At 45.3% G+C, this 225,253-nt stretch overlaps 3 protein-coding genes across 9 annotated transcripts; all 3 read left to right on the forward strand.

Moving 5' to 3' along the window:
- Positions 1-7,234: 7,234 nt before the first annotated feature.
- Positions 7,235-102,369, forward strand: RGS12 (regulator of G protein signaling 12). Of its 7 annotated transcripts, XM_064151608.1 has the most exons (18): positions 7,235-7,302; positions 10,262-12,208; positions 26,268-26,387; positions 47,974-47,995; positions 59,516-59,685; positions 64,143-64,235; positions 65,693-65,836; positions 68,166-68,345; positions 70,268-70,421; positions 71,651-71,727; positions 73,899-74,099; positions 75,433-75,506; positions 77,162-77,288; positions 78,696-78,792; positions 81,362-81,438; positions 81,938-82,091; positions 85,107-85,724; positions 99,774-102,369. In XM_064151608.1, the coding sequence occupies exons 2-18, from the start codon at positions 10,358-10,360 to the stop codon at positions 100,136-100,138; spliced, it is 4,524 nt and encodes a 1,507-aa protein (XP_064007678.1). In that variant the 5' UTR covers positions 7,235-7,302; positions 10,262-10,357; the 3' UTR covers positions 100,139-102,369. The 7 variants fall into 7 exon arrangements, with proteins under 7 accessions (XP_064007678.1, XP_064007679.1, XP_064007682.1 ...); XM_064151609.1 differs by lacking the exons at positions 7,235-7,302; positions 99,774-102,369 and adding an exon at positions 88,485-88,682; XM_064151612.1 differs by lacking the exons at positions 7,235-7,302; positions 81,938-82,091; positions 99,774-102,369 and adding an exon at positions 82,432-82,491 and having other exon boundaries at positions 85,107-85,193.
- A 13,098-nt stretch (positions 102,370-115,467) lies between these two features.
- Positions 115,468-163,275, forward strand: HGFAC (HGF activator). The gene is made up of 14 exons (XM_064151846.1): positions 115,468-115,635; positions 118,241-118,295; positions 120,898-120,994; positions 125,222-125,295; positions 131,856-131,969; positions 133,108-133,239; positions 134,590-134,700; positions 146,252-146,426; positions 149,624-149,709; positions 150,730-150,970; positions 154,203-154,342; positions 156,584-156,724; positions 157,933-158,081; positions 162,691-163,275. Exons 1-14 carry the CDS (start codon positions 115,468-115,470, stop codon positions 162,859-162,861), a joined length of 1,854 nt encoding a protein of 617 aa, XP_064007916.1. The 3' UTR covers positions 162,862-163,275.
- A 2,453-nt stretch (positions 163,276-165,728) lies between these two features.
- Positions 165,729-221,059, forward strand: DOK7 (docking protein 7). The gene is given in 12 exon segments (XM_064151616.1): positions 165,729-166,400; positions 166,403-166,487; positions 169,679-169,909; positions 173,518-173,718; positions 176,935-177,054; positions 184,438-184,545; positions 185,843-186,717; positions 207,714-207,756; positions 212,775-212,840; positions 214,204-214,275; positions 217,302-217,454; positions 219,379-221,059. Coding segments are annotated over 12 exon segments (2,247 nt in total). The 5' UTR covers positions 165,729-166,244; the 3' UTR covers positions 219,516-221,059.
- The last annotated feature ends 4,194 nt before the right edge of the window (positions 221,060-225,253 follow it).

The raw sequence follows: 225,253 nt of genomic DNA on the forward strand, positions 1-225,253 counted from the left end.
CAGACCTAAACTGCCCAATTCAGTGTGGGCAAAATCAGTTCACAGCTCTGGAGACTCACCGGGAGCTGACAGCCTGTAGCCTCTTGTACTGAAATCAGAGGGACTACTCAAAGGAGTAAATGTGTTGAACCCTGCATGTAATGTGTTTGCAGGAGCAGCTCCTGCACTGATAATGTAACATGAAAGGCAAACTTGAGAAAGAATTTTAGGAACATTTGGTGGTGTTAAGTCAGCAAGTAAACACTCACCATCTGCTCTCTAGATTCCTAATCTATTTCCCTTGATTTTATGGGTAGCGTACTTCCTGTGTGTGCAAGCTTGAGGCTGCATCATTAAACTTTTGTGTTGGTCTTTTTTTCTTCTTTTTAGTGTTTTAACAGAAACATTTAAATTGCTTTGCCATTTTGGAGGTGAAATTTTGTCCTGACTCATAATTTATTCTGGTTGGAAATGTTGCATTCTTCTTCAGCTGATTTTAAGGTGTTTTATTGAAGCACACTTCTAATAACGATGAATAATTGCAGGTATGTTCTTGGAAAAGTTATATCCAGTTATCTAGAGCTGAGTGACTACTACAGATAAGATCTCAGTTTGAGCCTGGATGAAAAGTATTGCATAGAATTCCAGGTTGGAAAGGATCTCAAGGATCATCTGGTCCAATCTTTCTTGGCAAAAGCACAGTCTAGACAAGATGATCCATCACCCTGTCCAGCTGAATCTTTAAAGCATCCAGTGCTGGGGAATCCACTTCTTCCCTGGGCAGATGATTCCAATGATTGTTCTCATGGTGGAAAACGTCCCCAGCAGTAACTTGAACTCATTGCCCCTTGTCTTTTCCATGTGACTCCCTGTTAAAAGGGACTGTCTGTCTTCTTTGTAGCCACCCTTTAACTACTGGAACGTAATGACTTCTTCACCAGCCTGAACAAACCCAGGTCTCTCCTTTCCTCATAAGGTAGCTTCTTAGTCCTCAGATCACTTGGGTGGCCTTTCCATGGATCTTCTCCAGCCTGTCCACACCATTCTGTGTGAACTGAACACAGGATTCCAGGTGTGGTCTCACCAGTGCTGAGGAAAGTGGGACCATGACTTATTTTATTCCTTCTGGTGATGCCCTTGTTGATGCAAGCCAGCATCATGTTGGCTTACTTTTCTGCAGCAGCACACAGTTCATGCAGGCTGCGCGCATTGCCCACCAGGACTCCGATGCCTCTTTCCATATAACTACTCCCTATGTGGGTAGTTCCCAGTCTGTGCTGCACTCCCAAGTTACATTTTCCTAGGTGCAAGACATTTGTCCTTGTTGACATAAGGGTCTTGTTATCCCACTTTCAGCCCATCCAGGTCTTCCTGCAGGGCGGCTCTCCCTTTCCACCTGTCCACTTCTCCAATCAGTTTGGTATCATCAACAAACTATATAGGACTATAGAACAGTTTGGGTGGGAAGGGTCCTTAAAGTTCATGTAGTTCAAATCCCCTTTCTGTGGGCAGGGACACCTCCTACCAGACCAGGTTGCTTAGAGCCCTATTCAGCCTATCTTTTAACTTCCAGGCTTGAAGCCTCTCCACAGCTTCTCAAGGTACTTGGTCTCATCATCTCTCATGAAACCACTAAACAGTGTTGGGCCCATTATTGATCCCTGGGGGGAATCTAGAACCTTTGTCCTTATACTAACCTTCTGCATGCTCAGCAGGATCTCAAACTCCACAGTACTGTGATCACTGCAGCCTAGGTGATCCCTGAGATACCCCAAAGCAGGTTTGCTTGGTTTGTGATTAGCAAGTCCAGCAATACCTCATTCCTGGGTGGCACATCTAATGTGAGCATGAGGAAGCTGTCCTTTGTGCTCCAGAAACCTGATGGATGACAGGTGAGGTTATTGTATTCTGTTCTGGTGGTTGAAGTCACCCACTAGAACCATGGCTCTGTAAGACATCTGTGGTGTAGTGAAGGGTGTTGCTTGCCTTCCAGAGCTCTGGTTCAGTGCAAAAATATTTAAGAATCTAGCTCCTATAAAAATATGTCAAAGTAGCTGTCCTCAGTCATCTGAAAATGAATCCTTTTACAATCCTGGGGACCTTATTGCTCTCTACAACTACCTGAAAGGAGGTCTTAGCCAGGTGGAAGTCAATCACTTCTCCCAGGCAACCAGTGACAGAATGAGGGGGGACAGTCTCAGGTTGCACCAGGGGAGGTTTAAGCTGGATGTTAGGAAGAAGTTCTTCACAGAGACAGTGGCATTGGAAATTTCACCTCAGCACAAGAGGGAATTTCTTTACTGTAAGGGTCACAGAGCAAGGAACAGGCTCCCCAGAGAGGTTGTGAAGTCTCCTTCTCTGGAGCCTCTCAAGGCCTGTCTGGATGTGTTCCTCTGTGATCTGTGTTACATAGTATTGTTCTGCTCTGGCAGGGGGGTTGGACTCAGTGATCTCCTTGGGTCCTTTCCAACCCCCTAACATCCTGTGATCCTGTGAATGGGCTGCCCAGCGAGGTGGTAGAGTCAGTGTCTCTGGGAGTGTTTGAAAAAAAGGATGGATGTGACACCTGGTGCCATGGTTTAATTTATTAGATGGTGTTGGGTGCCAGGTCAGACTTGATGATCTCAAAGGCATTTTCCAACCTGAGTAATTCTGCAATTCTGTTTTCTTAACCATCAGAGTCTAAGAATTTGGCAAGTAAGTCTTTAAATATTTAAGATATTACACTACTCAATTTTGAATTAGGTCTTGTAAATGGGTTGGTAACATTTTTGACAGGAGTTTAACTTCCAGACTGTGCTGTTACCTGAGGGGTGAGTTCTGGATTGCTATGCATTGCAAGGGAAAAAAAGAAAAGAGGAGTTGGTGCATATTATTAAAAGTATAAAATTTGCTACATACTTCAATGCTGAGAAGTACTTATCACAGCTTGAGGAAGGCTTGTTTCACTGAGGGAAGCTATAGGAATAGCATTTTTCTAGGCACCGCAAAGTAAACATATTTAGAAAATTAATTAAAACTACTTTAAAAACTCTCCATGATTCTCCTTCTTTCCCCTACAGATTCACCTGCAACTTAGATTTAATTCAATGTAATTAGATCAAATGCAGTCTCCTTTCTGGATGTATAAAACCTTGCCTCCCTGAACTAGTGTGGTGGCAACTATAATGCTAAACTTCTTTTAACCTTATATGAATGATTTGATGAACAACTTTTTTTCAGTTAGCTTGACTTGGAATATGACTAGATGAAGGTGAAATACACTGTTAAATCTTCTCCAAAAATATAACTGTCCACATGGGGCTTAAGTCTGCATCTCATCTGTATTCAAGGATTTGAATTGATTTAGAGCTGGTTCATATAACTTAATATCCAAGAGAAAACTGGCATTTATGTCAGGGTATTTCTGTGTATCTAAACCAGAACCTTTCTAGAGCAACCACCACTTCCATTCCTTAAGCAATGGTAATTAGAACCGTAGACTTTGCATCAGATGCTGGACCAAGCTGATTTTCTGACTTCTCATCTGGTGTGTGTGGCAACAGTAATCACACTGCCTTGCAGGATGCATTGTAAACCTCTCCAGATCAAATCTGACAAGCTGTTTTGTGACAGCCACCCTTGGTGTGATTGAGATGTCTGTACACCCAACATTAAGCTACTTAAGCTTATAAGCCAAAGCTTTTACAGCCCCAAAGCCACAAATCCTTATCACTTTGTTTCACACCCTTTCTTCCTTTATTGTCTCAAACAGTGGTGAAAAGAGTAAGAGAAGTTACAGCTGAGACCTTGTGTGGATGTCTGAGGAGCTATTAATCACCTTGTTCCAGATTCTAACATGAAGTCGTTATCACCAGTTCCCAAAATGCTGGGAAAAAAGCACTGAATTCATTCGGGATGAGCTGGATATTTTTGCCTGCAGGCAGGCTGTGTGAGCACACCTGTGAAGCCAGTCTCCAGGGTTCATTTCCTCCTTGCTGAGCAATACTCGGGTAGGGAATTCTACTCTGCTACAGAAAAGCCTCCTGTGAAGTCAGACTAATTACACACTCCTGTCTGATTACAAAAGGCCAATCAATTGTGTTGGTTAACACAAATATAATAGTTTCAGTATCTATGGCAGAGTACATCTGACACTGCTATGGAGTAATTATTGTATAGTCGGTAGATGCTGGCACAACTTTTAGAGTCCCTCCTCTTACGAAACCAAATAAACCATAATGTCTTTGTGTTAAGTCCATAAAGGCTCAGTGGGAGACCTGCAGATAGCTCTGTGGAACTGTTACAATTCCACTTTATTCTGCTACTGTTACCCTCAAGATCTTTTTATGTTACAGCTCCTTACAAGGTCAGACAGAAATAGAGCATTGCCCAGTCCTGCCTTCTGTAGGCAAGAGAGCAGTGCAGGTCAGTGCTACATCCGTTAGAGTAGCACAGACAACAGAAACAGTGGCAAAAGACATAAAGTCTTGACAACCTGCTAAGGAAGCTGGAAATAATTTGGCTACTAAGGGATGACAAACTAAACCATCACCTTTTGTTTGTGGAATGCAAGTCTTGTCCCTCTGACATCTCCCCAGAAAGATGAAGAAGCATTTCCTCTTTGGGCAAATTGTAGATCTCTAAAGTGTTTTTTTTTAAAAAAAGGATTGTGCCATAACTGGGAGAACTAATCATGGGAGGCTAAAAATCAATCAATTTTCCTTTTAAACATTTATTCTCCTGAAAAGATCAATAATTGCTTTTATAGAGTGAAGAATGTTTGGACAAGTTGGTAGATAGTAGGCTGAACATGAGCCAGCAGTGTGCCAAGGTAGCCAAGAGAGCCAATGGCATCCTGGCCTGGATCTGACACAGTGTGGCCAGCAGGACAAGGAAGGTTGCTCCTGTATTCAACACTGGTCAGGCCACACCTTGAGTATTGTGTCCAGTTCTGGGCTCCTCAATTCAAGAGCAGTTGCAGTACTGAAGGTGTCCACAAGAGGGCGACAAAGCTGGTGAGGGGCCTGGAACACAGCCCTGTGAGGAGAGGCTGAGGGAGCTGGGGGTGTGCAGCCTGCAGAAGAGAAGGCTCAGGGCAGACCTCATTGCTGCCTACAACTACCTGAAGGGAAGCTGTAGCCAGGTGGGGTTGGTCTCTTCTGCCAGGCAACCAGCAACAGAAGAAGGGGACACAGTCTCAGGTTGTGCCAGGGGAAGTCTAGTCTGGATGTTAGGAGGAAGTTTTTGCCAGAGAGAGTGATTGGAATGGGCTTCCCAGGGAGGTGGTGGAGTTGCCATCCCTGGAGGTGTTGAAGCAAAGCCTGGATGAGGCACTTAGTGCCATGGTCTGGTTGACTGGCTAGGGCTGGGTGCTAGGTTGGACTGGCTGATCTTGGAGGTCTCTTCCAACCTGCTTGATTCTATGATTGTATGATTCTAAGTTAGCTAGGTTATCTCCTTGTCATTTTATGCCGATCTGCCAAGTTGTCTTCTGTGAGGATAAGGGAAATAAATCATGTTGATTTTGATTGTTTACTTTCACATCCAGAAGCTTTTCCCATCAAACGTGGTGAGAGAGGTAATAACAAAACTGGAATCTAAGCTGATCTGAAATGTTTCATGTTGCTACTAATCTCCTTGTGAGAAAAACAAACGGAACAAGCAGCTGTTCAAGGTAGAGGTTCAGGATCCTCTATTTCTCCAGTGAGCTTTCTCTTTTGCCCCATGTTTTTGTTCTTCCCAAAGGCTCCAGCACACTGTGAGCACTTCAGAAAGGGAGAGAGATATTAAGAAACTATTTCCTAGACTGGGTTAAAAAAAAAAAAAAAAAAGAAGACAAATGACCAAAGCTGAACTGTCAAGCCAGTGTTTTTTTAGTTATCTCACAGATATTAGTTATCTTACAGCAACACAGGGCTGTGGGATAGGTGTCCTGCTCTGAAGGCTCAGAAAGCAAACAAAAAAACCCCAAACCAAACACTACCATTTTTCTTCACCTTGAGACTGGTCAATTCAGTTCCATTTCAGGTTTCCAGTGCACAGAGAAGGACAGTGACATGAGGAAAGGCCTCACCTACAAACGACTTCCACTAGTCCTGGTTAATAATTAATGATCACAGTTTTCTGCCAAGATCATAAAATCTTTTCAGATTCTCTAGGAAAACCCAAGCGATTGCTTAACTCTTCCCTTTTTCTGGACCTTACATTCCTCAGGAATCTCTTAACTGCTGTTCACTTTTATGTGCATCATCCTCCCCTCTTCCCACTTTGATCTGGGTTTTCTGCTATTGCCCTTCTGAAATAAAGAGCTGTCCTTAATGTATTCTGAGAACCTGCTGCTTATAGCCTGCTCCATTTGGGTGGCAAAACTTCCACTTTATACTCCAGCCTTTTGAATGCTTAACTGCTATAGAAATGCCTCACCTCCCTCCTTACTTTCATCGTGTGCCTTAATGGTTAAACCTAATGCCACCCTGCTCCCTCCCACTCTCATCTTTAGCTTGTAAGGCCTGTCCCACTTTCTTCCCCGGCTTCAAAGGCACGGCACACCTGTCTGATACACCTCTGGAGGCTTCCCGGCCTGTCCTCCCTGACCAACCTGCCCAGAGAGCTTGTGCAGTCTCCATCTCTGGAGGCACTCGAAACCCGCCTGGACGTGTTTCTAGGTCACTTCCCCTGGGTAATCCTGCTCTAGCTGGGGGGTTGGACTCGATGTTTTTCGGAGGTCCTTTCCAACCCCTGCCATTCTGTGATTTTCTTCAGCTCCACTTCATCGCTGCAGGTCATTCTAACTAGTCCTTTCCGCTGCCAGCTAACGCTGTCGTGCTAGCAACAAGAAGAATGCCCCTACTTTGTTCTTCCCACTCCTAAAGGGCCGCTCGAGTTGTCGCTGCTCTGCGACGCGGCTCTTTTAACCTCTCCCCCGTTTCTCTCGCTCCCTCCCTCCGCAGCTGCCGGCGAAACGCCGTTCGAAAGGGCGCCGGCAGTCCCTGCGCCTGCGCACTCCACTCCGCGCTGCCCACCGCACCCTGGCGGGGCGGCTCGGGAAGGAAAAGGAACTACATGTCCCGGCATGCCCCACGAGACCCGCTCCGCACGGTCGGAGGGAGCGGGTCCCTCGCAAGGCGCGCCGGGAGTTGTAGTTCTTTGTCGCCGGGTATTGTCTCTCCCCTTTCTCTGTCCGGGAACCCGACCGCCACCCCTGCCGGGTGAGTGCGCTGACTGACAGTTCCTTGCAGCCAGTGGCCGGAGCGCTGTGTGGCGGAGCCCGGCGCCCGTCTCCTCGGAGACCGGGGAGAGCTGGTGCCTCAATAGAGTAGCCGGCGTCCCAGGAGAACGGAGGTGAGTGGGTCTGAGCCGGGGAGCGCCTACCCGGTTCGCTCTGTACCGTCTCGCCGCTCAATGCCCGGCCTGGGACCCCGCTCGGGGTGTGGTGTGTGGAGCAGGGCAGCAGATGGGCGGTGGGAGGGGGCTGAGGGGGAGGGGAACGCGGCGGGGGGAGGCAGAGGGAGCCGAGGGGAGTGCAGCGCCGCGCCTGGGCCGCCCCCTCTGCGCGCCCCTCGGGACAGTGGCGCTGCTGTAGCCTCCGGCGGGCTGAGCTGAGGCGGGTTACACACACGGGTCCCCTTGTCCTCCCCTGTTTTTACCGCTTGATTTTTCAAACCGTCCCTGCGGGCTCAGGTGCCGCTTCTCTCCTCCCCGCAGCTCCACCCTCCCGGGAAGCGGCTGCCTGGCGGGGCGATTCCTGTGTAACCCCACGGACCGTTGCTCGAGGCGGGGACGCGCCGCTCGCCCCTCCGCTCCGTCCCGCGGCCTGCCGGGGCACCCTCTTGTCCCGCCCTGGGCACAGCCCCTTCGCCCCCGGGGCCAGGAGCCTTCCCCAGGAGATGGGCAGCGGCTGGCTGCCTTCTGCTGCTCGGGAAGCCGGCAGCGTTACTTTTAGAGCGTTAAACCAGGTGGCAGATGTGTTCCTCCTGGCTCTGCCCACTGCCTGGAAGCTCCGGGAGTTCAAAACCATCCCGAGCCTCTTTTTTTCCGCCGGCTTTTATTGCTCATCTTCTGTGTGGCTGCTTCAGCCTCAAATTCTACTCCTCTGTTCGGTGTTCAAACAGCTTTGGAGCAAGAAAAGCTGGGGGCGGGGGAGGGGGGGGGGGCGGCAAGAAGCGCTTATCTGCCAACAAAACCTTGTCACCTACTTAAATATAGCAAATACATTTAATCCGAATTGTAAACGCACCATTGTTTATGCAACAGCTTTAGAAAACGTGGTCCTTGGTCGCATGATGCTTGTCAGCCAAACCAGCAAATGTCCTGGTCGCGTTCTTTACACTTCTTAGGCTGGCTCCGGTGTGACCAGAGTTTTTAACAGCTAGTTCTAAGCCTGCTGGTGCTAATCACAGCCGGTCGTTACTGAATGATCACGCTAGGTACACCTAATTGCTTTGTGGCAGAGCAATTGCCGCTTATCCGGCAAACATAGCGCTGTGTTTGGCCAATTGTGAAATGCTGATAAGGTGTCTTAATGAAAATATTATCCTGCTCAAGTTCTCAAACAAGTGGTAGCTGTCTCCTACAGGTTGTGCTGTTATATTTCCTGTGTAACTTGTCTGCGAACACAGACTGCATTTGAATAGTGAGTGGAATTCAAATGTCTTAACTTCTTTCGTAGCTTTGTAGTGACACCGTTTGTGAAAAGTTCTGCCTTAATGAGTGGCTTCTTCCTCCCAGCGCTTCCAAGGCGTGTGTGAGGGATGAGGGAGCAGCCTGTGTGAGCTTCCAGTTTTGCATGCTTATCCCCTTACAGTCTTCACTGTTGAAAAACAAAAAGAAGCCAAGCGGTTCTCTGCTTTTCACAAAAAAATAAATAGGAAAAAAAAGGAGCACGGTAACGTGGATACTGTCGTGCTGAGTGCTTGTGTTCAAAGTGAGCTAGTGGTCAGTGGTGTGGCCTTGAACTTCGTATGCTCCCTCGCTGCGACTGTGGAGGCTAGAGTCTAACAGACTATAACAGGAGTTAAGTGACCTGTTTCTGTTTGCTCTTTTTGTTGCTATGAGTTAACGAGCAGGAGCTGGAAACAAAACACCTCTCTCTCTCTTGGAAGTCAGCAAATAAGGATTATTTTCCAGGGTTTGAAAACAACATGAAAAGCAAGCATAGGTATGCAAACCCAGTATATTAAAGTAGTGTTTGTGAGGGAAAGCACAATTCAACTGTAACTGGTATTTTTGGTGTCTTAAATGGTAGACCAGAATGCATGCTGACAGAAAGCTGAAAGGTTTCTCTTTTTGCAGTGTGGGGACAAATCTGGTGTATATGGCTAAATGATGTTATTTCACACTCTTGAACAGCTCTTAATTTGTATCTATTGGTGCTTCTGTCTGAAATACCCTGGGAAGTGTTTTGTGGCCATTAAGCTTTATTAGTTCTGTGCCCTCCTACTCAGCTGTGTGTGTTGCTGTTCATATAAAGCCTCTTTATCTCAGTTGTAAAGTCATGATTAATGCTAGCAGCATGTGGAGTCCTTTTTTCTTTTCTTTTTAATTTTTAAGATAAACTAAAACACATGGGTGTAGGAATTACTGACTGAAAGGCATTTTTAACTGGTGTTTGCTTTGTGACAAATGAGTTTTTAGTAGGTTAATTGACTGGTGTCACAGTAAATCTGATTTTTGGATTCTGAATGCCCTTTTGTTTGCATGTGTAACTGAAATGCAGGGGAAGGCTGAAGTTTGAGATACTTTTAAGCTGCCTTTGCAATCAGTCAGTGGAGAGATACAGGGGTAATTTGCATGGATGAATGTGGTCCCTGTATATTGAGTATAAAAGGGGATGGACTGTAGCTGAGTAGATACACTTGAGCTCTAATTTTTGTGTTGCTAGGAGAGGACAGATGAGCATTCACCCAGGATTTTCACTCTGCTGTTAAATGTGGTGGTATTGGAATGGTGCAGTAAGCCAGAAGTTAACTGAATATTAGGTAAAATTGGGGAAGGTGTAACCTGCTGTAGTGTAAATATATTTGCTGTACAGTAGAAGACTTAGATTCTGCTCTTTTCTTTGGCACTTAGTTACTTGGTGATTTTGGACAGCCACTTCATTTGATGCACTGCTACTCTCTCATCAGTAAAATTAAGGCTATGGTACCTATTCTTTTCAAACTGAGTGTTGTGTTCATTCTTTAGCAGTAGTGTTTAGTAGAGTCCACAGCAATATTTCTGAAGAGTGAAGGGAATCTTGGGTGCTGAAAAACCTGAAATGTGTTTGAGAATTAAAATGGCTTTTTTTTTTTTCTTTCTTTAGAGCTTCATCAGATGGAGTGATACTCTTGAAACATGAACAAGAAAAGGACTAATTAAGTTTTCCTGTTTCAGGAAAAAAAAACCCAACAACCTCAAAATGTATAGGCCAGGGGAAACAGTCAAACGTCGACTCAACGTGCATGCTCCTCCTCGGATAAGAAATGTGGAAGTTGCTAGAGGAAGAGCAGGTTATGGATTCACCCTTTCTGGGCAAGCTCCTTGTGTTCTTAGTTGTGTTATGAAAGGAAGTCCTGCAGACTATGTGGGGCTTAAAGCAGGAGATCAGATACTTGCAGTTAATGAAATCAATGTGAAAAAAGCCTCTCATGAAGATGTCGTGAAACTTATAGGAAAGTGTTCTGGAGTCCTGCACATGGTCATTGCTGAAGGGCTTGGTCATATAGACTCATGTTCAAGCGATGAAGAAGTTGGTTTTTATGATGGGAAGGGATGGCTAAAACCCAAACCTGACTCTAAAGCTCTGGGTATAAACAGAGCAGAGAAAGTTGTTGAAGAAATGCAATCTGGTGGCATTTTCAACATGATCTTTGAGAATCCTACTCTTTGTGCTCCTAGCTCAGATTATTCTGCACCAAAGCAAAGATCGTTTTCAGCTTCTGCTGCTATTAGGTTTGAAAGTGGCAATGAAAGCAATCCAAACCTACTGTCAAAGGAAGAAATATCCAGAGTCCTAAATGATGATTCTGTTTTTAGAATTGGACTGGAGAGTGCAGAAGACTTTGGATTAGATGCAAGCATATTAAACGTTGCCATGATTGTAGGTTACCTGGGATCCATTGAACTTCCTTCCACAACCTCCAATTTGGAAACTGAGAGCTTGCAGGCTATCCGTGGGTGCATGAGACGTCTGCGGGCAGAGCAGAAGATCCATTCCCTGGTGATGATGAAGATAATGCACGACTGCATTCAGCTCTGCAGCGACAAATCAGGGGTGGTGGCGGAATATCCTGCAGAGAAACTGGCCTTCAGTGCCGTGTGCCCGGATGACAGAAGATTCTTTGGGCTAGTTACAATGCAAACAAATGATGATGCAAGTTTGGCTCAGGAAGACGAAGGGGTTTTGAGGACATCTTGCCATGTTTTTATGGTGGATCCTGAATTATTCCACCATAAAATTCACCAGGGCATAGCAAAGCGTTTTGGACTGGAATGCACAGCAGACCCCGACACAAATGGCTGTCTGGAGTTTCCAACATCATCTCTACCAGTCTTGCAGTTTATTTCTGTCCTCTACAGGGATATGGGGGAACTGATTGAGGGAATGCGTGCCAGGGCTTTTCTTGATGGTGATGCAGATGCTCATCAGAATAACAGCACAAGCAGTAACAGTGACAGTGGAATTGGGAATTTTAACCAAGAAGAGAAGAGTAATAGAGTTCTGGTGGTTGATTTGGGGAGCAATCCAAGTAAACACATTCCTAACAGCATATGGGAAAATCCATTAGGAAGGGGACAAAATCAGCCTCCTTCCCATTGGAATGGCTTCTGTCATGAACAAGAAGGAAACATTCCTTTAGAAGCAATTCCGAGTGAGAAGCCCCAGAGTGTAAGCAAACACCTAAGTCCTTCAGCTCGTATCGAAGTTCCACTGGTCTCCTCCCGAAATTCAGTACCTCCATCCAAGAAAAATGCTGCAGGCCTAGGCAATCAGAGGTGGTTGCCTGTGCATGTTCTGCAGGAGTGGCAGCAAGGGAATGCAAGTGACCAGGAGTCCTACACGGATTCCACGGACGGCTGGTCCAGCGTGAACTGTGCCACTCTTCCCCCGCCAATGAGTAAGATTCCAGCTGACAGGTACAGAGTCGATGGCAGCTTTGGCCAGCCACAGCTCAAATCTCACAAAAGTGAGTGGTCCAAGAAGGTGTTTTGCATGCAGAACAAATTTGCCCCTTCGCACAGTATTAGGAAGTCTAAAGAGGACAAAAAGGTAAGAATGTGTTGATGGTGGTTTGTGAAAAGCCCTAAAGCCCCCAACACCCCATGGTATTTTACACCATCATGTTGGCATGTTAAAATAAAACATGGATCCTAGAATCATGGAATGGTTTGGGTCTGAAGAGAACTTAAAGGTCATCTAATTCCAACTCCCACCTGCCATGTGCAGGGACCCCTCCTGCTTGAGCAGCTTGCTCAAGGGCCCGTCCAACCTGCCTCTGAACACTTGTCAGGGTTGGAGCTTCCACAGCGTCTCTGGGTAACCAGTTCCAGTGCCTCACCGCCCTCCTGGGGAAGCATTTCTTCCTGTCATCTAAGTTGAGCTTCTCTTGGTTTGAAGCCATATGATTTAGGAAATTTCAGATGAAGAAACATTATGGGGTTTTTTTCTCCCTTTGAAAAGCTTTGCATATTCCTGTTTAATTGAGTGCAGCTCTGGAGTTGTTCTTCTGCTGGAAGTGATGTCCATTAGAGCTTTCTCTTCTTGTCTCTTCATTGCTTCCAAATGTTGCAGTGGCATTGCAATGATAGGAGACATGACATTCTAGCAGCTTCAGTTCCTTCTGACCTCCAGCAGCAAAGGCATAGAAGCAGCCTGGGCCCTCAGTCTGGTTCCTTAATGAGAAGGCTGGCTTGCAGATGTCAGTATTTTAGTGATACCACTTTTTATAGAGATGTAGCCTGACTGTTAGTCAAAAGCTTGTGTTCTGCATTTGAACTGAGTAAGAGAATAGTATTACAAAACTTCACTGCAGCAAACCCTCTGTACCAAACAGCATTAAACCTACACCAAAGGAGAGTTGTTAGTGGTGACTGCAGCGGCCAGTGACCTAACGGTCACCAATCTAACATTGTGCCAGTAAGCTGTAACTCAGATTTTGGTCCAAACTACTTCATCTCCTTGTTTTGACTATGAGGCTTCTATAAACTCAAGTGAGAAGATTTAAACAAAAAGAAGTGTGGGAGGGGTATCCAGCAGCTCACAGCCCGTTCCTTTGTCACGTGAATGTCTTGCTCTCTAGGGGACTAATGTCTTGGGAGTATCTTGTTGATAATGGGATTCCAGTAAAGTGGAGGTCATTGATCCTACACTGAAAGCGTTAGCGGCAGAGTTGTATCCAAAACGTTTGCCAATTCCAGGGAAAGTCACAACCTTATGATCTAAATTAGTCTGAGAATCATTGTCCTTCCGTGGAACTGTTGGAGTGGGTCCAGAGGATGCCACCAAGATGATCGGAGGGCTGGAGCACCTCTGCTGTGAAAACAGGCTGGGAGAGCTGGGGATGTTCAGCCTGAAGAAAAGAAAGCTCTAGGGACACCTTAGAGCAGCTTTAGGGTTTGAAGGGAGCCTCCAGGAGAGCTGGAGGAGTTTTTCCTAAGGCATAGACAAGGGGTAAGAACTTCCACCTGGAAGAAGCTGGGTTTCAGCTAGACACGAGGAAGAAATTCTTGCCCGTGGAGGTTAATGGAAATCAAGAAAGTACTAATGAAAATCCCTTAGGAAAAAGTACACCTGAAGATGAAAACTGTTGTGTATGTGGGTAAACACTAACATTATTTCCCCTACTGTATCACCAGTGTATGTCCCAGCACTAAATATCTCAATTGATCTTCCTTTTCCAAGTCTGTGCTAATAAAACTGGCATTTCTTTTCTTTGATTAATAAAAACCTTGGCTTTCAAGACACATTTAAACCATTCCTACGTGCCTTTAGCATTTAGTCTCCTCATTAAGGCTACAGAACCTCTTTTGCAATTTAATTTTGTTTTTCATAGAATCAACCAGGTTGGAAGAGACCTCCCAAGCTCATCCAATCCAACCTATCTCCCAGCCCTATCCAGTCAACTAGACCACGGCACTAAGTGCCTCATCCAGACTTTGCTTGAACACCTCCAGGGATGGTGACTCCACCACCTCCCTGGGCAGCCCATTCCAATGGCAAATCACTCTCTCTGTCAAGAACTTCCTCCTAACATCCAGTCTAGACCTCCCCAGGCACAACTTGAGACTGTGTCCCTTTGTTGTGTTGCTGGTTGCCTTGTTTTGTTGCTGGTTTTCAGTATTATTGAAGTCATTGTAACTGAGGAGAGCAGCTCAGGAAAAGCTTGTTTGCAAGCTGGAGTTGTAAGCACTTAGCTTTATTCAGAGTAATTCTGTGTGCTCACCCTAAATTTTTAATGCAAATAGTCCTGGGATGTCATCAGTGATGACTTGTTTGGGTACTGCTTCTTTGGGTACTGCAGAAACAGAGAAAATCTGTGGGTCTTTTACATATTTGAGCACTAATTTGCTTTCTCAGGGGCATGGTATTCTGAAATTCAGACTTTTTCCTGGTAAAGGTAGGGTTGTCTGTTCCAAAACATTATTCAGATGGGTTAGATCCTGCTCTCTAGAAAACTACATCAGTGTCAGCTTCTGGTGACCCTTTTTAAGTGGTAAAGACTGATTTTACACAGTGTGCTCAGGCACATTGCAGTCACGGAAAAAGGTTAAGTGGCCACATGGGATTGCATTCATATTTATGCAGCCTTGTGGCTGAGTCTAATGCTTCATTTGGCAGAGAAGTCCTTAGGTTGCTTTGTAATAGTGGTGTATTTTCTTGTCTTTAATACTGAAGAGTAATGTATCCTGAGTGAGAATGTGCAGGAGCCACCAGAGGAATAAAAGGTTGCCACAGCTGGAGTGGTTTCTGATGGACTCTGCACACCCATGTGCTGTACTCTCTTCCTTGGAGCTTTCAGTGCACACTGGGGCAAGGGCCTGAGTTCCTGGGTGCAGTTCTGATCTAGCAGAACTCTGCAGTTAAACAGCATGTAAATCAGGGAGATACACCCTCTTGCTCAGTGCTGGTGGGTAAGAGGGACAGGAATTCTTTCCTGGCTTTTATAACTGCTCTGACAAAACATTTATGAATGGGAGAGAGCACAGAAGCAGATGTGAGACAGTTCTGGTGAACATTTACCTATCTAAATCTGCACTGCCAGAACTGGACCTGGGAGGTATAAGAAGGGCATTGCAGACTTCAGCTGGCAGAAAATGTCTTTTCTGAGCTTTGTTTTCCCTTCAGTGTCCTGGCTCCTTTAATGACGACATTTTCAGCTCACAAATTAGAATTATGATTTGTTTTGTAATAATTGGCAAACCTCCACTTTTAAAATAATTTTTTTTGCACTTACAAAGCATTTCAAAGTTCAATATAAGTGTGAGTAGCGTGAAGAAAAATTAAAACCACCTGGTTTGATTAAATGTGACTGGAGAGCAGGAGGGCTTTGGTAGTGCTTTAAAGTGTTGTAAGGAATTTTCCCCTAAATTACTAAGCTCATACTTTCACAGTTGGTGTGTTTCAAGATTTTTTTTTTAACCTTTGGCTTTTTAAAATGGTTGTTGAACTGTATCAGGGAAATGTTGGTTCTGTCTCTTCTGACTGAGATTTACTTGAAGGTGTCTCTGGTCCTCTTCTAACATGATTTCTTGTGCGGAATTTTATGTTTCCTTAAAGTTGATTGTGAACAGGTTTCTACTGAAGCATCTTAGGAGGCTGTTTTGGAAATCTCTTGACTTCTATGGGCCTTAGATTAAAACAAGTAGTGGGAGGTCTGCTGATGTTGCTGAACTTTACTGAAAAGGCAGCTCATGGGAAGTGGTAGCTTTCAGCCTCAGAGTGGCTAAGGAAGCTCTCTGGTGGAGAGCGGCTTCTGACTTGCTGTAAGACTGATAGTGGGTCAAGACTGGACAGATGGGCAGAGTCCAACGGGATGGTGTTCAATAGCTCCATGTGCAGGGTGCTGCAAACCCATGCAGAGATACAGGCTGGGGTCAGAGTGACTGGAGTGCAGCCAAACAGAAAGGGATCTGGGGGTGCTGATTGATACCCACCTGGACATGAGCCAGCAGTGTGCCCAGGTGGCCAAGAGAGCCAGTGGCATCCTGGCCTGCATCAGGAATGGTGTGGTCAGCAGGAGCAGGGAGGTCATTCTGCCCCTGTACTCTGCACTGGTTAGACCACACCTTAAGTACTGTGTCCAGTTCTGGGCCCCTCAATTTAAGAAGGACATTGAGATGCTTGAGCGTGTCCAGAGAAGGGCAACGAGGCTGGTGAGAGGCCTTGAGCACAAGCCCTATGAGGAGAGGCTGAGGGAGCTGGGATTGGTTAGCCTGGAGAAGAGGAGGCTCAGGGGTGACCTTATTGCTGTCTGCAACTACCTGAGGGGTGGTTGTGGCCAGGAGGAGGTTGCTCTCTTCTCTCAGGTGGCCAGCACCAGAACAAGAGGACACAGCCTCAGGCTGTGCCAGGGGAAATTTAGGCTGGAGGTGAGGAGAAAGTTCTTCCCTGAGAGAGTCATTGGACACTGGAATGGGCTGCCCGGGGAGGTGGTGGAGTCGCCGTCCCTGGAGCTGTTCAAGGCAGGACTGGACGTGGCACTTGGTGCCATGGTCTGGCCTTGAGCTCTGTGGTAAAGGGTTGGACTCGATGATCTGTGAGGTCTCTTCCAACCTTGGTGATACTGTGATAGGTCTATGAGACTGGCAGATGAAGAGTCTGGTTATGGTTTCAAGGGGAATGGAATCACTGTTTTGTTTGTTGTTCCTTTTGCACTGTCCTGCCTTTGCTGCTGCAGTGGTATTTCCAGATTCTTCAGCACCCCACTAAGTTCCAGTCGCTTACCTACTCACCCTTAGCATCACCTGGGGTTGCACAAAAGCAAAGCACCATAAGTAATATGAAAACACCAGGGGATGCTAGGATTGGCAAGGGATTGAGAAATTGCTGAACTGGGTAGCATTCCTTTCCCTCTAGACTAAATTAATAGAATACATTTGATTTTGGTCTATCCTCACTCTCTGTATTCATGCTGGCATCTGGCCAAAAATATGTCTACCCATTACTGTTTTAAATTAAGTTTTACTGGGGAAATACTCTTTTTTTTCCACTGGAAAGCTTCAGTTCAGTCCTGGAGTTTTCCCTCTGCGAGGACAGAATCCTGGGCTTTGACCTCTCACCATCCCTTTTTCTTAAGGAGAAGATCTGTTTTAATGTTGCAGAGGCCAGCAGAACATTTAAGATTGCAAAAGCTTTTACAACCCCAGGTCAATAACTCAGTATCTGGGAACTGGGTTTATTCCAAGTGAGTGTGCCAAATCTATTAAAGAGTAATTAAAAAGCCACTGAAAATGCTAGGCATTAATTTTGTAGAAGCCTTTTTCTGTTTCACATTTGTTGTGAGGCTTCCATCTTGACCATGTTATTGTTTGTGCTCATAAAGAGAGTGAATTTGGAAATGGATCCTATTTATAGATCTTAGTGAAAGAATCTTGGAGTGGCTCAGGTTGGAAGGGACTTCAGTGATCATCTGCTCCAACCTCTCCCCAGGGCAGGGATACCTCTCAATTAGACTCTGCTGCTCAAGGCTTCACCCAGTCTTGCCTTGAACAACGCTAGGGAGGAGGCAGCCACAACCTTCCTGGGCAGCCTGTTCCAGAGTCTCACCATGCTTGTACTGAAGAACTTCTTCCTAAGATCCAGTCTAACCTTGCTCTCCCTTACCTGCAAACCGTTCCTCCTTGTCCTGTCTCTGGACACCCTTATGAAAAGCCCCTCTGCAGCCTTGTTGTAGGATCCCTTCAGGTACTGGAAGGCAGCTCTGAGGTCTCCCCAAAGTCTTCTCCAGGCTGAACAGCCCCAGCTCCCTCAGCTTATCCTCATAGAAGAGGTGCACTAGCCTTTGAATCATCTTTGTGGTCTCCTCTGGACTCTCTCCACCAGCTCTGTATCCTGCTTATGCTGGGGACACCAGAACTGGAGGCAGTATTAGAGGTGGGGTCTCACAAGAGCAGAGTAAAAGGCAGAATCTCCTCTTGATGTGCTCTCCACACTCCTCTTGCTGCAGCCTGGAGCACCAGATAATCCCATTGTCTGAAATTCACTGGACAAAGAGTATTGCAAACACATTGTTTTGTAACCCCTAAAATATGTCAGTTGCTTTGTAATCTTCAAGATTTAAACTGATGGAAGTATTGTAAAAATGCATGAGCAGACAGCTAAGCCCTGCTGTGGGCTTCACTAATGCATTGTCCCTTGCTGATGGATTTTCAGGGTTACTCTTCTTGGTACTGTTTTAATCAGAAGTTTAACTACTTCAGCAGAGTTGTTTGTGTTTCAAGAGCAAGTATTACTGTAAAGGATGCGCTGCTCAGGTTAAAAATGGAATAGTTATTTGTGTGGGAATTCAGGATTTGTTTCAAATGGAAGAAGTGTAGCTTTCAGTCTTGGTAACTGGATGGTTACTGATGTAGATGCACAGACAATGTTGGCAAAGCTCTGTGGTTCTCATATTTGTGTTTTGTTGTGTAATTACATGGTTTCTTTCCCATCCCTCTACAATTCTGTTTGTTCCCTAGCTTAAATTGTTCCACCCCAGCTGTTTATAAAGCAGAAATAATAACAGCTGCATTCCTGTTCTTATGCAGTAGAATTTAATGTTAACCTTTAGAATTAGAGGCTTTGATCTGATTGCGATGGATGTACGTACCTTAAAGACAACTCAACTGAGATCCCAAACACAAAGCTAGGTCTGAGAGAGTGCTTATGTGAGTTAATCTGGAAAGAGGCATTTATAGGGAATAGATCCTCTGATACATTTTGCTAGGAGAGAATGAAAGGCAGTTCAGCTTTTAGTAGTTTTCTGCAGCCTTCTCATGGCTGTTGTAATCGTCTAAAATAATGGTGTTTATAAACAGTCAGAGCCTTCTCTAGGCTGAATACCCCCAGCTCTCTTTGCCAATCCTCATAGCAGAGGTGCTCCAGCCCTTGGATTATCTTTGTGACCCTCCTCTGGACTCAGTCCAACAGCTCTGTGTCCTTCTTATGTTGGGAAGGATATTCTGAATATTCAAAAATAGGGGAAGGATGTTCTGATGTTCAGAGGAGGATATTCTGTGTCATCAAACCAAATGGTAGCTCTTGGAGGCAATCCTGTATTTTCTTGCCTGCCATACACTTAGCTGTACCTTTGCCAAAAATCTTTGTACCCTGCCTTCCCTTCCACTCCCTGCCTTCTACAGGAGCAATATTCCATCACTAGTATGATCTTAGAAGCTTATTTTCCAGCCTGAGATGTAGACATGGCCACCTTATACCTATTTCTTCTGCTGCTGGTGTCTTCTTTCATGGATGTGGCTCTGTTCAGTGTTTACCTTTTTGTTTATGCACAGGAATCATGCTATTAATTTTCATTTGACTTGATATAAACCCCTCAGTCTTCTGGAAAGTCAGTTTGTTCATTCTCCAGATAACTTCAGTGGCCCTTTTCTGAAACTATTCCCATTTAAATGCTTCATTCTGGGAGATGAATGACCAAAATTTGATGCTGATTCCCTGGTCAAGCTTTTGTCTAATTGAGTGTGCATTTTTCCGTCTCTATTCTTAATACTTCTTCATTTGCTTTGCTGGTTTGTTATTGATTATTAGGCCATAGTGACTTAATGTTTCCAGCTAATGTCTAACTAATGTTCCAGATGATTTGGAACCAGTTGTTACGTGTGTGCTTGTCATTTTCTCCATGTTTTCCCCTCGTGTGCTCTGGCCTTTCTGTTCCTCTGCAATTTCCAGCTAGTAGGCTTCCATCCCCTGCAAGATACTATTATCTAATATCTGAGAAAGTGCTCTTAGGGTCCCATTTGCATTAGTACCATCCACATGTGGGGGTTTTTGTTGGGAAAGAGGTTAGGATAGTGGTGAAGTGTAGATGGTCAATGTTTGTGCCTTAGTACAGGAGATGAGCCATGCATTTGATTTACTTGGATATCTAAGCAGACAGGACAGCTTCTTTTCTGTCTTCCCAGAGTGTACAGTGATCTTAACACAAAATTTTACCTTGTTCTTTATTAAATTATGAACCTAAGTGCCATTAAAAATGGAGTTAGAAGGCAGTGAAATGTGTCATCATCATCATCTGATTAGCAAAGAGGTATTCTTACAAGTCAGCAAATCCATTGAGCAGTAATGGTGAACGATGCCATTTGAATCGTTTTGCATAATGGTGCCAACCCCCCCCAAGAAATGGTTACAGGAAGTGCAGTGTAATTAAAGCCTGTGGAAAAGCTGTCAGGAAAGCCTGAATGATGCAAAACCTTTTTTAATTAACCCTCCCTCACCTAATCCAATTTTGTGAGGCGATGTCAATCCACGATGATGGCAGCAGCGCAGGGCAGCCTGGAGGGAGTTATTAATTCCTTTATGTTGTTTCATAGCATTGAGAGCCCTCTCCATTGACATTCTTTCCTTACTGCTTCTGTTCCTGGACCACAGGAAGCTCTCTTCCCATTTCCCTCCCAGATCCTTTTATCTTCTCAGGGCGTGAGAAGCTCTAACCCAACATATCCCATAGTCAGGCCCTTCAGACCCTCACTTTATTTTAGAGGACAATATATGTTTAGCTGTAGAGAGACACAGAGACTATGCTGTACAAAATGTTTCCATTGTTTCTCCTGATTGTTAACTATTCCAGTTTGTTAGACAGTTATAATCCCAGAGTGGTTTAGATTGGAAGGGACTTTCAAGGTCATCTATCGCCAACCCCCAGTACCATGGGCAAGGACACCTCCTCTAATACTTGCTCAATGCATTTGCTGGAATATGAAGGCTCATAGTATGGCTGGGAATTCCTCTAAGCTAATGGAATATGTTTTCTAGAGGTGTTTGGTTTCTTTGTGCTCTGAATAATTGATAAGGTTTCACCAACCTGCTTCTGTGCACTCAAGCTCCAGGTTAAAGTATCATATTGACTGTCCTAGGTTCACATTGCATTTCCTTGGGAGTACCAACTTCAAGAGTTCCTTAAGGAGCTGGCAGTGAGCATCATCAGTTGTTGGCAGTTGTGTGGATCTGTGCTAGGAAGAGGATTATTTCATTTTGTAACCTGTAGCTGATTGTTAGTGGGGATGAGGGGGAAGCCTCCATGCGTGGTCAAAGGTACATGCAAAGTCCTTTAAGCTAGCACAGCTGCTGAAAACTGTTCTATGTAACTACTTCTGGACTTGTTGACATCAGTTAAAATGTTTTTTCTAAGAGCCCATCCTCTTTCTGTTTCAAAAACTGTATTTGTGCAACTCAGATTGGATTGTTTTGGTTCTTTCTGCCCCTCTGTTTGCAGGCTGACATGAGCCATGTGCTTTGTCACTTCCTCTGTCTTGCTAATACATGAAGCACAACATTTTCTGCCTTCTCGTTTCTGCTTTTCTTGTGCACCTTTCATGTTGTCAGGGAGAAACTGTTGTCACTTGGTCATAGTCACAAACTGCTGCCCTATCAATCCTCTGCTGACTTCAGTTTTGAATGCTGAGAGATGAGGAGGTTGCTCACCTAGGAGGCCAAACAAGCAGGTTAAAAATGGAGTGTAAAAAAATATGTACTTGAAGGGAAAGAAAGGCAATAGTTTGGCCAGTGGTTTCAGGGCATTTGCACTTGCTGTTGGCAGTTAGCTTAAGGAAAAGGGATGATGTAGTTATAAAAGCAATGGGAAAACCCAGCCCTATTCATTGTCCTGGTTATTTTCTGATGACTACACATTTAACTAATATTCACTGTCTGCTAGTTCACCATTTTCACTTGGTAAGAAGAACAGAAAAAGGAATGTTTGGTTTTATTTTAGAGCATCAGTGTGCTAATTCCTTTAATCCTTTGTTGGTTTTCCTCTCCATCTGCCAAATCATAACAGGATAAAGGCTTTCAGAGATATGTTCTTTTGTGCTTTCACTGTGATAGACAGTAGTAGCAGGGTTTAAAGTATCTGTGTTGTAAACTACAGAGGATGTATTGCTGTAGCTCATGCTTTTCACTAAGCAAATGTCTGATTGCTTTTGGATCCCCAGAATCAGTTATCGATGGACTTTGGTTTCTAATCCTGGTTTTTGTGATTAGATTTTTCTGAGCACCTAGATGTTTTTAATTTTCTTTTACAGATTCAGCAGTGGAGTGTTTTCAGAAGAGGATCTTTAAGATCCCATAGTAAATAGTTCTAGGGCATGCAAGCAATCTGGATTTAAAAGATCTCCATCCCAGTGTTTGTGTAGCAAATGTCACTGTTTCCGTTTGGCAGCTACCAGTGAATGAAACACTTTTGTTTGCCATTCAGTGTACTGCTTTGAATTTATACTAGGTTGTTTCAGTGTTTTTTATGTGTCAGTGTAGTAGTGTAATAAAGACTTTCAGAAGGATCATCATTTCTTCACGGCTATCTCAGCAAAATTTACCTTAAGATCGGTCACTGTCCGGATATGTTCTTGTGTGACCTGCTCTAGGGAGTCCTGCTCTTCTGGCAGAGGTGTTGGATTTGGGTGATCTTCAGAGGTCTCTCAAAACCTCTGTGTTCTCTTATTCTCATCTTTCTTTGCTCCAGTGCTGTGGTTTTCTTTAGAGTCCCATGAAAAACATTTGCTCAAATACTGCTGCTGTTCGCTTAAGCTACACGAGCCTTTTATTTGCCTGTGTGTGCAAGGCAATTAAACCTCATCTGCAGAAGGTCTGCCTTCGTAGTGTGAATGTCTGGGATAGTGTTCATCTTTGCTTGTGGATGCTGTATTTTTAAATGTGCCCTTAAAAATCCTTAGGAATCAGTCTCCAATTGCCAGATTTCCAGTTTTCCTCGGCAGCACCTGCCCAACTTTCACCTTAGCCAATAACAATACTCTGCCCCCCCCCAAAAAAAAACCCCAACAGACCTTAGTAAACTGCAAATTAGGAGAGAAGGAAATTTCCTATTAAAATGCATCACTTTTGAGGCTGAATGAAGAAGCTGGAGTCTCATCTTGTTAACAGTGATGAGCCCTGCTACATAGTTTGGATCCAGATTCCTCCTGTATGATGTGTTGTGTCTTGACATCTCTGTGAGCTCGTAAACAGAGTCTTGTTGTGGGTGCCAGTGACAGTCAGAGTCCTGTTGATAAAGAATGTGTTGGCTCCATGGGTATAAGCAAACAGGCAAACATGTTCTGTTGGATACCTTATCTTGTAGTTCAGAGAAGAGGCTGCATAATATTCTTGATGCTCTTCTACACTTCCACTGGGTTTTGGAGTGAGGTTACAAGGGTGTGCAATTAAGGATTGTTCCTTTGGTTAGTGGTATGTAGATATTCAAATAAATAATCCAAGGGATGCCATAATATTTTACAGTTTTGAGCAAAGCAGTTTGCACAAGGCCAACCCAAATACAAATGTAAAATGTAATGAATATTACAAAGCTGCCAGCAAGAAATGCTATAAATACTGCTAAATGTAGTTTGAAGCTTATTGTGATGAGGAAAGATACTGGAATGCCATAGGAGCAAATTCATTCTAAGTTAAACTGCTGTTTTCTAAAGTGAAAACGCATCAGAAGACAGGGAGGAATTTTCCCCACATAGAATATTACAGTGAAAAGAATCCAAAATTTCAGGCACATCATCACAAGTTTTCATGATGCCGTGAGTTTATACATCTGCTTAGCACCAGTCACTGCCTGTGTGCCTACTCTTAGGTTTAAGTTTACACTTTGCCATTTGGCATCAAACAGTTATGTGCATTGCTGAGGCTGATGTAGCTTAACTGACATCTGGGGCCTTTCTCAGGAGAGTGAATGTGGTTATGGGGAAAAGAGAAACACATCAGATTTAATTACTGCAGCACCAGTTCTAGCCATGCAACATCCAAGTGAGGTAGTTCCCTTAAAGCAAAACTTCCTGCAGTTTGTAGAGTGTGATTGAAAAAGTTGGACTTCACAGTAGCAAGCCTTTAAAAGAGAAATGAATCATAGAATCAACCAGGTTGGAAGAGACCTCCAAGATCAACCAGTCCAACCTATCCCCCAGCCCTAGCCAGTCAACCAGACCATGGCACCAAGTGCCTCATCAAGTCTTTTATTGAACACCTCCAGGGATGGTGACTCCACCACCTCCCTGGGCAGCCCATTCCAATGCCAATCACTCTCTCTGGCAACAACTTCTTCCTAACATCCAGCCTAGACCTCCCCTGGCACAACTTGAGACTGTGTCCCCTTGTTCTGTTGCTGGTTGTCTGGGAGAAGAGACCAACCCCGCCTGGCTACAGCCTCCCTTCAGGTAGTTGTAGATAGCAATGTGGTCCCCCCTGAGCTTCCTCTTCTGCAGGCTGCACACCCCCAGCTCCCTCAGCCTCTCCTCATAGGGTTTGTGTTCCAGACCCTTCACCAGCCTTGTTGCCCTTCTCCGGACATGTTCCAGCACCTCAACATCTCTCTTGAATTGAGGAGCCCAGAACTGGACACAGCACTCAAGGTGTGGCCTGACCAGTGCTGAGTACAGGGGCAGAATAACCTCCCTCATCCTACTGGCCACACTGTTCCTGATCCAGGCCAGGATGCCATTGACTCTCTTGGCTACCTGGGCACACTGCTGGCTCATCTTCATCCTACTATCCACCAGCACCCCCAGGTCTCTTTCCTCCTGGCTGCTCTCCAGCCACTCTGTCTTCAGCCTGTAGCACTGCTTGGGGTTGTTGTGGCCAAAGTGCAGAACCCTGCACTTGGCTTTGTTAGCAAAAGCTAGGCCTTGAAAAGTGTGGAGAAAGAGTCCCACTGAAGCTGAGTGACGTGATTTCAAAGATGGTAAATTCTGATAGAACAAATATTGGTCACTGTGAATGTTTTACAGTTAACACAATAAAAAGCTGGGACTCTCTTGCTTTTAGTTAAGCTCTGTCAACTAAGACTGACATGTAGCACATGTGCACTGCAGCAGCCTAACTGATGCCTCATGCTTACACAGTAGCAGTGCTGAATATGTAGGATGTGTGACTTGAAACTGGGAAAAGTCAGAACTCCGGTGATCTGTGTATGCAGTTTTACAGGGGCTTGGCAAATGACCAACTCATGTTGAAGTTGTGGTCCTGTTATAGGTTTGCAAATCCATCTTCTTGGAATTCTGTACCTAGGGATATTATTTGAAGGTATCTGTGCCAGCAGCCACCCTTTCACCCATTAGATGGTCCAGCCATGTAGTAGGCATCTGAAATAAGAATTTTAAAAGGTTATTTTATCAAAGGAATTGCAGTTTATTGCTATCAATGCTAAAAGTGCCTATATGAAAACTATGAGTAGACTCCTGACATGAGATTGGGAATAGATTTCTTCTGAGGTATCTGCTGCTTTCACATTGCTTTTGGCAGTGGAATAATACTGTGTCATAGTGCTGGTGCAAAGTGGATTAAAAAGTGGTCCTAAAGGTGGCAATCATGGGCACCAGAAGTGAAGAAAAGTAGTTCTGCATTCCCGCTGTCACTTATCTTGCAGCCTATACTGCTGGGTTTTCCTAGGGAACAAACTGGTTTCCACCGAAGAGACAGCTCAGGAAATAGGTACAGAGAAAGTCCCACACTCACAGGCTTTTTTCCAAAGAAGTTCTTTACCCTGAGGCAGTGGAGCACTGGAACAGGTTGCCCAGGGAGGTAGTGGAGGCCCCATCCCTGGAGACATTCAAGGTGAGGCTTGATGGGGCATTTTGGTCTGGAGAAGAGAAGTCAGAGAAGGGATTTAATAAATGTTTATAATTATCTGAGGACTGGGGGTCAGGAGGGGACAGCAGGCTCTGCTCACTTGCTCCTTGTGATAGGACAAGGAGCAATGGATGTAAGCTGCAGCACAGATGTTCCACCTCAGCACAAAGGGGAACTTCTTTACTGTGAGGGTCACAGAGTGCTGGCACAGGCTCCCCAGAGAGGTTATGGAGTCTCCTTCTCTGCAGACTTTCAAGGCCCATCTGGATGCGTTCCTCTGTGACCTGAGCTAGATTATGGTCCTGCTCTGGCAGGTGGTTTGGACTCGATGATCTCTTTGGGCCACATTCTGTGAGCAAAGACACCTTGTTGATGATGTCCCTGCTTACAGCAGGGGACTCGGACTAGATGACCTCTAAAGTTCCTTTCCAACACAAACTACTCTATGATTCTGTGGAATTCAGCTGCTGTCACTGTGATGAGCAATGTATTAAGACTAAAGAAGTAAAATAATAATAATACGTTTTTTTTTCTCTGTTTTGTTTAGGGTGCAAAATTTGGACATGCCATGGGATTAAATCAGGCTCCTCCTCCACGTTCTTCTGTTCGAAGGTCATTTGGAAGATCCAAGCGGTTTAGTATTACTCGTTCTCTGGATGACCTTGAGGTAATCAGTTTGCACTTGAAACTGTGTCCTAGAGAGGAGCTTACATTAATGAAATAAAAGTAATATCTGTAGTAGGATAAAGCTACTAATCATCACGTGACAGTTAGGTGAGGGGAAAACAGATTTCAGGTATCTCCTGACCCTTTCAGTGTTCCTTTAACAGTTTACATGCAACAAGATAGTTTGGCTGATCAGAATGTTAATCGTGTTAGAAATCATTCTATCATCATCATATAAAGAAAGATAAAAGGTCATCATATGAATTGTTTCATTCAGCTGATGGTCATTGCATTGAGAAAATTTTGGGGGTTCAAATTTGTGGCTGGAGCAGGCTCTTTACACACCTTCCTAAGGACTTGCCAAGTATGTATTAATCTTTAAAAATACTTCAGTATTTTGTTTCTCCTTGAATGTTAGCAGCTGAGAAAAGGTAATTCTTCATCAGCTTGGTGTATTGGCCATTGGTTATGGTGGTTTTGAGTATTTCTGAGTATAATATGATAGTGCTAATTCACAGCTGGTATAACATCTGCTGATGCCTAGGCCTCAGTGGCCAAACCTCATTGTTTTTGGTGAAAACAAGGAATGAAAAGCTACCTGAATTTAAAAAGCTGCTCCTCCTGCTCTGTTGAAAGCCTCCCTCAATCAGCTGTAGGTACTTCTCTTCTCATGTCTGCTTTGGAAAAAGCTGACCCATAGTGATGTGAAGGCAAATGGAGAGATTTCCCCCTCGCTTCATTATCCTGCTTATCTGGAAGAAGGTTTGTTAGGGAGAAGCAAAACTCTGCAGAGCTCTTGGCATAGGAACCATGTAATACATATACCACTCTTCAGCATGGGTGGGAACGTGGCACACTCTAAATGGGAGGGAGGTGTTTGAAAAGCAGTTGAGATAGGAGGAGGAAAGAAGGAGATACTCTTGAGTTTCTTGCTGTGGGAAAAAGTAAGAAGAATGGCATTTCACTGAGTCTGAAGCAAAGGAGAGGAGAGCTCAGTGCACTGGATTCTTAGGAAACGGAGTATGTGAAAGGAGTTTTTGGTGTGCTTAGGGCATGCAGGTAGGAACTGTAGTTATTTATTTCTCAGTTGTTTTAAAGGACAGTTTTTACTGTTAACTATTTCTGTGTTGTTTTCTGAAGCTTTTAAGTGTCTTGCTTTTTTTTTTATTTCCCCTAATCATGGAAAATCCTTTTTAACTTCTTTGCACTCATCATTTTAATACAGTAAGTGCACAACTGTAAACATCAGAGCAAGATCTTCTGGGTAAAGCCATTTGGGAGCTCTTTAGCTAGATCATTCTTAATCAGAATGTGGTGATTCTTGTATGGCTTTTATAACTTATCTTACAGGTTTAGACAGTTTCTGGTCACAGCAAGAGTCAATCCTCTTGTCTGACAGCCCAGTGCTGGTAATTCATTTGCAATAGGAAAAAAAATGGTTCCTACCATGTTTACCCAGACTCAAACTTCATCCAGACTGTGTGCACATCTCACATTTTCAGAGGGAGTTTTAGACACCAAGGATAATTTCTGTTGTTAGAGCCATTTTACGTGACGTAGGTTAAAATAAGGACTTGGTACTTCCTATGAATTTCAGAAAGATGGTGTAGCAATTGGCCTAAAAATTGAATTTTCCTCTCATTATGTCTTAGTGATATATAATTTGAGTAGCAACAACAGGAGGGATTGAGAGGCTCTTTGTGTTACCTGACTTAAAGCTGTTACTTTGGAGGGGTTAACTGATGTAGTAGGGTATGACATGAACTGGACATCTGTGTTAAAATCTGTATTGGGAGGAATGCCCTTACTATGTGGAGCTGTTTGGCTGTGGATGCTGTTAGTTGCTTCTTTTCATTTAGAAATCTCTATTTTTCTTCCCCTTGCATGCCATAAGAGAATGCTATCCTAGCCACCAGGAGAAATGCCAACCCAGAGAAGAATTTCAAAACCTTGCTGAGGCAAAGTAAAGAAGCTGAACCTTGCTACTGCAGTGCTTTCCCCAAGTACTATTAAACTAAGGGTAGTAGAATACAATGTTGTTAGCACATGTTTAGATTATTCCAGGACATCTATTTAGAGTTGCTGGAAGAGGAAATAACAATACCAGGAAATTCTTAGAGACTCCACCTTTGGAATAATGATGATATTACACAGGCTGCATGGTGGCTTTTGTGTTGTCTCTCGTTACCTTAGCAGAACGGATAAGCTACTAACCCAGGCATAGAGTTGGAGACTTCACATGCTGCTTTGAGCCTGTGAGTTTGATTCCTTCTGGTCTTGTAAACTGAGCAGGTTTAAGTATGCTCCATGCAGTTTCTTTTATGGCCATATACTGAATGCTGTTCCTTTGCTTATGGATCTGAAGAAGACTCTATTTGGATTGTTGTTTATGAAAGCATGAACTTGCTTCTCTTGATTTGAAGCTGCCCTGTGCGTATGAAGAGCTTTGCTTTCTTCTGCCATAAGGTGGCATGATTTCTTTGCAGTTTGGTTTGGGTGTTTTGAGTCTATCCAAGAACACAACTGACTTCTGTATGTATCTCCTTTAATAACAGCAACGATTGCAAGAGAATATTTCACATGTTGTTGTGTTAGATTATAGTTGGTTATACATGATGGAGATTTAGCTGTAATGATACGGGGCTCTGAGCAACCTGATCTAGTCTAGTGTGAGGTGTCCCTGCCTATGGCAGGAGTGTTGGAGCTAGGTGATCTTTGAGGTGCCTTCCAACCCTGACAGTTCTCCGATTGACTCCTTTTCCTCCCCAGCATTTTCCTCTTAACCTCTAGAAGCTGTATTGTACAGAGAAGGCAGACAAGTTTGTAGAATTAACCTAAGCACAAATATGGGCTGGTTGAGGAGTGGCTTGAGAGCGGTGTGAGAAGGACTTGGGGATGTCAGCTGATTAAAAAAACTGCCCAGGAGCCAGCAATGGTCACTGGCAGCTCAGTAGGAAGCTGTGTACTGGGCTGCATCCAAAGCAGTGAGAGCGGCAGGACAGGGAGGGGATTCTGCCCCTCTGCTCTCCTGAGACCCCACCTGCAACTCTGCCTCCAGTTCTAGTGCCCCCAGGATAAGAGGAGCTGCTGGAGCAGGTCTGGAGGAGGCCATGAAGGTGGTCAGAGGGCTAGAGAACCTCCCCTGTGGGGACAGGCTGGGAATGTTGGGAGCCTGGAGAAGAGACAGTTTCAAGGGAGGTGTTAGAGCAGCCTCCCAAAAGCTGTGGGGTGCCTACAAGAAAGCCAAGAAGGGACTTGCTACAAGCCCGTGTAAGGGTGAGACGGTGGAATGGATTGAAGCCTGAGGAGGGCAGATTTAGACTGGAGCGTGGGAAGGAATTCTTTATAGTGAGAATTGTGAGACACTAGAACAGCCTGTCCTGGGATGTCATGGATGCTCCTCCATGGAGGTGTTCAAGGCTGAGTTGGATGAGACCTTGAGCACCCTGGTCTAGTGGAAGGTGTCCCTGCCCATGACAGGAGGGTTGGAACTGGATGATCCTAAACCATTCTGTGAATATTTGAATACCATCTTTGTGGGGTGTGTGTGTCAAAAAAGACCCCATCCAATGAGACCTGCTGCTCTGCTGAGTTGTTGCAGGGAGGATTTGGCTGCAGATGCTGATCACAGATGCTGATCTCTGCAATCTGACCACCTTCAGTTAATTCTTTTAACCAAAAATCAGGATGAAAGAAGATGGCTGCAGCAGTTTTTATTCTCATTGTATTTTGCAGAGACCTTTAAAGCTATATCCTTTACAAATGAGCCTTTCTTGAGTGTAGTGATGTTTTCAAAGTAGGAATGTATTGCTTTCAAAAATCAGTGTGAGGAATTTTGTTAGAAATGTTCTCTCTTAATTATAACCATTAATAATGTAGTACTATTAGCTGTTATTATAGATAATAATGCTTGATTTTTTCTTTCTGTTTTGTTAATTCCACTGAAGCTTTTTTTTCTCCCCCTTGCATTTCATTTGCTAATTGAAAGCACAAACACATCTCCTTGGTATGAGGTTTTTCTCCTAATGAATGACATGTCTCTGCTGGATATTAGCTTTGGCATCTGTGGGTGGCAAAAACCTCTAAATGCTCATTTGACTTAATAATGAGTTTTTAAGTGGGTACCTGTCTTTTGTTTGACTGATTTAAATAATCAGACAAAGCTTGCATAGGGAGATAATAGCTTGTATTAGACCAACTAGTATACTAGGGAAAATCAGACAAAAAGAGCTAAACATGTCCCAAACTTTTCCTACCCTGTCAGTTGAGCTAACAAAATATTAACTCTTCCTGCAGAGCTTGCTCTGTGCACAATTTTAGGTCATCACCACGGCCACCAAGCCACCACTATGACCAGTATAATTCTGTGATTTAATCAAGAGGCTTCTTCATTCTCAGCTTATAACTGTGAGTTTCAGTTTTGAAAAGAATGTATAACTTTGTCTTGGGTTTCAGCATTTTGTTTAAGCTATGGTAACTCAAAGGCAGGTTGGATGGAGCTTTGAGCAAGCTGATCTAGTAGGAATTGTTCCTACCCATGGCAGGCTAATTGAACCAGAGGGTGTTTTAGGTCCCTTCCAAACCATTCTAGGAACTTGTGATTCTGTGCAAACTTGCTGTGGGCTGCCAGTATACACAGGTTCTCCTGGGTGCTTACTGTCTTTGGTATTGCATCTTTTACAACAGTTTTATCTTAATTTTTCTCCAAGATGTAACTGACCAATTTTTGCTGTAACTGACCAAGTTTTGCTGGCTGCCTTCAAGGAAGGTTGAGAACAGGCCAATTGTGAAATAAAAGTGCATACAGGAATAAACCCCTTTTTCTGTATGTTAGAACCTGTGTATTTTTGGCATACTATTAATGGAATTCTTAAAGGTCTGCTTCTGTCTCATCTATGGATATTATGAAGTCCAAATGCTACTGCAGTCCAGCCCCTAATTCTGCTGTTTTGGAAGCCTCATGGATCTGCCACCACAGCCTAGGATCTTTGTCTCTCTTTTTGCCTTTGCTAGAACCTGTCTGCTCTGGCTTGGTGATGCAGCAGTGAAATGACAGATCCCATTCCTCAGACTCTGCCAGCCAGGACACAGTATTATGTACCACAAGTCTAAAAAGATTGCCTATCTATTTTGTTAAGTTTCCTTCCATTTATAGACTTCATCATGGAGAGTTCTTACGATCTTTGTGCTGTTTTGTAAAGTGTCTTGACACCCTGAAGGTGTCCAAGGCCAGCCCTTGAGTAGTCTGTTCTACTGGGTCCACAGCAGGGGGTTGGAATTTAGATGATCTTTAAGGTTCTTTCCAATCCAACCCATTCTATGAAAGATGGGTTGGTCACCAGAGGAGTGCAGTTGTGTGGAACAGCTTTGCTGTGAACTGGAGATACTCATTTCTAGATGGCATCCAGAAGGTTAGACTCTGTGATTTATTGTTATTTCCCCTCTCCACACACTGGTATTAATGAGATCTGGTATTGCAGTTGGTACAAGTACCACATTTTTTGGTAGTTTGCCTGTCTACGGTTTTCTCCTGCTTTTGGGGCTGTTTTCCTTATTTCAGATTCTGGAAAATTTTGCCATGTAAATTTGCATGTGAAAAGCCAAGCAGTCAGAGAATGTGCTGAGAGCTGGATCTCATCTCTGCTTTCTTTGTGAGGTGCATATGGCAGTGCTTATCACACGGTGCTCAGCCCATACTTCAGTGCCAGAGGAGAAGCCAACAGTGTTGCCTAGGATGGATTCCATAGGGAATTCAGTCTCCATATGTGCAAAGTCAGTTGGCACTGTATTTCTTCTGGAGGAAGCTGTCAGTACATTGTCTGACCCTACCACCCAAGTGCTGTCCGAGCCTTTTAGCCTCTGGGCTTGGCTCTTCAACACAAGCCAGTTTCTATCACAGAACCAGAGGCAGTTTCTGCTTTCAGGAACTAGATGTGGACCTGTAGTAGCCTGCGTAAAGCCTCCCACAGCACACCTTAATTCTTGTCAGTAACCAGATGTGTGATTAGGTGGATGCAGGTGAATTCTCAACATCTTGGATGCAGTCACATCTGTGGAACTACATGTCAGCCCAGCATGAACAGCTTCAAGAACCTACCTGAAGCTGCAGAAAGGTCATATCTCTTAGTTCTGGGTTTGGCTATGTTTTTTTCTGGTTTTGTTGAGCCAAAACAAAACAGCCAACTGGGACTTTTGGTGGGTGGACAACTCAGAAGTGTATTTCTCCATAGCTTTGGGTACCTAGTGTCTTTTAAAACCTGGGCTTACTTTCTGTGGACTGAAACTGTTCATTCTTCTGGGTCTAACCCATGAGCCACATGATATTAAGCATAATCATAGCTCACTGGGCTGAGGTCTGCTACTGAAATCCAGAATTATTTGCTGCTTGAGGCTGGCCCTTGCTTCAGTTTCTTATGTTACAGTTGTCAATTCCAAAGCATCTGTTAAGGCTCCTCCCAGGAAGGCAAGCAGTGAGGTGAAGTCACTCAAGGTAATAAGGACAGGAGCAGTCTCTGAAGATTAGAGCAGGCTGCTTTAATGAGGCTGAATGACTGGACAACAAAATGACAGATGAAAATGTATGCAGATAAATGTAAAGCAGTGCAAATGAGGCAAAATAGTCCTAGCTCCATACATCAAATGGTAGATATGTTTTGGAGCTGTTTCTTCTCTGCAGTGTGGCCTTCGAGTTATAAGGGATTGCTGCATGAAAACATAAGCCCAGAAGAGTAGCAATGAAACAAAATCTTGCATTATGAATTGTTAGGGAAGGAACGGAGGGACAAACCCCCAACCCACAATGCTTCCATTGTGTGCAGCTGTGATTTGCCCACACCTGTTCGGAGTAGAAAAGCTTCAAAAAGGTGTAAGAGTAAAAGAATCCCAGGTGGCACAGATAAAGTCGCTGGGGTTGGCTGCTCCCTGTCTCCTTCGGGACAAGAAGTCAGCACTGTTAATTAAAGGTAGCCGGAGCCAGGAGCAGAGCAAACAGACCGCGATTGTTCATGCAGGAGGTGAGTCGGGCTGTGGGTGCAAGAAATTTGCATGTCCTGGGGGGAAAGTGGACAAGTATTTGGAAAAGAGAGCCACTGGGGATTATTAGGGAGACATGCCACACCAGGTTCAGGAAATCTCCCAGGCTCCAGGTATTTTTAGTTCAGGAGAATGAAATCAGGGAAACGTCCTCTGTGTTGCCCTGTGCTGCTCGTTGGAAGGCGTCCATGGGTGGTGGCCACTGCTGGAAACAAACTGGGTTTGATACACCCAGGATCTGAAGAGCCGAGGATGAGCATTGCCTCTCTTTAGCTGTGGGATTACGGATTGTAGTCTGGGCACAGGAAGCTGTGTTAGCTTTCACTTGGGGGAAACTGGTTTGTTTGTAAAGTAGAGGGCTCGCCTACCGTAGGATCTCCTAGCACCGGGGAACTGCCCAGGGCGCTGGCAGCAGTTGGTGCTGGTGCTGCAGCTCTCTGAGGGACAGGGCATCGGCAGCTCTGCTGGTTCGAGCTGCTGCTGCTGCTGCTGCTGCAGAGCAGCCCATGCCGGCCCCCGGTGGGAATGAGGAACTGGGTGACTGGTTTCGTGCCTCTCTGTTCCTGCCCTCCCTCGGCTGCTCTTCCTGTTACCTGGTATGTCTTTGGGCTGTGCTCCGTGCTAGTGGGGATGAGGAAGGGATTTTGCTCTGTGAGACTTGGTTTAAAGTTAGGGGAATGAATTAGAGCCTTTTTTGAATGAACTGAATTGGTGTTTCTAGAGGATAAGCACAGGCTACATACAGCACAAGTGACAGCAGTGGAGGAGCAATCTGTGGGTTGTTTCTGATCCTGTCTCCGTGCTCCATCTCCTGGGATTTTGGCTGGGAGGTGGTACTATTTAATTTCCACTGTCCTCCTGGATTTAGCAGATCAGCGAGATGAAAACACAGAAAGAGGAGTCACTTGTGGAGCTTTAAGGAGATAAGCTACCACTTTTTATTCAGTATTAAATAAAAATATTTAATCTGCTCATCTGGTACTTAAAGAAACACACGAAAAATCCCATCCTCCACTCCCCTCCGGACCGAGGAGCTGCAGGAGGACAGCTTTTAACCATTAATTGTTGGGTAGAAAGTGTTGGCATTTCCCCCCCACCCTGAAAATACAGAGGTACTGCTGGTCTGTCTGGGGAGGAGGTGTGGTACTGAAGATTAGGAGCATCATATTTCACTTGAAATGGGATCCTTGTGCCCTGCTTACTCCAAAGAACACGTTTAGGTAGGATGAGATAGGTTGCATAATATGCATACATGTGATTGTAATCATTCCGAGACACGCACCCACATGCCAGAAACTGAAAGAAATTCCCTTTAAGTCTTACAAGTTTTAACAATTATTCTTATCAAAAAAGTTGTTTGGGTTTTTTTTTTTTTGTCTGATTGTTTGTTTGATTTTTTAGGTTAGATTTTAAGTGTTTTTAGTAGGGGTTGATGACCCAGTTCATTCTGGAAGCATACTCATGGAAGGGGAACGCGTGAAAAACGAGAACGCTTTGGAGAAGAAAATGATGTTGACTCAATGCTTCAGCAAGTTTGGACAAACCTTTAAGAGAGAGTCCTGCAGGCCTTTACCGAGGGCATTTTCCATGAGCAGATTCCTCAGCAGCACGCTGTTGTCTTGACAGAAGCTTTATTGTTACACAGGACCTGCCTAAACACCATTTTAAAAGCTGCCTGTTCCTTTTGATGAGAAGATACAGAACCAGTCTGGAGGGCGGAGAATGTGCTGGGGAGGGAGGAGAATGGGAGAGGTGTTGATAGGGCAACAGACAGAGAAGCCTCATTTTTTTGCTGGACTCTGGAAGAAGTAAATATGTCTTCAGGAAAAGCATAATAATAAAAGTGGAAGGGATTCTTAACAATGAGCTCTTAACCTGTTTATATACATGGAGAAAACTTTTACTGATAGTCAAGTGTCTGTAAGTATGAAGTTTTGTTTGTCTAAAGCCAACAGAAATCAGGTTTAATGAGTAGCCTTCCAAGCTAAGAAATCTTGCAGTGCAGTGTGATAAATAATGCTTCTAAGGATTCAATGAGGTTTGACAGAGACAAAGTTCGTAAGTATGAGCCTTTCAGTTGATTTTTCTCTCTAAGCTCTGTTATGAAGTTAACCCTACGCCGGTTTTATAGACCTGTTGGAGATCTCTTTTTAGCACTCTGTCGCTTTTTACACGTGGACTGAGCACAGCAGATAGGCAGAGAACTTCTCTAATTAAGCGTGTTGTAAATCTTTCCCTTCATTTTCACTGTGCTGGCACATGTGTGGCAAGAATATCATCTTAGGGTTGCGTTACCTTCCAGTTGTTGCAGTCTGTTTTTGTGGTGTACAGTTGAAGCCATGGGTTGATTTTATGCTGTTTTTTTGTCTCCTTCCAACTGGATTTTTATCCAATAAAACAGAATCCAGATGGTGTGAGTTACTGAAACAGCTGAAAGTAAATGAAAATATTGACTGAATAGAAAATTTCTGAGGTGTAGAGAGTTCAGACCAGTTTTTGCTCCTTGTTGCTCAGAAAACATGTGTTTTGTAAGTAAAAGTCGTAGCTCTGTTGGCAGTTTTTGATGTTATAGTCTGCTTTTTTTTTATGCCTGTAGAGCTCAGAGTGTAGTTGTTGGCGATTTTAAAAGCACAGGAGCAAAACTAGCAGTTTTGAAAAGGAAAAGGGAAACAAACAACTGGAAGGCTCAGGAAGAGATGTTTGCATTGTTTCTTTAAAAATGAGGAGCTTTTACGTTTGTTTTTTGATCCTTTGCTTCTCAGGCTCCATGCGTAGCAGTAGGAACTTTAGAGACGGCTTAACGTGTTTTGGTTATGTGTCACTTAATCATATCCTCCTTAATATGTAATTGAGTTTTAATTTACTCCTGGGCTGCAAGTCACCTTCCATCTGGATGTGCAAGTTACACTGTTTCTGCAGGTTTTTATTAGTGGGGAGAATTCAGTTGTCTTAGAAATGTGGATCAACAGGAGGAAAAGAAAAATAAGTATTTAAACCCCAAGTGTGCTTTCTATAATCAGTTTACAGACAGGCTCTAGGGATGTGTTTTTCAAACGCTGCAACACGTCGAAAATGAAGTATTCGTTTCTGGAGCAGATTTCTGGATGGCAAATCTTGCTGAACTTCACCCTGGGAAATGAGTGCGTGAGGCTGAGCAGTGCAGGCAGTCAGCAGAGGGCACTTGGAGCAGCAGTTTGCAGCCAGCCGCTTCCCTTCACTGAGGTTGTTCTTTGGGTTTGAGGAGGCAGCTTGTGTTTCACTTATTTGTACAGGAACACATTCCAGATAGTTTGGCTTGCAAAATGTGTTCATTTTTTTCTTGTTTGGGTTTTTTTTTTTGGTGGGATAGGTGGGAATTTTATCTTTAGAACTGATTGGGGGGGGGGGGAGGGAACTGCAGTGTTGTAAAGAAGAGAATCCCCTCCTGTAATCTGCAGCACACCTGGGGTCTGTTTGTTGTTGAGTGAATGACAAATCATTGACAAAGACATATCAAGTTTTGAGAATTAGGAAGAAAACCGATTTTTATTTTTATAGCAAAGCTTAATTTGTGAGCAGGCTTTTTGATGTTCCTGCTTTTTTATTTCAATAACTAAGGTCAGTGAGCTACATCATGTCCTTAAGAGAGATTTTGTTTTCCCTCCAGCTCTCGTGCAAGTAGTTGTTATTTTATTTCATATGAGATAAAAAAGATACTTGATGAGATTGAAGATTTTGGGGGTGATTCTTTTTTCCTTTTCATGGTGCATTCTGCCAGTGTTAAAATCAACTTGAGGAATTTGTGTGACTAGGAGCTGGTCTAGGAGGGGATTGCCTCTTCCTAGTTGTGTGTGTGTCTTCTTTTAGGAGTCAGAGATCTATTAAATCCTATTCATCTTTTGGCAAGTTTAAACTTAACCCAGGTTTACTGTCCTTCTGTCTTTCTCCCAGGCTTTTATTCCTCTGCAAACAAATGTACAAAAGAAAAGATGAGCAGGAAGTGGAGGGAGGGTAGAGGAGAAAAACAGATCAACCATATCTGGGGTCTCTACCCCTTCCCACAGTTTAGCTTCTAAGCAGATGGATGTGGGTTTGAGAACGTCGTCTTTGGTGGATCTGAATAAGGTTTTTTTAAAGCTGTTGTGTCATATTTTAACACCTGCTATTAATAGCTTTGCAAATTAACATTCCTTCTGCTTTTGGCCTTTGAACTTTGAGTTGTCTGCCTGGTTTACAAACGTGGTATAGAAAAATCACAAGATTTTGGATTTAGCACCTGCTGAAGTAACCTTTGAAAGGGTGGGGTTTTTTTTTCCAGGGCTTTCAGACACACAACATTGCCCAGCCCATTAGCATTAACTGCTGCTGTCTAATTGGGAGAACTTATTTGTGCTGCTGGTAGAGTTACTGTCTGGAAAAAATGTGGCTGTGCAGTGCTTAGTTCAGTGAAATAAAATCAACAGCTCTGAAGGGCTGTTTAAACTGAGGGATTATTTGGTTTACAACACCAAATATTAGTGCCTAGAATAGATAAAAGGTTGCCCGCACGCAGTGTTCCTACTGTGGTTGCTCTGCTGACCTGCTGGCCTTGCAGCTACATCCCACACTGGATGTGGGGTTATTGATCTGCTAATCGTTCTTGTGTCCTGGTGGGTAGCATCTTCATCTGTTAAAACGCTGCTGGGACATTGGTGCTTTCAAGGTGTTTCATGGAGGGTTTAGGTTGAGCATGAAGTAAATGCTGTTGCTGATAAGTCTTTCTTTTTTGTGTTACCCCAAAGGGATGCTCACTAGGAAAGCTCTCTAGGCATTTCTGAGTATTTGTGCTTATTGCTTAACCAGTATAAGGATTATTATGCACTTGATCAGCTACATATTTGTAATGATGTTACTGTGTAAGATATTGACAGCGAAAATACATTCTGCATCCCATTTGACTTCATGTCATGCAAAGTAAAATATTCAAACTATTTTCTTCATAAGTTAATTTTTTTCTATATACTCATCCACATAGTTCAGCTGCTCATCTGTGCCAGTATCACTGGGCATTTGGTTCTTAATCCCTGAGATAATGGAGGGTGTAATTTATAAAAGCACATTTCCTTCCTGTCTGCCCACCTGTTTGCATCCACTGCGTTTCTTCCTGGGTATTAAATGCTTGGAGAAGGCAGGGCTCAAAAGTGCAATGGTGTGCCTGTTCAAACAACTCATCAATCATAAAATTAACTTTGTCCATTGCAGCAATTTGCTCGTGTCCCTGGAGTGCTTGTTAAAGTATACTTCCTTCATTTTCATCCACATTTAGCTTCAGATTTCTTCTCTCATTGCTCTAAATTAAATTGAGAAGATTGAGTTTTTCCGTTGGCCAAGTCTCTCCATCCCAAATCCCCAAATGAGAAGTTGTGCAGACTTGGACTGTCCTTTGCAAGCCAATCTTACTGTGAGATCTTGACCAAAAGCTGTAAACTTATTTTACTCTCATTTTCTCTTTGTATATTTGCTCTCTTTTTAGGATTGTTGTTATATTAGGGGCTTGACCTGGGAGCTGCATGAATGTGGGGATTCCACATTGAACTAAGGAGAAGATTCCTCCTTCATAGGCTATTAAGTCCACCTTATGTTTTAAGGACACCCCACCAGCAGAAAAATGCCCACTAATAATCCCTTTCTTAGATTTCTGCTGCTAATTTTTAGCAGAAAATTGTCTTCTGATTGCTTAAAAACAAACACCCAAGAATGGTTTGGGTGCTGTCTCTCTGTAGAAGCAAACTGGCTGGAATCCTGTGCTTCCCATCTAGAGTCTCTTGAAGTCACTGCTGTCACAGGCAAGTTACTAGCACTTCCCTCTTCATTACAAGTAGCCTATTTTGCTCTCTGTTCCTAAGGGGCTGTGCACAGAACTGTCTTGACATCAGCTGAGCACAGGCTTGGGTAGTGAGGAAAGAAGGAAGGGCAGAGTATCAGTTCGTTTCTGGAAGGGGAATTTTGTCTTCAGTGACAGCAGGCTGCTCCTGGGCTTAACCAAATATGCCAAGTTTCCTTGTACTGCAAATTTTTACATGCAATTTATGGTCTTAACCGCTGCAAAGTTAAGCAGAAAAGACCGTCTGAGGTCCTACTTTATTCTGGCTTGCATTATGTAAACCTCTGAATATAGTGGTTTACTCTGCAGATGTTTCTGTAACTAATGTGAGGGTGATGAACTGGTGGCTTCTTTTTTTTTCCCTGAGAGCTGTCCTGGGAGTCTGTTTTATTGAGCACAATTCAGCGTCGTTTTCCACTCCTGATTTGTTAGAGGAAACGTTTTGGAATGCAATCAGCAGGATTTATATAAAATGATCTAGCTTTGCTGGTGAGAGATAATTGAGATCTAATCAGAATCCCTGACGAACCACAGCTTCCTGCATTGGCCTGTTGCTATGGGTAACATCAAGGGAGTAAAATAGAACTTCATACGAAATGCCTTTAAACTTTACTGGCATGTACAGGCATGGAACAGGGGTGAATTTTTCAGTTTAGTCTTTGAGAAGCTGATGTGTTAAGGAAATGCTTTTTCCATATTAAGTGAAGATGAATTTAGGAAGAGTGCTGTTAGGAAAAATAACTGCTGTTTCCTACGAGGAGCGGGTAAGTGATCTCAATTATATTTAGCTGAGGCAAGGCATCTTTGCAGTGAGAAATTAGAGGAGCCTATTGTTACTGGCAAGAAATTAGAGAAGGATGTTACCAGCTTCAGAATGCTGTGTGCTTAGCCTTAAAGCTTTTTAACTTTAAAGTACTGGAGCTAAAATTCCTGTGTAGATGCAAACGTTGGGCTTTATCATTTTATCAGAGTCAAGGGGATCTTACTGAATCGGAGTCAAGGGAATCTTATCGTACCAACTAACAGCCAGATTTTGAGATGTGTTGTGATCATTGCCCAAAGTGTTGAAGGAATTAGCATGTTTGTGATTTGAGCTTTTCTCTTTACTTCTCTGCAATGTATTTTGTGTTTGCCTTTTTGTGCCATGATAGCAACCTTACATCTTTAGGTAAAACTGCATAGATTTTGTGTGTATCTTTTAGCAAACCAATCGTAGGGATGGCTTTGGCATTTAAGGCTCTGTGGGGTTTTTTTTAATGTGATAAGATTTGTTTCTTTTGGGGTAAAAAGTTAAAACATTTATTTCTGAAAGGGATTTCAAATGTCACATCATTTACTGCTCATAGCTTGCTTTTATAGGTTGAAATCTGTGACAATATTTAACATTCACAGAAGAATGTTTTCAGTGAAATCATTGTACAGTAGTTGTTTTTTTTTTTCCCCTTTGTTTTTCCTTAGGAATTCTGAATACTTTTGCATTAACTGTTGTAAATGCACTTCGTTGGTGATAGAGAATTGAAAAGATAAGTTATGTAATAGTCTCCTGTTAAGTGGCATTCTGAAGTGGCATCCTCATAGAATTCTAAATCATGACATTAAATTGCAAGAGTGTCTTGAAATGAGGATGAAAATGCTGTTCTACTACTCTGGTATTTAGGTGAGAAGTACATTTCAGATTATTTCTTAGAAGGAAAATCTAGCAATAGTTTATAAACAGTATGGTTTTGGTTTTTTCTTTGTTGAAAATGTTAGGAAGGTAGAAATCATGTTTTGAGACACGATCTCCCTTCCAGAGACCATTGGAGTTTGTGGCATTTATACAATGTTAATACTGTAATGTATTTAGAAGGATAAAACTATCTGCATGCAATGTAAGTCCTGGAGTAATGTGACTGAAGGTCTAGGGAGCCAGCTCATAATTCATACCTTGGTGAAAGGAGAAGTTGCTTCAGGTGATTTAACGAGGAGTTTGAACAAAGCTAGGTGCAAGCAGACAGTCCACCTGAGTGATGAGCTTCCCATAAGCTAGGGGAAAAAATGCTTGCAAGTTGGCTTTCTGGATTCAATCCTCAGGGCTTCATCTCTAGAAGAGCATAACAAGTTTCCCAAACTTACTTTGTGTCTTGAAATCATAGGAGAAAATCAGTTTAGAAGGTTGGTGGAGCAAGGTGGAAGGCTTCATTACAGGGGATTTTGTAAAATAGTGTGTGGTAGAACATTGTAGGAGGTTAAGTCTGTCAGGCTCTGAAGGCAGCAGTCAGAGAATTCATTGGGTGCAGTAAAAAGTCAATATCTGTACTGGAAAAAAGTGTACTTCAGAAAGGACACAGGGGAAAGTAATTTTTAATCCCTTTATTCTCTGAATCTTTCTGGATGCCCTGAAAATGAAGAGATATTTCCATTCAGCTTTGGATTGTTAGAGCAGGAGAGAGGAATCTGTCTTTGCTCTCCTTATGGATTTTCTCTCTCTGCATCTCAGGGGTTGGAAATAGGCATCTCTTTTTTGACTCAGGAAGGCACTCACCCACATTCCATTAGCACAGATGACTTCATGTTGCTCTATTTTATTGCTAGGGCCTGGCATTTCCCGGGATGTGTCACCTCTCCCGGTATCCCTGTCTTCCCCTTTGTTCTGCTCAAGTGTTTGAGCATGACTTTGACTTGCATGACAAATCCTGAGGTGGAGAAAAAGGGCATTTTTGTATTGCGGTACCTGGGTACACACGGATGTATTTGCTTGGTGTAATGCCTGGGATATGGAGTTTTGAGGGTTTCCTGCATCATGGTGGTGTTATGGCAGTCTTTGACAGTAGCTTCCTTAGTTTCATCCATGTAAAATGAAACTAGATGGATTTTCTAGAGAAGAGTTTGTGTCAACTGCAGGATGTCATCAGACCAGTTTTGTGCAGTGGTGCGCGAATCTAGCAGGTTATAGACAGCGAAAGCTAAAAGATAAAGCCTGTTTCAACCTTATGAATTATTCTCCTTTATGCCCTCTCTGCTTTTACCTCCTTGTGGCAAAATATTATGTTGTCTAATTCTGTTCTGGGAAAAAAAACCAAAAAACCAAACTGTTAACTTGCAAAGCAGTTTTCTCCCTGTTAATTATTGTAAGGCAGTGCTCTTTCAGGTTTGTTGCAAGTGGATTGTTAATGTGACATTAAAAACTTCCTGGGCCCTTCTGGTTTTTCCACTTAGCAAAGTGAGATGATAGAAAGAAAAATGTGACATGTTTTCTCTTCATCAGGACTCAGGGCTATCTAATGCTAAAGCATTTGTCAGCTGACAGAAACCTGAAGCATCTTTTATGGTGGCTGATAGCTGGGAAGACACTGTTCAGCTTCCTGGCCCTGGCACTGAGCTCTTTACTTGGATCTCAGGGCTCAAGATCTTGCTCTGAAGTCTAGGGAAGAGAGTTGCATCCTCCACTTTTGTGGTGTGTGTCTGTATACCCTGGGTGCTAATCCAGTGAGATGAGCAAGCTGAGTTCCCATGAAGAGACACACAAAGACACTGTAGATTTCCTAAACTAAAAACTTGTTGCTTTTGGATTCCTGACATGTCCCATGGGTTCTTTCCTAAATCAGTTGGGAACTCAGGGTAATTGCAAGAACTAATTGTAGTTCTTATCTGGCAGGGAAAGATTGGAGGGTTGAATGTAATTGGATGTTATCTCTGGGTGATAGATCATCTTACACTTACAAAATGAACGGCTCTAGGTGCTGTCATTTGGAAATCACCTAAATACTTCTTAAAAACCCTCACATTAGCCCTAACTGGTGTCAGGGGGTGGGGGGGGGGGGGGCATGTCTTTGCAGCCCTCATCATTCAGAAATGGCTGCATACAGGAACTGTTCAATTTTAGAGCTGTTCAATACGTGCAGGTTTTAATAGGCAGTTCTTAATTTAGCCCTTAGCACATAAATATTTCATCAAATAATCAAACTTTCTATGCATATTAGATCCAATTTTGTCCTGAAGGAGCCTCCAGTGGTGGGAAGCGTGAAGAATAAAAAAGCAGCCCCCAACATAGAGTGAAGTTGTAAAATGAGATCATCATGCTGCTTAAAAAAAATCTGGTCTTGCAACTTACACCTTTGGACGAATCTAGACAAGTTTCAGCTCAACAGTTTAGAAGAGAAACTGCTTTGTCTAAAGGTGGCTTGCATGCAGTTTCTGAGAGGTTTACCCTATGGAGATTTCTAAGTGCATGTTTTGAACATATTACTGTGGATCCTTACACAATAATTACAAGCTTTGGTTTCCAGCTGGTTTTGTTCAGTGGATTTAGTTTGGTTTTATAGATGGATTTAAGCAAATCATAGAATCACAGAATGGCTCAGGTTGGAAGGGAAACTCGGAGCTTATCTGCTCCAACCTCCATACCATGGGCAGGGACACTCCTCAACTAGACTCAGCTGCTCACAGCCTTATCCAATCTGGCCTTGAACACCCCCATGGAGGAAGCAGTCACAATCTCCCTGTGCAGCCTATTCCAGAGTCTCACCACCCTTGTACTAAAGAACTTCTTCCTAAGATCAAATCTAACCCTGCTCTCCCTCAGCTTCAAAACATTCCCTCTTGTCCTGTCTCTAGACACCCTTATGGAGCAGTCTCTCTGCAGCCTTTCTGTAGGGTTCCTTCAAGAAGGCAGCTCTGAAGTCCCCCCTGGAGTCTTCTCCAGGCTGAACACCCTCTGCTCCCTCAGCCTATCCTCATAGCAGAGATGCTGCAGCCCTTGTAAAATAAATTCTATTCTGGGATCTACAGGAGGAAACTGTTAGAGCGTGGAACATCATGGGGAGTTACAGTGATTCTGTAAAGTGAAAAAAACCCCACACCATGTAGCTGGAATATATCAAAACCAAGGGAAAATTCATAATACCTTAATAGCACAGGAGGAGATGGTTGATGTCTAGATGAGAAAGTCTGTTCTTGCTATGGGTGCTACTTTTTAATGGTTAAACATAATAATTACTAAGGCCTTGCTTGGAGAGATTTTCAGATGTTGATCCACATAACTTGAGATGATTAATTAGCCAAAGCATTTAAAATAAACACCCCAAACCACAGTGTGAAAGCTCACTGCACTAACTTCTGCTAAATGGATTGAGGTAAAACTGCTCTTGTTGCCCACAAAACATCATTGGGTGACAGCATTACTGCAATGTCTGAGCTTTTCTCTGCAATCACACTGCTTGTCCTCTAAAATTATTTGGACCAAGTAAATATTCTTCTTATTCCCATGAGAATCCTGTTCATTTTACTTGCTGTCTTTCAAAAGCAACTAAGGAGACTTGGGGTTTGAATCTGGATTCCTGCCAAAGTAATGACCCCCAACTGTCATATATGTTTTGATCGTTTTCTTGTCTTGCCTGTAAACTGATACTATTAGTTTACTCTGAGCCATCCCCTTCTTCATTCCTGAAGAAATGACATGGAAATTAGTCATCAGCCTTTCTGTACAGTATGTGAATAAGAAATTACAGGCAATCATGTTTATAAACCAGGTTTCAGTCATGTAAATTAAAATCTCTTAATTACAAGCATGAATTGCGTTACAGCTTCTGAAATCGCTGTGTGCTTGCTAGACTTGGGTGCAAACTACCTTGAGTGCTGTGTCCAGTTTTGGGCTCCTCAATTCAAGAGAGAAGTTGAGATGCTGGAATGTGTCCAGAGGAGGGCAACAAAGCTGGTGAGGGGCCTGGAGCACAGCTCTGTGAGGAGAGGCTGAGGGAGCTGGGAGTGTGCAGCCTGCAGAAGAGGAGACTCAGGGCAGACCTCATTGCTGTCTACAACTACCTGAAGGGAGGCTGTAGCCAGGAGAGGTTGCTCTCTTCTGCCAGGCAACCAGCAACAGAACAAGGGGACACAGTCTCAAGTTGTGCTGGGGGAAATATAGGCTGGATGTTGGGAGGAAGTTGTTGGCAGAGAGAGTGATTGGCATTGGAATGGGCTGCCCAGGGAGGTGGTGGAGTCACCATCCCTGGAGGTGTTCAAGCAAAGCCTGGCTGAGGCACTTAGTGCCATGGTCTGGTTGATTGGACAGGGCTGGGTGCTAGATTGGACTGAATGATCTAGGAGGTCTCTTCCAGCCTGGTTGATTCTATGATCCTATTCTATGTGGATACCCTTAGCTGTTACTCTGCTCTCGTCAGACCCCTCCTGGAGTACTGTGTGCAGTTCTGGAGCCCTCAACACAAGAGGGACATGGAAGTGTTTGAGCCAGTCCAGAGGAGGGCCACAAAGATGCTCAGAGGGCTGCAGGAGCTCTGCTATGAGGACAGGCTATGAGAGTTGGGGCTCTTCAGCCTGGAAGAGAGAAGGATTTGAGGAGCCCTTACAGTGGCCTTCCAGTATCTGAAGGGGGCTACAGGAAGGCTGGGGAGGGACTACTGACAAGGTCTTGTAATGACAGGATGAGGGCTAATGGGTTCAAACTGGCAGAGGGCAGATTTAGACTGGATGTTAGGAGGAAGCTCTTTGCAGTAAGGGTGGTGAGACACTGGCACAGGTTGCCCAGGGAGGTTGTGGCTGCTTCCTCCCTGGAGGTGTTTAAGGCCAGGTTGGATGAGACCTTGAGTGACCTGCTCTAGTGGGAGGTGTCCCTGACTGTGGTGGAAGGTTGAAGCTGTACAATCCCTGAGGTCCCTTCCACCCTAGACCATTCTATGATTGTATTATTGTGCTTCACAGATCACAAGCACTTGGTTTTGTGTAGTTAAACAAGAAACACCATTCTTGCAAAAGCTCTTTTCCAGGTCTGCGTTTCATCTGAGCTAGCACCAGAGGAATGATGGCAGTGAAGACTAGTTTAGACTTTGAAAGCTCCAGAAAACTTGTGTTAAAATCTAGATCAGGTCCACTGTGGATGGAGAGGCCACAATAGTTTGTACCAAGTGGTGTTGGATAGTGTTGACAGCAACAGGAAATCCTGCAGTGGCACAGAAAGGAGGGGGAAAGGAAAAGATCACAGAGTCACAGAATGGTAGGGGTTGGAAGGGACCTTGGAAGATCATCTGGTCCAACCCCTCTGTCAGAGCAGAATCACCCAGGGCAAGTCATCCAGGTGGGTTTTGAATGTCTCCAGAGAAGGAGACTCCAGAGCCTCTCTGGGCAGCCTGCTCCAGGGCTCCAGCACCCTCGCAGTGGGATTTTTTTTCCCTTACGTTCCTACTGAAGCTTCTTAGCTCCAGCTCACACCCATTGCCCCTGGTCCTGTCTCTGGGCTGAGCAGAGCCTGGATCTGTCCTCCTGACACTGCCCTGTACATCTTTATAAACATGAATGAGGTCACTCCCCTGGGCTGGGTCTTCTGCTCCCAGCCTGTCCTCAGCAGGGAGATGTTCCACTGCCTTCAGCAGCTTTGCGGCTCTGTGCTGGCCTCTTTCAGGTAGTTTCCTGAGGTCCTTCTTGAAGTGAGGTCCCAGAACTGGACACAATGTTCCATTCTTTTAAGGATGACTGAGGTTTTTTATTGATTTTTTTGTTCCCAAGGATGGCAAGTACAGACAAGCTATGGGAAGAGGGCTGTTCTCTTGACTTAGGTATATATGTCTGTATGATTTGGTCTTCTGTCTCCCTCTTGAAGAAATTGTAGATATTGTAACATGTCCTTTAGCTTTTTACAGAGCACTACAAAATAAGAGCATTGCTTTTAAACTATTTAGAAAGTTAGAGGCTTAGGGATGCTTTAAATGACCAAGGCAAGATTCCCTAAGCTGAAATACTAATTTCCCATTGGAATGGGCTGCCCAGAGAGGTGGTGGAGGCACTGTCCCTTGAGGTCTTCAAGAAAGGACTAGATGAGGCACTTGGTGCCATGGTCTAGTTGACTGGATAGGGCTGGGTGCTAGGTTGGACTGGATGATCTTGGAGGTCTCTTCCAACCTGGTTGATTCTATGATTCTAATTATGAAGGGCTGTTAAAAATGATTTAATGGAAAGTGCCCCTGCCCATGGCAGGGGGATTGGAACTAGATGATCCTTCAGGTCACTTCCAACCCTGACAATCGTATGATTCTGTGTAAATATCAACTGTCCTACCAGTCTGTCACTCAGCTGAGTGTCAAGGTGCCAGCAGTGAAATGGTCACCTTCTTTGTGACCTGCCTTGGGGTAATTTGTGATCAAAAGTGAGAAGTTTAGGTTGGATAAGCGCACAAAGGTCAGTGTTACGTTAAATTTGATGATGGCAAAGAGTTCTTACCTAACTTGTTGAAAGCACTCTTAATGTTCCTTCAGCTCTCTGGAAGTTAGAAGTGATTGACAGGTGAAGTTTTCAGAGTTATCTGGCTGACAAAATACAGAATTTTCTCTTTTCTCTCCAGGTAGTGCAGCAAAATAAGGTCTGTGACATGATGTTTTCAGTTTGAGTCTTTGGAGGTCACTAGTAGGGTAGCTGCTTTCTCACCTGACTCTCACTGACTTTCTAAGGAGGACTGTGAGAAGCAGTGTAACTGCTCACAGCAGATGTATACTTGTGGGATCAAGTTCCAGGAGAGTGGTTAAAGGCCTGGGGTGAATGTCATGGTGGGGAGGAAACACCTGTGAGAAAGCAATGGCTGCTTGATTCAGATTTTCTTCTGTCATGTTATCTGTTGTTAATAAGATGCTAATAGCAGCTAACACCTCAGATGTTATGTGAAGTTCAGAGATTTTTAATATTTACCATGGAATTTAAGTAACACTTCTTTTTCTCTTTCTTATTGCAGTCAGCAACTGTTTCTGATGGAGGTAAGCTGGAGCTTGTTTTTACTTTTCTAATGAATTTTCCACGTGAAGCAAGATAATTGCCTGGTAAATCCAAGTGACCTATTCGAAGATGCGAGTCTGAAGTGGTGAAGAACTCTGTGACTTCTCTGGGGGCTGTGCTGCTGAAAATACTGCAGGGTCATGTGAACATACTTGCACTGATTTCTTTGCATCATTTTTTTGGTGGCACATCTCTCTCTATATGCACATTTTTATGACAGCTGGGCTTCTTCATCCTTAACAGTAAAGAGGCAGAGCTGGTGCCTGTATAATTGGATGGTAGATACAATCTTGTTCTCTGTTGTATTGCCTTCTCCATACCCTGTTTGCTGTTGAAGAGGTATGCTGTAGCTCCTGAGCTGTAATCTGGTGCATTGGTTGGGAATGACATTTCTTTATAGTGTGATGCATTGTGAGAAGGGGGTAAGTAGTTTGGTATTTGTAAAATGCCAGTGTGGAGCTCTTGCAGTTCTGGAGTACTTCTAAGCCAACTCCTCTGCGTCGCATAGGCTTGTTTGTTTTGATTTCAATGTGGCTTTAATGTTTTAAAGCATGTCCAGTCTTTGTTAAACGTTAGAAGATGATTTCTCTGAACTTTCAAGTTAATTGAAACAGTTGAAGCACAGTTCATTAATGGAATAAAGGAATTGGTATAGTTTAGGCTATACCAAAGGTGGCTTTTCTCATTTGTCTTGCTTGGCGGTAGTTGTTTCACTTGATCCTGCAGAGAAGCTCACTTCCATAGGTATTATTCCATTTGCTGTTCTGGGAGAACAGTTTTCTATTTTTAAAATGTAGCCTCTGCTTTTGTGGAGAAAATGGCAACAACAACCCCAAGCAGCTCTACAGGCTGGGGACAGAGTGGCTGGAGAGCAGCCAGGAAGAAAGGGACCTGGGGGTACTGGTGGATAGTAGGCTGAAGATGAGCCAGCAGTGTGCCCAGGTGGCCAAGAGAGCCAATGGCATCCTGGCCTGCATCAGGAACAGTGTGGCCAGTAGGACGAGGGAGGTTATTCTGCCCCTGTACTCAGCACTGCTCAGGCCACACCTTGAGTGCTGTGTCCAGTTCTGGGCTCCTCAATTCAAGAGAGATGTTGAGGTGCTGGAACATGTCCAGAGAAGGGCAACAAGGCTGGTGAAGGGTCTGGAACACAAACCCTGTGAGGAGAGGCTGAGGAAGCTGGGGTTGTTTAGCTTGGAGAAGAGGAGGCTCAAGGGTGACCTCATTGCTGTCTACAGCTACCTGAAGGGAGGCTGTAGCCAGGTGGGGTTGGTCTCTTCTCCCAGTAACAGAACAAGAGGACACAGTTTCAAGTTGTGCCAGGGGAAGTCTAGGCTGGATGTTAGGAGGAAGTTGTTGGCAGAGAGAGTGATTGGCATTGGAATGGGCTGCCCAGGGAGGTGGTGGAGTCACGGTCCCTGGAGGTGTTCAAGCAAAGCCTGGATGAGGCACTTAGTGCCATGGTCTAATTGACTGGCTAGGGCTGGGTGCTAGGTTGGACTGGATGATCTTGGAGGTCTCTTCCAACCTGCTTGATTCTATGATTCTATTCTATGTGCATTTATTTCCCTTGTGTTACTTCTTGGCTGTGAAAACCAAGGCAAAGCACAGACTTTTTCGTTTGTGTGTGTAGCTGAATGAAGTTCCAGGTGCTGAGGGGCAAAAAAGTAATATTTTTAATCTAAAATATGTTCTTCTGTCTTGTCTCCACAAGGATACTTGTTCCATTTTAAAGAAAATTATTTTACTTCTGTCACCTATCCAAGCTTGGAGATCCCTGTGGTAGCACTCAGATATTGCAAGCTTTTATGCCTCCAGCTGAAAGTTTTCTTTTAAGTATCTGACTTCTTTTCAATTGTTTCAAGATGACTTCTGTGTTTCATTCCAGCTCCATGGGTAATTGTGTTTTCAGTTGGCTCTATACAGCTTTGTGACACCAGGAAATAAAAGGGTTGTGTAGGTTGCAAAGGTGAAAATGCTTATTTTTGCTGGTTTGGACAACCTATTTTTTCAGCTAATGCTGAAGATTTAGCTAGTGCTGAAGATTTAGCTAGTGCTGAAAGTACTTACAGTTATATACAAGTTAAAAGTAATACAGAAACACAATACCCCTCCCTGAACAATCACATTGGGCTTTTTAGCTTGGAGAGGAGAGGACTAAAGGGTGACCTCATGCATGTTTATAGATATGTAAGGGGTGAGTGCCAGGAGGATGGAGCCAGCCTCTTCTCAGTGATGCCCAGTGACAGGACAAGGGACAATGGGTGGAAGCTGAGGCATAGGAGGTTCCATGTGAAACTGAGGAAGAATTTTTTCACTGTGAGGGTGACAGAGCACTGGAAAAGGGTGCCCAGTCAGGTTGTGGAATCTCCCTCTCTGGAGATATTTAAGAACTGTCTGGATGTGTTCCAGCGTGATGTGCTCTATGTGACCCTGCTCTGGCAGGGGGGCTGGACCAGATGATCTTTCAAGGTCTCTTCCAGTCCCTGACATTCTATGATTTTAACTCTCTTTTTGTTGTTGTTAAATGCTTCTTAAAGGGGGGAGGTTTAATTTGAATAAAAAGCAGTAGCTAAACTGTACTGAGAAATAATTGAATCACTGCTTGAACACCTAGAAAGTGGATTGAAAAAATAAGAGCCAGAGAGACTGTAAGCAGAAAAAGTGAAATGAAATAAAATCCCAATTCATTTAATTTAGAGCTGAGTGGAGTAAAAAGCTCTGGTTCACATCTGAATTACATTTTCAGGCTTTCACTCTTATTATGTCACAGCACTGAAATATTGTTTTCCAATCTTCTCTAATCCATTTCCTTGATAGAGCAACAGATTTGCACATCTAGATTAGAGACATTTTCATTGCTGTAACCATCAGTTTAGCAGTGTGCACTTCCCTTGAACCCAGACTAATCTTAATACCAGTCTTTGCACACAGAACTAGGTACTGTTGTGTAAGCTTTAGTCTGGGGAGTGAAATATGTCTGTAAGAAGTAATTATTATGTGTTTCTATACATCCCTTCGGTACAGGAGGAGACCTGACAGCTCTCTGTACATTTTCATTCCAAGGTCAGTGGAACTTCATGTCATACAGCTTTTATTACACTAGAGCCAGGCACTGGAAGCCATCTACCTCTTGTTGCATTCATTTTACATGATAACTCAGCTTGTGCAAAGCCAAAAGAGTGCACTTGGGCTTTGTGAGATGGGTAATGTGTAAAAGATAAAGCTACTTCAGTTAGTGGTGGTGTTACCAGAGATGCTGACCAGTAGCAGCTCTTTAACTGCAATCGATTTGCTTTAATGAATTGCAGGCAGTCAGAATGTGAACTGTGATGATGCTTGGATGCAAGATTGCTGCTGTAGAGCTATTCATCTGCAGGACCTATGCTCTAGGAGTAGCAGAAACAGTTATTTCTTACTCTTTCTCCTCCTTCCCGTCATGGAATCTGTCTGCTCCTGCTCAGTGTGAGCAAAGCATGCAGGCTGTGGCTGATGTTTCCAGCACTGTGCCATCTAAGGCAGCATCGTAGGTATGATCGAAAGCCTTCAAAGTAGGAAGAATGTGGTCCTGACGGAGCAGGTCCAGAGGAGGCTACAAAGATGATCATGGGGCTGCAACACTTCTGCCACAAGGACAGGCTGAGGGAGCTGGGATTGTTCGGCCTGGAGAAGAGGAGGCTCCAGGGAGACCTGATAGCAGCCTTCCATTACCTGAAGGGGGCTACAGGAAGGCTGCAGAGGGACTCTTTGCAAAGGCCTGCAGTGATAGAACAAGGGAAATGGTTTAAAATTAGAGGAGAGATTTGGGTTGGGTGTTAGAAATAAGTTCTGCACCATAAGGGTGCTGGAACATTCTGACAGTTTGCCTAGGCAGGCATTTGAGGCCCCATCCCTGAAGATACACAAGGTCAGGTTCAGCAAGGCTCTGAGCAACCTGATCTAGCCGAGGATGTCTCTGCTGAGTGCTGGGGGGTTGGACTAGATGACCTTTGTGGGTCCCTTCCAACCATTCTATGACTCCATGAGTCCTCAGCCTATGTCTGACTTGGGCTACTGATACTTAGATGACACTTTACAATGGGAAAACCTTGAAGTCAAAGGATGTATAACAGAAATATTTCATCATCCATCTCCAGGCAGGCAGGTGCTGAGGTATCTGAGCTATTGAGATTGTCCAAGTCAGTTCTTGTTGCTGTTCCCTGCAAAGATCTCTTCCCCAGAGCAGAAGTCTATTATGTCCAAATATTTAAGCCTCACAGATACCATTTGCATGTCTCTTTCCTAAGCTACCACTTTGCTGTAGCTTCTGCTGGTTTTTTGGGGTTAGTCTTTATCACCTGTAAGGAATCTCCAGCAGGAAAAGCATTCTCAAAGGCCTTTTTTTTTTTTGGAAAGGAACCTGATGTTTACAATAGTAAATAATGCAAAGCTGTATTTTTGCAGAGTAACTAAAGAAGGTAGAACAAAAAATCCACAAAGAAATCCAAAATTAAGCAAGCCACTGTTTACATTTTCTGCTCTATAAACACAGGTGAATTATTTTCTCCCCTAGGCATGTGGCTTGTTTGTGAGCTGCGTTGGCAGTGGCTGCTTGCTGTAGCTGTGTTCCACTGTAACATCAATAATTCAGGTTCCTTTAGCAGCAGTGGCAAAAGGTCTTGTCTGTAAATTATTTATGGAGCATTTTATAATGCTGTGTGTTAAGTATGCTATTGCCTTCCTCTGCTTGGAGCCGTGCAGCTGAACAATCAGTTCGTTTAGAATGGTGTTAGAGGCTACCAGGGGTGGTTAGAGCCTACCAGGAATGCTGTTGCATCCCTCATCTCAACCTCACAGAGGAGAAATGCTGTAGCTTCCCTCATCTCAACCTCACAGAGGAGAAATGCTGTAGCTTCTCTCATCTCAACCTCACAGAGGAGAAATGCTGTAGCTTCCCTCATCTCAACCTTCCAGAGGAGAAATGCTGTAGCTTCCCTCATCTCAACCTCACAGAGGAGAAATGCTGTAGCTTCTCTCATCTCAACCTTCCAGAGGAGAAATGCTGTAGCTTCCCTCATCTCAACCTCACAGAGGAGAAATGCTGTAGCTTCCCTCATCTCAACCTCACAGAGGAGAAATGCTGTAGCTTCCCTCATCTCAACCTCACAGAGGAGAAATGCTGTAGCTTCTCTCATCTCAACCTTCCAGAGGAGAAATGCTGTAGCTTCTCTCATCTCAACCTTCCAGAGGAGAAATGCTGTAGCTTCCCTCATCTCAACCTCACAGAGGAGAAATGCTGTAGCTTCTCTCATCTCAACCTCACAGAGGAGAAATGCTGTAGCTTCTCTCATCTCAGCCTCACAGAGGAGAAATGCTGTAGCTTCTCTCATCTCAACCTCACAGAGGAGAAATGTTTGAGCTTCACTCATCCCAGCCTTGCAGAGGAACAATGTGTCCTACAGTAAGACTAATCTGCACCCAATGGGTTCCAGGACGTTATAGCTGAACTTGGTATGGATTCAGAAGGATGGCTTTCAGTGAATGCCTTGAAGTATTTGATTAGGTGGCATCACAGTGGTTCTTACCAGCTTTATCCAGGTAATATATTTAGTGAATAACTGGAATATCTTAATTATGTAAATGTATGGATTCTGATGATTGCAAGGAATAGGTGTGGCTTCTCACAACAATTAAGCCTATTCATAGGTTCAGTGCTGTTTATGGATTTTATAAACCAATGCATACCAAAATAGCCTTCATTAATTGTATTCAGACTCGCTGCTTTATATGATTTCAGTCAAAAATTTCAAAGCCACCTTATCCTGAAAGCTTTCAAGATTCCAGTTAATTAAATGCCTGCATTGTCTTATATGATGCTGGTTTTGTAAAACAGGTACAACCAAGACCCTCCATAGACTGTATGAACACCAAAGATGTAAAATAGTGGGGTTTGAGGATTTGTAGCAAGTCCTCTGCTGCCAGTTCTGTATTTGAAGCAGGTAATAAATAAAACTGAAAGCTTGCACAGAAGGTTGTACTTCCTTTGTTAGGTATGGTGGCTCTTGAACAGAACAGAAATAAATGTAGGTCTCCAGGATTTGGGATGCTTGAGTAAGGAGCCTCCTTTTACTGGTTATGCAGGATGGGTCAGTAGGGAGAAAGGCAGCAGGCGTAAGGAAACGTCATAGCACTGCTGAGTTGTCTGTGCACCTGAGTTGGGATTCCCACAGTAGACTCCTGGCATCTTTAGGTTCTTAGTATCTGATTTTCTCTTCTTAAATGCTTACCAAGGAGGAGGAGTGAGGCCATTTTGCACAGCAGCTGTTTGCAGGTGGCAGTCAGGGCTCCATGTTTCCTCTGATGATCATCACAGAGTGACCACCAGCCTAAATGTGTGACTGGGCTGGGAAGTTTGCCCCTTGGTGCTTTCCAAAGTGGGCTTTGCTCAGAATGCAGGAGCTGTGGGAGGCAGGAAACCTGACACTGGAGTCTTACACTGGTAGCATTCCTCTGCAAGGGGAGTCATGGCTTATACAGTCATCATTTAAGCTTGGTTTGGATAAATTCTGTACTACTTATGAGGGCTTTTCTTCCTGCCTGACCCCCTTTTTTTTTTTAGCTTTGGCTGTTTCTAACTGGTGTACCTGCACTGTAACTGGTTTAATTGCAAATGCTGAGCTATGTTGACCTATGAACTAGAATGATGAAGCCTTTTCTGGGAAACAGCCTTGTTGTGCTTGGTTTGCAGGTATTCCAGCAGGAATCTCTACAGGTTTTTAAAGCAGATTTCCCTTGAAGGGAAAACAAAGCAGTGTCAGGGTTAGGTATAAATCCACAGAGTTCATCCTGAGAAAAACCTGAATTACCTACCTAAAATCCACCAGCATAGGAACAGTTCACTGCGAATGAGTAATCTCTTAATGCTACTTTTAACACATTGGAGGACCTATACCAGGAGCTCTCAGGATTATTGAGAGTTGTCTTGTGGTTCATTTGTTTTCATGGGTCTCCAGAGCTGGCAGCTTAGCAGAGGAAGGAGATGCACAGAATGGCAGGGGTTAGAAAGGACCTCTGGAGATCATCTATGCCAGAGCATCAAACCCAGTGTAGTTCAGAGCAGATCTAATTCCAACAAGCTGTACGGAGCAGGCAGCTGCTGGCAGTTATGGGGAGGCAGAAGTCACCCACTGGGGTCAACACCTGGGGACTGTAGTTGCAGATTGGGCTTCTAGCTTGCTACCAGGACACTGAGCAGCCACCTCTTGCAGGGAGGAAGGTGAGGCTGACCTGCTAATGGCAGCCCAGCCTACCTTTTGCAGTCTGTTTGAGTCCTAGGGCACTCGTGGATTTAGAATTGAGCACTGGTGGCTACTCCCTAATTTCCCTCTGTCAGCCAAGCAGGTTTAAATGGTTTGCTGTGTGGGTTGAGTTTACCTTCCTGATTTTTGCCTGAAAGGAACTAGGAAGTTTTGATCATTCATTACTGGAGAACACTGGGGACTGAACCTTCTAGGAGTGAGGCAGGTTCTGAAACTGTTCCAGATCTATCAAGCAGTGGGTGTCTATTTATATCCTGGACTGTGAAATAAAACATATCCACCTGCAGAGTTAAAGCAAAATACTTCAGATAATAGATTTAGATATCATTCTCCTCAGATTCACATTAGCTTCTTTCACAGTAGTTCCACTGTGGTGACAGGTATTCTCTAATGAAGCCAGCAGTTGACTTGGTTGTGCTTTTTCATGTATCTTAGAGGAAAAAAGTGAATCAATACTTGTTAGAAGAAAACTTGGCATTATTTGCTGAGAATTTTTAATGAGCTTTGATTAATGTGATGATAAGGCAAAGAAAAGTCTTTCCATACTTGGTGTGTTATTACAGCCCTCAAATATTATCCTTGTTGAAAATACTGCTAGATTTTCATTTTTCCCTAAACTGATTCTCTATTTTGGCCTTGCTTTGTCTTAAACAAGAGATTTGCTTACAGAAATGCACAGTAGTTAACTGATCACAGGATCCCAGGATGTTAGGGGTTGGAAGGGACCCAAGGAGATCATTGAGTCCAACCCCCCTGCCGAAGCAGGACCATCCTATCTAACACAGATCACACAGGAACACATCCAGACAGGCCTTGAAAGGCTCCAGGGAATGAGACTCCACAACCTCTCTGGGGAGCCTGTGCCAGTGCTCTGTGACCCTTACAGTAAAGAAGTTCCTCCTTGTGTGGAGGCAGAACCTCTTTTGCTGCAACTTACATCAGTTGCTCCTTGTCCTATCCCAGGGAGCAGTGAGCAGAGCCTGTCCCCCCACTCCTAGCAGCCCTCAAATACTTATAAACATTTATCAAATCCTCTCTAAGTCTTCTCTTCTCCAGACTAAGCAGCCCCAGGTCCCTCAGCCTCTCCTCATAAGCCATGCCCTCCTGTCCCCTCATCATCCTCATAGCCCTCTGCTGGACCCTCTCCAGCAGATCCCTGTCCCTCTTCAACTGGGGAGCCCAGAACTGAGCACAGTGTTCAAGATGAGGTCTCATCAGGGCAGAGTAGAGGGAGAGGAAAGCTTCTCTTGATCTTCCTAATTCATCTTCTTGGCCCCAAGGGCACATTGCTGTGCCATGGGTAACTTGTTAGCCACCAGGACTCCCATGTCCCTCTCCACAGGGCTGCTCTCCAGCAGTACTGTTGGATCTCAGTAAATATTTCTGAGCTACAGAATACATTTCAAATAGCTTCAGAACTGTATTTACATATGCACTTTCAAATTGTTTTCTTCAGAGTTATCTCTGTAACTTTTCCCAGACAGAGAGAATCACAAAATGTTAGGTTTTGTCTTTTTTTTTTGGTGTGGAATGTTGGTATTTTTTCAACACCATGCAGACAGGCAAATGGTTTGTGAGTGCTGAGCCTCTGTAGGCTCCTCTTGTTTGCTGCTGCCTTTTCTCCTCACACAAGCAAACCCACTGAAGTTTGTGAACCTGCAGTGATTGCTCTTGAAATGCAATTAATGGATGTGAGCTTAAATCTTAGCCTTGTTTAGTTCCTGTACTCTGTCTTGCTGCAAAGTCAGACTTCACTGAGATAAGCCTCAAAAACTAAACACTTTGTATGCAGTTTCTAGAACTTAAATTGTTGTTCACAAAGCATCCTGTTGCCTTCCTGACCTATTAAAATAGTCTGTACAGATGAAATGTAGGAAATTCATGCAGTAATATTCCTAAAATAACCACTGATTTAATGAAGGGTGTGATACAGGCCAGCTTGGATGAGGCCTTGAGCAACTTGGTCTAGTGAAAGGTGTCCCTGCCCATAGCAGGGGTTGTTGAAACTAAATGATCTTCAAGGTCCTTTCCAACCTAAACCATTCAATGAGGATGCTCAGAGGGCTGCAGCAGCTCTGCTATGAGGACAGACTGAAAGAGTTTGGGCTATTCTGTCTGGAGAAGTGGAGGCTCCCAGGTGACCTTCTTGTGACCTTCCAGGATCTGAAGGGGGGCTACAAAAAAGCTGGGGAGGGACTTTTCAGGCCATCAGGGAGTGCAAGGACTAAGGGGAATGAAGCTGGAGATGGATAGGTTCAGACTGGATGTCGAAAGGAAGTTGCTGAGCATGAGAGTGGTGAGAACCTGGAATGGGTTGCCCAGGGAGGTGATTGAGGCCCCATGCCTGGAGGTGTTTAAGGCCAGGCTGGATGAGGCTGTGACCAGCATGATCTAGGGTAGGTGGCCGTGGCCAGGGGGGTTGGAACTAAACGATTCTTGTGGTCCCTTCCAACCTGACTGATTCTATGATTCTCTGAATCCTCTGAACTTGTTTCCTTACAGTTGTAACTATCTTTAAATGATCCCTTCCCTCCACAAAGTTCAAACTTCAGGGAGAAGCATGGAAATGCAAAGTGCTTTGAAGTATGTAACAGAAAAGGAGACCTTGGATGATCCTATCAAGTAGTAAATGTAGTGAATTTACTGCTGGCTTTAATTAGTCCAGGTGATGAAGTGAGGCAAATAAGAAACAATAAAAGTGTCACTGGAAAGAAGAGGCCATTCCTTACTGGTTGTGAATTCAGTGCTCTCAATTAGATTACATTTATAGTGGCTGTGTATTTGCTTTTCCATTTGGCACAGAACTGAGGATATAGCATCTATTTTATCTGAGGAGGTTATTTCCTCACAACGATTACTGCTGAGTTTCAAACAGATGTCTGTTGTTTTTCTGTCCCATCCCCACAGAATCTGATTCTGTTTCCCACCTCTATAGTGCAGCCTCTCCTGCTCAAAGCAGGCTCTGTTACGGGATCAGAGCAGGTAGCTCAGGGCTTTATTTAGTTGTGTCTTCAGAGTTAATTCTTCACAGAGAGAGTGATTTCCCATTGGAATGGGCTGCCCGGGGAGGTGGTGGAGGCACCGTCCCTGGAGGTCTTCAAGAAAAGACTGGATGAGGCACTTAGTGCCATGGTCTGGTTGACTGGATGGGGCTGGGTGCTAGGTTGGACTGGATGATCTTGGAGGTCTCTTCCAACCTGGTTGATTCTATGATTCTAATTAAACCTCAGATCACCTCTGTGCAGTGTATGACTACAATGTCAGTGTCAGTGGAGAGATAGGGACAGTGGTGGTTTGTAAGGCAGCATACAACAGACAAGTGAGAAGCTTGTGGGTTGGTTGGATCCTGCTGTACAATTCCCTCTTCTACTCAGACCAGTAATTTCTTTCACCTTTGAACCTCCCTGAACCAGTATCACTTTGTTGGTTTGCATTCTGTTTACTGATAAGTGACAGAGATGATGTGAGGTTAGTGCTGGACACTATTAGTTAGACTGCTTCTTAAGGTTGTGTTTTCCTCTGTTCTCTCTGGGTCCTTGCCATGGTCAAGTGAGGACCTATGGTTTGGTAACTCTGCTTGCCATGGATGAGGAAGCCATCCATTACTGGCTTTCTTTAGTATCCTTTTCCTCAGTTGTCTCTTTCCCTAAATATGCAGTATCCAGGGGGAATCTTCTTTCCCATGGAAAAATCACAGAGTCCCTGTCTTTGCTGATTTAAGTGGATAGAAAGTTTTCCTGCCTCTTATCACTTTCTGGTGAGTGTGTGTGTGGGGGGGGTCTTGAAGGTCTACCTTCCTTGGGTAATCTTATGAGGAAGTGCAGTCCATGGGGTGAAGAAAGTGAGCAGAGAATTCTGTCAACAGTAGTTCACAGAGCAAGAAAGGAAGATTTGTGCCTGCCCCTTTTGCTTCTGGCAGGGGGTTGCTTTTAAGACACTCAGTTAATTTGCCTTGCAGCGGAAGAGAAGAAAATTCAGAGATGCTTTGGGTTGATTTTCCTCCTAATAAAAATGGGGAAGGGTGGTTGGAAAAGATGACCTTTGAGGGTCCCTCCCAACCCAATGCATTCTGTGATTCTATGGTTTTGAAGTCCGCACTGCTGTGATCTTGAGCAGGAGCTGTGGTAAACTGAGGAAACGATCCTGAAGGGCAAAAGGGAACGATTCCTTGTTGATAATTTGTTCATCTTTGTATCTTACCAGAGCTGAATAGTACTGAGTTGAAAGACTGCATCAGTGAGAACAGCCTCAGCAGCAATGCCAGCCTGCCCAGCGTCCAGAGCTGCCGACGCCTTCGAGAAAGAAGAGTTGCAAGCTGGGCTGTTTCCTTTGAGCGTCTGCTTCAGGATCCCATTGGGGTTAAATATTTCTCGGTAAGCTTTGAGGGGTGGTCACAGAATGACAGAATGGTAGGGGCTGGAAAGGATCTCCAGAGAACATCCCGTCCGACCTCCCTACCAGAGCAGGATTGCTCAGGGCAGGTCACTCAGGAATGCATCCGGGCAGGTTTTGAAAGTCTTCAGAGGAGACTCCACAACCTCTCCGGGCAGCCTGCACCAAGGCTCCCTCGCTCTCACCTTAAAGAAGTGTCTCCTGATGTTGAGGTGGGACCTCCTGTGTTCCATTGGTCCTTGCCCTGTCACTGGGCACCACTGACAAGAGCCTGGCACCTTCATCTTGGTACCCACCCCTCAGATATTTATAGATGATAATAAGACCACTTCTCAGCCTTCTCTCCAGACTTAAATAGCCCCAGGTCTTTCAGTCATAGAATCATAGAATGGACCAGGTTGGAAGAGACCTCCAAGATCATCCAGTCCAACCTAGCACACAGCCCTATCCAGTCAATTAGACCATGACACCAAGTGCCTCACTCAGGCTTTTCTTGAACACCTCCAGGGATGGTGACTCCACCACCTCCCTGGGCAGCCCACTCCAGTTGCAAATCACTCTCTCTGTGAAGAACTTCCTTCTAACATCTAGCCTAGACCTCCCCTGGCACAACTTCTTCTGTTGCTGGTTGTCTGGGAGAAGACACCAACCCCCACCTGGCTACAACCTCCCTTCAGGTAGTTGTAGACAGCAATGAGGTCACTCCTGAGCCTCCTCTTCTCCAGGCTAAACAACCCCAGCTCCCCCAGCCGCTCCTCGTAGGGTTTGTGTTCCAGGCCTTTCACCAGCCTTGTTGCCCTTCTTTGGACACGTTCCAGCACCTCAGCATCTCTCTTGTATTCATAGCAGAAATACTGAAGTCCCCAAATCATTCTTATAGCTCTCTGTGGGCCTCTGTCCAGCAGATCCCTGTCTCTCTTAAACTGGGGGGCCCAAAACTGTAAACTGTATTCCAGGTGTGGTCTTACCAGGACAGAGTCAGAGACTTTGCAAAACACTGGACACTGCTGCAGTCATATTCCTGTATCCTTTGTTCATTTTTGTCACTCTCCTTATGCAGGGCAAGAAACAGGAGAGCTTTCCTACACAGTTGTTATCTGAGCACCTTTCTGAGTTCTAACTGCTTCTCAGCTGAGGAAGGGCTGATAGTAACACACACATTGCTGTGCATTGCTGGTTGGCAAAATTTCATCTAGAAGTGGAGGCTCTGCTCTGCTTTTTATCTGAACTTTTCAGAAGCATCCCCATTTTGTAAAGCACTTTCATTTTGTTCTGTTCGTACAAGAAAAAGGCAGCAGCTTCCTAAGATCTGATCATCTGCTCACATTTACCCACTGGGGTGTTGAAACCATGTAGAAGGGTTTTTGAGTGGTATAGTAGCCTTTTTTCCAGGGAGACCTTAGAAGGGCTTCCCAGTACCTAAAGGGGGCCTACAAGAAAGCCAGGAAGGGACTTTTTTTTCAAGGGCTTGTAGTGATGAGATGTGAAGGAATGGATTGAAGCTTGAGGAGGGCAGATTTAGACTGGAGATGAGGAAAAAATTGTTTAGAGTGAGAGTGGTGAGACACACTGGAACAGGCTGCCTGGGGAGGTTGTGGATGCCCCCTCCCTGGTGGTGGTTTTAAACCAAACATTGCACAAGTGCATGTGTTAAAGAAACAGTCAATTTAAAGAACAACTGGAGAGTGTTGAAACTGATTGTGAGCACCACATCTCTGGGGACCCAGGGGAGATCCAGAGCCATTCTTTGCAACCTGGCTGTCACCAGGCTGTGCAGTTACAAATTTCTGCAGTATCCAAGATCCTTGAAGTATCCACGTGGAATTCATGGTGACATAGTAAAGCATCTTCATGCCTTTGGAATTCAGCATGCAGAGGCCTTTCCTGAAGACAGCTTTGTCACAGGGCAGGAATTGCTCTCTAAAAGGAAAAGATTTTGCATGTTGTGCAAATAGTTGCTGATTAGAGAGCAGCCATCCAGGAAGTGAGAGACCTGATTACAAGTTGCCTCCTCAAGTGGTTCAAGAGAACATCTCCAGCTTCCCAGCCATGCTTGACGACTCCTAGGTGACATCATGTCCCAGCTGGGGCACCACTCAAGTCTTCCTGCTGAAGCTGAAATGTTATACAGCCAGCTGTGCCCAAATTGTGTGTCCAGAGAGGAAGCCGGAGACTGGCTGTAGATTCGTAGTGAAGGCAGTGAGTGGGCAAGTGAGACCTTGGGTGCTGGTTCCTGCTCACTAATTTGATTCTCTTTTAATCTGTAATCACGTGTTAAATCTATAAATGTCCCCTGACTACTGTCTGGATTGTGTCTCATATGTTTGAGGTCTCAAGTTAGGTATCTGGAGAACTTTCAGTTTCAGTTGAGAGCTTGCTTGTGTATTTGGACTCCCTGTGTTGCAGTTCAGCTCCATTTCTTTCTCAAGCTGGACTCCCTAAACACTAACTAAATCTTAAAAGCACAAAGTTAAGTTTTAGGAGTTTCTGTGAAGATTCCTGTTACACTGCTTTCTGCCACAGCAGCAGTGTATGCCAAGGAAGAGTTGAGTGATACCGGCGTGACATTTCACAGGAACACAGGATGTTAGGGGTTGGAAGGTACCCAAGGACATCATCGAGTCCAACCCCCCTGCTGGAGCAGGACAATCCTATCTAACACAGATCACAGAGGAATGCATCCAGACAGGCCTTGAAAGGCTCCAGAGAAGGAGACTCCACAACCTCTCTGGGAAGCCTGTTCAGTGCTCTGGGACCCTCACAGTAAAGAAGTTCCCCCTTGTGTTGAGGAGGGATCTCATTTGCTGCAACTTACACCCATTTCTCCTTGTCCTGTCCCAGGGAGCAGTGAGCAGAGCCTGTCCCCTCCCTCCTGGCCAGTCTTCAGATACTTACAAACATTTATCAAATCCCCTCTAAGTCTTCTTTTCTCCACCCTAAAAAGCTCCAGGTCTCTCATTTGAGTCTAAGTTGTGGCTTGTAGGCTGCCTTTAATTTGAAGTTTTATTTTAAGACTGCTACCTAAAGAGTCATAGGATTAACCAGGTTGGAAGAGACCTCCAAGATCATCCAGTCCAACCTAGCACTCAGCCCTAGCCAGTCATCTGGAAAGCTCTAAAGTATGAACAACCATTGTTCCAATTACACGAGTGCCTCATTTTTTTAGAGGACTAAGTTAATTGTTGTTTCTATCTCCTTCTCCTTGGTTAAAATGCTTTAAACAAGTAAATAAATATATGCTGAGAGACTGTTGTGTGATACAAATCTGAATCAGGAACAGTTTGTGGCTGTTCTGTTTCCCAAGTGAATGAAGTGCCAGTATAAATTTGGATCTCCAGGTGCTGTAAGAGAGATGTGCCATGGTCTGGTTGATTGGATAGGGCTGGGTGATAAATTGGGCTGGATGGTCTTGGAGGTCTTTTCCAACCTGGTTGATTCTATGATTCTGTGTCCTCATTGTTGTGTGTTGTACTGGGGAATTTTTATTTTTCCTCTAAGAATCTATTTTCCATGGAGAACCACATCAGCAAGTAGTGATAAAAGATGTTGTGAAGTTATTTGATGCAGAAAGATGCTGTAATGAGTACAGAATTAATTACAGACACTCCCCAATAGACATCCACTCTATTAGAGTGCTAGCACTGCAATTAAAGACAGCTGGTTACAGCATGATTTTTAAATGCAGATATAAATCATTATCATAGACTGGCTCAGATTGGGAGGAACCCTTGAGATCATCTACTCCAACCTCCCTGCCCTAGACACCTCTCACCTAGACTCAACTGCTCAAGGCCTCATCCAGCCTGGCCATAAACACCCCCAGGGAGGAGGCAGCCACAACTTTTCCTGGGCAGACTATTCCAGAGTCTCACCACCCTCATACTGAAGAACTTCTTCCTAGGATCCAGTTTAACTCTTTCTCTGTTTCAGACTTTTCCCCCTTGTCCTTTCTCTAGACACTCTTAGTGAAAGTTCCACCCCAGCCTTCCTGTAGGATCCCTTCAGGTACTGGAAGGCAGCTCTAAGGTCTCCCTGGAGCCTTCTCTTCTTCAGGCTGAACACCCTCAGTTCCCTCAGCCTGTCCACACAGCAGAGATGTTCCAGGCCTTGGAACATCCACTGGTTTCTATTCTAATTAACATGAGGTTTCAAACTTCATCTTTGTACCTGCAAATCATTTGATCGTAACTTGATGGCTGCTTCTCAGTTGTGTCCATTTAAGAAGAAAGAGAAAGCAGAAGCACTGGATGCATGCTGGATGATAACAAGGAGAAGCACTAGATGTGTATTAGATGTGCATTTTTACCTCAGAGGAAAACTGACCTCTGAGACTGAAACATTGCCATTATCCAAACACAGAAAGCATCATAAGTGTGTTGTTTGAAACAAGTACCTTCTTTTCTTACAGGCTCTTACCTACTTGTTTTTCCCCCCCTAGGAATTTCTGCGGAAGGAATTTAGTGAAGAAAATATTTTATTTTGGCAAGCCTGTGAATATTTTAACCATGTACCTGCACATGATAAAAAAGAGGTAAGTCAGTGTGGTGTTTCAGTGGGATCATAGAATGCTTTGAATTGAAAGGGACCTTCAAAGGTGATCTCGTCCAACTGCCCTGCACTCAGCAGGGACATCTGCCACTAGATCAGGTTGCTCAGAGCCTTGTCCAGCCTGACTTTGCATTACCTCCAGGGATGGAGCCTCAACTATGTCCCTGGGCAACCTCTTGCAGTGTTCCATTACCCTCATGGTGCAGAACTTGTTGCTAACATCCAATCTGAATCTGCTCTTCTCTCATTTCAAACCGTTGCCCCTCGTCCTGTCACTGCAGGCCTTTGCAAACGATCCCTCTGCAGGTCCCTTTCAGGTACTGGAAGTATATGGTGCTGGGTCTTCAAAAATGATTACTCTTCAATTATTGGAGCTGTGCTTAGTTTTTGCATTGAGAATTCATTAAATTGGATTGCAGCCTTGGTTTAATTTTCACAGTCCCCTGAGAGCACTGTCCCAAGTTTTAGATGTTGGATATATCTGAACTGTGTTGAAGTGCAGAGGTAGCTCTGTAAAGATGAGCTAAGTTACACTGAGTGAGGAGAAGTGTAGCTGTAGTGGCCCAATGCAAGGGAGTTGAGAAGAAGTTAATTTAAGGTGCCAAGGAGAGTTAGCAATTATCCTCTGTCGTGTTCTTTTGGCCAGGCTGCCTCCGGTGGCCAAGGTAATGTGTTTATAGCTGACTTAGCTACGCCTGCTACTGTGAGTGGAATCAGGTTTGCTCACAAAAGATGCAAATCTCCATCTCCTGTAGTCCTACACTTGTGGTGAGTTTTGAATTCTGTGCAGGTTGGCAGCAGTTCTGTCTGCACCACAGCCAAATTGAGTCAACTTGACACTGTGGAAAGAGCTTCATCTTCCAGCCCCTCTTTGTTCTTTCATGGACCATTGAGGGCTTTCCCCCTCTACCCCTCACTTCCTTCTGTCTATGAACAATGTCTTTTCTGAGCAGCACCCTTAAGGGCTCTGAGCAGAGTTTGGTGGTTTCTTCATTATTTTCAGAATGTGGATGTTTCAAAGAAAACAAGCTAATAATAAAACATGAATGGGTTTGACTGTAATGATTCATATAGAAATGCTGCTTTTTCTAGCTCCCAGAAAAAGATGAATTTTAACAGTGATTGTGATGTAAAAGGTCTAAAAGTCTTTAAAAATCTAATGTCCTTTGCAAGGCAACATTTCATTTTCTTCTCACTTATTGCTTTCCTGCTTTATTTGAACTTTCATTTCGATGACAAATGTTGGGTATTTGCAATATGAAAGGGAAACCCTTATTTGTGTGCATGAAAGTAACAAAAGCTGTTGAATGAAAAATGCACAGCCATAGTGAGGAAAGTGGAATGGTTGTGTGGTGTTGGGTGGTGTGTATCAACATAAGAAGTGGCTGCCTGAAAACATGGTTTTAAAGCAAACATGCATTTAGCATTTCCTTTCTCTAGCTTTCTTACAGAGCTCGGGAGATCTTCAGTAAGTTCTTGTGTAGCAAAGCTACCACCCCAGTTAATATTGACAGCCAGGCACAGCTGGCAGATGATATTCTCAATTCCCCACATCCAGATATGTTCAAGGAGCAGCAACTTCAGGTAACCATAGAAAGCATGACTGCTGCACGTTTATGTCTGTTGTGTTTTCCTTTGAGTACTTTAACATCTAGTAAAAGTACTTCACATGATGTATGTTTTATTACATATAAAAAGACTTTGAAGGCAAACCCATATAGACTGTTGGCAGTTGGAAAAATAAAGCTGTGGGATGGGAGGCTGCTTGGTTGATTTTCTGTATATTTAGATGCTTGAGCGTGTCCAGAGAAGGGCGACGAGGCTGGGGAGAGGCCTTGAGCACAGCCCTACGAGGAGAGGCTGAGGGAGCTGGGATTGGTTAGCCTGGAGAAGAGGAGGCTCAGGGGTGACCTTATTGCTGTCTACAACTACCTGAGGGGTGGTTGTGGCCAGGAGGAGGTTGCTCTCTTCTCTCAGGTGGCCAGCACCAGAACGAGAGGACACAGCCTCAGGCTGCGCCAGGGGAAATTTAGGCTGGAGGTGAGGAGAAAGTTCTTCACTGAGAGAGTCATTGGACACTGGAATGGGCTGCCCGGGGAGGTGGTGGAGTCGCCTTCCCTGGAGCTGTTCAAGGCAAGGTTGGACATGGCACTTGGTGCCATGGTCTAGCCTTGAGCTCTGTGGTAAAGGGTTGGACTTGATGATCTGTGAGGTCTCTTCCAACCTTGGTGATACTGTGATACTGTGAATATTTGCATAGGTGTAGAGAGTTGCCATTAACTGAAAAACAATCTTAGAAACACTGCTGTTGAAATGAAGATGTAACACAAATCACTCCTTGTGCTGCAGCACTGTTGCATGTGGTGTTAGCATAGGGCACATGCATGTGGTTGCCTATACTCATCTTTAGTGGACAAATGTCTACACAAATAGCATCCAATTTTAGTTCAAGTGGCTTGTAAAATGTGGCTGTTGTGTTAAAGGGTCTTTGTGCTTCAGCAGGAATGTCAGACAGAACTTGTTGCAGCTGCTGGTGTCTGAAGAGCTCTGCAGTGGGTGTATTTCCAATAACTATTCATAGAATCAACCAGGTTGGAAGAGACCTCCAAGCTCATCCAGTCCAACCTAGCACCCAGCCCTGTCCAATCAACTAGACCATGGCACTAAGTGCCTCAGCCAGGCTTTGCTTCAACACCTACTGGAATGAGCTGCCCAGGGAGGTGGTGGAGTCACCGTCCCTGGGGCTGTTCAAGGCAAGATTGGACGTGGCACTTGGTGCCATGATCTAGCCTTGAGAATTGTGGTAAAGGGTTGGACTTGATGATCTGTGAGGTCTTTTCCAACCTTGTTGATACTGTGATACCTCCAGGGACAGTGACTCCACCACCTCCCTGGGCAGCCTATTCCAATGCCAATCACTCTCACTGCCAACAACTTCCTCCTAACATCCAGCCTAGACTTCCCCCAGCACAACTTGAGACTGTGTCCCCTTGTTCTATTGCTGGTTGCACAACAGCAGGGTGTTGTGATGTAACAAAAGGATGCCCTTAATCTTTTCTGTACAGTTTAATTTCCTCCTTTTTTCCCCCAAAGTAATCTCTCTGGTAACTCTGCCACCCTAAGATTTTATTAGTAGAAGTACTATTTAGAAGTCAAGGCTACAGTCTGGTGCATGAATGAAGCAGGTCACAGTCTTTAGTCTTCATGCAGCCTCAGATGATGCTGTTGGGGCAGTGTAAGCCAGTGCAGTATCTTTGTCCATCTGCAGAGTGGAGATGAAAAGGTAGCTTTAGCTGCTGGTCTGGTAGCTTCTGGCATTCCAGCATACACCTACCAAAGGCTAAGGCTTCTGTGGGAATTACCAGCCATGATCTTCCCTGACATTTTTTTTCTTGCATATCTTATCTTGGCTTTGTGGAGCCCATGCCTGAATTCCTCTTCAGCCTCTCTGAGCTGTTTCATGGAGCAGATGGTTTCTTGTGAGTTTGGTGCTGGGCTGCTGCAGATTTTCTTCCTCCTTTGAAAATGCTGTGTCCTTAGGTTAGAGGGTTCATAAAGTGGGTGAAAATGCTGATGTGAAATACTACCTGTGGGCCAGTCCCAGCTACGTGGCCTGTCTAGATGTGACTTCATCTCACATTGCCAAAGCCTCTCTAGCTCTCTCATCACATCACTCAGTCAGACCCATTCCTCCTGCAGCATTTTTCTGAACCTGTGCTAGGGAAAGAGATCAAAATATGTTTTACTTTAAACTGAAGCAGTGTATTTAACCAGGTCTAAACAATCTCATGCCAACTGGTGTTTACAGGTGAAGTCTCAAGTTTTGTGACAGTTGACTGTTGCCAGACAGCTTCATTTTCTTGATGTGTGATTTAAGCTTATGTAACCATTATCCTTTGCCTTTTGTTTTCAGATATTTAACCTGATGAAGTTTGATAGCTACACTCGCTTTCTCAAGTCCCCTCTGTACCAGGAATGCATCTTAGCTGAAGTAGAAGGTCGTGCTCTTCCCGATCCTCAGCGTGTTCCCAGCAGCCCCACCTCTAAACATAGTATCAGCTCAGAGAAGTCCAACATCTCAACACCAAAAAAGGTTGCCTTTATATTGTTATTATCTGAAAACTGTGTTCTGAGAGATGTTTAAGTTCTTTAGAAGCTCAAATGCATAGAATCATAGAATGGTTCAGGTTGGAAGGGACTTCAGAGCTCATCTACTCCAACCTCTCTGTCATGGGCAGGGACACCTCTCACCTAGATGCAGCTGCTCAAGGCCTCATCCAGCCTGGTCTTCGACACCCCCAGGGAGGAGGCAGCCACAACCTCCCTGGGCAGCCTATTCCAGAGTTCCACCACCCTTGTACTGAAGAACTTCTTCATCAGATCCAGTCTAAGATGCTGTATGAAACCCAATTGGAATGCCTGTTAGGTGGTGCAGGCAAAACATCATTACAAAATCTTTGTACGTGCAGGGAATTGTTTTTTTCTTTCTTTAAAATCCATACTTTTGGATCAGAATTTTGGCTATTGACTCCCTGAATAGAACTCTGTGTCTTTGTTATTATTACATATGTAGAAATGGAAACAAACAAACAAAAAAGGTGATTTTAGTACATCAGTTCAGAAGCTGGATAAGCATAGACACTGGGATGGAGCTGTGATATTTTAACCTGTGCTGAGAGCAGGCATTTTAGCTGAAGTTATCAGAGAAGGCTCAAGCTAATCTTAGCAGAAGTTATCAGAGAAGGCTCAACCTAATCTAACTCATCTTTGCAGAGGACAGTTTTTTACAATTTCCTAGCCTCTGCTGAACTAAGGCAGTTCTGTCTGAACCAGAGTCAACTGCTTAAAAATTAGACCTCTAGTCATGCTGATCTTGACACTTTATGAAGACTTTATTTTTGTGTCATCTAGATAACACCACCATGCTATTACATAACTCTGGGTAAATTATAACTTTGCATTTTCCATGTCAATCACTGCACATTAGCCCATCTGCTATTCAGTATTTTTATGACTAGGAACCTTTTTAATAGTGGCATTTTAAGGGATTCTCTAATAATATAACAGGAGTTCGGTTTAAATTCAAGCATTCCTGATGTTTGCATTCTTCAGCTCTAGTAAATACTTTGATCATGCTTGTAGATGTTGAACAGTGCTTTATCATTGTCTTTAAATGTAGGTCATGGTCAAACCTAGCCTAGGGAAAATACCTGCAGTGACATTGTGTATTTTGATGGCAGGGCAGGTGGCCTTTCCATGTTACTCTAGGCTAGGACCATGAAGATGATCAGGGGGCTGGAGCACCTCTGCTACAAAGACAGATTGAGGGAGCTGGGGTTGTTCAGCTTGGAGAAAATAAGGCTCCAGGGAGACCTCAGAGTACCCTGCCAGTGCCTGAAGGGGGCTACAAGAAGGCTGCAGATCTGTTTCCAAAGACCTGCAGTGATAGGACAAGGGGCAGTGGTTCAAAACGACAGAAGAGCAGATTTAGATTGGATGTGAGGAATAAGTTCTTTAGCATGAGGGTGGTGGAACATTGCACAAGGTTGCCCAGGGGGGTATTTGAGGCCCCATCCTTGTAGACATTCAAAGTCAAGCTCAACAAGTCTCTGAGCAACCTGATCTAGTTGAGGATGTCCCTACTGAGTGCAAGGGGGTTGGACTAGATGACCTTTGGAAGTCCTTCCCAACCTAAACCATTCTATGATTACTGGTGAGCTGTGGAGGGTTCTTTGATATTTTCAAGTATCTGTGGCTTGTTTCCAGCTATCCTTTTGTACTCCCTGCAAAGTAGCACATTTTCATCTATGTATTTCTTTTTGTTTCCACTGGGTTTTGGGGTTGTTTTTGGTTGCTATCAAAGGGCATGCTGGCAATACACTTGTGGGTGGGGTAAAGGAGACAGCTAACCTGAGGATCACACTCTTGTTTTGAGAAGCAGTGTGGGATGGTTTATTTTTAATAATACACTTATAGGTGCGATCCAAGCAATGATTTCATTGTGTTTTGTGGTAGTTAAGTGGTAAATCAAAGTCAGGAAGATCTTTAAATGAAGAGTCAGGAGAGGAAGACACTGAGAAGAAGAAAAGGGGAACGTTTTTCTCGTGGTCAAGAAGTAAGAGTTTGGGAAAATCACAGAAGAGGAAAGAAAATGGTGATTATCCAAATGGTGAGTATCCAATACCCCAGCAGATGCAAAGTGGTTTCAGCAGTCATGTGGCTAAGCTCGTGGTGTTTAGTTGGTATCTGAATGTCTCGTGGGTGTGAAACTGTTAACTCAGAAGTTCATAGGGCATCTAGTATCACTGAAAGTTTTGTGATGTACAAATAAATAGGTTAAAGCTTGGGCATATTTGAATTTGATTTCATTGACATCCAAGAGACTCTTTCTCCTTTCCACTAGACTCTGCATTTCTATGTACTGGCTTTTGCTTTTGCAAACAAGAGAGCTACTGTTGCTAGTCAGAGAATTTCAGTCCTGTACAGAAAAGTTTGGGAGCTTTATGTGCCAGCAGTGCTGAAGTTGCAGCTAATGAAAAAGGCCTTCCTCTGCACTGTCCTACCTTTATTCCTTTTACTGGTACTGTACAGCTTTGTCCACTTTCAAACACTCTTACTACGTAACTCCTCCTTTCCTGACTGAAATGAAATACGAATATTCAGAGCTGTGAAAACTCTTATGATCTGCTGCTTTGTGACTGAACTGGTGTTGAGAGTTTAAGGAAGAGCACCCTTATGAAAGCACCTGGCTGTGGCCTCTAGAGGAGGAGGTGAAAGTTTTGCATTAACTCATTCCACTGAGTTAGAAATAAAGGAGAAATTCCACAGAAGCACCAAATTTCAACCATGTCCTAACCATGGTTTCTTCTTCTCTATTTTCTAGTTGAGGCCCAGACCCACGAGATACCTCTGCTGATCTGGATAGTTTCAGTGTTCTCATTATGTGGAAAACTCACCAGAGACATTTGCAAAGATCATAGAATGAAACTTCTGAATATGAGCAGTGTTTGGCTCAGGTTTTAGCTTTCTAACACCATCCTTATTTTAAAAACATTTATATGCCTTCAAAATATTAGAAGAGGTAGAAGAATTTTCACATCACAGAGTCTTTAAAAACCTGTGAAGTTTGGTGGGTTTTTTTTGTGTTTTAAAAGAGGTTTAATGTATTATTTCTTTAGGTTAGATAACCACAAAATACTTGACCAAATACTGGTTTGGTTCTCCATGCCTCAAGGCAAAATATGAAGAGTTTGGTGTTTTATCCTTCAATTAAAAAAAAAAAACATCATTTTTCTGACCAGAGGAGTTAACAACTGAAAGAACTTTCTGTATTATAATAGGTAATAAAAAATAAGCTGTGTTTTTCTTTAACTGATTGCTGCTTCTTTCCACTAACAGATTCTATTCAGTCCAATGGATTATCATACAGAAGGGAATCACAAGGCTCCATGTCATCAACTGCTAGTCTTGACCTGGTAATGGCTGTCTCTTAATAATGAAGTGGGGAAGCAGTGAATTACTGATTCTCTAAGTAGTGTGAAGTCATTTGTTTGAAGCAATCCTTTGAGCAAGGGTCCTTGGATGATACAGTTAGAGGGCAGGATGTGGTATTAAGCAGTTTTAGAATGCTAGAGATGTAACTGTGTTCATCTGCTGCTGCTTATTTTTGTTCTTGTAACAGAAAAGTGTCCTTTGCATCTTGTCTGTCTTGCCTTCAGACCACCAGTAAACTTCCAGAACAAAGGGAGCTATTCTAGCTCTTCAAAACCAGCTTTTTCCACACCTTTGAGGTTCTGTTCTGAGCCATCACATTTTAAAGCTTTCCCTCTGTTTGAACTGTATGCACATTGTATGAGGCTGATTTCTGTGATACCAGTGCCTGTCCTGCTTTGTTTTCTGGGAGTCTGTCTTCTTGTCTGTCATTTTGCCTTATTCTGCTCCTAAAACCTGAGAAAGGAGAGGTAAGGAATTTTATTGCAAAGACTGTGATTTTTGTCTCAGCATGTAGGAAAATAACCAGTGAAGTCGCTGTGATTTCTGTTCTTCAAGTTCTATCTTCACAGTGTAAAGCTAATGAAATGCAGCATTAAAACAGCATTAACAATAGAACATAAATGTAATACTCCAAATTTAGTTCAGCTGCACTGATAGGGAGGAAGAACATATATAAAAGAAAATCTCAAGTTCTTTTGGTGCTCTGGGTACCCCTCTACTAGAGGTGCTCTGGGTACCCCTTTACTAGACTGGATTCTAGCAACTGTGTGATTTTTTGTTTTCCCTATGCTGCAAACATTGATCAGGAAGCAAGCATTGGCAAATCATGGAATCAAACAGATTGGAAGAGACCTCCAAGCTCATCCAGTCCAACCTAGCACCCAGCCCTGTCCAGTCAACTGGGCCATGCCACTAAGTGCCTCATCTGGGCTTTGCTTGAACACCTCCAGGGATGGTGACTCCACCTCCCTGGGCAGCCCATTCCAATGCCAATCACTCTCTCTGGCAACAACTTCCTCCCAACATCCAGCCTAGTCCTCCCCTGGCACAGCTTGAGACTGTATCCCTTGTTCTGTTGCTGGTTGCCTGTCAGAAGAGAGCAACCTCTCCTGGCTACAGCCTCCCTTCAGGTAGTTGTAGACAGCAATGAGATCTGCCCTGAGCCTCCTCTTCTGCAGGCTGCACACTCCCAGCTCCCTCAGCCTCTCCTCACAGGGCTGTGTTCCAGGCTCCTCACCAGCTTTGCTGCCCTTCTCTGGACACATTCCGGCATCTCAACTTCTCTCTTGAATTGAGGATCCCAAAACTGGACACAGTACTCAAGGTGTAATGCAGAAAACCCTTAGCTTAAAAGTGAATTTGTTTTTTTCACTGTGATGTTGTCTTTATCGAAATATTCCCTCCCCAGGATTTCAATCTACCAGATATTGGTGATATTTAGAAGCATTTCTGAACTGTAATCATGGTCCAAAGTGTGCTTCTTGGCTTGGTTCCATTTGTATGGACTCTGAACCTTCATGCATGTGCCTAAATTCATGATTATATTATTATATTTCCTGTATTTAATCTTGTGCATATTCCATGTTCTTGAATACTGTGTTCAGTTTTGGGCTCCCCAGTTGAAGAGGGACAGGGATCTACTGGAGAGAGTCCATCAGAGGGCTATGAGGATGATGAGGGGACAGGAGGGCATGGCTTATGAGGAGAGGCTGAGGGACCTGGGGCTGCTTAGTCTGGAGAAGAGAAGACTGAGAGGGGATTTGATAAATGTTTATAAGTATCTGAGGGCTGCCAGGAGAGGGGGGACAGGCTCTGCTCACTGCTCCCTGGGATAGGACAAGAAGCAATGGGTGTAAGTTGCAGCAAAAGAGGTTCTGCCTCAATACAAGGGGGAACTTCTTTACTCTGAGGGTCACAGAGCACTGGCACAGGCTCCCCAGAGAGGTTGTGGGGTCTCCTTCCCTGGAGCCTTTCAAGGCCTGTCTGGATGTGTTCCTCTGTGATCTGTGTTAGATAGCATTGTCCTGCTCCAGCAAGGGGATTGGACTTGATCTCCTTGGGTCCCTTCCAACCCCTAACATCCTGTGATCCTAGTTTTCGCATTGGGCACTGACTTTTCTTCTTTCTATGTTTTTGTTTCTTTTCTGTCAAGTCTGAAACCTCCAGATTGCCTGCATTTGTGCCAGAGAAAGACAAATCTCCCAAATACTGCTGTGTAAACCTGCCAGATGGTTCATCCAGCAAAATGGCTGTTAAATCTGGATTCTCCATCAAAGAGGTGCTATCTGGGGTCTGTGAGAAGCATGGCATTAACATAGCTGCAGTGGACCTTTTCTTAGTTGGAGGTGATAAGGTATTGCATATTCTCTGCCTCTTTTCCAACCATTTTCCTCGGCATTTTGCTAATAAGGAATTCTGTCCTCTCAGTAGTAATACAGAGCTCCTGCACCTACCCACAGCTTTACAATCCTAGTGAATTGAAGGAGGGTTTTAGTGGTGGAGTACTGTGGTGTCTACATGACAGAAAGCAGAGAGCTTATGACAAGGATTTCCCTGTAATAAGAAGTTAATTTAGGTATCTAGTCCATGTAATTTTCCCAGGGGAGTGGTTAGCTTCCACATTATTGGAATTACCCATGAAGAAAACAGAAGCATTGTAGTAGATTTCTTCATTAAAGCAGAGAGGCATAGAATCATAGAATTAGTCAGGGTTGGAAGGGACCACGAGGATCATCTAGTTCCAACCCCCTGCCATGGGCAGGGACACCCTACCCTAGAGCAGCCTGGCCAGAGCCTCATCCAGCCTGGCCTTAAACACCTCCAGAGATAGGGCCTCAACCACCTCCCTGGGCAACCCATTCCAGGTTCTCACCACTTTCATGCTGAAGAAGTCCCTGCTCACGCCCAGTCTGAATATCATAATGTCAGTCAGTTGTTCAAAAGTGAATGTGATGAATTTATGCTAAAATGAAGGTGCATGTTTAAATATTGAGAAAAAATTCCAAGGCAAACATATGCCATTGTTGGGAGAAGGAGAGTGATGGCTCTTACTTCAACAGAAGTGTCTCCAAATCAGAGAGAAGTTGTGCATGTGAAACATTTCTTGTCTCAAATTCGCACTTCTCATCAACGGATGAGCACAGTTGTGCCTGTTCTTTTAGAAGACTTTCAACTTGCCATATTTTCTAATGCATCCATTCAATAATTTATTTAAACTGAAGGACCTAAGCTTGTTTTTAAAACACTGAGCTCCAGAAAACCTGCTGGCTGCAGTGGAAGTTGAAGCTTGGTCTTTATCTCACAACTAGACAAAAATCAGAGAATGCTAGGATGGCTCAGGTTGGGAGGGACCTCAGAGATACCTACTCCAACCTCCTTGCTGTGGTCAGGGACACCTCTGAACTAGACTCAGCTGCTCAAGGCCTCAGCCAACCTGGCTTTCAACATTCCCAGGGACATAAATAAAGTGACCACAAAGAAACAAAAGTAAGCCAGGTGCAGTCATGTGGCATATGGTAACTGAATACCTGCTAGAACACTTGTAAACTGTAGCCATGATTTTCTGAGTTATCTGGGGAACAAAAACAACACAACATAGTTAGACACTCAGTAGCAAATGAATTATAGATATTTTTTAATTAATTTGCCCTCTCTCTCTCTTTCTGTTCTTGACATGTGCTTCATAGCCACTTGTATTGCACCAAGACAGTAGCATCCTGGAGTCTCGGGACCTACGGTTAGAGAAGCGCACTTTATTTCGGTAAGGTACTGGCTTTGGCCACCTCACTCTTTGCAGTGCACTGAAGTGTATTGTCACTTCCCTGTGTAGAAAACAGAGAAGACTTGGTCTGGATCCAGTAAAAAAATCCAGTTAGCCATGCAGTGCAACATCTTAGATCGTAACCTAGGATGTGCTAGGGGACCTCAGGTTCCCGTTCGCTGTGCAGGCTGTTAGAACAAACAGAGCTTAGTGCCATGCAAAGAGTCTGATGCGAAGAAGGGAGGTGACCTGATGTTTGCAACTGAACACGACTGACACTGTGTCTTGCAGTGAACTCACAGTTGGAGTTTCTGCTGCAGTAGAGCCCTTCTTTACTGCAACTTGCACTAACACTTCAGCAAGAGATAGACATTTCATTGGAGAATCTTAGAATGGTTTGGTTTGGAAAGGACCTTCAAGATCATCCAGTTCCAGCCCCCTTACCACGGGCAGAGACATCTTCCACTAGACCAGATTGCTCAAGGCTTCATCCATCCTGGCCTTAAACACCTCCAGGGAGGGGATATCCACCACCTCCCTTGGCAACCTGTTGCAGTGTTTCACCACCCTCACTGTAATCTGCAGTCTGAATCTCTCTTACAGCTTAAAGCCATCCCATCTCACTCTGTTGCTACAAGCTCTTGTAAAAAGCCTCTCCCCAGCTTTCCTGTAGGCCCCCATTCAGATACTGGAAGGCCACAAAAAGGTCTTCTTGGAGCCTTCTCTTCTCTAGACTGAACAGCCCCAACTCTCTCAGTCTATCCCTGTAGGAAAGGTGCTCCAGTACTGTCCAATATTGTTTTCTCTTATCCAGTTTTTCAAAGTACTGGTTTTTTTTTTTGTCCAGAATGCCATAAAATGTTTTAATGTTCTGAAATTCTAAAAATACAAACTAATGCTGTGAAAACTCCTGAAGTAATTAGTTCAGGACAAAGTAATGGGGTAGAATGTTTGTGTTACGTTACTGAGTGATGCTTTTGGAGTGGTCTAATTTTGTTTGCCAGGCATTCTTCCTTTTGGCTTTGTATTGCTTTTCTTTAGGAAGCAGGACTAGTTCCTGTTTAAGGTTCTTCAGTTTACTGACTGTGATATGGCCTATTTGATTTCCAAATGGAGATTGAGCAGTCTCTTATGAGGTGTGAGTTTGTGGAGATGGCAAATTAAAAAGGAACTCTAAGTGGGTGGTACCATATGTTACTTGTGTGTTAATTAAGATGGAGAAATGTTCTAGGTGATTTCCTTCTGTGGGTAGACAATGTGTAAGCAAAGCCACTCAAATATTTGGAGTGTTTTCAGACAGAAGATCACTACTTTGTGGGTACACTTGGGTACCTGAATGGCTGCCACTTCAGTGCTAATTACCAGCTAATGATTGAAATGATCATTTCTGTTCAGTAGCTGATGTGTTCAAAAGAAATAGGAAAGACAAAGTTGGAGTTATTTGGGTTTCTTGCAGAAGCAGAAATCATAGAATGATTTGGATTGGAAGGGACCTTCAAGATCATCTAGTTCCAACCCCCTGCTGTGGGCAGAGACAGCTTCTACTAGTCTGGATTGCTCAAAGCCTCATCCAACCTGGCCTTGAACAGTTCCAGGGTGGAGACATACTTTGTTTGTTGGAATATTTCATTGACAGTAGGATTGATGTGTTTCAGGCTGGATCTGGTTCCAATCAATCGATCGGTTGGGCTGAAGGCTAAACCCACCAAACCTGTTACAGAGGTCTTAAGGCCTGTGGTTGCCAAATATGGTTTAAATCTGAATGAACTTGTGGCAAGACTAGTAAGTATCTTTTGATGTAATTCAAGCTGCAGTCTTTTGTTATCTGGAGAAGATCTTATGACAGTCCTTGGAATTACTCCTGTCATTCTAATTAGACATTAAAATCTGTATTTATAACTACAGGTTGAGGTGAAAATGCACAGTGATCATAACTATTGTGCTTAATTGTGGCTAACTCAAAGCTTTAGTCTGCATCTGGTTTCTGTTATCACTCAGAATAAATTAAACACCTTAAATAGTAGAACCTGATCCTAGCTTCTTCCAGAGTGCAACTTTTCCCATTAGTAGCCAGGGAAATTTGCTTAAGATTAGTTAAAGCTGTTGTTCCATTATCCTGGGAACCATTAAAGGCCTCTCACATAAAGTTTCTGCCTGGTCCCAATTCTCTACCAATAAATCCTTGGCCAGCATTTCCCCTGTGATTCCTTTGTGAGGGAATATCAAGGAATGGAAGGGTACTTCCTTGGCAAATTTCTGGAATGTTTTGGCTGAACCAGCCCATATTTCATAAAATAAATTGAACAACACAAATATGAATGGAGATAACATCACTTGAAGAAAATGATAAAATCCCCAAGCTACACCCAATTGAGAGATCATCTCAGACTCTGTGATGGTTTGGGTGTTCCCCACACTTAGGAAAATCACCCAGACTAGACTCAGTCAATCTGGAAGTTGAAGAATGAAGCTGTATTTACAGCTTAGCACAATATGCAAGCAGATATTTACAATCTATACAGCTATAGGCAGAAATACACAAGTTAAAGAGCAATACAGAACCACCACACCCCTCCCAGAAACCTGACTCCCCAGACGGGGCTCCCAACCACCCTTTCACCTTCTCCCCACCCCTCTACCTTACCCCAGGCTTTGCCTTATGTTCAAAGGTGAGTTTGAGGGGTTGGACAGGGGAGTTAGGAAGCAGAAGAATTAGTCAGGCAGCAAGTTAGGGAGGGAGAAGTTCATGCAGCCCCAAGAGACAGAGAGCAACTCTGTTATCTATATTTATGTTCTTGTTTTTATACATCTCAGCAAGCCTATGAATGGAGCAGACATCAGCATTGTTTCCTTTTCACAGCCTATCATCTAATTCCTCTCACCACAATATCCCAGCTAGGCTCAAACTAGCACAGACTCCCTCTGAAAAACATGCTTTGCTGACCATACACAGTGCAGAGTATTTGTGCACCCTTGTAAACTAGATCACCACCTTCTCCCTGTGGACTCTTTCCCCCCTCAAAACCCAAACTGAATAAATATTTTTAGAGGAGTAGGAGAAAAATACTGAGGCTACACCAAAATATAAAAATGCTTTGCTTTTTCTCCTCCAAAAAAAAGTCAGACTGCATAAATTTGTTCTGAAAACAGCTTTTTCTCTGTTATATACAAACTGTGATCCGACTTTAGAGTGGTGAGCAGGAACCGCTTGATCTCGGTGTCCCTATATCTAATCTGGATGGTCAGCGGGTGGTTCTGGATGAAAAAGAGCCAACAAAGGGCAGAGGTAAGTTGCCATAAAGACTTTGATTTCCAACACCCAGTCAGTTGACTCGGATTAGTTTCTTCTCTTGGTGGGAAGGCAAGGTACACGTGATGACATTTAGGTATGTCACCTCTAGCGTTTGTTCCTTTTCACTGAGTGCAGCTTGTGAAGGTTGAAGATGAAACTCATCTGTTCATAGAACCCTAGAACTGCTCAGACTGGAAAGGACCTCCCTCAGAGAGCATCTACTCTATCTGCCCTGGGCAGGGATGCCTCTTGACTAGGCTGCTGAAGGACTCATCCAACCTGGCCTTCTCCAGGGAGGAGGCAGCTACAACTTCCTTGGGCAGCCTATTCCAGAGTCTGCCCACCTTCATACCGAAGAATTTCTTCCTAAGATCCATCTCTCTCTCAGCTTCAAACCATTGCCCCTTGTCCTGTCTCCAGACACCCTTAGGAAAAGTCCCTCTGCAGCCTTCCTGTAGGATCCTTTCAGATATTGGAAGGCAGCTCTGAGGTCTCCCTGGAGTCTTTTCCAGACTGAATACCCCCAGCTTCCCTCAGCCTGTCCTCATAGCAGAGGTCCTGCAGCTTTTGGATCATCTTTGTGACATTCTCTGAATTCTCTCCAGGAGCTCTGTGGCCTTCTCATGATGAGGACAGCAGAGCTTGTTGATAGCAAGCACTTCACTCTTGCTGTAGGAAATTTTACACTGCTAATACTTGAAGATTTGGATTCACACATGTTCAGGGACACAGTGCCAAAGAGCAGTAATGAAAATCAAATGCCACACAACTTCTCTAAATCTGCCCATTAATTCATTAAGAAGAAACATTCTGTGGAAGTAAAAGAGATGCAGTTTGTGCAGCAGCTCTCTCTACTGCTAGGGGAACTCCCTTCTTTAATATGAAAAAGCAGTTAAGCCTACATCTCTGCTTGTGGAGTGCTGATTTCTGGAGATAATACTAAAAATGATGTTATTTGTGATCTCCCTGGACAAAATAATATGAAAAATGAGAAGTTGATCAACTGAACAGCTCTTGACACGATTAATGTGCTCGTTTAATATAAGCAGCCTTGAGAGTAAAGGTCTGATTTCATTAGGAGACCTTTTTATAGACATAGAACACTTAGTTATTAAAATGAAATTAGATGTGGTTAAATTAAATTGTGGAAGAGCAGAGATCCTCTCTGGGAAAGAAGTAAGAGCATAAAGGTGGAGGTTTATTGAGGAGAATCAGATTTGTCATTTTTCTGGGAAGCAGAACTGATTGTCATTTTGAAAACAGAGCTAAATCTAAATACTCTCATGGATGATTGAAGTCCTACAAGGGGAAACTGGAATCCTGTGTGCTGCCTGCTGCTGCAAAAGCCTCAATCACAGGATTGTTCAAGCAGTAGCCTGAGTTTGTGGCAGTATAGCAGTGGAAAAATAGGCCAGAATTCTGTGTTTGCAGCTCAGTCTTCAGTTAGTATATTTCTTGTAGGCTGATGTAGTTGGAAAGAGCCATTTAGCATGTCATAGATTGATAGAATAGCTCAGGTCGGAAGGGACCCTAAAGATCATCTACTGTGTCTCCACCATGGACTGGGAAGCCTCTCAGCTAGACACAGCTGCTCAAGGCCTCATCCAACCTAACCTTCAACACCCCCCACCTCAGGGAGGAGGCAGCCACAATCTTCCTAGGCAGCCTATTCCAGAGTCTCACCACCCTTGTACTTATTCCTAAGATCCAGCCTAACCCTACTCTCTCTCTCAGCTTCAAACCATTTCCCCCTTGCCCTGTCTCTAGACACCCTTATGAAAAGTCCCTCTGCAGCCTTCCTCTAGGATCCCTTCAGGTGCTGGAAGACAGCTCTAAGGTCCTTCCAGAGTCTTCTCCTCTCTAGGCTGAACTACTCCATGTAGAAGCAGACCAGGAGGATATGGCTATGTCTAGAAAACAGTTGATGCATGGATCAGGTTGGAAAAGACTTTTTGGTGGCCTTTTCTCCTGAATTATTTTTTTTCTTCTTCTCTAAATTCTGAATTGTAGAATTACAAAGTGAATGATTAGCTCTTTGATTTAAATCAACTGAAAATTTAGGAGAATCATAGAACCAAGCAGGTTGGAAGAGACCTCCAAGCTCATCCAGTCCAACCTAGCACCCAGCCCTGTCCAATCAACCAGACCATGGCACTAAGTGTCTCATCCAGGCTTTGCTTGAACACCTCCAGGGGTGGTGCCTCCACCACCTCCCTGGGCAGCCCATTCCAATGCCAATCACTCTCTCTGTGCAGAACTTCCTCCTAACATCAGCATCTTTAATTTCTACTTTAAACTTCAACTATTTTATTACCAGCATTAGGAAAATGAGAAGATGGAGGGAGATTCTGGTAGGTTTTAGGTGAAAAGTGACAGGGCTACCTACTGTGCTCACTCTTTATTTTCTGAGTACATCTTCATTTTTAAAGCCAAAGGTTTGTTTTTTTGTTTTTTTTTTTTGTTTTTAATCAAAATAATCTGGTTTGTGCATCACTGTTGCTTAAATATTAACTTCACTGGGAAATGATATGTTTGTAGTTATGGAAGGTGTGTTTCTGTCCAGTGTTTACAGATAAACAGAAAGGTGCATCAGTCAAACCGACTGCAACCGTCACCACTTCAAGAAGCCAAGTGTCCACTGTAAGTCTTCTGCAGTGATTTTTGTCCCTTGGATCACCTTTTGTTTCCTTCTGGAGTTCTATCCTAAAAGCTGCCAAATGCTGTAACTCGACTGAGGGTAGCTGTAACTCATCTGACATTTCCCCCACTGTCAACAGCATTTCTATGTGAGAACTTTGTCTTCATGACTATGAGTCAAAAAGCTCTTCGGCTGTGTTGTCTTCGTTTTGTCATGTCTCATGGGCTTATCTATATTTGAAAGCAGCTGAATTAGCCTGAAATCCAAAGGCCCTTTCTGTAATGTGAATTCTTCAGAGTAAACAATATTCCATTTGTTGATTCCTTCTGGGCAACTGCTGTGGCAAATGTTCTTTGCAGCACTCCAGTTAAAGCATGGGTTGTAGTGGCGTTTAGACCGTTGTGTTTCCCAAGTAACTTTTGTTTATGCACTTAGGCCATGTGATGTACAGAATGATGCAGCTTCAATGTAAGTGGTACCTTAACTTTCCTTCTAATGCAGGGAGAGGGAAGAACACTAGGAAAGTCTAATTCTATCAAAATGAAAGGAGAAAATGGAAAAAATGCTAGGGAAGTCCGGCTGGCAAAGAGAGAAGACTCTATTGCAAAGATGGGGAAAAAAAAATGTCAGAAAATAAATTTGGATGAAGCAGAGGGTATGTGAACTTTATAGCTTCCATCTTAACCTAAAGTAGTCTTAGAGCAATGAGATGTTGTGTCTGTGTGGCAAACGGTGCTGTGTGTTTAATGCTGCCTTGTGGAATTCTTCATCATCATCATCCTTCTGTTTTTGTTCGGTACTGTGTTTGATTATGTCACTGCTGAAGCTCGAGGGACAAAGGTTAAGGATAGCTGCAGGTAGATGTGGGGTTTGCAAAGTGGAAGCTGCCTGCTTCAGGTAAAGGAAGAAGGGATTAGGTACTGGGTTGCACTTGAATGTCCCGTTTGATACCCTTTGCAAGCCATGTAGAAGCTTGCCTTTCTCTTCACCTTTAGATAAGACTTCAAGTCACTGAAAAGCATTCTGCAAAAGGGTGTAGACCCTAACTTGCTCAGGTAAGAAGTTTTGAAAATTATCTGCTCAAGTCTCTGGCAGTCAGGGCAGTGCAAGGTGATGGCTGTGAGGAGCATGAATAAAAGCTTGGGTTCTATTCAGTAACTGCTGTGGTGATTAGATCTAAGCGAAGGGATCATTGGTGATTTTGTGTATTCACAGTCCCTTTCTAACCTTCAATTACATCTGAATAGAATCATAGAGTCAGCCAGGTTGGAAGAGACCTCCAAGATCATCAGATCATCCAGTCCAACCTATCCCCCAGCCCTAGCCAGTCAATTAGACCATGGCACTAAGTGCCTCATCCAGGCTTTGCTTGAACAGATGTGGTGGCATCAATGGAAAAGAACTTCTGAGAGAATTTGTGTTCTTACAAAATGATGTCCGTGAGAGAAAGAGGAATAAAAATGATGTAGCAGTAGAAATCTTGACATAGCACCCTCTGCCCTGGGGCATTGACTGAAGTAATTGCCTGGCTTACCAGCCCTGCATGTCTCTCCCTATCCTCCCAAGCAGAAAAAGAAATCAGAGGACAGATTTCCACCACCCCCCCCCAGATTCACATTTGCTGCTGATGTTACCTAAAAGGCATATCCATCACCTGGTTATGCACAGCTGCGCAGCCAACCAGTGTTCAGCTGTGACTCAGTGCCCACTGATGGGAACTGAAAGAGGTTCTGTGGCTGAGGCTTTAATTGCTTAGGAGATGTTTGCTGATGGAAGAGTTATTACAAACTAGTAGTGCATTTAAGATTATTTTCTGTTGCTTACTATTTTGTTAACTTTGTTTTTCCCTATTTTAATATTTTCATTTTCCTTCCTAGGGCTGAGTAAAGCATTAACATAATTTGAAAACTTCAGAATTCGAAGCTTTCACTTTTTTTTTTTTTTTATTCCTTCTCTCTTTTTTTTTAATTATTCCTTTTATTTTTTTTCCTTTTATAATTTTGAATTTTATGACATTTGTCCACGTTTGGGGAGGGAAAAAAATCCCTAACCCAAAATGTTGGGGTTTTTGTGTTGTGGTTTTTTTTTTACTGAAAACAAACCAATGAAACAAAAACCCACCCAAACAACCAACCAACTGTTCTATGAAGTTTGACATTTAACAAACCAACCAACCAAAAACCCACCCAAACAATCAACAACTGTTCTATGAAGTTTGACATTTCAGTGGAACATGTTTAATCTCTCTCTGTGTGTGTGTGTGTGTGTGTGTGTGATGCACATGAGAAACGTTGCATGTTTTAATATGCATACTGCCACTTAGCAAAACTCTGGCAATAAGAAGCATTTAGAAGCTTCCACTTTGGCTGTGTTCCAGGTTTTATGGCATTTGACAAAGCATGCTAACTCCCCCCCCCCCCCCCCCAAAAAAAAAAAAACCTCCAACAAAACCTAAAAAGATTGAAAAAAAAGTCATTTTTACACATGCAGAGGCTGCCTAATATAAACAGAGGGGTAGGGATAAGGTCATACAAGTGCATATTGTGCTACGTTAGAACTGACACTAAGCTTCTGCGCTTCATGTTGTAATGGCTTTCGCTTCAAACAGCATTTATAAGCTGGGATGTGGAACTATTGATTTTTAAGTCATCTGTTGGAGATGGCTCTTTCTAAGCATTTGTAATATTCTGTAGTTTCAGTGCTTACTTCTGGAAAACTGAGGCCATGCAGAGCCTCTCTGTGCTGGAGAAATGACATATTTTTCTATTTAGATGTTCTGTACCAAAGAGGTGGTTTATGGTTGCAATGCTTCCGTTTGGAGGAGTGGTATCATTTCTTGGCTTACAATTGCTAGGTTTCTTGTTGCCAAGTTTTGAGACTTCCTAGAACAGTGGTGATTTATCATGACTATTATATATATATAAAAAGCCTACTAAACTATTTGACATCATTAAGGACATGATCAGAAAATCACTTCTAGTTGCACTAAAAACTCTATAAAGAAGCTGCCCCATGGCTTTTAGCCATGGCTCCTTTGGTGGTTGTTGACTGCCTGCATGCTACTGATTCACTGCAGCACAAAGTAAGGAGGAGTTATACTTAAATCATCATCTGATCATGCCCTGTGATGATAGCTTCCTGGGTTAAAACTATGCTATGGTGTTAGGCTGTGATTAAAGTCTTACTCAGCTGAGAGCGATTCAGTATGATGAGGAAGTTTGCAACCTTTTGCATCTTTGGGTTTTCAAGTGGCGTGGCTGTTTTTGAGTGAAGATGGGTGAAAAAAAAGCCAACCCATCCAGAATATAGAAATGTGCACCCATTGTCAGTAAGAGCAGAGCCTTGTCTTGTACAAAGAATTCAAACGTCCTTTGTGTGTGTACAGATTGGATAAGTGCATCAAATAGAAGATGCGTTCAAGGCTCAGTGAGCTGCAGCTGTTCTGCACTGCAGAGCCCTGACAATAGCAATCCTGATGGTCTTAATTATAGTGATGCTAGCGAGCACTGCTGCCATTGAAAAAGTCCCTCATTAACATGGGATCTTCTTTCAAGGCAGCATTGAGAGAATTGAAGATCTTCATGGAAAATAAATGTGCTGAAAGTTTGTGTTGTAATGGCATTGCACTTTCTGACAAAAACTTGTCAATTTTGGGTTTTTCCCCCAATAGAATTTTTTGAACTCATATCCAAAGCACAAAGTAACAGAGCAGATGACCAACGTGGACTGCTAAGGAAAGAAGACCTTGTTCTTCCTGACTTTCTTCGTTTGCCACCCACTGGACCACCTGAACCATGCTCATCTACTCCTGCGGGCCCCAGGGGCCTCAACAGGCGAGTTTCAAAACACGATGGCAGGGATGGATGTACATCTCCAAGTGGAAAACAGGAGTCCATACAAAACTCGAGTGAGAGTTCACTTAAGAAAATGGGTTCCTCAGAAAAACACAAATCAGCTTTGGCAGCACTCCACAGCCAGAAGACTTTCAGCGCTCCTTTGAGTCCTGCACTGTCTCCAATTCCGCACGCACAGGAAAACAGTGCAGCAATATGGAAAAGGCAGTCAAGAGAACTGCAGGCTGAAGGCATCCAGATGGTAGACGATGAGAACGTGGCAGACTTGACTCTTGTGGCTGAAGGAGATATTAGCAGCCCTAACAGCACTTTGCTACCGCCGCCACCAACAACACCACCATCAGACAGCAGTAAGCTCACAGAAGCCAACTATCCGCCCCCAACTCCTTTGGCAGGTAATCAGGAAAAACCTGGATATCAAAGATCCAATTCAGGTATTTCTAGATTTTAATAGTCTTTCCTTTTCTGTAGGACTACTTTTCCTTGGCACTGCTCATCAATATTTGGCACCCACTAAAAACAAGGGGGAAAAAAAAAGTGATAATTCTCTCTGCACCTTAAGTTGTTTTTATTTTAAACAAACAAAAAAAGGGAAAAAAAATCATCAAATCCAATGCCTTAGCCTGTGCTAAATGTTAAGATTTCTGGTTGCCTTGAACAATTTCCTTTTGTTTGGATTTGGCACGTGGCCAGAAAGGGCCAAGCACAGGCAAACCTTTTAAAATACATCCACATGCTGTAATTATCATCTATACCCTAGGAGTAGAAAACAGGATATCAGCTTTGGAGCTCAGATAGCTCTGCTGCCTTCCAGCTTCTCTGATCATCATGAGATCCAGCTTCTCTGATCATCATGAGATGACACCATTAGGGTTTGGAAGTTTATTGAAGTGCTTTAGCAGGAAGCTTAATGAAGCGATGCAAAACTGTCGCGGTGTTGTGACGATTGGAATTTGAAATGGAGAAACAACAAAAAAGGCAAACCAAAAGGAGAGGAAAAACAAAATCAGACAAAAATGAGGTTATTAATGACTCAAAATGGTAGCTTTCTGGGATTGGTTGTGGTTTAGGTTTTGGTTGCTGGGTTTTTTTTTCCCTTTTTTTTTTTTTTTTCCTTTTAACCTATGCTTTGCCACGCAGAGGAATTGCATCTCCCAGAACATTCAGATGTGAAATAGGTAAATTCTAAAGACCCTTCTGTAAGTTGTTTTTTGTTTTGTGGGCTTTAGTTCTTTTTAAGCATCGTGGTCTTAGCAATATCACAGAGCAATATTAGCCTGAGGCTGATGTGTGAAATTTCTTTCTAGACATGGACTCCAAAAAAACCCCCCTATATATATATATATCTCCTTGCTATTAGCAGAAACAAGAGTTTGGGGACAATGGGTGTTGTGCCATTGCCATTTCCCAGTCTTTGCACTGTACATTTACCTGTAAAATAGAAGAAGAGGTTATCTATGTGCTGCATTTATTTTTTGGTTGATGTTTCACGGACCTAGGCGGTGCCATGATTTGTATGATCACATTTCTTTTGTGATGTGGGAGCTATTTATCTTTTTACACGAGGAGTATTTGATACTGTTCTGGATCTGTACGGGCTGATGATCTGTAAATAGCTCTTTGGCTGTTGGATGCTCCTAAACGGCGACGCGAACGGGTTCAGCCTCTCGCTATTTGAAAAGCGGAACTCCTTTCTTAGTAGTATTTGAGAAGTGTTCTATATTGCTCTACCACTTAATTTCTGCAGCTGAGTATTTGAACAGACTTGTACCCAGTGCCTACGACTGACAAAGCCACCAGATGTACTTCAGACCTGTTGCTGTGTGTATGCATAGATTGGTGTTGGTGTCTTTCCGATCCTATGACGAGTGTACAACTTAGCTATCGACTTGCATATTCCTTTTCTTTTCTCCCAGTGGGAACTGTTTAAAAGAGGGGGGGGAAAAAGACCATTTGCACTTAAAAAAAATACCCTTCATGAATTGACAGTATTTTAATGCATGCCATACATTTCTGTGTAACCACTGAGCTTTCTCCCCCCCTCCCCCTTTTTTTTTGTCTTTCTACTTTTTACTTTGTAGAAATCTTTGTGTAGTTTTCACATGTGTTTTGTATCTTTGTTCTCTCAGGAGTAATAAATTCTAGACCTAGTTAAGCAAACTGGTTTTAAGCTTTGGTTTTTGTTACTTAAAAAGAATTCTTTTCAGTCCTGGATTCTGGATTCTGATTGAAACGATCATCTTACAACAAACAGATTAATAGATGCGAACCAACAATTACTGTGAGGCAAAGCTGATGATTGTATTTGTTAATGATCCAGAGACCAAAGGGCAGATGCTGTCTTGAGATGCTGCTGGGTCACATGTGGAAGCCACAGCACTGACATGTGCACCAGAAGGCAGATAAGACAGGAGATTACTTTTAAATGAGTCAGAACAAGAACTCCTGAAAGGAGAACCTCTTCCACCTCTGGGTTCTTGGGCTAAACTCTATATTCACTGCTTTCCTTCTTATTTGAAACCAAAGCAATTCTTCCTTGGTCTTTAAGAAGCGAGCTGGTGATCTTGGTTCATCTGATGTGGAGTAACCAATATAACCACCTCTTCATTGGGTCCTTGGGTGAGAAGCGAAGGGTTGGATGGGTGCTGGAGACTGCAACTACCCTTTCCCTTCTCACGGGTCCTACCTAACAGTACTGTGAAGCCAAGTTAAACCCAGCTAAAGTACTGCAGAGAGGCTTCTCATGCTGTTACTTAGGGCCCACTGTGCTCTGGGGGCTGCAAAGGGAGTTTTTCCAGAAGTCACCCTGCTCCCACGTAGTCGTGGGCCTCCGTGGAAGGAAATGAAGCAGCTGAAAGTCCTGCTGCAGCAGTTCCCCTTTTGACAGTTACTCAGACTTTGCCACAACAAATAATTGCTGTCCCACACATTGAGTTACCTGGTTTGATTTTAGAGGTTTTAATCTTTGCGTTTTCCAACTGGTCTACTCTGCCTTCACTGGTGACTGTGGTTTGGTTTTCTGTCACAGCCACCTATGAGAGACCTTGGAAGGAATGAAAGAAAAGGAGTTTATTATTCCAGAACAATCTTTAGTTTTTCTTAGGTTTGTGACAACCCAAATTTTATCCTTTTTTAAGAACAAAAAAATGAAGAGAAAGGAATAAAATCCCTTCCTTTTTCTTTTTTGCTTGCAGCCTTTTTGCATTCACTAACTACTCCGAGTACACTGCAATGTCAAGGGAACTGCCTTCTGCAAAAGAAAGGTGACTTCATGGAAAAAAAAGAAGTATGGGCTGAAACAAACCTTTTTCTGTTCTCCTAAGTTCACAGAGCTCACATGGAAAGACTCTTCAGTGATGGGCAGTGACTCTAATAAAGGATACTGGAAAATCTCTCCTGTTAAGAATCAATATTTCAAAGGGCTAAATCGTTTATAATGGTTGCTTTTTTAAGTGCTTTAATGGTTCTCCATTCACAATCAGGATCCTATCAGTGGGAAAATGCATTTCTGATTGGGTTATTTGGCTCAAAATAATGGTGTAAAAAGGAAAATGATGACTGCATAATGTGATGTGGGCTGTGATCCTGGCTTCAGCTTGGTATGAAGGCAAGTATGATTCACAGAATGCTTTGGGTTGGAGGGGACTGCAGAGGTCATCCAGTTCCAACTCCCACGCAATGGGCAGGGACACCTCCCACTAGAACAGGTCACTCAAGGCCTCATCCAACCTGGCCTTGAATACCTCCAGGGAGGGAGCAGCCACAGCCTCTCTGGACAGTCTGTTCCAATGTCTCTCCACCCTCACTGTAAAAAGATGTCTGCTTATGGCGTGAGTTGGACTTTGGGTTAGTATAGGAAGGGAAAAGGGCTGGAGCTGGGTGTATGTGGGGTAGTTAAAGGTCTTTTCCAACTGAAATGATTCTGTGATTCCAAGCAGTCCTTCATTGGCAATTTGCCAACCAGACACTTGTAGCAAAGTCAGGCTAATATCCATCCCTGCCATGGGTAACATGGGAGGGGTTTTCTCATTTGGCAACCTAGAAGGCAAAATCTGAACAGTGGAAAAGAGCAAAGTGAGATTTGTGTTGCTTAGAGCTTTCAAGAAGCATTCTTTTAGACACACCACAGAAGGACAGGGGTTGGAAGGGACCTCTGGAGATCACCTTGTCCAACCTCCCTGCCAGAGCAGGACCACCTAGAGCAGGTTGCACAGGTCAGCATAAAGCAGGTCTAGATCTTCCTTCAAGAAGTGAAATCCATTTGTACTGTAGTAACGTTGAGCTCTGAAGCAATTCCCAAACCAGGCTGCCAGACAGGAATCAGCACTGATTCTAGCTGCATTACTCAGCAAGGGAGAAGGTTGATTGTTGTAACAAGCCTGCCAGTTCTGGCAGATTCCCCACTTGAAAAATTGGGGAGTTCTGGAATCTGCCAGCTGCTTGCAGAAAGTGCTTCCTGCTTGCCTCTGCATAGCCTGGTGGTTGTACCCATCTGTGGCAGAGGGAACTTAACCATCATCTGGTGTAACTGGCTTAGAGTCATGCTTTTGTTGTTGAAAGTGACTGAGTACTGATGTAATCTCTTGGGTTTGTTGGTTGGTTTGGCTTGAGTGTGGTTTGGTTTTCTTTTTTGGGGGGGAGGGGGGTGTGGGAGTGTTGATTTTTTTTAATCACTGCATGGTATAATGAAGGTGCTTTGAATGTTGTCCAGTTTATCCCAGGGGCATGCTCATGACCCAAGTGAAAAAATAGCTGTCCTGGGAAGAGGAAATCTTTCAAGACTTGACTCCTCTTCAGAGCTGTGACTATCAAGCTAGAAACCTTGCACTACATAATTTATTCAGTTCTATTCCACTGAGGCTTTTGAGTAGTTCACTGTAATTGCTGCCTCTGCTACAACTTAGGTGGGCATTTAATCTTGGCAGCAATTAGACTTCTTCAGTCAGTGCCACCTCATCCTCAGATAGGACAACTTGCAGCAATCCAGGCTGAGGGTGCACAGAGTATAGATTTGATTTATTTCTTCCTTTTCTCCCTAAAAAAAAAAACCAAACACCCTTTTTGGTTTGCTTTGCTTGGTGTTGTTTGGTTGATTTGTGTTTTGTTGGGTTTTTTTTTTCTTCTGTTAGTTTGGGATTGTTTCTTTGTTTTGTGTTAAGAAATATTGTGGGGTTCAGTGGGGGTTATCACCTACCAAGTGAGGGGAGATTTTTCTGAGGAGATGCACAGGTTTGGTCTGTTGATTCAGTTGATTAAAGAGTTCATTTAGAGCTCTCTTTTGATAGTAGGTGTCCAGGTCATTGGTTAAGGTGGAGAGCCAGCCAGGGTGAACTCTGGAGTGATGCCTCAGTAACGTGGCAACCCCAGGCACAAATCTAGGTTGAGAGCAGCTGTGAAGAAAGAGACTTGTTGGTTGCTGAGAAGCTCCCCAGGAGCCAGCAGTGCCCTCATGCAGTCCAGAAAGCAGCTGTGTGCTGGGCTGTAGGCAGAGGAGTGTTGCCAGCAGAGTAAGGGAGGGCATTCTGCCCCTTGGCTCTGCTCTGCTGAGACCTCACCTCTGATACTGGAGTGTAAGAAGGACACGGAGCTGTTGGAACGAGGCCAGAGGAGGCCAAAGGCTGGAGCACCTCTGCTGTGAGGATAGGCTGAGGGTGTTCAGCCTGGAGAAGACTGGGGAGACCTTAGGGCTGCATTCCAGTACCTGAAGGGATCCTGCAGGAAGGCTGCAGAGGGACTTTTCCTAAGGGTGCCTAGAGACAGGACAAGGGGGAATGGTTTGAAGCTGAGGAAGAGCAGGGTTAGAGTGGAGCTCAGAGAACCTGGAATAGGTTGCCCAGGGAGACTGTGGCTGCCTCCTCCCTGGGGGTGTTGAAGGCCAGGTTGGATGGGGCCTTGAGCAGCTGAGTCTAACTGAGAGGTCACTGCCCATGGTGGGGAGGTTGGAGTAGACGATCTCTAGGATCCCTTCCAAGCTCAGCCATTCTATGGCTCTGGGAGATAAAGAGTGAATTTAGACCCTATAAAATGTTACTTTTTTAAAGGCTTTGCTTTGTTTCAGAAATAGATTGGCAATTGTCTCCTCAAAATAAATTTGCTTCCTTTCTTACTGGAAAGAATGCTTTCAGAAGTGGGAGGGTTCTGGGATGGTTTTGCTTTGAAAGATAAATTAGACAGAAATTAAATGCAGAGTGGGCTCTCAGAGCCTGGGGCTGGCCATTGTTCCCAAAGACAAAACCAAAACTGCCAACTGCTCTTCTTTGTTATTCACAGCCAGGCTGCAGTAGGGTCCTACTGAGCAGCAGAGATCAGCTAACTTCAGAGGTATTTCCGTGACTCTCACTTTTTGGCTAACTAACTTGTCACAAGGACAAGGAACTCCCAAGTTCAATACCTGTGTCATAGTTAAGGAGATTAAAAGTGATCATGCATAGATCTTCAAAAGGTCCAAACAAGGCTTTTTTGTCATAAATTCTAGAGTATTTTATATAATGCTTGAACTAATCCTTTAGTATCCCTGGCATGGAATCCTACAATGGCTTAAATTGGAAGGGACCTTAAAGACCATCTAGTTCCAACCTCCCTGCCATGGGCAGGGACAAGTCCCACTAGAGCAGATTGTTCACAGCCTCATCCAACCTGGTCTTAAACACTTCCAGGGATGAGATGTTCTCTGGACAACCTGTTCCAGTGTCCCATCATCCTCATAGTGAAGAACTTTGTCCTCATGCCCAAGTAAATCTACTCTGCTCTGATTTAAAACCATTGCCTCTCATTCTACCACTCCAAGTCCTTGTCAAAAGTCCTTCCTCAGCTCTCCTGTAGCCCCTTTCAGCCCCTGGAAGGCTGCTCTAAGGTCTTCTTGGAGCCTTCTCTTCTCTAGAGTGAACACCCCCAACTCTCAGCTTGTCTTTGTAGGAGTGATGCTGAGATGCAGCCGAGATGCTGAGACCCTCCAGCCCCCTGATCATCTTTGTCTGTATCAGAGGCAGTCCAGTCATTTTCCCAGTGTGAGTCAAGATAGCCACAGAAAAGAGAACCTGAACCAAATAGGAACTTCAGGAAAGGAAAGGATTATGACTTGTAAGATGTAAGAAGAACGTAAACAGTTGTTTTTAACACAGGCTGCTGTCCTGCAGCTAATTGTCTCCTTCCTGCTGCTGTGTCATTTTAGAGAGGCTAATTGGATTCTGGATCAATATAAAGAAGCACTTGTGGGGATTCAGTCGTACTGAGGCCCAAAGCTGTTAATCCTCTGTTAATCAGAGCCTGATTAAGTGGGAGAATTACATCTAGTACATGGCTGAGATCAATAACAAACAAAGGAGCAGAGTTGTGTTAAGAGCAGACAAGCAGGAAGCAAGGAAGGCCTGGAGGGATGCTGGTTTAAAATGTGAGCTTCTTGCAGCCAAGCAGGGAGGTGCAGCCTCTAGCTGGAGTTACACTGCCTGCAGCTACCTGAGAGCTTGGAGCCAGGTGGGGCTTGGACTCTTCCTCTTAGCAGCAAATGAAAGGATGAGAGGAAATGGCCTCGAGTTGCAGCAGGGGAGGTTGAGGTTGGATATTAAAAGAAACTTAAAAAGTGAAAGGGTTCTCAAGGGCTGACACAGGCTGCCCAGGGAGGTGGTGGAGTCATCATCCATTGAGGTGTTTCACAGAGGCAGAGACGTGGTGTTGAGGGCCATGGGTTTAGCCCCAGCCTTGATAGAGTTAGAGAATGGTTGGAGTGGATCTTAGAGGACTTTTCCAAGCAGAACAACTCAATGAGTCTATGTCAGTCTGGGTCAAGATTCAGAACTCTTATTGTTATTTATTCTTGGACTGTTCCTGGCTTTTAAATGCTGCTGGGTGCAGTTCCCTTCAGCAGCCATTGTAGCCATGTGCATAGGAGGTCACTGCCCACAACAAACACCTTTTGGTGGTTCCTGCTTTTTACCCTGAAAGAGCGAGTCCAGAGGAAGCCACAGAGGTGACTGAAGGGCTGGAGCACCTCTGCTGTGAGGACAGGCTGAGGGAGCTAGGGGGTGTTCAGCCTGGAGAGGAAAAGGCTCCAGGGGGACCTTAGTGCTGCCTACCAGAGCCTGAAGGGACCCTACAGAAAGGCTGCAGAGGGAGTTCCATAAGGGTGCTAGAGACAGGATGAGGGGGAATGGTTTGAAGCCGAGGGAGAGCAGAGTTAGGCTGGATCTTAGGAAGAAATTCTTCAGTATGAGGGTGATGAGACTCTGAATCGGCCACCAAGGGAGGCTGTGGCTGCTTCCTCCCTGGGGGTGTTGAAAGCCAGGTTGGATGAGGCCTTGAGCAGCTGAATCTAGTTGAAAGGTGTCCCTGCCCATGGCAGGGAGGTCAGAGTAGATGATCTCTGAGGTCCTTTCCATCCTGAGCCATTCTGGGATTCAGGTACCACTTTGGGACAGGTTGTATGGAATCAGAGATGAGAGTAGTGTCTGCCTGATCTCCTGCAGCAAAGAATACATCAGAGTCTGCTTAATTTGGAGGCTGAAAATGCCTGCTGAAGTTTGGGGTTGCTTTGTGCCAGTAAATGAGTGATTCCAGGAACTGTTCCTGGAAATGTCAGTGGTTTCTTGTCCAGAGAGTTACAGGTATTAGCAAATATTTCAAGCAGATTCTTACCTGCTGCGGGCCAGCACAAAATCACTGAGGTAGAGGTTGTCATCTTCAGCTGACCCTCTCTGACAGGAGAAGTTGAATTCTTGGGATGAGCAGTATGGAACTCAGCAGTGTGGTGCTGTTACCTTCCAGCAGAGCTGAGAGCTTTCTGCCACAGTAAGTACTGTGGAAGAGAACAGCAGGACTTTAGCAAAGGCAGAATGCCAAGTGAAATGCTGTATCTACACAGAAAAGGTGTCTGACTCTATGGAGTCACACAACTCCAGGCTGCAAGTGACCCCAGGGATCATCTGCTCCAACCTTTCTAGGTGATAGTGCAGTTGCAATGAGCTGGCCCAGCAGCCTGTCAAGCTGAGCCTTAAAACTGTCCTTGGGAGATCCCTCCCTGGAGGTATCACAGTATCACCAAGGTTGGAAGAGACCTCACAGATCATCAAGTCCAACCCTTTACCACAGAGCTCAAGGCTAGACCATGGCACCAAGTGCCACGTCCAATCCTGCCTTGAACAGCTCCAGGGACGGCGACTCCACCACCTCCCCGGGCAGCCCATTCCAGTGTCCAATGACTCTCTCAGTGAAGAACTTTCTCCTCACCTCCAGCTTAAATTTCCCCTGGTGTAGCTCGAGGCTGTGTCCTCTCGTTCTGGTGCTGGCCACCTGAGAGAAGAGAGCAACCTCCTCCTGGCCACAGCGACCCCTCAGGTAGTTGTAGACAGCAATAAGGTCTCCCCTGAGCCTCCTCTTCTCCAGGCTAAACAAGATGTTCCAGGCCAGGTTGGATGAGGCTTTGAGCAGCCTGCTCCAGTGGAAGGTGTCCCTATCTGTGGCACAAGAGGCTGAAACTAGATCATCTTCAGGGGCCCTTCTGACCCAAACCATTCTATGACTCTATGAATGTGAATCATTCCAATGTCCAACTGTTCTTATGGGGAAGAAGTCCAATGGGAATCTCCCCAGCAGTAACTTGTCCTTACCACCCCTTGTCTTTTCCATGGGACTCCTTGTAAAAAGAGAGTCTCCATCTTCTTAGTGGCCACCCTTCATGTCCTGGTCCATGGAAGTTGTGTCGAGATATTTATGGAGTCCTGTCTAAGAGTCTATCATGCATGAAATCCACTCAAGGTGCTGAGCTCCTCCCTTACAGCGAAGCTTAGCAAACACCTACTTGCTTTTATATAAAAGGCAAACATGGTGTGAGTGGAATGATTCTGAGCATTGATTGCTTAGAGCAGTCTGCATGTGCTGGCTCTCACATCTCAGGTATGCCTCAAGAAGTGGAACACAGCTGAAAATTGGCACACGGGGTCTAGGAATTACGGTATAGAAACAGTGTCATGGTAAGGTGTTGTGGGTGCACCTTTAAACCCTGAGCTTCTACATCAGAGTTAAGATTATTTGGTCCCATCATCTGTAGTTGACACTTAATGATGGCACTGAAATTGCTAAAGGGTTTTGTGAGATCATTTTGGCTGGAACGTGGCCAAACACTCCCTTGGTCCTCAACTTGCAAGGCAATCTCTTCTGAAATGTTGCTTAGATCTGGCTTAGAGGTTGGAACAAATGGTGCTTGAGCTCCTTTCCAACCTTGCATTCTGTGACTCTGTGAATATTTTATACAGGAGAAGAAGAATTCTCTTTGTCTTCCTGGGAAGACACTTTTCCATATCATAATGTGTAGGTCAGAGACCTTGAGGATAATATACAGACCCAAAATATCAGGAAAAGAGAAATACTGGGAAAGCAAGTCAGGACATAATGCCTGATCCTTCACCTTTTGGGCAACACAGACCAGTGCCTTTAGCCTTCTGAGCAGGCATTTAGCTGCAAGTCTGTTATGGAGCAGACCTGCACTTTAAAGAGAGAAGATGCCATGTATCATCCCATCTTTAAACAGCTGGAACATACTAAGGGGATCAGGCACCACCTTAGAGCTTCATAGAGTTTGCTTAGCAGGGGAGGTGCAGATTACGGCAGCCATGGTGATGCTGTTCCAGTCTGGGAATCAATCTGTGCAGCTCCTGCTGGGAGCACTGGCTTCCCTTCCCCTCTGGAGCAAGGCAGGATGTTGGGCAGGTCAGATGCAGGATGCTCTAAGATCATTCCTGATGTGCTTTGTGCAAGGCAAAGGATGCACAGAGTGGTCCACGGAGCTTTTCCTCGCTTCCCTGCAAGGGGCTGCAAAGAGAGATGTTACCTGTGGAAGCTCTCTGCACCTTAGCTGGTGCTCAGCCTAGCCCAGTGTTTGTTACTCAGACCAGTGCAGGAGTGCTGCAGGCATCATCCAAGACTCATGATAAAGCTCCACTGAGTACATGGAAATCTGGAGTCTATTTTAAACCTCCTTAGCTGCATTTATACAGCAGCTATTCTGGGGAGCCTTCCCTATTAATTATGCTAAATAGCCTTGCTGCATTAATGCTTTGGGTATGAAAACAAGCAGGGAGGGAGAGCACATTAAAATATTTGTTGGTGTGTAGTGCTAATCTTGAAATCATCCTTCTCTGCTGTGGGTGAGCCAAGCTCTTTTCTACTCTGCCAGGTGAAGACAAATCATCTTCACACTGCCATCCCTTAGTATTTCCATATTCTTCTGGACCAGTGCTTTAGGGAAGACTCTCTCTGCTCCTGTTTTGCCTCTAGGAAGGAATTTATTAGATGCTTCAGAGGGATTGCTCCTGGAAAAGGCTTTAATTTGAAAAGCCTGCCCACAATATGGACTTATTTCTCTTCAGGTGGTCTCATGCCTTGTGAAGCCCAAGAACTAACCTTGACCTGCTTTTGGCTTTGTTCCTGTTAGAACTTGCAAGCCCAGTTGCTTGAAGTGGTGACACTGTCAGCATCATTCCAAGGCTTAATGACAGTTCTGATACTTAGCTGGAGAAAGGCTTAGCAACCAAGTAACTACAGCAGCACTTCCACCTTCCAGAGCATTCCTGGGCAGGAGTTTCCAGCTCTTTCATCTCTTTTGCCCTGTTAATGCAGGCTGAGTCCTTGGACTCTGGAGAAGTGTTTCAGCTTAGTTCAAGTCAGCAGAGCCAGGAGATCTTAGGCCACCATCAAAGTTGTTTCTTTACAGTACATTTAGCAGGAGGGATTATCTATCCTAGGCCAACTTGATGACTCAGGGCAAATGATTTGGGGTGATCTTTCATTTAGAAATCAGGATCTCTTTTAAACCAGCTTGAAAGGAGAATCAGAGGTCTTCCTCCAAAGGCATAGAGTAGTGTATTGAGCAGATCAAGAGTACACTTCACAGAATCCCAGAATGCCAGGTTGGAAGGGACCCTAAGGATCACGTGCTCCAACCTTTCCAAGTGATGGTGCAGTTTCAGTGAGCTGACCCAGCACCCTGTTAAGCTGAGTCTTGAAACTGTCCCATGTAGGAGAATCCACTGCCTCCCTTGCCAGATGAATCCAACGTCCAGCAGTTCTCACAGAGAAACATTTTCCTCTGGAGTCCAATTGGAATCTCCCCAGCAGTAACTTGTCCCCACCACCCCTTGTCTTTTCCATGTGGCTCCTTGTTAAAAAAAGGGAGTCTCCAATCCTACTATTTTCATCTGCCTGGAACAGGAGGACCCAGAATTACAGGCTATAAATACATGAGTAGGTTCATGTTAAGATAAACACTTTAGCAGAGCAGAGCAGCGTTTCACACCACAGCCATGCAAACAGCACTTAAAAGGAGGCTGATGTTCAGCTGCAGGAGGAAGCTGTAGATGTGAGGTGTAATAGAGCCCCATTAAATGTTAGCTGTGATTCAGGAGGCTGGAGTCGTGCTGAGAGAGCTTTCTGCCTTGCCTTGGCTGTTGCTTATCTGGTGTGCTTGGAGCTAATTCCCCTGGATGTTCCAAAAAGGCAAGTAAATGTCAGTGATGTGGAATATCCACCTTGTTCACGGGGGGCTGAGGCACCAACACCATATTGCACTACTGCAGTTTTCCCTTCCTTTCATTAAAGAGAAAGCTTTAACCCTCCAGAAGCCCCTGGGGTGATTTGATTTGAAACAGGAGGAAATTGTCTTTTTTTTTTGCTTTTGAGTTTCTCATTTGTCTTCCTCCCCTTCTCTCTGTTAAAAACTTCCTGATTAATCGTAGAATCAGGCAGGGTTGGAAGGGACCACAAGGATCACCTAGTTCCAGCCCCAGGCCGTGCCCAGGGACACCCTACCCTAGAGCAGGCTGCCCATAGCCTCATCCAGCCTGGCCTTAAACACCTCCAGGGATGGAGACTCAGCCACCTCCCTGGACAACCCATTCCAGCCTCTCACCACTCTCATGCTCAACAACTTCCTCCTCACATCCAGCCTGAACCTCCCCACCTCCAGCTTTGCTCCATTCCCCCCCCCCCCCCCGCCCCGGTCCTGGCACTCCCTGACAGCCTAAAAAGTCCCTCCCCAGCTTTTTTGTAGCCCCCTTCAGATCCTGGAAGGCCACAAGAAGGTCACCTGGGAGCCTCCTCTTCTGCAGACTGCACAGCCCCAACTCTTTCAGTCTGTGCTCACAGCAGAGCTGCTGCAGCCCTCTGAGCATCCTCTTGGCCCTTCTCTGGACACACTCCAGAACATCCACATCCCTCTTGTAATGGGGGGCTCCAGAACTGGATGCAGTACTCCAGGTGGGGTCTCGGCAGAGCAGAATAGAGGGGGAGAATCTCCTCCCTGGCCCTGCTGGCCACACTTCTCCTGCTGCAGCCCAGGGTTTTATAATTCTAAGTTGAAATCTGATGTTCTTGCAGACCTCACTCTGTGGAACAAAGGCAGAGGGTTTAAAGCCAGCTGTAGGATTTAACCACACAGGTCTCACAGGGTCTGTGTGGCTACGTGTGCAGCTTGGGCCTCTGGGTGTACCGTGCCAAGCAGTTGGAACATGTTTTGGTTGTGGCATGTTGGGTGGGATGGATACCAGCTGGTGTATATGGGGAAAAGAAATCAGCAGAATCTCAGAGGACAGGGCTGGAAGAGACCTTGAAAGCTCATCCAGCCCAATCCCCCTGCAGAGCAGTATCACCTAGAGCAGATCACACAGGAACGTGTCCAGGCGCATTTTGAATAGCTCCAGAGAGGGAGACCCCCCAGCCCCCCTGGGCAGCCTCTTCCAGTGCTCTGTCACCCTCACAGGGAAAAAAATCACAGTATCACAGTATCATCAGGGTTGGAAGAGACCTCACAGATCATCAAGTCCAACCCTTTACCACAGAGCTCAAGGCCAGACCATGGCACCAAGTGCCACGTCCAATCCTGCCTTGAACAGCTCCAGGGACGGCGACTCCACCACCTCCCCGGGCAGCCCATTCCAGTGTCCAATGACTCTCTCTGGCAAGAACTTCCTCCTAACATCCATCCTAGACCTCCTCTGGCACAGCTTGAGACTGTGTCCCCTTGTTCTGTTGCTGGTTGCCTAGGAGAAGAGACCAACCTTTTGTGGTCTGGTGGAGAATTACTCCTTAGCCGAGTGAAAATGATCTCTCAGCAGGGATCTGGTGCTGGAGGCCAGTTCAGGTGAAAGAACATCTCCCATTTTGCACCAGTGGAAGCTCTGTGTTCTCCTCCTTGCCCTCTGGTGTGAGAGATTTTGCTCTGCAGCTGCACACATCTACCCTAAGGAGTCCTTTTTAGTGCAGGCTTTTTAAAAGCTCTGAAAAATGCTAACTTAAGGCAGACACATCTTAATACTTTACATTTATCTTTGAGATCACCTGTTAAGTTCCCTGCTTGGTACATCACTAAGTCTCCTTGAGGAGGAATGCCCCAGCTGGCTCTCTACCATCAGGACCTCAGAGAAGGGTAATTACTAAAAGCAGAAGCTACATAACTCTCCTGTTGTGTGTTCTTTTGTTTCTAACTCTCCTGTTAGGTGTGAACAACAGAAGCAAAAAAGATTCCCAAGGGACTTCAAGGAAGTCCTGTGAGCAGACCCCTCACAGAGTGAAGAGCAGCAGAAGCTTTCATCATGCTGGTGTGAGAGAGAACCCCAGGACGGAGCTCCCAGTAAACAGGATAATCGACGTGGATGGAGTCAAGCTGGAAGACGCTGGCACAGGCTGCTGTGAGGATTCTGAGGGCAGCCTCAGCTTTGAAGGTTACATCTCTGAGCTGAGGTCTTGCCAAGGAAGGATGAGGACTGGAGTTTACAGGACATCAGACCTTCCAGCTCTGATTAATGTCAAGAGTGAGAAGAACAAGGGCACCGAGAATCAGTATAAAGCTACCTTTGTGTAAACCTCTGCTGTTCATTAGGGGTTCTGGTATTGCTGCTTGGCATCAGCAGTGGAGACAAAGCTTAGAGACGTGTTCCTGCGAGTTAGAATTTGCCTTCAGTGCCCAGCTGCTGTCAGTGAGCCTGCCAGGCCACCTCTTCTGATGGGAGTTAGAACCTGTAGCATGAACAAGTAGTATTTCAGCAAAAGAGTTGGGCTCTTTGGTTCTGTTCTCTTGCTGTTGCTGTATCCTTTTGCCTGGGAGGATTCCATTGCACAGTGCAATTAAAATGATGATTTCCACCCCTGCCCTTTTTGTCTTTAATAAAGACAAACTCCCTTTAAATTCCCCAGTCCAAACTTTTAAGATGATTTCACTTTAATAATCTTGTAATGGTTTGGTTGTTGGGGTTTTCTTTTCTCCCTGGCTTGCAGGATTCCCTGTGTGTCAGTAGGCTTTTGAAGTGCAAGTAAAGTCAGTTACTGGTGTGAAAAGATGAGGGCTATTTTCTTAATAGCTTCCTATCTTTCTTGCAAGATTTGGGAAGAGGTCCAGGTGGGATTCAGTCTTGTCTGCTGCATTGCCTGGGTGGATACCTGCAGCGAGAGCACTGTTTTACAAGCTGTAAGAAGGACAAAAGAAGCTGTGAATTTCCTGTGCTGAGAATAGGAGCTGCTCTTGTAGCCAGCACTGGTGACATCTCCATGCCAGAAACGTATCCACTAATTACAGGGTGGTGGGAGGCTTGCCCGGGTTCCTTCTCATTACTGCTTCTGGTGCCTTTTAGCTTTGGGCAAAGGTGGATTGTTGCTCTTTTGATAAGTGGTTTAGTGTCCCTCATTTCTCTTGTTGTTAATTCTAGCCTTGGGTGGGGTTTTGAGAGAGGAAAGATACTGAAGATTGCTGAACACGTTGCTTTTGCCACTGGTTCCTTTTCCTCCTTCCCCATTTCCTCAGATGAGAGAGAGTGATTGGCATTGGAATGGGCTGCCCAGGGAGGCGGTGGAGTCACTGTCCCTGGTGGTGTTGAAGCAAAGCCTGGATGGGGCACTTAGTGCCATGGTCTGGTTGATTGGAGAGGACTGGTTGCTGGGTTGGACTGGAGGTTCTCTTCCAACCTGATTGATTCTATGATTCTATGAGGTGATGAGTCTGGACATGCAGAAAGGTAGATGAAGAAATGACAGTGTTAGACCTGCTGGTGAAGGGCCTGGAGACCAGGTCTTGTGTAGAGAAGCTGAATGAGCTGGGGTTGTTCAGCCTGGAGAAGAGAAGGCTCCAGGGAGACCTTAGGGCAACCCTCTGCTACCTGAAGGGGGCTACAAGAAGGCTGCAGAGGGACTGTTTGCAAAGGCCTGCAGTGACAGTATGAGGGCAAGGATTTGAAATGAGAGAAGAACAGATTTAGATTGGATGTGAGGATCAAGTTCTGCACTGTGGGGGTGGTGGAACTCTGCAGCAGGCTACCCAGGGAGGTAGTTGAGGCTCCATCCCTGGAGCTTTTCAAGGTCAGGCTTGACAGGGCTCTAAACAACCTGATCTAGTGGAGGATATCCCTGGAGATTGGGGGGGGGGGGGTTAGACTAGATGACCTTTAGAGATCCTTTCCAACCCAAACCATTCTGTGGTTCTATAGAGAGAAGCCTTGGCACGATGCCTGGCAATGCTGTAACCAGAAGGACAAGGCAGACACGGTTCCTTCCCCTGCTGCACTCTTCCCCCAGTTAAGTTGTTTAAAAGAATGACTTCTTAGCTAGGACTGGTGGGAGTTCACTCCTTAGACTTGGAAATAATGACTACTACTAGCTTTCCTTCCCAGTGCCTGGCAGAGTACAAAAGTTAAACCTGCTGGAATCAGTTGCCACAGATGATGGAATTAATAGGAATGAATGTGGACATCACGTCTCTGTCTGATGTTTCCCAAGATGTTGTCCAGTTTTAATTGCTGCATGACTTCCACATTATAATATGATTTTAAGTTGCCTCATTATGCTGTGATTTCCACTGGTAATGAAATCTGCTTGCAATTAAAAAAGCAGCCCAGCTGAAGTGCTGCTTGATGGCTTTGTCCTTTATCTTGCCAGTCAGTAAAGATGGTCAGATTTTATGTGGCTTTAGTTCTCCTTCACTGTTCCCAGTTTTCCCCTGCTGAAACTCAGCTTGTACAGAGCTTTGCTCTTATGTCTCCTTAATGCCATGATGATGATAAATAAAAGGGCACTTCAGTTTCCCCCATCTTCTTACATCAAAAAGGGAGACTCACTGACCTGTATCAGTGCTCAAACCTGAAGCTGGAACAGCCAGTGAGAGGAAAAAGCACTCAACCTCAACACTGAGAAAACCTCACAGCATTCATAGGGTCCTTAAGGTTGGAAAAGCCCTCTAAGACCACCCAGTCCAACCATCAACCCAACACCACCATGGCCACTAAACCATGTCCCCAGGTGCCACACTCACACCTTTCTTGAACACCTCCAGGCACGATGACTCTCTGGGCAGCTCATTTCAGTGCCTGACCACTCCTGAAGCAAAGACATTTCTAGGGCAGTGGTTGGACTGAAGGATCTCAAAGGTCTCTTCCAACACAGACTATTCCAAGATTGTGTAAGCAGGACTCAAGAGCTCAATGTGAGTGTTTGGAAGCAGCCAAGCTTTGTGACACAGAGCTGCAATCCTGGCTGCAGTTGTTTCCCAGCAGTGGTGCTGCTGCTCATCCCAGACCTTCCCAGCAGTGGATGTTGTCACTTCAGCTGGCCTCTCCTGAGGCACTGGCAGGTGTGCAGCCGGGTGAGTGCGTGGTAGTATGTTGTGATGTCTGTGCTGCAAACACCCCCAGGCACCTTCTCACAGTTTCTCAGAGCTTTTGAACAGTTTCCAAGGGCTCAGTTAGTCTAAGGCCACAGCCCAACGGCAGGTCCTTGTCAAGAGGTGCGAGAAGCCAGGACCGTTGCAGGTCCAAGGTGCTCTTCCTATCTCTTGAGCACAGCTCATTGTGTCAGGTTTAGAAAGAGGCATCTTTTCTGCATCAGCAGGCAGCTTTCCAAGCTCTGTGGGATCACAGCAAAGCCCTCTGACAACAGTGCTGGCTGTGGGTAGTGTGGGGGTTTGCCCTGCAGCAAAAACAAGTGGCACTTCTAGGGGCTGCTCTCTGCCTCTGTTCCGGGGACAGGATCCCAAGCTGAGCCTGGCAGGGTACTGAACCCTAATCCAGTGCCAATCAAAACACAGGAAAAGCTTTCATTGAGCTTATGGAAATATTTCCTTGCTGGTAGACCAACTGTCACTTCTAGCTGGGTTATTTTTTTTCCCCAGAAGACCTTTGCTGAGATGTGCTGGATAAGGGAAGTGCTGGATGAGGAGAGAATCATAGAATCAACCAGGTTGGAAGAGACCTCCAGGATCATCCAGTCCAACCTAGCACCCAGCCCTAGCCAGTCATCCAGACCATGGCACTAAATGCCTCAGCCAGGCTTTGCTTGAACACCCCCAGGGATGGTACCTCCACCACCTCCCTGGGCAGCCCATTCCAATGCCAGTCACACTCTCTGTGAAGAACTTCCTCCTAACATCCAGCCTAGACCTTCCCCAGCACAACTTGAGACTGTGTCCCCTTGTTCTGTTGCTGGCTGCCTGGCAGAAGAGACCAACCCCACCTGGCTACAGCCTCCCTTCAGGTAGTTGTGACAGCAATGAGCTCTGCCCTGAGCCTCCTCTTCTGCAGGCTGCACACCCCCAGCTCCCTCAGCCTCTCCTCACAGGGTTTGTGTTCCAGGCCTTTCACCAACTTCGTTGCCCTTCTCTGGACATGTTCCAGGACCTCAGCTGCTCTCTGCAGCTTCCTGAAAGGAGGTTGCAGAGAAGTGGGGGTTGGTCTCTTCTCCCTAGTGTCAGGTGTGAGAATGAGAGCAAACGGCCTGAAGTTGTGTCTGAAGAGGTTGAAGATAAGGAAAAATGTCTCTGCTACAAGAGTGGTCAGGCATTTGTCCTGGAGTCCTGTACCCCTAAATTCCTCTCCTGCCCGGACTTCGGGGGGAAAGGGGAAAAGCCGCCTGGTTCCCCCCCTCCCTTGCCTGCCCTGCAGCCGTGAAGGAGGGGAGGGCTGCCCCGTGAAGGGGGAGAGACTGCCCCGTGAAGGGGGAGAGGGCTGCCCCGTGAAGGGGGAGAGGACTGCCCCGTGAAGGGGGAGAGACTGCCCCGTGAAGGGGGAGAGACTGCCCCGTGAAGGGAGAGAGTCTGCCCCGTGAAGGGGGAGAGGGCTGCCCCGTGAAGGGGGAGAGACTGCCCCGTGAAGGGGGAGAGACTGCCCCGTGAAGGGGAAGAGACTGCCCCGTGAAGGGGAAGAGACTGCCCCGTGAAGGGGAGGACTGCCCCGTGAAGGGGGAGAGGACTGCCCCGTGAAGGGGGAGAGACTGCCCCGTGAAGGGGGAGAGACTGCCCCGTGAAGGGGAGAGGACTGCCCCGTGAAGGGGGAGAGACTGCCCCGTGAAGGGGAGAGGACTGCCCCGTGAAGGGGGAGAGACTGCCCCGTGAAGGGGGAGAGACTGCCCCGTGAAGGGGAGGACTGCCCCGTGAAGAGGGAGAGGACTGCCCCGTGAAGGAGGGGAGAGGACTGCCCCGTGAAGGGGAGAGGACTGCCCCGTGAAGGGGGAGAGACTGCCCCGTGAAGGGGAGGACTGCCCCGTGAAGAGGGAGAGGACTGCCCCGTGAAGAGGGAGAGGACTGCCCCGTGAAGGAGGGGAGAGGACTGCCCCGTGAAGGGGAGAGGACTGCCCCGTGAAGGGGGAGAGACTGCCCCGTGAAGGGGAGAGGACTGCCCCGTGAAGGGGAGAGGACTGCCCCGTGAAGGGGAGGACTGCCCCGTGAAGGGGGAGAGGACTGCCCCGTGAAGGGGGGGACTGCCCCGTGAAGGGGGAGAGACTGCCCCGTGAAGGGGAGGGCTGCCCCGTGAAGGGGGAGAGGACTGCCCCGTGAAGGGGGAGAGGACTGCCCCGTGAAGGAGGGGAGCACTGCCCCGTGAAGGGGAGAGGACTGCCCCGTGAAGGGGGGGAGGACTGCCCCGTGAGTTCCCACTCTGGAGCCAGGCCGGGACTGGCCGTGCGCTTTGGCGCCTAAGGTGTGGTAACTCTGCCCTTTGTCTAGCGAAGGTTATAACTATTGGGGGTCTTCCCGCCTTTGGGGTTCCCGCTTTGGAGTTTGCCTGTGTGCCTGGACGTGTCTGCCTGAGCTCACACACTCCCCTGTGCCTGGACTGCAGAGAGACCTTCAGGAATTCTCTTTCCTACTGACACCTTTGTGTGCCTAACGACCCTTAACGACCCTTAACGACTCAGCTGCAGCCGCTGGAAAAGGAGAGGAAGACAGACCGCAGGAGTCAGCCTGAGTGAGTTATTTGGCTTAGCTTAATTGAGTAAGAAACCGCTATTAATTAATAGCAAACACCTTTTCCAACGTCTGACTTCCAATATACTCAGATTATTAATGGTATCCTTGTAGGTTAATTCTCATGCAACTGAATCTGCTTATTAAACTAAATGAATCTTTGTATATATAGTTGGTTTTGGGCGGGTTTTGGGAAAATAAAAAATAACTATTTTTGATAAATTCCTGACTCGGCCACGTATTAACTCCTGCTCTCCGCAACAGCATTGGAACAGGCTGCCCAGGGAGCTGGTGGAGTCACTATCCCTGGAGGTGTTCAAGAAGTGTGTGGATATGGCACATGGGGATATGGCTTAGTGGCCATGGTGGTGTTGGGTTGATGGTTGTACTGAGTGATCTTAGCTCCTTTTCCAACCTTAAAGACCCTATGAATGCTGCAAGCTCTGAGTGGAAGAGAAGGAAAGGGGTGTTTTATGTTGTTTACATCCCAAGTGATCATTCTGTTGCAGAGCCTAAAACGTCATCGTACAGAATTGGATCCATCTTCTTGTATTATTTGTGGGTTTGTCCTGCAATGTCTCCATAATGACTTTCTAGTAAGGAAATGCAGAGTGGAATTCTGTCTCCCCAAAGCAGGGAGAAATCCTGTATGGCACTACAATGTTTGTAGAATCTGTGGTCTGTTGAGCTGATGTAACATGTTAATTGTCTAAGTAAATAATTTATACTGCTACTGGTAATGGTTTCTTGGTTTCTGATTTCAGTGAAGGCAAAATGATGTCTTGGGACACATTAGAAGGGCTCTGGTTAGTAGGTTGAGAGAGGTTCTTCTCCCTCTCTACCCTGTTGAGGCTGGATTTGGAATGTTATATCCAGTTCTGGACGCCCCTCAGTTCAGGAAGGACCTGAGGGAGCTGCTTGAAAGAGTCTGGCACAGAGCCACAAAGCTGCTGAAGGCAGTGGAACATCTCCCTGTGAGGACAGGCTGAGGGAGCTAAAGAGCTCCAAGCTCTTTAGCCTGGAGCAGAGGAGCCTGGGGGATGACCTCATCCCTGTTGCTAAAGGTGTGCAGGGCAGTGTCGGGGGGATGGAGCCAGGCTCTGCTCAGTGATGTCCAGTGGAGGACAAGGCACAGTGAGTGCAAGCTGGAGCAGAGGAGTTTCCATGGGAATATAAGAGAAAACTGTGAGGGTGCTGGAGGCCTGCAGCAGGCTGCCCAGAGAGGTTGTGGAGTCTCCTTCTCTGGAGACATTCAAGACTTGCCTGGATGCGTTCCTGTGCGACCTGCTCTGGCTGATCCTGCTCTGGCAAGGGGATTGGACTCTAAGATCTTTTGAGGTCCCTTCTGTGAAAAGAAGTGAAGAAAGGTTTGGGGTATTTTTTTCAGTTATTCTGAGACCTGCTGCCACTTGGACATCACAGCTGTAATGGAAGTATGAGACACTGTGAATCCCTTCTGCATTTGATTAGATTTTGCAGAGCTGTCTGCTTAAACCCAACTCATAAAGACATTCCTTTAAAAGAAGTTGTTAATCATTTCTGCCAAATATTTATATATCTTAAAAATAACTCATCCTCTGGAATTTAATAATAGTGGGTTAGGTTTTTAGCCTTTAATTAATTCCATTTGCTCTATGCCTGCAACACAAAGGGATTGCAAACCTGAGGTGAGGCTGTAGCTGAACGTTTTCCAGGTACAATGTAATGCTTCTCTGGCTTCCCTTCTGTGCAGCCTTGGTGCCATTCCTGCATGAGATAACTTGGGGCCTGCCTTAATGATCTGAGTCCTTCCTGCGAAGATGAAACCTCTAGTGAGGAGAGGCTGAGAGATCCAGGGCTGTTGACCCTGGAAAAGAGCAGACAGAGAGGATCTTCTGAGTGATGATCAATAGCTAAAGGGTGCTGGGCAAGAGCATGGAGCCAGAATCTCTTCAGCGGTGCCTGGTGATAGGACAAGGGGCAGTAAGCACAAACTAGAACCCAGAAGGTTTCATCTGAACTTGAGGAGACACTTCTTTGGTGTGAGTGTGCTGGAGCCCTGGAGCAGACTGCCCAGAGAGGTTGTGGACTCTCCTCTGGAGAGATTCCAAACTCACCTGGACATGGCAATCCTGGGCAACCTGCTGTGGGTGACCCTGCTTTAGTGGGGGAGCTGGAATATATGGTCTCTAGAGGTGCCTTCCAACCCCTACCACTCTGTGATCCTGTGGTGAGGGGAAACTACCCTTTAATTGCTATTCTCCCTCATTTTTAGACTTGCATCCTTTTCAGTAATAATTGTCCAGGATTTTTTGTGCCCACATGAGCTCAGGTACCACCAATAACTACAATAACTTAAATTTCTATGCTTTGAAATCTCCAAAGTTAGTTCTGCAGCCAGGATGAAGCAATGCCTGGCTGAGATAAGCTCTCAATGCAAAGCAGTTAGCTGAAACTCGTTTGCCATCAGGAGATAATCAATGATGGTAGGCACATATCTTTGATCTTGTCCTTGCTCATTTAGGTATTGAGTAAAATGTGTGTTATAAACCCCACAGCAGTCTGTGCTGCAACTTCATTTCCTGGCCAGAGGGTGAAGGCACAAACAGGCAGATGTTCACCCTGCTGTTGGAAGGTGCTGGATGGCTAAGTGTGCCCCACTGGTCTTGGACCTTCCCAGTCTCTTTGAGATTATTGGTTCTTCTGCTGCATCTTGTCTGTTTGTTTGATGCTCTCGTGGGGAAGGGGCAGGTACAGAGCTTTGAGATTGTGCCCTGTGGTGCCATCAGATGTAGTTTTCCTTCCTAGACAAGTGTGCAGTTAAAAGGCTTTGGGTGGAAGAAAGTCCTGTTTAATGAAATAGAAACTTAACAGAGCCCAGATGAAAACTTGATGCTTTCTCTTTCAGGAGAACTCAGTCAGGATGTTCTTACCTAACTTTAGGTGCCTGCTCCAAAGCTGTCTTTGCATCCAAACACAGGGGTTGCTGTTCATATTTGTCAGAGATATCCTAGATATTGTTGATGGATATACAGAATTATCTGCTTAATACAGTCCAAAGAACTGCTTCACTGGGAAAACACCTCTAAGATCATCAAGTCCAACACTACCACAGCTGCTAATCCACGTCCCAGAGTGCCACGTCCACATGTTTTTTGAACACCTCCAGGGGTGGTGGCTCCACCACTTCCCTGGGCAGCCTATTCCAATGCCTGATCACTCTTGCAGCCCATGCATTTAAGGAATGATTTGTTTCAGCCTCGACCTGAAGCATACTTCTGGACATGTGCCTCGTACCTTGAATTTAACTCTCCTACATTTCCAGGCCTCTGCTGCTTACAGAGGGAGCCTTGATCCCTACCTCAGCTGTACATACATATGCAGGAGGTCCCTGAAGCTAGGTGGGGTGACTCTGATCTGCCAGTTTCTCCTGATGTGTGAACAATGTAAGTCAGTGACAGCTCAGATCATTCCTGCGGCAATTATACAGAGCAGCAATTACATTTCTGAGCAATTACAAGGAGGGGCACTGGAGCTACAGGGAAAGAGAGGGACAAGAGGGAGAGAAGGAAATGGAGCAGGGCTGCAGGCCATGCTGTGGAGTCTTCAACCTCAGCCTGTTCTTGAGGCCAGCAGTGAGGTGGTGAGAGGAGCACAAATCACTTCTGAAGTCAGGACTTGTGCAGCTGGGAGAGGGCTGCTCATCAGGAGGTTATTCCTGGGATATCCCTGCCTGCCTTACTTTTGGGAGTGCAGGGAAAAGAGCCCTTCATTTTTTTTTCAGGAATGGAATCTCTGATTTGATGGAGAAAAAATGTGCAGCACTCTCCAATAGGATGAGACCATGGACAGGTGAGAGCAGAGGGAGGTGACAAGAAGGGGAGACCATCAGTAAGGGCCCTTTGTATGCAGTGAGAGGGGAGCTCTGCTTAGGAGTATCCACGTCCCTCTCTCCAGAAGGCAAGCTTACCTCTGCCTACCCATTACCAGCTCTCACAAACATACCCCAGGCCATGGGACCAGTGTCCAAGGGTCCTGCTCCTGCATAGGAACAAGAGGTTGGCAGCAAGGAGACTGAAGAGAGAGGCTGGAGGTGTCCCTTAGAGGATTGTCACCGAATCTGTGGTGCAAAAACCTAAGGGAAAGCCTTGGTGAACACTGCACTGGAGTAACAGGTGGATAACACAGGTTGAAGAATCCAAGGTGAGCATCCTGATGGTGATACTGCAAAATCTAGTGCCCAGGCAGCTCTGCTAGCCCTGGGCAGCTGCTGCAGTGACACTGAATGACAGGAATGCTCCAGCACAGGGGGCAGGGTGCAGAAGGCACCCCATGGTGTGGTCTCCCGTGGTCACCACAACCAGACGTCTGATCAGTTGGTGTCACCTGGGGCTTTGAGTGTGAGAGCTACATCCAAAGCAGAAGGTGAGCATTGAGGAACTCTGCTTTCCATACACAAGTGCATATCAATATGGGCAAGAGCTACCTATGCATATACACTGATTTTCATACAGGCTGTTTTTAGGGCTGCAGTCAGAACAATGAGCATTGCTGGTGAACTCTGCTCTCCACCCTACCTTTTGGGGTCCTTTGCTGTGACCTTAGGGTCATAAGAAACGACCCCAAAGCAGAGGCAGGCAGTGGGGCTGGTGTCTCTTTCCTGCTAGTGCTCTTTCCCACTTGGAAAGGGGAGGCTTCAGCTGCCTTCAGCTGCAGAAGTGGAGCCACCTTCCTCACATCCTGACTTCTAGCCCATTTTAAAGTAAGGATGCCACGGGGGCGTCTGATATGCTAATGAAGAGAGTGGGTGGCATAGCAGGAATCTGAGCACAGCTAAAAATGTACAAGCCTAACAATTGCAAATCAGCCTGTGCTGGTTACCTAAACGGGTTGGCACCCGTGGAAGGTGGGTGCCTCCACACCTCTTCTTGTCAGTTTTCAGTGAGGGTATGGCTAAAAAAGAATCCTACGCCTCTCTGCAGGGGCCTGCTGCTGCAGCCAGGGTTAGCAGCAAAGGCTCCCACCAAAGTCCTGGAGAATGCAGTCGAATGCTTTCCACTGTTACTCATGCAGTAGGAGGAACAGTCTCCTCATGCAAACATGGCCTAGGCTGCTTGCAGGCATAGTATTACAGATTGGTGGGGGTTGGAAGGGACCTCTGGAGATCATTGAGTCCAACCTCCACACTAAAGCAGGGTCCCCCAGGACAGGCTGCACTGGATGGTGTCCAGGCAGGTTTTGAAAGTGTCCTGAGGAGACTCCACAACCTCTCTGGGCAGCCTGGGCTGGTGCTCAATCACCCTCAGAGTAAAGAAGTTTCACCTTAGGGTCAAGTTAAACCTCCTGTGTTCTAGTCTGTGCCCACTGCTCCTTGTCTTACCACTGGGCTCCACTGAAAAGAGCCCAGCCCTATCCCCAAGGGTCCTGTGCTTGCTCCTGCAGGACACGGGTGATGAGGACAGCCTGAGGAGCTCTGGGCTAGGAGAGGGACATTGATACAATAACCTTCTTACCAGGGAGGGATGCCCAGCGTCTGGTAGTTTTAACTGAGGTTAGGAATAGCTCTGAGTGCAGACCCAGGGGTGTGGGAGGAGAAGATGCTAGTGAACAGCAAGACCAAAGACCTCCCAGTGATGAAGGAGTGAGATGAAATGAATAACACAATAGATCTGAGAAGAGCTCCAGTCCCTGGAGAGAAGAGAAAGGAAGCTGGTGCAGAACCCCCCCAGAGCTATGAGCTGGCGGGTGAGGGAAGCCAGGAGAGCTGCTGCAGGAGCGTGGGAGGTGAGAGGAGTGAGGAGGAGGAAACATTTGGGTGCAGGCGTAGCTTTCTGTCCCAGGATTATCTGCTAAGCTCAGCAAGTGCCAAATCTATGTTTACTGCATCCCAGCTGTCCAGCAACCAGCCTGCTGCATCTGGGTTTGTACCACCAGCCTTGCTGCCTCCAGGAGAGGGGAGGGCAGTTCGGAGAAGGCTTGGTTTGCTCTGCTATGGGTCGGGAGAGGTTATGCACAGCTTGGGGACTGCAGGAATTAACAGCAGAAGCTGGTGCAGGAGAGGATAGACAGGGACTCCAATCCTCCCTGAAAAACAGACCCATGTCAATTCACACTCCCCTGCCAAGATTTCTGAAGCTCCCAGGGGGTGGAGGGGGTGACACCAATCTAAGCTTCCACTGGCACAACTTAAGCCCATTTTCTCTTGCTCTGTTGCTGGTTAGTTGGGAGAAAAGACCAACTCCAGCCTCACTCCAACCTCCTTTCAGGTCGTTGTAGAGAGCAGTGAGATCTCCCCACCTAAACGACCCCAGCTCCCTCAGCTGCTGCTTGTATGACATGGGGCAGCTGGAGCACCCCTGCTATAAGGACAGGCTGAGAACAGCTGGGGCTGCTGAGCCTGCAGAAGGCTCTGGGATGGCAGAGCTGCGTTTCCAGAGCTGACGGGGCCCGAGGCGGAGGCCAGAGCCAGTGGTTAGGTGAGACCCCACCTGGAGTACTGCCTGCAGCTCTGCAGCCCCCAACACAGGGACAGGGAACTGCTGGAGCCAGTCCAGAGGAGGTGCCCAGAGGGCTGCAGCAGCTCTGCTATGAGGACAGGCTATGAGAGTTGGGGCTCTGCAGCCTGGGGGAGAGAAGGATTTGAGGAGACCTTGGAGTGGCCTTCCAGTATCTGAAGGGGACCTACTGGAGGGCTGGGGAGGGACTACTGACAAGGTCTTGTAATGGCAGGGTGAGGGGCAATGGGTTTAAACTGGCAGAGGGGAGATTGGATGTTAGGAGGAAGTTCTTTGCAGTGAGTTTGGTGAGACACTGGCACAGGCTGCCCAGGGAGGTTGTGGCTGCTCCCTCCCTGGAGGTGTTCAGGGCCAGGCTGGATGAGGCTTTGAGCAACCTGTTCTAGTGGGAGGTGTCCCTGCCTATGGCAGGGGCTTGGAGCTGGCTGAGCTTTGAGGTCCCTTCCAACCTAAACCATTCTATGAAGGGTGTAGTGATAAGATGCAGGGCAGTGGTTTGGAACTAGAGCAGGGTAGGTGTAGGTCAGATAGGAAGAGGAATGCCCTCATGGTGAGGGTGCCCAGAGAGATGGTTGAGGTCTCATCCCTGGAGACACTGAAGGTGAGGCTTGATAAGCCTTTGAGCAGCCTGCTCTGGTTGGAGGTGTCCATGCTGAGGGTCAGGGAGATGGACAAGCTGGCCTGTGAGGGTCCCTTCTAACCCAATGCCATCTGTGATACCAGGTGAAAATGGAGAGCAGATGAGCTTGCAGCCACGGGACAGTCCTTCTCCCTCTCTGCCTGGGAGCTGCTCCGGAGCAGCCAACAACGCAAAGGGACGTGAGCCTGTTTGAACTTGTCTTTTCCACTCGTGTCCATTAAAAGGGGAAAAAAGGGCATTTTATTCCTTCACATTGGTGGCTGACTCAGTTCATTTACTTTTTGTTGGCCATTTAATGACTTAGGATGGTCTTCAATGTTGTTTCATTACTACAAAGTCATTTGGAATCTGGACTGCTATTAATTATTGTGGAATTTAAAGAAATTAAAAGCCCTTGCAATGTGGGAAGTGAGGAGAAGGCAGATGTGTGAGAGGCAGCATTATCAGCATGTGCTGTGCTCCCTCCAGCAAGGATTTCTGTCTCTTTCTGCTCATTTGCTGTTTGTTTGCCTGCTCGTTTTCCCATGCTGATGGCAATATTAAGGGGAAAATGCTGAAACTGAGGGATTTCAGCCTTTGATAGAGGATCAGAGCCTGACAACCTAATAAAGAGCTCCTAGTCTTACTTTGAAAGTTTTCATTGACTTCAGGAGGAGCAGAGTCTGGTTCTAAATGCATCCAGATGATGTGCGCGCTCCACAGGAAACATTCAATATTGTGTGCAGCAAGGTTAGGAACCAAAAGGTGCCTTTCTTTGGAAGGAAAATGGAATTCCCTTAGGAAACCAGGCCAGAGGCTAGCTGTGCTTTCCTTGGGATGAGCTGTGTGCTGTCCTAGCAGCTGAAGTGGGTCCTGGTGTTGGTGCTTCTTCCTTTTTCTTGTGTTGAGCTAAAAGCTCAGAGCTGTGACTCCCCAGAGGACGCTTTGCAACTCCTGTTGGTAGTTCAGTGCCTACAATCCACAGCAAGCAGGAGCAGACAAGGAGGGCATTCTTGCTTTCCTTCTTTCTTACTTCTAGGTGTGGTAAAATGCTGTCTTCAGCCTGCCTTGGTCACCAGAGAAAGACCATGCTTCTGGTCCTGGAAGTGAGTTTTATCCTGGAAATGAATGGGAGAGGATATTGCCACAGCTCTAAAGCAGAAAGTTCCTCCTCCCCTCCCTTTCCAGTCCTTGCTCCTCCATTCCCTTCTTTACACAGAGCTTTTGACAGCTCGGTGGAGTAACAGCTCATAGTTTGGTGAGGTTTTTTTGCTTTCTCTTCCTTTCTTGCTCAGTTCCAGTAGACTGGATGATAACTAGATGGCTCCAAGCCATTGTATAGGTATTATTAGTTTCAAGCCTGATGGCCAAAGTCAAGAATGAAGGTAGGAAGTGGAAATCTATATTCTAACTTTGCCAGGTGTCCCCAGGCAGGTCAGACTGTATATCCTATTCCCATGTTTGAAATGAGTGGAAACAAGACAGGTCTATCCCAGGAGTCTATTTTGAGGCAAAGAAAGATTCAGATCTTCAGGCAACAAATAACAAATAGAGGCAAATAACTTTTTTTTAATGCTTGTTGTTGGAATTTGGAAATTTGGGCCTGCTTCATGGTGTCCCAAGATTTATTGGCAGTAATAAAGCTGTGTCTATAAAGCTATACCTGTACTAACCTCTCTACAGCCACCTCAGAAGGAGGTTGGAGTGAGGTGGAGGAAGCAGTGCTACAGGCTGGGGACAGAGTGGCTGGAGAGCAGCCATAAAAGAAGGGACCTGGGGGCACAGGTAGATAGTAGCTGAAGATGAGCCAGCAGTGTGCCCAGGTGGCCAAGAGAGCCAATGGCATCCTGGCCTGGATCAGGAACAGTGTGGCCAGCAGGACAAGGGAAGTTATTCTGCCCCTGTACTCAGCACTGCTCAGGCCACACCTTGAGTGCTGTGTCCAGTTCTGGGCTCCTCAGTTCCAGAGAGATGTTGAGGTGCTGGAATGTGTCCAGAGAAGGGCAGCAAGGCTGGTGAAGGGTCTGCAACACAAACCCTGTGAGGAGAGGCTGAGGAAGCTGGGGGTGTGCAGCCTGGGTCTAGGCTGGATGTTAGGAGGAAGATCTTCACAGAGATAGTGATTGGCATTGGAATGGGCTGCCCAGGGAGGTGGTGGAGTTGCTGTCCCTGGAGGTGTTGAAGCAAAGCCTGGATGAGGCACTTAGTGCCATGGTCTAGTTGATTGGCTAGGGCTGGGTGCTAGGTTGGACTGGATGATCTTGGAGGTCTTTCCAACCTGGTTGGTGCTAGGATTCTATGAAATGATAGAACAAAAGGAAATGGCCTCAGGTTGCACCAGGGGAGGTTTAAGTTGAACATTAGGGGAAAAAAAAGGTTACTGAAGAGTGGTCAGGCACTGGAACAGGCTGCCCAGGGAGGTGGTGGAGTCACCGTGCCTGGAGGTGGTTAAAATACTTGTAGGGATGGCACTGTGGGACGTGATTCAGTGGGCGTGGTGGTGTTGGGTTGATGGTTGGACTGGATAACAACAAAGACCTTTTCCAGCTGAACCAATTCTATGATTCTATACCAAGAGCTGTTGTGACCACAGACACAGCAGTGTGATGGCACAGGCAGTGTCAATCCCCTGCAGGATTATAAAGCAGCATGGCAAAAGAGTGCCGAGGCAGCTCCACTGCTCTACTGGGCTACACTAGCATGGTAAAAAGCAATTACAAATCGCATCCTTTCCACTGCTGTGCTGGTGGAACTTCAAAGGGCAGAGCACATCTGAAGCCAGGACTATGCTGTTCCTTCTGTTGTTGTGGCTCTGGGGATTTTGGGTGTGAAGAGGTGTGGCCCCTGACTGACAGGACATGGCTGGCAAAAGCCTGAAGCGCAGACACAGCTACACCAGCCAAACCTGTGGATTTTGGTTGTGGGGCAAGGTGGAGCTGAAACAGACTCCACTGGTGAAATCTCAGTTTTGGCAATACCCTCTGTGTCGCTCTGAGAAACGCTTCTGCAGCGATGGCTTTGCTCAGGTGGCTGCAGGAGGCAGCTTTTCAGTCCCCTAAGTGTTTTATCAGACTAATGCCTGTTTTCTTTCTGTTTAATTCTCTCAGACCACTGCTGAAAGGTTGGCAGTTGTAAGTCCCAGCTGGGCAGGTAACCAGCTGTTAATGAGTAATGCTGGTGGCTGATCTCGACATTGATTTGGGCTCTCTTTTGCAATGTGTTGTCATCTCCTGAGTGGGCTTGCTTGCAGCTCCTGCTTGTTGCTATACTAAGCTTTGAATTAGCTGCTGAAGGGAGAGAGATGGGAAGCAGCTGGGTGGTGAATCATGTCTGATTGCAAGCCACACTGGTTCAGCTCCTCTGGAGGTGCTCTTATATGCTTGCTGAGTACACCAGTGTTCTTCTCAGAGAGTCAGGTCCTTGGTAAACTCTTTACTCTCTGTGGTTTAGGGAGAGTATCTGGCTCCATGGCATTCCCATCTACCCACAAAGACATTAATGATTAACAGTGATAAAAGCTCTGCTTACTTAGACTAAAATCCCCTAAAGTCAGGTAAATCCCAGTCCCTTGCGAAAGCTTGGGTCTGATTCACCCTCCTGCTTCAGCCCAGCCCTGGAAGTTTTCCCTCTGCCAGGCAAAGCCTTCCTGAGAGGAAAGCAAAGATGAAAGTCTGTGCTCCTTTTATTGTTGTCTTGGCTCTGGCTCTGAGCAGTGACTGTGCAAGGAGGGTAAGTCTGAAGTCTGATTCTTCTGTTTTGAAATGGTGGATCACCTATATGGTGGCTGGCAGGACAGTGTTGCCTTGGGGCTGGATGAGTGTAGTCACCAACAGACCCAAAGGAAGAGATCTCCAAATGTAAACCAAAGGAGATGTGCTAGATGAGGGCTTACAGCAGTGTTGACTTAGCAGGGGGCCTGTAGGGTGGCTGGGCCCATACATATCTGCATTGAAAGCAACTGCTTACATCCATGTCTTGCTAGGGAGGAAGAATGGGAGGGGAGAAGAGGAAGTATCACCAAAAGTTAAATACATTGAAAATCCACCTCAGAAATGTGGTGACACAAGCAGGTACCTGCAGCAGCATGGAAGGGAAATGCTACTCCACCAGGCTTTACCTGGTGGCTGATCATGCCTCCTTTGCAAAGCTCTCCCTCTTTCTGTACTATGCCCTTCAGAGGTCTCATCATGTGCCATGGTGGCAGGCACCACAGGCTAAACGCACAGCTGAACAGCCTGGGTCTGCAGCTCGGTGCCTTTGTGATTAGCCTTCTGTCACCAGCTGAACTAAAACTAGCTTAGATATATTTAAATGGTGCTCTGACCCTAACTATCCCAGTAATGTACTGAACTATCTCCTGAGATACTGCAGGTGTGAGCAGGAGGATTATTTTTGGTGATTAGGAAGAGATCAACCCTGGCTGAAGCTATTGGAGGCAGAGTCAGTGCAGGGTGCAAAAACTGTTCCTTGGATGGGCCTGGACTCTGATCAGTGGTTCCCAGTGACAGGACAAGGGGCAGTGGGTACAAACTAGAATACAGGAGGTTTCACTTGAACTTAAAGAGAAACTTCATTGAGGATAACAGAGCATTGGCCCAGGCTGCCCAGAAAGGTTGTGGAGTCTCCTCCTCTAAAGTCTTTCAAACTCTGCTTGGCCATGATCCTGTGCAACCTGCTCTAGATGAACTTACTTTAGCAGTGGACTTGGGCTGAAGGGTCTCCAGAGGTCCACTCCAACCCACACCAGTTTGTGATTCCTCAGAACTGCTCAAGCCTCCTCCCTATATGTCTTATCAACAGCTTTTCTCAGCCCCTACTTGTTATGTCCCTTGGCCAGCTCTAGGTTCCTGATGTGCTGCTTCTGTGAGATTTTTATTTCACTGGAGTTCAGCTGTCAACACCTTTGGTGGCAGCAAATCTTTATATGTTTTGCCATCTTTTATTGTTTCCTGTGGCTTAAAATCAGCTCAGCCTAGTGAATGGAAACCCAATGAGGTTGTGGTTTCTACCTAGTGCCCTGGGGGATACAGCTACACGACAGGAAAAGTCAAAACCTGGGATGTTATTTGCAGCTGTGACCTGGCCTCAGAGTGCTTCCACGCTTTCTGCAGAGGAAAGGCAGCTGTGTTCCTTGGGTATAGAAAGCTATAGGAGTGGGTAGATCCAGACTGGATGTTAGGAAGAAGTTCTGCACCGTGAGGGTGGTGAGACATTGGAACAGGTTGCCTAAGGGGAGGGTAGAAGCCCCATCTCTGGAGGTCTTTAAGGCCAGGCTGGATGTGGCTCTGAGCATCCTGATCTAGTGTGAGGTGTCCCTGCTCGTAGATGATCCCTGGGGTCCCTTGCAGCCCTGACCATCCTATGATTCTGTGATTATGGAGTAGAGCTTTGGTGTGGCTTTTTTTGGTGTGTGCTATGCTGGGTTTTCCTGGTTTATCAGAGACCCTTCATCAGGCAGTCTTTTTCCACCCTTTCTCACTAGACTGTGCCCCATCAGAACAGAGGTCCTTGCAGAAGCACTGGGAGAACGGCGCTCTGGAAAGGATGTTTGTCTCTGCAGGATGATTCCCAGACTGACTTTGCCTTTCCAATCCACATTGTTCTTTTTTTCTTCTCTCTCTCTTTTTGTAGCACTACAAATCTGGGCCAGGAAGAGGCTCAAAACATGAGTTCACTCGCTCACAAGGTACAAAGTCAAACCCAGCAGGTTTCATGACAGTAAGAATCATCTGCCTGTCTGTATCCATGCTGTGCAAGTCCACAGTAAGCCTGTCTTTGTTTCAACAAGAAAAAGGATTATGGAATGGTTATGCCAATATTAATTTCAGCATAGAGGGGGGGAATTTGGGATTGGTTCAGGAATCTCAGGTGTGCATTAATGGGAAGGTGCCAATTGGATGTTAGTCTTAGTTGCCGTGGCTTATATTCATTCGTGACATGCTTTGGCTGGAGGTGTGCAACTCCCTTCACTTTACCCAGAGCTGCATCTACCCTGCAACTTTAAAGTATAAAAGTTCCTTGTGTGTGTAGGTTTCCATTTCAGAGTGCTTGAGCACCATGCGTTTTGGTTTGCTTTTGTTTTGAAGTCATCTAAGCAAACAGACCTCTTGGCTGTGCATGGGTGTTGTAGACTTCCATGCTTAAAGCCTTTGCTGTTGATGTCAAGGATTACATGAATCAGGCTATTAAGGGTGCCTTATAGCTTAGAACAGTCTTTAATGGACTTTGGGATGTGATGTGTCCTCTGAGCAGTCAGCATTGGAATACTGTCCAGAGAAGTGGTGGAATCATCATCCCTGGACGTGTTAAGAACAAATGTGGATGTGGCACTTTGGGAAGTGATTTAGTGACCAGGGTGGTGTTGGGTTGGTGGTTGGACTCAATTATCTTAGAGGTCTTTTGGAACTGTAATGATTCTATGACTCTGAAATGACTCTCTGAGTCTATTTTCACAGGTGCCCTAGCTGCTTATAATGTCAGATGTCAGCCAGAGGAGATAAATATTTGAACATGTACTTAATTAGATCAGACAAGGAGAATCAGGCTTGATAAAGGGATAACAGGGGAAGTGGAAGTGGCTGTTCCCCACTGACAGATAAGAGGGCAGTTAGGACAGGTAGAGTGACCACAATTCCAACCTGCTAGGAAAAAATGGGACCACAGGACAGGTTACTCTGTTGCATAATGCTGACAATGCCCCCTGCAGCATTTTGAGATGAGGAGTCTGGGCGTGGGGAGGTTAACAGCTATCCAGGGGTGTTCAGGAGCCCCAGCTGTCATGGAAGGGGTAAGCTCAGGACAAGGAGCAGTGAGATGTTGTCAGTGAGAAGTGGAAATGGGCTGTGCTGCCAGCTTGGCCACATTCCCCATTTCTCTTCTAGGCAGTAGTTGGCTTCCTACTCGTGCTCCTGGGTCTCCAAAGCCATTGCTTTTAGTTTAGTGGTTAATTGAGCTCTGACAGTCTTTCATTGTCTTTTTTATCTTAATTTTCTTTCATTCTCAAGACTCATCATGAAGGGTTTTTTCTTCTGTCAGAATCCCACCACCCTTCCCTTAGGCTGGTGAGGTAAACATAAAGCTTGCCCTTTTCTGACACCAGAGCCATCAGTTTCTCCTCACTTGTAAGAAATCTGCTTGTCCCAAAGGGAAGCTCCTGTGATCAAAATGATCTTTCATCTCCCCCAACCTTTCAAACCTTCCTCCTTCTGGACTCCTTCCATTGCAGTTTGCATGGTCTGGTGCCTTAATTGTCTTAAGCAGATGTTATGTGATATGGAGCCTGAAAGGATACCACTTCAGAAATCAATTTAATATGCTATTGCAATACTTCATAATTAGAAATGATAATTGCAATTAATGAAGATAATTGGCACTTGCTGTACCAGAAGCTGCGATACGTTTCTGAGCTGAAATGGTCTGTGATCTTTATGCTGCTGTAGAGCCCATTCATCTTTGTTGATTCTGTCATGATGTAGGATTTGCAGCCTCTTATCACACATTAGAAGTTCCAGAGACACAGGGTCCAAAATACAGCTGAAGAACTTGATGATGTTAGGACACTAGGAAGAAGTTTTTAATAGGAGGGTGGTGGAACATAGCAAGAGGTTGCCCAGGGGGATGGTGGAGACCCCATCCCTGGAGACACTTGAGGTCAGGCTCAACAAGGGCTGGAGCTCCTCTGCTATGAAGACAGACTAAGAGAGTTGGGACTGTTCAATCTGGAGAAGAGAAGGCTCTGAGGAGACCTTACTGTGGCCTTCCAGTATCTAAAGGGAGCCTATAGGAAAGCTGGTGAGGGACTTTTTAGGGTGTCAGGTAGTGATAGGACTGAGGGGAATGGAGCAAAACTGGAAGTGGGTAGATTCAGACTGAGTGTTAGGAAGAAGTTCTTCATCATGAGGGTGGTGAGACACTGGAACAGGTTGCTCGGGGAGGTGGTGAAAGCCTCATCCCTGGAGGTGTTTAAAGTCAGGCCAGATGAGGGTCTGAGCAACCTGATCTAGTGTGAAATGCCCTTGCCTATGGCAGGGGGTTGGAACTAGTTGATCCTTGGGGTCACTTGCAGCCCTGCCAATTCTATGATTCTAAGGTCCTGAGCAACCTGCTCTAGTTGGGGATGTCCCTGCTCACTGCAGGGGGGATTGGACTAGACGACCTTTAGAGGCCCCTTCCCAGTGGATTCTATGATTCTATATGTCTTCATCATTTGATATAACAAGACATAACAGAGGCACCTGCAGGCTGGTGTTCAGCTGCATGATGAGGTGTTTTTTTTTCTTGTATTTCAGTGTTTACAGAGGATGGAAATTTATGCAGATTCCCTTTCCGGTACGGTGGAAGGTTGTATCACTCCTGCTTATCAAATCACGTTTCCCACAAGAAGTGGTAAGTTGACATTGCTCACAAATGACAGCAACACTCACACAAGAAGGCCATCCCCTTAGTGCTTTAATGCTCTCCTTAGAGCCACTCTCTTGGGTTTGCTCACACACATGGAGAGCCAAGCGGCTGTCATGGCTCGGAGGTCAACTTGTGCTCGGGAGGCAGGGAGCCTGCATGAAAGGTCTCCAGGGCCAGGGAAAACTGAAGAACTGCAGAAATGTTTGCTCTTTGGCCTTTGCAGTTGCACTGCAACGTGTGTGGGGGGCAGGAGCTTGTGTGGAAAAGGCAGGAACCACCTGATAGAAACCTGAGAGACAGAGACACCTGTAAGAGATGACTCTTGGTTAAGGCACTTTTGATTTGTGTCAATCAAATTGACACAAATTTGCTGCTGTCCTGCAGCAAAGACCATCTGATTTTTGAGGGAAGTTGGGCTTTTCACCCCTCATAGCTCTAATTTCTGTCCAGATTGACACCAGGTCCCTTCTGGACAGTGCAGTCCTAATAGGTGAGGCATTACTCCTCTTTGTTGGGTAATGATTTATTCTACTAGTGTTTAAGGCCAGATCTCTTTATTTGGGGCAAAGGTTATCTTTACAAATGCAGAAGCTGTTAAAAGTATTCACTGCATTCATTTAGGGTTGGGGGCAGCCAGGTGGGAACCCTGCTGGAAGCAAGCACTGAGGAAACAAGAGTACATTTGCAGACAAACCTGTTTCATTCTATTCAAGGGCATGTGTGAACAGAAATCAAAGGCAGCAAAGCAGGGAACACAGAGGTACCAGTAATGAGAAAATGCCTGCACTGGTGAGCTGTGTGGAAGGCACAAGCTTGCATCTCCCCAAGGTGGAGGTAGTATTTTGTAGAGTTTATTTTAGTCACTTGTGCAGAACTCTCTCTTATTTTTCTTTTTTTAATGTATGATGGACTGTTGAAGTTTAAGATTGGATATTAGGAAGAATTTCTTTGCTGCAAGAGTTGTCAGGCATTGGAACGGGCTGCCCAGAGAGGTGGTGGAGTCCCCATCCCTGGAGGCATTCAAGGAAAGTGTGGACATGGCAGTGTGGGACATGGTTTAATGGCCATGCTGGTGTTGGGCTGACTGGACTTGGTGATTGTTGAAGTCTACCAAGCAAAAGAATTCTATGATTCTCTGATGTTTTAAGTGTAAGTGCTGGTGTAATATAACCAACACAACACTTCTTACACAAATTGGCACAGCTTCAGGCTAGGAGACTACTTCTGATATTCCTCAAGACCCACAGATACCACTCAGATATGAAAAGCCTCCAGGAAATGACCCCAGTTTGCTCAGTTGCTCCTTGCTCTCTAGACCTGTAACCAGCTTTATTGCCCTTGTCAGGACCTACTCCAACAACTCAATGATTTTTCTTGTAGTGGGAAGCTAAATAAGAAGAGGCCCATACTGTACCTGCAGGTTATAAAAGAAATCAAACCCCAAGGAATTAAGAAGATTCTGTAACATGGACTGGCAGTAAGGAAAACCAAGCCCACTGTTAAAGGTGTGGCCTGGCTAGTACTGAGTACAAAGGGACAACCACTCCCCTGGTCCTGGTGGTCACACTATTTCTGATACTGTACTGTGTTCAGTTTTGGGCTCCCCAGTTTAAGAAGGACAGGGATCTGCTCAGGAGAGTCCATTGGAAGGCTAAGAGGATGATTAGGGGACTTGAATACTGCCTTAGGAGGAGAGGCTGAGGCACCTGGGGCTTTTTAGTCTGGAGAGGAGAAGAGAGAGAGGGCATTTAATAAATGTTGATAAATGGGGAGTGTCCCTGCCTATGGCAGGGGGTTGGAGCTGTTCAAGGCAGGATTGGACGTGGCACTTGGTGCCATGGTCTAGCCTTGAGCTCTGTGGTAAAGGGTTGGGCTTGATGATCTATGAGGTCTCTTCCAACCTTGGTGATACTGTGATCTTTGAGGTCCCTTCCAACCTAAACCATTCTATGTCTGAAGGCTGTCTAGGGGTCGGGATGGGGGACAAAGACTCTGCTCACTTGCTCCCTGTGATAGGACAAGGAGCAATGGATGTAAGCTGCAGCACAGGAGGTTCCACCTCAACACAAGGGGGAACTTTGCTACTGTACAGGTCACAGACCACTGGAACAGGCTGCCCAGAAAGGTTGTGGAGTTTCCTTCTCTGGAGGCTTTCAAGGCCCACCTGGATACATTCCTCTGTGACCTGAGCTAGATTGTATGGTCCTGCTCTGGCAGGGAGATAGACTCAGTGATCTCTTTGGGTCCTTCCACACTCCTAACATCCTGTGAAATGAGAAGTCAAAAATATCTTACCTCAAGGAAGGGAACTGGGATAATCTTCCATTCTGAACCCTGTGATGAACTCCAGCCAGAAAGAGTTTAACCTCTGGATTCACTTCATTTGATGGATCTTTTTAATACAAGACACACTATGTGTTTGGTTTTAGCCAGTTAGGCCACAGGGATGGGAAAGAAAAATAATGGATGGGACCAAAGGTTAGAGCACCTTTTAGAGCTGACCTTGGACAACTTGCTTTCATGCTTCTGATTTTTAAAAAGCCATTTACAAGTGGGGAGATGAGGAGGAGGACAGCTGGAGCTGTTTGGTTTTGACAGGTCATTTCAGCCTGTGGCTGACCTTCTGGCCAGTGTTTGCTCTTCTTTCATAAGCTAACAGCAACCTGACGTGTGACTTCAGGCAGAGATGCCTGGAAAAGAGCCCAGAACAGCACTCAGGAAGCCCACGTTGTACACCTTGGAGAAGAGGAGCCCCAGGGGTGGCCTCGTTAATGCTTGTAGATATGTAAAGGGTGAGTGGCAAGAGCATGGAGCCAGGCTCTGCTTGGTGATGCCCAGTGACATAGCTGAGGCATTGCAAGCTCCATAGAAATATGTGGAAGATTTATTTCACTGTGAGGCTGACAGAACACTGGAAAAGGCTCTCCAGGGGGCTTGTGAAGTATTCCTCTCTGGAGATACCTAAGACTTGACTGGATGCTATCCTAGGTGACCCTGGCAGGGGAGTTAGGCTGGATGAGCTTTCCAGGTCCCTTCCAGCCACTAACCACCTGTGATTCTATGATTTTTGTGTCAGCTGGTACTAGCCCATGCTGGACTGATGCTGATTCCAGAGAACCTGACAAGCATCAGGTGAGGGCACAGCTTGTGTCCTTCAAGGTCCTCCCCGCCTGCAAGATCACAGAATCATAGAATCAGTCAGGGTTGGAAGGGACCACAAGGATCATCTAGTTCCAACCACACTATTATGGGCAGGGACACCCTACCTAGATTGGGCTAGCCAGAACCCCATCCAGCCTGGCCTTAAACACCTCCAGGGATGGGGCCTCAACCACCTCCCTGGGCAACCCATTTCAGGCTCTCACCATTCTCATGCTCAACAACTTCCTCCTCACGTCCAGCCTGAACCTACCCATTTCCAGCTTTGCTCCATTCCCCCTAGTCCTGACACTCCCTGTTATCCTGAAAAGTCCTTAGGATGGAGATGATGGGAGGCTGAAGCCCCAGAGCTAACAGAATGGTGAGGGCAAGTAGAATGTGCAGATAAGAGTTGTCCAAGTGTGCCTCAGATGGATCCCACAGGCAGTGTGGCATGCAGGATTGAGCCTGGTGCTCTGCAAAAAGATGAGGTCTGGAAATCACCCCCATGTCAGTGATTTCCTCATTCTTTGTCTGTCAAGGTAAAAAGTAGAAACAGTTTAAAGGAACTGAGTGCAAAATGTGTTTGCTGCTGAAAGCCAGGGGGAAGTCCCTCTGTGGCCAGTTTCTTACTTCCACAGACAATTTAAGCAACTGACAGGCAGAAAAAAAAAAGGGTTGGGTCCTGTTTCACTTGTTTTGTAATGGATAAAGGAGACAGAATTTATTTGCTTTGGTTTTGGTTTTTATTTCTGTTCTACATTTTCTAATCTTAGAACTAGAAAGAAGGTTGGGTTTTTCTGGTGGATTCACTGGAGATCTCAGGTCCTGCTTCCACATCTCATTCCTAATCTGTATTTTGGCTGAGAAAAATGGGGAAGGGCATCTTTAATTTAAAAAAAATCAATATTTTTTTCCTCTGGTGTTAAGAGAGTTTGAATGAAACAGATGCTAATTAGGAAACCAAAAGGGACAAGAATTTCCAGATTGCCAAAGGATGGGAGCCAGGCAGCTTCAGTGCTAACATCCAGGTTGTTTCAAGCTGCACTAAACTACACCTTTGATTCTTCCCAGGTGTTCAACAACACATAACTATGACAGGGACAGGAGTTGGGGACACTGCACTTCGTTGACCAAAGACCATGCAGGTAAGATGAACCTATTTCTGAGCTGCTCCAAGTACCTGGTTTCTGCTTTGCCACCTGCAGCAAGGAATCATAGAATCAACCAGGATTATCCAGTCCAACCTAGCACCCAGCCCTAGCCACTCAACTAGACCATGGCACCAAGTGCCTCAGCCAGGCTTTTCTTGAACACCTCCAGGGATGGTGACTCCACCACCTCCCTGGGCAGCCCATTCCAATGCCAATCACTCTCTCTGGCAACAACTTCCTCCTAACATCCAGACTAGACCTTCCCCGGCACAACTTGAGACTGTGTCCCCTTGTTCTACTGCTGGTTGCCTGGGAGAAGAGACCACCCCCCACCTGGCTACAGCCTCCCTTCAGGTAGTTGTAGACAGCAATGAGGTCAGCCCTGAGTCTCCTCCAGGCTAAACAACTCCATCTCCCTCAGCCATCAGGAGGGATGGTGCCTTCAGTGTGATTTTTCACTTGGCATACACAGAGTGACCCTCCCCATCAGCTGTCTCTGAGATTTCTCTGTGACTCTGTATGACCATAGCATTAAAGTGTGGGTATCACTCAGTCTTCAGTTGCTCTCTTTGACTAACACATGGTAGTGTCAACATGGAAAGCTGAACTTCCACTGGAGCAGAGCACAGAGGCATTTGTCTTCTCTTCTCTTGTGGCTTGGATCTGCCTTTTAGCGGTTCCCTCATTTCATCACTTACATCTTTCTGTCTGACCAGTTAAGTTTTAAGAAGGTAGAGGAATATTCCATGCCCTGTGCAACACACACCCAGCACTTCCAGCTGTAATTCCTCAAGACCTTGAGCCGAAGAGTAGACCTTCCAAACCAGGCTTGCTTGGCCATTGGGTTGTGCCAGAGAAGAAAAGAGGGCAGATGCATTCATTGCAAGAGTGCTGAGGGACAAGGAAAGGGTTATTTAGCTGAGCAGTGCTAGGGCTTCATGTGGTCATCACACTCTAGTGCTAAAACCACCTCATAGTGGAAGTCTGTCTGAAATGGGAAGCCAAGGTCTGTGGCAAAGTTTCTTTTCTATGTAAGTCATTTAACTGACAGCTGGGTGAAAGCACCACACACTGAGCAGTTTGGCAGTGGGGAGCATGCATCCCTGTCCTCAGCAGTACCTGGATGGCTGGCCCCTGCTTCTCTCTGTCCCCAGCTGCATGTTTCATGAGCTGGATACTGGGGAATCTCAGTTGGTGAGAAAAATATTCCATGACAAAATCAGGTGTTGCACCAACCAGGCTGGATGCCTCTCAGGGGCTTTTTTGGACCTGTGTCTAAATGCTGATCATGCTCCTCCATTCTCCATCTCACTACCTTTAAATGCCACCTGTCTTGTATAGCCTGCAGGATGCAACCAGATGCTTTCAGAAGTTACCTTCCCAGTTTTCTTTAAAAGAAGAGCATTTTCCCCTTGCAGGGAGTTCTGCATCATGTCAGGAAGCCTGTGGCCAAGCTGACTGCAGTCTAGCAGAGTGCTTGCAAAGCCAGCGCTGGCTGAATCATGCTGATGGTCTAAAAGGAAGCAGTGCACAGCATCATCACTTGGAGCTTAACAACTTCATTTTCCAGCCTGGCTTTAAAGCAGGTTAACAGCAGATCAGAGACAAGTGACCTAAACCCAAAATGAGGAGCAAATGCCTGTGCCTTTGTAATGAAAGTATGTCAGACATGGACGTGGACTTTCCTGCTCACCAGAGTCAGGTTGTGAGGGCTGCACTTCTTTGTGACTGCCCTCCCAGAACTTAAAAGGTTGGAAACTGTTACGTGTGGCTGCTTTAATCCCTCAGTGAAATCCTGACTGCCATGGGGCTGGCTGAGTCAAAGAGGCTTTTCCTGTAGTTGAAGAAGGAGCTTTCCAAGCCTAATGGTGCTTTTTTGGGGGTGCCTGTGCCACCTCTATCCCTCAATTTACCCAATGCCACCCCCCTACCTCTGCAGCCATCTCTACAGAGAGCTGCTTCTCTAAAGCCTTTTGGAGCTTGCTGGCTCATTTTGGACCATTACCCACCACAATGGTAGATAGGATGATTCGTGTCAAGAAAGCTACCCTGCCTGCTTTCCTCTGGCTGCACAGCTTAACAACAGGGAAGGCTTGCCCTGGCTGCTGCTTTTTCTCCAGGAAAACAGAAAAGGAAAGGAAAGAGAGGGAAGGATGGGGTAGCTGGAAGGGATCATTGCTGGCTTGTCACAAAGGAAAGACTTTATTGGTGGAGTATTAAGAGTTTTGTAAAACCAAACAGAAATTCTGTTAATTTATTATTTCTTAGGCTGTTAATTCAGTCACAAACACAAGTCCAGGGTTTGGGTTTTTGTTTGTTGGTTGTTTTTGTTGTGTGGGTTTGTTTGGGGTTTTTTAAGCAGCAAGGATTGTATTTGGGCGTGGAGAATGTTTAACAGGTCACCAGGGATAGCTTAAAGAGAGGAAGATTTATGGTGAGGTTGAAAGGAAAGAGCAGTGGAATGGTTGAAGGGAATTTCAAGCAAATGGGAGGAAATTTTGCCTGCTGGGGAAAACAGCTGGGAAGAAAGAAGCAGTCAGGCTGAATAATGCTGATCTTTAAAAATGTGGAAAAGGAATTATGTTGTTGTGAAAACAGAAACACTAAAATAAGAAATCTGTGTGGGTATCTTGACCATTTCAGAGACAAGTATAAAACAAGAAGAAATGAAATTTTGGGGAGAAAATGAGAGATGGGTGAGCAGTGTGTGAACTGGAGTGGGGAAGGAGCTGCTTGAAAGCCAAAGCTGAAGCATGAGTTCTCTCCAGGCCAAGACTACCATGTGTACATGGGGAGCTGACTTGAAACCATTGGAGCTGCTTAAAAATCAGTGTTAAGCAAGTGTTGGAGGCACTGATCCAGAAAAATGCATCTGCCAGCTTCAAGAAAAGGTTTAACTGAAAACTGGTTAGTTTCAGGATGAAGTGAAGCACAGGTATGCAGGCTCTGCTGGAGGGATGTGTTAGCACAGCACTGCCCAGAGCCAGAGCTCACCATGACAACAGCCAAGCTCCTCATTCAAACCCATCCCCTCCCTGAAAGCTGCCTTCAGCTTTCCAAAGGATCCTCCACTCCTGCCCAGGAGGCATCTGAGGAGATGATGAGCAGTAACTGCCCATTGTGACCCTTTCATAGAGATGGACCTCCTGGGCTGCAATGTGTAGCTGGTGTAACTGCACATACGAGTGTGCAGCAGCACAGTGTCCCTATGTGTGGGACTTGCAGGTCTTGGGCTGTCTGCTAGGTCTAGAATCATAGAATTGTCAGATTTGGAAGGGACCCCAAGGATCATCCAGTTCCAACCCCGCTGATGTGGACAGGGATACCTCACACTAGATCAGGCTGGCCACAGCCACATCCAATCTGGCCTTGAAAACATCCAGGGATGAGGCTTCCACCACCTCCCTAGCCAACCTGTTCCAGTGTGTCACCACCCTCATGGTGATGAACTTCTTCCCAACATCCAATCTGAATCTACTGCTTTGAATGTCTGGAAATCTTGGACAAATGGCCAAACCTCCCATGGGAGCCCCAGACTTGGGAGAGAAGTGTCAAACAATGAGGTTTTACAAGATATGTTGGACTGATATGGAAAGAAGAAGTGGAGCAGTGTGGGCTGTGCAGACAGGAGGAAGAAGCATCATCCCAAGAGGAGTTCTGGGGAAGAATAGTCCTGGCTCTGGGACAAGTGGGTGGCAGAAACAGAATGCTTTCTGGGGAGATGGTTGTAGAAAGGAGAGACAAGGCTACTGCCTTCAGCAGAGCCTCAGGGAAGTGAAGCTGGAGTCAAGGTAATTGCTAGCAAGCACCGAAGGTTTCACTTGTGGGGGTGGGGAGATAACTGCTGAGTGGCTTGAGGCTGGGCACTGCCTAAATGGATGGTGGGCAGGATACAGGAAACTGTGATGTGTCCATGTGCTTCTGCATAGAAATCCAGGAAGCAAGGGGAAGGATGCAGAAAACCTCAGGGGAGTCAGGCTGGACTGGAAATAATGGGATGTAGGGAGGGACTCCAAGCAGGGAAGTGCTTTTTGCAGCTGTAATGAGGGTACAGAACAATGTCTTGAGTTACTGCAGTACCAGAAGGTGGCTTGGAGATCAAGTCATGCTTTGGATGCGAGTAGGGAATACAGGATTTTCCTTTGGGGAAGCATTACACCACTACAAGTTTCATAACTGTCAAAGAGGAGAAACAGTAGGAATGGCACTGCCTTTACTTGCTTTGCCTTGATGTTATCCTGGAGTGAAACTGCCAGGGAATACACCCAGGCCTGCTATCTCCTATCAATGACACCACTCCATTATGAAGTAAATATTTTGATTTGAGTGGGGAAACCTCACATTTACACCACTGCAGCATGCTTCAGCCCTGCATGTGTGTGCCTGTGTTTCTCTGTGCTGCATCCCCTGCTTAGGACCAGGCTCCAGCTGAAGGAGCACCTGGACTGAGCAACTCCTCAGTTTCTCCCACAGAGTTTGTCCAGCATTAAAACAGGAGGTCCAAAGGCAGACAAGCTGCTGGAGCAGCTGTGCAGCAGATGTAAACCATAATGGTGGTTAACTTCAGAGGAGATATATCATAGAATGGTAGGGCTGCAAGGGGCCACTGGGAGACCATTCCCCTACCAGAGCAGGATCACCCAGGACAGGTCACACAGGAACGCATCCAGATGGGTCTGGAAAGTCTGCAGAGAAGGAAACTCCACAACCTCTCTGGGCAGCCTACTCCAGGGCTTCAGCACCCTCATGGTGAAGAATTTTTTCTCAGGTTGAGGTGGAACTTTCTGGGCTCAAGTTTGTGCCCATTGTCCCTTGTCCTGTCACAGGACACCAGCAAAAGGAGCCTGACCCCTTCTTCTTGACACCCACCTCTCAGATATCTCTAAACACTGCTGAGATCCTCTCTCAGCCTTCTCTTCTCCAGACTGAGCAGCCCCAGGTCTCTCAGCCTTCCCCCTCACCATGCAGATGTTCCAGTCCCTTCATCATGCTCACAGCCTCCACTGGACACCCTAACATACCCCTGTCCCTCCTGAGCTGGGGAGCCCAATTCAACCCTCAACACTGCCCAAAATCAGGAGTTTTGTCTGGTCAGAAAGACTCTTAACAGCGTTTGCATTGTGCATTGCCAAACAAAGCTGCTAGCTCTGGAGCCAGAGGGTTGCCCTGGCACATCCTCTGCTCTTCCACCACATTTTCCATCGATTTAGAGCATTCCTTAGAGAACAGAGAGACACTAAACCAGTCTAGTCTAATCTTGCTCAGCCTGATTTACTTGGATGTGATTTTATTTTGCTCTATTTTTGTTTCCCTTTTGTTCCATCTGTCCATTAGCATTAGATATAACCAAACAATCCACGGTAATTGTGAAGAGAGCAGCAGAATCCTGGCCAGGGATGTTGGGACACAAGCGGGCAGAGGCAAGGAAGGCTGCAGCCTTCCTTCCCCAGTATAAAGGCACAGCTCCATCTTGTGGGCTTCGGTCCCATCTTCTTCCTCACCACACTTGCAGCTCTGGCGACTTCGTGCCTCCCTGGACCTCCCATCTTCAGACCAGGGAAGAAGGTTCAGCCTAGTGATACTGGGTTTTGAAAGCTGGATGAACATAGGTGCTGTAGAGCTGGAAACAAACCCACTGTAAGCTGGCTGGAGAAACGTTGGGGTAGGTTAATAGATGGTATTAAACCCAGCTTGCTCAGAACCAAAATGGTACATGGAATTGTTTTGGTAGGAGAAGACCTTTAAGATCATGGGGTTGGATTTGACCTCTGGAGGTGCCATCCAACCCCTACCATTCTGTGATTCGATGATAACATTCTTAATACTCTTACATACATAATGAATGTTCTCTAATGGTGGTGATGTGAGTTCTGTAGTGCCACTATAAGTCACAGTATCACCAAGGTTGGAAGAGACCTCACAGATCAGCAAGTCCAACCCTTTACCACAGAGCTCAAGGCTAGACCATGGCACCAAGTGCCACGTCCAATCCTGCCTTGAACGGCGACTCCACCACCTCCCCGGGCAGCCCATTCCAGTGTCCAATGACTCTCTCAGTGAAGAACTTTCTCCTCACCTCCAGCCTAAATTTCCCCTGGCACAGCTTGAGGCTGTGTCCTCTCGTTCTGGTGCTGGCCACCTGAGAGAAGAGAGCAACCTCCTCCTGGCCACAACCACCCCTCAGGTAGTTGTAGTCAGTCAGATAAAGCTTGCTGGAGTGTAGAACAGATCAATGAAAAGCTATGAATCAAAGAGTAGTTTCAGTTGGAAAAGATTAAAGATTATCCAGCCCAACCATTCTCTAACTCTACCAAGGCTGGTGCTAAACCATGACCCTCAGCACCACATCTTTGAAACACCTCTAGGGATGGGGATTCCATCACCTTGCTGAGCAGCCTGTTCCAGCCTTTGAGAACCCTTTCAGGGAAGAAGTTTCTTCTGATACCCGACCCAAACCTCACCTAGTACAACGTGTAACAAGCCAACATCTACTACCACACAGCAGAGCTTTATCTGGCACCTATTAAGCACAACTTCTTACGTGGTCTTTCTAGATCTCTGTGCAAACAACCCTTGCCAAAACGGAGGAAGCTGCTCCCTTGCTCATGGCCACAGCACGTACCACTGTACCTGTCCTGAGGGGTTCACGGGCGAGGACTGCCAGACCAGTGAGTATCTCCTCCTGCCAGTGTCACAGCGTGCCAGAAAGCAGCAGGCAGAGCTCATGAACGGCTGCTTAATGAAAAGGTAGTGCTGCTGTGAGGGGAGAGACCACTGCAGCATGAATGTTTGTGTAGGTGGATTTCCAAACGGCAGAGGCAGACAATCAGGACAGCTGAAAACAGCTTGAATGTACAATTATAGATCCAAGCACGCTCTGAGCCAGTCAGATATTAAGTTATGGGAAACACAAAGAGCCTCTTTGGCTCCCTTGGCTGTTTTTAAGTTTTAAATAGCCCTTTCATGTTTGGAAAGTGCTAATAATATCAGCTTGTAGGAAGGGCAGAGACATGAAAAAGCAGCTTAGTTTCAGATGATGCCTTCTCCCTTCTGTATATATTCATGTGGGTTGGGTAGAACTTTTGCTGTGATGTCAACACTGCACCTGGGCAGCTACTCCACCTTCAAGGTAGTCATTTTCAAGGGAGTCAGGACAAAAAGCTTTGCTTGGGTTGTTTTCCCAGTGTTATGGTGGTGTCACCCCCAGTTTACTGCACAGCAAGCAAGGAATTAGGCTTTTACAGCGAGGGTTGTGCTTGCTGGTGTTTAATGAAGGCTTCTCAAAGAATTGTAGTATCATTCAGGTTGGAAATGGCCTTAAGATCCTTGAGCCAAATCATTAAGCTAACTGCCAAGTCCACCAGTAAACCCTGGAGGTCCAGGCTGCTCCCCAACAGTAACCAAATAAGCCTTTTTCAGTCCTGGTGCTCCACTGTCTCTAGCACAGCCCAACACATCATCTGTGGATGATGCAGGAAAAGGAACAGACACAAATCTACACTACTGATATGGGAGTTGTGTGTTTACTAAAGGGGCTTTTTAAGGCATTTAAGCACTGGTGATGTCCTCATGCTCACAGGGCTTTAGGAGAAAGCTACCTCTGCCTCAAGGACCGTACTGCTGCTGCTATAATGACTTAGTGCCTCCACGCTATGGGTGCTGGCTTGCTTGAGGAGCACTGTCAAAAAACATGTACCTGCTCAACAGGAGAAAAGGGCTGAGCAGGGAAGGATGAGGATTGTGATGCCTTTCCTTGCAAGAAAGGACCTCAGAAAACTTGTGCTGCTTTTCAAACTTTTGTTTCAGAGAAGTGCTTTGACAACAGTCTCTACGAGTTTTTTGATGTGGGCATGAGCTGGATAAGAGCCCAACACGGAGCTGTGGAGGAGTGTACCTGTGTGAACAGCCAGACTGAGTGCAGGAGTGTTGCACACACAAGTAAGACACTGTTTTGGATTGCAGCTGTTGGTCTTCATGGAGTGGGGATAAAAGGCAGTAAGAATATGAAAGCCTCTGTGGTGTTCTGCACAGTAATGCTGCTGGTGTAGCTCATGGACCCTCCTTAACAGAGAACATTTTAGGTGTTCTTTCCTTGTGTGGGCAGTAATGCTGGCCCAGGAAATCACTTCAATCTGTCCATCCTTGTTTGAGGAAGCAATGATACACATGAGGCTGAATTCTGGGGGAGCACCTCAGTGTTTCCTTTGAGAGGGATGAAGTCCTGACCTGCAGTCTGTCCAAGTATGAAGCAGCTTCTGCAGCAGAAGTGCTGTAACAAGCCTGCTTTACCCTTCCTCTGCACACCTACAGTCACTTCATGTTGCTGCTTCACCTCTAAATTTTCTTCCCAAGCCTCTTGAGTTGCCAGCATGTGAGCTCTACTTACCTCCAGGATCCCATCTGCCCTTCCTTGACCCCAGAGTCATAGAAATATGGAATCCTAGAAAGGTTTGTGCTGGAAGGGACCTTAAAGATCAATTAGTTCTATCTCCCCTGCCATGGACAGGGATGACTTCTATTAAACCAGGCTGTTTGAGGCCCCATCCAACCTGCCTTTGAACACTGCCAGGAGTGGAGCCTCCACAATTTCTCTGCATGTGTTGCACATTCTGGCTGGACATTTTCACTCCTGACTGGAATGAAGCTTAAGAAGCCTGGGTAGAATCAGCAGAGTTTCTCTTAGTTTATAGCAAGTGTAGGTCTAAGAGGAGTAAACCACCAAAAAACTTCCCCAAAATGTGTATTCATAGAGAAAGTGACTTAAAATGGATCAGCTTAAAAGCTTGATTAGAAATGGATAAACTTAAAGTAACTTAATGGCCTTGATGACCTTTGAGGGTGCCTTCCAACCTGGTGTTATCTGTGAATCTATGAGTCTTGATGATTTTCAGTTGGGAAAGGCCTTGAAGATCATCAGGTGCAAGCATTATCTAACTACCAAGCCTGGTGCTAAACCACATCCCTTCACACCATATCTGTGAGTGTCCTAAGCACCTCCAGGATGGGGATTCCACCACCTCCCTGAGAAGCCTATTCCAGTGTTTAATAAGTCCTTCTGTGAAGAAGGTTCTTCTCTAATATCCAATCTAAACATCCTCTGCTGCTACTCCTGCCCTATCACTTGTTACCAGGGAGAAGCAACCAACCCCACCTCACTCCAACCTCCTTTCAGGTAGTTTTAAAAAGCAAGAAGATCACTTTTTTTTTTTCACCAAACTAAACAAGCCCAGTTCCCTACTCTCCTGGGAAGTTTGTGTCTTTGTTTTGATCCTTGGTTTCTGCTTGCAGGCTGTCTTCATGATCCATGCATGAATGGTGGAGAATGTAGAATGGCAACCTTCAGTGGGAAAATAGTGTGTGACTGCAAAGGGAATTTTGCAGGGAAGTACTGCAATATTGGTAAGTACAACAACCCACCACGGGCAGGGATGTTGGACTTTTCTTCTGGGTGTGAAGCATGACCTGGATTCTATGTTAGGGTAACAGTGGTAGAGCTGTACTACTGGTTTCTGTTGAGTAGAACAAGAACAAGAAATAAGCAGGTGCTCTTTGATTACTTGAAAATAACACAGCAAGCATTTGGTTGGAGGCTCACAACCCATCTGCATTCAGCTGCCTGACACCCCCACACAGAGCAGGAACTGAATGATTCTCTTAATGTGTCAGGGCCTGGCAAACAAGTTAAAGATTTGTAAAAAAAAACCCCAACAAACCAAAACCAAAACAAACCAATAAAAGCAAACAACAAAGAAACCTTTTTTTTTTTTTGGTCAGTATTTAGTAATTCTAAATCAACCCAAATAAATAAGCATTGGGATGTGTTAACCTGGTACTTCCATCACACAGAGGCAATGCCATGCTGGTAACAGCACTGGGAGCTTGGGCTCATAGAGCCTGTAGAACTGATCTTTAAACATATGTTGGATTTGTTTTGTTCTTCAGTCCTCCAATTTGGTGCTGTGAGCACAGCTGCCTTTTTTTCTCCCCCTTATTTTCCTCTTTTGCTGTCTTGTGTAGTTTTTTTCTTGTCTAACAGGACTGAATTGTAAGATTACCCTTTAGTCAAGGTCTGGAATAGGCTGCCTAAGGACAGTGTTGGAGTTGTCATCCCTGGAGGGGTTTAAAACCTATGGAGATGTGGTGCTGAGGGACCTGGCAGTGCTGGGATAATGGTTGGGCCTGATGATTTTGCAGGATTTACAGAATCATAGAATTGTCAGGGTTGGAAGGGACCTGAAAGATCACCCAGTTCCAGCTCCCATGCCATGGGCAGGGACACCTCACATTAGATGAGGCTGCTCAGAGCCCCATCCAGCCTGGCCTCAACCACTTGATTCAGAGAAAGTTACAGTGCCTTCAAAATGTAAGTAATTTCTAGAGGCAACCTTCAACCCAAGCTGTGATGCAAAAAAAAGCATTATAGTTTTACTATGAGGGGAAAAAAAATCAATGTAATAAACAGTAAGGAGCCTAAAATGTTAATGAGATGTGATGTTTGAGGTCTTGCTGATGTTCTCTGTCCTTGACTTCTACAGAGAATCACTAATCTTCATGTTTCTAATAGAACACCAGTGCATTTATCATGGTCACACTCACAGTTATTAATAAAGGCAGTGCCACTTTAGGTCAGATCTCAAGTCTGGGGTCAGTCACTGCTGTAACTCAAGCACTGGCAAAGCAGAATATGACTGAGGAGTAGCATGAGTAGCAGGAAATCACTGAGCAGTACTTGTCTTAGAATCATAGAATCAACCAGGTTGGAAGAGACCTCCAAGATCATCCAGTCCAACCTAGCACCCAGCCCCATCCAGTCAACCAGACCATGGCACCAAGTGCTCCATCCAGGCTCCTCCCAAACACCTCCAGGAGCAGTGACTCCACCACCTCCCTGGGCAGCCCATTCCAACAGCAAATCATGGTTTAATAGCCATGGTGGTGCTGGGTCAACAGTTAGACTTGATGATCTTAGAGGGCTTTTCCAACCAACACAATTCATAGAATCATAGAAGCAACCAGGTTGGAAGAGACCTCCACGATCATGCAGTCCAACAACATCCCAGTGCCAGGCTCCCTGCAGCTGTTGACTACACCTACCTGGAAGGACAATATCACAGCCTTGCTCAGGAGTTTGTGAGTGTACCACTGGACAGTCTGTTTGACAGACCTTTACCTCTCTTCCACAAATTTATCTAAACTCCTCAGAACTCCTTCAAGTCTTTCCCTTTCGCAGCAAGCCATGTGAAGAAGTTCCAGAATTGAAATAGCTGTGATGAGGAACAGCATTTTCTATTGTTAGCTGAAAACCTCCTGCCTGAGCATTTCATTTCCCCCTTTGAACAGTGAGTAACAGAGAATAATCATAACTTTGGAGATTTTGCAGATACCTATTTATCTGTCTCTTAGTGGCTTCTTTTTTTGGATTATGGGGTCCCTGTCATCTTTTCACTGTTCTTCAAATTCTCTTGCAAACAGTCATTATATACATACATATAAATGGCCATGCAGCTGCTGGCAAATGATGAACTGACTTAAGAGAAAAAAAAAAACAAGGGAGGAGATAAATGTAACACAGGAGGGGCCTATAACAAAGGAGATCAATATACAAAAGGCAGTTTCTAATATAGATTTCTATTCTTTGTGATAATATGTTATTTTTCTAGCCCTTAAAGTAGGAACTTTTCAGCTCTAAAGAAAGAACTGCCATTGCAAAAATGTTCCAGCACAAGTTGCCAGTGAAGTTGCCCTACGAGGAGAGGCTGAGGGAGCTGGGATTGGTTAGCCTGGAGAAGAGGAGGCTCAGGGGTGACCTTATTGCTGTCTACAACTACCTGAGGGGTGGTTGTAGCCAGGAGGAGGTTGGTCTCTTCTCTCAGGTGGCCAGCACCAGAACAAGAGGACACAGCCTCAAGATATGCCAGGGGAAATTTAGGCTTGAGGTGAGGAGAAAGTTCTTCACTGAGAGAGTCATTGGACACTGGAATGGGCTGCCCGGGGAGGTGGTGGAGTCGCCGTCCCTGGGGCTGTTCAGGACGTGGCACTTGGTGCCATGGTCTGGCCTTGGGCTCTGTGGTAAGGGGTTGGACTTGATGATCTGTGAGGTCTCTTCCAATCCTAATAATACTGTGATACTGTGAAGTTTAACTAGATACAAACCCACCAGATCAGTCCCCAGACCAGATGCTGCTTAAAATTATTCAAGGATGCACTTTTAATTAAGTTGAATTTGTAATAATTGTATTTAAATGCATGTTCTTAGAATCACAGAATCAGTCAGGATTGGAAGGGACCACAAGGATCATGTAGTTCCAATCCCACTGCCATGGGCAGAGACACTCTGCCCTAGATCAGGCTGGCCACAGCCTCATCCAGCCTGGCCTTGATCACCTCCAGCCATGGAGCCTCAACCACCTCCCTGGGCAACCCATTCCAAGCTCTCACCACTCTCATGCTGACGAACTTCATCCTCATGTCCAGCCTGAATCTCCCCACCTCCAGCTTTGCTCCATTCCCCTTAATCCTGTCACTCCCTGATAACCTTAAAAGTCCCTCCCCAGCTCTTTTGTAGGCCCCCTTCAGATACTGAAATTTCTTAGAAGTAAAGATTTTTATGTCAAGAGAGGAACTGGTGCCTTTGGGTTTCTGTGTTTGAAAGCCCACCTCTTGAACCACACTGTTATCCTGAGTTGGAGTAGAGTGGACACTGACTCCTGTTGTGCCTCTTTGCCTAGGTAAAAGCACTTCTCTCTCCTTATCCTGAAGTTCTTGCTTTTGGAACTGTCTTGGGGTATTGGTTGCTGGTTAATTTCTTGGGGTATTTGCTGCTGGTTAATTTGGGCTTCTTCTTTATGTTTAGGTTGAGTCTTGATTTAGTGAAGGGTATGACAGCTCATGGGGTTTATCATAGAATGGTCTGGGTTGGAAGGGACCTCCAAAGGTCCAACCTCCTCTGCAGTCAGCAGGGACATCCTCAACTCAATCAGGCTGCCCAGAGCCCTATTGAGCCTCACTTTGAATACCCCCAGGGATGGGGCCTCAACTAATTTATTCTGCTTTATTAGTTTCCAAGCCTTAGCCTGCAACATTTAGACTACACAGGTGACACTGTTGTGTAATTAAGGAGATGTTATTAATGTTTACAACTATCTGAAGGGTAGATGTCCAGAAGATGGGGTCAGGCCCATTTCAGTGGTGTCCTGTGATAGGATGAGGGACAACGGCCACAAACTGGAGCACAGGAAGTTCCACCTAAAGATAAGGAAAAACCTCTTCACTGTGAGGATGCTGGAAGCCTGGAGCAGGCTCCAGGGGATGTGGAGTCTATTTCTCTGGAGACTTTCCAGGCCCATCTGGATGCATTCCTGTGTGACCTGCTCTGGCAGCAAGGGTTAGAGTCAATGATCTCTAGAGGTCCCTTCAATCCCTACCAGTCTATGATATGAGTGATGGGAGGAATAGTCACATGTAGATAACTGAGGTGGGGTTTAATCTGTGCATGGCAATGGTTTGTCATTTTCCAACTGTATTTATAGGGTCTAGAATTACCTTAATAATTGGGTGCTATATTGTTCTTGAACATGGTAGTTAGGTAATTGTTGGGCTGGATGATCTTTTAAGGTCTTTTCAAATGAAATGATTCTGTGATTTATTTCTGTCTCGTTTGTCACATTAGGACTCAGTGACAGCTCAGGGCAGGCTCTCGTGGAACTGTTATGAGAACAAAGTAGCTGTGCAGTAAAGTAGACTGGATCTTAGGAAGAAGTTTTTCAGTATGAGGGTGGTGAGACTCTGGAATAGGCTGCCTAAGGAGATCGTGGATGCCTTCTCCCTGAAGGTGTTCAAAGGCAGGTTGGATGAGAACTTGAGCAGCCAAATTTAGTTGAGAAGTGTCCCTGACTCTGGCAGGGGAGCTTGGAGTAGATGATCTCTGAGGTCCCTTCCAGCCTGAGTTGTTCTAGGATTCTATGAAAGTAAATCAGTGGACTGCATGAGCTGAGATAGATTTTGGTGCTGTCACAATGAAACTAACGAGGAGGCAGAAGGCAGAACTTGAAATGCCTGCTTGGATTTGTGTAAGATGCAGCAGAAAGTAAGTTTCAGTTTTCTTTGGGTAAAGATTTAGGCAGCAATAATTCTACTAGTCATTCATTCATAATAAGGTATGAAGTTGCTGAAGGGAGTTTTGAAGGCCCTTTACACTTTCCAGTGCTTGGCTTATTTTTTTGTATTCCTAGTTAGACCATGGGTAATGGAATTAGAGGGTACCATAGCTTTAAAGCAAGGATGACTTGGAGTGCTAATTGTGGAAGGGTTATGGTTATATAAGGAGCTGTGTTGTTGTATGTCAGATGTAGGTTGAAGATTGTTAGAGAAGGAAGATGACAGAATAGCTGAATAAATAATTATAGAGGGGGAAAAATCTCCACCTCTCGGCCACATCTTTGGGGGAGTTTGAGGTAATGGAAGAAGTAAAAATACAGCATACTCACCCTTTTAGTGGATGCTTTACTGAAATGGGATGTTGGCAGTTTTCTACTAAAAAAGGTAGTTCAGTGAGGAAATTCAACTCTGGAGGGAAAGTTTTCAATCTTCCTTTGAAGAAGACAGAAGAAAATAAGGAGCCTTAACTTTTTTGTTTGTGCTTACCAGTGTGATTCTGTAATCAGCTGGAATGTTGTTGGTATTAGTGCTTAATGGAGTTGGCTACTAAGAATTGAAAAGCATTTGTAAGTGGGGCTGGGATACTGCCTGCTGTTGCCCTGTATCACAGAAGGTTAGGGGCCAAAAGGGACCTGGAAAGCTCAACCAGTTCAAACCCCCTGCCAGAGCGGAACTGCCTAGACCAGCTCACACAGGAATACATCCAGGCTGGGTTTGAGTATCTCCAGAGAGGGAGCCTCCACAACCCCCCTGGGCAGCCTGTTCCAGTGTTCTGTCACCCTCACACTGTATGGAGCACTGGAATTAGAATTATAGAACCACAGAATGGTCTGGGTTGGAAGTGACCTCCAAATGTCATCTTGTCCAACCCTCGCTGCAGTCAGCAGTGGCATCCTCAACTAGACCAGATTGCCCAAAGTAATAAAGCCAGGATGGGAAAGAACAGAGTTATTTTGACCAGCTTCATGGTAGTGGAAGAATCCTGGCATTAGGTGATAGGATGAGAAGAAAAGGCCTGAAACTGCTATGTTAATGTGGGTGTCCTTCAGAGCTCTCTGTGTGGGCTTTGTTTCACCAGACACAGAACCTTCTGCCTTCCTCCTTTCAGAATACCTGGGGCAGGGGCCTTTAGTGCTTTAGCTGACAAAGTGAGAGGCTGCAGCAGCAATCTCTACAAACTCTGGACACTCCTTTCTGACACATCTGTTGCCAGCTAAGATGTTGCCCTGGCAGCAGGGGAAGCAAATCTTCCTGAAACACAAGACCCCTTCCATCCCTGAGGGATTCTCACAGCTACACCTAGGAAAGGAGATCAGGGAACTTCTAGGTGAATCAAGAAAACCAGACCTTTCTGCAGGCATTCAATGAGTCTGTGCTCATGTAGAAAGGAAACCTGACTTAGATCTTGGTGAAGGATGCCTTGGAGAGCAACACATCTGCAGTACTGAGACAGTGTAGGGAATAAGCTTATGCAGAGGCACAGAATTTTCATTGGTCATTCCTTTTCCACTTCATTGCCAGTAGATGAAGCAGGATCAGGTGGAAATTCCCGTTGAAAGATGTATCAGAAAGGCTTCAGAGAGATCTGAATGGCCCATCTTGCTAAACAAACTGCTATCTGATGAGGGCTAAAGTACTCTCAGACTCACAGGATGGTAGTTAAATCACACAGGTAGGTTTTGAATGACTCCAGAGAAAGAGACTCCATAGCCTCTCTGGGCAGCCTGTTTCAGTGCTCTGCCACTCTCAAAGTAAAGATTTCCCCCCTATGTTTATGTGGCATCTACTGTGTTCCAGTTTGTGTCCACTGCTACCCTCTGACCAGTGCAGAGATCATAGAATCAAGCAGGTTGGAAGAGACCTCCAAGATCATCCAGTCCAACCTAGCACCCAGCCTTATCCAGTCATCTAGACCAGGGCAGGCAGTCAAACATTTGGCTCTGGAGCTTCCTCAAGGACTGCAATGGGAGTGGACATGTGCTCCAGCAAAGCTTTGGATGGAGGATGTCTTTCTAATTCCATCAAGGTTTTGCTTTATCTTATGAGTTTCTAAAGAACTTTGATAATTAAGACACTGGAGGAGCACTCTTGTCAAGGCAGTTGTAATCAGAAAAGGGACTTTCCATCCTCCTTTCTTGCTCTTCCTTCCTGTCACCAGCTGATACAGAATAATAATTAAAAAAACCCAATCCAACCCAAACCAAAGAAAAAAAACATTGATCTCACATTGTATTTAATGAAAGTATTACAGCTTGGTCAGGGATAAAACAAAGCATTACTGAATGAAGGAGTGACTTAAAACTATCCTGTTCCAGCATTAGGACCATCAGGAGTAAAAGAGACATCATTTTATTAACAGAATGACACAGCCCACGTGTCCCTGGAAGGAAAATGCAATCCAAGCTAAAAAACATTAATAAAAGAGCTGAGGAGGTGTTTGAGGGACAAGGCAATGTAAAAGATGCCCTGCTTTTTACAGAAAGACTTCCAAAAGAAACTCCTGAAACTGTCCAGGGGTGCAACTGAAGAACCTGAAACAGGATCTGGTGACAGAAAAATCTCATGTGATGTTTTCAGGCAGTCAGCAATTAGAGCTGGTTGGGTCACTGCTATTTCAGCTTGCTTCTAATTTTAAGAGCTGAAACTGCTTTTTAGTGGAGAATCAAAAGGCAAAGAGCTGGTGTGACATGCTGGTAAAACATGCCAGCCTAACACAACTGGAATCCCTTACGTCAGTTATTCAAGCCTCAGGGATTTTTAGAAGCCCAACATAACAAGAACTTGTTTCTAGTTTAATTTGTTTTAAATGAAAATAAAGGAACAGTTGTGATGGTGGCAAAGAGTCATACACGATCACAGAATGCCAGAGGGGAAGAAGGGACCTCAAGCATTTATCTGGTCCAAACTTTTTAGATAGTAGTCTAGATAAAATCATAGGATCACAGAATGGCTCTGGTTGGAAGGGACCTCAGAGGTTATTTACTCAAACCTCCTTGCCATGGGCAGGGACACCTCTCAACTAGATTTGGCTGCTCAAGATCTCATCCAACCTGCCCTTGAACACCCTCAAGGAAAGGGCATCCACAATCTCCCTAGGCAGCCTATTCCAGAGTCTCACCAGCCTTGTATTGAAGAACTTCCTGAGACTCAGTTTAACCCTGTTCTCCCTCAGCTTCAGCTGTCTCTAGACATCCTCATGAAAAGTCCCTCTGCAGCCTTCCTGTAGGATCCCTTCAGGTATTGGAAGGTCTTCCCTTCTCCAGGCTGGACACCCCCAGCTCCCTCAGCCTATCCTCATAGCAAAGGTGTTCCAGCCCTTGGATCATCTTTGTGACCCTCCTCTGGACTTGCTCTGTGTCATCCTTAGGAGGTAGGGGTCTTACAAGAGCAGAGAAACAAGATAAAATGAGCTGTCCCAGCACCCTGTCAATCTGAGTCTTTAAACTGTCTAACGTAGTGGAATCCACTGCTTGCCTTGGGAGACATTTCCAGTCTCTGACTCTTCTCATGGGGAAAAAGTTCTTCTGAAGGTCTGCAGGATAACTTGAATCTGCATTTGCACCAAGACTTTCAGCATCAAAAGGTTCAGGACATTTCTGTTCTTGCCACATTGAAGGGGAAAGGAAAACTTGTGGCACAAGGCATAGCTTGTGCCTTGCATTGTTTTCTTCCACTCAAGAAAACAAATACACTTCAGAGTTATGAGAAGCTGCAAAAGCTGAAAAGAACTGAGAACAAACAATTGTCAGTCAGGGCAATCTATTAAGGACTGCTGAAAGCAGACCACCTACACAGCATTTCTGATGAAGCAGGGGAAAAATGCTCTGACAGTTCAAAAAGGTGCATTAGAAACTAAAGATCCACACCTGCAATGCTTACAGAGATCCTTTGGGGAAACTGAATTACAGGTGATAAAATGTATTAGGCTTTGCATAGGTTCTCCTACCCCTCTGCTCAGCCTGAGATCACATCTAGAGTATTGTGTTCATTTCTAAGCTCCTCAGTTGCAGAGGGATAAGAAACTACTAGACAGTGTCCAATGGAGGCTACAAGGGTGCTAAAGGGGCCAGAACATCTGTCTGATGAGGAAAGGCTGAGAGACCTGGGGCTGTTCAGTCTGGAGAAGGGAAGGCTGAGAGGGGATCTGCTCAGTGTTTATAAATATCTGAGGGGTGGCTGTCAACAAGGTGGTGCCAGACTCTTTTCAGTGGTGTCCTGCGATAGGACAAAGTGAGGCACTCGGTGCCGTGGTCTGGTTGACTGGCTAGGGCTGGGTGCTAGGTTGGACTGGATGATCTTGGAGGTCTCTTCCAACCTGCTTGATTCTATGATTCTATGAAGGGGCAATGGGCACAAACTGGGACCCAGAAAGTTCCACCTCAACATGAGGAAAGTCTTTCTTTACTGTAAGGGTGCTGGAGCCCTGGAGCAGGCTGCCTAGAGGGACTGGGGAGTCTCTTTCTCTGGAGACTTTCCATACCCACCTGGATGCATTCCTGTGTGATCTGCCCTGGGTGATTGTTCTTTGGCAGGGGGATTGGACTTAATGCTCTCTGGAGGTCCCTTCCAATCCCACCATTCTGTGATTTAATTACATTATTCTTAATAGTCTTAGATACATAATGAATGGCCTTTAATGGTGATAATGTGGGTTCTGTAGTGCCACTGTAAGCCAGCCAGATAGAGCTTGCTGGAGTGGAAAGCTACTAAGCAGTGGAAAGCTACTAACTGTAGAATGGTTTGGTTGGAAAAGCTAGAAAGCTTAGCTTGTGAAGTGTTGTATACTGGCTCACACTGCAGTTCCTGCAGTCAACTTTCAGACCTCCAGCTCCCAAATTTATGCCATCTGGTTGTGGTTTGGAGGTCTGTTGCTGACAACTTGGAAGGAGAACTGACGTTCAGTGCTGCAATTCACCACTTTGCTGTCGGTTCTAGCTCCCAGTTCATGTGTCACCTTTTTATGTCAAAACAAGCAGATCTTTGGCAAGAGCTGTTCACACCATGAGGTGTGAACAGATCACCCTCTCAGTGTGTTTCTCAACAGGCTGTTATATATTTATGCTCATAAGCTCAGAAGAAGATTCCCCTGGTTTTGCAGATGTGAAGGATAACTCACACTGACATGGCTAAGAAACCCTTTGAGTCATGGCCACAGTGAAACCTATTTGTGTATCCCGTGGGCTACTCTGGGCTGTGTTTTGAGGTGTGGACTTTCTGCTCAGTGCAGCTATTTGTATACAAACACATCCCCACCAGCTTCTCAGCCACAATGCTGCTGTTGATAGATATTGGCAACTGGAGTATGCAGGACGTAAGATATGTGTGTGTCAGACCTAGCTGAAGTAGTAACCCATGTGCAGGTGACCAAACATGAGCTTTCAACTCAAAAAAATCAACTTCCCAGCTAAATTCTTGCAAAATTGATTTACTTGGAATATGTAACTACACTTAAAATCTCCATGGGTGTGCTGTGTGTATAGATATGGCTAGGTTTGAAGCCATAAGAAGTGTTTTCCAAAATCAGGTCTTTTAAGTCCTTTCTGGCAGAGTAGGAGGCCCTTGCCTGACCTCTCACACCCCTGACACTGGTCACATTCCTGTAGGGCACTCCAGCCACCCTCTGCTTCCTGCCTTTCTGTTGAGCATTGCCTCATGGAAACTCATCCTCCACGTTTTTTGCCTCTAAGTGCTTATCCCTTGGGTTAAAATGAAAATACAACTTCGATTTGCAGGTAAAATTTTATAGAGTCAGAGAATCATTTTGCTCAGAAAAGACCTCCAAAATCATAGAGTCCAACCATTAACCCAACACCACCGTGGTCAGTACACCATGCCCCAGAGTGCCATGTCCATGTGTGACTCCACCACCTCCCTGGGCAGTCTACTGCAATCCCTGACCACTCATGCAGCAAAGACATTTTTCCTAATATCCTCCCCTGGTGCAACTTGAGGCCATTTCTTCTGGTCCTGCCACTTGATCCTTGGGAATAAAGACCAACCCCCACCTACCTCTAACCTCATTTCAGGGAGTTGTAGAGAACAATGAAGTCTCCCCTCAGCCGCCTCCTCTCCAGATTAAACACCCCCAGTTCCCTCAGCTGCTCCTCACCAGACCTCTTCTCCAGACCCTTCACCAGCTTTGCCTATCTTTGGACATTCCCCAGCACCTCCATGTCCTTCTTGGAGTGAAAAGCCCCAAACTGAACATCTCTTCACTCTTTTACAACCCAGATCTCTCTGCATGAGCTGGTTGACTTCAGCTCCCTTTATTGTCAATGCAGACTCAGTCAATGTATTCAAGAGGATATGGCCAAGATTCATTTCATCTTTAAAAAGCTTCCTCAAACAGACTGGGTCAATTTGATGCTAGGAATGCTTCTTTCTCTTAATTGACTAAAAAGGGACTCTCCAGTGATGAGCTCAGTTGTGTCTAAAATTAGGCAGGAGGAATCCCAGCCATATTGCTGCTGGCTGCAGACTGCTGACTAAAATCTTCCACACGCAGCACAAATTTGAGGTCTCCTTTTCTCCCATGCTGCCTGTTGTACTGCAGGTTGTGCATGTGTAAAAGGAGGGTAACTCACTACTAATTTTAAAGTTCTGACTTCTGGTTTTGGTTTTCTTTGTTTGTTTTCTATATACAAAAATAAAATCCTCATTTAATGCATTTAATGCTTGTGAAAGGTGCCAGGCTTTATGCAGAACTGGACCTGCTGGCTGTCAGTTGAGAGCTCAGCTGTGAAATACTTCACTTCATTAGCATTGATTTCTCTTTGTTTTTTTTTTTTCCCAGTTCCCAGCCACCGGTGCTACGTTGGCAATGGCACAGAGTACAGAGGCACTGCAAACACAACCACTTCTGGGTATAGCTGCTTGCCCTGGAATTCAGACTTGCTTTATGAAGAGCTTCATGTTGACAGCGTTGAGAAAGCAGTACAGCTTGGCTTGGGGCCCTTCTCCTATTGCAGGTGGGAAGAGTTCTCATTTGCCTTGCATTTGTAGACCAAAAGATGGACTGTGGAAGGGAGAAGGGCCAGGAATCTCAAAGAAGGTGTTATCCCTGCCTTGGAAAATCTGGACTGACTTAGAATCCTAGAGTGTATTGGGCTGGAAGGGACCTCCAAAGGGGTCTTGGTTCTAATTTAAATTTGCCAGAGACTCAGATAAATTTGATAGAACCAATAACAATTTTATAGAGTGCACTTCCCTCTTCCCCTTCTTTCCCAAAAGAAAGGGATTAAATGGAGAGAGAGAGAGAGAAGTAAGCACACCCAAATAAATGAAATCTCACTCGATTTGGAAGTTAAAAAGTTTAACAATAACTTTAAGAAGGTATCTGAGGTAGGGAAGTTACAAAAGGTTAGGGAAGGGAAAAATAGCAAAATGCAAAATGTATAAATACAACCTGATGGTGATGGCTTGGTCCTCCTCGTGGGTGATGGGATCGTGGTAAAACAAAGGAGAAACCAGGAATAGATGGCAATGGTGGTATGCAGGGAGCAGGGAATAGAGAGGAGCAGGAAGCCCCCCTGCTTTTATGGGACAGGAAGGGGGACTGGGCTAACCATCACCTGGTGGTGTTCAGACTCACCCCTGGGGAGGGGTCAAGACCACCTAGGATCAGGTTCAGGGTTACTTCCTCTGCAGTGTTAACCCTATACAAAAGGTCATCTAGTCCTGCTGTAGTCAGCAGGGACATCCCCAATTAGGTCTGGTTGCTCAGAGCCTCATCACAGCTGACTTTGAGTGTCTCCAGGGATGGGGTCTCCACCACTTCCTTAGGTAATCAGTGGTCCACCACCCTCCTGGTACAGCACTTCCTACGTGAGTGCTGCAAATGTACAGAGAGCTACAAGGCTGATTGTGGGACTTGAATGTTCATCTCTGCTATGAAGCGAGACCAAGAGACCTTGGACTGTTTAGTCTGGAGAAGAGAAGGCTGAGAGGGGATCTGATCAATATCTGTAAATATCAGAGGAGTGGGTGTCAGGATGAAGATGCCAGGCACCTTGTGGTGATGCCTACTGATAGAACAAGGAACAACAGGTACTATTTGGAACACAGGAGGCTCCAGCTCAACACAAGGAGACATCTTTGTGGTGAGGGTGCTGGAGCCCTGGCACAGGCTGCCCAGAGAGGTTGTGGCACCTCCTGCTCTGGAGATTTTTGAAACCCAGCTGGACGTGTTCCTGTGTGACCTGCCCTAGGTGATGCTGCTTTGACAGGAGATTGGACTGGATGATCTTCTGAGGTCCCTCCCAACCTCTAACTTTCTGGGATACTGGTTGATGTCTAAGTTTTGTTGGATTTGGTGTTTTTCCCACAGATGTTAGAGCAGTACTGCAGGAACTTGATGATCTGTGAGGTCTCTTCCAACCTTGGTGATACTGTGAAAATCAGAACATGCTGCACTTTCTAATTTGTTTGATGACAGAAAGCTCTTCTCTAACACAAAGTAATGATAGGAAGAAAGGCTGAGGGGCTTGAGGCCTTTCAGCCTGGAGAAGAGAAGACTGAGGGGGGGGATCTCATAAATGCTTATAGATACTTAAAGGGTGAGTGTCAGGAGGATGGAGTCAAGCTCTTCTCAGTGATGTCCAGTGACAGGATAAGAGATAATGGGCACAAACATGAACGTATTAAGTTCCATCTAAACATAAAGAGGAACTTTTTTACTGTGGGGGAGATGGAGCACTGGGACAGGCTGCCCAGAGAGAGAGGTGGTGGAGAATTCAAAACCCACCTGGACACCATCCTGTGCCATCAGCTCTGGGTGAACCTGCCCTGGCAGGAGGGTTGTCTAGTGATCTCCAGAGGTGCCTTCCAACCTCTGTCTTTCCGTGATCCTGTGAAAATGCAGTCTCCACACCCACAGTAATCCAGAGGGGCTTGCTCTCCAAGGCTTGGTCCTGATTCAAGCACTCAAGTAGGAGATTTATGATATCCCAGCACAGAAAGGAAATTTACTGGCCACATATTTTATGCTTGGGCAAAAGAGTTCCCTTTGATTTGCATCGTTTCAGCACATTATTCACTTGCAGCTCTGAAATGCACAGAACAAAATGGTGCAGGAGCTGACGTGTTCCATGTTCTGTAGAGCTGAGAAAAAGAAGCTTTTCACTTTTTTTGTCAGCTTGTTACAATTTCTGGGGATATCTCTGCTGCACTATATAATCCTGCAGATAACTGCTTCTTCCAACAGTCTAATTTAGAAACACTGTTGGCGGAAGATGACTCAACCTGTGTTGCTTCTTCAGTTCTGAGAACCTGAAAGTGCTTTAATCTTTTTTTTTTTTTTCTGAAGAGCAGTCAGATTGGAAAAAAAAAATACTGAAGAACCTTACAATAAGATGATGGTGCTTCTGATAAACCCAGCTGAAGGACAATTACTGTTGTCCTGAATTTCCTTGTCTGTTTTTCTTGGCCTGCTGGAGATCTTTCTGGGTCTTCAGAGTTTCTCTCTATATGTGGAGGAGTAAACTAAGCAGATTTCTGCTTATTTATAAGGCATTGATAAAGGCTGTACCATGGGGAAGTGCTAATGGAATCAACTCCAAGCCTATTGAACACCAAAGTAACAGAGGGTTAAACTTTTGTGATACTCAATTGTTTTCCCTTTTAAAATTTATATTTTCTTGAGGGAGACTTTCATTTCCTTAGACTCCCCAGGGAATGTTGAACCTCAGCTTCTCCAGTCTGTTTTTGTTAGTTATTCCTGTTATGGATTTTCTATGAATCTACCTGTGTTGGAATCTCCTCACTTAAAAAATTAAATATATATATATATATATCTATCTAAAAATGGGATTTTTTTTCCCCATGGGATTTAGTCCTGAAAATAGCTGAGCTGAGAGCTGGTAAAACACTTGGCTGTGGGCTGGATTTAAACCATGTGAGCATCCAAATAGTGGTAGGCAGGCAAATTCTACAGGTGTTTAGTCATGTGCCTGCACTTCAGGTGCTAGAGAACCTTAGACTTGCTTAGCTTTAAGCATGAAGAATGCTTACTGAAAGGCTGCTTGTGGGTTAGCAGCTGCTACAGTGCTTTGTCAGATGGCTCAGAACCAGAGTCCTGCCAGTCTTTTGAAGACTAGAAAACCTCTGGGGAGCTTGGAGCAGCACTGTGGTTAATTCTTGTCGTTCACTGTCCCCTTGAATGAATTAGAAACCCAGATGATGATGAGAAGCCATGGTGCTACATCACGAAGGACCACAGTCTGTCTTGGGAGTACTGTGACATTCCATCTTGTGGTATGTAAAGGCTCTCTTAAAATCCATGTTGTGAATGAAGGAAGGAAGATTCACTGACACTAGGACAAGATCTCCCTGTGTGATTTGGAATGTTCTGCTGTTGAATATTTTACTGGTTGCAGTAACCGAAGCTGACAAAACCAGGCTTCTTTTTTGCTTTGTTTTTTGTTTTGTTTGCTCTGAGTTGTGATACAATCTGTGATTTTCCTTCTGGAATATCAGCCTGTGACTGAAAGCAGTGTCACACTACTGCTTTCAGTCACAGTCATCCCAATGCCACCAAATTTTCTGCTAGAACATGCAAGGTGTCAGAGATGATTGATGCTTTGGTACCGATTGTCATCGCTCAGGGAATTAGGGGCCCAGAGAAGTGAAGGTTCTGTGAGCAGAGAGAGGACTGGATCCTGAAAATGTATGAGACACAGGATTTAATTCCAAAACCTAAAAATTCTGCTCTTCCCCTGAATTAATTTCTAACCATTGCTGATGTTGAAACTGACCTTTAGCAGAGAGCTTTCAGCTGAAAAGTCACTTTATAAAGTGGCTCTTAGATTTCCCTTTTATGGTTTTACCTTCCCCTTAATGCATTTGGTAGATGATATGAACATGAGCAACCTAATCCTTGCCATTGCAAAGGTACAGCTCAGGCCAGAACCCCAAAATGAAGATGTGATTGTTGTGGATTCTTCTCCCACAGAATGAGAGGGAGAAGAGAGGAATTTGGGGTACCCAGGACATTTATGTACCATGCATTCTGTTGTGCCCCCTCCAGGTAGTGAAGGTTACATATGCACTGGCAATTGGCACAGTGTCTGGGTGTGCTCACATGTGCATTTAATTCACACTGGCACACACACACAGAGCCAATGCTGTGCCTTCAATCTTGCAAGCTCCTTCAGGAGATTTGGTTGTGTGTAAATAATTAATGATAATTTAATTGAACTTCTATTTTAAAGACTCCTATGAAAGCTCTAAAGCACAAGGATTTATAGTCTGATACCATGTCCTTTTATATCTCAGCAAGCAAGGAAAGGAGGCCACCAACTCCAGACACTATAGATACCTACACAGTCACCAAAAGGCCATGTGGGAGAAGACACAAAAAGAGAAGTTTTGTGAGACCCAGGATTGTTGGGGGATCTTCATCTCTGCCTGGATCTCATCCCTGGACAGCAGCTATATATATTGGAGAGAGTTTTTGTGGTGGAAGCCTTATTCAGACTTGCTGGGTTGTGTCAGCAGCACACTGCTTTGCTAACAGGTAAACTCACACATCAGCATGACAGGAGGTCCTCTCCTCCTCATAGTCATAGAATGGTTTAGGTTGGAAGGGATCTCGAAGATCATCCAGTTCCAAGCCCCTGCCATAAGCAGGGGCACCTCCCACTAGAATAGGCTGCCCAAAGCCTCATCCAACCTGGCCTTGAACAGCTCCAGGGAGAGAGCAGCCACAACCTCCCTGGGCAACCTGTGCCAGTGTCTCACCACCCTCACTGCAAAGAACCCTTTCCTAACATCTAGTTTGAATCTCTCCTCTGCCAGTTTAAACCCATTAGCCCCTGTCCTGTCAGTACAAGACCTTGTAAATAGTCTCTCCCCAGCCTTCCTGTAGTCACCTTCTGCTTGTGACTCACAACAAACCTGAACTAAAACAAGTAAGAAAGAAGATGGGATTAGGAAAGACCAATGTTTCAAGAGGAGTTTCTGGCAATTTGAATGCTTGTTCATGAACTAGCAAGTGCCTAGGAACTCTGTTATCTTCTAAGCTGCCTTCTCCCTGGGGGTGTTCAAGGCTAGGTTGGATGAGGCATTGAATAGCTGAATCTACTCGAGAGGTGTCCCTGCCCATGGTGGGAGAGGTTGGAGTAGATGATCTCTGAGGTCCTTCCCAACCTGAGCCATTCTGTGGTTCTACGATTCTATGTTCCTTAAGGAGACTGAATGAAGCTAAATGACTCCACTGAAGGAATAAGGTAGGGCAGAGCAGGGCACTGCACGGGAGGTTGCATGTGCAGGCATCTGCAGGGTGATTAAATATTTCTCTTCTTCTCAGTTATCTTTCTGAAGGCTTATGCCTGTTTTGAGATGTAACAGAGCTAACTATGCTCACTGCTGTGTTCTGTTCAGAAAGGCTGAGCCAGTCAAGCAATGATTTATTAGAGACAATAAATTACTGCTGGTTGACAAAAACACATCCGGCTGAGCTTCACAAAAAGCTGAGGGGAAGGACAGAACTGTTAGATTTTTGAGGCTGATTTCCTTGGAAGGTGTTTTGGGGTTTCTCAAGTTGTGTTTGTGCTCCAGACAGAGGACACTGGAGAAAAAAATTGCTCTGGGCTGCTCTTTATTCTAAATATTTCCTTTTCTACAACTGCTGAACACCTCCCCTGGCTTCAGTTTGATCACCTTGTTGGGGAAAAATATGACATCATTTCATACACATTAGCTCCTAGTAAAGAAGCCAAGAGAAACAGAACCACTCATGCCAGGCTACATGCACTGCTAGCTTGTGCAGCTAATAATACCCCTGCAAGTGCTGCACTGAAGCATTTGGAGCTCGAGCCACGACGCATTTGTTTTTCAAATGTTGTGGAATAGCTCCTAACTTTGGCAGCTATTCAGGGCATTTCCACCCACTTCCAGCTGGTGGTTTGGTACATACAGATTTTTTCATAATTGCTACACTGTAATTTGCACTCTTCTGTATGTTTAGTGGCTCTGTCAGCCACAATTTCCACGGGTTTCCACTAGGCGACAATAGATACCTGTGCAGCTCACTTGGGTTGGTTTTGCTTTTCCCATAACCCTTCAGTGCCTTGAAAATCTGCTCTAAATACTCTCCTGGGAAGTGAACTTCCACAGTGGTTTGCAGCCCCAATTCTGGTTTTTAAGAAGGTTGGTTTAGCACTTCAAGAAGACTGAGGAAATCCTGGCATTGCATATTAGAATTACAGAATGGCAGGGTTGGAACTGACCTTTGGAGATCATCTAATCCAGCCTCTCTACTGAAGCAGATTCACCCAGGATCACAATACCAAGGTGGGTTTTGAAAGTCTCCAGAGAAGGAGACTCCACAACCTCTCTGGCCAGCCTGTTCCAGGGCTCCAATAGCCTCAAAGTAAGAAGTTTTCCCTGCAGTTCAAGTGAAACCTCCTGTGTCGTAGTTTGTGCCCACTGCCCCTTGTCCTGTGTCTGGACTCCACTGAGAAGAGTCCAGGCCCATCCTCATGACCTCTACCATTTAGATACATGCATTTATAAGATCTCTTCTCAGTTCTATTGTCTTGTTGCCCAGTTACAAACTAAACTTCACCCTTTCCTTTGTTAATCAAAGCACAGTTTCTCTTGCAGGGTTGCTGCAGTTAGTGAGAATCTCTTTCCTCCTAGTGCATTACTGCTGGTTATTGCTTCGTGCTCAGTACTGGAGGAGGCTTTGCAATGCTTCTGTATCTGATGAGTGTTGGTGATGCTCAGAAGCACAGAAAAGGGAAACTGCAATGGTGTTGAGCACTCTGCATCTGTTCATGATGCACGACAGCAGCACTGGATGACAAAAACGCTGAGTGCTCTGATGCTGCAGACTCTTGCCAACAACATTCACTGTACACTTAGGCACATGCAGATCTGATTGCTCCTAAAGCAAGAGTGAAATTAGAATTCTGTTGTTTTCAAAGCTAGGCAGTTTACTGTATTTCCAATCATTTCCTGATTATTCCCAACTCTTATACTGGTTCTTTCTAATTGTCTGTCCTAGGACACTGGATAGAGGAAGGCTGTGGCCTTTATAAGGTGAACACACAATGGCTGTAAAAGCTGGTGTGGATTACCAAAACTGCATCCTCTTCTGAGTGGGATTTTCCTATTAGACTGGTGTGCTGCTAGGACCTTCCTCCTTCAAATTGCTTTTGATTCTGGACAACAGATTTAAACACGGATCAATCTGATCTCGGAGCAGAAGTGGCAGTAGCTCTCAGGTGGAAGCTGCCAAGATGCTCCTGAGTTGGCAGTGTGCCAGCACCTTTACAATCCTGACCCATGCCTGTAACGTTTTTAAGAGCTTGGTTTCTCACAGAAATGAGATATCCACCACTGATTCATCTTTGAGTCCCTCATTTCTTTTTCAGTAACTTTTGCTCTTGCTGGGAAAGTCTGGCTGAAGTTAAGTTTGTAGAACAAGAAGTGCTTACAGCCTCTAAAGATGCCTGTTAGCCAAACAGCAGCTGTGTCTGTGCTTCCCTTTTCCTTACGTCAAGGACCAGCAGCCTTTAGTCAGGATAACCAAGCCCCAGAGAGCCTGGGACTCACTGTCAGTATCATTTTCCTGGCCCCCAGTAGGCTGGAAGCTTGGGAATCAGGACAGGGCGTTATGAGAGGGTAAATAACAGACGTGATGGGGGCTCAGGTTTTAACAGTTCATGGGACACACAGCCATTGGAGGTCGCTCTTTGTTTGTCCTGCTAATCACAGAATTCCTTCTCTCTTTGTGTTTACAGTCCACTGAAATCCACCGTTAAAGTTGTTCTGGGTCAGCATATATTTAATAAAACAACTGATGTGACACAGACCTTTGAAATAGAGAAATACATCTTGCACCCTGAGTATTCTGTGTTCTACCCTACTGAGCATGATATTGGTGAGTAATTTTCTTCTTACACTTTTGTTTTCTGTTTACTGGGCTTAAGGTCAGGTTCAGCTGACCTGTTAAAAGCTGCCTTCATGGTGGAAGAATCACAGATAGCAGGAGAGGCTTCTGAGCATGGAGCATTCTTGCTGCTATCAGAGTTATAAAAGCATCTGAAAACTAGACAAATTCAGGTGAGAAATAAACTGCAGTATTAAAATAAGGATAATTAGCCTTTGCAGCAATTCACCAAGATGTGCAGCAGATCCATCACCATTTCAGGTCTTTGTGGAATCAGGCATTTTCCCAGCTCAACCACAAGCTGTGGGCTTGATGCAGGAATTACTTTGTAAAATCCTTTTGTCTGCATTGCACAGAGGATCTGATGAGATGAACACGATAGCCTCGTCTGCTCTGAAGTTCTACACTACTAAGAATCACTTTTCACACTGTGATAAGAGTTAAAAATCAGCTGCCTTGCAGCCAAAAGTTAAATGCTCTGCTGATTGACCTTAAAATATTAGTCAGAATGGCAATGGAACTGCAACTTGCTGCTAATTTTCTGATCTGCTTTTGTGGAATGTGGCACATCTCTCTTGGGCAGCAAGTTGGGTGAGCACTTTGTCTGTGAAACTATTTAATAGCTTGGCATGGGGGTATTTTAAGTCAAGCATGTACTCCTTTTTTCTTTGGGGGGGGAGGGGAGAGAGGAGTCAGGGTTTTTTTCTCTCAGATGGTGAACATTTTCCACTCTGTAGCAAAAAAAGCATTCAAATTCTGTGTTGGTGGGAGCTCTGTCACTGTACCAGGAGACAAAGTGCATTTGGGGGTATTATTTTGCTCTGTAAAACACTGGTGGCACTTTGAGATCTCCTCACCCATCTGCAGTGTCCAAATCTAGGGTCAGCTGAACATGGGTAACAGGAACCCAACCACAAAAACCAACAAGTAGGTGGAAACTAGAAATGATAGGGGAGCACATTCTGCCGTGTCAGTGACCTCTACTGATGCAGCAGAGAAGATGTTCTGCTGGAAATGCTTTTCTACAGGAAACAAACCTGAGTGTCTGCTGGGAAGTTTGGGGGATTCAGAAACAGGCAGAGTGGGTGGGGAAGAGCAAGCTGCTCAGTGTTGGAGCACAGTTTGTGTGAGGTTCTCTTCACATGTTCCACAAAGGCCAAACAATGAAGTCAGCAGAGAACTGAGACTGTCCAGGGGTGGCTCTTGCTTTCCATACAGCTGTGCTCTGAAAACTCCTCAAGGCTTTAAGAAGTGCATCCACATGATCTGGTAGGTATAGGCTGGATGTTAGGAAGAAGTTCTTCACAGAGAGAGTGATTTCCCATTGGAATGGGCTGCCCAGGGAGGTGGTGGAGGCACTGTCCCTGGGGGTCTTCAAGAAAAGACTGCATGAGGCACTTAGTGCCATGGTCTAGTTGATTGGATAGGGCTGGGTGCTAGGTTGGACTGGATGATCTTGGAGGTCTCTTCCAACCTGATTGATTCTATGATTCTATGATCTCAGCTCTGTCTGAGCAGCGTACCCAGACATGATCTCCTTGTTGCACAAAGCTCTCTCTGTTGTTCTGCAGCCAAACACAGGGGGTTTGCTACAGGGGAGCCAACATTTCTAATACCTTGGACATATTCTTTCCATATCAAGCTCAGGTCCATACTGACACCGTCTTCAGCACCACAAGAGGACAGTAAAGTTTGTGTGCCTTCAGAAGCTTGGTTTGGAAATATCCTGATTTTGGTTTTAATCCATTCATTTTCAAGATCGTGGATTTTACTAAACTCAGTAAAAACAGCACAAAATGCACAAACTCTTGCAGTAATTAACTTTGTAAATCAGATTGGGATTAGGCAGGTGGCCAGAAGCAGTGAGCACTTGCAAATGCCACCTATTTCAGCTGGAAGCTGTGGATATGCCACTGTTACTTAACTTTAAGGTGGGAGGAGACATGCATATTTTCTATCTTCTCCCTTCTCCACAAAGGCAGTGAAGCCAAATCTGCTCTGTGAATGCAGTATAAAATACATATTCCCACAAGGGGAGTAGCTGAATGTTTCAGCCTTCAATTTGCTGTGAAATCAGGTGCTGCTCAGATGAGTCTGTCTGTCTTCTATTGAAATATCTTAATTAAGAGCGGCTTAGGGGATAATTAAAGTTGTATCTGAGACCCACTGCTGCCAATCCTGTTTAAGAAAGGGAACACTCACTTGATTCCTGCTATATTTTCTGTTCTGCAGCTTTGATTAAGCTGAAGAAGAATGGCCAACGCTGTGCTGTCAAGTCCCAGTTTGTTCAGCCCATCTGCTTGCCAGAGAGCGACACTGTTTTCCCTGAGCAGTTCAAATGTCACATTTCTGGATGGGGACACAGGCATGAGAGTGAGTAAAATGAGACTTAGTGTCTGTACAATAACTAAACCACAAATGCACCAAAGCACAATGCTTGAGTGTATGCTATAAAATTGATTGGTAAAATGTTTCCCATGGGACTTCCTGAGAGAGTCTCTTTATCTGCTTTTAGATGTTTACAAGATTTACAATTTGAAATGGTCATCCTGGGGCTTCCTTTATAGTCCTTCAGATCTGGAGCATGGTTGCCTTGACCAACTATTTGTGTCTGGTTTAGGGTGAAATAAGCCATGAGCTAGCCAGATCTCTGTGGACTCGAGGGGACTAAGTAGTTTAGCTGTAGGTGACAACAACTTGACACCTTAGTCAAGTGAATCCTATTCCCTGGTTTCCCAAAGCAGATACCAAAGGCTGCAAACCAAACACAATCAATTTACCAGTCTGCTGTGGAGGATATTTTTACATTTGCCAGGGAGAAATTACAGAAACATCTTCAGCAGAAGGCTGGATAGACTTTGGGCTAGAAGATGGTTTCCTCAGTAAGGTAGAAAATCCTACTTCATCAATTTGGATGAAGAATTTCTGGGTTACAAGCCTTGGTCAAACTGCTTTGATATGGCAATGGCAGAGACCTGTGTAGAACCCATCACATCTTTTAAGATGAAGAATTTCTGGGTTACAAGCCTTGGTCAAACTGCTTTGATATGGCAATGGCAGAGACCTGTGTAGAATCCATCACATCTTTTTAGATGAAGAATTTCTGGGTTATAAGCCTTGGTCAAACTGCTTTGATATGGCAATGGCAGAGACCTGTGTAGAGAAGGATGTCTGCCTCATTTTGCTAAGAGATTTAGGATGAGAAGATGTTCTTTTGGTCTAAATGTGTAGTGTAAAGGCAAAAAATATATATATATATGTGATGGGGCCTTTGATGAATCAATAATTTAATATCACATCCAGAAAGAGGGGAGATTTTCCTCAGTCTCTGGGCAATAAAGGAATCCAAAGTGGATTCTGTCAGTATCTGAACACAATATATTGTTATTTTAAAGGGCATGGATTCTGGCTGAAGGAGCAAAAAGTGATTTGGTCATTGGGAAAATTATTATCTTTTAAAGAGATTCACAACAGGAATAGGACTAAGAGATGTATAAATTGTATTGTGCATTGTGTTTCTCTCTGACACTCTTCACCATCCATAAAAATGACTCTCTTTTCCTCTCTGGGAATTTTAAAAGACATCTCTGGCTATTCCAATGTCCTGCAAGAAACACTGATTCCAATTATCTCCGAGGAGAAGTGCAGAAGCCCTGAGATTTATGGAACAGAAATGACTGAAAATATGTTCTGTGCTGGCTACTTCGACAGCAAATCTGATGCCTGTCAGGTAATGTTGTGAGTCACCTCTAGGCAAAGAATATCAATGTCTGTTATTGCCAGAAATGTTGCAGTATTACAGTGCTTACTTTTGACATTACAGTGTTCCCAAAGGAAAAGAAAATGTTCCTAAAGAAATCTTCCTGATGAAGCATTCCCAAAGAAAAGAAACTTATGTAGCTGCACTGTTTGCTTCCACATCCATTTTCTTTTAACCTATTCAGTGTCAGTTAAGTTCTACAGAAGGGCAAAACCCTGCCAGAATGTTGTATTCCTCCTACCTTGACAAAAGATGGTGGCTATGCACCAGAGGGTGAGTTGCTTTAGCTGTTGGCTGAGGCTGCAGTGTGATGGCAATGGTTGGCTGGCCAGCTGGCAGAGATGTGCTGTGTGTACCTGTGTGGAGCCAAATCCCTCAGATGCTGCCTGAACTGAAATAAGGATACTTGGGTAGGAGGTGGGGAGCAGTGGTGAGGTTTTGAGGAGGAAGGAGCAGACATCACTTTTTAGTGGATGGGGTTTAATGGTGTAGAACAGCAGTCAATTGGAGATTGTGTTTCCTGGCTTCAGTCCTTCATGGAATGACCTCATGTTCTTACTACTTTGGTATCTGTTTGAATCATGTCACATCCTGGCTCTGAATAAAGATGCAGAATTGTTGTGGTGATAGATGAGACTAATTTCTCAAATCAGGGCTCAGATTATTTCTTACATAAACCTTCAGAGTTTATCTCCAGTTCATTTTGAAGTAGGAGGGTTACGTTCTAGTAGCATGAATTTGGGAATAGGCAGCACATAGCTAATAGTTGGCAGTGTGATTAAGTAAAGCAAAGAAGCTGGTGAGAGGCCTGGAGCACAGCCCTGTGAGGAGAGGCTGAGGGAGCTGGGGGTGTGCAGCCTGCAGAAGAGGTGGCTTAGGGGTGATCTTATTACTGTCTACAACTACCTGAAGGGAGGCTGTAGCCAGGTGGGGTTGGTCTCTTCTCCCAGACAACCAGCAACAGAACAAGGAGGGACAGTCTCAAGTTGTGCTGAGGGAGGTCTAGGCTGGATGTTAGGAGGAAGTTGTTGGCAGAGAGAGTGATTGGCATTGGAATGGGCTGCCCAGGGAGGTGGTGGAGTCACCATCCCTGGGGGTGTTCAAGTAAAACCTGGATGAGGCACTTAGTGCCATGGCCTAGCTGAATGGATAGGGCTGGGTGCTAGGTTGAACTGGATGATGTTGGAGGTCTCTTCCAACCTGGTTGATTCTATGATCCTATATGGTGTGCTGGAACTGGAACCCCTATAGAGATCATAAAAAGCCCAAAGAAAGGCGTCAGGAATGAAATGGCAGCAGCCAGCAGTGGCTCAAATTTTCCAGTCCAGAGCTGAGAGCTGGTTGCAGTTATTTGCTGCAAATGTCTGTACTAGCCAGAGAACTAGAAGCCACTTTGCTTGCTCAGTTTTGCTCACCCAGGAAGTATACATAGAAGACACAACATCATAGCTGGTCCTTGCTCCTTGCCCTGGAAAATGGGATTTGATGAGGAGTGAGAGGAAGAAGGAAGACAGTGGAAGGAAGGAGAGAGGAGCTGAGCAGAGACAAATGGTTCTTCACCATGAGGGTGGTGAGAGCCTGGAATGGGTTGCCCAGGGAGGTGGTTGAAGCCTCTTCCCTGGAAGCATTTAAGGCCAGGCTGAATGAGGCTCTAGACAGCCTGATCTAGTGTGAGGTGTCCCTGCCCATGCAAGGGGAGTTGGAACTAGATGATCCTTGTGGTCCCTTCCAACCTTGACTGATTCTATAAAATAAACATAAAATAAATGTTCTGGAGAGAGTTGCAGAGTCTGAGAAGCTGTGATTTAGAGTCACAGATGTTGCTGAACAACAGTGCTCGTGACATAAAATCATTATTGGTGAATTAATAATTTTTTTTAAGTGTTTTTTGTTTTTTTTTCTCCTGTTGCCATACTCACAGTGTGGTCTGAAGAAAAAGAGTGTAGACCTCTTAATGCCACAACAAACGTAGCTGTTCCCTGAGCTTTCTTAATGTATGCTTAGGAAATTAAACTATAAACCATCTGTTACATACAAAAATATTTCAAGACCGAGAAGCAGCAAGCAGATAATACGTTCTGCTTGATTGTTTTTACAAGATTGTCTTGGAAACTTACACATTTATTTATTTATAAAAGTACTAAATAAATCATTGCACTGATATGGAAATCAGTGAGCCGAGTTGTGGAGAAATAAGCAGGGCTCTGAGAATTAAATTGGTCTCAGTCTCAGATGCAAGACTTCACTTCTTGTGCTAGTTTGAAGCAAGCTGGAATGTTTTGGTAGAAGAACTAGATAACGGGCAGTGAAATGAAAACAGTTCAAGGCAAGGTTGGATGTGGCACTTGGTGCCATGGTCTAGCCTTGGGCACTGTGGTAAAGGGTTGGACTTGATGATCTGTGAGGTCTCTTCCAACCTTGGTGATACTGTGATACTGTGATACTGTGATACAATTGTGTCTACTTCTCTCACAGTCACACTGAGAACTCTGGGAAGAAGAAAGACTTTTTCTCCATTTTGTTTCTCACTCTTGCTTTTGCCTTAGACCTGGTCACATCTCATTAACCCTGCTCCTACTAACCTTGCTCCCTAACCTCTTGGCTGCACCTCTCTTCTTCCTGAGAACTGGGGTAAGGTTGAGAGGGCCGGGGGAAGGTGTTGGGGTGGTTTGAGAGCCCCTCCTGGGGACTCAGGTTTCTGGGAGGGGAGTTGTGCTTTTATATTGTTTATCCTTTTGTATATTTCTGTATATAATTGTATATAACTGTAAATATTGTAAATAGCTGCTTGTAAATTCTGCTAGCTGTAAATAAATTGCTTCATCTATATTCCCAGGGTCCGTCTGAGTTAGCTGGGGCAAATTCAAAAGTGTGGGGGGGTGGGGTAACCCCCAAACCATCACACTTCTCATAGAAATCTCCTGTTACAAAGGCAACACAATTGTCCTGCCAATATGATTCTCCAGGGATTTTCTTTTCATATAGGGAAAAACCATAGAATGATAGAATGAACCAGTTTGGAAGACACCCCCAAGAGCATCCAGTCCAACCTAGCACGCAGCCCTATCCAGCTAACTAGACCATGGCACTAAGTGCCTCATTGAGGCTTTTCTTGAACACCTCCAGGGATGGTGACTCCACCACCTCCCTGGGCAGCCCATTCCAATGCTAATCACTCTCTCTGCCAACAACTTCCTCCTAATATCCAGCCTAGACCTCCCTGGCACAACTTGAGACTGTGTCCCCTTGTTCTATTGCTGGTTGCCTGGCAGAAAAGACCAACCCCACCTGGCTACAGCCTCCCTTCAGGTAGTTGTAGACAGCAATGAGCTCTGCCCTGAGCCTCCTCTTCTGCAGGCTGCACACCCCCAGCTCCCTCAGCCTCTCCTCATAGGATTTGTGTTCCAGGCTTCTCACCAGCTTTGTTGCCCTTCTCTGGACACCTTCCAGTATCTCAACATCTCTCTTGAATTGAGGGGCCCAAAATTGGACACAGGACTCAAGGTGTGGCCTGACCAGTGCTGAGTACAGGGGAAGAATAACCTCCCTTGTCCTACGGACAACACTGTTCCTGAGCCAGGCCAGGATGCCATTGGTTCTCCTGGCCACCTGGGCACACTGCTGGCTCATGTTCAGCCTACTATCCTTGATCTCAAATAACTGGAGTGGTGGCTTCTTTCTCCAGTTCAAAGCCACATCTTTCTTTTCATTTCTAACACTCTCATATCTGCAGAAAAGCAGGCAAAGAGTAATACTAATGCTCCCCACCCCCTTCCCTAAGTACTTGCAAGTAAGCAGAAGTGTTCCAAATTAATCTCTGCTGTTGGGTGTCATCAAACACTGGTTTGGTCTTATTTTTGCCTTATGGTTTTACTGACAAGGTGAATGCTCAGCAGCATCAGATGCAACAGACAGGGAAAAAAATCCATGTGCCACAGAAAACTATAGCATCCCACAGTCACATGAAAAAGTATGAGCATATGCAACACCTTTCTTTGAGGACTTCTGTGATCCCTGACATTTGCAATAAGCATCATCGAGAAATTCTCCAAATAGCCTCTACTTTACATAATCCTTTCATGCAGTGCCCATGTGGGTAGTGTCCAAGACTTGATTCTTCCCACTAACAATGACCCAGCTCAATCATGCTCCTCACTAGGAGTCTGATTTTAAGGGAATTTCAGCTTTTTTTCATCAGACTCTGGTCTTTTGATACTTCTGTTCAATATGGAATGAAAAGCCCCCCGCCATTAGAGGTGAGTATTATTAAAGAACCAAAAAACTTTCTATGATCTTTCTATGATGAAACTTCAGTAGTCAACTATTTCCACATTTATTATTTCATTTCTGTTTAAATCTTACATAGAATGGGTTGGAAGGGACTCAAAAGATCATCCAGCTCCAACACCACCGCCGACACCTCCTACTAGACCATGCTGCTCAAGATCTTGTCCAATGTGCCCTTAAACACCTCCAGGGAGGCTGCATAAACATTCTTCCTGTAGACCTTTTCCAAACTGATCTTTTTTTCCTGACTGATTTCTACAAAAGAGATAATCTGTGCTTTCTTTTGACACAGGGAGATTCTGGTGGACCTCTGGCCTGTGAGGAGAATGAAATCTCTTATCTCTATGGAGTTATCAGCTGGGGAGATGGCTGTGGCAGAGTCAACAAACCTGGAGTATACACACGGGTGACAAACTATGTCAAGTGGATTAATGAGAAAATAGCCCCCCGAAAAACCAGCTGAAGAGTTAAATCTGCTACCATCTGAAGAAGGCTTCAGGAGTCTTTTGGTTTCATTGAAAGGGTGTGAACATTTTATTATAAGCTGGTATGAAAACTGTCATGGTAATTTTTAGCAATTCCAAACCAGGCCACCAAAAGTAGGCTTACTCCATCTGATGTCAGCCTCCTCCACCTAGGATTTTAGGGCTGTGGATTGCTCCTTACATGTGACTGTCTTTATTTGGTTTAATAAACATGTTGAGACAGAGCACCAAAATCTGTAACTGTTTGCCTGATGGCTTACATGAAAAGAAAAAGTGATTTGGATGGGTCTGTGCCTGGTGGACTTGTCATCTCTTAAACCAACCTATACAAGACTGGCCTTGTATTCTGAGATGAGTCAAAAAAATAAACAGCAGGAGCAACAAAAATGAAATTTCTTCCCCCTCAGAAGTGTTCTCTTGAAGTTCAAGTTGAGAGACATCCATAGAGCAATGTAGACGAAGCTGCTCCTCAGGTAACTGCAACACATCAGTTCTGGGATAAAAAAGCAGAGGGTTTAGGTTTTGATTCAACCAAACACCTAAGCATATTTTTATGTTCCACTGCCATAAAATCAGAAACATGCTTGAGAGCTCTGCTGAATCAATTTTCCAGCAAGCTTGATGCAAAACCTGATTTCAGTCAGGACCTTTTGCAGCCTATGAGTTGCTCCTCACCCTGGGGACAGCAGTGGAAACGCTTCACCTAAATATTTTGTTTCGATTTGACAACGTTTTAAAGGTGTCTGAGGTTCTGTACTAACAGCCTGTTCAGTTGTTTAAAGATTTCAGAAAGGAGATTTCTTATAAGAGGTTTTTAAACTGGGTGGCTGAGGGAGCATCTTGACATTTCCCTTGGAGATTTGGAGACACCGTAAAGCACAGGCTTTGCTGGCACAGTAAACCTCAGGGTTAGCTGGCAGGGTCCCTGGGATTGTTATGGGAACAATTAAAGAAATGATTACAATATATGGCTGTTTAGAGGCTGTGGAGTCAGCTGTGCTAGCAGAGAGTGATTCAACACCAACAAAAATCTAACCTGACACAGAAGAATGGAAAAATCACAACTTTATTTTTAGTAGAGGGAAGCTTTAGCCATGTCAGCTCTGTTAATGTGAAATGTGTTTCTCCTGTGACATTGGACATTGTGGAATTCTCTCCAGTGTTTCAAGCAGAGCTGGGCTTTAAGGTGCAGAGTTTTCAAGTGGTGCTTTAGACACTCGGATACGTGTTTAGTTTTATAGTACTGGCAGCGTCTCCATGGGTGCCTCTGTTGTGGCAAGTGGCTTCTGCAGTTAAAAGAAACTTTGTGAGCAAGAATAACCAAAACCTGGATTTCTGTCAGTACAAATATACAACAGTGCTAATCTAGATGAGTGATGCAAACTGTTTAATGAAAACGTTTACCCTCTGTTTCTTGCCCTTAGGCTGTTATGTACACAGCTAGAATTAAACCTTGGAGTCCCTCTCTGTAGGTTATTCAGCAGGTTGAGGGATGGTAGAAAAATGAACTGAACACTTCTCCGTGCTTGAAAAGGCATCTGAAAAGCTCTGTGCCAAGGGCCAGTTTCAGCTGGTGGTGCTCCCAGCTTCATGCAAGTGTTGCAGAAGTTTCCAGTGGATAGATATAAGAGATTAGCTGTCATTTTCAGTTAGGAATACTCTGAATACTGAGATTTGAAGTTTTCTTCTTTGTTTTAATGAAGCTCTAGACACTAGATTGAAAAAACTGAGATCCACCTCTGGAGCCTTGACTCCAAAACAAAACTCCTCTTGACTGGTTTTGCCTTCCTGGCTATCAGCAGTATGAGTCTGGCTTGCTTAACTCTGTGAAATGAATGTGGCTGTGTGACAAGACTGTACCTGCTGTTGAAAGACAAGCACTAAATCAGCACCAAGGAAATATTTATTCTTCTTCGGAAGGAATTCATCTGGAACAGGTTTCCACACAAAGTGGCTGGAGAGCAGCCAAACAGAGAGGGATCTGGGGGTACTGATTGATACCCACCTGAACATGAGCCAGCAGTGTGCCCAGGTGGCCAAGAGAGCCAGTGGCATCCTGGCCTGCATCAGGAATGGTGTGGTCAGCAGGAGCAGGGAGGTCATTCTGCCCCTGTACTCTGCACTGGTTAGACCACACCTTGAGTGCTGTGTTCAGTTCTGGGCCCCCCAGTTTAGGAGGGACATTGAGATGCTTGAGCGTGTCCAGAGAAGGGCAACGAGGCTGGGGAGAGGCCTCGAGCACAGCCCTACGAGGAGAGGCTGAGGGAGCTGGGATTGGTTAGCCTGGAGAAGAGGAGGCTCAGGGGAGACCTTATTGCTGTCTGCAACTACCTGAGGGGTGGCTGTGGCCAGGAGGAGGTTGCTCTCTTCTCTCAGGTGGCCAGTGCCAGAACGAGAGGACACAACCTCAGGCTGCGCCAGGGGAGATTTAGGCTGGAGGTGAGGAGAAAGTTCTTCACTGAGAGAGTCATTGGACACTGGAATGGGCTGCCTGGGGAGGTGGTGGAGTCGCCGTCCCTGGGGCTGTTCAAGGCAGGATTGGACGTGGCACTTGGTGCCATGGTCTGGCCTTGAGCTCTGTGGTAAAGGGTTGGACTTGATGATCTGTGAGGTCTCTTTCAACCTTGGTGATACTGTGATACTGTAGCTGCTCTGGGTTTGGTGTTAAGGGGCTGGTTGTCTCCCGACAGTTGCACTGCGAAGAAGGAAAAAAGGGAGTGTTTTTATCCGGTGTAGCTCGCTGTTCGTCTTCAGGGAGCCAAAGGGAGCAGTGATTAAACTTTGGGAAGAGAAACGTGGGCGTTGTGAGGAAGCCGCGAGTGGAGGGAGCCCGGGCAGAGGGGTCTGTGTCCGCCAGGCCCCGCTCCGAGGAACCAGACGAAGGACTCCGGTCCGGGATTTCCCGCCGCCTCCCGCCGCAGGGCTGCCCCGGCGGTCAGCTGCAAAGCCCGGAGCGGGAGCGCGGGGGTGGGAGCGGCACTCAGCTCTTCACTGGGGTCGTGCCTGGGAGAGTTGAGGTTGGAGGAGGCGGTTGTTGCCCTCCGGGGGTCCCGGCTTGTGCCCCTTCCGACACTCTCCGCTTAAAACCCTCCAAAAAGAATAAAAAACCCACACCCCACCGCAACTATAATAATAATAAAAATCAACGAAGGACCACTGAAAAACTCCCCGGGACACCCTCTCCCCTCAGCTCGATGGGGCCGGGGGCGCCGGGAAGGGCCGGGCGGCGTTGGCCGCTCGCCCGCGCCGCTCGCTGTGCCTGTGCGGGGCCCTAATAAAGCTATTTTGAAAGTGACCCCTCGGCCAGAGCGCGGGGAGGGAGCAGCGAGCCGGGCGCAGCTGTCCGGAATCATGACTGAAGATGACGGATTCCGTGGTGGTGGAGGGTCACGTCAAGTTGAGAGATGGAAAAAAGGTCCCTGCTCCCGCTGCCCCTTCGGCCCGGTCCCGCGGCGGGCCGGGGGTCCCCGACCGACACCCCGCTTCACAGGAGGGGAGCGAGCCCACTCCTCCCTCCTCCGGCCCTGGCTAACGCTCTCCTTTTGCCTCTCGTTGCAGTGGAAGAGTAGGTGGGTGGTGCTGCGCAAGCCGTCCCCCGTGGCAGGTAAGAAGGGGGCCCGTCAGGCGGGGGGAGGCAGGCGCCGAGGCGGCCGTCCCTGCTCTGCCCGCAGCCGGGGGCCTGGGGTTTGGGGCCCTGCAGGAGGGCGGTTGTGGCGCTTCCCCTGGGGCGAGAAGCCGCTAGATCGCCCTCGGCAGGGCTCTTTTCTCAAGCTGTCCTCGCTCTTTAATGTTTTTAATTGATGATTTTTGTTATGTTTAAGCGGGGGAGCGGGCAATAAATTATCTGGCAACGGAGCAGGAGGGTCAAAATAGGAACCGGTACTGCCCAGTCCCCCGAGGTACAACGAAGAGGGGAGCTCTGCAGCTCCTCGCGGCCTGGCTCTGGCGGCCCTGAAGGGCTGGGGGCCCCTTCGGCCGCGGGCTTGGGCGGCTGCAGAAGCGCTCTGGGCCCTCAGGGAGGGTGGGGAACGGAACGGGAGGTAACGCCGAGCCGTGAGGCTGGCGCCCGCGGGGTAGCGTTTGTGTGTCCGCCGGGCGCCGCGTCCCGCCGCGGAGCGAAGGTTTGCTGTAGCTTCGTTATCAGGCGCTGGCTAAAAACAGCGGGAAAGGTGCTGTTTCAAAGCTTCAGGTTTTATTTCCTGTCAAAATGCAGACTTTTGTGTGTTTAGAAACTGTTATTATGAAAAAAAAAGGTTTATTGACTCACAAAACATACTACAGGAAGCCACACGCCGCTGAAACACACCCAGCACTGCAACAACGATGTAAGAACTTACAGTAGAAACTCATGCAAACTGCTCAAAAACCTCTGAAAACAACACATTCGATGTGGGAGGTGTCCCTGCCTATGGCAGGGTGGGGAGAGGGGGGTTGGAAGTAGATGATTTTTGAGGTCCCATCCAACCTAAACCACTCTGTGGTTCTATCACTACTATTATTTCTTCAGGTGGATGGGTGGCTGTAAAAAAAACCCACAACAACCCCCAAACCCTGACGTTGTGAACTGGGCAGTTAACTTTTGATCACTGTTTTGACTCCAATTTAAGGAGTAAAATGACAATTTCAATTAAACAACAACAACAAACCCAAAACAAAACAAAAAATCGCTTCTATCCTCCTAAGGGGGGAAATTGGAAGCGTTATTTAGAGGTGATGTTTTATTGCTGGAGCAAGGAAAGCAGGTTTCGAGTTTCCCCATCTATTCCTAACAAGGAGGACACTCGGGCTCCAAACGTGTGTGTTTGCGGAGCTGCATGTTGCTTGCTCTCAGATAATGTGAATCTGCAGTGCTGCAGGATGGCTTACGGCGTCGTTTTGAGGCTGTTGATGGAAGGCTGAAGGCTTTGTGGTAATTAAGTCTTCAGACTTAATTCTGGAGTTGTTACAGTTAGTGTCTTAAATGCCTGTATCTTGGCTAAATAGCTGTTAAACTTCCCTGCCTGAATCTGCTGTTCCCAGAGTAAGTGTCTTGATGTGAAGATTGGCCTCGGTTTCTGACATGACTGAGCCAAGTGTGAAGGGGAGAGATGTGAAAACTTGTTGAATGCTGATGTAATTTATTCCTCAAAATCTGTATTTTTATTCTAGTAAAAACTAGCCAGGTTTACCAGGGGGAAAATAACAACAACAAAACAAAACACCACACTGCCTCCAACAAAGAAACAAACAAACCCCAACCAAACAACTCAGTTGTTTGCTTTTTCTTCGTCTGCCTTCAGACACAGTTGTTCTTTACACAGAACTGTATTGCAGGATGCTGAGATATCCTAGTTGCAGCTGTTTTTGCTAACAGGTGCATGAAAACTGTTGGGAATCCGTGCTAAGCTCTGCTTTGGTTAGCAGGGAGTTCAGTGTTTCAGTCATTTTTCACCTCTTTGGAGATTTGCCAGTCCTTTGCCCATCTGAGACCCGTGGGGCAGCTTGTCAGGGCTCAGAGCACCGCACCTCAGCATTCATAAAGCAGTGCGTAGAGGCTTTCTCCTTTGTGGTGTGAGGGTCAGCTTAAGCTGTGAGTGCTGCAGCTTTGATGTGGACCACTAATTTAATTGACAGCTGAATGCTGTGTGTTTGGAACCTGGGGGAAGCGAAGCATTCTTGTTAACGCAAAAGGTGGGAGAGGTCTCTCCACTCTTCAGTTTTTGGATTTGTTTGTTGCCTGTGAAATTTTTTTTTCCACTGGACATTGGCACTTAGAATCATAGAAATGGTAAGGTTGGAAGAGACCTCTGGAGATGAAGCACAAGCCCCTGACAAAGCAGGATCACCAAGAGCAGGTCATGCAGGAACACATCCAGATGGGTTTTAAACATTACTACAACCTCTCTGGGCAGCCTGCTCCAGGGCTCCAGTACTCTTACAATAAAGTTTTCCCTGGTGTTGAGGTGGAACTTTCAGTTTGTGCCTATGCCCTCTTCATGTCATGGGACACCACAAAAGAGCCTTCCCCCTACTTTTTGACACCCACCCCTCAGATATTTATAAACATTCATAAGATCCCCTCTCAACCTTCTCCAGACTCAGTAGCCCCAGATCTTTCAGCCTTCCCTTGTCAGACAAATGTTCCAGTCCCTTATGAATGACTTTCTTCTGTTGTGTAGTTACAGTGTAATAAACATCTGCGGGAAAGGGGCGAGGGGTTAAATCAAAACCAAAACAAAAGCCACAAGCCAGTACTTAAAAAAACCCCAAGCAGTAAGCAAAGTGCAAGGTGTGCTGCATAATGATTATTTCGCAATGACTACTGTGTAACATTTGAGCAGGAAACCTGAGCTGACACTAACAATTTGGCCCTGCAAACTGCTCGCCATTTAGTAGCTGAGTAATCTGTGAACTACTGTAAGAATTTCATTGGTGGTTCAGTATGTTCTAATGGAAATACAGATGACAATAGCCTCTCGGTCTTCAGTGTTTGTGATGAGGATACCTACCTCCTAATGGTCAGAATTGAATCAGTCCTTTCTAGATTCGGGAATACCTGAAAAAAACACTGCATAAAATACAGATGACTTTCTGAGCCTGCAGATTTCCCTTCAAACATGCCTTCAGTGTTTGCTCCCTGACAACAAGAACTGTAAACTAGCAGGGGGGGGGGTGGGGCAAGGAAACCAATTCCTTACATTGACTTGGCCAGAGTGACCCTGCAGTTGTCTAAAGCAGGTTTGTGTTGGAGCACTGTGAAATGTGTTAATGTTTTATGTTCTGCCTCATCGTCTCTGACAGTTTTGCTTCTTTTAGACTGTTTGCTCATGCTCGTCTATAAGGATAAATCTGAACGAGCTAAAGGGCATAAGGAGAGGAGCAGCATGACCTTAGAAGACATCTGTGGCTTGGATCCTGGGCTCTCCTATGAGGGCTTGAATCACACACTTGCAATCATCTGTCTCTCTCAAGTTGTGATGCTGGGATTTGAGAACAAGGAGACGATGTACGCGTGGGATGTACGGATCCGCTACAGTCTGGGGGAAGGTAACCTTTGTCTTCTCACACTTTCATTTTATTTCTCCAGAAGGAGAGCAGCGAAGCATAACTGGAATGCAAATGCAGTACAGTTAAGGAAAAGGCTGTCACTCATTTGATAGTGAAGAGGCTGCTCCTCCCCTAACAACTTCAAGTGGGTGTCCCTTAAGATAGGTTTGGATTAGAGTACTGCCCAGTACTAATGGCTAAGTAGGAGAGCTCTTCATTTCTTGCTTCAAAGCGTGAAGCAAACTGATCAGGCTTCTACTTTTTGTCCTGCAGTTTACTTGGGGATTTTGAAAATGGGATTCTGAAGGAGCCAGAACTAAGAGAAGCAGAGTCCTAAGTAAAATTCGGCTAATTCAGTGGCAGTTTTCAGAGGTGCCTTCTAGGTCTTGCATTGATAATGCTTATTACTGCCATTGTCCCCTTTCAGGGAGAGGGACGTCTTGCAATGAGGAGTATAAGCAGACAGTCTTTCACCTAGCTTCACTCTTATGCATCTTTTGTTTTCTTGGTTAGCAGCTCTACAGTGTACTTTGGTGCACAAAGAGTGATCATACTGGTGATGCACAGTGTCTGTCTTACATTTGTTTAGTCAGAGCTAGGGAAGGTGTGGGAAACACACATTAGCTATCTTAATCACTTCTTACATATGCTTTGCCATCTGTTGCATTTATGGACTCCTTCCTTTGCAGTTCATGCAGAGAAAGGTGATCTGGGAGTTTTGCAGCAGTGAAGTATGAGAACTGTATGGATGAACCACTCAGAGCTGTCAGATAGGAGGCCTTGCATAAGGGGAGAGATTAGTAGGGGGTCTCTGAAGGATACAAGCATGAGTAGCTGGTACACTGTAGCTGTGTTGTATCCAGTTCTATTTCTTTACTAATTTGTGATCCATGTACAGCATAGACGTAAAGAATGAAGGAGCATTGAGGTTTGGCAGGATAGGTTTGGCTTTTGTGGTATTTTGTTGTTTTTTTTTTTCATGGAGAGAGCATTTAATCTCCTTCTGAGGGTGAAGGTTATGGTTGTGATAGGGGGAAACACAGAAGCAGCACAGTGTTTTGTTTTGTTTTTTTTGTTAAAGGAAAGCTGTGAGTGTGGTAGGAATAGAGCCTGTAGGGTAATGATATGAGCAGCCTTGGAGTAAAGATGGAAGGGGAGAAACTGCATGTGGAGATGAAGGAACGAAGGTGCAAACAAAAAGAATTGGTTGAACTCACATGTAATTTGCAGACCATTCATTGCAAAAAAAAGCTTAGGGGAAGTAGGATAGATCAGGGTTTTTTTTGTTGTTGTTTTTAAATTCAGCTAGGAGGAAGAAGTCAGATTAAAGACTGTAGAGTTTGGTTAGCCAGAAATATAAGAGAGTGGAGACTTGGATAAAGAAAGGGTGGTGACTAGTGTTTTTTCTTAAATCTTAGTAAGGGTGCCTTTGGATGCCTTGGGAGTAAGGTGGCTGGTGCTAAAAATAGACAAGGGAGAGATGACCTCAGAGTCTGGGAAGCAAAAGCTAAAAACCGTGAAAAGAGTCGATGCTATTATTGACTGGTGGCCACAGAAAGGAGGTGTTTGAACTGGAATTCCCAGTGTTTTCTTTTTCAGCAGATGAGGTGGATGTTATTCCTGGAATAAAAGAACCAGGATCAAAGAAAACAGTTGAGTTGAAGTAGGTCAGGTGTGAGCAGAGTGCTTGAGCCCCCATCTCATTCTGCTGGTCAGTGAATAGCTATGAAGAGGATCACAGGATATTAGGGGATGGAAGGGACCCAAGGAGATCATCGAGTCCAACTCCCCTGCCAGAGCAGGACCACACAATCTAGCAGAGATCACAGATGAATGCATCCAGACAGGCCTTGGAAGTCTCCAGAAAAGAAGACTCCACAGCCTCTCTGGGGAGCCTGTGGAAAAGGGGAGGAAAAGACAATTCCTGTTTACCACCAAAGCAGTATGTGACCAGAACTTCATGTCTGGATAATTTTCCTCCTCTGTTTTGACTTCATTCAGATTTGGATACTGGTCTAGAATCTGAGCTCTTTGTTTTCAACAGCTGTTGTAACTTGCAACTGCTTGTGTGAAGAGTGAGTGTGCTCAATTGCTCATTTGTGAGGCAGAAAGAACCCTGAGGCTTCTGCTTTGATTGCCAACAAAGTACTGGGCAGAGTTGTCCAAGTGATATCAAAGATTCCTTACTGAATGTTACTAATTGAGATGGTTTGTGTATCTTCTTCATAGTTTATGTTCAAACAGGTTGTGTAACAACTGTGTGCCCAAAATGGGACGTGGTGAAGCAGTACTCCTGGCAGAGCTGTAAGCAGAGCTGTGGTTAGTTAGATCTATCTCTGTCTCCTTGCACATTTCACTCAAATGACTTTGTGGCTAATTCTGCCGGAGCCCTAGGAAACTTAAAAATTACATGTCATAGCTGAGGAGATGACTTACAGATAAGATGGTGTCTAAGAATATGGCAAGTGTTTAGATGAGAAGCAAGGCTCAGACCCAGATGAAATTCGTGATGAAGCAGCTTAGGCAAGAAAATAGAGAGATTGTAAGAAGGGAGAATAGCTGGAAGTTGCTCTGTAGATTTCACAAGCAGGGAGCTCTTTGTGTGATCTTTGATGGGCAGCCAGAAGTTAAATCTATGTGCTTCTTGATAAACATTCCTCTGACTGGAACTGATACTTCTTTTTTGTTTGATCTGCTTGTCTGATCACAAGATGAAAATAACTAGAGGAGCAGTGGAGGGAAAACCAGTTGTTTGAGAATTAGCTGCTTGCTGTTGAATTGTTTCCTTTGAAACAGTGTGAGGTTTGAGCCCTTGAGGTGCTCCTAGTAGCTTATTCAGAACACAACAGCTCTGGAGAATAACATGTGGGATCAGCCTAGAAGAGCTGCTTCTTTAGGTAAGGACCTTGCAGAACTGGAGCTGGGATTTGTACCTGAGTTTTGGATGTTTTAATGAGACAGTTGTTTCCCTCCCCACTCCCCTCTTTGGAGGTTTACGTCGTTAAATGTGAAGAATCAACCAACATCTGAGAGTGTTTATTACTCATTAATTGCTTTATTTCCTAGTAATTTTAAAAGCCTGGGCATCATCCAACTCCCAAAAGATTCACAAAGTGGGAAAGAGTAATTTCCACCACTTTACTGCTAGGAAAAGAGTGAAGCAGTTTATTAAAGGTGGCAAATGAGTCAGAGTCAGAGCTTTGGCTGGAATATGCCTGCTTCTTTGAGCTTTGGTTTTTGGGCTCTTTGGGCATTGTGTTATGTGTGCACATGCACAAAGCAAAGGAGAGGTACAGGCTGTTTGGAGACCACACATAGTAATGCAAGGCTAAAAGTGTGGAATGGAGAGCAGATGGGAGACAGGGAGCAGCCTGGAAGACTTATCCTAAGTTCACCTAGAGTTACATCTTCTTCATTTGTATCCAACTTTAAACTGACATAATAATGAGCTTATAGCTACTCATGTAAGGCTGCCTGGGCTCTGCTTCCAATCATGATGGTGTGGGCAGGGGTCGATCCACAGCTGAACAGAATAGCTTGTGTAGCACAACTCATGGCACCTTCCTTCTGTTTTCTCTGGTAATTTGTTTTTCTTCCTTATCTGGTAGTTCATAGATTTCAAGTTTTTGTAGCACCTGGCACTAAACTAGAGAGTGGGCCTGCTACCCTGCATTTCTGCAATGACATTCTCGTCCTTGTGAAAGACCTTCCTCCTAGTGTCATGGGCCAGTGGAAGCTCTCAGACCTGCGGCGGTACGGAGCTGTCCCAAACGGATTCATCTTTGAAGGGGGTACCAGGTGTGGCTTCTGTAAGTACAAATGGAACCTGTCTTTTACAAGTTGTTTGGAACTTTTTGTAGACATGTAAATGCCAATTGCAGTCCAAGTGGAGATTGCAGAACGGGCTGTGTCACTCAGGCATACAGGCAGCCTCTGATCCAGAAGGAACGTTCAGCCTTGGTGCTTGGTAAAATGTGACTCTGAAGAGTCCTGACTTAATGTTGCTCTGTGGCTCTGCAGAAGCTGTTGACTGTTGGTAGTGGATGTGGAGCAAAAATAAGGTAATGAGATCTTATGTCATTGATAAGGCAAAATGGTTTAATGTTCAAGTCATTAAATTATGGTTTACTATTTTGTTGTTTTCAGAGGGAAAATGATGTGGAGCTTTGAGGTTATAGGCAGCATCAAGTGTCTCCTTGTATAAATGCTCATGTCTAAATCCTGTAGAAGATTCCTAGCTCCTAAAAATTAAGACCTTCTGTCTGTTCCCTTCCCTGTTAATAGCTTTGTCACTTTATGGGACCATGAGATTTGTGGAGTTAAAACTAAGACAAGTGAGCTGCAACTGGTTTCTGTAGCCTAGAAGCTAACATGCACCTTTAGATGTGCAGAAATCTCTTACTCTAATGTCCAATTCATGATTTCTCACTTCAGAAAAAAGGCAAAACTCCCATTCAAGAGCTGAGAAGTGATTATGATTAATGCACTGGTGTAGGTGGGATATCCTCACTCTGAAAGGGTTCTCAAAGACTGGAACAGGCTGCCCAGGAAGGTGTTTGAATCCTCACCCCTGGAGGTGTTTCAGAGAGGCAAAAATGGGGTGCTGAGGGCCATGGTTTAGCATCAGCCATGGTAGAGTTAGAGCATGATTGGACTGATCTTAAAGGGCTTTTTCCAACAGAAATGATTCTGTGACTCTTTCCCAGCTTTCACACACTACTGAGATTTAAGTAGCTTCTGTTTGTGGTGCATTCTGAGGGTGTGTTTGCCCATGGGTTTGCAGTTTTTAATCAAATCTAGCATTGCAAGGTTTAATAATACTTGGAAACTTGATGAAATTGATGACTTCTTTTGAACATTTGGGAGACCCTACAGTGCTTTACTGCTTACTGCCACAGAGGGCTGGCTTAGTGTTTCAGCCTTCTGCAAGTGGTTGCAGGCTGCTTTTTCCCAACTCTCTTACCCCATGGAGAGAGTGAGTATGTGAGCTCCTCAGCCTAGTAGACAGCTGCATGGTATTACAGGGATGCATACCACATATTCCTTGGCTTCCAAATGCTTGTGCACCAAATCTGTTCCAACACATGACTGAGCTGTGTAATTTCGAGTAGTGAAATTACATCAGCTTTTCTTGAGAAAGCAGGAAAGATGTGATGTAATTGCTGGCTTCTCTGGATGCTTTTAAAACATAGTTCAGCCTTAGCTATTCAATCATCTCACCTTTTGCAAGGACCCACAGACTCCTTCCTCCCGTGCAATCCAGTTCAACCTAGCAAAACAAAAGCAGTGTTTCCCATGGGAATCGATCTACAATTGTGGTGATTGTGTGAACAACAGAACCTACAAGGCAGTATTTTATGTGGGTAGGTGTATTGGTTTCATACCCACGTGCACATGTGCAGACACTGTTTGCACAAGTTATATAAGGGCCATTTGGTGTGGGGACATTCCAAATATGTGATAGTTCTGTGCAGAAATCCTTTGAGTTAAGCAGCCAGCTCATCTGCACATGTTGCCTTTTTGGTTTCCATTGAAGTCAAAGGCTTGCAGAGCTGCTTAGTAGTTAAAGTAAGACTCTTGACAGCAGTGATAAAAGAGCAAAGGGGTCCAGATGTACTGTTTATGTATTTGAGGAATCTTTTTGTCCTGAACAGCAGCATGGATGTGGAAGATTTATCAAGCTGTGTAGAATTGTTTAGGTGCGGAAAATGCTGTGTGTGCAGGCATTCTGGTCAAGACCAGCTCTGCTGGTTTGAGCCATTTTGGCTCAATTGCAACTCAGGATCATCTACAGGCATGCAGAAGTCAAACTTAGGTCCAGATCAGGGGTCTGAGTCGCTGAGGAAATGACCTGTCAAACATGTCTGCAGGACTCAGATTTACAGTTGTGGTTTTCTGGTGTGCACTGCTCCGGTGAACGGACAGCACTGGTTACTGAGGTGGTCTTTTGCTTGCTGTTTTCAGATCATGTTTGTAAAATTTTATTTCCTGATGTGATATTTGGCCTGGCAGTTCTCACATCCAGTGTTCTCTGGAGCACTTTTAGCCTTGTGTGTTGGCCATGTAGCCATATATAATACAGCTCAGAACTTGTTTGTTTATTTAGTGATTCTTGTTCTAATTTTGCTTGGGGCTATTCTTAATGAATGGAAAGCAAAATAACACAGTAGAGCAAAGGGTAAAGATCTGATGACAACCTGTGGAGTTGTGTTACATTCTGTTAAGAATAGGCATGCAGGATTTAGTCTAGGAAAAGTTATACTATAATCCAGCAATATAACCAAGTCCTCATTCACTGGGATATAAAAAGCTGCTTTTGGTTACAGGTGGGTAAAAGTAGAAGTAACTTGACTCATTTGGATGAGGACACTTGACACTTAAATAGCTAAGGTTTAATCTACAGAATTTTAGGGGTAAGTAAAATTAGGGGATTGGAACATCTCTCTTGTGAAAAAAGGCTGAGGGACTTGGGGCTTTTTAGCCTGGAGAAGAGAAGGCTGAGGTGGGAATCTCATAAATGCTTATAAATACTTTGAGTGTGTGTCAGGAGAATAGGGCTAGGCTTTTTCCAGTGCTGCCCAGTGACAGGATAAGGAGTAGCTGGCATAAACTTGAACGTAGAAAGGTCCATCTAAACATGAAGAGGAACTTCTTACTTTGGGGTTGGTGCAGGACTAAGGCTGCTCATAGAGTTGGTGGAGTCTCCTTTGGAGTCATTCAAACCTGCTTTGGCATAGGTGATCTCCAGAGGTCCCTTCCAACCCCTATCATTCTGTGATTCTGTAACAGAGAGTTGTTGAGAGTATGGCTTTTACTTTGGCCTTGCTGTAAGTGCCTGAATCTCAGAAAATGATCAGAAGTGCTGAGGTAGCTATTAGGTTTGTGAATGTTTGTGATATCATGTGCACGTTGACCTGAATTTGTGTTTGTTGTTTCTCTATTGATTGCTACATTGTAAATATAGCTAAATATATTTCTAATCAATCCAGGTGAAACCCACATATTTATGTTGTGCTTTCTTGCAGGGGCTGGTGTTTTTTTCCTTTCCTGTGCTGAAGGAGAGCAGATCAGCTTTCTGTTTGACTGTATCGTCCGTGGCATCTCCCCGACGAAAGGCCCTTTTGGTTTGCGTCCAGTCCTACCAGGTTAATATAGGAAGTATAGAGTAACCCAGCAAAACAGGAACTTGCCATGTCTAGCACTTACTGCTGTGACTGTAAGAACAGCTTGCAGGCACCAAGGGTGTGGAAAGTGCAAAGTGGTTTTCGTTTTGAAACATCACACTACAGATTTATCAATTGGATGTTCTCGTTTCCCCCATGTTGCTCTGACTCATATTGCTGGTTATGGTAGCCTTACACTACTAAAATATGGCAGTTTGAATTGAAAGGAACCCTCACCTTTAGTTTTAAACTTGGACAGTTCAATTTGGACCTGTGTCTGCATTGCTATTTTGAGAGTTTAATAGGAAACTTCACTTCCAGGGCATTTTGAGTTCATCCAAAACACTTAGAACTAAGTCCTGCCCAGCTTAGGAAACTCCTAAATATACAACTCGTAAAACTTTTGTTTCACAAAAACTGGTGGCATGAAAAATGAAGCCTGCAGGAAATTATTGTTTTAGTGTTTTTTTTTAATTTTCTTCCATTGTTTCAGTTTTGGATGGCCTCTTTGAAAAATCCTAGCTTAGAGGCCTGTAGAGGTTAATATGCTTTTGCATCTTAGTTACCACTGCTGGAGTTGGTAGGTTATTGTACGTAGCCACATACCCTTCTTCAGAAGGTTTGACCTCACTGAAGTGCATCAAGTGGATGTGGAATATCCTGAGGATGGTTTGGTGATTGGTTTTGTGCGAGGGCAAACCTCTTTTCTTAAATCTTTTTCATTTGTCTTCTGTGTTTGGTGGACTTGCTGCTAACATGAGGTGAAGATGTATTCAGCCACCCAGTTTCACCTGATCTCGCTGGACAGGAGCAGTGTTCTGTAGAGAACTGTGCTCACATTCTTCCTGACTCCTCTGCAGCCCTTTTCCAAGCTGCTTTTACCCCTCTAAGTTACATTTCTCCCTTGTCTCTTCCAGATTGTTGTCACTCCATATCTTTGCATAAAAAATGCTTATTTTTTTGTGTTCCACTTCATGTATTACGCAGCGCAGAAGCTTGCACAGACCTGTCTAAGGAACACATACAAATCTAGTGATTCATCTATAGCCTAATTGTCCCTATCAAGTCTGCTGTTACACAGAGTGTACTGTATTGCTTGCAAAGGTCATGTCTCTGCCAGCTGCATACTGTATCTAGCAGGAGTATTGAAATTCACTCAACCTTTTGAAAGGATTAGTTAAATAGATTAATCATCTGCATACCTCAGGTAATGAGATGAACACTTTGAGATTGAGGATTCTATATAAAAAAAAACACAGCCCGTGTTATTCATGTTCACTGCAGTGCAGAATGCTGCACAGCCTGAGTTGTGCTTTGTTTGTGCAATCTTCTGTGTAATTTAAGAGTTGTTATAAGATGCAGCCTTCTCTCTATGGTTTGCTCTTGGAATTTGACTTCTTGCTGTTGCCTCTACCTTTCCAACTTGAACCTGAAACATGCTTGAATAATTCTTAGGCATTTTCAAAAGAGAAAAAACAGCCAAAGGGCATCTTTATAGAGAAAACAGTGCAATGTGATGACAAAATGGTAGCTTGAGAGTGGACACCAATGCCCACAGCACAAATGTAATCTAGACATTATGCATCAGTCATCTGCTTAGTCTTTGGGAAAAGGGTGACGAGTGAAGGGAGTGGCTTGATGTATGAACAGCTCAACCATTGTGGTTAAATGGAATGCTGAAATGAACAGAATGAACAGAAATTGGTGGAGACTGGAAAATGGTAACATTTCTTACTTTTACTTGCCATAGTGATTATTTGTACACAAGTAAAATGCCCAGTATCCAAAAGGTGTTTGTAAACTGCACATGCATGGGGTATTTGCTGAAGTACCTCATTCATACCTGCTTTTCAGCCTTGGAGTTTTAAAAAACATACCTTCCTTCCTTCAAAGGTTGGTGTTCTTGTAACAGATACAGGATTACTTGATGCATTTTTATTGTGTAATCTATGAAATGTACCAAGAAAATGCTGTTGTGATGGTTTGGGTGTTACCTGCCCCTCCACTCTTATGGAATCACCCAGACTAGACTCAGCTGGCTGGAAATGCAGGAATGAAGCTCTATATTTACAGCTTAGCACAATATACAAGCAGATATTTGCAATATGTACAGCTATAGACAGAAATAGACAAGGTAAAGGTAATTCAGGAACACAGCATCCCTCCCAGAAGCCAGAGTCTCCAGGAGGGGCTTCCAACCACCCTTCCACCTCCTTTCCACCCCTCTACCTTTATCTTAGCGTGTTCCTTATGTGCAAGGTGAGTTTGGAGATCAGCCAGGGGGGTTAGAAAGCAAAAGGATTAGTTAGACAGCAGGCCAGGTAGAAAAGTACAGACACCAGCTGTAACAGAGAGCCACTGCAACTGTGCTATCTATGTTTTGTGTTCTTGTTTTTATACATCTCAGCAAGCCTCTGAGTGAAGTAGACATCACCATTGTTTCCTTTTCACAGCCTATCATTTAATTCCTTTCACTAGAATATTTCATCTAGCCTCAAACTAGCGCAGCTGTGCAGTGGAACTCAAACTTGCCTGACAACTGCAAAGTATCCAGATCTGCTCTAATCTCTCATAGCTGACTTGCTGTGAACAACAGTTTAGACCTGAGAACTCCTGAGATCCAACCTGAGTTACTCTGTGACTTTTTGGAAATGGATACCAAATAGAATAGAAATATGATAGAAATAATTGAGTTCTGGGTACATGCAAAAATAAAGTGGGAAAGGAAAAGAGCATTAGAATCTTTACAGTTTACTCCTGGGTGGTATTTCTTTTGGGAGTTCACTAATTCTATACAGTTGTACCAAAATACTTCTGTTGGTGACTCAGTCAGCTGATTGGAGGCTTGGATTTGTTAAAGGCTGCATGATCAGGTCTCAAATTTAAGACAGATGGCGTTGAGTGGGAATGCAAAGGTAGCGTAGGTATTTGTAGATGAGTTTACGCAGTTCAGCCTTTCAGATACAGGGCTGAAATGTGACAGGGTATCTTTGGTTTGTTTTTTCCCAGCTACTGGTTGGAGGATCATTGTTGTCAATAGTTATTTACATAGTCTCCCCCACAGTTGTTTTTTTTTTTTTTTTAATTGAGGAGATATTTAGAAAACAGAGTAGAAAATTCAGTGCTGTTGTCGTGACAGAGGTGTAGGTATTGTCATAGTTATGGATCACTGACTGCATGCTTTGTAATCCACACTTGATTTGCATGCACAATGCTTGAGAGCTGTTTGTTTGCCAGCTGTGTGTTGAATTCCTTCTTTTCACTGGCAGGATTCATCTTGAGTGCCAAAGATGAGCACAGCAAAGGCCCAAGAGGCTTTCAGTGCTGTTGCTGCTCAGTGGGCAGATCAGTACTCTGAACTGGCTATGGCTATGGGACAGTCTAGCCCTGCAGACTGAGAAAACCGCAGGTGTGATGTCAGTGGTCTCGATGCTCTCTTCTCGTTTTGGAAACTCTTTCCCCCTGCGTTGTGACTGACTGGAGTGTGTGGAGTTTTGTGTGCCGAGGATCTCTCCCATGCTCTTTTTGTTGAAGCTTGATGTGCCTTTGGCCATTGCAAGACAGCTTTGTGGCTGCCTGCTGCAGTATCTGTACCAAGTTTAAAGTTTACCTCTAAGTTTCAAGACACCTTTTCATTCCTCCAGACATCTTACAAGGTGTGGAGATGTTATCATGAAGGTGAGGGTCCAGGCCTGACTTGCAGATATGTCTACAGTTATAAAGGAAGAAAGAAAGAAGTGTTCAGCCTAACTTACCTAACTTTGTTTAATGAAGTCATTAACCAGTGTTTAACTTGATGAAAGATGTTTATAATCAAGCACATCTTAGGTAGCTTCTTACTTGACTGGACACAACACATTTTTTTCCCTGACAGGTGCTTTCTGAACAGCCCTGGAACTTTGAGTTACTGTGACACTTCATTCATGTGTTACCTAAGTATTCAGAATCTCCCACCATGAGCAGCTGATGTGGCTCTACTGAATACCAAACGGCGTACTATAAAAATCAAATCTCCATCAGAGGCAATTTTTAGTCCAGCCAATTTAGATGTCATCCTTCCCCTTCACCCCAAGGCACTGTTAGAGATGATTTCAGTGATTGCCTCGTGAAAGATTTGTCTTCATAGAAAGGAGTACATTTTTGTTTAGAAATTGAGAAAACACTTTCTTAATGGGAGGACTTGAATGAATCTTAACTGCCTAGATTCCATGGGACTAAAATATGCATTTGTTAATTTGAGAAAGGAAGATATTAACTGCAATGAGAGTTGCTGGAGCTCTTGGAGGATGTTGTGTGGGCAGAAGCTGTCTGAACTTCCTCGGACAGCTGTTTCAGTACTGCTGCTTCTGTCATCCTGAGTTAGTAATATAGCAAATTACTACACAATTATTTAGAGGCTTTGTGTTGTGCATGCAAAGGATAGAGAATGATGCTAACAGAGCCAAGTTTACTGTTAGAAAGAAAAAAAAAAAAGGGTCTTTTATGGTGTTTTTTTAGGCCTTATTTCTACGCTGCTACGTCAGGAGGTTCTAAGTTATGCCCTTCAATGCTTTGTAATCCACACTTGATTTGCATGCACAATGCTTGAGAGCTGTTTGTTTGCCAGCTGTGTGTTGAATTCCTTCTTTTCACTGGCAGGATTCATCTTGAGTGCCAAAGATGAGCACAGCAAAGGCCCAAGAGGCTTTCAGTGCTGTTGCTGCTCAGTGGACAGATCAGTACTCTGAACTTCAGTCCTTAGTCTGGTGACTTCAGTCCTTAGTCTGGTCTTGTAGCAGAACCTCCTGATTAGTGCTTGCAAGTCTGTGACCAAAACAACTTGTACAAGAATCTGCTGCTTCTGGGGAATAGTATTGGGTGTGTTTTGCATGGAGGTTCAGAGAAGACTAATGACAAAATAAAGACTTCAGTAAGGCTGATGGACTATTATTGTTAATAGCTGCCTGAGACAATGTCTGACCAGTTATGAAGCTGCTCTTCTAGGTATTTCCTAGTACTTGATAAGAAAAAGTTCTTCTAATCAATCTTTCACAAAACTGCCAAAGAGAGGTCACAGCACGTAACTTGAGCCCAGTTTCATGCACACTTTTTGTACCCAGGCAGTGTTTCAGGGGAAGTTTAACCAAAAAATGTATCAGTCCTATTGGGCAGGCAGTATGTCTAGAGATTTCATGTTGTTGGCTGAAAGCTGCTGTGATGTGTAGCTGTGGGAAGGCTTAGTATCTGTTGCATCTTGGCTTGACTAACTTCATAGAATCCTAGAATGGTTTGGGTTTGAAAGGACCTTAAAAGTCATCTAATTCACACCCCCTGCCACTGGCAGGGACACCTCCTCCCTATGCTGCTCAAGGCCCCAGATGAATTTGTTGATCTGTTGTGCTGTCTTTATACTCAGAGTGCTCATAGAACCTCTTTGTTAGACACAAGGGCATTCATCTGCACACAGCAAAGTAACTGGAGCAGAGAACGTGCAAAAATAGATTGAAGCGGCAGCCTGTAACAGTGTATTCCACTGACCAGATCCTTGAACAGACCTGTCTGGGTCACACTTCAGGTGCTGGTGGCCAAATCTTGTATTTTGTTTTGGCAAAGGTCTGTGTGGAAGAACTGAGGGTTTTGTTTAAGCAAGCAGTACACGGGTTTGAACTAGTCAGTGCTTGATATGAGTTGTATTGTAGGAGAAATGGGAATGGAGACCTAGCAAAATAATCCTTATCTGTCAGTCCTCTTTTCTTTTCAAGTGAAGTTTGGAAGGTGTCTGACACTGACATCAGGCACTGTTTGAGCTGAGAGACAAGGATCACAGTCCCTGTTTGCCATAGGCATTGTTGCCTTGTCCCTGTGTCCCTGTTATGACAGCTGTGATTTCCAGCATATGCTGATATGGAAGGACTATGTGTGTCTGTCTGTCTTGTTATGCTAATCTTACCCAGACTGCTAAAGATGGACCCCCCACCTCTGCATGGGAAAGCTCAGCATTGTCACTTCTGTTCTCGTGGTGCACTTGGCTCTGTCCAGGGCAGATCAGGAAGTGAACACTGTTAGTGAGGAGCGATGGGGCAGCTTGTTTCTTGGGTAGTTAATGCCATAGAAACTCCCATGGAGCTTCAGCTCACCTGGCAGTGCTCCTTCCCCTGACTGTGAGCTTGCTTTGACTGATCTATTGATAACATTGAACCCAGGTCTTTTAAAACTGGAAGACTTGGGTTGAAAATGAAACTTTTCTTCATGTCAACTAAATGAATCACAGGAGTGTGTAGCCCTTTTCATCCTTTCTTTCCTCTTATTGCATACTTTAATGATTAAATGTTTCTGTGGTGTGCTGCTACTACCCACTTGATCAGATATACAAGAGCAGGGATTGTGAGGAGGCTAATCTGTTTTGTCTGGCATTCGTTACTTTCCTTATGTAATTAATAAGAGCTACTGAAACTTCTGATGATGAACAAGTCAGCAGAGCACAGCCTTTACAACTGCTGAACATGACACAGAGCTGTTTGCAGAAACCTGTCAGATTTCTCTTGGGATAATGGCTATGATTGCTTCCAGTATCAGGCTCTGTTGTGGTGCCTGGCTGGAAACAAAATGATTTAGAGGAAACTGGCCTGTTTGATGAAAGCTCTTCCACATTGTGTTTAACTTCTGGGCTTTCTCATTCTGTTGGAATAGAATGAGCCTTCTTCAGTGAAGCAGTTTCATCTGAAATAGCAAACTCACGAAAATGTGTGAGGAAAAATCCCCAATAGTACATTTTAGGAGTGCTTTTTACCATTCTAACATGTATTAAACTTGAAGACAGGGAGCCACCAAGTTGTTTCTTCAATCCCTGACTTCTGCACTTAATGATGTTTTGAAGGTCAAACTTGAAAATGATGCCTTTGTAAATAGATGATCTGGATTGGATGGTATCAGTTTTGTCACTCTGATTTGCTTTTGTAGATGTGCAGGGTGAAGGCTTTAGTTCTTTTAATGCTACAAATCTGAGCTCAGTGAAGCCAGCATGCATTCTACAGGTCACATGGTGGTTTTTAGCTCCTCTAGACTTGCTGGATGCTGACTATCCCTGCAGCTGTTGTCTTGGGTCCTATGCTCTTCAGGGTTCTTTCCCTTTTACAGAGGTGGGATATAATCTTTGAAAAGCTTTGACACTTAGAAGTTTAACTTGCTACGTAGCATCTCTGCAAGGTGTGCTTGAAGACAGTGTCCCACACATTTTGATTAGCATTTCTCCTTGTGGTAGAAGATGAGACATAAGAACATCTAGCATTCTCATCTAGTATAAGAATATGCCTTTTCTTTCCTTCTTTTTATGCATTTTCCATTTTTCTTCACATTTATGTATGTATTTTCTCTTTCTTTTGAAAGATCCAAGTACAAATCCAGCCTATTCAGAAGAAAGGTTGACTCATGAAGCCTTGCAGTTAGAAAAGCGCTTGAGCTTGCTGTCCCATACGAGTCGCCAGGGCAGTGGAGGTAAGCAATATCTCCAATTAAATAAAAGTAGATGTCCTTCCTTTCCTCCCTCTTCTTTCTTCCTCTCCTCCTCACCAGGCTTTAGAAATGACCATATGTATAGATTTATAAGATGCTGAGCTTAAAAGAAAAATAGTAGAGGAACAGTCAAGATTTGGGTGCTCTTGCTTGTGGGGCAGTTCTTCAACAACATTGCCTGAAGTCCGTTGATGGTGATTTGGGCTTTCCAGCTAAGCTAAGGACAACTCTTCAGAATCCTTCTGAATTTGTGCATGTGCAACTTCAAAAGAGCTGTCTGCATCAAGGCTGGTATTTGCTTAAGTAGTTGACTGCAGCCTGTGAGATGGACTGATTTGTATGGTTCACACATCAGGCTTACAGCAGCTTTTTGAGAGCTAGGAATTTTATGCTTTGGTGCTGAGCATTGTTACTGCTCTCTGTAATACTGTCTGTGCTCCCTTCTGGAGCTGTTTAGCTATCAAAGTACACTTGGTGTCTACCACTGGATTTATGAAAGGGCCTATGCCCTCACCTGCCATTTGAATCGTGTAATAGCAGATGTTAGTTTGCACTTGACACTGAAACCTACAAGCCTGGAAATGGCCCTGTGGAGATCCTCAGAAGGCCACATAGCCTTGATGCTCCTGAGTAATATGGTTTGTGGCTGAAGTCTTTTTGTTACAGCAGGATATGGCTGCATTTTGATATGGGTATTATGGAGAAGTGCAATGTAGGAGATCTCAGAGGAGGGAACAGGATGGTCTTAAGTTTGATGTTACTTTTGAGGTCTCTGAAACATTCACTTTGATGTAATTTATATAAGATTTAGATACAGAAAGAAAATGTTAAAATTGGATGCTAGTGTGGTTGATTCATATCAGATAGAAACATGGAACTGTCTTCGATGTCTTTGGATGACAGTAACAAGGTTTTCTTCAGAGCAGTCTCAGCTATTTTGAGCATGAGTCTTTGTGGCTATTTCCAGTGATATAAGGCTATCTAAAATAAACCCAATTAACTTTATGGAAGTAAAATCTGCTTGAAAAGGCAAGGACTTGGTGCATAGACTCCAAACGTGTAACCCTGAAATCACGATGCTCCACAACGTGGCAGGGTTATGGCGTGTTATTTTGCCCTTGGGGATAAGACTTATTGCAGGAATTCTGCCTTTCTGACAGAAGTTCTCTTACAAGGAGCAGATGGAATCTCAGGGTCTTGTCTATTTGTCCATACTTACCACACTTTGGGCTGTGGATTGTGTTTTAAACACAGACTGATGTGTTTTCTGCTTTTCTAGGAGATGATCGAAGTCTTTCCAGCTCATCTTCGGATACCAGCCACTCAGATGTTAGCGTGGGAAGCAGACTGACAATTTGGCCTGAACAGTCTTCAGCCAGCACTTCTCAGGAGAGTCATGGACTGGCAGCTGCAAAGGGCATTCATCTTGGGGAGGAAAAGACCCTTCCAGAAGGGGCACGTGGCACCACTAAACCACCTCCAAAGCCCCTGAGAACCAGACAGCTACACGAAATAGGCCGTCAGAGTTCTTCGGACAGTGGAATTGCTACTGGTAGTCACTCTTCTTACTCTGGAAGCTTCTCTTCCTATGCTGGGAGCTTGGACATTTGCCACGGTGATGAGTTTGGATCATTGCTGAGCTTGCCATTGAACTTCCCTTCGGATCAGAGTTTATGTACTTGCCTGCACAGTGAGCCCCAGCGAGGCGCGGGGTCCGAGTACCAGGTGCCCAGCTCCCTCAGGCACGTTTATGACACACCCAGGGGTTTGTTACAGGCAGCTTCTAAAGATGTGCATCCGAAGAGTGCAGATTCCACACTACCCAAGGACCAGGCCCTGCCACCTCAAGGTGCTAGTGACCCAAAACTGCTGCTACCACACTTGGAAGCACGGAGGGTACCTGAGCACAGACAGGACAGAGGGAGGCCTTCATCCTTACTCGCAGAAAGCAGCAAAGACTCCGGTGATGAGACATATGTGGATTTTGTCTCGAGGTGGTCAGACACAAAAGCACAAGGACAGGTGTCAGACTCCAAAAGTAGTGAGTTGTCACCACCTAGTGGGGCCTCAGCTGACCCCTATGACACATGTAACCCCCACCTTGGGATGACAAGAGCTCTTTTTTCAGCTTGTCCAATCTGTGGTGGACTAAAGGTAAATACCTAACCCTAAGCAGATGTTAACAAGTCTGATTTAATATAGCATGACTCAGTTGAAATGACTTAAGTTGCAGATCCTAAGTACTATTGTTTCCCTTAGAATTTGAACAGGTAATAACTTATGTTTTGTTTAGGCTCAAGCTGAGAGGCTTAGACTGAAGCCGTCAATCATGACTTTTAAACTGGTCAGTTCTGGCTTTGGGTGTATGTGAGTGGCTTACAGTGACAGAGACAGAAACTTTACAGGCACTAAAGGGGTTGAATTTGTCATACAATAATTATCTAGCATGAAAAACACTCATCTGCCTTGCTGCTGGTATTGCAAAAGAAGAAAGAAGGGAGGTCAAGTACTTATGTGCTGCTCTTCAGGTGACCACTGTGTGTATTTTAATGATATTTTTATTTTGTTGATGTTTTTCCTTTTGCTTATCATAGTTGTTTGAGCATATCTTACACAAGAAGCCAGGTTAGCAAAGCTTCTCACTGGGGAAAGAAGGTAATGAAGCCAGCCTGACAATCCATAGCAGATCAATTAAGCCAGTATTCTAACTGACTAGATACAGATACTGTAGAGGAATGAAACAAAAACCCATCAGGGCAGAATTATCTTTGATAGTCATTTAAAGACTTTAAAGGATGGAGATGGATATGCTTTTCTGAACAACTTGGCAGTGTCTGTTACTAGGACTTTCATTTTCTCCTAAGTTCTTTTTGAGTCTGGTAAATTCCTAGCTTTTGGTGGCACTCTGTCTTCTATTCACTGTACATTGCATGAAGAAATTCTGCTTTCAGCCATTCTGGAGAAGCATCTTTGTGAATGTGTTTGCTAAACTGGAAGAAGATAAAGCTGCTTGTGTTAGTGAGCTGCTGAAAGACTGGGAAGCTTAGAGGGAGTTTTCAAATTCGGGAATATGAAGTAGGAATTCATCAGGAGATGAATTCCTGTGTGAGGAATTGTCTACTGCCATTGGCATATGTATATTTTAATTGAGCGTGTGAGATTGCAGCAGTCACTGCTGTGGAAAGGGCTTTGAGTGTGCAGGAAGTTATGAAAGAAAAAGTGGAAGGTGATAAACTTGACTGGTTGTTTTCTTCTAGTGGAGTGTTTCATGCATTTGCACTTCACATGTGTGAAAAGCAGAAAATGGTGTCAGCCTGAGGTGCTTGTGTAGCCATCTTGGAGATTTGTCCTGTGCTTGCAGGGAGATGCTGGTGTGACAGGTTGTGTCTGCACTCACATTGATCAGTGTTCTTCCCACCATCCTTGCCAGCCATCTGCACCAAAGGCCCTCATTAGTCCTCTAGCCCAGTTCTGGAAGCTTGGCTGGATCCAAGAGCCTGAGGTAGAACCTCACACTTCCATTCTTCCTGCAGTGCAGGCATCAAGGTGTAGGTGCTGCTGGCTTCCTGCAGCTGCTGCCTGCCATTGGAGAGAAGCTGGGAGATGTGTGCAAGACTGATGCCTAGAAGGGCTCTGCTCCAGCTTTGTTACAGGTAGTGAGGAAAGAACTAGTTAGGGTACAGTTAGCTCACATGGTGTAAGTGCGTCTGGGTGATCTGAATTGTCAGTTTAGAGCTGGTTTTATCAAGGTTACTCTGGATCTCTCTGGCAGACAGGGAGTTGAAAATGAGTATTCCCTCGTAAGTCTTCGCAGTTATTAAATGCTAAATTACATGGCTACTTCTTTGACTACCTGGGGACCCCAACAGCATCCACACCCACAGCTCTTTTGTGCAAAGTGCTGTCAGGTTTCACGATATTTCTGGTTGCCCTACTAATATCACTTGGCAAGAATTGTAGCAACTGTCAATATTTAAACAGATTTATTGAGAGAAACATTGGTGCAACCCTCTTACTAACTCCTGTTCTAGCTTGAGATATGCACATCTGCTTATCTTCTACTGCCCATTTGTAAGCAGCTGGGGAAGAAGTCTCATTAGTGGAATGATTTGTGAGTTTGTTTTTCACTTTTGAGAGAGCAAATAACCTTTTGATTACAGTGACCTCAACTGTCAAGATGAGCAATTCTAGCTGTGTTTAGTGAACACTAACTTTGACTTTTCTTGTGATGAATACTCCAAAGCCCAAATTCATCTGTGCCAACTGAAAACCAAGAATTATTTCTTGTGCTCTGAACACAGGATGGGTAAAAGTTGGACCAGATGATCCTTGGGGACCCTTTCAACCGGGCATTCTGTGATTTCATGCAGGTATAGTCAGGGTCAGGAGCTGATTGTAGATTAATTACTTGCATGTTTATTTAAACTGATGCTCAGAAGACTTTGGTCGTGCCAATGTTTGGAGTTCCTTTGCAGTTTCAAGTTAAGCTCTTAAATTGTGGTGCTGTTTTTTGAAAAATGGCTGCTACTTAGAGTAAGTGACCTGAGCAGAGGGAAGTCTGCAGCAGTAATCAAGGCTCAAAGCATTGGTTGGAGCTCTGTGTGCAAACTTCACCAACCTGAGGTTAGAGCTGGGCGTGTTGTGTGTGAGTGTCCAGTTCAGCATGTTAAGAGTGCAGCCAGGCTGTAGGGTGAAGGTGGGCACATGTGGAAGACATGGTGGTGTTTGTGATTGGCTTTGATTCTGTTAAGGACCACCTGCTTCACTGGTGACAAGGGTGGTGATGAACATAGGGTGAATGTGCCAAGGTTCAAGCAGAAAGCAAGGTGTGGAAACCTGTGTGTTTCACTCTGGATGAAGAGCAGAACCAGCATGAAGACAGTCACTGCATATTCTAGTGGGAGGTGTCCCTGCCTATGGCAGGGTGTTGGAACTAGATGATCTTTGAGAGCCCTTCCAACCTAAACCATTCTGTTCTTCTGTATTGCTTCTGTTCTTTCTGTATTGCATTTTGTGTGAGATAGAGGGGATGAGTAAGCAGCCAGCAGGGAGCTTTGCTTTCTGGTGTGTGTTCCTGGAGTGTGCTTGAGGTGTCCTTCTTCACAAACCTCACAAGCCTTTGCCATGTAATTTTTGCCTAGGTGATTTCAGTGCTGTAGATGATTGCAGAGATGAATTCTTTCTGTATTTTACACTCAGAATGTTGGATTGTTATGGGATTGGTTTCTGAGTAAGCTGTAGAGGTTGTTAGACTTATTGACTTACTACATTCTCAACTAATTTAGCTAATACTAGTGTGACTAGAATTTCAATGTACACTTGTTGCTCTGTAACTTCCTTTGATGCTATAGTTTGAGAAATGATGTCTACTTTTTTTTATAGGGTGTTTTTTTTTACACCATTGTTGTTTGTAAATTTTCTTAGAAATCTGAAAAAATAAAATTATTTTCCAACTGGTTTTGTCCTTTTCCATCTGACAAGTACTGGTTTTAGGTTTGCTTTGCTTTTTTTGTCTATCTGACAAGTGCTGGGTTTAGATTTGTTTTGCTCTTTGTCCCCTGACCTTCACCTTCTTGCAAGTTGAATTAAGGTGGAATGGTTATGGCTGTCTCTTCACGCTAAGTGTTGTGCTGAAATCACTGCTAACAGCTGAAAATGTGCCTATTAGTAGGAATGACTTTTGTGTACCTCTGGCTCATCCTAAACTCATTTTTATGTCAGTAGGAGCTCTTATGTATGCAGAAATAGAGTCTTGATTGCTGCTCTGGCAGTTGACTTGCCATGACAGAGGAGAAATGGTGTCATGTTGTGTGTGGCTGCTATCATCACTGCTCTATTGGTATTCAGCCACCTACTTTAGTTGATCATTTAAAATTATCAAATCCTCCTTGGAGAAGATGGTCTGTAATTAGAAGCTGGTCTACTCGAGTCCTCTGTGAGATAGTTGTGTAGTTCCTGCTGTCACATTAACTTTGAGCCACTCAGGGGACCTCTAGTGAGTGTAAACATGAGGATGCTGCGGTCATGACGCACTGACTTGAGGCATTGTGTCAGGTAGCAGGACCCACGGTGCTGAGTGGCTAAGAACCCTTCCCTACACAACACGGGGAGCTCTGGTACCAGCTATGGGAGGATGTGGATCTCCGTTTAAGTGGGGCATTGCTTTGGTTAGCTGATAAGAAAGCCTATCTTTTAGTCCATACCGTGGAAATGGTTTTGTTTTGCACTATAATTTGAAGAGAAACCTTGTGCATGTCTGTGCTGTGATCCTGGAGCAGGCACTCTGCTCAGAATATTTAACCATAGCCCTGCAGGGCTTGCCAATCACATACAGTTTTGGTGAGAGCAGAGTTTCCATGGGGTCTAGAGCTACTGGGAATATCTGTTTCCATTGTGTGGTGTAGATCAGGGAGAGTAAGCTTAGAGAAAAGCAAGATGTGTCTTCAGGCAGGGAAAGGGCTGGAGATCCAAGAAAAACCTTGTGCTGTGGTCTCTGTGTGTTGTGGTCTTGGTTGGACTGATTTGGTCATGAATATCCTGTAACTGAATTTGGAATATAGCCTTGGTCTCCCAAATCCTGTAAAACACCCCTGACCCTGCATTTTGCTGGTGTGTCTCCTTTTGTTGTGGGCACTGTTTTGAAAGTACTGCAAGGTAGGCTTGGGTAGTGAGACTGAAGAGCTAGCACCTGTGGTCTGCCTCTAACAGACTGTTTCCCTTTCTTTTCAGGTACTTCTCTAATACAGTAAAGAAATCACAACATGTTGTTACGTACAACTTTAATGGAGCTGTTTTTCTTCTGTTGAAGCCACTGCTCTTTCCCCAGGAGACTGAACACCTTCTGTGTTTATCTCGTGGTGTGTTTATTTCCCTGCTTTCTCTGAAGTATGGGAACATGATTATTCATAATTACACACCTTTTAACTATTTTTGTTTTTACCCCCAAAGATTTTTTGCTTTTAAAGTGTTGATGGGTGATGCTGTAAGATTTTTATACCTCCTCCTACCTTTGGAAAAGCTATAGGCTGTCTGGATTCTCAGTTGAGAAGGGTGCATTTGTCATCTGCTGCAGCATTGTTTCTACTGGTGTTTGTGCTCTGATCTCAGAGCTCTGGGCAGTTAGGCAGCACATACCCTATCAAAACTCTTAACAGGAACAGTTTGCACCTCAGAGGAATCTAGAAATCAGTTGTCAGTATTCCTACCCTGAGTGACAGACAGAGTGTGCGTGAAGCTCTTGTGTGCTTTGGCTACCATTGATTCTGGGTATTATTTGCTTTTGGCAGGAATTGGAGAACTTATCTTTGTGCTCACTTCTCTTACAGTTTCATTTCAGATGCTTTTCTTCAGCTCTGGCTGAAGTTAACCTGCAGTGAGGGGCAGCTTCTATAACAAGCACCACCACTAAATGAGGTGACTGCACTGGGTGATGATTTGGCCACCTGGCACATCACATTCCAGTTGTTGTAAAAGGCTTTGACATTTTCACAGTAAAGTGGTGTTAGGGGTTCTTTTAGCTTTTCACAGATTGGAAGGCATCTTTAAGCCCACCAGTCTGAAAGGGAAACAATCCATGATGGTTGCTGTCCTCAGCGCTGACATGCAGTCATTGCTGGAGTTGCTTGTGCTAGCAAAAGCTCATCAAAGGCTGGAGCAGAAGTGTGTTCCAGGGTTGAAACTGGCAGAGGAAAGGGGCATAACAGAAGTGCATGTGGTGTCAGGCTTAGAGCTTGGTTTGATCTGTTTCTCTTTCTGTGGCTTTGACCAAGACTCCAGGTGTGTCATATGGCATTGACTTCCATCCTTTTACTGGGGTGCTGTTGGATCTGCTTATGCTTTGTGTAGAGGCGTGGCTGCTCAGCAGTTCCCAGGGGAAGGAAGATTTTTGTTCATTAACAGTTATTTCTTCTTACTTAAGATTGGTTTTTTATTTCATTTTTTCTTCTACACACACCTTTGCTATTTAATGGAATAATCTAATGCTACTTGGCAATGGGCTTCACTCCCAAGCCATGAAGAGGACATTCAGCTTCCTTTGCTGCTAAGGGCTCATATAGGTAAGCTGGATTTTCCAAAGCTTTCCTTGGAGGATCACACTTAATGGGCATGACTTTGAATCTGAGTATAGTGAAGTACAGGACATGGTGATCCTACCAGAACTGTGCCCATCTGACTTGCTTTTGGCCCTGAAGGAGGCTGCCTTACCTTGTATCTTAAAAACCAGTGCTGAAGATATTCTCCACTTGTCATAGAAGAATGCCCACAGCATTTGTGCTAAGAACAGATGTTCTGAATTCACAATAAAAGAATTAAGATTGGGATCAGGCACTAAGTGCAGCCTGTGCTCTGTTGTGGGGAAAGAAGTGCCTGCTGCAGAAGCACTGGTAAGTGAAATGATACTAATGTCAAGAGAAGAAGGCATCTTTCCTACATGAGGCAATGTAGATAACCTAGCTCAGCAGAAGTCATTCATCTCTACTAAACAGAAATGTTGCTGGAGTGGTTTCTGTCAGACAGTGAAGATATTGATAGACCACAGTGTTGACCTTTTATACCCACCAGAATGAAGAACTGGGGAAAGCTATTTCCTCTCCTAAATACAGTCAAGCTGGATAATAGCTTTAATTGTTACTACAGCTGATGGATGCTTCCTCCTCTACTGGGACCAATAGTTCTTCTGAAGAGAAATAAGTGTTTTGAAGAAGGAGAAGTCTGACAAAAAAGACCAAAAAACCCAAGTAAACACAAAAAAACCCAAACTGAAACACCAAATCAAACGGCTGGAGAAGAAAAAAGGCTCCCTTTGGAATGTAGGTTTGTGGGGTTTTTGGTTTTGGTGCAGTGGCAAAGGCATTCATCAGATCCCCTAGAATGTGGCCAAAAATGTACTTCTTCCTTCTTTATTTTTATATTAGAGAACCATTTCTTCCTGGAAAAATTCCACAGAAGCTATAAACTGTTAGCAGACACTTTCTGTCTTCATTTTTTAAAGGAGAGAAAGCAGAATTCACCTGCAGAAGAGAAAAGCACAGGAAGAGCTTAGGAAAGCATGGTTTGCATTGAGCTAAACTTGGAGGGAAGCAAATAACTCCCATGGCAGCCCTGGATTAAGATTCCAGCATTTGATTCCAGTGTGGTTCATCTCCTCATGCAAGATCATAAACAAAGTTACTTTAAAAGCCCCTCAGTTCCTTGCCTTGCATTTCTGCACATGATTGTAATGTTTCCCAGCATCATATTTTTAAGACCATGGATTAAAGAAGGCTTATACAGAGAAGATTCTGTTTTGATTCACAGTCACCGATACCAAAGTAATTGCATGGCTCAGGAGGAACTGGTGTGCCAGTAGGACAGCAATCATTTGGATAGGATGTCTGGAGGGTTGACAGCAGCTCACTGTGAGTAGATGATAGGGCTGAAAAGAGTTGCTCAGCAGGGCTGTGACCTTTCCTACCAACTCCTTTTGACAGGGACACTTAAAAATGGAAGCCTACAGATTGGAGGGATGAAATGTGTTCCAACAAAACTACCCAAACTGGCCTTAAACTTGGCCACAGCCTATGACAAGACACCTGAGTGGAATTAGCTTTTGGAATTCAAGATGCCCAGTCTACTTAGTACTTGAAGATTGCAGAATCACAGAAACATCCAGGTTGGAAAAGTCCTTCAGCATCAGCAGGTCCAGCCTAGAACCCTACTCCACAAGATTCACCTTAAACCCTAAGCACCACATCCAAACCACTCTTAAGCACATCCAAGGTTGGTGACCCCAACACCTCCCTGGCTACCTCTTTCCAGTCCCTGACCACTTTCTCCATGAAAAACTTTTTCCTAACGTCCAATCTAAACCTCCCCAGTCTCAGCTTGAGGCCATTCCCCCTTGTTCTGTGTCCATCTACCTGCAAGGAGAGACCAGCAGCAACCTTCACAATGTCCTTTCAGGTAGCTGTAGACAGCAATGAAATCTCCCCTCAGCCTCCTCTTCCTCAAACTAATCATCCTCAGCTCCCTCAGTTGCGCCTCCTAAGATTTATTCTTCAGGCCCTTCCCCAGCTTTGTTGCCCTCCTCTGGACCCGCTCCAGCACCTCCACATCTCTTCTGTATTGCAGTGCCCAAAACTGAATGCAGTACTCGAGCCATGGCCTCACCAAAGCTGAGTACAACCTCCCTGTGGACATACTTAGCCAGGGTGACAATTCATAGAATTCTTTGAATCTTTCCAGTTGGGAAAGACCTTTAAGATCTTTGAGTGCAACCATTCTCTACCTCCCCTAAGTCTGATCTTCCAAGGATAAAATCCGTCAGATATCAGTTGTGCTGAGACTCTGATGTAGGCAAATTATAGAATCATAGAATTTTCAGGGCTCTAAGGACCTCAGGGATCATTCAATTCCAATCCCCTTGCTGTGGGCAGGGACACCTCACAGTATCACAGTATTGTCAGGATTGGAAGAGACCTCACAGATCATCAAGTCCAACCCTTTACCACAGATCTCAAGGCCAGACCATGGCACCAAGTGCCACGTCCAATCCTGCCTTGAACAGCCCCAGGGACGGCGACTCCACCACCTCCCCGGGCAGCCCATTCCAGTGTCCAATGACTCTCTCAGTGAAGAACTTTCTCCTCACCTCCAGCCTAAATCTCCCCTGGCACAGCCTGAGGCTGTGTCCTCTTGTTCTGGTGCTGGCCACCTGAGAGAAGAGAGCAACCTCCTCCTGGCCACAACCACCCCTCAGGTAGTTGTAGACAGCAATAAGGTCACCCCTGAGCCTCCTCTTCTCCAGGCTAACCAATCCCAGCTCCCTCAGCCTCTCCTCGTAGGGCTGTGCTCAAGGCCTCTCCCCAGCCTCGTCGCCCTTCTCTGGACATGCTCAAGCATCTCAATGTCCCTCCTAAACTGGGAGGCCCAGAACTGAACACAGTACTCGAGGTGTGGTCTAACCAGTGCAGAGTACAGGGGAAGAATGACATCAGGTTGCTCAGAGACCCTGGCCTTAAGGACCTCCAGGGTCTTAAAGACCTCTTGCTGTTTATAACAGAACTGTGCAACCTTACACCAAATTCCATTACTTTGGCCATAAGGAGAAAACTCATTTTCCCCCTAATACTGGCTTGTAAAGTTTAATTCTTTGACAAAATCTTCATGTGGGTGATGTGTTTTTGGCAATTGTTGGCAAGAAAAGGGCAAGTGTGGCAGCAAACCCACTGAGCAGAAAATTGTTTATTACCTGCTCCACAACAAAATGCACTGAAAGTAACTTGGGGAATGAATCACCAAAGAATATTTCTATGTTCAGAACAGAATGGATGCTTCCCATAGGCAGAGGAATTAGAAGATGTGGGTGAGCCATTCTGGTGTAGAAATGCCTGACAAACTGCAGGATGGACTCTCAGAGTTGCCTTTTGAGTTTCTGTACAGCTTTGTTATGCACAGTTCTGAGTTCTGCTGAAATGCTAAGGAACTTGTACAGAGGTGAAAACGAAGGGAATTCTTTAGAAGTCTATATAACAGATGGGGCTACCAAATTTTACCTCCCATGCAATTGTACCTGACAGAGTGTCCCACTGAGGTCAGCAGAGGCTTTGTTGTGGACTCAGACTTTCTTTTGACATTCTGAAAAGCAGGGCCGCTGAAATCAGCAGCATGAAATGTTCTGCTTGATAGGAGAGCTGGGCTGTGTGTGAGCTAAATGAAATAAGATGGATCTTTGCTATCTGAGAAAGACTGAATTCAATCCCTGTCCCACAGGAGAGTGGGGTTGGTTCCTCTGGACCCTGAGAAGGAAGGAATCCATCCTAAACTCTCTTGTGTCCTTGCTCCGTCTGATTTAGTGTTGAGTTCGCTATGCTGTGCAGTGAGTTGTCTGCTGCAGGCTCCTGGCACAGTGCAGATGGTGGTGTTTTGGGCACTGTCTCACTTGAAGCAGGAGCAAAATTCCCAGGCTGTGCAAGAGATGTGGACTGATCTAGGAATTTTGTGTTTGATTTCATTGTGGCTCTGACCAACTTCCTTCAGCCTACTTAGTTGTGCAATATGTGGCTTGTTTCCTTCCCAAGGCTACTGTCAGGGCTGATGGGATCATTTCTCCCATACTTTGGATATGGACAACTCTATACACATGCTAAGGATTATATTAGATGTGATGTTTTCCAGACTGCAATGAGAGAGACAGAAAACTGTTTGGCTCTGAAGTGAACCATGCACAGAAAAGTAACCCATTAATAAGAGTTGCTGAAGAATAAAGCAATCTGCCAGGATGGAGAAGCTGCTCTACAGTTTGTTTACTTTTTTCCTAAGTCCTGGCAAGTCTCTAACTGATTTCTGTAACTTCCAACAAATAATTCCAAGCCAGTTTGTGTTTAATGAGAGATCACAGAGCAGTGGCACTGAATACATTATTTCAGCAGCGTTTGTTTGGTGTGAAATTGAGCTTGAAGAATGGTGGCTTTCAAGAAGTGCTGAGTTACTGGAAGGGAGTTGCAAATGTAGGAACCTTTCCGCTCGTTGCATACGGAAAGTCAACAATTGAGGACATGGTTGTTGAAAATTACTTCTTTGTAAGCAGGAAGTTAGCCTGAGGGTCGGGCAGTTTTTAAGCACTTAGAAAGGGGCAAGTGATCAAGAACATGCTTGAGGTACTGAATGAAGTTCAAGCCAAGTTGTAACAAGAGAGGAAGAAAGGGAAACCCATAATTGTGTGATGTCTTCATGTGTCGTGTTCTTAAGTCCTTATGGGGAAACCTATGGCATCAAATCTTAAGTTTGCACATTTTTTGGATGCAATGATTCCCCCCCCTTTAAATCTTTATTTTTGTTTTTTTTAGGTCAAAAGCCATTTTGCCTAAATAGGGAGTAGGTAAAACTCTGAGCTCTTCCCCAGTAAGAGGTGTGAGAGCAGAGGACTGCAGGGAGCTTCTGGAGCAGTTCAAGCTGTCTGAGGATCTGCAGTTAAGTATTTCAGCTAGTCAATTGTCCTGTCTTAAGTAAGTAGATACTTCCAGCTGTGTTTCCTTGATGCTAGTTCTGTGTCTCCCAGCGTAAGAAGGACACAGAGTGGTTGGAGCAAGTCCAGAGGAGGCTACAAAGATGATCTAGGAGCTGGAGCACCTCTGCTATGAGAATAGGCTAATGAATGGGGGTTGTTCAGCCTGGAGAAGAGCAGACTCGAGAGAGATATTAAAGCTGTCTTCCAATGCCTAAAGGGATCCTAGAGGAAGGCTGCAGAGGGACTTTTCTTAAGGGTGCCTAGAGACAGGACAAGGAGGAATGGTTTGCAGCTGAGGGAGAGCAGGGCTAGACTGGATCTTAGGAAGAAGTTTTTCAGTATGAGGGTGACTGTGGCTGTCTCCTTCCTGGGGATGTTCAAGGCCAGCCTGGATGAGGCCTTGAGCAGTTGAGTCTAGTTGAGAGGTGCCCTTGCCCATGGTGGGGAGAGGGACACAGTCTCAAGCTGTGCCGGGGAGGTCTAGGCTGGATGTTAGGAGGAAGTTCTTGTCAGAGAGAGTGATTGGCATTGGAATGGACTGGCCAGGGAGGTGGTGGAGTCACTGTCCCTGGAGGTGTTCCAGAAAAGCCTGGCTGAGGCACTTAGTGCCATGGTCTGGTTGATTGGATAGGGCAGGGTGATAGGCTGGACTGGATGATCTTGGAGGTCTCTTCCAACCTGGTTGATTCTGTGACTTCTGAGGTGCCTTCCAACTTGAGCCATTCTAGGGTTCTATGAATAGAGCAAATCTCTTCCTACAGTGTTAAAACCTCCTTTTTTGGCCCATTTCTTAGCTGTTGCATGCAATCCTTTCTGTCCATTACTAAATGACGTTGTGGAGGGAAGGACTTCCTTGGATTTCAGCTGTCTTCGCTCATGTAAGAACATTTTGAATCTTGAAGGGTCTCTTGAAAAACTCTTAACTTGCTTCAGGGAATAGTTCAATCTGTAGGAATAGGACAGAAGTGTGAGGGGAAAAAATGTTTTGTGGAGCTGTTGTTTTTTCTATCCCACATTATTCAGCAGTGGTGGAATTTGCTGCCTCAGTCTGTCTGTAACACCATTTTTTTGTGCATGTTAAAAACTTTAGGCCAATGTTAAGATCAAAACAGATCTCTGGTAATGTGATCCATGTGATAAATGACAGCCAGGCTGGGATGAGTGAATACCAGGGTCTTACAAATTCTAGGCTGCAGTAAAGTGCCTTCACTGAGTGCAGGTTCTGCTTGTACATCTTCCCTGGTGTCACCTTTTATGTATTTGCATGTTTCCTTTTCCTAAAGCAGGGTAGGTGAAAGAAAGCAGTCCTCAAGACTCTCTTTGAAGCAGTTCAATCCCACACAAACCCACAGAGTAGATGCAAAAGGGGCTTTAAAGTTGACTTTGTACTCTTAAGTCTTGTCACGTGAGGATATTGGGCTATTCACAGGCTAAACTGCAGCAGCCAGCTGTCAATCAACTGAAATGACTGTTTCAACAGCTGGGAATCAGTGGGACATGAACTCTGGCAGCATTCCCTCTCCCCTAGCCACATCCTCTGCAGTAGTCTGGATTCTGTGGTATCCTTTGCTAATTCAATGCTGATTGGAAGCAATTTTGAATGTACAAGAAATTTGAGCCTGGAAAATATTAAGGAAATCTAACCCTTTTCCAGCTCTGGTTTATGACAAGGCCAGAGAAGTGCTAAGTGGAGCTATATCAGGGTTGGTAACTGTATACTTGAATCCCCTGAAGCACAAGGGAAATGTTTCCAGGTGAAGTTTGCCAATTCATCTCATTCCTTTAGACACAAAGTCAAGCAGAGCACAGGTGCTGTGGCGAGAACTCCTATGGCAAGCTTTGCAAAGCTGCAGAAGGAATTCTGCCTGATGGTCCACAGCAGTGCTTTCAGAATGGGAGAAGCCTGGGAGCAGCTCCATGCATAGTTAACTGTCTGCAGCCTTTGAAACTCTGCAGCTTAATTATGGTTTCATTACCTTTGTCAAACCATAATTTCAGTGATGGGTTGGGGACAACGGAAAACACTCGGTTTAGTTTTGCTGCTTGAAGCTTTGTCTCTTCTTTATGCCCTTCTCGCTCTGCCCTTTGTGCCCTGTGCTCACGCTCTCACTCTGCCCTTTGTGCCCTGTGCTCACGCTCTCGCTCTGCCCTTTGTGCCCTGTGCTCACGCTCTGGCTCTGCCCTTTGTGCCCTGTGCTCACGCTCTCGCTCTGCCCTTTGTGCCCTGTGCTCACACTCTCGCTCTGCCCTTTGTGCTCTGCGCTCACGCTCTCGCTCTGCCCTTTGTGCCCTGTGCTCACGCTCTCGCTCTGCCCTTTGTGCCCTCCACACTCGCGCTCTGCCCTTTGTGCCCTGCGCTCACGCTCTCGCTCTGCCCTTTGTGCCCTGTGCTCACACTCTCGCTCTGCCCTTTGTGCCCTGCGCTCACGCTCTCGCTCTGCCCTTTGTGCCCTCCACACTCGCACTCTGCCCTTTTTGCCCTCCGCGCGCGCTCGCACTCTGCCCTTTTTGCCTTCCGCGCTCTCTCTCTGCCCTTTGTGCCCTGCACTCACGCTCTCTCTCTGCCCTTTGTGCCCTCCGCACTCGCGCTCTGCCCTTTGTGCCCTCCGCACTCGCGCTCTGCCCTTTGTGCCCTCCGCACTCACACTCTGCCCTTTTTGCCCTCCGCGCGCGCTCGCACTCTGCCCTTTGTGCCCTGCACTCACGCTCTCGCTCTGCCCTTTGTGCCCTGCACTCACGCTCTCACTCTGCCCTTTGTGCCCTCCACACTCGCGCTCTGCCCTTTGTGCCCTCTGCAATCCCTCTGCCCTTTTTGCCTTCCACGCTTTCTCGCACTCTGCCCTTTTTATCCTCCACACTCCCTCTGCCCTTTTTGCCTTCCATGCTGTCTTGCACTCTGTTTTGCCCTTCTAGTTCCTTCCATTTCTTTCTAATGATGATCATTGATTATGTTGTTGATATTGTTGATTTTTTTCCCTGGGAGAAGCTGACTAATCTTAGATGTAAGTGTGAGCTTGATAAGGAACATGAACACAGATCATCATTTTGCAAGGCTTTCATTTTTACTCTTCCCAAGCTCACAAGCCCACTCTCATTCTCTCTGTGTGGGGCCGGCTACAAAGGTTATAACACAAGGATTCTTTTCTTTGTGTCTGTATGTGGAATGGGCTGGAAGGAAGGAATCAAATAACTAGTCTAATGTAAACTGGCATAGCTCCATCTGCTGCAAACCAGACCTAAGTGTATTTTTAGTGCAAGCACAAGCTAAGCTAATGCTGTGGAACAGCACTCTTTGAGGGAAGTAGAAGGAAAAGACCTTTCTTAGGGCAGTCCCTAGGTGAATGCTTCCAACTGGTAATTACAGCTTAGCTATAATCTCTGTCTCTAAGAGTCTCTAGAGGTAGGTTTCATTTGTCTCTAACATCTGAGATTTCACTTGGCCAACTTTTAAACTACTTCCATGTTTAAGCCTTTCTCTACACTTAGTGTCTGTCACTATAGCTGTAGAGTGCTGGTTAAACTATTTGCAAAAAAGAATCCCTTTTCTGCATGAACAAATTACTTGGATTTTAAATCTTGTTGCAAGCAGGAAGCTTGAGTGAAAGGGACACTTCATGCACCTTTGATGGCTGGTGGGATTGTCTGTTAATCAGGAACTCTTTGATAAGCAGCTATGGTAAGTCTGAGCCTGCACTCAGCACTGGTGAGGCCACACCTTGAGCACTGTATTCAGTTTTGGGCACCTCATTCCAAGAAGGACATTGAGGGGCTGGAGCATGTCCAGAGAGGGGCAACAAAGCTGGTGAAGGGTCTGGAGAACAGGGCTGGTGAGGAAGAAACTGGGATTGTTTAGTCTGGATAAGAACAGGCTGAGGGGAGACCTTAGTGCATTCTACAATTCCCTGAAAGGAAGTTGGAGTGAGGTAGAGATTGGTCTCTTCTTCTGGTATCAGGTGATGGAATGAGAGGAAATGGCTTGAAATTGTGCAAAGGAAGGTTTAGGTTGGATATTAGTAAAAATTTATTTGCTGCAAGTGTGGTCAGGTATTGGACCAGGCTGCCCAGGAAAGTGGTGGAGTCGCCATCCCTGAAGGTGTTCAAGAAATATGTGGGCATGGCACTTGAGGACGTGGTTTAGTGGCCATGGTGTTGTTATGAGGTCAATGGTTGGTCTGTGATTCTAAGCCAGGGTACCTCTCAATACAGTGGCATAAGAGCTGGTTTGGGTTGAAAAGGGTCGAATATCTCAGGCATGTTGTCTGAATCATAGAATTCTCAGGTTGGAAGAGACCACCAAGCTCATCCAGTCCAACCTAGCACCCAGCCCTAGCCAGTCAACTAGACCATGGCACAGTGCCTCATCCAGGCTTTTCTTGAACACCTCCAGGGACAGTGACTCCACCTGGAGCTCATCCCTGTTCCTCATCACAGAAGGAATGCCTCAGTGCCAAGCAGTGAATGGATTCTTGGTCCTTTTGCCTTACATATCTCTTCTGGTGTAACCTTGCCATCTTGCTTCTGTGTTAAGCAAGAGAGCAAGGTCATCTTCATCTGCTCATGGTGGATGTGTCAAAGCTTGTCCTTTTCATGTGTTTTCAGTCTCTCCAAGCTTTCTGTTAATGAATGTTTTTCATCGGCTTTTAAAGTCCTGTGATGGGTTCACACCCCTTCTGCTGCAGCAGAAGAGTTGTTTCTGCTGGGATGTAGAACAAAGCTTCCCATTTCTCAAGCCCTTTTGCTGTCACAGGATTTTCTGCAGTACAGAGATGCTCAGTGCTGGCACAGTTAGTCTTGTGAACTTGAAACCACAAAAGAAATGGAGCATATGTGAGCTGTTGCCATCCAGTTAACGTTCACCTTACCTCTCCTCTATCTTTTACAATGCTGAGCCAGGGGACTGAAATGAGGACACTGCATTGTGCAGCAGAGACAGGGCTGCTGCTCCTCAGACCTGTTTGGCCCCTACCTGAGCTTTATTTTCATTGGTTTTGCTGGAGTTTCTGGTTTTCACTTGGTGCAGAATGAGTGGAGATTAACAGAGCTGTTGTGTAAGGAAGCTGAGAAAGCAAATGTGGGGAAACTGAGTGTAGTGGAAATATCAGCTGTGCTTGTAGTAGTGTAACACTACCCCCTGTTGGAAACGGGAATAGTTGGAATCTAAAGCAAAACGCATGGAATTGAAGCCTCTGACTTTAGGTACGTAACTTATTGCCATCACACTTGATAAGGACTTGGAAGTGACTGTACTTAAAACCAAAAAGGATAAAAACTGGGGAGGGGGGGAACCCCAAACATTTTTTGGTGTAGATAGGAAAGCTGTTTCCCTCTGAGTTTCAGAAAGGAATTAAAAGTGTAAAGCAGTCTTCTTTTCCTCTTGAAAACACACCAGCAGGCACAGATGCCTGCAATGTTCCTGTTTTACCCTAAGCATAGAAATCTAGAAGCTCTTATAGTTAGTGCTGATTTTTGTCCTTCATAAGCAACTAACTGTCCTTAAAGGCCTTAGCACCTGGGAAAGAGAAACTCATCTTTTCACATGGCTAAAGCTGCTGCCTGCACTGTTGTTCAGCTGCATGCTGGATAGATTCATAGATTGATAGAATGCTTTGGGTTGGAAAGGACCTTAAAGATAATCTAATCCAACCTTCCTGCCATGGGCAGGGACACCTCCCACTAGACCAGGCTGCTTGAAGCCTCATCCAGCCTGGCCTTGAACACTTCCAGCACTTGTGTTCACTTGTGAAAATGGTTAAAGCAGTGCTGTGGGTGTGCTGCTGACCCCCTCCCCAGGCAGAAAGAAATGTGTGTTTGAACTCTTTTGCTTAAGCTTTGCAGCTGGATTTTGGAGAGGTGGTTTTTGACTAGCAGGAGCCTAGCTTAACCAGGCTCCCAGCCAGGGGCTGTAATGGGCTGAAGAGCATGTTTGTTCTTTCTCTTGTTTTTTAACCTACACCTGTAGCTTGGAGATGAGCTTGAGCTGTGGTTATCCCACAGGTTTTAGGAGGCAGTGCCATTGGAGTCACCAGCTTCATGCCTTAGAAGCTAGCTGATGTTTGGGCTTGGCTGAGCACATGGAGATGCTTCTGAACTGACATCAGCAGCCTCTCTGTAAGCCAGCGGTTGGCTTACCACACCAAGCTGAGTAATCAGAACTTTGTGGCTGAAATTGGAGCCCTGCACCTGAAGCATGCCATGGGCAGAAGTTTCTGTTTCATTTGGAGTTGTTACTAAGGATTGTAGAGTTTAATAATTTTCTGTCTTTTATTCAGAGCCTCATCAACTGCTGAGATGAAAAAGCAGCCCATCAAAGCAGATGACCTTTAAAGGTTGCTCCATGTGTCTGTATTTAGTGACCTTTCCTGGGAACCATTTTTTTTACCCTCCCTGTGGCATCCTAAGCATTCCAGCTATAAACTTCTCTGGTGATTTACTCCAGGTCTTTAATTCTCATCAGGAAGGTTCCATAAGTGTCAGTTTTGTGCTGAAATACCTGAACTTATCAGAACTTTGGAAGGGTTCAGGACTTTTGCTTTTCCATTTTCTGAAAGCAGCTGGCACTTCTCTGTTCATGTGATGCTGAGCAAGCTTGAGAGGGTTTTCCTTGTTAGGTAAGTCTGCTTCACAGTTTCTGCTTTCCTGGGACCACCATCTGGATTCTGAGCCCTGATTTTGATGACTTTTTTTCATGACCTTGATAGTGCAAAACACCTTTAAAGGAGGAGAGAGGGGAAAAAATACCTAGATCATCCCCAGAGAGGTTGTGGAGTCTCCTTTTCTGGAAACACTCAAAACCCATCTAGATACATTCCTGTGATCAGCTCTAGGTAATCCTGCTTTAGCAGGGGAGTTGGACTTCGTCTCCAGTGGTCCCTTCCATCCCTACCATTCAGTGATTCCATGCTACTCTCTGAAGATGAGGCAGCTGACCAGTACTGGAAACCATCCCCTCTATTTGTGAGTGCAGTTCTGGTATGTGCTGAAGAAAAATCTCACAGTGCAGGTAGTTGCTTCTACCACTGTTGAGCCTGAATTCTTATTTTGTAGGAGGAAGATTCTTGGACTCTCTGACTTACTTGAGCCTTTATTCTAACAGTTTGAGGGCCCACTTAGGGTGAAGTTTCATACATGTACTTAGACTAAAGCGGTGACAGCTGCAAATCCTAGCATCACAGAATGGTTTGAGTTGGAAGGGACCTTTAAAGCTCAGGTTGGCCACTCTGCTGCAGCCAGCAGGAACATCTTTAACTACAGCAGGTTCCTCAGAGCCCTGTCCAACCTCACCTGGAATGGTTCTCGGGATGGGGCATTTGCCACCACTCTGGGCAACTTGTTTGAGTGTTCCGTCACTCTCACCCTAAATGAATTCTTTCTTAGAGTTAGTCTAAATCTCCCTCTTTTAGTTGCAAACCTTTCCCCCTTGTTCTGTTGCAAAAGGCCCTGCTGAAAATATTGTCTCCATCTTTCTCATCAACCTCTTTTGAGTGCTGAAAGGCCACAATAAGCTCTCCTTGGAGCCTTCGCCTCTTCAGGCTGAACAACCCCAACTCTCTCAGCCTGGCCTTGCTCTGCTGTGCTCCAGCCCTTGAATCATTTCTGTGCACCTCTGGACCCAGTCCAACAGGTCCATGTTGTTCCTCTGCTGAGAAGTCTCTTACTAGGTTCAGAATAATGAAGCTATAAAAAGCTGCCCAACTGAGATAAGCTGAAAGAAAAGCTTCAGTTCTAAAGATACACAAAAGGAATTGCATAAGCTGTGACTGATGAGGTGTGTCTGAAATGTTGACAGTTATCAGGCAAATGGCATTTCATTCCTCTTGCCAGTGCTGATGGAGCCCAGCTCAGCATTACAATCTGCAGAAGCTGATCTCCTCTTTCTTGGAAGTGTGGTTTCCTCCTTTTTAGGAGGAAGAATAGGAAACAAAAATGCTTTGGTTCTTTGAAAATAGATGGCTGCATGGAATGCAGTCTGTCAGTTCCTGCCCAGAGCCAGTAGTAGGAGGAATTATTCTTAAAACAGTGTTTTTCCTTCTTTCTTTTCTGTCCTTCTGACTTGCAGGCTCCTCACCCCCTTCTACACCATGGAGATGAGTTTCCAAAGCGGTTGTGATGCTTTTTGTCACTGTGAATCTTGCAAAACATCTTGCAAGAATAGGGAATGGTGCAGTGCAGTACTTTTGCTCCTTGCTGTGGAATTTGTGGACTTTGGGGGCTGATCTTGTGTCTAAAGCCTGAAACTCCCTTTAGCAGTAGCGGAGCAGGATTGGGGATGTAGTCTATGGAAAGTGATTTGAGCATCGAGAGCAAGGTAGGAGTAATGCTTTTTATATGGGACACTATTTGTGCCTGGCAAGGTTTTTTTCAGTGAGGACTGGTCTGGTAAATCATGGATTTCATGACATTTGAAGTGAATAAAATTGGGCCACAAAGATGATCCAAGGGCTGGAGCACCTCTGCTGTGGGGACAGGCTGAGAGAGCTGGGAGTGTTCAGACTGGAGAAGAGACAACTCTGTGGGATCTTGGGGCTGCCTTCCAATACCTGAAGGGATCCTACAGGAAGGCTGCAGAGGGAATTTTCATAAGGGTGCCTAGAGACAGGGCAAGGGGGAATGGTTTGCAGCTGAGTGAGGGCAGGACTAGACTGGATCTTAGGAAGAAGTTTTTAAGTATGAGGGTGGTGAGACTCTGGAACAGGCTGCCCAGGGTGACTGTGGCTGTCATCCTCTCTGGGGATGTTCAAGGCCAGCCTGGATGAGGCCTTGAGCAGCTGAGTCTAGTTGAGAGGTGTCCCTGCCCATGGTGGGGAAGTTGGAGTAGATGATCTCTGAGGTCCCTTCCAACCTGAGCTATTCTGGGATCCTATGAAAAATGAAGCTTTAAAAAAAGTAGGGAGAGAAATTCAAAGCTGCCCCAAATACAGAGGGGAAAGAGAAAAATCCCATTTCAGTTGTAAAAAGGATCATGCACTGTGATGTTTTTTTGCACACCCAGAAATAATTGCTGAGGCTTAGGTGCTGTTTAGAGCTGTATGTTACTCCATACAGCGTGGCAAACCAGTGGGTTTTCCTCACATCTATCACTGAACCCTACCCAAGAAGCCCAACATCAAAAATGAATGTCATCTGACAGCAGCCAGATCACTACCAGAGTTAAAATAGCCCTGGACATGGAGTCCATGCTGTCTGACATCCAAGTGGTGCATATCTGCTTACTGTGGGTGTTGTAGTGGGGAGGCTGGCTGAGCTGACAGCTGTGCTGCACGTACTTTAGCACTCAGTTCCTGGGGCACAGAGAAGAATCCACTTTGAGAAGATATTTAGCTTATCTTTGTGAGTCATGTGATGAGACGGAGCGAGCACTAGAGAACTGACTCAGGTCCTAAGGTTGTGTGTGTAGGTCAAGAGTCAGTAAAAAATGAAGTGGTTTGGAATTGAGCAGTGTTGTTGCTCAGCTCCACTGGTGTGGTTTTTCACTTCAAAGTCCAGGAGACACCTTTATTTGTCAAAAGGAATGGATCACAATGATGAATTCTTCTCACTGAGGTCACAGGAATGAATAAAAAGCTCTCTCTGGCCCTAGTCAATCAGGTCAGTAGCACAGTGCTGATTGACTTCACAACATACATTGATGCTGCTCTGCAGAAGCAGCCTTGATGCCATCTGGAGGTGGAAGTGCCAGGGTGTCCTCTAGGCCAGTTTTGAATCACCTAGCTAGTATAGGTGGGGAGACACCTGGCCTGCAAGCATGCTTTGGAGCACACATGCTCCAAAGTGTGAGTGGGCACTGGCACTCCTTGCCTGAGTGGGTCTGTTCATTCTGTTACTCCAACTTGGTATCTTCCTCCCAGTATCAAGTTTTCTTGCTCTCAGCTGTTTAACTGAGGACTGATTCTGTAATGCTCACCTTCACCATGCCTGCTGCACAGCATCCAAAGCCAGGCTGGTTAACCTTCCCTGAGGGACACAAAGGTTTTGCAGTATAGAGTTGCTCTGAACAGTTCCAGGTCTGAGCACCTTTGTGTCTGGTCTAGATTTTAAAACCACTTGTGGAGCTTTGGTGATGCTAAAGTGCTTTTTCTGCTGTTCTCCCACTGCTTTGGGAAGTTTCTTGTTCCTGTAATGAGTTTTAATCCTTTTTAATGGGTTTTTTTTCTGTTTTCTTTAGGGAACAGCAGTATTGCAGTCTGGAGTCTTACCAGCTGTGCCAGGTATGAGCCATTTATTCTTTAACAAAGCAAATAAGCACATAGAGTTATAGAATCAACCAGGTTGGAAGAGACCTCCAAGATCACCCAGACCAATCTAGCACCCAGCCCTGGCCAATCAACCAGACCATGGCACTAAGTGCCTCATCCAGGCTTTTCTTGAACACTTCCAGGCACAGTGACTCCACCACCTCCCTGGGCAGCCCATTCCAATGCCAATCACTCTCTCTGTGAAGAACTTCCTAACATCCAGCCTATACTTCTCCCAGCAGAACTTGAAACTGTGTCCCCTTGTTCTGTTGCTGGTTGCCTGGCAGAAGAGACCAACCCCACCTGGCTACAGCCTCCCTGCAGGTAGTTTGAGGTCTGCCCTGAGCCTCCTTTTCTCCAGGCTAGACAATCTCAGCTCCCTCAACCTCTTCTCAAAGGGCTTGTGGGGTTGGACAAGATGATCTCTAGAAGTCTCTTCCAACTCAAACCCTTCTCTGGCCACGTTCCAGTACCTCAACATCTTTCTTGAATTGAGTGGCCCAGAACTGGACACAGCACTCAAGATGTGGCCTGACCAGTGCTGAGTACAGGGCAGAATAGCCTCCCTTGTCCTGCTGGCCACACTGTTCCTGATCCAGCCCAGGATGCCATTTAATCTCTTGGCCACCTTGGCACACTGCTGGCTCATCTTCAGCTACTATGTACCAGCACCCCCAGGTCCCTTTCTGCCTGGCTGCTCTCCAGCCACTCTATCCCCAGCCTGTAGTGCTGCTTGGAGTTGTTGTGGCCAAACCCTACACTTGGCCTTGTTCAATCTCATCCCATTGGCCTCTGCCCACCCATCTAGCCTGAAACTGAGGTTAAAGCCTCAAATTGTGATGAGAGAATTTTGGAACAGAACTAAAATGCTGTGTTGAAAGATGTCTTGCTTGTGGCTGGGTTTTCTGCTGTAGTTTATGACAGCTATGAACTACCTTTTGCAACCTCTAGTATCTTTGGTTCCAAACACTGGTGTGTTATTTTCCCTTCCTTTTGTAATCTAAAGAGGTTTAAAGTTCTGTGTTTTTCCTGCTTACACAGTTGAAGAACATGAAGAAAATGTCCAATTTAAGTATTTCAACACCCAGAGGAAACTCGGGAATGGATCTTTACCAGATGTAATATGGAGATGTGTTCATGGAACCACTGTTGGGCAACAAGTTCAAGTAAAAGCAGGAAGCAGAGTATGCAGCCTGGGGAGTTTATTTAGGCCAGGTGACAGGCTGACTATCTTTGCAAGGCAAATCTGCCAGTGGAGTCTGTTGGTCAGCTAGAGCTCTCAGCCTAATAATGTAGTCTGAGTTCTCTGGCACCTTTTGTTTCATTGTTTTATCATAGAACCATAGAAAGCTTTGGGTTAGAAGGGTCCTTAGAGATCATCTAGTTCCAGCCCCCCTGCCATGGACAGGGGTACCTTCTGCAAGACCAGCTTCCTCAAGGCCTCTTCCCAGCTGTCTTGGAACACTGCCAGGCTTGAAACTTCCAGGTCTTGATTGGACTACCTGTTCCAGTGCCTCACCACCCTCTTCATAATGTCCTCACTTCAAAGCTAACATTTCATAAGCGTTTGGGTTTGTGTGCTGTCTCCAGTGTTTGGAGAGATCTGTGCAAAAAGGTTGTGTAGTATCTTAAACATTTCCTATTCCTTGAATTGTTTCCCTGATAGTTCAGCAGATCCATTACATTGTTCAGACTGCTTCCAGTAGGCATAGAATGACTCTTGTGCTTGGGTTTCTTTACTGCTCTTCTAACTTACTGCTCTGGCAAACAAGAAGTAGAGCTGAGTGATTCGTGTATGAACAGATCCAGGAAGATGCCTTGCGTCAGGAAGTGTCTGGAGAAGGTTACAGTCACTCTATTCCTTTGTCTGTCTTAGCAGGAGAAAATCCAGAAGCATTTAGCAGATCTTGTTCCTAGTTGTTCCACTCAAGTCAGTGGAAGTGCTGTTGATTTGTAGAAGTGTAAAGAGAAGCCCAAAATGAATCATTAGCTCGAATTTTATCTCCCCTTCTGCTGCTCAGGTTTCTACTCCTCTAATCAACCCAAGGGAACCACAGCACTTCTGCTTGAAGTGTATGTAAACAGAAGGGACCTTGGACCCATAGCTCTGTGTGGTGGGCACAATATTACTGCTGCTGTAACTTCAGTGGCACATCAATTGTGGATGCAGATGATAGCTGCTGAAAGCTTCATCCCAGACCGCTCATGCAGGTGGAGTTGGCTGTTTTGATATGACCTAGCATTAAAACAACTGGAAATGTTGAAATACAAGACAGGTTTTTAGATCAGCAGGAAGGGAAGGTGCAAGACTTGAAGAACTTTTGAGTGAGTGAGATTTTCCTGTCTGCTACACTGGGAAAATATTATTTAGGAAAAGAACTGAATACTTCAAGGAATAAGCATTAATGCTTTAGGCAATGCAGCACCTGAGTCACCTAAAGTCCCTCTGCAATCCCTGGAGAAGACACTTCCTGCAGACTCTGTGCACAGAAAGGTTTGTCTGTTCTCTGCAGGGCAGCTGGTAGCCCAGGCACTCCTGTGAGCCAGACCCAGCCTTGGCCATTTCAACACTCAAACATCTTTAGTGGGAGCTCTGATCTCCTTTTTTGCTCTGGCATCATAGGAATCAAGATCTGAATGGAGAAAAGAAGTTAACAAATACTTTTGAGCCTCATTATAGATTCACAGAATGGTAGGGGTTGGAAGGAGCCTCTAGATTCCACCCTCCCTGCCTAGGCATGTTCCAGGTAGTTTTTTGAATGACTCCAAAGATGAAGACTCTACCACCTCTCTGGGCAGCCTGTTCCAGTGCTCCATCATTGCATCCTCTTGTAACTCTTCATGACCAACTCTCATGTTCACAACTCAAAACGATTTCCTACTTCTTGTTGATGCTTTCTCTTCTTTTCATCCTCCTGTGGAAGCAGCATGCTTGAATATTAAGTTGTGTAACTTTGTGATTCTCTTTTTTCCTTTGAGTTTTGGCAGTGCAGTTCCATTCTTTCAGCATTCCATAGGAACAAACTCATCAGCAGTGCAGCAGACGTTTGCTATCTGACAGCTTTCTATGCTTGTAACATCAAACCTACGCCATGGGAGATGTTCTGAGAGGGTGAATTGAGGAATAAACATTAAAAGAAGAAGAAGAAAAAAAGCTGTGGATTGGAATTCAGCTGGAATGTCAGCTGGGTGCTGATTAGGGACATTGGCATCTCTGTTAAATTGTTCTTAGGGAATTGAGGTAGGGAGATAAAAAGAAAGAATAAACCAAAGTGTCTAGGGGATGATGGGTGCTGAAAATGAGCTCAGCTGTCTGACAGCTTAGCTTTTCTGATGCAAAAGTGTGTTATTGAAGAACTTTCATTGCAAACCTATGCTGCCTGATACTTCTGTTCCAAGCTTAGGAGTAATCTTTCCAGGAATTAATTGAGAGCAGTGAGAAGGAAGAAGCTGGGCCAGGCTGTGTTGGTTGTTGTTGCTTTAGTTGAATTTATAATTCACAATTTTCTTGTCAGGAAATGTCAACTCTTCAGAGGCAGGGAGACAAATTACTCCATGATACTTTTATTGAGCCAGTAAAGGACTGTGTGCTGAGCAGTGTCCCCCTGCCTCACAGTGCTGAAGGCTAGCACAGAAGGGCATTACTGAGATGAGAAAGTGCTCGATAAACCCCAGCTGTGGCAAGCTCCTTCTTGATTGTGCTTTGTTTTATAAGTGCACTCAAAATGATTCTGTAGGGGAAGAACAAAAGAAGCTCAGAAAGAGTAAGCTGATTAAAATATGTACTGTGTTTACAGGCTAAACCTTGCTCTTAGCAACTGTCTGAGCTACAGGGGCATGACAGGAGGAGAAAAAAAGTTTCTCTCCATATGCTAGAGAATGATCCAAATGCTTCTGGGCTGAGTCTATCCAGCAGGTTCCTGTTCCCTGTTTGAGGGTGGTGGAAGATGGTAGGCTCATGCCACAACAACTCTTCAGTTCTGCTTTTCCTGTATTCCTGATCTGGTCTCCATAAAAAAATATTTCCCCATGAGAACAGTTAGACATTGGAATTCACTCCCAGGGGAATCTCAGGATTCCCCTACGCAGGATAGATTTAAGACTCAACTTGACAGGATGCTAGGCCAGCTCATGAGCGACCTCAGAGCTGCCTTCCAATACCTGAAGAGATCCTACAGGAAGGATGCAGAGGGAATTTTCCTAAGGGTTTCTAGAGAGAGGACAAGGGAGAATGGTTTGAAGCTGAGGGAGGGCAGGGTTATACTGCATCTTAGGAAGAAGTTCTTTGGGGTGAGAGTGGTGAGATGCTGAAGTGTGCTGCCCAGGGAGGTTGTGGCTGCCTCTTCCCTGTGGGTGTTGAAGGCCAGGCTGGGTGAGGTCTTGAGCAGGCGAGTCTAGCTGAGAGGTTGTGATGGTTTGGGTGTTACCCAAAATCACCCAGACTAGACTCAGCAGCTATGGAAATTGACTGAAGCTTTGTATTTACAGCTTAGCACAATATACAAACAGGTATTTACAGTATATACAGTTAAAAATTAATATAGAAACACAACAGCCCTCCCAGAAACCTGAGTTCCCAGGGGGGCTCTCAACTGCCTTTCCACCCTCTCCTACCCCTCTCTACCTCACCTTAGATGTTGGCTTGTGCCCAAGGAAGATTGGAGGGTTGGCCAGGGGCGTTGGGAAGCAGGTGGATTAATCACAGAGATGGCAGGTTAGGTTAGAGAGAGAAGCAGCCCAAAGCCCAGACAGAGAGAGACTCTGTTATCTATATTTACATTCTTGTTCTTATCCATCTCAGCAGTCCTATGAGTGCAGTAGCCATCACCATTGTTTCCTTTTCACAGCCTATCATCTAATTCTTCTCACCAAAACATTCTAGCTAGCTTCAAACTGGCACAGAGGTGTCCCTGGTCATGGTGGGGAGGGTGAAGTAGATTTCTGAGGTCACTTCCAACCTGAGCCATTCAATGATCTCACTTTCACAACAGGTGGTGCTTGTGTCATGGCAGCTTCTGGGTCTTTGAAAGTGCATAGAGGGCACAGTCTCCAAGCTGGTAAGTACAAATGATTCTGAGATATCAGTGTGCCTGTAAAATTAATTTAAAAGACAAATGAATCTAAAATGCAGGAAATAGTTAATGTGGGACTCGATTCCCTACCATTGGACACTGGAATGGGCTGCCCGGGGAGGTGGTGGAGTCACCGTCCCTGGTGCTGTTCAAGGCAGGATTGGATGTGGCACTTGGTGCCATGGTCTAGCCTTGAGCTCTGTGGTGGGGGGTTGGACTTGATGATCTGTGAGGTCTCTTCCAACCCTGATGATACTGTGATACTGATAAGACTTGCATATTTCTTTGGGTTTTTTTTGCTTGGCAGAGTTTCTGTTAGAGAGGCACTGACAGATGGGATGAGTTTAGAAGAAGCAGTGGCAGATAAGTGTCAGAGCACAGGCAACAATTTGTTCACAGCAGCAAAATGCTGCCAGCACTGTAGCAAAAGGCACCTACCAAAAACCCCACCTCAGGTCATGAGAAATCCTTTAACCCAGCAGTGACATGGTGGGGAAAAAGCCACACCATATTTAAAGCTGCTACTTCATGATAATGGAGAAGGAAACACCAGCAGATTAAAATGATGAGTGTTTGTCATTCCAAATTTAACCCAAACATATTCCTCTTGTGGGCAGAGCTTTTTTAGTTTGCCGTATCTGAACCAGGCTGGAGTTTGAGACTGCGAGAGGGTTTCAGTGTCGTGCTCAGGAGGCAGTGGCCATGTGCAACCTGGCTTCTTGCAGAGAGGCTGGGTTGCACTTGGAAAGCAAAGTTCTCTTTGGCAGGGCTAGTTGAAGCATTTCTGCAGAGCTTTGTCAGAACTCAAGAAGTTATCCGTCATGCTGGAGGTGGAATTTTAACAAGAGCCTTCCAGATGCTCCAAAGATCACCCACACAATTCTCCCTGATTCATGCCTTTAAGACAGGTTTGCTCCCTCATCCCTGTGCAGCAAAACACGCTCTTGGCTTCAGTGGCCTTCAGTGTCAGTGCTTGTAAAGGTGTCCTAGTCTTTGTTTCCTTGGTGTCACACTGGTTAGGGAATGCTGACATTGCTGCTACAGAGGAGTCAACACTGAGCACCGCTGACAGTGCTCCTGAGGTTATTCAGTGTGATATTTCAGGTTAGGAAGGTACAAGTCAGATCCAGAAAATCGTAGAATCAAACATGTTGGAAGAGACCTCCAAGCTCATCCAGTCCAACCTAGCACCCAGCCCTGTCCAATCAACTAGGCTATGGCACTAAGTGCCTCATCCAGTCTTTGCTTGAACACCTCCAGGGACGACAACTCCAACACCTCCCAAGCATTGCTTTTCATTGCACAGATTCCTGAATCCAAAGCCATTAATGGTATTCCTGTATTCTAGCTCCTAAAAGTGGCTATGAGATGCTAACACTTCCTGCAGAACCTGGAACTCCCACTAGCTCTGAGGAACTTGGTGAGTAAAGATCTCTGGAGCCAGCTGTATTAGAGGGCACTAACATCTATTTCATTTCCTTCTTTGTTGTGATCTCCTCTAAAGGTTTCTTGTTGAGGTGTCAGCTTGCCATGCCTGCTCACACAAACAGCTTAGGCATGTGGTTATAGTGCTGGTTTGCTTTATATGTTGCCAGATGTTTCTGAGCATGATGCCTGCAGAGGGTAGAGAATATGAACAGCTAACACTTGCTGAAACGAGGGCTGAAACATGAAATACATCAAACATTGAAATACCCTTTTCTCCTTCCCTCCCCAATTACAGCATCTTTTCTTTCCTTTCCCTCTGATTTCAGTGCCACTGCATTTTCTCTCTTAGTCTGCTCCTGTTATTTCTTAACTATCTTTTTTTCCTTTCAACTTTTTCTCCTTTCTTCTTCCAGCAATCATGATTCTTTCAGAGTGCTTTAATCATGCATTTTGGTTTGGTTTTCTTCCTAATTCTCCCTCCCCAGTGATCTCAATCACTGGCCTTTGGACCCCACCTGTAAGCATCTAGGATAAAACACTGGAGAGGTGGGTCCAGAGAGTGGTAGTCAGTGGAGTTAAATCCAGTTGGCAAGTGGTCACTAGTGGTGTTCCTCAAGGATCTGTGTTGGGGCCACTTCTTCTTAACATCTTTATTGATGACCTTGATTCAGGCATAGAGATTGTCAGCATTAAGTTTGCAGATGTCACCAAATTAGGTGGCAGTCTTGAGTTGAATGAGGATTGAGAGGCTCTTCAGAGGGACTTGAATAGGCTTACATCAATGGGATCAGTCTCAACAAGGCCAAATGCCAGGTCCTGCACTTGGGCCACAACAACCCCAAGCAGTGCTACAGGCTTGGGACGTTGTGGCTGAAGAGCTGCCTGGCAGAGAGGTCTGGGGGATGTAATAGGCAGGAAGCTGGATATGAGCAGCAGTGTGCCCAGGTGGCCAAGAAGGCCAGTAGCATCCTGTCGTGGTTTAAAAATGCTGTGTCCAGCAGGTGCAGGGAGGTGATTGTCCCCTTGGACTTGGCTCTGGTGAGGCCACACCTTGAGTATTGTGTTCAGTTTAAGCACTGCAATACAAGAGAGATGTGGAGGTGCTGGAGTGGGGCCAGAGGAGAGCAATGAAGCTGGGGAAGGGCCTGGAGAATAAATCTTAGGAGGAGCAACTGAGGGAGCTGGGGATGGTTAGTTTGAGGAAGAGGAGGCTGAGGGGAGACCTTATGGCTGTCTACAACTACCTGAAAGGACATTGTGGAGAGGTTGCTGCTGCTCTCTTCTCGCAGGTAGTTGGACACAGAACAAGGAGGAATGGCCTCAAGCTGAGACTGGGGAGGTTTAGATTGGACATTAGGAAAAAGTTTTTCATGGAGAGAGTGGTCAGGGACTGGAAAGAGGTACCCAGGGAGGTGTTGGGGTCACCCTCCCTGGATGTGTTTAAGGGTGGTTTGGATGTGGTGCTTAGGGCTATGGTTTAAGGTGAATCTTGCAGGTTCTAGGCTGGACTTGGTGATCCTGAGGGACCTTTCCAACCTGGATGTTTCTGTGATTCTGTGTGATCTTCTACCTGTCTACCCAGAACAGGCTGCTGAAAGCACTCAGTCTGTGGCTTTCTCTGTGTACCTGATTTTCTAAGTAGGAGCTTTTGACTGCTTTGTGCTTTTCAAACCAACCTTTCTCTTCAGACAAATACAAGCCAGTTTTTAGTGACCAATGTGGGGATTTTTTTTTGTTTGAAGGAAAAGCAAAAGCCACATATTCTATGTTTACAAAGAAAGCAGTGTTTCTGGTAAGACAACACAGACTAAACAACAAAAGAATTTCCATCTCTTCCAATTTGACCAATTTTATTCTTCATATTTCATTTTTTCCCCTTCGAGTCAACTAACAGCAAGAATATTTGCTGCTTGTCTGAGGATTCATTCATCTCTCTGCTTCTTTTGCTTTCCTTGCACAAAATCCCACAAGTTAACACTTGCTTTTAGTGTGAGTTTGTGTGGCTCTTGTGTGGGGTTTTAGTTCTCAGGAGAATCACTTGGCTTGTCTGTATCAGGGGTGACATCTGGCTTCCTGAAACCTTTCACCTGTCTAGCTCTACAGAGGGGTTTGCTAGTTTTGGTGCTAACAACCCCAGGTCCATCAGCCACTCCTCATGAGACTTAGAATCATAGAATCAGTCAGGGTTGGAAGGCACCACAAGGATCATCTAGTTCTAACTCCACTGCTGTGGGCAGCGACACCCTACCCTAGATCACACTGGCCACAGCATTATCCAGCCTGGCCTTAAATGCCTCCAGGGATGGGGCCTCAGCCACCTCCCTGGGCAACCCATTCCAGCCTCTCGCCACTCTCACGCTCAACAACTTCCTCCTCACGTCCAGTCTGAACCTACCCACCTCCAGCTTTGCTCCATTCCCCCTAGTCCTGTCACTCCCTGACAGCCTAAAAAGTCCCTCCCCAGCTTTTTTTGTAGGCCCCCTTCAGATCCTGGAAGGCCACAAGAAGGTCACCTGGGAGCCTCCTCTTCTCCAGACTGAACAGCCCCAACTGTTTCAATCTGTCCTCGTAGCAGAGCTGCTGCAGCCCTCTGAGCATCCCAGTGGCCCTTCTCTGGACATGCTCCAGTACATCCACATCCTTCTTGTAATGGGAGCTCTAGAGCTGGATGCAGTACTCCAGGTGTGGTCTCAGCAGAATGGAGTAGAGGGGGAGAATCACCTCCTTGGCCCTGCTGGCCACACTTCTTCTGATGTAGCCCAGGCTCTGGTTGTTTTTGATCAGTCTCAGGTTCTGCAGAAATCTCAGTCTTCTCATATGCCCTCTCTGAGTTTGGGAGTTGGGTGATCTTTCAAGGCCCCTTCCAACCCCTCACATTCTGTGATCCAGTGAATGTCCTGTTTGGTGGGCAGAGTTGTTGCTCCTGAAGGTTTGCTTTCGATGGGGCGGTGTGTGTGTGTCTGCAGTGGACGCCTGGTGGTTGCACAGTGTCTCTGCTGACCTTGTTGCTTCTCTTAGAAGGGGCAGTAGGTTACTCAGCTGACCTGCCTGCAGCAGACCGGCCCCACAGCGAGACAGCCACCTATGTGAATATTCCTGTCAGCCCCACTTCCAAAAAGCAGCTTCATTACATGGAACTGGAGCTGCAGGAGCCCAGCACGAGCGTGAGAGGTAAGCGACTCTGCACCGCCCTGTAAGCTGCGAGGGTACTCATGCAGAGTGGGTGGGGAGCCTGAGCTTCTCATCTTCCCAGGGTCTCCTGCTAGCAGAGGAGTTGAACTCTGGTAGGTTTGTGAGGCACTCCTTGGAATTGCCAGCTCCTCTGGACAAGATTAATAAGCACAAGGGGTTCTGTGAGATGGTGCATCCCTTTGCCAGGTGCGTTGGATGCACACGCCTCCTGAAGTGTGCCCGTTTGTGTCTGCAGTGTGGCAGGCAGGAATTTCTTTGTGTTGCCAAGAGTTTCATGACATGTCTCAGGACTGCATTCCATTTTTCCTGGCTTCAGAAGCAGGCCTATGGGTGTAGAAGTACAGAGCTTGCTGCTGAAGGTACTGACTCTGGAACCATGCAGCAAAGCCTTCAGACCAGACCACAGTGTTCTTCTATCTGCTCTCCATGAGGGTGTGTGAAAGTGTTGCAGAGAGGAAGCCAGTCCAAGGATTTGATTTTTTTGTTTTGTTTTGAAGATGCTGTTTTTTAGTTCTTTTGTCTGGATCTGAATATTTCCCTTCTAGTGCTTAACTTGGACAACCAGCATCTAAGCCTGCAATAGAGATTGTCATTTAGAGATGTAGCTCTCTGGACAGCACCCTGCTGAGATGTAAAAGCAATTATTTGTCTTCAAGACAGTAAGAAAGAAGAGCCAAATGACATAAGCTGACATAAACTTTCCTGACTGTCAGCTACCCTCCCAAGCTCAATTTTGAAACAACAACAGATATTTTATTTGTTCATACTAAAATTTTCTCAACCTTCAGAGTTTTATGTCAGCACCTATACAGACCTACCTTACCAGGTACACTTCATCGTGTTCAATATCTTTATTGATGTTCTGGATGAGGGGATTGATCCCATCATCAGTAAGTTTGCAGATGACACCAAGCTAGGAGCAGGTGTAGGTCTGCAGGAGGGTAGGACAGCCCTGCAGAGGGACCTTGCCAGGCTGGATGGGTGGGCAGAGGCCAATGGGATGAGATTGAGCAGGGCCAAGTGCAGGGTTCTACACTTTGGCCACCACAGCCCCAAGCAGTGCTACAGGCTGGGGACAGAGTGGCTGGAGAGCAGGCAGACAGATAGGGACCTGGGGGTGCTGGTAGATAGTAGCTGAACATGAGCCAGCAGTGTGCCCAGGTGGCCAGGAGAGGCAATGGCATCCTGGCCTGGATCAGGAGCAGTGTGGCCAGCAGGACAAGGGAGGTTATTCTGCCCCTGTACACAGCAGTGGTTAGGCCACACCTTGAGTGCTGTGTCCAGTTCTGGGCTCCTCAATTCAAGGGAGATGTTGAGGTGCTGGAAGGTGTCCAGAGAAAGGTGACAAAGCTGGTGAGGGGCCTGGAGCAGAGCCCTGTGAGGAGAGGCTGAGGGAGCTGGGGGTGTGCAGCCTGCAGAAGAGGAGGCTCAGGGCAGAGCTCATTGCTGTCTGCAACTACCTGAAGGGAGGCTGTAGCCAGGTGGGGTTGGTCTCTTCTGCCAGGCAACCAGCAACAGAACAAGGGGACACAGTCTCAAGTTGTGCTGGGGGAGGTCTAGGCTGGATGTTAGGAGGAAGTTGTTGGCAGAGAGAGTGATTGGCATTGGAATGGGCTGCCCAGTTTGGTCGTGGAGTTGCCGTTCTGGAGGTGTTGAAGCAAAGCCTGGCTGAGGCACTTAGTGCCATGGTCTGGTTGATTGGCCAGGGCTGGGTGCTAGGTTGGACTGGCTGATCTTGGAGGTCTCTTCCAACCTGGTTGATTCTATGATTATTTTCTTTTTACAACCAAAGATCTAATTTCCTTCATTAAAACATTCCAGTTAGCCTTGAACCAGCACAGTCAGTTGAGCTCAGGACTGTGTGAGGGATGTAGTCTTGCACAGGATTTCTTTGGTGTTCCAGGGAGTGGATCATCTCGCTACGCCCAGATCGACATCACCGCCACGGAGACAGCCCACAAAGTGGGGACCCAGCATGCCCAGTGCCGGGAGGAACGCCTGCAGGAGCTGGAGCAGAAGAAGAAGGGGGCTCAGCAGTGACCTGGCTAGGAAAGAACTTTTTGCTCACCATTAATTGGTACCAATTTCTCTTCCAAGAGATTCATATTTGTTGTACAAAACACCCACACAAAATGCTGCCATCGCTTGTGGCATTGATACCAGATTCATTCCAGTGTCTTGACTCCTGATTAGGAAACTGGTAGCATGAGGGTGAGAAGAGGAGGGGAGGTCTGGTCTTGCTTTCATTTGGTTATGAAGTCCAGATTTTTTCCTTGTGTGCAATGCCAGATGGAAGTTGCTAGAATCCTGGAGAACCTGGAACCAGTTCCAGTGTGTTAAATGGTGGCATTTACTTGGAAGAACTGGAGTGTGTGCAGAGGAGGGAGGGTGTGTGAGTGTGTGTGTGACACTGTTAAGATATCTGTATATATCTGAGTGTATAAAATACAGAAATCCTCTAGTAATATATTCACAGACTCTTACAAAAACCAAGGCTGTTCAGTGCCTGATTTCTTTGCAGGCACAATTTTGTTTGATTTCTGTGTGCTTATCTGTGGCTGTGCTTAACTTCTACCTGTAGGTAATTCAGTTTTGTACCTCACCGAGAGATCTGTGGCTTTAGAGATGCTGGGATTTCAAAGCAGCAGTGTCAGGGATGCATCTGTGTGCAGGTAGGCAGAGCAAACACACACAAGTTGTTTTGTTGTGTCTAGAAACCAAAATAATGGGAAGGAGGGGACATTTTGGGTGCTCCTGTTGTTGAACCCCCCGTCTCAAAACATAGGCCAGGATTTCATTGTTGCTGAACAGCTGCGGTTTTCATCAGTTGCCTGGAGTTGTCAGTCACTTTGCATGAGAAACATGAGACTTGATTTGCAGAGTATCTTAAAATGAGGCTACTCAAAGGAAACTTTCACTTGGGAAAATGGAGCCCTTTGTTTAGAGCTCCAAAGCCAGCATCAAAAACAGATCCTCCACCTTCCATCTATAACTTTGATTCATTCTTTGCTATCCCTAAATAGCATAAAACTAGACTGGTGCGAGAGGGTGGTGTCCTCACAGAGCCTGCAGAACTGAGGCTCAGCAGGATGAGGTGCCCCAGGTGTATCCACAAGTTTGAGACATCTGACTTGTGCTCAGTGAGGCTGCTTGATTCAGACCTTGGCTTCATCTCTGGTGTTGCCCTGTTTGTGTAATCCCTGTGCTCTGCTACCAGATGTCATTTAAAGAACCTCCTCCAGCAGTGACACCAGGCGTACAGGCAGTGTCCTTAAGAGGGCAGCAACATCTTGGCCTGTAATAACAGAGCAGCTTTGGCTTCCAGATGTTATCTTGGACGTTATGATTCTTTGTCTGTGCCCTCTTCAAACAGACTATCCCAGCCCAATTCTGTGTTTCAGATATGCTTTGTTGCTCATGTTGGTGATTGGATGTTTTGTGCCAGTGTTTCACTAAGTGACTTAGAATGTGGCGTGGCTGTTTGTGTTTGAGGCAGAATTTAACCCAGCCATTTATTTGAATGTAGCCTCAAGAGGAGTGTAAAAGATCAGAAATCTCTCAAATAAAGACAAATGTGTCTGAGAGCTGACAGTTGCCACTCTCATCTGTCCTGTGTGAAGGTCTGCTTCTCCATCAGCCTAGCATATTTCTGACAGGAGAAGAACTATTTTGTATGAGAGTCACAGTTTAAAAGGTTTTTCCTGTTTGCCAGGTGGCCAGTGAAGATCTGCTTTGTAAATAGGTGTGGGGCAAGAGATTTAACCCTGCAGGTCCTCCAGAGGAGCCTTAATTGAATAGCAAATGAGCTAGATAAGCCTGGCTCCAAGGAGCTCCAAGTCCAGGCCATTCCAGTTACAATAAATCACAGCTTTGTTTGGGTTGGAAAATCCCTTTAAGCTCATCCAGTCCAACCATTCTCTACCAAGGCTGTGGCTAAACCATGTCCCTCAGCACCACATTGCTGCCTGTTTGAGACAACTCCAGGGATGGGGATTCAACCACCTCCCTGGGCAGCCTGTTCCAGTCTTTGAGCACCCTTTCAGTAAAGGAATTTCTTCTAATCATCCTTGTGCTCACTATGGAGGCTCTCTGGGTGAACTCTAGTCCTATTGTGTACTAATAGTGAGGGCTTATTCACAGGCCTTGCAGAAGTCTTGTGCATAAATGCTGCAGTTTGACTGCTGTAGGATGGATCCAGATTCAGAGATCTTTGCAAAAGAATCTCTCCAAAAGCATGGCAGATCTTTTGGATAAATATGACCTGTAACTTCTGCTGCTGAAGAGGAAGGCTTTGCTCACTTTTAATGTAGCATTTTTGCAGTCAGATTTCCTCCTGCCCTTGCTAGGAGCACCTCTGCTATGAGGACAGACTGAGAGGGCTGGGGGTGTCCAACCTGGAGAAGAGAAGGCTCCAGGGGGGATCTTAGGGCTGCCTTCCAATACCTGAAGGGATCTTGCAGAAAGGCTGCAGAGGGACTTTTCATGAGGATGTCCAGAGAGAGGACAAGGGGGAATGGTTTGAAGCTGAGGGAGAGCAGGGCTAGACTGCATCTGAGGAAGATGTTTTTCAGTATGAGGGTGGTGGGATGCTGGAATATGCTACCCAGGGGGGTTGTGTCTGCCTCTTCCCTGGGGGTTTTGAAGACCAGACTGGGTGAGGCCTTGAGCAGCTGATTCTAGTTGAGAAGTGTCCCTGGCCATGGTGGGAAGGTTGGAGTTGATGATCTCTGAGATCTCTTCCAGGCTGAGCTGTTTGATGATTTTTGTGAAACTCATTGGTAAGACCCTTTTGTAGTTGGTCTGGGACAGCACAGATACACCTGGACAGTGGGATCAGCTGGTTAAACATTGACAGCAACTCTCATGTGGCCTTTTCTTTTCAAGGCTGGGATGTCAAGGACAGGCAAACAGATGTAATTCAGTCCTGAATTCTGAGACAATAGCTTGGAAGGACAATGACCAGGCTCAGGAAAGTGCAGCTGCCAAGTAAACTTTTAAGTTTAATAAAAACTTCAGGGTGAGCAAGAAGTTAACTTCAAAACTTGCTTTCAAACATTTGTCTGCATCAGAGGATCTAGAAAAGATTCCAGTTTATTATCCCACTGTGTACACAGAGGCGTATGGAACATCACCACTTGACTGCAATAATGAGCATCAACTTATTTGAGGACTGTGCAGTGAGGGGGTGGGATCAGAAAGCAGATGTAGCATGACAGCAATTTGTCTCCACATTACATTCTGGTGTGGTGAAATCCCTAAAATAAAATTGAATTAAAAAATTAAAGCCCTGGCAGCTATTGTAGAAGTTAAATTTTACCCTTCTGTGGGCTGAGCTGGCAGCTTACAGATAGTTCATACACAGAGAACAGAGCAGGAGAGTAACCTGCCCTTGGGATCCTGAAGGTTTGCTGTCTAATGAGTTGTTCAGGTTCACTGGGTGCTGGTGTCTGTGTCTGCTGCAGCTGGAAGATGTACCCGTGGTCTACCTTTGGCTGCTCCTGTAGGTCAGCACAGGCAGGGTGCAGACACAGCCATGAAACCGCAGAGGGAAAGCTAAGGGTGAATTTATTCTTGGTACCTCACAAACAGCAGGGTGCAGCGTGGTCTACACTGGAGTGTGGCCAGCAGGTCAAAGAAGGTTCTTCTCTACCCCTCTACTCTGTCCTGGTGAGGCCTCATCTGGAGTATTGTGTCCAGTTCTAGGCTCCCCAGTTCAAGAATGGCAAGGAACTACCGGAGAGAGTCCAGCAGAGAGCCGCTGAGAGGGGCCTGGAACATGCACCTTAAGAGGAGAGGCTGAGAGAGCTGAGGCTGCTTAGCCTGGAGAAGACTGCAGAGCATCTCATTAATGTTGATCAGTATCTAAAGGGTGAGTGTCAGGAGGATGGGGCCAGACTCTTCTCAGTAGTATACATTGACAGGACAAGGGGCAATGGACACAAACTGGAGCACAGGAGGGTCCATTAAAACACAGAGAAAAAGATCAGAGGACTGGGCCAGGCTGCCCAGAGAAGTGGAGTCTCATCTCTGGAGGCAATCAAGAAAGACCCACCTGGTTCCTGTGTGATTTATTCAGGGTGATCCTGCTCTAGCAGCAGGGTCAGACTAGATGATCTTCCCAGGTCCCTTCCAACCCCCACTCTTCTGGTTCCTTGCTCAAGGAATCTGTTTGGCCTGTTCCTGGAGGGCTGTTGCAGGCACAGTTAGCAGTTGTGCTTTGATCTCTCCCATGGATGTGCTTGAGATTCTTGCCCTGCTAATAGGCAGGCCCACATTATCTACGTACAACACACCAGGCTCTATGCAGGCACTCCCAGCTGCATGCCCCTGGAGCATGTTTGCAATTCTGCTTCCCACTCTCTTTATTCTCCTGCACTCTTGTGAGGCTTTGTCCATTGATAACCAACACTGCAGTGCAGGACACAAACTGGGAAGTACAGGAAGAACGCATATTGGAATTCAATGGACAAGTAGGGAGATGTCAGCAGAGAGCTGGAAAGCTATAGCTGTCCTTGAACAGCTACTGTACTGACAGGACAGTGCCAGGATGGAGTAATTGAGTCTGTGTAAGCCAGATTGGAGGCTGCTGGCTGGGTTGCTGCTGCTTGCAGCAGGCAGGGCTGCAGCAGGCAAGTGGAGCATCCTGACCAAGCTGAGGTTGTGGCTGTATCCTTGGTCAAGCAGGAGATGTACTGGCACTGTCACCACTAGGAATGGAGCAGAACTGTGGGATGGTTAGATGCTGGTGGCCATTGCAGAGAGGCAGACTGCCATGTGTGACAGGCTTGTGGTCCGTGTACAGTCACGGTCCCAGTTTGTGCTGGCTTGGTCTGGACCTTGGAGAGTATTATCCTGTGTCTGGCTGTTCTCTGTAGCAAGCTTAGTGTGTGTTGGCTGAGGGGTGGTGGGGCCTGTGCCCTGCTGTGAGAGCACCCTAACTTGACATGAAGGTGCCCCTAATACCACATCCAGCTACACCACTGCTGTGTCCCACAGCTGAGGGAGTTGATAGAGAAGGATCAGGTTCACAGAAAGTCCAGGAACTGGTTATAGCTTGGTCTTTGCTGTCTTATTGAGTGTGTGATGTGAGAGTGCCAGCTGTGAGAAGATACTACCTGTGGTACACTCCTGCAGCACCCAGCTAGTCCTGCCAAGCAGGACCTGCTCAGTACTTTGCTTGCTTTGCTCTGCTGCTGTCTTCAGTGCACATGTTTGAAGCCAGGAGCCAGTGCTGTGGGTCCTCTCCACGTCCAAGCCATAGCTACCAACCTGACCCATGGTACATGGATTCATTTCTTATTCTACCAAAGGAAAAACCGAAGGCCAGAGGGAAGTCTGCACCTCCTACATCTAGCACAGAATGCATTCCTGTTCTGCATTCATCTCCAAAAACCGATACAGGGTGCTGAAGAGGAAGCTGTAAGGCAGTGCAGCTACTGCTGTGTTGAAGGATCAACAGCCCTTCAGGTGAGTCTGGGGGAGAAATGGGGTGCAGTGTCCAGGAGAAAACAAATCATTTTCTCATTCATCAGTTTTAGCCACTTCTGGGCTGATTTTCTTTAGCTTACCCAGCAAAGGGGATGCTACAGGAACATCCCCATCTCTCATGTCAACAGCAGCTTGTGTGGCTCCTAAGGGATTGATTCTCTGCAATATAAATGTTAGCTTACATGCAAATAAAAAAGTATAACTTCCCCCCCCCCGCCCCAAACTTCCTGCTTCAAAATCAATGTATGCAGAACCCCAGGTAAGACTGTTACCACTTTTGGTGCAGATCT

The sequence above is a fragment of the Pogoniulus pusillus genome, chromosome 11 (assembly GCF_015220805.1).
Source record: "Pogoniulus pusillus isolate bPogPus1 chromosome 11, bPogPus1.pri, whole genome shotgun sequence".
Taxonomy (NCBI): domain Eukaryota; kingdom Metazoa; phylum Chordata; class Aves; order Piciformes; family Lybiidae; genus Pogoniulus; species Pogoniulus pusillus.

Coding starts and splice junctions, on each gene's coding strand:
- RGS12 (XM_064151608.1), top strand. CDS start 10,358: ATGTATAGGCCAGGGGAAACAGTCAAACGTCGACTCAACGTGCATGCT. Junction 47,996..59,515: donor AGCAACTGTTTCTGATGGAG/GTAAGCTGGAGC, acceptor GTATCTTACCAG/AGCTGAATAGTACTGAGTTG. Junction 78,793..81,361: donor AGAGCCAACAAAGGGCAGAG/GTAAGTTGCCAT, acceptor GTTTCTGTCCAG/TGTTTACAGATAAACAGAAA.
- HGFAC (XM_064151846.1), top strand. CDS start 115,468: ATGGCTGGCAAAAGCCTGAAGCGCAGACACAGCTACACCAGCCAAACC. Junction 115,636..118,240: donor GCAGCGATGGCTTTGCTCAG/GTGGCTGCAGGA, acceptor CTCTTTTTGTAG/CACTACAAATCTGGGCCAGG. Junction 158,082..162,690: donor GCAAATCTGATGCCTGTCAG/GTAATGTTGTGA, acceptor CTTTTGACACAG/GGAGATTCTGGTGGACCTCT.